The 222,694-nt window shown below is 41.7% G+C and overlaps 18 protein-coding genes and 1 long non-coding RNA gene across 25 annotated transcripts; 7 read left to right on the top strand and 12 right to left on the bottom strand.

Annotated features, from left to right (window-relative positions):
* Window positions 1–6,775: 6,775 nt before the first annotated feature.
* LOC145441091 (uncharacterized) lies at window positions 6,776–15,342 on the bottom strand. Its single transcript, XM_080318881.1, has 6 exons — window positions 15,061–15,342; window positions 14,565–14,742; window positions 13,379–14,005; window positions 10,432–10,621; window positions 10,115–10,277; window positions 6,776–8,310 (listed from the first exon to the last, which is right to left on the bottom strand). Exons 1-6 carry the CDS (start codon window positions 15,241–15,243, stop codon window positions 7,594–7,596), a joined length of 2,058 nt encoding a protein of 685 aa, XP_080175007.1. The 5' UTR covers window positions 15,244–15,342; the 3' UTR covers window positions 6,776–7,593.
* Window positions 15,343–23,610: 8,268 nt separating this feature from the next.
* On the bottom strand, window positions 23,611–33,429 carry LOC145441100 (somatostatin receptor type 5-like). 5 transcript variants are annotated; one of them, XM_080318897.1, is made up of 9 exons: window positions 30,060–33,422; window positions 29,212–29,374; window positions 28,283–28,464; window positions 28,016–28,210; window positions 27,862–27,955; window positions 27,115–27,387; window positions 26,651–26,757; window positions 25,136–25,287; window positions 23,611–23,787 (listed from the first exon to the last, which is right to left on the bottom strand). In XM_080318897.1, exons 1-9 carry the CDS (start codon window positions 30,176–30,178, stop codon window positions 23,732–23,734), a joined length of 1,341 nt encoding a protein of 446 aa, XP_080175023.1. In that variant the 5' UTR covers window positions 30,179–33,422; the 3' UTR covers window positions 23,611–23,731. The 5 variants fall into 5 exon arrangements, with proteins under 5 accessions (XP_080175023.1, XP_080175027.1, XP_080175026.1 ...); XM_080318899.1 differs by lacking the exon at window positions 23,611–23,787 and adding an exon at window positions 23,834–24,509 and having other exon boundaries at window positions 30,060–33,427; XM_080318898.1 differs by lacking the exon at window positions 23,611–23,787 and adding an exon at window positions 24,541–24,830 and having other exon boundaries at window positions 30,060–33,429.
* A 12,864-nt stretch (window positions 33,430–46,293) lies between these two features.
* LOC145441109 (somatostatin receptor type 2-like) lies at window positions 46,294–55,498 on the bottom strand. Its single transcript, XM_080318905.1, has 9 exons — window positions 53,692–55,498; window positions 53,435–53,597; window positions 51,500–51,681; window positions 51,307–51,435; window positions 51,042–51,252; window positions 50,673–50,954; window positions 48,938–49,041; window positions 48,708–48,868; window positions 46,294–47,078 (listed from the first exon to the last, which is right to left on the bottom strand). Exons 1-9 carry the CDS (start codon window positions 53,832–53,834, stop codon window positions 47,026–47,028), a joined length of 1,428 nt encoding a protein of 475 aa, XP_080175031.1. The 5' UTR covers window positions 53,835–55,498; the 3' UTR covers window positions 46,294–47,025.
* An 11,937-nt stretch (window positions 55,499–67,435) lies between these two features.
* On the bottom strand, window positions 67,436–73,795 carry LOC145441114 (brain mitochondrial carrier protein 1-like). Its single transcript, XM_080318914.1, has 10 exons — window positions 73,549–73,795; window positions 73,387–73,490; window positions 72,641–72,735; window positions 72,471–72,556; window positions 70,672–70,755; window positions 69,971–70,095; window positions 68,847–68,907; window positions 68,716–68,781; window positions 68,570–68,650; window positions 67,436–67,959 (listed from the first exon to the last, which is right to left on the bottom strand). Exons 1-10 carry the CDS (start codon window positions 73,654–73,656, stop codon window positions 67,930–67,932), a joined length of 840 nt encoding a protein of 279 aa, XP_080175040.1. The 5' UTR covers window positions 73,657–73,795; the 3' UTR covers window positions 67,436–67,929.
* Window positions 73,796–77,963: 4,168 nt separating this feature from the next.
* Window positions 77,964–80,265, top strand: LOC145441110 (isovaleryl-CoA dehydrogenase, mitochondrial-like). Of its 2 annotated transcripts, none has more exons than XM_080318908.1 (9): window positions 77,964–78,206; window positions 78,313–78,454; window positions 78,516–78,685; window positions 78,790–78,883; window positions 78,955–79,185; window positions 79,239–79,332; window positions 79,641–79,722; window positions 79,785–79,962; window positions 80,021–80,265. In XM_080318908.1, exons 1-9 carry the CDS (start codon window positions 78,045–78,047, stop codon window positions 80,155–80,157), a joined length of 1,290 nt encoding a protein of 429 aa, XP_080175034.1. In that variant the 5' UTR covers window positions 77,964–78,044; the 3' UTR covers window positions 80,158–80,265. The 2 variants fall into 2 exon arrangements, with proteins under 2 accessions (XP_080175034.1, XP_080175032.1); XM_080318906.1 differs by lacking the exon at window positions 79,239–79,332 and adding an exon at window positions 79,473–79,566 and having other exon boundaries at window positions 77,965–78,206.
* Window positions 80,117–81,054, bottom strand: LOC145441113 (ubiquinone biosynthesis O-methyltransferase-like). Its single transcript, XM_080318913.1, has one exon. The coding sequence runs from the start codon at window positions 81,052–81,054 to the stop codon at window positions 80,185–80,187; it is 870 nt and encodes a 289-aa protein (XP_080175039.1). The 3' UTR covers window positions 80,117–80,184.
* A 1-nt stretch (window position 81,055) lies between these two features.
* LOC145441111 (all trans-polyprenyl-diphosphate synthase PDSS2-like) lies at window positions 81,056–82,529 on the bottom strand. The gene is made up of 2 exons (XM_080318909.1): window positions 82,445–82,529; window positions 81,056–82,311 (listed from the first exon to the last, which is right to left on the bottom strand). Exon 2 carries the CDS (start codon window positions 82,268–82,270, stop codon window positions 81,086–81,088), a length of 1,185 nt encoding a protein of 394 aa, XP_080175035.1. The 5' UTR covers window positions 82,271–82,311; window positions 82,445–82,529; the 3' UTR covers window positions 81,056–81,085.
* A 4,630-nt stretch (window positions 82,530–87,159) lies between these two features.
* Window positions 87,160–97,625, top strand: LOC145441112 (uncharacterized). 2 transcript variants are annotated; one of them, XM_080318911.1, is made up of 6 exons: window positions 87,160–87,339; window positions 88,220–88,392; window positions 88,455–88,712; window positions 88,773–88,934; window positions 89,597–89,695; window positions 91,836–92,032. In XM_080318911.1, the coding sequence occupies exons 1-6, from the start codon at window positions 87,276–87,278 to the stop codon at window positions 91,902–91,904; spliced, it is 825 nt and encodes a 274-aa protein (XP_080175037.1). In that variant the 5' UTR covers window positions 87,160–87,275; the 3' UTR covers window positions 91,905–92,032. The 2 variants fall into 2 exon arrangements, with proteins under 2 accessions (XP_080175037.1, XP_080175036.1); XM_080318910.1 differs by lacking the exon at window positions 91,836–92,032 and adding an exon at window positions 97,091–97,625 and having other exon boundaries at window positions 87,161–87,339.
* Window positions 97,626–113,500: 15,875 nt separating this feature from the next.
* On the top strand, window positions 113,501–120,709 carry LOC145441142 (uncharacterized). Its single transcript, XM_080318943.1, has 4 exons — window positions 113,501–114,283; window positions 114,349–114,505; window positions 118,796–118,906; window positions 120,404–120,709. The coding sequence occupies exons 1-4, from the start codon at window positions 114,098–114,100 to the stop codon at window positions 120,568–120,570; spliced, it is 621 nt and encodes a 206-aa protein (XP_080175069.1). The 5' UTR covers window positions 113,501–114,097; the 3' UTR covers window positions 120,571–120,709.
* Window positions 120,710–121,491: 782 nt separating this feature from the next.
* LOC145441134 (sprouty-related, EVH1 domain-containing protein 2-like) lies at window positions 121,492–220,271 on the bottom strand. Its single transcript, XM_080318935.1, has 9 exons — window positions 220,261–220,271; window positions 134,919–135,291; window positions 133,592–133,754; window positions 132,393–132,561; window positions 127,655–127,695; window positions 126,150–126,173; window positions 125,155–125,382; window positions 124,375–124,665; window positions 121,492–123,845 (listed from the first exon to the last, which is right to left on the bottom strand). The coding sequence occupies exons 2-9, from the start codon at window positions 134,960–134,962 to the stop codon at window positions 122,781–122,783; spliced, it is 2,025 nt and encodes a 674-aa protein (XP_080175061.1). The 5' UTR covers window positions 134,963–135,291; window positions 220,261–220,271; the 3' UTR covers window positions 121,492–122,780.
* LOC145441145 (uncharacterized) lies at window positions 127,996–132,386 on the bottom strand. Its single transcript, XR_013915750.1, has 2 exons — window positions 132,064–132,386; window positions 127,996–131,527 (listed from the first exon to the last, which is right to left on the bottom strand). It is a non-coding gene; the product is annotated as an uncharacterized LOC145441145 (long non-coding RNA).
* LOC145441144 (pumilio homolog 3-like) lies at window positions 142,234–151,271 on the top strand. Its single transcript, XM_080318945.1, has 14 exons — window positions 142,234–142,381; window positions 143,741–143,832; window positions 143,920–143,990; window positions 144,178–144,325; window positions 144,390–144,559; window positions 144,629–144,803; window positions 145,288–145,473; window positions 145,532–145,639; window positions 149,457–149,582; window positions 149,647–149,789; window positions 149,854–150,082; window positions 150,146–150,221; window positions 150,972–151,062; window positions 151,128–151,271. Exons 1-14 carry the CDS (start codon window positions 142,357–142,359, stop codon window positions 151,255–151,257), a joined length of 1,770 nt encoding a protein of 589 aa, XP_080175071.1. The 5' UTR covers window positions 142,234–142,356; the 3' UTR covers window positions 151,258–151,271.
* Window positions 156,684–157,457, top strand: LOC145441143 (glutathione S-transferase 3, mitochondrial-like). Its single transcript, XM_080318944.1, has 3 exons — window positions 156,684–156,871; window positions 156,941–157,063; window positions 157,173–157,457. Exons 1-3 carry the CDS (start codon window positions 156,746–156,748, stop codon window positions 157,347–157,349), a joined length of 426 nt encoding a protein of 141 aa, XP_080175070.1. The 5' UTR covers window positions 156,684–156,745; the 3' UTR covers window positions 157,350–157,457.
* On the bottom strand, window positions 157,910–161,383 carry LOC145441139 (malate dehydrogenase, cytoplasmic-like). The gene is made up of 8 exons (XM_080318940.1): window positions 161,335–161,383; window positions 161,163–161,258; window positions 160,978–161,074; window positions 160,744–160,919; window positions 159,931–160,053; window positions 159,685–159,864; window positions 159,236–159,463; window positions 157,910–158,445 (listed from the first exon to the last, which is right to left on the bottom strand). The coding sequence occupies exons 1-8, from the start codon at window positions 161,335–161,337 to the stop codon at window positions 158,320–158,322; spliced, it is 1,029 nt and encodes a 342-aa protein (XP_080175066.1). The 5' UTR covers window positions 161,338–161,383; the 3' UTR covers window positions 157,910–158,319.
* On the bottom strand, window positions 171,742–185,851 carry LOC145441133 (uncharacterized). Its single transcript, XM_080318934.1, has 11 exons — window positions 185,528–185,851; window positions 183,695–183,793; window positions 182,837–182,935; window positions 180,931–181,029; window positions 179,889–180,086; window positions 179,676–179,820; window positions 179,466–179,608; window positions 177,913–177,962; window positions 176,265–176,435; window positions 174,414–174,543; window positions 171,742–173,004 (listed from the first exon to the last, which is right to left on the bottom strand). Exons 1-11 carry the CDS (start codon window positions 185,651–185,653, stop codon window positions 172,207–172,209), a joined length of 2,058 nt encoding a protein of 685 aa, XP_080175060.1. The 5' UTR covers window positions 185,654–185,851; the 3' UTR covers window positions 171,742–172,206.
* Window positions 186,205–188,446, top strand: LOC145441136 (tetratricopeptide repeat protein 23-like). Its single transcript, XM_080318937.1, has one exon. The coding sequence runs from the start codon at window positions 186,286–186,288 to the stop codon at window positions 187,657–187,659; it is 1,374 nt and encodes a 457-aa protein (XP_080175063.1). The 5' UTR covers window positions 186,205–186,285; the 3' UTR covers window positions 187,660–188,446.
* Window positions 188,336–192,006, bottom strand: LOC145441137 (clusterin-associated protein 1-like). The gene is made up of 2 exons (XM_080318938.1): window positions 190,978–192,006; window positions 188,336–188,836 (listed from the first exon to the last, which is right to left on the bottom strand). Exons 1-2 carry the CDS (start codon window positions 191,926–191,928, stop codon window positions 188,492–188,494), a joined length of 1,296 nt encoding a protein of 431 aa, XP_080175064.1. The 5' UTR covers window positions 191,929–192,006; the 3' UTR covers window positions 188,336–188,491.
* On the bottom strand, window positions 195,455–202,685 carry LOC145441135 (CLK4-associating serine/arginine rich protein-like). The gene is made up of 11 exons (XM_080318936.1): window positions 202,428–202,685; window positions 202,253–202,362; window positions 200,838–200,963; window positions 200,401–200,609; window positions 198,966–199,243; window positions 198,832–198,895; window positions 197,752–197,983; window positions 196,697–196,849; window positions 196,174–196,345; window positions 195,619–195,752; window positions 195,455–195,562 (listed from the first exon to the last, which is right to left on the bottom strand). The coding sequence occupies exons 1-11, from the start codon at window positions 202,551–202,553 to the stop codon at window positions 195,541–195,543; spliced, it is 1,626 nt and encodes a 541-aa protein (XP_080175062.1). The 5' UTR covers window positions 202,554–202,685; the 3' UTR covers window positions 195,455–195,540.
* On the top strand, window positions 205,236–208,622 carry LOC145441115 (TBC1 domain family member 25-like). The gene is made up of 2 exons (XM_080318915.1): window positions 205,236–205,503; window positions 206,450–208,622. Exon 2 carries the CDS (start codon window positions 206,525–206,527, stop codon window positions 208,361–208,363), a length of 1,839 nt encoding a protein of 612 aa, XP_080175041.1. The 5' UTR covers window positions 205,236–205,503; window positions 206,450–206,524; the 3' UTR covers window positions 208,364–208,622.
* Window positions 220,272–222,694: the final 2,423 nt, after the last annotated feature.

Genomic DNA, 222,694 nt, shown 5'->3' on the forward strand with positions numbered 1-222,694 from the left:
TGATCTACGGTGCGGAATGAGCTGCCGTGTACGTTGCATTCTCAATAACAGACTCGAATTACAAACAACATCATAGCCATCCACGTTCTTGGATGATAAGTAGCTCTGTAGTATCGGCGATAAAATGTAGGCATGCAGCGCAACGTCATATGTTACTGCCGAATTCTTTGAGAATTGAGAAGTCGACCGACAATCGGTTAATATCAGTAACAATAAATTGAAAGCTATTTACGATGAATTGTTTACCAATGGTGAAGCTTGGCCCGTCCGCAGGCCTACCTCTCGTTTCGCGATGTATTTTCGAGCAATAAATGTGTAAATTGTGTGATTTTCGGAGAAAAAAGATCAAAATCTTGTCATTCATGAACTGAAAATCTATAAAAAATAGCAATAGTAATTGAACGTTTCACAAATTTCGTTTACTAATCCTGACGACAGGTGAGGTACTGCCTCACTTGCTTCTCCTGAAGTCGCTGATGTATTACAGCTAAGAGTAGATATGGATGTATACTACTGCAGTGAATATGTTTGGCTCCACCTGCCTACGCATGTGATCATGTGTTCTCGCATTTAAAGGAGCATAACGACGAACTTACGTTCCCGTAACACCAGTTCAAAGATCACGCTGAAATAAGGCAACCAGCATGATTAATACGAGTTTTACAGACAAAGTGCGGCGCACACGACGAATCCCATATAGTTCGTAGTGCTACGATGACGTCACATAATTTCAATTGTGACGTAACAGTTGATTGACATGTATGACTCTTTGGAAATTAAAATCAAATAAATAGGACCAATATGGCTCTTTAGACAAAAAAGGTTCCCGACCACTGCATAGTCCATACTATACGCTGTAATCATTCTTCGATCACATTACCATTTATTACACTTGAATCAACTCGATGAATCGTACGGCGTTGGGAACAGGCCGATTAACGAAGAAGACAAACTGTCTATGTCTATTAATGCCGTGCCTTGCTTTTGCTACCGTGATGTGATGCGATATTACGGACGATATACGATGATCAGATAATTAGGTACAGAGTTCAGAATATGAATCGTGAAAGCGCACGACGTTAGCCGTACCATAAAAAGGATATTAGGATGGTTGGACGTATGTCATAGGCTGCACCGGGCTATAGGTAGGGTATGTTACGGGCTGATGCACGCATAATGCACTAGTCCCATAAGTATAGCGGACGTAATAATTTCCTCGGCATCAAAACGCGTGTGAACTGTCCAACAATTCGATAGGATCACGCTGCTGTATATCTGTCGCCACCCCGCCTCGCTCAAATTGCACCGACGACTCCATCTACATTTTCAGACTTCGAATGATTGTTTACGGAACAAGGGGTGCGATACGTCATTTCCGGTTGCTTAATGTTCCTAGAAACCGTGTGTTTTCTGGGAACTGACATTCTGCAAGGTTTCGATGAGGCGATACTTAGTAATTAGGCGAGCGCTTTGGTATATGCACGCAGACCGCGATTTAAACAATGACTAATGACTGCTGTGGCGAGATCAGTCGGATGAAATCGTAGCGCATGACCGTAAATGCAGTTGTAGACTTCTAGAGTGTAGACCAGTGCTTCTCAAGCTTTACTGACGTGCGGATCTGCGAACCTTCGCTGAGTCATAAAAACAAAAATATGCTACGATACACATCTTACTACGCATCTACATTACTAGAAGAGATTAATGGTGCATAAAATGAGCTGTGCATCACTATATTGTTAAAAGAACAAATCCATTAGAAGATAATTGTCACACAAAGCGAAACATTATCATAAATATTCATTGCAAATCAGTGTGACTTCAGCTGTTCCCTTACAGATACAATAGTTCGTGCAACGCATGATACCAAATTCTTTACTGCAATGAATGTAGTTGTGAAAACAATACTCAAGTTCAGTACCGCCGACCATATTTTCAAATACCAATTGCATGATCACAAATCAGCTTATAAAGTAATCGAGATCGGCATTTCAGGAGGACGGGGTTTCGATTTCGAACCCCAACCTCCCCTGCGTGTACACTAGGGTTGCATTCTAAAACAAACGGTGTTTTAAAACACTTTGCTTAGAACATGTTTTAAACAAATGCCTTTTTTAAATGTGTTTTTTTAAGTTGTAAAATTTTGCCCTAATTGTGTAAATACTTTCCCAAATACCTGTTGTGTGAGCCTACGAGCAATTACCACCCGATTTAGCCGACGTAGATCGATATGGGATGGTTGGAACCCTAGAATTAGTCGGTTCAACTGTTATGGTACAGATATTTCGTCAAAGGAGCTATATTTACCCTATATTTTCAATCGTCAATGTCGATCCATTATGACGCCACAATTGAATATTCGTGACGTCATGGCTTAAAATAAAACAATAAAAAACATATTTTAAATTAGAGCCTTGTTTTAAGCATGGTTGTTTTTGATTGTTTTTTGTTCTAAATGCAACCCTGGTATATACGCCCGCGTGCACGCGACGCTCCATCATAGCAGTCACAATTACTAATTACAAGCAACCAATAATGGCCCAGACGGGCATATCATCACAAATAGAACTGGGCACAATGCTTAGAGAACTCGAATATATTGCCTATCTTGTGCTAATTCTAATAATTCTGACTGTCGGCTGTACTAGACGTCGTACTAAATTCTTTGTGATCGCGAAAACGGTACATATAGTTTAACATTTTTCATAATTTCATACTGGGTGCAGAATCGATTATTAGGGTTCTCGGTTTTGCTCAGCCCGAATCACAAATCATATGTATGAGTTGCGTGTGTGTTCTGGCGACCAGCGAACCCCTAGTGCAGTGTTTCTAAAACGTTTTCCGTTCGCGTACCACTTATTTGTTTTATACAACGCCTTGTAGGTTACCACCTGGCTCCTCAGTGGCTTGGCTTACTCAAATGTACCCATATTTACTTGTTATTGCTATTATTAATATACCATAACACCTACGACTCTCAATAAAATACTGTTTAAAGTGATAGATGTAACTGTTTGTCTTGCAAACGACTTACATCGTGTTTAGCTACCGCACAGGGTAGCAAATTGTAGATTAAACACAATTTAAAAACTCTCCGTGTGCCACTAAAAATGCTCTCGCGTACAACAGCTTGAGAACCACTGCCCCAGTATTTCACGGAACCCCGATTAAGAACCACTGGTGTCGACAAGAAAACTAGCATCTTGTAGCGATGCCGCTTGTAGGCTCCAGCAAACCATAACACGTGAAAAATATTTACGAGACAGCCTTCAAATTTCTACAGCGCCAAAATCAACACGAATAACACCCCTGGAATAAAATACATAACGCAGACGGCGGCGCATGTAATACGAATATCTGGTGTTCAGGTCAGTTAGAGGCAACCAACTTTGCGGGCCTTGAGGACCTTTATTGCGAATTTGTGTATATTGTGGAATATAGCATACACTGTAGGCCAGGAGTCACCAACCGTTTTGAAACCAAGAGCTACTTCTGGGGTAGTGCGTACTGATTAATACGACGGGCTACTAGTTACTCCCGCCGGAGGAAAATCCTGAAAAAATGGTAAATTTTTCCCACTTCGTGGTCGCTTGACTAATAAGAAAAAGAGGCTCAACTCCCGGAAAATACAGTTTTTCTTTCACGTTAACAGGTGGTTGACTGAAAAAAAAAGGTCAACTTCCCGGTCCAGCTCCCGAAATAGCCGCCGTAGCGTTCCTACGGTGCTGACTTAATGTATATCAGTCGAATTTGGCCGTATATGTAACCAAAATCCTCAAAAAAGAAGACAAAATCTCAAAAAAGAACACATTTGGGCGTCCTCCACGGACACGTTAAGAAAAATCAAAAAAGAGGACAAATCATCTTAAAAGAGGACGTATGGTAACCCTAAGATAACTAGATGTACAACACGTGACTCACGGTTGAATACGGCGAGATGCATACTGCTTAGCCGGCTAAAAGCAGCAAAATTGGTAGTCCTATTTATAGAAATGGGTATATCAGCGTTGGCCATGACCGCAACACAACGCACCAAGACATATAAAGTTTTAGGCCATGTAACATGTGACTCCAAGAAATGTGTCAGAACGATCTGCAGCGAGAAAGCCTTGGCCGTAAAGGACTGCTTTTATGCTGACCAAAAACTTCGAAATACCAAAAACTTCGTTATATATACAAAATACATATAGGTTTAATTGCCCATATAGGCGCCTAAATGACTGGCGCCGAATATTCTTGTCTTGGCAATCTGAACCTCACAAGACAAATACCACCCCGCAGGAAAAAAATTAAATGCCAGTGAAGAAATACCAATCTAAAATCGTGTGATCTTTCAGTTTAGTAGGTTTGGGCAATTCTGCATTTTTTTGATATAGCAGACAGGAGGTCACGAAATAACATCATGTAAAGAAGTCATACCTAGGGGTCCGCCCGCCCGAAGATGTTTAATTTTACGGGGTCTGCAGTTTCAAAGACACCTTTCACTCAGCTCTACCGGTAAATCAGATTACGTGAATAGAGACAGGATGAAAACTGATAGCAACACAATTCCCGATCATATTGACCGATTCAGTCATAAAACTAAAGAAATTTCTCGCGCTTCGCGCGTTTAGGCGGGAAAAGCTGATTCACTCAACGGACACCCAATGCGGCAGATAAGTAGCGGTAAACAGTGTACAGTTTTGAAATCTAGCCAGGGCAATAAAACTACTCTGAAATAGCCATGATGACTGTTTGGGTCCGTTTCATAGCCGTAGTATTCGTGCGGCCCCGACCGTACTCTGAAATTCTAAATTCGGCCCTCACACCGAAAAAGTTTGGGAACCACTGCCCTAAGGTATCTTGATCATTTGGAAGCCACGTTACTTGAGCGGCTAATTTTTCAAATAGTTCCGCGATATTTAGGCCTACGAAAGGGGATAAATATGCAATGGATAAAATGTGCTATACGCTCTACTGTCATCACAATTTTAGTAAGGGGAACGGTTATATACTTTACGTTGGTGATACCCGCCTCATATGTCCACGTCCAATTCTCATAACCGCTATAGGCCCGACTCTATCAACTGCGATGCAGGCTCTAAACGTCAAAACCATGTTCACCAGACCTATAAACCGACCCAACCCAAGCCGACGCCCCTGTCAATCTTTCAACCGGATTAATAGTCATCGAATTGGGCTTGACTTAACATTTTCATAATGCAATAACGCGAAACTGAAATTCCAATATCGTCCGTCGATACATACGCAATTTCCATGATGTTCCACACGCAGTACACGCAAGGAACGATTCCCGCATCCCAAATTACAAAAACACGAGATGAAAATGTTATTACTGGTTCAGCGGATATCATGGATTAGTATTAGACGAATGAATCCTGTTTGCTCAGAAGTAGCCTAGGCTAGAAGCAGGATACTACTACCAAATACTTTGCCTACTGGTCCAGCGGCTGCCACTGAATCCGGCATTAGCAATGTAATACCAGCAAAAATACTTGAGGCTTCCGCCTTCATCTCCCAAGTATGCACATGCACATTGCACATACACAACGTTGCTGGTACGCAACTTAGTTAGGCTACGGTGGCTAGGAAGGTGGTAAGTGACCACTGGGAACCATTCGAGTTGGAATTATAGGAATTAAGTCTCTACTTGCGCCACTTCATAAATTATCTTAGACTACTTGCATATTCGAACAGTTTGTGATTTCCCCTCCTCTGCCAGGCTATCAGCGCTTCGAGCTTGACACGGTGACGCATGTCAAAATTCCAATCGTATGACGACCAAGCACAATAAACTTTATTGACAGAAACGTCCAACGTAGTCACTTCCTGGTGACATTGAAGGGTTCTAAAAGGTGGGTGTCTGATTTCAAAGACTACTCCGAGTGGTTTCGACACCTTCCTATCTTTTCATTGTACCGCAGTTTTGTGGTGTTTTGAAATGATGAAAATATTTATAACCTGATACTGATACCGCACGTTCTTTGCTTGTCTTGAAAGATAGTTATGTAAGTTGTTAGCCAACTTCGGCATATGGTGGAATTACTGCCATAGATGAACACTTATTCAAATCATAATCTCGAATGTACTTGATGCTCGCCGTAACCCAAGACCACTCATCACAGTCCAGCCGAACCCTACACCCTAAATGGTTTGGCAAAGGGAAGCGTGACGCGTGCTGCTGGTACCGTGGTGATAATCGAGGCTGCTTCTAATCATCGCTTCAAATTTCCATGAATAAACGTTCCGGTCACTAACAGCTGCTAGCGAAATCATGTTCTTCCTGTCAATCATACTACAATAATAATTTTCTCCTTTCGCGTAAATTCGGAAGGGGCCAGCCTTAAAGCCAGGGTAAGAGAGACGGCACCTACTTCCGGCACAATTAGTTGGATATGGATCGTACAGTTATGAAGGATTTCCACAGCCATTCACCAATACTAGTTTTCGAGATCACGACCCGGCATACTTTTAAAACGACATCCGTTTACTACAATGACTATATAAGTAGCATCGCCATGTCGTAGAACTGGGATCGTTACTCCCAACTGAGTAGCCTAAGAGGTAATCTATTTCCCCTAAACTGATGAATTATTCCAAGTCATTTCGTATCACTGCCACTTTCGATTCAGTCCTGTGATGCAATTGCAATAAATCGAACTAAACAACTCCGGTTAGAACGCGCCCACCGCGGTTGCACACCAAGCTCGGGTCTATCACAACTAACCTCATCGAACCGCCTCCAAAACATGCCTCTCGAAAATTGAAACTCAAGTTCACCGAGATCCGATCATTCTATATATCAATAACACGAGGCAGCTATGACTTGTCCGGTGATGAATAGCTAATCTCTGAATCACTCACCATCACCAAAAAAAACGAAATTGGAATGATCATCGGAAATTCCTGAACACGCAAGTTTGAATGCAGCGATAGCGCCAAGGACGTGTGAAAGCGTACGACCACCGAAATTACAAAGGCTCAACCTCCGTCGGTACATAAAACGCTGCGTTATTTTCGTGTCCCACGCCCTAGTCCGCACATCCTATTACAAATCGCAATATGCGCTGCCAGGAAATCATAGCCGTGTAAGCAAGGAATTGGAACAAACGCAGTCTAATTACGTGGTCATGTCGAGTTCACTTTGTTGAGGCGCGCGGATTTCGAGTCGCTAAGAACAAAATTACATCTCGCACGACCCAGGCAAGCTGATTATAGACTGCCGCCGTCTCCTTGTACAGCGACATAATGCAGGCGCATTATTTCCAATGAGAAGAATGACAAACGCGCACAATAAGAACTGATGTGACTTAGGCTCGTTGTGATGCATTTCACGAAATGGGCGATCTTTGCATAAACGGCATTCCCCAGGCAGGCCCATATGCGTTACTTCGCGTGTACGGCACGGATCCGTGACTTAACGCTCTTGACGTCACGCCATAGATGGGATGGTACGTGAGTGGCATGGTGACGCAAGAATGATTCCAATCGCGCTTGGAGTGGCATGTCAGCGCGTCATGATGATTAAGCCCATTCCTATCGCACAATGAAAGTTGTCAGCTCGTTCGTGGCCTGAGAGAAGCCGCGCCTGCGTTAGATCATCGGAAGTCCGCTGTAGAGACATCGGTCGCTTTGCAGCTCTTGCAAAGCGGAATCCGGTGAGGCAACGCACGAGTTTGTCAGCTCACAACGACGATAGCGCAACTCGGTAAGCGCTCGAAACGTGAAGTGGCACCGCGGCCATTCTATACCTGCGATTTCGGTGACTGCGCGGAGCCCGTCGGCGGAAAACCTCAACTTCTCCCCTGTAACGGAACAAGTTTCTTCGGCCGGGTACTTACCGCTCGCCTCGACCAATTCAACCATCACTACCTCGTCGGCGGTCAAGTCGCAATTACTTTTTAGCCATTCTACGATACCGCGCACCGGTACTGTACCGTACCGCGTATCAAATCTGTCATTTTTAATTGCCCTTATCACGCGCAGCATCTGCCTCGCGGTAATGCGCTTTTCTACAGTCGACAGCAACGTATCGAATTTCGGGGTTTCGAAAACGGACAGGCACACTTTCGTGAAGCACCACTTTAGAGAATCGCACGCCGAGGGAGCGTCGATGTAGTGCTCCACGCACGCGGCGAGCAGGTCCTGTTCCGAGGGGTCTTGCGCAAGTTCCGCACGCAGAAGGTGGAGTCGTATCGATTCGAGGGCGTCCATGCCCGGTGGGTTGTCATCCGCCTGATTACACAGCATCTCGAAGGCCTCCGTTCCCGAAGCGAACGTGGTGATGTCGACTACCGACTGGTCCGGATCCTATAAAAACAACATGCTTATACACGTTCTACTCGCATGTAACGCACCTTGCTCAACAGTGAAATTCAGAATTTTTGTGACACAATACAGACAGACGGTAATTATTACAGTAGCTCTGCTACTAGAAATCTGCTTCAGGTTCGTATTTTGTAGTATTTTCATCAATTCGAAACAGTACACGATTGCGATAACGGGGAGAGATAGTGCCAGGGTGTCGAAAACACTTCGTGAAACGCCAGAGTGGATGTCTTTCCATCAGACACCTACCCTGGCGACAAACATGTAGATGAGACTTGAGAGGCATCCACACTGAAAGACAAGTAATAGAAGGGGCTAAAGGACAGGCGACGGAAATGGAGCGGCATGTTGTGGTATTCACGGTGTCTCGACAACATTGGTGATCACTAGGGCAATTTATTTTTGACATCATAATTAGGTCAAATTTGTAACGTTAGGTCAAAATATGTCAAAATTGTAAACAAATTCAGAATTTATTTACAACCTGCATCTCGTTGGTAGCCAACAATTGCTACTGTTGAACGTTCTTTCTCCATTCTTGGCAAGCTACTTAGTAGGGACAGACACGTTCTACCCGAGAATGTAGGAGAGCATCTTTCGTTGTATTACAACAGATTCTAATCATTTCTACCATAATACGTGATGTAGCTACTGGAATTCTTCATAGGGCCAGACAGCGTTAAAATCAAGTGCTTACATGAAAAAGTTCGTCAGTTTTTGAGTCGAAAAAGTTTTTCCAGGCCGAACTACTTCGTAAGGACAGACAGTTCGAACTAGAAATGAAGATAAGTAGTTCAATTGTAACATTGTGGGAAAACACCTAATTTGCATACGTTAGGTCAAAATTAAGTTTTCTAAGATCAGAAAATGTCAAAAGGTTGTTTTTGACGTCAAAATCTTCCGTTTTTAGGTAAAAAAATTGCGCTCGTCATCAGTCATATACTCGTATCCTGATGATACGATACGAGTACTCGAATATGAATTGTAACGACTCGAGTCCAGTAGTGGAAGACGATTTCATTAGAGTATTGAAATTATTAGCATCCTGCCGGTAACAATTAATTTATCAACAAGATTCATAGTTGCGATACCATTGTCCACTGTGGTAGCCTTTAAACTCCCGATTGGTCGTATCGGGGCATACGAAAAATGTATTGCAAATCTAAGCACGTGACTGGAAATAACATATCTGTAATGTGGTGATCGACCCACAGTTTTGTCACAAAGTGCAATGAAATAGGTATGGTCGAAAAAGCACCAAATTACTTTTAATGCGATGTAGAACCGATATTATATTCGTTGTCATCGCATAAAAGGTAAATATTTCAACTTTACACGTACTCGACTGGAAGCTCCATGTTCGATTCATAATCGAATCAGTCAGGTACTCGATATTGCTCAGCCCTAATTAGGATTCCTGATCCGGCGACTTGTGGCAGGGTCCACTTCCGTTCTAAGCTTTTGTAAGACACCATTACACGAGTCAGATGGCGAGGATAAACCTGCAACACTTCGGTAGGAATTCTGGAGTCGGACTCGAACTCATAACCTATTGGTGTTGTAGCAGTGAAACATAGACGTAGAAGAAGTCATGTTTAAACAGCGTGCACAAACATGATCGCTGGCAAAACGCAAGACAGCTGCACATCACCGAGGAAGCGAACATAGGTCACGTGATAAAAATCGGCGGCGCGATTGGAGCAGGCGTCGGCGACTTTATCGACGTCACAGACACTCTACCGCCGCCCAGAGAGAAACGTGAAACTCGCGGTTCTTGACGACTCACCACAATGCTGACTATAGTTTTAGAGTTGGAACGCAGCGTGGCTCGGAACATTTGATTCGGCGACAACACGGTTCCATGGATGTAGTCGTACATCCCTGACGAATCGGAGCTATCACCCTCGCTGACACAATCCCAGGTCAATTCATTCGAAGAGACGTTATAGCTGCGAGAATATGAAAATCGACCTTTAGCTTGATCCTGCATTAGTATAAACTTCGCTCTCTTTAGTAGTCATGTATTTTTTGTGTTACCAAACAAACAATTGTCTCTCTCTCATATATATATATAATATATATATGCTAAGCCACGGCACTTACTTCAGCCTTCCAATCTCGCCTTCTCTACTGGCAACGATCCAAGACGTGGAGTTGATGGCGATAATGCTCTCTACGTTCAACGTGTGCCGGCGTCTCAAGCATCTTTCCGATGTTTTCACCAAACCGGTCATTCTAAGACTTATTAAAAACGAAGCCTTGGCTAGCACCAGCACGCTACTGTTGCCACTACCTGAAATTAGTCAGTGACGATGCTAAAGAATAAGTGCTAGTACCAGTTTTCACTACATTTTCATCTAGTCTTAGGAAGTACATCGCTAACATCGGTATGATACATCTTCGCGGTTAACGCATAATGACGTCACAACTCGTAACAATTATCGAAATTATATTGTTACGAGGATACAGTTGTTATCACTATTACACTGATAAAAGTGGTACAAATCTACCCAGACAGTACTTCCAACTAACAAAATCTGAAATGTATAAGTACTCAGTTTAGGTTCGATTACTGTTTTGGTACCGCTATCAGTGGAACTTGTGATGGTTGTCAAAAGTCATTACAACCACTTCGGCATGTGGAACAAGTAAATGTGAACGCATAATCGAGTGCTCTGTAACAGTAGAATACCAGTGACCACTGACCATGGGCGAAACCAGGATGAAAATTTGTGGGGCCAGGGGGGGTTAATATTGTTTTAGGAATGACGTGACGAATATCCATTGACACCGCAAGTGACCATTGACTACCTCAGCCTGATTTTTACATGTTGTGGAATTCCTACCTGTGATTGACAATAAATGTTGTGCATTACTGGTCGAGTAGAAACCATGGCTGTGGAGTAAGCTCACTTTACCACCGACTCGAGTTATTTTCAATATACTGACCCTCATATTTTCTTCACAGAACTGCTATTCCAACATTTCTGCAAATCTACTGAGAAAATGAAACGTTTATAAGGCCTACATGTTTAGACACTATCACTACCAAGCAAATCGACTTATTTTTTGAATGAATTAATCATGCTTGTAGAAAGAATTCAAGTTTGTGAAAGTCAACCTATGCGGAAACAACAACGGGACTATTCGGTAACATCCGAGAACATTCGCTTCCATTCAAAAGTAATCAGAGTCAAAGCATTTTAACTAAGTCACGCCCTGCCCAAAAAGGATGTCACAAAATTTCTGCCACTCCGACCACGTCAAGAAATAACTTACAAAACCCGACTCCACGACAACTCCGACTAATTCGTCCATCTCAGATAACATACACACATGCACCAGACTTGTACAAAATACCAAACTAGTGGGTTGGCAGTCAACTAACTGCCCGTTTTTCGAGTAGTTTTACTTGCGGATATTGAAAAGTGAGTCGCTCTAGTTCTAGTTGCGTTTTTTGAAAAGTGAAAAGTTCTAGTTTAAACTCTAGTTGCGGATTCTGAATGGTAAGTGTACTTGGTAGGCCCAGTGGCGTAGCAGCCACTTGGCGGTTCTGGCTCTGCGCCAGGGGCGGCAGGTTCCAAGGGGGCGGCAAAATGTGGCTGCACAGTGAGAGAGCGAGAGAGAGATATTGTATTCTTTTTCGCGTGAACCATCGAAATGCTTTGACGACGGAGATGCGCTACGGACTTTTTTTTAAATAATAATGTCATCTCGTCTGCACCCCCGTTTTTTTCCTCCGTGATTGCTGAGCGCCTAGCGCAGTGGTTCTTAACCTTGCCTCCTGGCGATTTTGAAGGGGGCGGAAACGCTCAGGGGCGATATGGGGGGCGCTGGGATCAGGGGGCGCTGAAGAAAAATAGCTTCGCAGTAGATGATGTAGTAGTAGGACCTATCCTTAATGAGTAATCAGAGCGAATTAACATACCACAAAACATGTCAAATCCCGAAATTTTTAGTCGCGCTTCGCGACGATGTTTGTTACATATGTTTTCATACATGTAGTAGGTTATTATAATTCGTGTAAAATGAATTGCGCGTACCTTTAGATCGCCAATTCCCCGTTAAAACAATGCCGTCACGCTTATGCTAGGGTTATTTTCAACAAAATGTTACGAACTAGGTATTATATCCTGCAGCGCACAGCGCGTGGAAATTGAAGAAGGAGGCACTGTAGCCTTTATACCACATTTGAGAGTGACAGCCCAATTTTCATAAAATATGTTTGGTTAATCACGCTATAGGTGCGCATACCAGTTTCGAGTCTTTGGTCTGACCCGGCCGGGGATCGAATCCACGCCCTACCTATTAAGAAGTCGGACGCATTACCATTACACTATCTCGCTCGACACGGTGTACGCAGCCGGCTAAAAGAAAGGTTAATTAGTAATCCTATAGCTTGCGTCACCTTAGCTAAAATTTAATCAAACAGGTCTCAATCGAAAGCTAGTGTCGCGCTGATAACCATTGGTGTTTCAATTGCGACCTGCGTGAGGCGAGCTTCTCAAAGCTCAAACTGATTAAGTCTTATTTACGTTCTACCATGAATGATGATCGGCTATCAGCTCTATCCATTTTGTCTATAAAAAGAGACTACGTTCAAAAACTTGAATTTGAGGATATTATCGCTGATCTTGCTTTGAGGCGGCTATTGATTTTCTATTTGCACAACACATTCGTTCGCTATTTCTTGTCTTTATTATTTGTGGCATTATTAACGTTGAAAGGGTGAGGCTGAGACGCGGCATATTGTTTGTAATTATTTTTATTGACAAGGTTGCTTGAACATGAATCTTTGTCGAAATTTGCTGCGGTCTACTTATTAGAGGGGGCGGCATTTTAGACGACAGCCAGAGGCGGCAGCACATGCTGCTACGCCAGTGGGTAGGCCTACTTTTAAAAAGCGAGTACTGGTAGTTCCAGTTGCATATTTTGATATGTTAGTAGTTTTAGTACTAGTTGCGACTTTTGAAATGTAAGCAATTCTAGTTCTATTTGCGAATTTTTAAAATCCAGTAGTTTGTACAAGCCGGACATGCACACAAAATACCTGTGTTGTCGTCAATAAGTTTCCAGTCCATGCAATGAACTGACAGCTCGTCGTCGTCATCCCAAACAGAGGCACGGAAGATCTCGTTTCCCCGGTGATCGACCGAGACCACCATCACTCTCCCATTTGTGTTCCCGACAGCGATTGTGATCCCGCCCGTGAAATCGTCGCTAAACGATACACAGCTCACGACACCGTCGTCAAATGCTTTGACGTACGCGAATGCGGCAATCCGCGACGTTGCCGTAAAGGGAACGCCAAATCTCCACACAATGAGATAGTTGAGTTTCGTGCTTGTAACCAGATACAAGTACCGCGTCCCGTCGCTTGCTTTCGTGTGTATTGAGCTCCACGAGAAACTGTTGATGCAGGCGGCGTGCCTTCGAACACCCGCGTTTTTGAGAAAACTGCTCTTTGACGGTGGCGTCATTGAAGGGTAGAAACCGTCATTGTTCTTCAGTATATCGACTAGCACGCCGGAAACGTCTTTCAGAAGGCTCCACTGCACGCTGGGGCCTTCCGACGACTTTGCGTAAATCAACAGACGGTGGCTCACGGACAGGAGAGCAAATAGGGTGCCGCCGCCTTGACAAGACTCAATTGGCGAAAAGGCCAACGCCTTCACACCTGGAAGACAGTAAGCTGAACAACTGCACGAGAGGACAAAAAAATTGGGGGACGTACTAAATAAAAGTTGTCGGGTATCGTCGTTCGATTCTTCCTAACGAGATGAACATAGATATATTTGTATCTTATAAGCAGGGTTAGAATAGACATGGATCAAAAAGTTAGGACAGCCAAACACTGACTAACCCTACCGCGGTCTACACTTTGGCCCAGTCCTAATCACCTCTGGCAACCTATTTATTGAGCAATGCAAATGAGATAAACTAAGTACTCAAGTTCAAAAAAGGGCCAAATGTGATTTTATAAAGCATTGCCCATCAACATAAGGACAATCTTAATAATAAAGGACGGCATGACCACCTAGCAAGGCAACCAGATACCAAAAGAAGGATATGCTCACGAACGCAGTCCGAAATTCCATGCAATTCAAGGTGAAAAAAAAAACAATACACTGTGTGGGTATCTAAAATATATATTAAATAGATCCAATATATGTTCTAGAAGGGGTATATACATAATGTGTAATTACATTAGCCGCGATTTACACCAGTAATCACACCTCTGCTCTTTATTGTCTCGTCCTCTTCTTCATGCAAACTGTGATCAAGATGAGCTCGGTATACGTCAAAGTCAGGCGGGCAACCATCAATCATCGCTTGATTACGCTGCCTGTCAAATTCCTTTAATTTTTCGTTGATTCCGCAGTCGTATTTCAGACGTGGCGGTATTGGAATGTGCTGAGAAAAACGTTCAAAAGGATGTAGCCCTATCTAGTTTTACTCTGAGCCTGATAGACACCGCCTGGGCCGTGGCTGATCATTTATTGAATGGGGAGTAATTACAATTCCTCACAAGCCAAGAGTCAAATCAAAATTTTGTAGAGCTTACAAGATCCTTCGAAAATTATTTTTCAAGGTGCTCGTGCGTTTTTGACAAGGTTATAGCATTTAAAAAGCATCAACCCGCCATGAAGAATACGAACTGGGTGGTATCTCGAATTTTCAACATCATTCAAAGTATATCTAGTCATTTCGGTTACTTTATGAATCAATTACCTGCGTTTTGAAATGCATGCTCGCGTCCGACGGCGTAGGAAATGGATTCAAATCATACATGGACGCATATCTCTCAGTGCCTACAGCAAGGCAGTAGTCTTGAGACCAGGATATCGGAACATTCCCAATAACCGGCGATATAGTATCCAAGGCACAAACCTTTGTTATTTTCGGAGGCCACATTCTGCATCAGATACCAGTTCTTACCTTGTCCTGTGTGTGTTAGATTTTTCAACTTTTCATACCCGTGCAATAGCAGAAATGCATGTTTTAGCAGGGGAACTCCCGAAATGAGCAGCTGATATTTCATGGTTCATTAGTGACACCATAGAAGCCTGACTGATATTGAACGGACAAATTTAACCGATCGGTGTAATCAATTATTCTTATCCACTGATGACACACCAGCAGGGCCGTAACAGCACTTCGTCAGCCCCCCTGCCAAAACGTTGGTCTTGGGCCCTCCATAGGGTGATAAACCGAATGTCTGGGGGGTTAGTGATTAGTGATTATGGTGAACCATTTGCGATCCACGCAGTAGCAATCAACAATGAACTCATTCATGGTCGTGCCAGCTTTGTAGTCACTTACTATTTCGGTACAATTGCGTACATGTTGTAGAAGAAAATGGTGCAGAAAACTTTTGCAGTAACAGTGAAACTAATTACTAAAGTAAGCGTAGAAAAAAGTGCATGCCTTTCTACTGTGATTGAAGAATTACTGTACTGACACAATAATACAACAAACACCAAAGATGTGATGACTCGAGTCAATTTGTGTATTGGGTCAACTTGTACTCGAGTCATTGTGCAATATGGATGACCAAGTCATATGACTCGAGACTAGGACGGCCAAGACAGACATTTCATTGTAACTACGAAGAATAGAAAATTCACCACATTGTTGGTAATTTCGCGCGTCTATCAGTCTAGCTAGAAACTGTTTGGACTGAGGAAAAATGCGATATTATGAGTGCAGGCCATTCTATATCACTCGAACAGGGTTGAAAAACTGTGATGAACCGGATTGAACTCAAAACTTAGCAGTGAACACAATGACTTGGACTCTAACTTGACTGGGTGGTGAATTAAAAATGAGTCGAATAGACTCGAGTCAAAACAATAAAAGTGAGATTGACTTGTGACTCGGAACCTGTGACTTGGTTACAACCGTACAACCCTGACAAACACCAGATTTTGGCATTGTGCGGCCCGCGAAAAATTCCTTGCATTTTATACCGTAAAATCTGTTTATTACTTTACGCCAGTGGTTCCCAACCTATTCCCACCCGCATACCATTTCGAAGTTTTATGTAGTTCTCGCGTACCAACTACATAAGTTACGCGCGCCGAAGGTGGTCAAAAATGTTACTACCGGGTTGAGCTGTCGAGGGCAGCGTAACAGAAAATAAACTGCCCGTTTTAAGATGCAGAATATGATTTCTGTAGTGGATCCATTTGGGATTCTTTTGGTCAATTATATTAAAACGGAATTTGGATGGCCAACCTTTTCGCCATTCACGGCCGCATTTCAACTACTCATGTAGCCCACGGGCGCATCCCAGGACATAGTCGTAATTAACTGTAGGTAGACACTAAATGCCCACGTTAGAGTGACTATGTCCATTTCCGGCGAACTCCGGACTAATTTATTCAATCATATAGGGTTGCTATACGCACCGAAATCGCGAGGGGTCACTGGTGCGCGAAGCGAAGCGCGTATTTTTTCAGATTTACTATTGGATTTCGTGAATAATATTAGTAGTTTTACGTATTACTATCAAACATTTAACCTTTCTCAGCCCATGGATGTGGTCAGATTGACCGGTAGAGTCGATGGAGGGGGTGTTTTCGAAAATGTAGTTGATGACGCATCTTCGGGTGGACCAATTGTTATTAGTCATTTTGCTACATGCTGTTATTTCTTGACCTCCCATCAGGATTGTCGGTATATAGTGCGAGGTGTACACGATTCCGAGTTGGTATTTCTATATGGGGAGCATCATATTCCTCTACTCTTCGAATTTGAAATGAGGGGCTCTAATTGCACAGGGCCCTACCATATTAAAATCGAAAAATGAAGACACATTAAATCGCGCCCAGCACGAAGAAAATTTCAAGATTAATTAAAATCTGTCAAGCAATCGGGAGTCGATTCGTAAATTCAAATTGCATGTCGACGGCCGCCTACACATACTAATTGAGTTACGTGTCCACATAGGCGCACAAATCCCCTTCAACAGCCGCAGGTTGGCCATCCCTGCCGTAGACCGTCATTGGTAGGATTGCCCCTACCCACAACAACGACGACGCGGCTTCAAAAAACTTGAAGTCAACCCATCTGAACTAATAACTCCCTTCGGTTGAAAAAAACTCAGAATCTACTCGCGTACCACCTGAAAGACCTTCGCGCACCACAGGTTGGGAACTACTGCTCTACGCTGTGTAGGCTGAGCGCTCACGCGAAAATGCGTTTACTTCGAAGTCTAGTTTTTTCTTTTTGTACCGTGATTATACGTTAACAACGTACGTCGAGTGATCCAGGTTTAAAATAAAGCCGATATAGTAATGTATGCCGGAAAAATTAAAGTTACAATCCTCTGTTTACTTATTCAAGCTCAAATCTTATTCGTTGCCATTTTTACATTGCTAATTACAAGGTGATTGCTTTAAACCAAACAATGTCCTTCTACCTCAGTGCTGGTTCTCAACCGGGGGTCCGCGAGACCTCTCAATTTGCGAAAAGGATTGAAAACCTAATTTGTAATTTTTTTTAATTAGGGAAAGCATTACGCAGTTTCCCTCCTCAACTGCTAAAACCTCATGACTCACATCATCAGAATAGTCGTCTGACATGAAATATAATACTGTGCAAATTCATTTAAATTGCCAAATTGCCAATAACCTGACACAAACATATTGCAGTTTAGAGACGTTTTGATGGGGTTTGTGGCAAAATATAAATATGGAGACAGTAAGGTCAATCAGGGTGACTTCGTAATGTTTGTGAAACCTTTTCTCATCAAATTAGTGAACAGTCGTTTAAAATGAAAAATAATCAAGTATTTTCCGTAATTGTCCAAATGAAGGGATTAAAACCTCGCCACGAAATCCATTTTATCCTGTGATATACATAACCGATTCCATAATAATTTCAAAATGAGATGCCAGATAAAAATGACTATAGGCTGAACGTGTTATGTTCATTACACTAAAAATATGTTTTTTCATTTTGGTGCCGTACATGTTGTGATCACAATAAAAGTGTCGTCGCCTCCATCTATCTTTATGGAAATTGATTTTCGGCACTCGACCATGGTGCATGTACTTCTAGAAATACACATACAAAATTAGCTTTGAAAAAATAGAAGTCCATCCAATTTCTATATAAATTCATAGGTTCTTGTGGGGAACAGACGTACTTGAACAAAAATCACATATATACAACACATATTTACGGAGGCGGTGTAATGCAACAATTGCTGTTACCACTTCACTGCTCTCGATTGTATGCGCCTAAAATATCATCACATTTCGTTCGCAAAGGAATTTCGAACTCAAGATAACCAATCGTGGCGTGGCAAACGCGTCTAGCTCGAGTAGCATGACGTGCAATAAAGTTTTCACATAATATTACATGTTATTTTGCTACCAGTACCCAAGAAGTTTCATGTCGCAGTAAAATTGTCTATTTACTATCAGATGAATCAGAGATGTACTGCGTGAATACAAATAAGCAAAGAGCTGGTCCATGACATCCGGCATATCACTCTGGTGAAGCTTCAAGTTTGATCAGGCGCAATGTCATAACCACTCATTATATAGAGGCGTGACACTATCTGCTGCTGACCGTCCTAAATATAAAAACTTGTGCCTTGCTCGATGCGTCCGTGAATACGCGATGCGATATACTGGTAATTGCGGAAAGGTGCTAAACTTAACTGGGTGGAAGTACTTGAACACGACATGACCCGCACCGGGTTTGCCGGCCACCATAAGCAGCGACGTGCAATTTAGAAAAGAATAGGAGGGCCAACCCGCTGAGTAGGCCTATATATCACTACTTATAGCGGCTGACTTTCCAATTATACTTCTATATCCAATATCCATCTCCATCCATCCTGATCAATGGCATATATATTATTGCGTATGACATTTGTCCGCATAAGTAGCGTGATAATACTGAATGGAGCGTGATTCGAAGAAAGTTATTGTCAAAAGTCTATTTAAGAGTCTTTTTCTGTTATCCGACTGCACGCATAGGAACTCGTGATTTCATTTTTGGTTATTTGAGTATTAGAGTGTTGTTACATCTTGTGTTAGTATCAAAAGTAGCCTACGTGACGTAATCGTTAATTTTTTTTTCATCTGACGTGAATCAGATATTAAAATCTGTATTCGAGCAATTTGCGGGAGGGCGATTTAAACCCGTTTCACGCTGGATCTCTAGATCTTGGTACGAATAGTGTTATATAGTACTGTTACAGCTCGTGCAGGTGTCAAAAGTCCGATGCAGAATAGTTTAATCGGTTATCTTAGAAAACGCGGTTTCCGTTTTGGAGGAAGGGGAATCCTACTTATTCGTCCGGCGTGGGCGTAAAGAATTAATTCGCATATCGGACCTTGTATAACCTAAAGCAAATTTCATGGGGAGAGCATTATTGTGATTGCACGTATTGGGGTCAATTGGCCAGGATCTTGGCGGATTTGGCGATTTTTATGGCTGGAAAAGTTATGGCCAACTTCGTTCTCATGACCAAGAAAGTCAGTAGAGATGTGCATGTACATTGTACAATGTACATGCACGCGATCTGAATGCAAATCGGCGATGCGTGGTGACGCTGTGGCGCGCATAAGATATGGTGAACATCCATGTTTGCTGCTCAAAACTGATTGGTATCAGATATTTTTGAAAAAAATCGCCAGAAAATCGCAAAATATTTTTCAAAAGTCGCTAGATTTATCGCTAGTCGCTAGATCGATATTTTTTGTCGCTAAACCGAACGAAAAATCGCTAGATCTAGCGCAGTGATTCCCAACCGCGGCCCCCACAAAAATGTTAAGAAATCGATTTACGAAAAAAATATATTTATAAAATACTCTTGCTAGGCTCGGAGTCTGGAGTTTTCAATTAGGATTGCAGGAAAGTTGTGAGTAGACTGCTAAGATTACGTCACTGCTGTTTCAATGCAATGTGCCCTAAATTTTTCAGTTGAACGAGCAGTAGCTTACCTATAGATATAGGTATAGATATAGGTATTGACAGGACCGTACATGCCGCACCCCGATTGGGGGGAACGAGCTCGAACGGGGCCCAAAATTATTTAGTGAATTAGCATGAATTATACCGTATTTTATGAAATTTTATGCAACTTTCTCAATTGCAACTTTTTCAACAATTCAATTTTTCGCGCTGCGCACGATTTCAAGTTTCCAAGTACCTTCATCATTGGATACTCTTCCACCAAAATAAAATACGCGAGATTTAGAGAAGTGGGCATATCGGCGTTGGCCATTACCGCGTCTCGACGCACGAAGACATATAAAGTTTTAGGTCATATAACATGCGACTTCAAGAAGTGTGCCAGAACGATCGACAGAGAGAAAACTTTGGCCGAAAAGGACTGACCGGAAACTTCGTTATGTATATACAAAATACATATAGGTATAATTGACTATAGGCGCCTAAATGACTGGCGCCGAATATTCCTGTCTTGGCAATCTGAACCCCACGAGACAAATAGGCTACCATCCTGCAGGGAAGAATTATATGCCAGTGAAGAACTACCAATTTGAAATCGTGTGCATCTTTTATTTTAGAAAGTTTGGGCGACTCTGTATTTTTTTATAGCAGACTGGAGGTCACGAAATAACATCATGTAACGAAGTCGTACCAACTGGTCCGCCCGTCCGAATATGTTTAATTATTATTTACGGCCCTACAGTTTCCAAGACACCTTACTCAGCTCTACCGGTAAATCTAATTACGTGAGCAGAGAGGACAAGTAATTGATAGCAATATATATGCAATTCCCGATCTTATTGCCCTATTTTATTTTGAATTATCGAAAATGTTCGCGCTCCACGCTGGCTCACTAAACGGTGATCCTGATTTCGTGGCAGAAGCGAACAACGGGACGCGGGGTCGGTTTATCACCCTATGGGAGCTCAAGACCTAAGTGTTTTGAGGGGCCTGACGAAGTGCTGTTTCGTTCCTGCCAACGGGTATACGCCCGAAGATGTTTAATTATTATTGAGTGGTCCTACCTTTTCAAACACAACTCACTCGGCTTAACCGGCCAATCTGATTACGTGAGGAGAGAGAGGATAAAAATTGATCCCAATATATTTTCAATTCCCGATTATATTGACCGATTCAATCATGAATTATAGAAATTTTTCGCGCTTCGAGCGATTAGTCGATAGAGGCTGCATAAAACGGACTCCCGATTTAGATGATAAATAGCGGTAAATAGCCATCTAGCCTGAGGGGGCCTAGAGCAACTTTGGGGGGGGGGGGCTTACGAAGTGTTGTTACGGCCCTGGGTATTGATAACTAATTTACGGAGAGATGTGCAACAAGTCACTCACGATTAAATACGCCGAGATGCGTACTGCTTAGCCGACAAAAAACAGCATAATTGGTAGTCCTATAGCTCGCGACCCAAGCGTCCGAATAATTTGATATGACGGTGTTTATCGAAATGAGGTGTCGCACTGATTCCAAAAATACGAATTGAAATTTCGTCAGGGCAATAAAAACTACTCCGAAATAGACAGCAAAGGTTGATTGTTCTGAACAACGGGAGCGTGGCAACACAATGGCCAATGGCGTCAAGCGAATGATCGAAACAATGCAAATTTTCATATTTTGGTGACTATTTTGGACTCCTTTCATCGCCCTGGTATTCGTGCGGCCCCGAGCGTACTCTGAAATTATAAATTTGACCCTGCCACCGAAAAAGGTTGGGAACCACTAATCTAGCGACAAAATCGCTAAATTGGCAACGCTGGCGCAAGACAGATGACGATTGCACGATAATTGAAGTAAATTTGAACAAAAACTGCGGGGATCCGCGGGGTTCCGTGACGGTCCAAAAGGGGTCCGCGAAGACAAAAAGGTTGAGAACCACTGTTCTCGACTATCTCGTCAGCCAATGTACTTGCAGTGATAAGGTGCCGCGAACTAGTTTTCTCTGTCAGATGATGTCGCGCGGTCAAAAAGCTTGAGAACCACTGACCTAACGTATAATAGATTTTTCGCAAAATCCGGTGTTGGTCTGTGTTGATTTTGACATACCGTGGTGTGTGACGTAAATTTGCACGGTATAACTTAAAGATGTCATCTAACAGTGTACTAAATGTAACAGTTGACATTACAATATTTATTCGTTAAATCTCGATTTCGCAGCAGTATTACATCGTAGATGTGAGCCTTCAGCCAGGTGAGTTATTATTGTCAAGCGCGTGACTGTGCGCGTGCGCGGGTCAATTGAACGTTCTACAGCTAAATTATTGATGTTATTTCGAGGCCGGATTGACTTAGGTGTTCACTGTTCGACTGTTCGTGTCATTCAAAATGATGCAGTTGAACCGTCATATCATATCTACTTGCATTTGCAGCATTTCATATCCAGGAAAGATGACACTAAATATATACAATACATATTCAGTCTCAATAACAATCCGATGCTACGTGTGTTGCAGCTTACGAATGCCGCGATATAGGCCTTCTGTCTCCCAATTTCAAGATCGTCTGAATCAGTGGTTCCCAACGTGGGCGATATCGCCCCCCAGGGGGCTATTTGGCGGACTAGGGGCGAAAATAACATAGGGGGCGTCAGGGGGCGAAAACGGACGAAGGGAGACAGGAGGGGCGAAAATAACGAAGGGGTCGATGGCGCGTTACAACGGCTATATTGGAGTAAAGTCCGAGAAATGAACTTTTTTTTATTTTTTAGTCAGTCACGAAAATTTAGCTGTAAAAGTGTAAATTTCGAGGTCGAACCGAAAACTTGACCTTGTTTTTAGTCAACTTGCCGGTGATTGTAGTTTGTATGTCCATTTTTCGGTTCCCACTATTTGGGGGCGATGATCGGTGTGGAGCTTGAGAAGGGGCCGATGAATCGAAAAAGGTTGGGAACCACTGGTCTAAATCTAAATAACGACCAGCTGGTTAGATAGGCCCTGTTTACGAAATTTGGGTCAACGCATGTGCAATGTGCATCCGTTTTTCAAGTTCAAGTCCAAGTGCGCGCAAAGTGCGCATTCCACACAACCTTAATTAACTCTCCAAATTTAGAAACCATCGTGTGCCAAAAAGAGTAAGTCTTCGGGCGTCTGCTGCACAACCTATATAAGTGAAAATTTGCAAAGTAAAAAAACTGCTGATTAGCCTTATTCTACAGTCTCGTATATGTGTGTCTTATATACGCTTACCGATTTGCAGCCATGTATATAATAATTTTACTTGTACCACTTTTGTTGGCTGACCATACAGGACATATTGTCGACTGTCGTCAAATCATCTTGAAGTAATACACAGGCTAAATGAATCTCATCATCATGTATATTTCATTTTCAATATGCACGTCGATAGCATCGGAAAACGGATGTAGAAAATGCGGCTGCTGCTGGTATAGGTGATAAAGTCGCTATCGTCTCCTTTGATTTCAATAAGGGCGTAAACTCGAAGGATCACTGAGAGTAAGATCTTTTAAGGGTATATCTGAAATATATATGATACTTTCTTGGTACATGTCCATACAAGAAAAATTCCCGCCCTAGAGACTTGAGCAAAGTATAATCATTGTTGATACTAAAGCAGAAGTATAATGTTATAAAATATCATATAAATAAAACTATCGATTTCAATAGTGGGTTGAGACTGCTCTCAACTAAGGAAATAGAAGCCGTAAGGTTTAAAAGCACCGTAGTAAGCATAGGCTGACAGAATAGTTTGAGATGATGCACTCCGGATTTGTATGTGTCGATAGTCCCGATAACTTTCAATGTGCAGTCTTAGCGAAAAGAGTGCGTATTTCCACCCGAGTACAACCTCTGATATATACGGGTGTGAATATACACCCATATGGCACAAGAAACATGTACCTACGTCAGACCAATACCGCGGTAAAAATCGTATACAACATTTTAATCCTGATCATCCATGTTCGTACGTTTTCGTGTACCATACCCTAGCCGGCCCTTTGGGTCTGAATATTATCACTAGGGCAAGTTTTTGTTGCAGTAAAATCCGTTGAAAGTTGCACTCATTTTTCATAAAAGTTGCAGCAAAAAGTTGCATTTATTTTTCAAAAAAGTTACACTAAGGAGTTGCATTTATGGACAAGTTCCTTGACATGATTAAGGTATGCGATACTCGAATTGATCCTTATCCAAGGCACTGTAGCAAAACTCGTCGTTGGCGACTTCAACGAGATGAATAGCCTGAAAAAATTGACCCAGTGGAAATATAATGTTCGGCGGTCTAGCCTGAATGTGCGTCAAATCAGAAAAGACCTCAAATTTAAACGACATTGAAATAATCAAGCGATCTATTTACATATAGTACCAAATATTTCCAGTAAAAAGTTAGTTGCATCAAATATCGAAAGAAAATTGCCAAAATCTGCATGAAAAATCGTAAAAGCAGCCAAAAGTTGCCTGATAAAATGGAGAAAGTTGCAAAAAGTTGCGATATAAGATCCCTCCCAACAGCTTAAAATACCATACTACATAGCTTCGGAGTATGTAGGAAGCTGCCGGAAGCTGTAAAAAAAGTGGAAAAAGTTGCAAAAACTTGCCTTAGTCATTACACTCCATCTCTGGCTAACACAGGATACATTTTTCTTCAATTAATAGGTGCCTATATGTTGCCAAGCCTGTTTCATGGTTTATTTTATGTGTATTATATTTCAATATAATATGGACGAACAAGTAGAAATGAAATGGAATTCGATTGAACAGTTCAGGTAAAAAAATCTGAATATTGATTTCAGCACTCAGAAAAACCATAGCAGGCGATATTTTTTACGATCACATATTTCTTTACAATAAATTCTTGAACTTTTCACCTTCTTTGCGCGAGTTGGTATCAGATCCCGAAGATAGGTATGACCGTCTGGTTTTATACACATCGCTAACATTCGTTGTAGAATGCGCCACAATCTTTCTGCAACCCAGTCCGCTCATGATCCTCTTTGTCCGCCGGTGCTTTCGGAATTCCCTAATTAGATTGGCAAGGCTCGTTTTAGCATCTATAGAATCCACCGACGTAGTGCAACAGGGTCCTGCAACCCCTGCAACGGGGGTCAGTGGTGATGCACGATCTATATTTTCTGGCACGCCAAATGATTTAATGAGAATGTTATATGAAAAAAATGGAATGGAAAACCATGGCATTCCTGAATCTTGACTCCCTAGCCATGAACTGTTTAGAATGTCACACTGTAAATCCATGGGTGTAAAATAGGCGCATTCATCAGATATACACCATAGTGTAGGGTGATACACCAACTACACCCCTATTAGATCTCTCCATAAGGATTGCTGTGTTTGAATAATTTTCACCCTTTGGAGGGTGTGTGAAAGCACAATTTGGTACCTGGAAGTGCCGTTCACCTGATTTACACCCCCCACTACGGCTGAATTCCGATGAATACGCCAAATTTTACTCGTATGATTTACAGTACAAAGTAATGTTATTTTGAACCATAGATTAAACTAACATCCCAATTTAATTACCGAACCAATATGTGAATACGTCAAGACATCAACATGAAATACGGAATACGGTGACTTATAAATCACTTTGTTCAATTTTTCGTGGTTGTTTTTTGCGGATTTTCTTGGGTTTACTTGAAAATCAGTCCCAGGGAATCTATGCGGTAAGGCGTGACTATAGTTGCCAGCTTTCAGATTTTCAGTTGAGCAGATCGTCCGTGCTTAATGTGCCAGAAAAGTATGACAACAAGAGGCTACTCATGATGTGTACACCATAAGGAAAGCAGTAGATGGCAGATCAATTGGATCCCATGCCCCTCTGAATGAGTAAATGCGAAATACATACGATAATGTGTGCCACGCGGTTAGTTGATATTTAGACGTTCGGCATGCACTGTACGTAAGGTTGCATTTAAAACAAAAATCAACAAGGCCCTTGTTCAAAACATGTTTGTTATTGTTTTTTCAAACCATGACGTCACGAATATTCAATTGTGACGTCATGGTGGATTGGCATTGACAATTGAAAATATAGGGCAAATATAGCTCCTTTGACGAAATATCTGTACTATTGCTGTTGCACCGACTATTGTGAGGGTTCCAATCCAACCATCTCATATCGCATACGTCGGCTATATCAGGTGTTAATTGTCCGTAGGCTCATACAACATGTTTTTGGAAAGTATTCGCACAATTATGGCACGATTTTACAACTTAAAAAAAAACAATTTTCATAAAAGTTCTTTGTTTAAAAAACTGTTAAAAATTTGTTTTAAACAAAGTGTTTTAAACAACCATTTGTTGCAACCCTAACTGTGCGGTTGCCGAGCCCTGATGTACATGTTATTAACTATCACCCAACTGACCTTATTCTTTGCTTAAATGTGCCCAGGAAGTTGTACAGGAACGGGTTGAGTGCCGAATTCAAGTATATCAGAAATCTCAGGCACATTTGCAGGTTCTCACAGAATGTCTGGTAAATGAGATATATACCTTTATCACTGAGGATGCGAGTCAGTTTCGGGGGGGGGGGAACACTCATGAATACAATCAAGATGATACGTTATGCAACACAATTTAAAATTCAGAAAGTAAGTACCCTGGGTTTCCAAACTGCTAAAAGAGAAGTGGAAGCTTTCTAAAAGCAACATCATATATGAGTAGGTAGAGCAAGGAGACAAAACCTGCAGAATTGTCTCTTCGCCAACCCTATATTCCAGTGGGACAGTATGACCAAAATTACGAATACGATACAACAGGTGTTTGAAATGAAGTGTTATCAGGTTTATGAAATAGGCCTACAAAAAAACTTCTTTCATGCTGTAATTACCTCGCTCCCCGAAATCCCGGATATTCTCGCCACTTGAACCACATGGAAAGGCAGCCAGCAGATAACTAACAGCGCGAGTAACGACACGCATAATGCCGTCACCCTTTTGTGGCTGTCGGACGAACATTTTCGATCGCCCGTGTTCCGAAGAGAGCTCTTTCCAGTTGATCCTATTCCGGATGTCAATTTTTCTTTCGTCTCGAAACTTCTTCGACTTCTCAGCCTCGTTTTACGTAAACGTAGCACTATGCATCCGTATGATATTGTAATTACCTACAGTAAATTGGATCGAATGTTCATTCGGGTTATCACCACAGAACACCGTGCTGAATATTGTGAAACAACTGCACATCATGTGGCCAACTATGATGTTTTGTGGGTACCACTTTGACAGATAAGTATAGGCTACGTGCGCACCGTAATGACGATGTGACGTTTTCATTCTTACGCAAGGACATATTTGTCACTATAAATCTCACATCTGTTAGAAATGTGTTGGATAATACAAGCATCGTTCAATCTACTCAGAATATCTTGGCGGGCCGGATGAAACCGTCCTATGTCCGACATCCCCGCTCTGCAATAATGAAATACAGCAGAGTAAAATCATACGAGATGAGCGAATAAGACAACGCAGAAACAACCTGTAGGCTACTTGCCAAAAATACACTTTTCAATGTTATCAGTTCAGCGTGACCAGACGTGCTTATTCCTAAACATTTTATCATAGATAAAATCTCAACTCACAAGCAGCGGGAAAAGAAACATCGCAATGAAATTGAAGAGGATAAATTTCGTCATTCCGGGGTCGTCGGCGCCTGACGCATAGCAGGAGGCATATCTAAAATGTGAAAAACGTCGTATGCACTCCGAAAATGATTATGGATTTTAGTTGTGTCACGTTTCTCCGATAATGTCCACTTCGCCGTAGTAGTCCAACGAACCATCGCCTGATGAGTTTTCATATTCCCGATTGATATCATAGTAAGTAAATGTTTCATTATCATGTTCCCACGGCAGACTCCCGCATTCGTAATCACAGGCCGGATGACAGAGTCTGCATTGCTTTGTAGCATCGTTTGCAGTGAACAAAATACTAAATCCAAAATCGTCCCAAGAAAATATCGAAAAGTAATGACTAATGAGATATGTAACATTATTCACTTACACGCAATGACATCTTGATGCATGTTCCACACTATCCGAGTAATAGCTAACGGGCAAACTCATGGACACAGAGAGGACCCAAATTATGGCTGCTCCGATACAGCCGGATTTGATAGATCGTAATGAGTTCGTCGCACTCCATAAACTTCTGCACACAGCCAAGTACCGATCAATCGCCATCGCCTGTAGAGTATGGGAAATATGGCCCCAGTTACTTAAGTAGAGAACCATCAGCTGTCAAAAGAAACGCCAATTACATGGCGCTGGATTTGATGGTGTACATTAGGTATCATTATTATGTGCGTTACTGGGCTCTTTTAGAATCAATTCGGGCGGAAATAGATCGCACATATTCTATAGTACATATATGTAGCTTGGCCGGTCACGAAAGGCTACAGGTGTACAGTACAGTGTACATATCATGTATATATTGTTCACCGTAATGTGGTGGCACTTGAAAAGAGTTGAAAATCAATACCGGTCCCCGGCACTACATGCATAGTTGAGACTTACGAGTTTCAATTCAACCCACAACGTGAAGGTATATTCTCACATGCTGCAGTGTTGTAATCGCCATTGATATGTTAATTCTTACCCTTCTCAAATTGATAGTCTGAAGCATTCCGTGGACAATGGACATAGAAGCATGCGACATAACAGCATGCGACACTTCAGCATGTGTAGGTTAAATTTCGTGCTGGAGTTGGGTTACGGTTACATTTGTGGTTAGGGTTGGGTTAGGATATATAGAAGGGCTAGGATTAGTTTGGTGGTTGAAAAGTCATATGCTAAAGAGGCGCATGCCAAAATGTCGCATGCTCAAATGAGGGGTAACCCATGAATACATCGGCCGTCACAATTCCCATTATATTATCATTCCGTAGATGTTTAGATTCACGTAAACGGTACTGTCTTCAAGTTTAAACTTACCGTTATAAAAAGGATGGATGCATAATAGTTTATGTACTTCAAGGTTTCGAAAACTTTACAAGGGTAAATGCCGAGTATCCAGTCCTGTTGCAGCATTTCCGTGATTTTCAGAGGGACCGATTGAAGAAACAGGATGTCAGCGATTGCTAGTTGCAGCACATACCTGTCAGGCAATATCTCGCATATTATTGTAATTATGTGCTATTGTCATAGCTGCGCTGGCATAGTGGAGTGATCCTGCATGTATAGGTCGTCATGCTCCCCCGCGTTTACAGACACGAGGATACATACGATTTTGTTTTACAATTCTATTTTGTGTTGCGACAAATCCCATATCTGGAAGTGAATAGATTTATCCAATAGAAGATATGTTCCCACCTGTAGAGTATGTGTAAATTAATATGTGTATAATTAGCATTAACAGCATAACACTCTACTCGAGTCACACAAAAAAGGGCAATTCTAGCAAGACATATTACCGAAATACTTTTAAATGAACCAATTAGGATTCAGAATTTGAATACTTTGAAAATGTACATTTGGACATCAATTTGTAGGCAGCATATATGCAGTATTGCAAGACGAATATTTGCGAATACACAGCGGAACGGCATGTAAAATTGCAAAGCTATATTATGCGACGGAATACATTGTTTGGTCACTCCATGGATTCCACTGATACAATTCTCCAAGTATACCCAAAACCTACTCAAAAACTGGAGGTTTATTGTCTATACTATTACGAACACCTTTCGAATATGGGAGTTCATCACTATCCATGAAATATATAGTTTAAACATTTTCGATGTTATAAAAGTCGCAATCGTAAAAGGGAATAATCGCCTCACCAGTGCGATATCTTTGTGACTTTTTGCAGGTACAAGATCGAAAATATGACGAATAGATTTCCGGCCACGCCTATGGTGTATATCACGCTCCAAATGGATACCATCAATAGCGAATCCATTATAACCTATAACTTAGTGAACCATATATGTATACAGACCAAAACCTATGATACAATACCGCAGTCCCACCGTCGGAAATTTCATTACGAGACGAAGGGTGGTTATATATCGCCCATAAATGCAATGAACTGAGGCGATGTGGCAGTCAGCAGTACCATGTAGCGGTCGTTAGCATAGCTTCAAATGGCACGTTACTTTTTATGCCTTGCTGAAGCCGAAATACCGAAAACGGCTGTCCCTGTCTCTCCTGATACACCATTGTTACTGATAATAATAATATCTCGAAGAGTTCCAAACGTGAATATCGTATAACATTTCGCGATGATGCATATGATAAGATATAAAGGAAAGCAATAACAGCAGATAGAGATATCCAGTTCTGCATGGTTCCAGATATTTGCAGGTGCACTATAATTTGATCAGAAATTTTCCAACGTGATCCTTATAAGTAGGGCGAATTTTTTCGACCTTAAAAACGGAATATTCCGCACTAAAAAATGAAAATTGCGACATTTTTTACGTTAAAAAACTCAATTATGCCACAATTTTACTCTATTTGGCAATGTCAAAAAAAATCGTCATATATATATATAAAGTGCACCTATACGTGTTCTTCAGGTGGTCAAAGTAGTCAAGAAAGCTGCTCAATCAGAAGTAGAGTAGAAGAACGAGTAGAAGAACTTCTTCCATTAGCCACCTAAAACTACTTGAAGTATTAGTAGAATTGACTGGCTTCAAATCTACTTAAGTAAGTAGTTTTGAAAACAGTCTTAATTCGTTCGCATGGACTGTCAAAAGCTGCAAATTGAGCAGTGCGGAATGTGCAGAGAGCTTGATTCGTATTGATGCATCCCAGGAAGTATCAATTTTCGACAGAATATTCATTTGTCCGAATCATGGGATGCAAATTATAGTATTGATATGAAAATGCGGTAACAAGCCTTTGTTTACTAGAAGACCCCGTTTTTGAGAATATCATGGCATGGCGCCCTACCACAATTTATAAGGCTCCAAGTTTGGGCGAAGCGCAATACGGAGAAGCTGCATCGGATACGGTTTCAACACTATGCGCAATTAGTATGCCTATACGTTAATAACAAATATTGTGGAACGTAAAATTTATATTTAGTGTAGGGTTACCATATTTTTCAGCAACCCAAATTCCGGACACTCCTTAGCGCCCACTAGTGGATTTCAAAATGAGTTATGACGTCACACTAGCAAAGCTTTGCTCATAGACCAGAGGTGCTTGCTATATGAGTCTGGTTTCTAAATGCATCTGGCCGTTAAATTATTTGAATGAATTCTGTCAATAATATTGGTCGCTCCATATTACTATATAGATACTACTCTCAACCCACATGATCAGAGTTAGCGGTAGAGCTGGTGGAGGATGATGACTTCGAAAATACAGGGAGTGTAATTGCACATCGTCAAGTCATGTTCATGTCCTACCGATAAGATTGTTTATCATCCTTATGCCGGTGCGCACCATGGAGCTTTATAAACACCCCCCATCCAGTGGTTTCCAACCTTTTATGGTCGCGACTCCATCTCCAATTTGAAAATGTTCCGTGGCCCAGATCAAAATTTGACGAGCTGATTACTAAAATAAGTTAGCACCTTTGCCCAGACTAACTCACGGGCTATTTTGGAAGCTGATTACTTTCAACAAAATCACTAACCCCAGAATAAAGGTAAACGACCCCACAAAAAGTAGAAGTACTTCGTTACTGACCACCTCTGGTTTCATGCTACATCGAAACATATCCCTTTGTGGATCTATAAATCGAATTAAGTTAAAGAATTAAAATCATGGGCCCTCCTTCTATCCAAACTCCTTGAGCGTTGATGGTGATGTAACTTTATTAGAAAACCAATTCGGAGATGCCCTGCATGAGAATTGCAGCTTCGTGTAACTGTAATGTATCGCCTGTCCCCGTAATTATATTCCTTATCCTCTATAATTGCTATTTTGTCGTACACAAATATGCACTTGTCTCTATTGCTGTAAAATATTCTTTTTATTTCGAATTCCAGTCTGATCTTTGACTATCAAGTATAAATCATGTTAACGAATATGAAGCGAAAATTAGCGGTCATACTATTTCATGAAGCAGCACTCAACTGATATTCCTTATTTCAATTCCGTATCTTCACACCTGTAACCTGTGCTGTATAGATTGAGGGATATGTGTAAAATTTTACTGCATCTCTGAAAGCTGGTCTAGGAAATTAACTTCTATTATGGCAACAATACAGCGTATCCGTTGTATAATCCTGTTGGTATATAGTTTCCATAAGTAAAATGCCGTGATGTTTTGTCACAGTTTTTCGATAATAGGATACCGTATGCCAATGGTCGGGAACCTTTTTCGTCCGAAGAGCCATGTTAGCCGTATATTTTCCATTTTAGCTTCCAAAGAGCCATACATGTCAATCAATTCTTACGTCACATTTGAAAATCGCGACGTCATGTCATATTCGAACTCACTACACGTGATTAGTCGTGGGCACTATATTTTATCGATAAAAACTGGAAGGCAACTAATCATCCTGAGATAGCGCCCTTCATCGTAAATAGCTCGAAATTTATAATAATTGACATTAATCTAACAGAACTGTAGCAATGATTACGAGAATCTAAATATTGATCGACTTCTCATTTCGGCGGTAACATGAACGTTGCACTACTCGCCTGCATTTTACGGTGGTACTAGAAAGCAATACTTATCAACGAATAAAGTGGATAGCGAAGCGTTGTTTGTAATTTGGATTTGTAATTGGAATGTCACTTCGATGGCAGTTCATTTCTCGGCGTGCATCAGAAAGACAATGTGTATTTGAAAACTAGATTGTCATATTGGCGTCCCCATGTCTGCTATTCTCTTTGATCAACAAACGTATCGTACAATCCATGATTACGCAGCGCGCGATGACGGGTAGGCTACATCGAATTGGCGAGGGATATTGGTCACTGGCGCCACAGAAACTTAAATTTGAGGATTTTATAAAGGGGTCCGAGGCCGAGCCCGTAACCCTGGAAACGCCACTGTCTTGTTTATGCTGCCTCGACATTAATTATTCTGAGTCTACAATTAAAAATATGTCAAAGAGCCATATATTATACCCAAAAGAACCATATATGGCTCGCGAGCCATAGGTTCCCGACCGCTGCCGTATGAGCATGGACCTATAATCTGCACCTATACTCGAGGTACTGTGCGGATTTGCGATGCCCGCACTAAGAGCGTTGCTTGCGTATTCTTGAGAGTAACTATCACAAAACTGATTCCGACCGCTCTCGACGTATGGTTGTGTCCGTTGCTAGTGACACGTTGGATGAAATAATGGAATATGCTCTTTCTTCAACTGCATGGTCAAATGATACTATTGCCACGATACCACGACGTGAGCCAACATACGCTAACAAACTTCTAATTCGATTCCACCAGTAGTCGCAGTTATGCACTCAATTCATATAGTTCCCGTTCATACGAACTTGATATATGTAAGTAACGAAGAGTGTTCTTCCGAACCGCTTCTGAAATTCCAAAGAAATACAGTCGCTTCCTGATGTGGAGACAGCTGCATTGCATTTCTTGCATATATGTCGTCGCTAGACTCGTATAGCGTTATTGTGCTTCTATAGACGCAGATATTTGGTAAATCATACGAATTCAAACTGCATGCCCGGCAACGAAGAGTAAGAGTCGAGTATTTGGTTACACCAAATGTGCGTATGTATTGCATATATATAATTACGATGTCTTTACCGACAATAACAAATGTGAGCCCATAAAATAAGGTGAGTTCATTTCAGCAGTACTATTCCTGTAAGGCGAATGCTATTTCAATAAACTTTGAATATGCATAATCCAACCGATGCAAAACTATATCTTCACATAGATCAATCGGTGGAATACTCGTAACTTCTCCGACTCCGATGTATTCAGGTGTAACTTTTCTCCAGTCGAAGTTCCTGGCTGCGTGGGATTTGCGAATATTTCTCGCGCGGCAATGATTGCAGCGATCACGAAAGATGTTGTGAATACCAGGAGTGTATCATGAACTCGGATGCCATGTAATTTGATCTCACCGTGCTGATGTTTGTTCAAATCAATTCCGGCTGTGGCTCAACGACACTGGGCGTGCCGCAGTCCTGATATGCGTACGGTGTGCCGGAAAAGCATTACCTAATTTGTATAATGTTTAGTTGATTGTCATTTCGTAGTCTTTCAAGCCGCCAACGTGTCAGACAAAAGTTCGATCTGAGTACCTTAGCACCTATCAGAGTAGCATCAATTGTAATTTGTAATTGAGGTGAATGTAATTATTACATTTTTTCATGTAATTGTAATTGTAATTGAAGCATTTCTATTTTGTATAATTTTAATTGTAATTTGATGAAAGTTTTGCTCAATTACAATTTCAATTACATTGTTATGGAAACCTGACAACCACAACATAAATAATCAATCGATTCGTCACACCAATGAAAATCCGGTACGGACCAGGATGACGTGGGGCTGCAAGGCCTTAAGGCCTTAGTACACGCTACGCAATACACCGTCGCCACCTGTCCTAATTAGCCTATTTGCATCGGTTTTCTATGCGTGCCGCGTTATAAGTAGATAATTCAGCCATGCTAAACTGTTTCCCATACTTCAGAAGCAACAGAAAACTTTGTGAATTACATTATAGGCTAAACCAGTGGTTCTCAAACTGGGGTGTGCGCCCCCCTTGGGAGGCGTGAAAGCATCTAAAGGAGGGCGCGAAGCTCCGGTAAACTGAATTTTTTTTCCGCGATTGGCGCGATTCACCTCCATTTCATAGCTGTGTATAGTCCGAATTTGATATTGGAGAATACTCTCATCAACAGTCATAACCTTCCACACTATCAAACTATCTGTAAGGATTGCTAACATTCTGGTTTCATTGTGTGATATGCAGGGCATGGTATGATATGGTATGGCATGGTATGGTATGGAAGTATGGTATGGATCGATATTTTGGTATGGAATATGGAACAATGCAAGTATGGTATGGAATGGAAGATTTTAATCTATGGTATGGAACGACATTTTCAAATTTCCATACTTTGGTGTTTTATACATTTTATCGTGATCTGTGCAAGCTTCATGAAGCGTATGTTATTCGCTGTTAAGTGTTCACGTAATATGTTATATATGTGATGTGTGAACGACTGAACGTGAACTATTGAACGCTGTGTAGGATCAAATACACGCTTGTGCAACGGTTTTTGGAGCATTTGAAATGACATGATTTTGTGATGTAATAATTACAACAGTAATGTTGGTCCCATATTCTATTCAGCCTAGACATGACGTCTCCCAGAACAGTCTATAATGTGACGCAATAATTGGTAATATTGGCTACTCCAACTACCTCATTCCTTGAGTGACGAGAGCTTACAAGCAATCATGATACAACGTACTTAATGCTCAATGTGATTGATAATTACATTTCTTCTGAAACATTATCCGCACATTTATACTATTCACATGCCGAGATATCTTATTGGTTATATTTCAAACGCTCTCGCATTAGGATTATAGATCAGGGAGTAGAGTAGATCTAGTTTGAAATTCTCGCCACACCAACCCAACCTAATACTGTACTAATAATCACGCAGATCGCTGCAGTATTGATCGCCTGCAGCTGGGATATTTTATGGGTGCTCCTATGTTATAATTTATTTTGCGAGTATATACTTCAAACTTGCATGTGCCTCATGCCAATGTACCGGAAATGCGATGATATTCATATGGAGCGGGGGGCCGGATATAGGAAAATTAAGTACTTGGCGGGCTGGATTGCTGGATGGATAAATTATTCGCCCATGTATACAAGGAATAATTTGTATTTATTGAATGTATTTTATCGACAGCAATGTCAATTCAAAGCCATTTCTCGCCGATATTGAAAATACTATGTGGATTTGAGAACAGCATTGTCATACAGGCGCCGCCATGTCTGCTTCTCTTTGATCAACTAACTCACAGCGCAATCCTTAATTAAGAGTTCAAAGTGTTTGATAAGCCCCCTTACCCAAAATTTACCAAGATATCAATTCATTAGGGTTGAGTACACCGTAAATGCCGATAATACAAGTCTTCTCGCTTCGGAGAGCTTACCCGTAAGCTCCCCTCTCGCACGCTGCGCAGTGCGCACACCTATATAATAACATGCAGTCACTAAAATTTGACGTTTAGGCAAGTAGTGGAGAATCTCGGCAGACTCGGGCCGCGGGCCATATTATCATGTAAGACGGGAAACTGTCCGCGGGCCGGACAAAATATCGTTGCGGGCCGTATGTTGCCAGTCCCTTTTATGGACGGTCCTAGATGACAATCTGCTGACTATCTCATTTTGCTCGCGGAAGCTGTAGAGTAGATGTACACGGCACTTCACCACTGTGAACTAAACCTCACCAAAACAGACTCTGTGAAACTATTACCAAGAGTTAGATTCGCATCATGGCTAGTTTAAGCAATAACGACATCCGAAATATCAATAATATAGGTGCTAGAAAAGGTACTATACTTATGATATTGAAGCAGTGGTGGCCCTACGAACCGGGGGGCCCTGGGCGAGACGTACCGGGGGGCCCCCTATAAGTATCTATCCGTAAATTCTGGGGGGCTCCGCCCCCCAGACTCCCCTTTCGCATCGGTTATTATTATCTATCTTTCACCACCGCAAAAAGTTTGCACAGGTGCTGGATTTGGCCATGTCTATTTTGCATGTGTGCAAGGATAGACTACATCAAAACTAAGTAATTCTACCGCATGCAGAGACGTGATGATTATCGGGATACGGGACTTTTCTTACAAATGCAGTGATTTGATGATGATTGACACATCTGTAAGGAATCATATTCTTGCTTGGTGCACGGATTTCCATGTTTATTCGTCATTCTCCTTTAAAAAAGCGCAAAATCCAAATAGGGGAGCCCCTTCGACCAGGGGGGCCCCGGGCGACCGCCCACCTCGCCCACCCCAAAAGCCACCACTGTATTGAAGTATTTGAAAGTACGGAATACGTATCAAGTATGGTATGGAACAACGTTGGTATGGTATGGAAAATTGCAAGTATGGTATGGAGAGAGTAAGGCAAGGATGGAGTATGGAAAATTCTCGTTCCATACCATACCATACCATGCGCTGGTGATATGACGATAAGTGGGGCACGAAATATTTCACTGTCATAAAAAGGGGCGTGTCTAAAAAAGTTAGTGAATCAGTGGGCTAAACTAACTCTTAATATTTGGAAATGAATGAACAACAAATAAACTCTTCTGAAACCTGTGATGAACCATTTCCTACACCACGGTCATAGTTTTAAAATCTCTGACCAGTACCAAGGCTTGCTGCAACAATTGCAAAAAGTAATTCAAGTGTCCAATCAAGGCTTCATCAAACTTGATCACGCATTTGTTGTGATGTTATCCCAATCTTACCTCCAATCTTGACCAAATTTACTGGGGCCAGAAATTTTCGCACCCTAATGTTCATCAAATGCAATCTAACAGTTTCCGAGCAAGTGAAAATGTAAATGCGAACCAAAATGTTGTAATTCGCTGTTATCAGGAGGTTATTTCCTTTTGCATTTATTTTAATTTTACACATCTTATCGGTATCATCCTAATCGATGACGCATTACCAATTACATTTCATTATCCTCACTCAGCTCCGAGTAGCCTAATCGTTCTATTACATTTCATTGACTGTCCTTTAGTCTATTCGCTGTTAGTCGCTCAAACTTTTGGTTGTTAACAGTCGCTTCAAACATTTTTCTGTGTTTGTAGTGTCCAGTACTCATGATTAGGAATAGTTGGAATACGTTCGAGTTTTTTTTTTAAATAAATGGTATTCTACGTATCATGAATGAAACATGAAGAGACTGAGATTGTTGCTAATTACGTCGCTACGGTTGTCAAAGAACACCTCTCTACCGAATCAATTATATGTTTAACAGTAGGCCTAATAGTAATTGTAATTGTTATAAATTACATGTTTACCAGTAATTGTAATTGTAATTGTAATTTGATATTTTTAGCATTGAGTAATTGTAATTGTAATGTAATTGAAACATGCAAGGGAGTAATTGTAATTGTAATTGTAATTGTAATTTGATATTTTTAGCATTGAGTAATTGTAATTGTAATGTAATTGAAACATGCAAGGGAGTAATTGTAATTGAACTGAACTGAATTATTGTAATTGATCCAGCTCTGGCACCTTTACGTCCATTTCGCGATGGGACCATCCCTCACCTGTTGAGAACCCTTTCTGTATATCATGCACGTATAAAACAATAAGGACATGGGCGGGATATGTCTCCAGTTGTGTGTGTCTTTGTGTAGATTGTGTGTACTGATTGTTACCTCGGACGCTGATCATAGCGCGAGCGACTGATTGATTGCTCGTTAAATTAGTTCGAATGGTGTTGGTTGATGGTCGTGAATATTGGCACACAGAGCTCGCGTGACCCGTGGAGAGAGAGTTGGTTGTTGCGCTGCAGTTGTGGCATTTTCCGTTTTCATCTTTTCAATATACTTCGCACAAGTTGGCGGGCCAGATATGAGAAATGAAGTATTGGAGAGGCGAATTCCTGAATCGATAGATTAATCATGTATACGTTTTAATATATTCTTTTACCCATGACGGCGCGAATCTTTATACGTGTCGTCAAAGTGGATTTACATTGACAATTAAAAATATAGGGCAAATACCTAAATGTGGCTCCTTTGACGAAAAAGGCTTCCGACCTCTGTCAAAAACGGGCCAAAATATCTTTAACCAGGACTACATCGTTATGCTCGTTATGTAGCATATTTACGGCCGGCGACTATCGTCATCAGAACATCCATTATGTTCCAGTGATATATAACTACGTGCTATAACCGTTGAACCTACGATTATTTCGAGGGTTCTGACCATTCCATATTGCAGGGCTAATCAGCCTTCTTTGGCGTGGTACACCCTTTTAACGCTTTATCGAAACTCGTACACCCCTGACCAGAAAGATCACTGATTCCGTATAGTAAGCCTAATCCAGGGGTGTTCAACCTTCTTGTTATTCACGGCTGTGTTTCAATTCCATATCTAGCACACGACCGCATTCTGGCGGAGACTCGTCATGGTCAATCTGGACGACTATACTCATGTTACTGGGATCTTCGCACCAAGGAAAGACTTGTGGTGTTCTGTGTCATCACTGATTTATTAAGATATACCTTGTGTATATAAGTTTTCAATTGTAGCACCAGAACACGCCCGCAGGCTTACTATCTATGCACTGAAATCACCAGTATAAATGTTAGGAAGCGTTATCTGGATTCCCACTTTAGTCATTTTGAAAATTTATTCGTCGATAATTTTGGTTGTTTCATCTATTACTGCTAAATATTGATCCATTCTTGGCCCACGTTATGAGATTAAACGATAGAGCTGACGGAGGGGGTGTCTTCCAAAGTTTTGAGCACAAAATGAATGATGGATGATGCGTCTTCCGTTTTTTATTAATCAATTTGTTGCATGTTGGTATTTTGACCTCCCATCAGGATTGTATAGGCATAGTCGAAATATGTATTATATTGTAATCAGTCAAGCGTACAAGAAAAGCCTTCATTCGTGAGACGCACACGATTCCAGCTTGGTGTTTCCTTATGGGTGCATCATTTTCCTCTGCGGTACGCATTTGTACGATGGGAGTCCTCCTATTACACGATTATATTAAAAACGGAAAATCTTAGTCACTCTGAATCGCGCCAACCGTGAATAAAATTTTCAAGTTTAAATTATCTCAAAAATTTAGGAACCAATTCGTCAATTCAAATTGCATATTGACGGTCGCCAACACACGCTAATTTAATAATGTGTTGAGGGCCGCATAATTATTGTTTAACATCGTATGCCTGCAAGCTGTTCTCCTCTGGCGTGTTGAAATAAGGATGAACAATGTGAGCAATGATTGACACAATGCGACACACGCTATTTATAAGCATCTCGCACGAAGGACCAATTCAATATTTTTGAGCTCTCTCGGTGGTTTCCTCAAGCATAGATAGACATAGCAAGCGGAACACATGTCAACTCCATCCTGTTTTACTCCAAAATGAACCAATTAGTCCATTACCAACGTTTAAATGAGGGAAATATTTGCTTATGGTATCGCAAAAGGGATGGAACTTATACAAGCTTACCCGTAGAGCGTATATGAGCATATTGTACGATATTACACACGCAGTCAACGTGTTTTGAAGCATAAACTTCTCTGCTTATTGTGATAGGTATAGCCATCGGTCTATTTTAAGTCGGATCTGGTACACCCCTGCACACCCCACCTGAGTGGTACATCCTTTCACAATTTTGGTACACCCTGGGGTGTACGATATACGCGATTGAAGAGCCTTGCCATATTGTATCAAACTGGTAGCCATAGCTCTTGGTTTCAAAAAGGTTGGTGAGCCATGGTGAAGAGAGGGCATTCCAAGAGTAGCATGTGTTATCTTCATTGAATCAGACGTTTTCAGTAACGAAGTACTTCTACTATTTCGAATTACTCAAGTAGTTTTTCACTACTTGCCGTAGTTAATCAAGTAAATCTAATTTTCAGGTCCAAAGTTACTCCGTACATTTTTTGATTTACGTACTTACTTCTCGCTCTTCTTTCCGCTTGTCAGGTGTCAAGTAATATCTTCCTCCAATTAGAGAGAGAGACTTAGGAATCTCGGAGCTGTTATCATGGAGTTCCAGCAAGAATTTAATTTTCGCACAAGGTAAGTAAAACCCGGGATCTTCGTCACTCCTAGCGCAAAGTGTCGATATGGATTGACAAACATGTTTTCACGAAAGTATTGGTGAATTCAATTTTGGTAACGGGTTGCGTGGTTCCGTTCACACCGCATTGTCCATCCATATGACATGTTTCATCACAGTAAATATGACTCAAAAAAGTTTGGAACTACCGTTTCGCAATCTAGCGTCTACCTACCGTATCGTATAATCTAGCTGCCCGTGGCATGACGTAATCTGGAAAAGTGTTCTCTGACTTTTTTGAGCGTTAGACCTGTTTAAGCAGACCACCGTATCGTTGCTTTGAGCTCTTCTAATTAATTTCAGTTCTTTTGTCTGGAGAACATTGTTGAAGTTTAAAACCAAGTTTAGTATTGCCTCCATTTTCCAGAAATAAAATTACAGTATATGACATTTTTCGATCCGTCATATTTTCAACGTATACTAATCGCGCAATGTGTTAACTCCGTATCCGATACAACCTCTCCATATTGCTCTTCGTCTAAACCAGAGGTTTTCAAACTTTTTTCGACACGCCCCCTTTGATCATTGTGAAAAATTTAGCGCCCCCTTATCGCCATATCAAAAAATATTAAAAAGAGCAACCAGAATGCTTGCCATTCCAACGCATTGTTTGTTAGCATGGAAGATGTTATGGCTGTTGAGACACTTCGCAAATATGGAATTCAGACTATACATACAGCAATAATTATGAGCTAGAGGAGCGCAAAAAAATGTCCAGTTGAATATTTTGTTAAACATAATCGTGTGCTATGGCAGCACGTAGCACATATATATTTTAGCGATTTTGTTGGCGAATCCTTAGCATTACCTATCGCAGTTGAGCTTAGCTCAAACTTACCTGAGCGTAAGCTTAATCAAAAACCAATGGAACTGACACAGCCGCACGCATTCACCTGTTACTCTACGGTCCTTCACTTCATTCAGGGGCATCTTCTGATTAGTGCAAGGTTCGGTATCATTCCAAATCTAGCATCAGTGTATGGGTGGTCCGATGCTATATTTTTACATTTAAAATCGAAGTATAATTAGGATCATTGCCATGCTGAAACTTTCAGTGCAAATGAAACTCATTCCGATTTCAATATACACCATTTCTCCCAGACGGCTTCGCGCCTCCCCTTGGATGCTTTCAGGCCCGCAAGGTGGCCGCGCCCCCAGTCCAGTGGCTCTCAACCATCTCTCTGCAGGATACATTATAGAATTTGATATCTCAATTCTAAAATGCAAGAAGTTAGGCGCGTGTTCATTAATTAGCAAAACAAAACATCAAGTTCTAAATTTATTTAGAAGTGTGGGACGTATTTTTGTATCGTGTCACAATAAAGCAGCGGTTCCCAAACAGGGGGCGTGAAAGCATCTGAAGGGGGCGCGAAGCAGCAGTCAACTGACAATTTTTTCGCGCTCGCTGCGCGTGATTTATCTCCATTTCATAGTTATTGCTCTGTGTATAGTCCGAACTTCATATTTGAGAATTCTCTCATAGCAGTCACAACCTTCCATGCCATCAAACTATCCGCATGGATTGCTGGTATTCTGGTTGGATTTTGTGATATGACGATAAGGGGTGCGCGAAATTTTTGAATATCGTAAAGGCGGGTGTGTCTAAAAAAGTTTGAAAACCATTACAATATAGGGTTCATGGTCTACTTTTGGCGTACGTCACAGTGATGTAAGTGTTATACAAAACTGTTCAAAATTAGCCTACAATTCGTTTCGGACAAGATAGATGTGAAAGCTAGAGACTTTTAGGGTGTCGTCATACTACGTTTCGGTAACATTGTATATCCGGTAAACATTTATCGAAATCACTGAATACGAACGTAACCCCTCTGGTGTGAATGTAATATTTTCCGTAGATATTTTCGAAATATGTGCAATATGAACGTAGGTGGTGCCGTACTCATTTCACCAAACTGTCAATCATCTCTTGCTTTTCAAAAACGCGCTGTTCATATTGACTTACGGTACTGGTACTGCTGGTATCTTTTCAGGACGACAGTTGATATAAGCGATGATCATGACACTCGATGTGGCTCATTATTTGTTATTTTGATTGCTCATGATATTTTTGTAATAAAACAACGAAATGTCTGGCAATGATAATGTTCAGCAGTGGAGAACGAGAGGGGGATGAAGTTACTACTCCAAGTCGTTTCGGCACCTTCCTGTCTTTTCATTTTATCGCAGTTTTGTGGTATTTTGAAATAATTAAAATATTAATAAAACTTATACTGATACTGAAGTTGCATCCTCGAATAATTTTGAATTCTTCGCGAATTGATTTTTTGAGCCTTGCGATAGTTTTCAAATAATATTCTACAATTTTCTCTCCCCATTTTGACATTACAATTAACGTTACAAGAAACCACTATGCAGTAGCCTATACAAGAGAGGTATCGTATATATTACAGTAACCGGAGTATGGCATAAATTTTCGAAAATAACAACAAATTCAACAATCAATTATATGACAAATAGCTTCAACAAAACCAAGCAACAAGGATCACTTGATTTTGATATCCCCTTGTAATCAGATCTTTACTGGGATTAATAGTGCCTACATCAAGCCATCTCTTGGTTGGGTGACCTTCTCAAAAACAAACAGTTTGTTCTTCCTCCATCCATCATTTTCAAAAGGCAATATATTGTATCGACTTGGCGTTATAACACTACCCCGAATCGCAACCTTGCAGCTGTAACGCTCTGTAACACCTCCAGTCGGTAGTTTCGTAACACTAGAAAGCCATGTTCACACTGAAGCAAATTTACCATATATTTACCGTAAGAAAGCTCAATGTGAATGAAAGTATTTCGAAAACCGCCTTCAGTATGAACAAAATCGTTTTCGTAAATATTTCGGTGAATTATAAACAGTGTGAACAGTGTTGGTTACGGTAACTGTTTCGGAATCGGTTCAGAAACTCCATAGTGTGAAGACACCCTTAAACAAACCTCGTTAGATTCCGGCAGTGCAGCGACATTTGGCAGTAAAAAACAAGCTGTAGCAAATTTCTTTCAAAGGATACCGAGCAATCACAATCATAGTTTAGTGGTCGTTAACAGGACTTACCGAGCTTGCAGAAACTTCAATAGTATTTACAATACATCATATTATGAGGTTTCTAGCATTACAACAAAGTTCCATGCATTTTCCGTAATTATATTTAATTGAAATTTGGTTTTTGACGGCACACCGGTCCGCAACATTTGCTATGACGTTTTACCGGTCCGCGTGGTTAAAAAGGTTGAGAACCAGTGGTCTAAACTACGGGCTATTTATTACGGTGAGGGCCCATACCATGCCATTTTATGAAATGAGGTGTTCGGGTAAACAAAAGATTGTAATAGCTTTTCCGTGGCCAAACTGTCATTTGGATCCCATGATGCGGTCGAGTGCTTATGCCGTCGAACTTTATACCTCCTGGGATGCACCAATATGAATCAAGCTCTCTGCAACTCCCGCATAGCTAAATTTGCAGCTTTTGACAGTCTGTGTGAACGTATATTATGACTGTTTTCACAACTACTTAGTTACTCGAGTATATTTAAAGCTAGTATGTTGGATTACTCTTAAAAGGACTACTTCTACTCGCACTAGAGTAGTTTTTTGTCGCTACTTCTACTTGAGTAACTTTCTTGACTACTTTGACCATACCTCTGCATTTTGTGTTTCAGCGTGTATTGTAGGCTATATACTTTGTAGGATACTATACAGCAGGGCCGGCCAACCCGTAGCCCGCGGGCCACATGTGGCCCGCGAGAAGGTTTTGAGTGGCCCGCGAGGTAATTTCCGAAATTTCTAATGTTATCAAAAATGGATTGCACAGATTGTGAACTTGTGAGGCCAACCAAAAATTTGATTAGTCTGGCCGCAACACTTTAGATGAGATGATTAAAATATCAGTTCCTACGCATTGGCAGATTCATGAGCCAGTCACATATTGGTAGATCTTCGTAGACTACAATAAAGCAGAATAATTTTCGACAGATTCATCAAAAGTTAAACTTTTCTGCACGCTTCGCGCAACATGTTGTCACTCGATTTCTTGCTTTTAATATTGTTGCCCCTTTGTGAAAATGAAAGAACGCCTAATGCATCGGATTGAATCTAACTATATTCGCGATTACGAGACAGAGTGTCGTTCAACATATGCGACTTTGCGTTTGCACTCGCAGAAAGACCGTCGACTATGAAACCTAGGCACAAAATGATTGACGCATGTTGGTTGAAACTTTCGATATCGATATGTCCAGGCGCCAATAGCCCAGTCCTTGCAAACAGAGCCCAGCAATATACAGCAGGCCCACAAGATAGTCGGGTGACAATATTATTGACCAGTAAACAAAAATTTTTCGCGCTTCGCGCGGCTAGTGGCCCGCGCAACAGTTCGTCAATCGAATGTGGCCCTTTGGTTGAAAAGGTTGGCCAGCCCTGCTATACAGTGTACAGTGTACATCCAAAATCTGCATATGTTCGTAGCTTATGGTTGCTGACTGAGTCAAGCATTCGCACATTATTGTTCATTTTCACAAAGTTTCTGGCTTTCAAAATCCATTCAAAAACTAGAATGGTTGGAAAGAATATGCGAATGGAAGCAATACAACAAGTGTCGACTTTGTTAGATAAGAGAGGTTTTGTAATTACTATGGCCAGAGACATTATGGTATTAAGGGAGACCCAGTTGTACGCTGATATGGTAAGTCAAGATCCTGGAGTCGATGACGAATTGTCCTGGATATTACTTTGTGGAGAAGCTCAGCAGGCTTGCTTATTCAGTCAAGTGCGGTTATTGATAGATACGATGTTACTTCACGCTTCAAAAGCTTTTTGTAGGCCTGCTCATCTAAGTATTCTTAGGTGAGCCAGAGTCTAACTTCCAATTCGGAATCGTCCCGTGCAGCAATATGGCCACTGACATTTTTGATTGAACTATTGTCTGTACTGAGACCCCATATCTCAGACTACATGAATCACGGAACCTTCCTTCTCTGACAAAGTCTAGACATGATGTTTTTCTTCCTTTCGCACCTTCTTTCAGACCATTCTAATTTTTGATTGAATTTTGAAAGTCGTCAAAATTTTGTGAAAATTAGCTATATTGTGCGATTTCAGAGGCCTTACTATTGGGGAATCTTCAAAGCAGCAGAATGCACGCAGAGCAGGGGACTTGAAGTCAAGTGTAGCCAGACAGTATAGCTTGAAACGTATTATAGGCGCTGTGGTGATGCGATGCTTCTGTCGCGAATAATAAACTACGGCCTTATGGATATTTTATATGTAAAGATTTATTTTGCCGGTACTGTTCACCGTCACTATCTCACGAAGATACGCTGGCACATTCACCTGCATGCAATTGAATACATAAAAAAGTTTGGATTGTGACCTATATAGTACACTGTTACCGTAAAAAGTGCGTATTACCGCTACAAAAGATGGTATGTACAACATCCATGGGGAACGATGCATTTGGCTCAGTCACACCAACTTGACTGGGTGTGGAAGGGAAGTTTTGTATCATAAATTGCCGGTGACCTGGTTCGCACATTATACCATGATAAAAATCGATATCCAAATATATACAGGAAGTCGGAGAGGAAGCAAATGTGATCTGACTTCGCAGAAAAGTATTCACTCGTGACTTTGAGATTGATTCGCACCAGCAGGAGTGACCGTCAGTAGACACAGGGGCGATTACTCGAAGATCATGTTGATATAGTCTCTCTTACGTAATAGCTAATGCATAAATATTTACAAACCAAAAATGTGAAATCACGTTACACAGGTTGCATAGAAGTAGAAAATCCGGTAATGCGCCGGGCATCCCATTTCCGGATATCGAACGTCACCTCGTCGCCGAGTAGACAATGCCACATTTACATAGCGTAGATTGTGGCCCACAACTACTTCTGTGCGACGTTGCGCAGCGTCGCGTCTCGTTGGGAAAATGCAGTTAAACTGTGGAAGATATCTCAATCACAAGAACATAAAAGTTGAGAATTCACACTGATGTCCCATTCTTCTCAACGTGGTGGAATGTCTGGAGAGAATAACCTAAATGAAATAACAAGAAGATGGTGTAATTTTAATAAACTGAAAAGTAACCATGTACAAATGCTAGGATCGCGGGGGTTCTGGAAGCGCAAGACCAACGTTGCGTAGGCTATATAGAAGGTCCGCATAACCATACGGCTATCACCCGAGTGTCTTGACATGATCGGAGAATAACCCATTCCAACAGCTGGCAAACATTTTACAGCATCGTTCGCAACTCATGATATTTTCGTAAAGTTTGGCTGTATCATATTCGTAACCATGCAGTTGCTGCCAGATGACCACTGCAAAGGCCATACCTGCTGCACCCCAAGCCCCCAATTGGGAGGCCCAAGCTCGAAGGGGGCCCAAAATCATTTCGCAAATCAACATATATTATAGAGTATTTTGTGAGATTTCCTACAACTTCAAAATTTTCTTCACGCTATACTATACTATACTTTACTGTATCCTTAAATGGCTAGTTTTAGCAATGAGTACCCTCAGCGCCCCGAAAAAAAATGCGCATCATTTATAAAAAAAAGTAGCTATTTTAGCGACAGGCATTATCGCTCCATGACACACCAAGACTTATGAAGTCATGCAACTTCGCGAAGTGTGGTACCAAATAAAACCGTGAGGGAAAATGACCGCCGCATGTTGACCAAAACCATCAATATATATATTGACATTGTTCATTGTCCTTCAGCTCGGCCACTAAATCTTATCATGGGGACTTAGAGAGGATGAACAATTATTGCAGCATGATATGCAATTACCTATATTATAGACAAATTTCCATCATGGATATGAAATTTTACATACTTATACACGTAACCCCTACGACAATAAAACGTGCATTACTGGTGGTGGAAAAAAGGGCCCGTCGTAAAGAGAGAGAGAGATGGTATTCTTTTTCGCCTGCACCATCGAGATGCTTTGACGACGGAGATGCGATACGGCCTTTATAGTAAGATCATCTAGTCTGCACCCCCGATTTTTTCTCCTCCATGCTATCCATGATTGCTGAGCGCCTAGCAGGATAGCCGCGGATACCAGTTTTCGAGTCTATGGTCTGACCCGGCCGGGGATCGAACCCACGAACTACCGATCGAGAAGCCGGACGCACAACCATTACACTATCTCGCTCGGTAAAGGAAGGAGTCTGAAGTCAGGGGGTCGTAAGATTGGTTTATGATCCTATAGGGGGCCCGAGACCAACGTTTTGGGGAGCTGACGAAGTATTGTTTCAGCCCTGACCACGGCTGGTATGCAAGTAGAAGTATCGTTGTGTAGTGTTGTCGTATAGTATCCACGTGGTATCGCTACATATGGTAATTTTACATTTGGCCGATATTTTGATGATGATTCCTGAGATGCCAACTTATACTACGGTCCCTTCTATAGGCTTTGTACGACGCCGCTTGTGCTGGTCGGATGGCGAAGAGGAGCATGGATGAAGATCCAACACTAAGGTAAGAACTTAAGAGTCGAACTTCGTTGCAGCGATAAGCGGTGACGTTGTATCTATTGATTTCTATTACCCGCAAAAAGCAATCCAAACTACGTCACACTGGGTCAAATCGAAATTCCATATATAATCGATATACAAGGCTGGGTATACTGTCAGTTTTGACCGGTGTCACTTACGTTCTCCATGCTGCCCAGTCGCAGTCGATCCGTCCATTGGAAGGCTCGATTTTTTCCCTCTCCCTTCGCTTGAAGTATTCGCTGACGAGCTTCTACCGGTAATCTTCGTGAGACCCGTCATCGAGAGTAATGCTCGCATTCTGTTGTGACTTGTCACTTGTCTTATAAATGAAAAATACGCATTCTCATTACCCGCATCCCGGATGTATATTCATTCGAGAATGATATACCTCATTCGTTTTCGAAAAGTTCCAAGGAAATTGTAGAAGTATGGATTCAAAGTTGAATTCATGAATGCGAAAATCGATACGACTTTGGGAAGTATTTCACAGATCTGAAATGCATCGTTAATATTTAACGTTCTGAATGACTCGGATTTCATTATCGTACACTGTCCACTTGAATTATAAGTGAGTGATTGAGATTTGTTGTGAATGTTGGATTCGACAGCCGCTCGCTGCAATTGACTCCATATTTCTATTCTAGGGCGGGTTCATTTAAATTCGAAACTCTGTTACATTGAGTTTTTAAAAAATATCTAAATATCGTTAATTTCGAGACATAATTTTACGCGTCAACTTTTTCCCAAATATGTAAATTCGAAAAAATTTCAACTGCCGTTATGATTATAGGTCGTCGATTTTTGTGTATCTAATTTCTTGCAACTTGTGCAATGTCTCAATTTTGACGCTACACAATCACACAAGTCCCTTTCATCTTAAATTGCAAAAAGCAGCGAGCTCAACTTAAACAATAACCATATTTTTTTGTAACTACTCACGGAGTACTCGGACGTATGTCTCCGATACTCGCTCTTTCTACTGATGTGTTTTTGTATTTTATGCTTCTTTTGGAGACGTTCTTACTTTCTCAATTTTTTTCAGGCAGATTTTGGAGAGAGTTGTATCATTCTTATCAACTCGAAATGGCGTATTGGTCCGATGTGGGAATAATTATTTCTACTTGTACTTCTGTATAATTTTACACCATCACGACTACCTGTACATGAGTAACGTCAGTTACCTCTTTGACTAGTTATAGTTCTACTGCCACAGCTGCTCGAGAGTATCGGTGCTGAATTTAGATCAGTGGTTCCCAACGTGGGCGACATCGCCCCCCAAGGGGCAATTTGGCGGTCTAGGGGGGCGAAAATGACGAAGGGGCGATAGGGGGGCGATGACGTGTCAAAACAGCTGAACTTTTTTTTTTAGTCAACCCACGGAAATTTAGTTACAAAAGTGTCAAATTAGTAGGCTTCGAGTCGAAAAGTTGACCTTTATTTAGTCAACCCGCCGGTGATTATAGTTTGTATGCCCAATTCTCGGTACACAAAATTTGGGGGGCGATGATCGGTGTTGAGCTTGAAAAGGGGGCGATGGGTCGAAAAAGGTTGGGAACCACTGATTTAGGTTATCTTATTGGACCTCGCAAAGGGTTAAGAAGCGATGATACGAGATGACGAATGACCTCGATAACACAGATGAGTTGGATTGGTACAACTAGTGAAAATCATTTAGCTGCAATTTGAATACAGTGGCCTAATTTATCTCTGTCAACTGTAAATTGAGACCACAGAAGGATATATCTGAATGTTGAACCCAAATCCAGAAACTAATAGAAACGGTTTGGTTCGTGTTGAAATCGACACGATATATTGTGCATTTCTGCCTTTGGAATATGGCGTATAGGCTTTATGTCAATACGTGATATTAGCCACGATTATTGCGCTGATTAGACCATATAACGCGCATTTACCGCATGACATTTCCTCGCAAGAGATACTGACTCATTTATACAATTGTCAACCGCTCATCGGCTCGTCTATGTGGATTTAGCCGCACATATTAGGAAGTTTCGTGTTTCGATTCATTGCAACAGATCGACACTTATATTTATATATAGCCTACTTGCACAGCATATGCAAACATGTTCGAGGCCATAAGCAAATTCTAAACGGAAACTTACATCTTGGTCCATCCCTACAATTTTTGCCAAGTGATAAGCGTGGAAAGGGAGCCAACACACGAGAAAGAGCACAACAAGAGTCGCGCACATCACAGACACGCGCCTCTTTTCCTTGAAAGATTTGCCAGTGCCAGAAGCGGACGGTGGTCGTTTCGTTAGTCGCCACAAGAACCCACGGCGCTGCTTGCCAGCAGTTGTATTATCGGATCTTCCATTCTGCGTGCCTGTTACATTCGTCGCCGCCAATTTCGCCACAATCAGGACGTAGCATGAGGTGATAACCTGACCGAATGATGCTCATTATTATGAGATTATATTCATTGCTACCTGTGATTTCTCTGGATTGCTGCAGGGCAGCTAATAACTTACCAGTAACGGGAAAAGAAACATTACTGTGAAATTGGCATACACGTAGTAATGCCAGCCCATTTCCATCTGACTGTAGACGCATATGTGCGAAGGCGAACTGTCGGCAGTGTCATTAAAGGTATTATATCCATAATATTCTGGACCATTTGAACCATTTCCAGAACCGCTTCCGGAACCGCTTCCTGACCCGGTTTCGTTATACTCAATAAGCCTGCAACATATTCGAGTCAGATACGAAAACATCCATCGCCTTACTGATACGTACGAGAACGGAGATCCAATGTCACTGAAGTGGGGTCCGTTGAAATTCGTTGGTTTACTACATTCCCCCGTTGGCACATTTTCGCATTGACCGTTGTCACCATCACCCTCGCACGACGTTGGGAAGTGAATACTAGAAACAATGTTGATGTCGATGAGCATGTGGCGACTCGATGAGAGCTGATTGGTGCACTCACTCGCACGTACACGACGGCTGAATTCCTCTCATACCAGAATAACGTATAAGCGGCGTGCTCAATGCTATAGCGATGATCCACACCGCAATTGTGATCATCACAACACTTTGGTGTGACCGCCAGCGCTGGATTCTGACTGAAAGTGCGTGGCATACGGCCAAATACCTGTCAATGGCCATCACCTGAAACAGTAAACGCTATCCTTATATAGTCATAGCCTCCGATGCTTTTAGTTCACATGATGAATTTATAGTTAGCGTCAATTAGATGTGAGTGGATTTTTTGCTTCTAATCGATGTTAACCGTAAACGGGAAACTTGTGCGGCGAATCTTTGATAGTATGTCAATTGTTGTGCAATGATGATGATCAAACTTGCTGCAGATGGTATTTAGTAATTTCAAGTTAGGCTACATGTTGATCACGACGGCTTTACAGTTGTACAGTACACGTACAGATCTACTGGAGGCATCAATTTCACTTGATACTTATCCCCTCATTAACAGCAAAAAATGTGTTCACAGTTGGGAGGGTGATAGACCTACACTACAGTAGGGTATATATAGCCTACTTTTGGATCGCCAATTCGTCGTTCAAACACTCCCGTCACGCTAGCTCGGGTTATTTCCCACAAAATGTTTCAAACTATACTTATTGTATCCTGCAGCGCATATCATGTTGAAATCGAAGAGGTAGACCTACTCCTGTACCACTTTTGAGAGTGATGCCTTTTGTACATTAAAGATGCTTTGAAGCTTTCCGGCCAAAATGATCAACGAAATATAATTGTATTTGAGAGCTACAAAATTAATTCATCCGAATATTTCTTCATCGTATCATAAAGTATGATAAGGTAGCCTAGTGTTTATTTTTGTCACTCACAAGGCCACAACGCGCATGAATATTATATAATATGGTTTAATTTGTTTGGAATACATTCATCTTAAAGCTAAGAGCTGGGTGCAGTACTAAATTCAATGTGAGGAAAGATCTCTGTCACATTCTCAGTTGATTTGCTTGTAACACAAAGCAACAAAACAAAAAACAATACATGCTAATAATATTGCTAATCGCAGAGGTGAAAAAACGATGTGTAGATCGGGCTCGAACCATATGGTATGAGCCGGTTGGCCTACCCGATGGTCGTTATAAATAACAACCTTGATTTGATCCCGAATATAGCACATATACCAGTATTATATCTTTAATTACTCGAGTGGTCCTCAGGCACGAAATATTTCCAATAGTAAAGTCCCAACCCGAAAAGACCTGTCAGAATTCGACCACTTTCTCATTGTTTTTTACTACAGTCCTTAAAATAGGGAGCGCCAGACCCAGGAAATTTTTGAAAAGGGGCGCTCGAGGAAAAAAGGTTAAGAACCACTGGCGTAGACCTATTCATTTTCAAAATAATCGTTGAGGGACGTATGTAAAATATTTGAAAAATAGGATGATTTGTAGAGTACGCCTACCCATAAATGATGGAGATATACAGAAACGAAGCAGGGCATGCGTCTATTTTCGCTGATCACTGTAACCACACAAGTCCTTTCATGTCAAGCTCACTTAACGTGTTCTTGTTTTAAGCTGATATTTATTTGCAAAGATTTTGAAGTAGAAGTTTTTACGGCGGTTAGATTTTATCAAGTAGGCCTATAGAGCAGATGTGCATTGCGCAATTGTACATTGTACTGTACATGTACATGTACAACCGATGTCGTGAAAATCACAGAAGGCACTATGGCGCCGAGAGTTTTGCTGCGAGAACAGCAAAACCAATATGATTGGATGAAGTTAACTGAGTTAGCTAATGTGTATCAGAACCTCTTATCCTCGTGCATTACCGAAATCTTGTTTTTCGGGCCTTGAGAACAAATTACGTCTGCGATAGGCTATACGCCGCATCACCCGACTATATACATAAAACCTTCATTCACCGTAAGGAATAAGATGGAAGAGTAGTAGTTGATGAAAAAGAAGGCCTGTCTGAATTTGCAAAATCCTTCCGACTGGAAGGACGTGCCGCCGATCCTTTCGTGAATCATCGCCGGTAGAGTTTGCAAGAACAATAAATCGGCCAGCGCAAGTTGTAGCACATACCTGCAGAAATAGCATACATAATTATGCGACCCATCTGTCTAAATCGAAGTTTCAACCAGCGTCATAGAAATAGGCCTACGTCATTCGGATTTACCAATGAGTGATCTTCTTGTAGTCTTTCAGGAATAGAATTATGAATATCACCAGCGCATTCCCGAGCGTTCCAATAATATACATTGCGATTCGAATCGCAACAATGGCTATTTCCCCATTATTTAGCGTTTCTGCATCAGACATTGTCAGTGTTCTAGTTCTGAAATAAGTTGCAATAGTGCGAATCGATTACAACGCGATCTTTGTGGTGAATATGTCATGATGAGATAATACTGTTGCGAAGGTTGTCTCAGCTTGTGTTCATTGCAGTCAGTCATTCATTCATTAAGTGATATAGCCTATTCATTAGTTTCAAACACTACGCTATTATGAAAACGGAGGAGGTGAGACGACCCCTCTTAACCTACAGATAGTGAAGAATATGCCTATGCACGGTTGCACACATAATGAAAGTTACAGAAAGGCATACTAAAAAAGTCACTTGCAATAAAATGAAAACATCACTAGTCATATAGGTAAGGTAGAGTTGGTTCGTGAAATATTCGATCAGAGAAAGGGCGCGAATAATATACCCTCTTCCCATTTTCAACGTAGATATCGCGACGTCATTCTTTTTCAACAAGTCAGAATGGATATTGATATCATGCCGTTATTTAAAATATACTGGCCCGCTCTCAACCCACCAGAATTTTCATCCTGACTACGCCTATGGTTATGAGCCCTGAGCCCCTATCCGAAGCATTGCACACGTTCCAAAAGGAATTTTGAGTATTGTTTGAAATGGACCTTTGTTTGTTTAGTGAAGGGGTGGTCATCACGTGGTCTGCGAGAAGGTTCTGAATGGTCCGCGCGGTAATTTTCGAAATGACTTGTATTATCAAATTAATCGCCTACGTAATTCAAGGTGAACTCTCATTCCGAGAAGAGAAATTGGGATCTATTGTTTGCTGACTTTGACTATTACCCTATAGCAGTGGTTCTTAACCTTTTTTCCTCCAGCGCCCCCTTTCAAAGATTATCGTGCTCCTGCGCCCCCCAACCTCATATTGTAAGGAATGTAATAAAGACAATGAGTAAGAGGGAGGGCCGTAACAGCACTTCGTCAATCCCCCTAAAAACGATTGCCTTGCGCACCGATAGCCTGATAAACCAAACTTCTGAGGTCTTCGCCCCCAAAAACCCCGTAGCGTGATTTCGATGGTCAGCAAAGTTTGTGTGGCCTGGTCGCCCTAGGTGCCAAAATTTTCTATAATGCATAAATGAATAGGTTGTAAGTACATATATATGTCGCTACAAACTTTTTATCCTCTCAGCCCACGCAATCAGATTTACCAGTAGCGCTGAGTGAGCTGTTATATTGGAAAATAAAGGGCACGTAATTGATAATTAAACATATTCGGGCGTGCCCGTAGGTACAATTAATTCGTTACCAAGGCCGTAACAGCACTTCGTCAGCCCCTAAAAAACGTTGGTATTGGGCCCCCCACAGGGTGATAAACCAAACTTCCGCGTGGCTTCGCTCCACGACCCCCCTTCGGCTATCCGCTATTTGCTGATACTGGTCATTTACATTGGGTGTCCATTTACTGAGCCAGCTATTCTCGCCTAGACGCGCCAAGCGCGAAAAATTTCACTAATTATTGATTGAATTGGTCAATATGATCGGGAATTGCATAGGCTATATATTGATATCAATTTTTATCGTCTCTCTGCTCACGTAAACAGATTTACCAGTAGAGCTGAATGATGTGTGATTGAAAAGATAGGACCCCTCAATAATGATTATGCATCTTCGGGCGTATACCAGTTGGCAGGAACGAAACGACACTTCGTCAGGCCCCCCGAAAAAACTTGGGTCTTGGGCTCCCATAGGGTGATAAACCGACCGCCGCCCCCCCCCCCCCCCCATCAGGTTGTTCGCTTTTGCCACGAAATCAGCTGTACTGTTTAGCGAGCCAGTGCGAAGCGCGAAAATTTTCGATAATTCATGATAAAATCGGTCACTAAGATCGGGAATTGCATATATATTGCTATCAATTTCTTGTCCTCTCTGCTCACGTTACCAGATTTACCGGTAGAGCTGAGTGAGGTGCAATGCTACCGCTAAGCTGCGCACGTGCGCAGTGCTGAAACGGTCTCTGCGCACAGAAAATCTACGTTGCGCACAACAAATCCGAAGTTATGACCTTTTTTTAGTCGTTACGCACTGTTGTCCAAGGGTCTGCGCAGTGAGTTGGTGAGTGTGCGCAGACTCGTCAAAACGTAGAGGGAACATTGTGAGGTGTCTTGGAAACTGTAGGGCCCGTAACTAATAATTAAACATATTCGGGCGGGCGGACCCGTTGGTATGACTTCGTTGCATGATGTTACTCCGTGACCTCCTGTCTGCTATATCAAAAAATATAGAATCGCCCAACAGGGATATCGCCCAACAGGGATATCTAGTTCTATATATCCCTGTCGCCCAATCGTACCAAACTAAAAGACGCACACGATTTCAAATTGGTAATTTTTCACTGACATATAATTTTTCCCAGCCAGATGGAATTCGTCTTCTGAGGTTCAGATTGCCAAGACAGGAGTATTCGGTGCCTGTTATTTAGACGCCTATGGACAATTAAACCTATATGTCTTTTGTAGGCTATATATAACGAAGTTTTCGGTGTTAATTCGCTCTGAATACTCATTAAGGATATGTCCTACTACCACATCATCTACTGCGAAGCCATTTTTCTCCAGCGCCCCCCCCCCCCCCATATCGCCCCCTGAGCCCAGCGCCCCCCATATCGCCTCCTGAGCGTTTCCGTCCCCTTCAAAATCGCCAGCGCCCCTTGAGGGGCGCTGGTGGCAAGGTTAAGAACCACTGCCCTATGGCATTGGCTCTCCAGCTTTACTACAAATTTTCTCTGAGTCATAAAAACATCGACCACGACACACACTACGCTTACTGTCGTTTACTGGTGTACAAATTGAACTCTGCTTTAACAGAGTGTTGAAAGAAAAAAAAACATTATCATATGATTTTCTAACAAAACGAAAACATTATATTGAATATCTATTGCATATCAGCACGACTTCTCCTGTTCTCTTTCAGGTACCAGGTTAGAAATGCGAGGCTTCACCTAGGAAGGTGTCATCGTATTGTTCGGTCGAAACATAACAGCATGATACCAATTGCTTAATTTCAAATGAGATTATAAATATTGGAGACAGCATTGGGATTTCGTAAGGACGTGGTGGCAATTTCGAACCCCAACCTCCCGGACGTACGCCAACGCCACTTCACGTGACGCACCTCCACAACAGTCAATATTAGCCCATACAGATCGGTCCTAGTATGCCTGCAACTAGGGTTGCATTTAAAACAAGGTTGTATAAAACACTCTATTTAAAACATGTTTTAAACAAAGACCTTTATTTTAAAAACAAACAAAATAGTGCTTTTTAGGTTGTATAATTATGCCATTATTGTGTAAATACTTTCCTAAAAACATGTTGCATGAGCGTACAGACGATTACCACCCGATAGCTGACGTCTCCAATATGGGATGGTTGGAACATTAAAATTAGTCGGCTCACGGGCTATAGTACGTTGATATAGATCATTGGTACGGAATGACTGTCATGATGATGATGATGACCGCAGACCGTAAAAACACTGCATGACGATGTAGCTCTGGTTAAAGGTATTTTCGGTCCGTATGTATGACAGGAGTTGGAAGCCTAATTCGCCAAAGGAGCTATATTTACCATATATTTTCAATTGTCAATGTCAATCCAGTATGAAGTCACAATTGAGCGTCTGTGACGTCATGGCTTGAAAAAACATGTTATAGACAAGGGCCTTGTTTAAACAAGTTTGTTTTAAATTGATTTTTGTTTTAAATGCAACCGTAACCTGCAACCAACTATCGCCAAAACGAGCGCGTCATCACAAATCATAGGTATGAGTAGGGCTGCATTTAAAACAAAAATCAATTTAAAACAAACATATTTAAAACAAGGCCCTTGTCTATAACATGTTTTTTATTGTTTTGTTTTGTTTTGTTTTTAAAAGCCATGACCGTTTGTTTTAAATGCAACCCTATGTATGAGTTGAGTATGTGTCTAGCCCTCCAGGGAACCTACTTTATAATTTATGTCAATTCACGAAATAATTGTGGGCCCTCTTTAAGCTCGCTCCCCCTCCCCCAATATAGGTTGGGGTGTTTGGGTGCGGCACTTACGGGCGCCTGACCGCATGTAACCATTATTCGAAATCAAAGCTACATTCATGCTTAATTTCTCATCTCTGCGATACCACTTCGATTAAATGTACGCACTTGAGCACGCGTCTTATTTCGGATTAGGCTAGGTCGGCTAAACCTGAATTGTTCTATTATCTGTTGTCCGCTTCAATCTTCAAATATTCTGAATTGCGAAATGCCGCTCCTTATCATACGCTCATAATTGTCCTAATGTAAAATATGTGTAGTTTATTCCATAATATACATCCTCATGCAGGTTGATAGTCAGTACCATATGACAAAAATCATGTATGAATTGTATTTAGGAACAGATCGGTCATCCATCCATGAGATTGCTCATGGAAAATCGTGTTCGCCAGAAGAGGATATGGCGACGCTTATCCAGTGAACGCAACCAAATGCGTGTTCGTTGATCAATACAATATTGTAGGAGCATCGTTCTTCCGTAATGACATGTATGGTTCGACTTCAAAGTCTGTTGAAAGCGTAAATACCAAAGTAGGCCTACAGAGGTCAAAATGGCGAGTATCGGAGACCTACCTGAGCACTCGGAGAAGCGCCCAAAACTGTTCAATTAAACAAACAAACAAACTAAACTGAATTTTAATAACTCGCACCAGAACTAGAACTACTCACTTTTCAAAACCCGAAACTAGAACTAGAACTGACAACTTTAAAAATCCGTAACTTATTACTACAAAGCAACTAACTAGATCAGTTGTTCTTGACCGGTGTTTCCGGGTGCAGAATGTAACTACTGATAATGTATTAAATGTGTCTTTAGACGTGTATTGTGGTAGATTTTTGTTATTGTGAATCACTGAAAATTCGGGGTTCCCCGAAGGCTTGCAGGTTAGCGTAGGGCACACCAGGGCATTTTACGGCCCGCGGGGAAATTACCGTCAACTATAACTAAATGAGTAGTTTGTACAAGTCAGCATGTGAGATCACTTTCGGTTTCCTAGAGCTCGTCTGTGGCTTCGTATATAGGCGACTTCCAATCCACAGAACGGCATAGCCGGAAACATATTTTGGGAAGGGTGATTGTGTTACGAATTCAAGGAAATCCCAAAGTGATTGTTTTGAGTAGGGCAGTAACATGATATTTTCAGGCCCCCATAGGGTGAGCAACACGACTTGTGGGGGGCTTCGCGCACCAGGCCATCCATCCCTCTGCGGGGAATTTCGGAGTTTGGTACCCTTTATATACGTACCCTGTCCGTAGCGAACTATAATTCCAGTATACACTATACAGTATACACCAGTGATTCCCAACTAGCCTTCTTGCGGCCCCCACAAAAATATTGAGAAATCGATCTATGAAAAAAAATTATATTTATAAAATACTCTCGCTTGGCTTGGAGTCTGGAGTTTTCAATTAGGGTTGCACGCAAGTTGCGAGTAGACTGCTAAGATTACGTCACTGCTGTTCCAGTGCAATGTGCCCGAACTTTCCAGTTGAACGGGCAGTACCTATAGATATAAGTATAGTTAGAGGTATTGACAGGACCGTAACTGCCGCACCCCAAGCCCCCCAATAGAGTATTTTATGTAACTTTTTCAAAGATTTTTCGCGCTGTGCGCGATTTCAACTTTCCAAGTACCTAAAATATTGGGTACTCTTCGACCAAGATAAAATACGCAAGATTTATAGAAGTGGGCATATCGGCGTTAGCCATTACCGCGCCACGCCGCACGAAGACATATAAAGTTTTAGGCCATGTAGCATGCGACACCAATAAGTGTGCCAGAACGATCGGCAGCGAGAAAACCTTGGTCGAAAAGAACTGCCCTTACGCTGACCGAAAACTTCGTTATGTATATTCAAAATACATATAGGTATAATTGAAGGGAAGAATTATATGCCAGTGAAGAACTACCAATTTGAAATAGTTTGCATCTTTTAGTTTAGTACGTTTGGGCGATTCTGTATTTTTTGATACAGCAGACTGGAGGTCACGAAATAAAAAATAACATCATGTAACGAAGTCGTACCAACGGCTCCGCCCGTCCGAATATGTTTTGTTTAATTATTATTTACGGGCCCTACAGTTTCCAAGACCCCTCACTCAGCTCTATCGGTAAATCTGATTACGTGAGCAGAGAGGACAAGTAATTAAATAGCAATATATATGCAATTCCCGATCTTATTGACCTATTTTATTTTGAATTATCGAAAATTTTCGCGCTCCGCGCTGGCTCACTAAACGGGGATCCTGATTTCGTGGCAGAAGCGAACAACGGCACGGGGGTCGGTTTATGACCCTATGGGAGCCCAAGACCTAAGTGTTCTGGGGGGCCTGACGAAGTGCTGTTTCGTTAGTGCCACCGGGTATACTCCCGAAGATGTTTAATTATGATAATGAGTGGTCCTACCTTTTCAAACACATTCACTCGGCTCAACCGGTCAATCTGATTACGTGAGCAGAGAGAGGATAAAAATTGATACCAATATATATGCAATTCCCGATTATATTGACCGATTCAATCATGAATTATAGAAATTTTTCGCGCTTCGCGCGATTTGTCGAGAGAAGCTGCCTAAAACTGACACCCGATTTAGATGATAAATAGCGGTAAACAGCCATCTAGCCTGAGGGGGTCTGGGGGCTTCGAAGTTCGGTTTATCAACCTATGGGGGGCCAAGAGAAACGTTTTTTTGGGGGGGGAGCTGACGAAGTGCTGTTACGGCCCTGGGTATTGATAACTAATTTACGGATAGATGTGCAACAAGTTACTCACGATTGAATACGCCGAGATGCGTACTGCTTATTTAGCCGGCAAAAATCAGCATAATTGGTAGTCCTACTCCTATAGCTCGCGACCCAAGCGTCCGAATAATTTGATATGTCGGTGTTTATCGAAAGCAAGTGTCGCACTGATTCCAAAAATACGAATTGAAATCTCGCCAGGGCAATAAAACTACTCCGAAATAGCCAGCAAAGGTTGATTGTTCTGAACAACGGGAGCGCGGCAACACAATGGCCAATGGCGTCAAGCGAATGATCGGAACAATGCCAATTTCCATATTTTGGTGACAATTTTGGGTTCCTTTCATTACCCTGGTATTCGTGCGGCCCCGGCCGTACTCTGAAATTCTAAATTTGGCCCTCACGCCGAAAAAGGTTGGGAACCACTGGTATACACTATACATTACGTAACGTAACTATATTTCTCATGGGCAGCGTGTAACAATTAAATTCTAGTCATCCAGGCTGTTAGCAATCAGCGATGCCTTTCAGGTATATTTGCCGTTCCTGAATTCGACTTGGAATCCGTATTTTTATTATGCCGAAGGGACTTTCCGAAAGATATAATGGGAATCGGCGAATGATAGTACAATGTACATCCGGTATAGGCGCATAATGAGAGTACTTATGTCACACCCACACAAGGATTCGAGCAGTCAAACCTGAATCGAGTGTCAATTATATAATAGGGTTACCATACGTCCTCTTTTAAGAGGATTTGTCCTCTTTTTTTACTTTATTGAAAGTGTCCTCTTTGTCCTCTTTTTTGAGATTTTGTCCTCTTTTTGAGCATTCTGGTCATATTCATAGTAATATTGGACTGAGATGCCGTAAATCAGCGCTGAAGTGACACTCTGGCGGGTATTTCGGGAGATGAGCGGAAAGTATTTTTTAAGGCAATCACATGATAAAGTGAAGGTAAAAACAGTATTTTGGTCGCTGAGCGAGAAAGATGACCTTTCTTTTAGTCAACCGACTACGAAATGGAAAACACTTACCATTTTTCAGTATTTTCCATCGGTATTCTAAGTTTGAAAAGTTTGAAAAAGCGTCCTCCTTTCCCGTTCCTAAAATATGGTAACCCTAGACTAACAGCGAATAGGCTACAGCGATAGTTAATGAAATGTAATCAAACGATTAGGCCACTCAGAGCTGAGTGAGGATAATGAAATGTAATTAGTAAGGCGTCAGCGATAAGGATGATACCGATAAAATGTGTAAAATTAAAATAAATGCAAAAGGAACGAACCTCCCGATAACTACGAATTACAACATTTTGGTTCGCATTTACATTTTCACTGGCTCGGAAACTGTTAGATTGCATTTGATGAACATTAGGGTGCGAAAATTTCTGGTCCCAGTAAATTTGGTCAATTGTTGAAGCATGCCTCGGTACTGATCAGAGATTTAAGAATAAAACTCTGACCGTGGTGTAGGAAATGGTTCAGGACAGGTTTCAGAAGAGTTTATTTGTTGTTCATTCATTTTTGTAATATTAAGATTTAGTTTAGCCCACTGATTCTCTAACTTTTTAAGACACGCCCACTTTATGACAGTACAATATTTCGTGCCCCACTTATCGTCATATCACACAATGACACCAGAATGTTAGCAATTCTTACAGATAGTTTGATGGTATGGAAGGTTATGACTGTTGATAAGAGAATTCTCCAATATGAAATTCGGACTATACACATAGCAATAGCAAAAAAGAGGTGAAATAGAAGAAAATTTCAGTTTACCGGAGCTTCGCGCGCCCCTTCAGATGCTTTCACGCCGCCCAAGGGGGGCACGCCCCCCAGTTTGAGAACTACTGGTTTAGCCTATAATTTAATTCACAAAGTTTTCTGTTGCTACTGAAGTATGGGAAACAGTTTAGCATGGCTGAATTATCTACTTATAACGCGGCACGCATAGAACACCGATGTAAATAGGCTTATTATTACCAGCAGTGTTGGGATGACTCGAGTCAGACTCGAGTTAATTTTTTCGTATGACTTGAGTCACTTTGGAAAAATGATTTGACTTGACTTGACTCGGCGCTTCAGAAATGTGGATTGACTCGTGACTCGGAGCAAAATTTATGAGTCAATTTCAAGTCACCAATAAGTAAATAGTGTCAATTAAATGTTCGGATTATCCGCGATACGCCGGTGACACGCCGGTGAGAGCAGCCAGTCATTCACTGATTGTATGTTTCACTGGCCCTTCATTGTTACCTCACAAATAAATTGGCCGGAAACGAAATGATCATAGCTTACGTTAATGCAGTAGTAGTAGATTAATAGCAACGTACGTATCTCCTTTTCGTAAACGGCTCACTGCTTATATTGCGCAGTGCTCACCTTTATCAACATTCTTGTATGATTTAAAACGAATGAATATAGTTTATCCGTTTATAGTCTCGCGGATGTGTAGATGGGTATTGTATTGTACCATATCAATTCGTTTAAACTTCTCGAGGCTTCGCATTGTATCCTCTGTTTTGGCTGATAATAACAGACTGTAGCATATAACTATACAGTTACTCACGTATTTTATTAGCAGTTCTACGTGTGCGTGTGCGATAGGTACAACTCATTTTTGCATGTATATTTAACTTTATACTCGTTATTTTATTTAAGATAAATGGCTAAATAATCTGTCTTTCACACAGCTGGCAAAATGTTATGAGTTTGAATCATCACTCGCCCTACGAAAAATCAATTTGACTTGAATTGTGACTTGACTCGTGACTTGACTTGACTCGACTAGACTCAGTCACCTCCAAAAATCGAGTGACTTGGCTGGACTCGAGTCACCTTCGAAAATCTAATGACTTGACTTGACTCGAGTAAAAATCTGCAATGACTCGAGATGACTCGTGACTGGAAGGTAGTGACTTGATCCCAACACTGGTTATTACAGGTGGCGACTGTGTACGAAGGCCTTAAGGCCAGGGTCGGCAACCTACGAACCGCCAAGCAAAATCGTCCGGCCCGCGACAACATAATTAGTTACCACACAAGTACGGCGCGCCGTTTCGTAATGAGTTCCAATCTGCAGTGCAGCACTGCTTGGAAATAATGCGGCATAGCTACGATATAAGTAGCCTACGTCGTATTAGTCTATTGTTACGCCATAAAACTGGTGCGAAGGCGATTGACTATAGTGGAGATGGAGATTATTTGTGGAGTAGACTAGACTAGGGTTGGGACTTCGGGATCAAATTTGAAATCCCGGGATCGGGATTTCCCGGGATTTTCGCTCCTCAATCCCGGGATTCCCCGGGATTAGAAAAGTAGTAAAATACACATACAAGTTACACAAATAACATTTAGTCTTTGTGATATTGAATTGACGCAAAACATAATAGCATCGAGAGTATCATCGTTTAGATCAGGGGTCCCAAACTCCAATTTGCTCGCTGGCCAATTTCGTAGTTTTTGATGACGCGGCGGGCAGCAGCATCAAATAGGGGTATAATATGTATTTCCCAGTACGCCTTTTTTGTCGGACCTTGCAGATTGGCATTCCATACACTCTGTGAAAATGTAATACACTATTGTAATATTCACGGTTGCCACGAAAAAGTCATATTTTTCAATATTTTTTAAAAATATTGTTGTGCTTGGCATAATTTGGCGATATAAGGAGTTATATAGACAGTTAAAAACCATGCGAGACGACAAATGCATCGTGCCATCGTAAAAGCTGTCGCATTATAATTTAGCAGCTAGTGGACGTTTGGTGTGTGATAGCGATTAAGGTTGTTGGAGTGGTTTCAGAAGGAAATTTCAAGTTCTCAAATCCGAAATCTGAAATTTTCGAGTTTAATATTGTCGAATGCTTGAAAATTCAAAACGCCGACGCGGGCCGCAAAAACAGTTCTGGCAGGCCGCGTGTTTGAGGCCACTGTTCTAGACAATCTTCCGAGTTTGTGACACTGCTTTATTACCAAAATAAGATATATGGCGCTACATAAGCCTTGGTAGATGCTGTTCACAAATCCCGGGATTTCATCGGATCCAATCCCGGTATCGGGATTGCTTCAAATCCCGGGATCCCGGGATCGGGATTTCCCGGGGTCCCAACGCTAGACTAGACCAGTGCTTATCAAGCGGGTGTTTCGCGCAACCTAAGGTATACTATACTTGTTAAAGGGTTTGCCACTCAGCTGGGGTGTGACAATAAATGAGCCGTTCCTCTGATTCAAAAACGCTTCGAACATCTCAGACGAAATGATAAAATCTCAAACTTTCCCTGTTTCATTATAGACTTACCTAGCTTCCGTAGGTTAGTTATCTGTAGTTTAATTCACCAGAAGGCATTGTACGCCAAGACAACAAACCTGAATAGTGTTTTGGACACAATGGTGCTGATTCTGTCTCACAAACTGAATCACCTGTTGGCGCAGTCGAGCAGCTATGCTTGCACGAGTGTATGAACTGAGAAATGAAATTGGAACTTTCCTTGAAAATACAAATATCGCCGACTCATAATCTTGTAATCGAAAATGGGTGTCTAATCTTGCTTTCGTAGTACATCTAACATCAAATTTAAACAAATTAAATTTGCAACTTCGGGGGGAAACAACTGAATACCTGGTGGTGAGGCACATTCGAAACAAAACTGCGACTCCGGTAATGTCAACAGTGCGAAGAAAATTAAGCTCACTTTCCTATACTGGAGGAGAGTAAACCTAGTACCAGTACTATACATTTGTAACTGTGATACCAAATTTAATTAGTGAATTTCCACCAGTTTTTCCGACATTCGTTCTGTACAAAATAAATTCTGACTACTTAATACTCCGTTTAAATGGACGCCAATACCATTGCCTGAAAATTTCAAATGGGCCCTCTTGAAATGCGATGAAGTTGAATCGAATGACAAATTTCATACAAAGAGCATATCGCTGCATGACTGTGACAATGTACTGTGTAATTTAGCCTATTTACATCGGTGTTCTAAGCGTGCCGCGTTATAACTAGATAATTCAGCGATGTTAAAATGTTTCCCATACTTCAGTAGCAACAGAAAACTTTGTGAATTACAATATAGGCTAAACCATAGTGGTTCTCAAACTGGGGGGCGTGACTCCCTCGGGCGGCGTGAAAGCATCTGAAGGGGGTCGCGAAGCTCCGGTAAACCTAATTTTTTTCGGCGCTTGGCGCGATTCACCTCCATTTCATAGTTAGTAAAATTAAATGCAAATGGCATCTAGCATCACGAACCTAGCTCTTTGCACCGTCCGCATATAGCTCACTTTCCCGCTTTTGACGGTCCACAATAGCGTATTTATCACTGCCTTTCGGGGAAGCGAGTGGCGCAGTTGGTTACGCACTGCAGTCACGACACCAATGGATGTGGTTTCAAATCCCGGTTCTGACCAACATCTACGTGTCGGAGGTTTCTCTGGGCTCTTCATCGCCGATCCCAGACCGAAAGTGAGCCGTGCTACAAGTCGGCAGCTGAGACAACGCTGGGGGCGCGTGGTAGTGAGATTGACTGGGAGAAGAGAATGAAAGCCGTCCCCAAGATTACGAAAGGCAAAGACACTATGAACATTATCACAATTCATGTCGTGGCAGCACATAGCTTGAAAAAGCGGTAAGCGCCACTGTGTTGTACCAATAATAATAATAATATTAATCACTGCCTTTCACTACTTAAAATGTAATTGGTAAGGCGTCAGCGATAAGGATGATCCCGATAAGATGTGTAAAATTAAAATAAATGCAAAAGGATATAGACCAGATAATTTCAAATTACAACATTTTGGTTCACATTTACATTTTCACTTGCTCGGGAACTGTTAGATTGCATTCTTCGATACGAATTTTCGGATCTTGCACGAGATTATGGCTATTCGCGTGGGTTTTTGGATGAGGTTCTTCGTATTCGGGCGCATTGTTCCTCAGAGGCTCAAGATCCCGGGCCGATTCGGATTCTCAGAAATCAATATCCGCTCATCAGTCGTTGAATGTGAACGGAAACCGTGCTGTGGGCAAAGGAACAAGTACACTCGTCACATTGGTGCCGTAGAAGCCAACGTGCTGTTTTGTATTTATCTGCGTTGGGTTTTAAGGGACCTTGAGCCTTTCAAAAAATTGCGAGACCGTTGAAGTATTTGTGAACAAGTTTGAAACCACTGTCATAGAGCAATGGTGATGAGATGTGCAAACACAACAGTAGAGATATTAAAAGTACAAAACCATTATAACATGCTCGCTGAATTGCAAATGTGCTAATACATGATGGATATAAAATCGGAATTTCAATTGGGGCAAAAAGGACATTTCGATTGTCAACCTCCATTGCGCACAACGTACTACACCACAACGATCTCGAATCAGCAAGCTACTGATCTCGCGCAATTCCCTGCAGTCAATGGTGGCGGGCGTATCATCACGAAACACGAGTCGTGCTTTGTGTCTTAACCTCCGACATACTCCAGTCCTGGGCTTCCTTTGAACACTCAGTTAAGAACCAATGCTCTATAGACTCTGGTCTAGTCTAAACCGGAAGCACAATGCCCACTGCGCGGCCACGGTAGTAACGCCGTACAAACCATGAACCTGACATTCTACACTGTTGTCAATTACTCTGCCCTTTTCTGAACGTAATCACGCCGATCGTCGGCTTAACGGCGCTGCATCGTGCAAGCAACAGATATCTCACAGTACAAAAGACCGACATCAGACACGCCGCGACATTCGCGCCCTAATGCGCGACTTTGAAACTGCCAAACAAAAGTCGCCTGACTACTCAACACTTCGAAACGCAGCACGATAAATCAAGCACACGAACTCCAGTGTGTATAATATGGAAATATACTTTTGATGGAAATATCGATTTCGTCCGTGGACTATTATTGGCAACCGCGGATGACATTAGTGGTCATTAATGATTATGATAAGCGACATGGCGAAATTGCAACATAAAGCAGGTACAACCCTGCCAGCCAGCAGTAATACATCGCGAAAATGGATTGAAATAAGCGCGACGCGTTGGTGTGGTACAGTATGAAAAACAGGGCAAAGCGGTGCTGGAAACGGAGGGAAATTGAGGTCGCGCGGGCTCAGTTACGCTCCCGTCGGGGCAATGGTGGAAAAGGTACCGGGCGAAATTAAATACACTAGAATTAGATTGAGGTTTCCTTGTAACTGATTCGCGCGACATGCATGGCATACAGATGCGGTTAAATGAGATCCACCGGAGAAGTCGTTATCGGCGTCACGGAAGCTGGCAAGAATACGAATATAGGGATTCGCAGAACCGATTTCTTTCGCGGTTTCGTCACCAGAGGTATTCGTTGGCTAGAAAAAACTACGAAAATATAACAGTCAAGGAAACTAAGAGAAGATTCCAACGATATTATTCGCATCCTTGACATCGCCAGTTGCGCAGCCGGGCGTCGGGTAAAAGCGGGCCGTCGCCATCCTCAAACGTTGGGTACTGGATGTTGTGACGTTCATAGGTGGAAACGAACGAAACTTAATGGTGCAAAATTATCCACCGGTATTTCACGAATTAATGCAGAGAGTATATTGTTATTACTGAAGAACCGGTGCCGGTAACTTCTTATATGGTGATACGATTGTTGATTGCAATGTCCTCTAATATTCTCTACAAGAGTCAGCCGAAAATATTCGGGTTCATTTCAATTGACATAGAACTGCCATGACGCTTAGGCAAATATGCAAAAGCTAACGATTACATCTTGTAGGAAGGGATTGCAATGGGACGTTATAGCTATTATCAAAGACACACCCCAAATCTGAAAACAAATTCGAACGGAATTTACCCCGTAAAAACGGTAAAAGCACAGGCGCGTATCACGTCCCGTATTCTATGACGTCACATTCACATCGAACATTTTCCCCCGTCGCGACTACGCCCCGGACAACACAACAACGCACAACAATCAAAAGGATACAACTGTATGCCACGGTAGCGCTCTGCAAAGCATAGTCCCGTATCCTTTCAAAAAAGCGGTGGGACCTTCGGACCGCGCCGTCTGAATGCGAGAATGAAAAAATTAAACGCAAGGACATAAAACCACAAAAGTCGCACAGGCCTTACTTTCAAAGCGCATTGCATCATGCCCGTGTAGCGAGTTTCCCCTGTTTTCTGATTCATCATTCGCGACTGTGCGTAAGTGAAAAACGTAATGATTAGCAACGCGATTGCGACAGGCCACGAATCATACCGACCTTGATTACATCAAAAGGATTTGCCGCCAGCGAGCCTGTCACGGACGCAATACACGACGCACTGCGAAAGCAAGAACGAGTATCAATCGCTTACCAAAGTTACAATCGTGAGCGACAGCAAGACGAAGAAATATAAGGGAATCAATGACCGTCACTTCCTAATATGCTATAGTACGAAAGGCCGGTAGGCCTGAAGTCAAGTATAAGTCAATTATAAGTGCCGAGTCTAAATGACGTGATGCATTACATTCGCTGCTTTGAAACAACGAGTGTGAAGTTGTCAGCTTGCCACGAATGTACATGCACATTGCACAACTACTCGAGACCTTACCGCTCTCCAGAGGTGGTGGGCTGGTAAGTGACGACATACTTCTACTTTTTCGGAGCACTCAAGTCGGTTCTGGCTACTTATACATGTAATTGACCAGAAATTTACAGCATCACTTCTATTAAATTAACAACGCTGACTACTTTGACTACATCTTCCACCGTTTCTATGGCAGGAAAGCATCTGATAAAATCACTAATTGAGCGTGAGCTGGGTTGTATTTATTCTGAAAAATTTGCCAGTCACTCGTCCCTGTATAACTTGTTTGGGTTTTTGCGGTAGGTCTAAAACGCACATATAGAAATGCAACACGAAAGGCTTAAATAGTATACGAATTAGAAGTGTCGGTAGTTTTGGACTAGGTCAGTGGTTCTTGAACTGTTTTAGACACGCTCCCCTATATGCGCCCCCCCCCCCCACCTTTACATGCTTTCACGCCCCCAGTTTGAGAACCACTGGACTAGGTCTTTCATCCACCCAATGCTGGCATTAGCACTAGCATTTGAAATAGGAACGATGCTTTCTGTCCAAAAAAACTCTGGGCCGTACGCAAATAATTACAACGGCCTATGAAGGGACAGTGACGAAGAAATCTCCATGTTCATTGATCTTACAAGTTGACACTGCCAACCTATTGAAAAACTGCTTTCTCGTTGGCAACATTTGTATAGCGGAGAGTCATTCGATTCTACCAATGCGCAAGTAGGAAAGCTTGAGTAGAAATTCATAGCTACCGAACACCTTTGAGATACTTCAAAATAAACGCGAAACATTGAAGTCAAAGCGCGTTACTCACATAATGTAGGACCAGAATCCTTTATCGATTCGAAGGTCATAAAGAATAAACCGCTTCACTTCATCGTACATAGAAAATGAGAATCCGACCATCACCGACGTCCTCAGTACGTTCGGACAGGCGCCCTGCAAATCGATTCATCAGGCTTAACCAAGCAGTGAATAGCCGTGGCATAAGAATAATTTCTCAAACACTCCATCGGCAAAAATAGTTGCTGGGAACTACAGAACACAACCAATACTGTATACAGCAGAAGTCGAGACATTTTTCGAGGCACCTCAAAACTACTTCGAGTAGAAGTAAAAATAAGGTTTGAAAATAACCCAAGTAGTTTGAAGAAGTAGATGGGACAAGACATGGGTTACTTTTTGCTAGTTAATCGCTGGTAACAGATTTTAAAGGTGTAACTTTGTGACTAATGGCATTGAAAGTAGCCGAAACTGTCAAATTGATAATGAGTTAACAGGACATAGGGTATCCTGCATGATTTGGTTGTCATGGTAGTTTATCATGAGAATGATAAGAATATCTCGATATAACACATTCTTAAATTATGGAAAAATGTATTCATGATGATGGGAAAAGCTGTGAATCGCATAACAATTGGATTGGATAACAGTATTTTCATTGCCTCGATTATTAGGCTAGAGCAACAACATTCCATATCACACTGCTTTTCTATATGTAACCAATCTACCCACTCTGAATAATCCTTTTGCGCCATCAACGTAAATCAATTCCCTGTAGCATGTGGTGAATGAATATCCACGTGTCTGCATTCTGACCTTAAACATATAAAACAGATGACCCAACATATGTATGTGAAAAACAAAGTGATGATTTTTTTTCAAGATTATTGCTATAGAGTTCTAAAATAGATTCTTCAATGTACTTGCATAGTGGATTTATGATTGTGAAGATTTTCAGCTACAGAAGCGATAGTAAGCACAAGGGATAAGTAGAATAGTGATAAGCCTAAATATTTTGTAGGCTATATTACGAAGCTGCCAATGTATAATGTGGTTGGGAGATTATTGTGTAAATACACATTTGGGTGGCAGAGTCATGATCGATAAGGAAAACAGTGTGATTGAACTCCGACTAGCAATCATTTTCTAGTAGCCTACCACAAATGTGAGGACCTCATACGTACAAGAAAAAAGCACAGCTTACTTTCATGCTTATGGGCCAGTAGTTCTCAAAGTGTGGGTTACTCACACGGCAAATATGGGTTGTGAAGCGCATAAATTTGCGTCCCAACCACACCAGGGTGATGATTTAATGTAGTGCTCTTTAACGTTTTTTGGTCTGGTGCACCCGTACATTTTCTGCGACTAACTTAAGCACCACTGCACACTGTTCACTCACGGCAGAAGCGTATGAATATAAATATGTATATTATTGGCAACGATATTAGAGAGCTTAATAGAGGAATTATTCATTCGATATGAGTGGCCAAATTACAGGAATGCACACAAATCACATTGCTATTTATGATAACAATTGAAAAGGGTTGCTAACAATTTTGGCAGCATTCACCACCCAACCATAAGTGGCTTCAACTTTAAACAACGTTTAGAAAATGGAGTGAATCTGGCAATATCATGACAATGAAAAGTAGAAAATGCCTAGACGTCCTAATCCACAGAATAGCAAGATGTTTTGGGCTTTCACAATCCCCTTAAAACTAGTCAGTGGACTGCCAAGGGGTTCACAAACAGCAGTTTGATGACCCCTGGGTTAGTGTGACAAGTTCGTGATGCACCTTATACCATTTCATACTGGTGCACCCTACACACCTGTTGAAGACCACTGGTTTAACGTACGTTTAATGTATATTTGCTGAATTTGCAAAAATATCATGCATTGCCGTTCATGGCGATCTCCTAGATGCAACATGTCATCCCTACTTGGATCGGCAATGTTAATCATTCATCCTCTTAACTTCAATATACAATTGAATAGTATATTCGTACTGAAACGAACCCGAATAGTTTTGACTGACACCCCTCAGGGGTAATCGTCAGCAACTAGTAGAGAATGGAAAAGAACATCGTATATCAACAACGGTATCACAATATATGACGTCACCAGCATGAAATTTCGATTACTAGAGCGTTTACTATTCAATCATCCTCTGTTGCGCATCAGTTTCCTCGGTTTCCAGTAACTGCTAAAAATTTACCATCAGACGCGACCAGCAATCATTCAATAGAAAAATACCCTCTTGAAGAAACGAATGAAAAGAAGAAGACGGAGCGTCAAAAAGAGAGCCGAATAAAGTTTGATATCAAAGAACAATTGACGTCGGGCACTAGGCCAAGGTGGAAGCCAGATCAAGAGGCCGTAACTGGTCACTTACTCACTTCAGCATTGTCATATCTGTTTATTACATCGCATTGTGTCTTGTGTATGTCTTGAGTGGATAATCTGATGATTGTTATTACAGAGTACAGCCAAATGACTAGGCTACTCATTGACAGTATGCTATTAATCCTACCTTCATGATGTCAACGGGATTGCACACAAATGCCGATATCCCTCCTGACGACGACGCTAATATCAAATCCTGAGCTATAGTACTCTCTGAAATGAAAACAAATTATAATATCAAGTAAAACAGAGAATATTCCAGCAACACTCATACACACAACACAGCAGTAGACTTACTCGATCCTCGCACCCCTGTCCAATTTTGAAATGTCTTATAAAGGCCCCTCTTTAATCCTCCATATATCAACTGTCTGACCGCAGCAGGCCCTAAACTTGAAGTAATAAAACGTACATAAATGTCAGACATCAAAAGAATGGACTTAATAACCCATTATCTTGTTAACATGTAATATGTAAACATTGAGATAGTCATGATTAGGGCTAGGCAAAATCGAGTACCTGAGTACCTTATGACGTCATAACAGAATGTGATACCGTACGTCAAAGATCAAATTTGTACCGTTTATGCCACAAGAAAGAATGCAATGCCTTTTATTCCTCTCATAAAAGATACTTTGCTATTTTTTCGACCATACCGATTTCATTCCACTTGGTGATAATGTTGTGGGATAATCATGACTTCGGAAATGTGTTACGTCCAGTAACCTTCGTAGCTTTGTAATAATGTTTCGTATGCTACGATACCACCAACCAAGGTTTCAAGGCTTTACCAGTGAATCGTAGTAACGAAACTATAGTTCTCGTTGATAAATTACCTATCAGTGGTGAGAAGCGTATAATTTCAGTACTCGAAAAAACAGTATTTTACTACTCGACTCGAATCATTAAAATTAATACTCGATTCAGATTCGAGTACTCGAATCATTGCGCCCAGCCCTAGTCATGATATTCGTTTCAAGGTTAGTTAGGATATTCCACACTCCTTACAATGTAACTATATGACTGTATTCAGGCTTACATACCCAGAATACAAAGCTAAAAATCCTTCTTCGACAAATATACGACTGATGGCATGAGTCACACCTCTGTACTTTATGACAGAATGTTGGGATTCCAGTATCTGTCCCTGAAGAAAGAAGAGGTGGAATTAGGAGAAGCTTAGAGACTAAAGCAAAAATGCCTACTTGAATTTGCAACCTCGTCTTTGTCAAATCCAATGGGAAAGTGAATACCTCAGCAAGAACAGAGGAGGCTCCACCTTGCACAAATGGTTGAAAATTCTGCCAGGCCATTCATGACAGCACACTCTTATCTTGTAGTAAAATATATATTTAGCACGTACCTGCGGATCAAGGTACCAATTTTAAGTAACCCATTTTATCGAAAATCATACACCATTTATTTTTTGTGGTTATGCAAATCAATACTTAGACATGCCGTTCATGCGTTCATAGGCACTGGAGCAGTGTTGTTGAGGTATATCATCATAATTGGTTAAAAAAATCTAAATTGTACTGACCAGTTGATTTTTATTATCGTTCAAAACGACTCAGACAGCCACCTTGGCCTAGTTGCAGCATGTAAATAAGAGGCATGCACAATTGCATACTCAATGCATATCAACAGAAGATAAGATAAAAAAGGGCAAGTGATGAAAATGCAGTGGCAGGTGATGGTAGGCAGGGTTGTAATGACTCGATTCGCGATTTTTGGTGACTCCACTCGACTGGGCCAAGACCGACATTTCATTGTAATTTCGAAGAACATGTCCAAATACAGTCAGATTGCAGGCCAGATACTTTTCCACAGTTGTGGTCCATCATACTTGATAGAGCGATGCCGTTTCTTGTAACTTGTGCCTGACATAAATGGTAATTGACGAGGGTGACAATGCGCTCGAGTCATACTTGTATGCTAGCAGTGACCACACAATGGAAACGATGTGTGAGCTCTCTACTTTCCTCGTACCTTGTACGGTAAAAACATCAAATCTTTTGAGCAGCGACTTGTTGCTCAATGCTCACACATCTAGGTCCAGTAGCATCCCTTGCAATGCAGAGAACCGTTAGTTTTAAGTAGTAATGAATATAATGATAATCAATATTCTAGTCAGTTAAGAAAAGGCGGCTGACAGGCTGATTCATTGCACACATATAAAAGTTTAAAAGACAGGCATAGGCGAATATTCAGATATTTTCAATTTCGTTGATGTATAAAATGGAATGTATGTAGTTGATCAGCAGTGTAGGTCCCATTACAAACTGGCAATCAGTGGTTGTTTTCAGCAATAAATTGCGCATGACAGAAGGGTTTCTTGCATAAAATAGTTGGGTAATCAAGTTTTGCACGTGCTGCGTGATGTTGTCACCTCTTCAACTCTGGGCCCCGTTAGCCCCATATTAAAGAATGCAATCAGATTTTTGAAAATCCAGACTTCATAAAGGTGCCCCAGCCCGACATTTGGGCATACCGGGTCAAGGTAAAAAACAGCAGTTGAGCATGCGACACAAGAGCATGTGACTTCGTGACCCAAAACCCAACCCAACCAGAACATTAATACACAGGCACGTCATGCACGTCATATGTCATTGTTCAGTGGACCTTTTACGTTTCATGTAGATTCACGAGCCTTACTCATTACATTGGCTAAATTTCTTGACTGGCAGCCTAGGTGACCTGACACCAGCGGATTTTCAACTATGCCTCATGCTGTAACGTCTCCACCAACCCTCTTATAGCGCCTGGCCCACCCCGGTCCACGCACCGCAGTCCAGAATAAGGTAGCTATTCAATATTAAAACAGATATACGTGCTTAAGTGGGATTTATAAAACTCGATATCTGGTAATGCGGATACGAATCCTTAGCATTCATACTGGCATAAATCAAGCGGATTAGAGATAAAATAAAGACTGTAACAGCGGTTGAAGGTCGCGACCGAGAATTGCAAGCACAAACATTACGGACCAGCATCAGCGGTGCACGCGAGCGACATGAGACGGATGAGAGCCCACAGACGACAGCAATATAGAATGTAAACATGGAATGGCAGCGACCGATTTTGCAGCTTCGTTCCGCTTCGCTGAAGCTTTACTCGGACTTATTTTACGGCAGCTACTGTAGGATTTCTGGCAATCCAAAAGTTGTCTTCCAGAGCTCAGAATTTACTGAATCTGGTCTTGATCGAAAGCTACTATCGCACTGATTCCGAAAATGTAAATAAAAATATGATCAGGCACTGAACCGATTAGAATTCGCCCTCAAAGTCTGAATTATCGGCATTGTCCGAACAATCGAAGAGCCGCAATGGGTCATTGTTAGGGTCATTGTTTTGCGGTCATCCGATTGTTCTGAACAATGCAGATTTTAGATGTTGAGGGTGGTTTTTCATCTCAGTACGGTGCTTCACCGTATTTTGATTGATATTTTCGAAATCAGTGCGACAGTAGCTTTCGATCAAGACCGGATTCAGTAAATTCTGAGCTCTGGAAGACAACTTTTGGATTGCCAGAAATTCTACAGTAGTTGCCGTAAAATAAGTCTGAGTAAAGCTTCAGCGAAGCGGAACGAAGCTGCAAAATCGGTCGCTGCCATTCCACGTTTACATTCTATAACAGCAAACATTACCTCAGGCACATCCCAGTTCACGCCTACGCATCTGCTGGCCATTGAGCTCCAACAACATACAACTATTACCGTCAGCGTCAGTGAAGTAGATCCAATGAAGTATACCAGTGTCATGATATGTAATGTAATAATCTATATGCGTTTGTAGATTGGCATATCCTAATTTAGGAACCCGGTAAGCTTATTTTAGACTTGTTTTAACAAGAAGGCAGAGCAATACAGTGAATATATAGCTAGGCCCACGGTAACGGCAGCTCCGCGGGGCCACATAGCCTTGGTAAAAAGCCATTACGGCGTAGATAACGGCTATATTCACATAGTTATTGCGTGTGTAAACGATCATGATATAGCGATAAATTAAGGTTACCATATTTTGGAATGGGGAAAGGATGACAGTTTTTCAAAATTTTCGGACTTACAATAAATTGGTAAATTTACCACGAAATTGTGGTTGGTTGACTGAAAAAACACGTTCGAACCACGAATTTCCTGTTTAGCGTCATTTATGCTCATTTTCAGTCGAATCTATCCATCATCTTGGCTCTAAAAGCTGTAAAAAAAGATGAGTTGCCAAAAAGGAGAACATTTAGGCGTCCTCGGAGGCCATTTTCAAAAACCTGAAAAAGGAGGACAAATCCTTCTGAAGGAGGACGTATGGTAACCCTAGATAAATGATCAAGAGAAATACGAATACCCAGTGATCCACGATCCACCAGTGATCTACATGGCGGCGATACAGGTGACCCAGTCAATAATTCAATTGGAAGTGAGGAGCTTTGTTAGTCTGTTCACAAAATTTCGGCCAGAATCAGATTAGAAAATTAAATACGACATTAGGCGTATGTAACTATAGTGTACTACTGGCACCAGAGGTGTAATGTACTGTATTCGTACAGTTCAGCGGTAGACCTAATATTTATCACCGTACTATATACATTAGGGCTCTTCAAAAATGACTTTTTTCTCAGATCACACTGGCTACTTGATAAAATTGTTAGGTTACTTAATTTAAGCCTACACACCAAATTTGGTTCAAGTCCAACCAGTAGCCGCATTGCTACTGGAGAAGAAAGTTTCTATTAATTATATAAAATAACCAACCAGTAGAAGCGGAGTTATTGCCATCGGAAAATTTGGATTATGAATAAAATAGTATTTACGGTGACCAATTCTTTAAATACTTATTATACTGGTGCTCACCGTAAATACTATTTTATCAAATCCAAATTTTTTGACGGCAATAACTCCGCTTCTACTGGTTGGAATTGAACCAAATTTGGTGAACATCGTTTCTATAGACAACCTAACACTTTCATAGGGTGATCAGAAAATTTTCAAATTTTTTGCTATTTATTTTTATATAATAAATAGAAACTTTCTTCTCCAGTAGCAATGCGGCTACTGGTTGGAATTGAACCAATTTTGGTGTGCAGGCTTAAATTAGATAACCTAACAATTTTATCAAGTCGCCAGTGTGATCTGAGAAAAAAGGCATTTTTGAAGAGCCCTAATATACATACGTTGTGGAAATAGAATCGTTTAAATTTGATTTCAACGTTTGCTATCTTTGCACAACAAGGTGGGTGCGTAGGCCAATGCTGAAAAGTGTACGACTGTAGGCCATGCCATGTGACGAAATGATGGCAGTTTAATTTCGTTGTCAATTTGTACAATGAAGATGTGAAGTCAGCACCACTATTTTTATCATCTCGCAATCCCAATGTGCTGAACTTCGAGCAGGGTAGCTGTGTATAGCAAAAAGCTGATTGCTCTATCACTACGCTCTTTGTGAGCAATGGATTTTGCCTATCTAATCTTAATAATGACCATGCTAGCATGTTGCACTGAGAACAAGGTGTTTGGTTACTTACGAAGAACTTCTATCCTACCATTTATACTGTGCCCCATGCATGTCATGTTACGGCCATGGATCAGTGACAATCAGTCTACCATAGAATGGGAGCAGTACTTGTGTCCAGGTCTTGACTAACCCAGTCCATTTGATCTCAGCACACCAGGTTTATCATATAGGTTTGCCAAATTGATATCATAAAATGTTGAGGTCACTACAGCGTTTAGTATCATGCTCTCGTGTTGGCAATTTACCAAAGACCATGTTGCTCGGAAATTGTAAACTCACAGCTCCAATGTCACGAATGCACTCCACTGTTCCAATTGATGATGATTTGTTTGGACTAACAGACGATCAGAAACAGGTAGTTATGCGGAGATTTCAATGTCATTCGATAACTAGCAGTACGGTACTGCAAAAGCTTGTCGAAGATGAATGAATTCTGGAACAGCAACTACTTCATTTTTCAGTTACGTCAATCCGTGGCTAGGTTTTGTGATGAAGAGCTACGACCACATGCAGATGAAGTCGACAGAAGTAATGACTTCCCAGAGATGCCCAAGTTTTGGAGAAAACTAGGGGATATGGGGCTACTGGGTATCACAGCACCAGGTAATGATTTCGACGTGCATCGAACGCAAGTGGCATTCATGTTACATTCTGTACTTGACAGTTGAATACGGAGGAACCGGTTTGGGATACACAGAGCATGTCATTGTGATGGAAGAAATATCGCGCGTTTCAGCTGCCGTTGGCTTGAGCTACGGTGCACATTCCAATCTATGCGTGAATCAGATTGTGAGGAATGGTAATGAAGAACAGAAGCAAAAATATCTGCCAAAAGTAATGACATTACGTTTGGAAATTTAAATGCAAAAAAATAACAAATCTGGAAGACCTCGGAGTCAAAAGTACTGCATGCTTACAATATTCATCAATCTTTACAGTTGATATCTGGGGAGCATTGTGGGGCTCTTGCGATGAGTGAACCTGGTTCCGGATCAGACGTGATTTCCATGAAATTGAAAGCCACCAGAGATGGTAATGACACACACACGACAGTGTCATGCCCAATTTCTTCTATCAACGCAATGCTACCTTGTTACCATTAGGTGACGACTATGTCCTCAACGGCAATAAATTTTGGATAACAAATGGGCCAGATGCGGATGTGCTTGTCGTTTATGCCAAAACAGATCTTTCGGTGCAGCCATCCCGAGGAATTACAGCATTTTTAGTGGAAAAATCGTTTGACGGATTTTCGACGGCGCAGAAACTTGACAAGCTCGGCATGAGAGGGTCCAACACGTGCGAGTTGGTTTTTGAGAACTGCCGTGTACCAGGTAATGCACTCGTCAGTGTAATAATTCCTGACAAAGTGGCAATTTGAATTTAGTGTCCAACATTTTGGGGGGATATAATAAAGGCACTCGTGTGCTTATGACCGGACTTAATATCGAAAGGGTTTTTGCATCAGCCGCCTCAATTGGGTACGTTTCCAATACCGTCCATGCATGGGGCTTTGAATGCTGTTACATTTGATGATATTAGAATGCAGAATTGACAAAGATTACCACGCTTGTGATTCCGTGTATAATTTTGATAATTCAATTTTGGTAATTTGTTATAGGATGTAACAAGCTGGGTGATCTTAATGGAGGTGCTTTTGTATTACTAAGTGGTCTCGACCTTGAGCGACTGGTCTTGGCTGCAGGACCACTTGGGTAATTATGCCAGTGTTGCCAGACCCATGACCAATTTAATCATCACTATCTTATTCATCATTTCCAAACTACAGGATAATGCAAGCGGTGTTGGACCACGCGATACCATACGTACATGAACGGAAACAGTTTGGGAAAAGAATTGGGGAATTTCAGGTTTCAAGTGATCATAGAATTGATTGCCTGAAGTTGATTTCTTACAGAAACTTTTTTTTCAGCTAATGCAAGGCAAAATGGCCGATATGTACACCCAATTGAGTGCCTGTCGAAGCTACATTTACAGCGTAGCCAGAGCTTGTGATAAAGGCCATTTCAGTAACAAAGACTGCGCTGGGGTTATTCTCTACGCCGCCGAAGCTGCTACCCAGGTGGCATTGCAAGGAATACAATGTCTTGGTACTTCAACAACATTCAGAGAAATCTGGCAATGCTACTATTTTTCATTGTCTTTTAGGCGGAAATGGGTACATCAATGACTATCCTATGGGAAGGTTTCTCCGTGACGCAAAGCTTTTTGAAATCGGTGCTGGCACCAGCGAAGTCCGGAGGCTGATAATCGGTCGTTCTTTTAATGATAGTTATAAAAAATGAATGCACTTGAACATTTTGAACCTATTATCATGTGTCCGATACATCCCTTGTGGAATGCATAATATAATTTATGCTACAATCTTCAATAAAATGCCATTGATCAAAAAACGGATTGTACATTGTACCGTGTACTTTTCGCAGCGTACATTGAGACAACAATAGGTAGTTCGTCAACTCGTTTGGTGTCACGAACCTATTCCAATCGTGAGCACCTTTCGGTACGATTCCACACAATTCCGCAACTTGGATAGCAAAGACTTTGGAAATCAACGTCCTATTGATAGTACTAAAAAACAATGACCCTTTAGACTTGAGTAGCGATGCGCAGGTGTTCACAAACTTTTGCTGTTCCCCCACATGCTCAATGACCTCGGAGGCAACCACTGCGTCAAATTTCAGTGACCCGACAGCTGCTATGTCCTCGACAAGAGCGCAGAGGTATTGAAGATTATCGAGATTGGGTCCTCGGTGCAACTTAGCAGCAGCTATTGCATTCTCCGACGCATCAATTCCCAAAACATCAGCTCCCAAGCGAGCCAGCGGTTCACTCAAAATTCCACCACCGCATCCAACATCAAGAATATTTAATCCTTGTAGCGGCGTTGCTGATCCTTTTTCACCATCTCCGTATCCTTCGTATAATAGGCAATCTCGTATGAACGGCACACGGACATCGTTCATGGCATGTAAAGCACGGAAGCTACCATGTAAATTCCACCATTCGTCTGATATTGCAGAAAATTTTCTTTCCTCATCCTGTATCAAGGTATTCGTATGTTCTTTTCTGTTGATAGTGCAGCTCCAAACAGACCTTGACAGAGGTATATCCTTTAACGCTGCATTAGTCAGCCTGCAACAGTTGCTTATACAAAATCTAGCATTACTTAAAACAGCCATCTCTGTAATAAAAAAAAACAATACAAAATTGTCACTTAACAGACAAAGCTATACTTTCAAGGGTTCTTTTTGCCTCGCTACTTTCAAAAATATTCAAGCTTTCCAAAGCTTTTTCAATGTGATGGAGACATAAATCGTTAGTGGATTTCAGGTAATGACTGTGCTTGTTATTAAAGGTATCGTACAATTTTTCAACATCGATTTCCAGCGTTTCATGGTTTCGTCGTTTTGTTAAATTCAATAGAAATTCGGTTCTCCCGTGCTCTTCTGCCATCATCGCTACTGGCAAGGAACATAAACTGCTAAAATATCGACTCGATTCAATCTGGTCTTTTGATTTCAACCGGTTGAAATCACTTCGTGCTTGCCATGCCCATGTCATGTGTTCGCTGAAGTGTATTGATGCGTCGATCAAAGCCTTCTCGTGCGAGGCAAGTAGTAAGGCAGAATGGCATGCATTCGAAATTAATGAGCCGCTAGCGAGTCGGATGGCTTCGCTCCATTTTTGTGTTCCAATCGGAAATGATTCTAGTTGACGGGGAAATAAAGCAACTCCCCCTTCCGGCATAGTGACAAGAGCAGTAGACATATCCCTGATGGCGCTCGATATAAGTTCCACGACACTTGTGCTATCGAGTTTGGCAAGTCCGAGAGACGCTGTGGCTAGCATGAAATCCCCACCTAGGACAGCAAGTCTATTTCCAAAGTTCATGTCACTGTCCTTGATCGGGTTTTTCATGTTGGACTTACTCACGATTCCACGATGTACCAAAAAAGCGACATGAATGAGTTCAGTGATTTCTGCAACGGCCCGTTGCTTGTTATAAATTTCAGTCGCCGTCTTGTGATGGTCAGCATTATAGTCAAAATTAGGCTTTGCCGCCTTTGATAGTAGCAGTACCACCAGACCTCTGGTTTGCATATAGTTTTTAGAATTAAAAACAATGTCCTTTGCGGTTTCAAGAAGTGGGTGTTTGGTATTAATGACCTTCTTGACATGGACCGCAAGACCTTCAAAATCTTCGTTCAGGAGAGCACGCAAGCTAAGAAACGACGTCGGGAACCCTACAATCTTTTCAGCATCGGCCATGGCTTTCTGCATTGCGATTGAATTGCGTTCTGAAGCATCACCTTTTCCAAATATACTCAATCTCCTTGAAGTGATTGAGTTGATTTTGTTGAATCTGCGTCTGCACGCCCTTAACAGGATACGCATTCCGACACCTTAGCACAGGCAAGTGTACGAAAATTTAGGCCCTGCATAAAAATTACAGTACTATATTATCTTGCCTCCATTGGTTCCAGACTTTTTCGGAGTATACTAATACTTATACGCTTTCGTGTGTTCGCAGTCGATCAATGCAATTTAACAGGCGGAGTTCCTACCTACCTTATCGCATGTTGTATGGCTAGAGGCTATGGTATTATCCATGCAAAGCTTATACGATTTACCCCTACGTTGCTTGCCTAAGGGCATCCTTAAAAGACAGAAACAGGAGAAATGAACCAAAAAACGTAGAAACAGCCGGAAAATCTATAGCGGAACTTTCAGTAATTGATATTATAGACATGCGCATATATGCCACATAGTAACTCGGTGCTGAAAAGAGAAACTGCGATATTTTCAAATACTTCTGATGAAGAGGCCGGGCTGACATTCTCCAGAGCTGATAGCAGCCAACACAACTACATGGGTTGAGATATACTTCAGACCTGACATCTGCGCAGAATTTATAGCCAAGCATTCCCACGGCCTGATATGTAAGTACTAAATGGGCCCAGACAAGCTTCGGACCACATATCTCCGCACGAAATGGGATCAGAGTGGCAGACACCAGACAGTCATGTTCAGACCTGACATAAAACATATGACATGGTTTCTGGATTAGGATTGGATTAGGATCTGAGATTCTATTTTTATTGGATTAAGATTAGGATTCGATTTAACGATTCGCGAATGGTTAAAAATAGTTTAGTTTATTTAATTCAGTGGCGGCTCGTCCTATAGGGCAACTGGGGCATTGCCCCACCTAAAATTCTGTTCAATAACAATTCTTTACCATTTATAGACGCACAGCAATCTATATATACCGAAATCACAGCGAAAGTCGTATTCTTCTTGTCCTTTCGCTTGTAAATGCCCATTGCCCATATATAGCGAAGTCTCTGCGAAAATCGAATTCTCTTCTGTGTTTTCGCTTTGCGAATGCCTAGCCGGGGCATGCCCCGGTAGCGCTCATAACAAGCTTTCACTGTCTATTCTCTCAAAGCCGCGCACAATAAAGAAACGGTGATCTACTCTCTCCTATTCATAAAATTACCGAGCAGCCGGGGCACAATAGGTCTGTGTCCCTAAGGTGTGATGTAACAATCGTATCTATATCTGAACTCGGTTACCGTCATATGCGTTTAGTCGACCTTTGCTGGTATCGGTCGATTTTGATGGTGTTTCACTCCATGAAAACTCTTGAAACTTGGTATGTCATGTCGTGATGGTGGTATTTAACGCTGCCATAAGTTTCAGGGATTCTACTTAAAGTTTAGGGTAGTAATTCCGTTTCCGAAGTTGAGTGTGTGCTGATCCGTCGTGTATCGCAAATAGATTTTACTCAAAAGCCGGTATTGGTATCCATTGATTTTGACGATGTTCAATACTGAGATCGGTTGTGACATTTCGCACGGTAAGCCTTAATGTTAGTATCGAACGCTGTACAAAGTTTTAAGTTTGTCACTGAACTATGTTAGTGGTAATTTCGTTTCTTAAGTCGAGTGAGAGCTGACTCGTCATTTATCGCTAACAGATTTTACGCAAAGCCGGTATTGGTCTCTACTGATTTTAACGATGCTCCTTACCTAGATCCGTCATAAGCTTTTGCACGGTAGTCTTGATTTTAGTATCGAACGCTGTGCCAAGTCTCAAGGTTGACACTCAATGATTAGGGCAGTAATTTCGTTATCAGGGTCGAGTATGGTAGAGATGTGCTCTCAGTGGCGGCTCGTGACAATATCGGGTGGTGGGGCAAGGGCTGCAAGCGACTTTTTATCAAGATGACGTCACAATGGCGTTTTCCAACGTAAACAAGTAACTTAATGATGGTACGGTAACATGAATTTCCCGGCAACAGTGATTTTAACGTATGTGCCACGAGAGGTCCGCTGGTGAGCTGTGACTTGAAGTGTGGTAACTGCGTAAACGGCGTACGGAACAAAGATTCAACACGGCTCATGTTCGCATTAGACCTGACTAATTATCTGCAGAAATGGAAATGACTATAACTCGAGAGATAGCGTAAGCCTAGTTGGAAAGGTCAACGAATTCGGACAGATACGCAATTGTTATCTCATAGATTGGGCCTGTCCTATTGAATCCAAAACATCATTCTAAAGAAATAAGAATAGCAGCCTCGGAAATTTGGTCTCGGTAGTCGGTACAGCATAAGAGATTTTGGCCTTGAAACTGGAGACTGTAACACGACACATACGTTTTTATTACTGTCTTATAGGTCTGCTGCGAAATCGCCTTTGGAAAATATATTACCGAATAAATACGTGGATGAAAGCCTTAAACTTGGTACACTGTTACATGACATTATCGAGAAGTGGCCTCATGGCCCTTTTCGGTATGGTACACTGTCAAAATTAATGCGAACAGACCAACACCGAATTTTGCGTGAATTTTACTGAGGAATAGGCTGATCAAGTGATCAGCTGTTAGCCGCCATCGAAAACGAAATACGGTACCTATCGCGCTTGACAGGGGGTTGTAAGCAAATGGCTTGAAGGCCACAATTTTACGGTGAAATTGACATTGGAGAATATAATATCAAAGTAAATATTTGAATGCAAACTGAGAATGATATCATCATCTCAGTTAACGTTACCGCAGATACACCGGCTTTTGCGTGAAATCCGCAATGTGTTGTAGGCTAAAGTGTCAGATCGGAGCACATCTTTACCATACTCGACCTTGATAACGAAATTACTGCCCTAATCATTGAGTGTCAACCTTGAGACTTGGCACAGCGTTCGATACTAAAATCAAGACATACCTTACAAAAGCTTATGACGGATCTAGGTAAGGAGCATCGTTAAAATCAATAGAGACCAATACCGGCTTTGCGTATAATCTGTTAGCGATAAATGACGAGTCAGCTCTCACTCGAATTAGGAAACGAAATTACCACTAACACAGTTCAGTGACAAACTTAAAACTTGGTACAGCGTTCGATACTAACATTAAGACTTACCGTGCCAAATGTCATAACCGATCTCAGTATTGAACACCGTCAAAACCAATGGATACCAATACCGGCTTTTGAGTAAAATCTGTTTGCGATACATGACGGATCAGCACACACTCAACTTCAGAAACGGAATTACTACCCTAAACTTTAAGTAGAAACCCTGAAACTTGGGGCAGTGTTAAATACCACCATCACGACATGACATAACAAGTTTCAAGAGTTTTCATGGTGTGAAACCCCATTAAAATCGACCTATACCAGCAAAGGTCGACTAAACGCATATGACGGTAACAGAGTTCAGCTATAGATACGATTGTTACATCACACCTTAAGGGCACAGAGCTATCGTGCCCCGGTTGCTCGGTAATTTTATGAATAGGAGAGAGTAAATCACCGTTTCTTTATTGTGCGCGGCTTTGAGAGAATAGACAGTGAAAGCTTCTTATGAGCGCTACCGGGGCAAGCCCCGGCTAGGCATTCGCAAAGCGAAAACACAGAAGAGAATTCGATTTTGCAGAGACTTCGCTATATATGGGCATTTACAAGCGAAAGGACAAGAAGTATACGATTTTCGCTGTGATTTCGGTTTATATAGATAGGTGTGCGTCTATAAATGGTGAAGAATTGTTATTGAACAGAATTTTAGGTGGGGCAATGCCCCAGTTGCCCTATAGGACGAGCCGCCACTGTGTGCTCTGATCTGAAACTTTAGCCTACAACGCATTGCGGATTTCACGCAAAAGCCGGTGTATCTGTGGTAACGTTAACTGTGTTCCATACTGAGATAGGTGATGAGATGATGATATCATTCTCAGTTTGCATTCAAATATTTACTTTGATATTATATTCTCCAATGTCAATTTCACCGTGCAATTGTGGCCTTCAAGCCATTTGCTTACAACCCTCTGTCAAGCGCGATAGCTATTTCGTTTTCGATGGCGGCTAACAGCTGATCACTTGATCAGCCTATTCATCTGTAAATGTTTCGCAAAATTCGGTCTGTTCGCATTAATTTTGACAGTGTACCATACCGAAAAGGGCCATGAGGCTACTTCTCGATGATGTCATGTAACAGTGTACTAAGTTTACGGCTTTCATCCACGTATTTATTCGGTAATATATTTTCCAAAGGCGATTTCGCAGCAGACCGCCTATAGACAGTAATAAAGCCGTATGTGTCGTGTTACAGTCTCCAGTTTCAAGGCCAAAATCTCCTATGCTGTACCGAGACCGAATTTCCGAGGCTGCTACTCTTAGTTCTTCAGAATGTTTTGGATTCAATATGTCAGGCGCAATGTATGAGATAGCAATTGCGTATGTGTCTGAACTCGTTGACCTTTCCAATTAGGCTTACGCAATCTCTCGAGTTATAGTCATTTCCATTCCTGCAGATAATTAGTCAGGTCTAGTGCGAACACGAACCGTGTTGAATCTTTGTTCCGTACGCCGTTTACGCAGTTACCACACTTCAAGTCACAGCTCATCGGTAGACCTCTCGTGGCACATACCTTAAAATCACTGTTGTCGGGAAATTCATGTTACCGTACTTGTTTACGTTGGAAAACGCCATTGTGACGTCATCTTGATAAAAAGTCGCATCCCTTGCCCCACCACCCGATATTGTCACGAGCCGCCACTGATTTAATTCATGTACTTTTGCACCTCTTGAGCGTTTATTTCTTGTCAAATAATTATTGAGGCATAAAATGTATGCTATACATAGCTTTTCAAGTTTGAATCGGATAATTAGGATTAGGACTAGGATTTGAATATACAAAAGTTCTGGATTCGGTTTAGGATTAGGATTCGAAACTTCGGATTTGGATTGGATTAGGGCATAGAAATTTCAAATCCGCTCATCTCTGTCTTACTCGCTTCACCAGTCATGGTTGATTTGCACTTTGCAGTCTGCTGAAATCGCCGATCGGTCGTTCCTGCTGCAATGCTTAAAACCTGTGTCCCGTAAAACTTCGCTCAATGGACAAGTTCCTCGTGGATTCTAGAAATTTACTGCTCCAAGCACAGGCGGTTGCAAAAGATGGTAAGTTGACGAAGCTTAACTCAAATTGCGTCGCGGGCCGGATTCAAGCCTTCTAATCGATCGCGGGCCGGACCATAGTCAACTGCTTCCAAAATGTTAGCTCGTGCTTCTGCTATTCACTTGAATACTTAGTTAGGCATATGTACATGTATGGATTATAGAGGTTTTGTTCTGATTTTTCGGTTGGATACAGCTAATGAGCTAAGCAATGATAAAACGGTGGCACTAATGACTTATGTATAATCTGCCATTAGCCCTTCGTACGCGTTGTGAGGAATACAGCATATTCAACTGTAAACCCGAACATTTGAATTTAGTTTATTATTATCAAATCGCAGGTCGGGATTCTCTTAGGTCCGTGAACCTTGGTTGTGAAGTGAGACAGCAGTGCGACGACAGATGTTTGAATTATATATTTGTGTGACTAATATAATAAATATTCATTCCATGTAAACAGCATATACGGTTCCGAATTTGCATTCCCACTTCTGTGAGTGGCTCCTTTTTGGTCCACTTTTCCGTAAAACTCATTGTGCATTCTTTTCCCTCTCAAAATTAGACGTCAATGTCACCGACTTGACTTGGCTACAATGTGGCCTTTCAAAATGAACAATTAAACATGCTTAACATTTGCTGTCTTGAGGTCATATTCAATGGACGTATTTTCTGCAAAACATCTCAACATTTGTTACAAATGTGCTAGTTAATAATAGAATTTTTCAATCTACTCAGAATTGCTGCGCGAGCCGGATGAAATCGTCTTGCGGGCCGTATGTTTGACACCCCTGCTGTACAAGTATAATTGGTGGTTCTTAAAGATAGTTTTATATTAAGGTTTGTCTTAGTTGTGCCTTATTTCTTGGTCAATTTCTCATTTCAGTTGGATACAAGGAATTCGTAGCTTCAAAGTTGGGAATTTTGTGTAAAGTCATGGGCATGTACGAAGAACTTTTCTCGCAGTTGAAGGTTTTTAACACAAGCGATCTGATGGCATATCTCAAGAACTGCAACGCATCAGATCAAGAAGCCGTCGACAACTATTTTCAATTTGAGGTATATTCATCAGATCGTTCCAGATCAATGGTATTGCTGTATCACAACAAATCTTTGTTCAGATCGATTGGAATGAATTCATATCGGCTGTAGACAAACATGTTTCTCCTGCTTCAGAATTTCACAAGTCACATAGACTAGAGGCTGGTGATGTGATTGATGTAGATTTTGAAATTTCCAACGTAAGAACTGGCGATGTTGCCCGCTCCATTGCTGAACTTTGCGACACTACAAAGCAGCGACATATACATATGATATTTATGCGTCACTTTGCTTGACTACCGTGACGCCAACACGCAGCCAGCCTTCAAGCAATTGAGGTATATTGTATGTGAACCTTGGTAGTCTAGAACAAAAATCTTGTCACTATTCTATTTCAGGATACCTTGAACGAAGCTGATTGTGTAGTGGTGTTGATGTCATTTGGCCCACGGGAGGGCTGCTTAAGGTGGATCTCTGACACTGGTGTCACGTTTGACATGTATTCTGATCAGAACCGGTCTCTGTATAATTACTTCCATTTCGGGTGGTCATTTTCAAAGGTATATAGTTCAAAGTTAACCTTATTTTTTTCAATAGAATCAGAGGTATTCCAAGGTGCATGATATTCCAGGTAAAACGTACTGCACAAACACACCTCTTCTTTGGATATCAACACTAACTAAATTTTCCAATTGTTATCTAGCTAAGAACCGACATGGTCAACATTTTATTTTATATCTCTCTGGTTGTGTGATAACTGATAACATTATCTGGTACGGGCTCTCCTCATAAAATGCAGTATTTTGTTGCTGAAAATTTTTCTAAAATAACCTTTTACCCGAAACCATGGAATTGACTGTATGCTTCAGTGAATGTTCGAAGAGTGTGTGTTGCATTTTTGCATTGCATGGTGCAGTGTAACGCATCGGTTACCAGAGGTGGTCAAAGTAGTCACCGTCGCTTCTCGAGTAGAACTAGAAGTAACGCCGGAATTTCTACTCAAGTAGAAGTAGGAGTGGTGGTTCACAAGTAAGTAGGTATTCTACACTAGTTTTTGCCTACAAAACTGAAAACTGTCAAGTAGAAGTAGTCTAAATCATAACTACTTAAAAAGTAGTGTGAGTAGGCAAAATCTACTTCAAGTACTTCAAAAAGTAGAAGTACTTCGTTACTGACCACCTCTGTCGGTTACCCCATTTGCTAACACCGCCATCAATTCTAGGTATGGAGCACAGAGCCATTGGCATATTACGGTTTTCAACTTGCCAAGGGAGAGAAACTTATTGAGACATACAAAAATGTGGAAGATGATCCTCATCAGGTATGAATCAATTAGCTCAGTAGATTATGCAGCTTGACTTGGCTACCGCCACTTATAAGCGGATGTCAAAAATTTTTGCGTGCAATCAATCTAATGGTATTGAGAATCACAAACGAAACAAATGGCGATTTATGATACCAAATAACAATGATAGTATAACCATCAGTATCGTGGTACAAAATATTCGAGCTGGTAGATAGCAATGTAGTCGCATGTTCTTGTGAACTGGATTCGATACGGCTTCTACAACATTTAGACGAATGACGCGCCTATTTCACATGGCAGATTGATATGTGAAGCTGTGTCTTTGGCAAGCTCATGACGTCCCTGAGTACAAAATATTGAAACTTTGTGAGATTGGTACCGGTATCTGAAATGTGTTTGGTGTCTTATCCCAGTGGTCGGCAACCTATGGACCGTCCAAGTGGGATCGCCCTAACTTATCCTGGGATTGCTATCAATACGATATTTAATATATTACTGTTTCTTTTTTTATGCAGAAAAAGACTTATAATTTTTGTTCTAGTTCGCAACCTTTCCCTTCGGTTTTGGTGTACGCCTTGCTCCTCGGTTTCACAATTAAACAATTGTGCTGCAACTTGCAATGACTTTATTAGTAGGACAGAGCGAAAGCATTCACGATGCTGGTTAGACTAGCTTTTCATTAGTCAAGGCAATGATGTGCAGTGAGTTCCATGATTGGAGAAGAAGATTCCTCTAAAACAGGGGTAGCCAACCTGCGGCCGTAGAAGGGAATTTGTGCGTCCGTGGACACGTAATTCAATTAGTATGTGTTGGCGGCCGTCAACTTGCAATATGAATTTACGAATTGACTCCCAATTTCTAGAGAGACTTTACCTGGTCTTGAAATTTTCTTCGCGATTCAATATGACTCAATAAATATTCATTTTTTTAGTAATTAACCATCACTCTCTCATTCCCTATTATCAACACATCCACTGAGCAGCATTTATTAACAGTGTAATTCACTACTTACAATTTAGAAATAAAATTAATGCGCTGGAGAACACAGCTAATTTTTTTGACTCGGCCCGCCAACGTAATTTCTGCTTCTCCTTTGGCTCGCGGAGAAAAATAATTGTCCAGCCCTGATTTATAACTTGTCCTAAATTTTAGAAAACACCCTCTCCATCAACTTTACCAGTAAATCTGATCACAAGGGCTAAGAAAGAATAACAGTTTGATAGTAATACATGAAACTACTAATATTAATGACGAAATTCATTGGTGAAACCGAAAAAGCGCGACTATGGACAGTCCCGCACCATTACCACCCCCTAACATCACTCGCAACTTTGGTGCATATAGTAAGCCTATATGATTAAATAGCTTAGTCCGAAGTTCACCGGAAATGGCCACAGACACTTTAACATGGGTATTTGGCGTCCAGCTAGTTCATTACGACGATGCCCTGGAATGCGACCGTCGGCTACATCAGTAGTCGAAATGCGGCCGTGAATGGCCAAAAGGTTGGCCACCCCTGCTCTAGAATCATACTCGCATAATTATAGATATAATATATATAACCTTAAAGTTCGGCTGATTCATTTGAAGACTTGATTCTTATCACCGCATTAACACTCTTCACACGCAGACCGCATAACAAGCTACATGCATCGAATATTTATGTTAAGCATGGAAAATACATAACAGGTACATCAGTAAGAGGGTATTTCATCTGCACTCTACATGTTGAACTAAACATACATTACCGTGCCACCGTCGGTTCACAAATTCAATAGCTCGTTATTTTTTCTGCTCCGTGATTATCCTTTTGTCAGGCCAATAAAATATAACCCAACAATGTTATGTTATGTTATGTGGCAGATTAATTTGTGCCACACTTGACATTATTCAACTGTGCTAACATTGTACATGGCAATGTCATTCCCGATTCGTAGACGATTTTGAGAGGGTCATGGTGTCCTGTCATTCTCAATATTCGTATTTTCGGAATCCGTGCAATGATAGCATTCGATTGATACCCGTTATTAAAAATTCTGAGTTCATGATGTCACCCAGATGCTACGAAACAACCTGCGACTCGTGTATGAGTGCTGCGCATTATCTTTGTACATGCTTAGTTGGTGTTGAGTATTCACTGTGTGTTGATTCACAGTTTCATGTCCCATCATTAAAACTTGCACTTCAATGGTTGAAGACATTTGCCGGACTGGAAAAAGCGTGAATATATAGGCTACACAGATCTGGATTCTGGAAATATACAGTCGCGTGCCCATACCGTATCAGCTTCGCTTATTGAACTCATCTACTGGATTCTGTAAATAGGCACTGGACATGCGCCTATTCCCCCGCTGGAATATGCTACAGAGAAGATGCAGATAATCACCTGTATGCTTGGCAGGTCTATGAAACATGATTCATTACAAAATAAACCATTGATTCACTCAAGTTGATGTGGATGTACTTGAAATGTATCCTTCATAGTATTTTTAATGCACTGATTTTTTTTATTCTACGCTAGGCGTACATCGGTGGCTTCCAACCTTTTCCTATATATCGCAAGCAGGACCGTAACTGCCGCACCCCACACCCCTTAATTGGGGGGAGAGCTCGAAGGGGCCCGAAATGATTTCGTGAATCAACATGGAGTATTTTTTGAAAATTTATGCAACATTTTCAATGATTTTTCGCGCTGGGCGAGATTTAATGTTGCCGAAAGTCTTCATTATTGTGTACCCTTCCTCCAAGAAAAATACGCATGATTTATAGAAATGGACATTTCGCCGTCGGCCATTACCGCACCACGACGCACCAACACATGAATTTTTAGGCCATATAACATGCGACTTTGAGAAGCGTGCCAGAACGATCGGCAGCGAGATAGATTTGGCCGAAAAGGACTGCTCACAAGGCAAATGCCATCCCGCAGAGAAAATTATTTCCCTGTGAAGGAATACCAATTTGAAATCGTGTGCGACTTTTAGTTGAGCACGTTTTGGCGATTTCAATATCTTTTGACATAGCAGACATGAGGTCACGAAATAACATCATGTAACGAAGTCATTACAGCAACGGGTACGCCCGGATATGTTTATTTTTATTTGCGTGACCTACATTTTTCAAGACACCACACTCAACTCCGCCGGTAAATCTGATTACGTGCGCAGATAGAGGATAAAAGGATTGATCACAATATATATGCAATTCCCGATCATATTGACCTATTCGACCATGACGCACTGCTAAACAGTACAATAAATCTCGCTGATAAGTAGCGGTCAACAGGTACACCATGTTGGGGGTCTGGGAGGAGCACCCCAGAAGTTTGGTCTATCACCCTATGGGGGCCTCACATCAACGTGTGGGGGGTGCTGACGAAGTGCTATTTCGGTCCTGATCACGAGCTCCGAAAATTTTGAAGCTCGCAGAACTCTGGATCATTGAAATTCGCGATTGATTTCACAAGACCAAGCACTGAAATCAATGTGCGCCCTCATACTAATATTCAGCGCAGGACCGTGATTGCCGCTCCTACCCCCATAATTGGGCATGAGGGGCAAGATCTAAGGTGACCCAAAATTATATCGTAAATCAACATAAAGTAGGGTCATTGGGGATACGGGACAGATTCCATCTTGGATATTTTTTTAGTTTCACCGACTTTCTTGATTTTATTATGGGTGCATAAATGTATGGAAAATATATGCGTAATATACAGAAATTAGTTCAACGGCATTATCAATTATGAGCAAACAACATCCTAATATAGCGCGAGGTCGTCAGGATGTTTTAGTCTAGAGTTGTGCAACCTGTGAGAGCGGGACTGTTAGGGACCGTCATTTTTTGCAAGCAATTAAGCAAATATTACAATAGCTCTTGCGCGGTAGCGACCAAAATTTACACCCTTCGCAACCCGTACTTCAGGAACCTCTGGCGTAACCAATCCCGGGGCCAACTTCGGATAAGCGGTGGGTGGGATTCCTTGCATAAAACTATGATTACGACAGTTGAAGTTGGAATATTTTGACATTGACATATTTTGGCACGCTGCATACGAAAAGTTGGCGACCCCTGTGCTATAATGGACAGAGGTGGTCAGTAACGAAGTACTTCTACTTTTTCGAAGTGCTTAAGTAGTTTTCCTCTACTTCTGGTACTTACTCAAGTAGATCTGATTTTCGCTACTTCTACTTCGTAATATTTTGTCATCTACTTACTTACTTTTCGCTATTTTCAGTTTGTCAAGTAGAAGTAGTTCAATCTTCTAATCAGGAAGATAGCCTGAGGAATTTCGGGGCTGTTTTCACGGAGTATCAACATTTAATTTTCATAAAAGTTGGGTAAAGCCCAGAATTTTCGTCGCGCTTTGCGCGCAGTGGAAACGGCGTGATCAGCGTGATTTTACGAAAGTATCGATCAATATAATTTACGTAGCGGGTTGGCGTGGTTCCGTTCACGCCACACTGTCGGCCTTCACCCATATAATGAAATAATTCATCACAGTATAGGCCTATATGGCTCATCATAACGTTTAAATCTGATGTTTCGCAATCTAGCATTTACATTTCATATCGTAAGCTAGCATGTCCATGGCGCGTCCTAACCTGGAAAAGTGGACTCTGACTTTTTTTATTAGTTTTAGAGCTGTTTTAGCATACCACCTTTGAAACTTTCTGGACTAAAGGCATGAAATACATGTTCCGCTTTTAGAAGTAGAATTTATGTTTCACTTTCAAGTCCCAGTATCATATACTTTGAGTTATAATTAATATCATTTCTTTTGTCTGGATAACATACATGCTGAAGTATAAAAGCGAGGCCGTTCACAATTCCATTTGTGTGCCTTGTAGTCGACTTTTATCAAAATACACCAACCAAAACTCTGTCAACAAAAGGAGATCGTGTACCACCTAAAAATAGTACATTGAACGCTCTCTCATTCACGAAATTCCATGCTGGTTTCGTGATATTTTGTGATACGATTGTTGATATACAATGTTCTTTCCAATTCTCTACTAGTTGCTGACGATTACCCCTGACGAGTGTCAGCCGAAAATATTCGGGTTCATTTCAATATGAATATACTATTCAATTGGAAATAAAGCTACACAATATGGCATTTTTACGGTCCACCATATTTTTTATTAACGTTGACTAATCGCGCAAAGTGTTTACACCGTATGCTATACAACTTTTCCGTATTGCTCTTCGACTAAACTACGGGCCTTATAATATTGGGAATGGCGCCAAACCACGCTATTTTCTAAAACGTGCTGCTCGAGAAAACAGAGAATTAGTATCGCATTTCCATATTATTACTATCATTTTCATCCCATGATGTAGACCAGTGGTTCTTAACCTTGCCCCCAGCGCCCCCCAGGGGGCGCTGGCGATGTTGAAGGGGGGCGGAAACGCTCAGGGGGCGATATGGGGGGCGCTGGGCTCAGGGGGGCGGTATGGGGGGCGCTGGAGAAAAATGGCTTCGCAGTAGATGATGTGGTGATAGGACATATCCTAAATGAGTATTCGGAGCAAATTCACACCGAAAACTTCGTTACATATAGCCTTCAAAATACATATAGGTTTAATTGTCCATGGGCGCCTAAATGACTGACACCGAATGTTCCTGTCTTGGCAATCTGAACCCCAGAAGACGAATTCCATCTGGCAGGGAAAAATTATATGTCAGTGAAGAAATACCAATCTGAAATCGTGTGCGTCTTTTAGTTTAGTACGATTGGGCGACAGGGATATTCCTGTTGGGCGATATCCCCGTTGAGCGATTCTATATTTTTTGATATTGCAGACAGGGGGTCACGAAATAACATCATGCAACGAGGTCATACCAACGGGTTCGCCCGCCCGAATATGTTTAATTATTGGTAACGGGCCCTACAGTTTCCAAGAAACCTCACAATGTTCGCTTTAAGTTTTGATGAGTCTGCGCACACTCAACAACTCACTGCGCTGACCCTTGGACAACAGTGCGTAACGACTAAAAAAAGGTAATAACTCCGGATTTGTTGTGCGCAACGTAGATTTTCTGTGCGCAGAGACCGTGTCAGCACTGCCCACGTGCGCAGCTTAGAGGGACCATTGCACCTAACTCAGCTCTACCGGTAAATGTGTTTACGTGAGCAGAGAGAGGATAAAAATTGATCTCAATTTACATGCAATTCCCGATGATATTGACCAATTCAATCATTAAGTAGTGAAATTTTTCGCACTTCGCGCGACTAGGCGAGAATAGCTCCCTCAGTAAATGGACACCCAATGTAGATACCTAATAGGCTATCAGCAAATAGCGGACAGCCTAATGGGGGTCTGGGAGCGAAGTCCCCCGGAAGTTTGGTTTAGCCCCCGATGGGGGCCCAGGACCAACGTTTTATGTTTGGGGAGGGGGGCTGACGAAGTGCTGTTACGGCCCTGGTAACGAATATTTGTACCTGCGGGAACGCCCGAATATGTTTAATTATTAATTACGTGCCCCTTATTTTCCTATAGAACAGCTCACTCAGTGTTACTGGTAAATCTGATTACGTGGGCTGAGAGGATAAAAAGTTTATAGCGACTTATAAATGTAATTACCATGCATTATAGCAAATTTTGGTACCTAGGGCGACCAGGCCACACAAACTTTGCTGACCACCAAAATCACGATATGGGGTTCGTGGGGGCGAAGCCCTCAGAAGTTCGGTTTATCACGCTATGGGTGCGCAAGGCAATCGTTTTTAGGGGGGTTGACGAAGTGCTGTTACGGCCCTCCCTCTTACTCATTGTCTTTATTACATTCCTTACAATATGAAGTTGAGGGGGGCGCTGGAGCACAATAATTTTTGAAAGGGGGCGCTGGACGAAAAAAGGTTAAGAACCACTGATGTAGACGAATGCTTATGCTATCGAAAATTGGATACCTGCTGTTATGCATTAATATGAATCAAGCTCGTCACCTTTCGCCTAGCTCAATTTGCACCTTTTTACAATCCCTGTGAACGAATTAGGAGCGTTTTCACAACTACTTACTTACTTGAGTACTTTTAAAGTCAGCCAATTCTACTTCAAGTAGTTTTAGGTTGCTTATGGAGGAAGTACTTCTACTCGTACTTGAGTAGATTTTTCGTCGCTACTTCTACTTCTACTTCAGTATCTTTCTTGACTACTTGGACCACCTCTGATAATGGAATATGGCTATATGCTGGAACAGCTATAAGATTTTCGCCAACAACATCGCATGGCTGAAATAGTGGTCATTGGTCATTTGTCAACGAAAAATACTGCCAATCTCCCAATTTTCGCCCGAATTCTCAGCGGATTCGCGCTATCTGCCCGACATTGTCCGGCTGTGCAGTGCATCTTTGTATTCTGCTCTACAACACCTATGATCGTTTATCATCACGATTACGTTTGCAGATGGGCGGAGATGTAATCTTGACGAAGCGGCAAGACCAGTGGGTCGTGAATAGGGTTCATCGTAGTCGCACTTCCGCCGACCGGCCGACTGTGAGCGACATTGTCGCCAGCTTGACTTGCGGATCAGTCGCAATATAGTATATGCCCCAGCGTTGTATCACAATTCCTACGGATAATGCTACCTTGCGTCACTCACTATGAAGGCGTGCTCGGAAAACGAATTCGTACGACCACGCTGGATCATTTCCGAGTGGCGTAAGGTGAGACTTATCCTCGCTCGGGATGTCGTTATTATAATTCATCATGCGACGTGTTCTCTCGGATACTGTGTTACTCTCCTGTAAGATATGCAATACTTAATGCTATGATATCGTTATGGTACCTCGAGTCGCTGTGGTATCAGGCTATGTCGAATGTCTTCAACTGCTATTTCATGTAATGCTGTTGTTCTCCTTGATTTGCAAGATATTGCGGCAACAAGCCAATCAAACTGATTATGTCGCTTCATGTGATAATACAGCACATGCGAAATGTATATTTGCTTATGTAAAGTATGCGTTCTCAATCCAGTCCAAGAACTACGAATTGTACTCAGACGAGATCATAGAAACAACTAGTTAGATACGAGTATGGATATCAAGAATCTGGTCAGTAGGCTACAGGAGATTTTATGAACTATGTAGGCCGACGTCGGTAAACATATATAGGCTACGTCCATTTTCACCAGTGCTGGGATCAAGTCATTACCTTCGAGTCATTGCACTTTTTGACTCGAGTCACGTAAATCGATTTTCAAAGGTGACTCGGTCAAGTCATGTTGTCTTATCGGCGGCATGATTACGTCATTGCATTTTGCTAACTGTTTGAAATACAGATTGAGCGGTTGTTCATTTCGAATTGAGGACGATCATATATTTTAGCATACATGCGAAAAGGCGTTGTGTCGCCCACACATACGTAGAACTGCTAAACTACGTGAGTAACTTATAGTCTCAGTGTATAATTAAAATACAAAATTAAATACGAGACCTCCGAAAGTAGAATCGAATTGATATGATGTGCTACCCACGAACACATCCATGAGATACAATTCTGCTCCAATGGATGGCTATACAGTAATATAATATATTCGAGTTCTATTTAATTCAAACAAGAAGTTTGGTTAAGGTGAGAACATACCGCCATGAGCGGTCTCTAGAACAGAAAGGGATATTTTGCTATTAGATTAATTTACTACTAGTTCAGAGCTCTTCAGCCGGGTTCATCGTACGCCCTAGGCCAGGTGTCACCAACACGCGGGCCGCATGCGACCCGCGACTTGATTTGAGGTTTTCGAAGAAAGCCAAGAAAACCATTTTGAAATGCTGAAATTGACTACAGTTTCCACACAATGTTATTATTTCAAAATAATTTAGCTATTCTCCTGTACCCAACATCACTATTCGTCACTTGCTGAATCGGCTTTGACGATGGCAACAGCATTCCATCGAGAGAATCAGCTGATACTAATGGGCTATAGCTATATGGGCCAAAGATTATAAGTCAATTTCCAACAGCCTATTTGAAACCAAAAGCTGTTCCTTGGGTATATGTTAATGAGAATAGCTACCCATTGCTCCCGTCGTTTACCCGTTCGTTGCTACATTTCTCAACTTTGACATTCAGAGTTATATTTTTCTGCAGAAACGCTACCGATCGTGCTCTGAATGTCAAAGTAAGGAAATTCAACATCGGCGCGGGTTAACGACGGGAGTAAGGGTAAACCCAAGGAATCGCCAACTCAAAACGGGTCGCGGGCCACTTTTCGAAATTCGTAGAGGTCGCGGGCTTCAATATCGAGATAAAAATAGGCACGTAGTTTCACAACCGCGTTTGGATAACTCTACGTCAGTACAACGCTGTGCTAACATGGGCGACGGGCATATAGTTACCACAGAAGAAATAATATGTTATTGAAGAAATACAAATACAACAAAAATTATGATCATCACTTTCGTTCTATTTTGAACTATGAGCTGCGCACGATATCTGACAAAACTTCTCAGCAACTAAAGCAGGGATGGTCGCATGCAAAATTGCACAGTCGTAACGAACTAACTGAAGGCCAAAATATCCACGTTGAACTGTCCATGTCGATAGTTGTCCATTGCCAGTGAACTCCGGACTAATCCAATGAATTTCCTCCTAACTTTGACATTCAAAGCACTGTCGGTAGAGTTTCTGCTCTTTATTTAAAAAAATATAGCCTAACTCTGAATATCAAAGTTGAGCAATTTAGCAGCGAACGGGTAAACGGCGGGAGCAATGGGTAGCTATTCTCATTAATATATACCAGTGGTCGGGAACCTTTTTTGTCCGAAGAGCCATAATGGCCCTATTTTTTCCATCTCAACTCCCAAAGAGCCATACATGCCAATCAACTGTTACGTCACAATTGAAAGTTCATGACGTCACGGTAGTACCAATTCGAACTCACTACATGGGATTCCTCGTGTGCGCCATATTTTCTCAGTAAAATCTGGTATTTATTGTTCGGTAATGAAGGTCAAAACGAGAGGTATAGAACAGACGGGCCAAGCCTCACCCCTGATAACGCAATTCATATGTAGCTTAGAATTTATTTCAACTGATATTAATCGAATGTGACTGTCACACTGATTACGAAAATCTATATACTTATCGACGTCTCAAAGTATTCGGCGGTAACATAACGTTGCGCTACACGCCTACATTTTATTGTCGGTACTACACAGAGCTATACTTACCGATCAAGAACGTGGATAGCTATGACGCTGTGTCTAATTCGAGTTTGTAATTGTCACATTCACAACAGTTCATTTCGCGACGTAGATCAGCAAGACAACGCGTATTTGAAAACTGCGTTTTGAAATGGGCGACGCCGTGTCTGCCATGCTCTTTGATTAATCAATGTATCGCACAATTCAAGAGTTCGAGTCGGGTACATAGAATTCGCGAGTGATATTGGCCACCGGCGTGACGTAACTTAAATTTGATGATTTCGAAAAGAGGGGGTCCGAGCCCCTAAACTTGAAGACAACAGTGTCTTTGCTACAGGAGAAGAAAGTTTCTATTTATCATATAAAAATAAATAATAAAAAATTTAAAAATTTTCTGTTCACCCCATGAAAGTGTTAGGCTGTCTATAGAAACGATGCTCACCAAACTTGGTACAATTCCAACCAGTGGAAGCGGAGTTATCGCCGTCAAAAAATTTGGATTTGAATAAAATAGTATTTACGGTGACCGATTCTTTGTTTATTTATTATAGTTGTGCTCACCGTAAATACTATTTTATTCAAATCAAGATTTTTCGACGGCGATAACTCCGCTTCCACTGGTTGGAATTGAAACAAATTTGGTGAGGATCGTTTCTACAGACAGCCTAACACTTTCATGGGGTGAACAAAAAATTTTCAAATTTTTTATTATTCATTTTTATATAATAAATAGAAACTTTCTTCTGTAGCAAAGCGGTTACTGGCTGGAATTGAACCAAATTTTGTGTGTAGGCTTAAATTAGGTAACCTAACAATTTTATCAAGTAGCCAGTACGATTTGAGAAAAAAAGTCATTTTTGAAGAGCCCTAATAACCAGCTTTCATATCATACCCTACTCGCTTGAATATCTTTCTAAATTGTGTAGCGCTTCACCGATTTCAGACCATCGATCAAGTTTCGCCTCAATTTAACCTTTAGCACTACACCAGAGATGAGCGGATTTGAAATTTCCATGTCCTAATCCAATCCAAATCCGAACCTTGAAATCCAAATCCAAATCCTAATCAATAACTTTTTCGTATTCAAGTCCATGTCCAATCCTGATCCGATTCCAACTGGAAATTCAGAAAAAATACTAATTTATGCAATGGAGGGATTCGAAAATTTTCTTTCACAACCAACGATTCACTTGATTCAAGATAACTTAGGAACCATAAGTACATTAATAACTGATCTGAATAAAGTTTGTCGCCATTCGCTACACGACATTTCAATCTCCCAGAAAATAGGTCAATCCAATCCAAATCCTAATCCGTTCTGAAAAAATGTCTAATCCAAATCCGACAAAATTTCACAAATCCTGTTTTTTCGAAACCTTAACCTAATCCATGCTCATCTCTGCACTACACCGCATGGCATTTAATACCACATGGGGATACAAGGCAATAGTCTAGCTACTCAGAAAACCCAGTGCCAAATCTCAACTGTAATTCAACATCTGTTTATACCAGTGGTCGGGAACCTTTTTTGTCCGAAGAGCCATATTGACCATTATTTTTCCATCTCAACTCCCAAAGAGCCATACCTGTCAATCAACTGTTACGTCACAATTGAAAATTCATCACGTCATGGTAGCAGTAATTCGAACTCACTACATGGGATTCCACGTGTGCGTCATATGTTCTCTGTAAAACGGGTATGTATTGTACGAAATAAAGCTCGAAACGAGAGGTAAGGCACAGACGGGCCAAGCCTCACCATTGATAACGCAATTCATCGTAAGTACCTTAGAATTTATTATAACTGATATTAATCGAATGTAACTGTCACACTGATTCAGAAAATTGAAATACTTCTCGACTTCGCGATTGTCAAGGTTTCTGGCGGTAACACAACGTTGCGCTGCACGCATACATTTTATCGCCGGTACTTAGAGCTACTTACTAATCAGGAACGTGGATACTAGATATATATGGCGTTGTTTGTAATTCGATTTTGTAATTGTGAATGTCACGTCCACGGCATTTTATTTCGCGCCGTAGATCAGGAAGACAATGTGTTGTGTATTTGAAAACAGCGTTTTGAAATCGGCGTCATGATGTCTGCCATGCTCTTTGATTAATCAACGTGTCGCACAATTCAAGATTTCGAGTCGAGTCCACAGAATTCGCGAGTGATATTGACCGCCGGCGCGACAGCAACTTGAATTTCATGATTTTGAAAAGAGGGGGGCTGAGCCCCTAAACATGAAGACGGCATTGTCTTTACCTCTCAAAGACATGTTTATACTGTCACGAGAATAATTATTCCGGCCGTGATGAAAATTTACCAACAAGTCGCTGCAATATTGATCAATTCATTACAAAAATAAATGTTCGGCAAAGAGCCATATTTTATACCCAAAAGAGCCATATATGGCTCGCGAGTCATAGGTTCCCGACCACTGGTTTATACCTTTTTGAATTTTACATTGATAAACCTGAATGCTGCAGAGCTGAAATGAGCAGAAAATGGTCTATTTTTCAAAATGACGTAACGTTTGACCACAGGGATTAATTTTCCTCAAATAAACTTTATTGTGTTCGAAATTAACTCATTCATGCATTTACCAAATTTCAGAAGATTTGGGAATGTGGTGGTTCCAACTTTTGTTGTCCAGGTTGGGAATGGCCCCAGCCCAAGTCATAACATTCCATGAAACTATCCGTTGTGATTATTAGTATTCTGGTTTCATTTTGTGATATGACGATAAGGGGGGCGCGGAATGTTTCAGCGTCATAAAGGAGGGCGTGTCTGAAAAAGTTTGAGAACGACTGGCTTATGGCTATTCGACATGATCAAGATGGTCTTTCAGCAGCCACGTATCTCACTAGCCCCAATGTCGATTCCTTAGTCGCTGAAAAGCGTTTCCAGGGATCGTACACGGCTCAAAGTTCAAAATATAATGAAATTAATGATAACGATTTTTTATTGTATTTGTTTTCCTTTAATAAAATAACGCGAAACAATACCTTCATGTTGTTAATTTATTCACTAAAAGCTTTTCGACTGACTCTCGTCAGTAGCGAACGTCAGTAATAGGGTCCTTTAATAGTGATAGGGTCCAGAAGTCTACTATCATAAAGCTGCGAATGCCGATTCTCTATTGCCAGAAGGAGCGCCTCTACCTACACTCTTGGAATAGATTTCATTAATGTTTTGTGTGGTTGTGTCCGGTTATTTATAACCGGTACTCGTTAACGTTTGTTTTGTATTGTATTGTACTACCGTATCTTGCATGTCTACTAGCTGTTTGTTTATGTTATTATTTCGTCATACAGACAAAATATTTCCTACATTTCGAATTTGTTTCACCCTATTACTGACGTTCGCTACTGATGAGAGTCAGCCGAAAAGCTTTTAGCGAATAAATTAACAATATGAAGTTTTTGTTACGCGTTATTCTGAAGTTCTGTACCCCAAATAGCTTGTTAAATAAAATATTACTTCGTTTGTGGTCACAATGCCCCTCGCATGTGCTAGGTAGCACGGCGTTGTACTGACGTAGAGTTTTAAAACGTGGTTGTCTATTTTATATCAATATTGAATTTATGCGGCATGCAGCCCCTGCGTGATTTGAAAAGTGACCCGCGACCCGTTTTGAGTTGGCGATCCCTGCCCTAGGCCCTACGGTGTACCATAATTTTTAAAGTGTGTACCACTTGGATGGGGTGTACAACAGGGGTGTATCAGATCCGCATTTCACTGGACCCATGACTAACTATAGCTATCACAATCAATACGCAAATTTATGCTTCAGAACAGCTTGGCCAGATGTGCTATGTCGTACAAATCTCATATCATAGGGTTACCATACGTCCCCTTTTTAAGAGAATTTGCCCTCTTTTTTTACTTTTTCGAAAGTGTCCTCGGAAGACGCCCAAATGTCCTCTTTTTTTATTTTATCCGCTTTTTTGAGAATTTTGTTTGAATATAGGGGAAAATTCGAGTGAGATACATTAAATCAGCATCGGCACTGAAGTAACGCTCCGGTGGCTGTTTCAAGAGCTGAGCCGGAAAGATGACCTTTTAGTCAACCGACCACGAAGTGGGAAAAATTTACCATTTTTCAAGATTCAACCGAACGCAGCTGGTAAATCACGTTCCCTTTGTGATGTCTTAACTCAGTGGTTCCCAACCTTTTTCGTCTCGTGGACCCCTTGGCCGATATTCAGGCCTTTTTATTTTTGGATTTATCCAAAAATAACAAAAATAGCTTAGTTTTGGATGTTTTCAAATTTTATTTTTGGAGAATCTCCAAAAATAAGAAATGAAGGTGTTTTTATCCCTAATACCACTAGAAAACTTCACCGGAAGTATGTTATTATAATGCTTTATGTCCTCCAACATATCGACATCATCAGTGATCTTGATCTAACTTCCCAACACTTTCATCGCTAAGTCTTTGATCTGGAGAATGTCCTCCAAAATCAGTGACAAACGCCCTTCAGATACCCTTCTCCCACTTGATTTTCGAGAAATCGGCTTCGACCGTCGCAGTTGTGGGAAACATCGAGCCGATAGAGGCCCAAAGAACTGCCGTATGGCTTCAAACTCTTCAATCTTTCAAGCCTTTTGCTCCTGACAAGCGCTGGTCAATAATGCGCTTGGACGTGACGTCCATTTTGTATCGGAAAGACATGGATTGGAATTGGTCTTCGATATTCTGTTGTTACTCGGATGTCCACTTGATCGACAGCCGACCTCGGTGTTTGTGGATCAATTCACGGAGCCGCAAATATAGTAGCCTGCATATCATTGTTGTTTATATTATTAGAATCAAAAAGAGTAAGAAGTGTTTGTTGTGTCCTCTCTCCTACGGCCCAAGAAGTTGCACCACTTAGTGTTATATTCACAGGGCAGGACCCTTTCATTGTCGGCAACTTTAATTTTCTTTTTGCCATCGATGAACCTTGCAATAAGGCTCCCGGCTGTATCGAACGTGGGCTGTGTCTCTTTTTCGTCGAGGACTGGTCGCCTGCTCGATCGCCTTCGAGGTCGAGGACTGCACACTCCTGATCCTCCACGAAGTTGCGTGCCTCTGTGAGCTCAGCACCCTCTGACCAGAAAATCGTCCTTGCTGTGGGTGTCATTGTCCCAGTCCTCAGCTGAGCACCGAGCTCGAAGGCGTTCGACCAGGCGATGTAGCCCCTCCTGCTTCTTCACGATCAGAAACTCAAGTCCCTGAAGCTTAGCGACGGTGGTGCTCAACTCTATGGCCATGCGATTGAGGACGATCAGTTTGATCTACCAATGCGACGAAGGTGCACAGGCCGGACTTTTCTTGTTGATAACCTCGAGTAGTTTGGTACCGTGTCCAGTCAAGCAAGTGCTCACGTTCCTAATTGACAATTAACTGGTGTCAACAAACTTGGGGCAGGTACTTTTCATCTCCTGGATCAAGTTCAGTTGCCGTCTGAGGTAGCCATCCAGTCCCATTGTCGTGTGGATGAAGTGATTCTTGTAGAGCTGGCGGTATTCGGCGTGCGCCACAAGGTCCAGTGGTGCAGCCCGCACCGCACTAGCATAATTTCATACCCTGCCGCCTGTTCAACCCTTGTCGCCACGCCTCTGATCAATCCACCACATGGAAGTACTTTTAGCGCTTCGGAGACCCCCTTTTACACACACATGCTGTTTCTTGTGCACACACATGCCGTTTCTTGTGTTTTTGTGAGTTCCCTGGTTGTTTCAACAGTATTTACGCTGCTCTGACTCGTTCATTTCACTAAAAAAACTTGAAAAAACACCATCCAAAAAAAAGCTTATTTTGGGATGTTTTCAAATCTTATTTTTGGAGAATCTCCAAAAATAAAACCCAATATCCAAAAATAAACAGGCCTGCCGATATTTGAGCTAAAATCCCCCTCCCCTCCTATGAATAAGTTGCCTGTGACTAAAAAAGGTGTTTTTTACCGCACAACCATTTGTTGACTAAACAATATAGGGCCAACATATTCAGATATGTCCGAACTATGTCGAATGTGGACCGCGCTACACTTTTGTAAAGTTCCGCTAAATGTGGCCTGTTTTTTACCATCCGGGTAGCCGCTAACGAAAAATAAATCACCGTAAGTCCTTTTGCCAAGGCCTCGAGTTGAATCGATGAATTTGGTATGTTCTTCACGTTCGCTCATACGTTGGCTTAAAAAGGTTAGCATTTTCACCAGTAGCCTTGTGCTGAATTCGGCTTGACTTTTTCGTGCTTATAGTAGCAATTTGGTCGAGAGGCTATGTCACGGGCCCAACGAAATCGTCTCGCGAGCCTCACTTTATCGGAGGGTGTAATATCTACGGAGGGCATTTAAACATTCATCTATCTTAAAATCCGCCAAAGATACATACAATTGTAAAGAACTATGCAGTTACATACTTGACAGTTCTACCATCAAAATCTAAAAACCTTGTGAACCCAGTGTATCTTCTGATACAACCCTGAAGCCAGATTTCCCCCTAAAAATTTTAAAATTCCTCCCCGGTTGGGAACCACTGTCTTTAGTGATTGTTTCTCATCATTGAACAGTTGGTAATGGACTTACTGGTTTCTTTGTTTGTATGGCTCAGTGGTAGGAACAGGATATATAGTTTAAATAGCGAAAAGAGTGTGTATTCACACCTACAGGGCCGAAAAGGGTGGAACACGAAAACAGAACCTTACTCAGAACTACATCGCGGTCATAAACCCGACGTGCCTACGTTCATACGTTCCTATACTTTCCTATTTGTATGTACAATGTGGATGAAAATGTTGTACTCGATTTATACCGCGGTATAAGTCTGAGGTAGGTTCTGCTTTCGTGTGTCTTTGGTGTATATTCACACCCGTGTGTCGGGGGTGATACATTGGTGGAAATACACACTATTTTCGCTTAGAACAGGGCCGGCCAACCCGTGGCCCCCGGGCCACATGTGGCCCGCGAGAAGGTTTTGAGTGGCCCGCGAGGTAATTTCCGAAATTTGTAATATAATACAAAATGGATTGCACAGATTGTGAACTTGAAAGGCCAATCAAAAATTTGATTAGTCTTGCCGCAACACTTGAGATGTGATGACCAAAATATCAGTTCCGACGCATTGGCAGATCCATGAGCCAGTCACATTTTGGTAGATCTTCGTACACTACAATATAGCAGAATAAGTTGTGATAGATTTATCAAAAGTAAAAATTTTCTTCACGTTTCGCGCAACATGCTGTCACTCCATTTCTTGCTTTAAATATTGTTACCCCTATGTGAAAATGAACGAACGCCTATCTGTATCAGATTTAGTCTAATTATATTCGTGATTACGAGACAAAGTGTCGTTCAACATATGCGACCTTGCGTTTGCGCTGGCAGGAAGACCGTCGACGATGAAACCTAGGCACAAAATGATTGATGTATGTTGGTCGAAGCTTTCGATATCGATATGTCCAGGCTACGAATAGTCCAGTCCTTGCAAATTGCGCCCAGCGATATACAGCAGGCCCGCAATATAGTCAAGTGACAATATTATTGACCTATGAAGTTCGAAAAATTTTCGCGCTTGGCGCGGCTAGTGGCCCGCGTAATAGTTCGTCAATCGAACGTGGCCCTTTGGCCAAAACGGTTGGCCAGCCCTGGCTTAGAGTGTGTGTTCATTGTTCAGATTACGATATCTGTCTATAGGTCTCAGGTCGACTGATTCTCGAAGGAAACCGCCGCGATAGCTCAGACATTTTGAATTGGTATATACTTCCTATGCAAGGTAATTATGGATAGCACAGTCCACAGAATTGCAGGGGCGCATCCAGGAGGTCTTGGGGTCGAATTTGAGAACCACTGTGTTTGTATTCTGCATTTCCCGAACATTGCAGTCTTGCTCATCCTTATTTCGATGTGGCCAGCCTGCGGACGTACAGCGTCACGCAGCCGTAAAACAATCACCATACCATGCGGCCATATAGACATAATTAAATTATTAGTGTGTGTTGGCGGTCGTCAATTGGCAATATGAATTAACGAATTGGTTCACGAATCTTTGAGAGATTCTAATTAAACTAGAAAATTTTCTTCTCGCTTGGCGGGATTAAGGCTTACTTGGATTTTCGTTTTTAATAAAATAGTGCAATCCGAGCCCCACCGTAGAAATTTGAGTAGCAGAGAAAAATGATGCTTCTCATGAAAAAAATACCGACTTGGAGTCGTCTGGATCTCACGAATGAAGGTTTTCCTGGTACGATTGGGCGATTTATGAAATAAATATTTTGATTATACCGACAGCAAGCGTTATATGGGAGTTCAAGAAATAACAATATTCAACAGAGTGAGTAATAAAAACCGGAAGATGAATCATCATTAATTTTGTGCCCACGATTGTCGAAGACATCCCCTCCATCAGCCCTACCGGTTAAGCTGATTACGTGAGGTGAGAATGGATAAATATTTGACAGTAATATTCGAAACTACCAATGTTATCGAGAAAATTCATTCACGAGGTTGAGAAAATTTCCTCTCCCCGCTCGACTAGAAACTTAGTTCCAATAACTTTCCCCAGCTTTTATACTAGCGATTTTACTGCATATATCAGTGATTCTCGAACTGGGGGCATGAAAGCATCGGAAGGGGGTGCGAAGCTGCGCTCCACTGAAAAAACTTTACCTCCGTTATCCTGTTTTTTGCTCTGTGTAGAGCAGTGGTTCCCAAACGGTGGGGAATTCAATGGTTTCTGGTGGGGAATAGACGCATTTGTTCAAAATTATATACAGGACAGTCTACATATTCACGGAGACACATGTGCAATTGCCGTTACCAGTTAACTGCTATGGAATGTATGCATCGAAAATTATATTGCGTGTTGTTCACAAAACCTCATTTTAACTCTGGATGGCCAATCATGGGGTCACAAACGCATCCAGCACGACTAGTTTGACGTGAAATAAGGCTTTCGCGAAATTTTGAGAATTTCTGGCAGCGGTTCACAATACGTTTTATGTTGCAGTTATGGGCGATTGTGTTGCGTACTGGTGTGGTTGTGTGTCTTGTGTAGCCAAACCAGCAGATAGCTTCTCTGTGATGACAAAGGTGCTGGGTAGGGGGGAACAGGACTGTAACTTCCGTACCCAAGACCTCCCAATTGGGGGGGGCTCGAAGAGGCCCAAAATTATTTCGTGAATTAACATAAATTAAAATATTTTTTTTGGAATTTATGCCATTTTTTTAAAAAAAACTTCGCGCTGCGTGCGCGATTTAATATTGCCGAATATTTGATTATTGGGAACCCTTCCCCCACGAAAATACGTAGAATTTATAGAAATGAAGACTTCGGTGTCGGCCATTACTGCGCCACGACACACCAAGGCATATGAAGTTATAGGCCATGTAACATGCAACTCTGAGAAATGTGCCAGAACGATTAGCAGCGAGAAGACCTTGGCCGAGACGGGATGTTCTTGTGCTGACCGAAAACTTCGATACAATATACATATATGTTCATTGTTCAATTGTCCATGGCCGGCTAAAGGGCTGGCGCCGACATTGATAACAAAATATATGCAATCCTCGATCATATTGACCGATTCAAACACACCAAGGCATATGAAGTTATAGGCCATGTAACATGCAACTCTGAGAAGTGTGCCAGAACGATCAGCAGCGAGAAGACCTTGGTCGAGAAGGAATGGCCTTGTGGTGACCGAAAACTTCGATACAATATACATATATGTTCAATTTTCCATAGGCGGCTAAATAGCTGGCGCCGAAATTGATAACAAAATATATGAAATTCTCGATCATATTGACCGATTCAAACACGAATTATATAAATTTTTCGCGCTTCGCGCATTTACTCGAAGTAAGGCGACGCACTAAACGGTAAACCCAAAGTAGCTGATAAGTAGCAGGGAATAAGAATACAGGCTCAGCGGGGCTGAGGGGGTTCTGGGGGCTTATCCCCCAGAAATTGGGTCTAGCACCCTGTGGGGGCCCAAGATCAACGTGTTTTGGGCGGGGCTGACGAAGTGGTGTTACGGTTCTGGTGGGGAATGAAGACTCGGAATAAATCTGAAGTGGGGAATGAAGACAAAAAGGTTGGGAACCACTGGTGTAGAGTCCTATTTTCAAATTTGAGAATTCTCTCATCAACAGTTATAATCTCCATGTCACCAAACTATTCGTTGGCGTTGCTAGCATTCTGGTTGCATTTTGTGATATCACAATAAGGGGGCGCGAAGTTTTTCACCATCATGAACGGGAGCGTGTCTAAAAAAGTTTGAGAACCGCTGTCATATATAGTATGCCTGCGGGGACGTTCTGCTTCTACAAGTAGCAGATTTTACTTGCAAGGTATATAGGCCTATCTCAAAAATTCAGTGATTGCTCAGCGAATACCTCACGGGCTCTCCACCGTACGGAGGTTCCGTTAGCCAGTTTAACATGAGTATCTGTCGTCCAGGTGGGCCATCATCACGATTCTCCGCTGGAATGCTGACGTAGCCTATTCTACATATGTAATCGAAATGCGGTCGTGTAAAACAAAAAGATTGAATACCCCTGGATTAGGCCTTTAGGCCTGCTATGGTATCGGTGTATGTCAGTGGTTCCCAAACTTTTTCGGTGTGAGGGCCAAATTTAGAATTTTAGAGCACGGTCGGGGCCGCACGAATACCAGGGCAATTAAACGGACGTAAAATGTCATCAAAATATGAAAATTGGCGTTGTTCCGATCAATCACTTGACGCCATTGGCCATTGTTATGGTCATTGTGTTGCTGTGCTCCCATTGTTCAGAACAGTCGACCTTTGGAGGCTATTTCAGAGTAGTTTTATTGCCCTGGCGAGATTTCAATTTGCATTTTTGGAATCAGTGCGAAACTAGCTTTCGATAAAGACCTATCAAATTATGCGGACGCTTCGGTTGTGAGCTATATAGGACTACCAATTATGCTGCTTTCGGGGTGATTTAATGAGTCGGGCTTCGTTGACTATACACGCGCGAAGCGCGAAAATTTTCTGTAATCCATGATCGGAAATTGCATATATATTGCCATCAATTTATATCGTCTCTCAGCTCACGTAATCAGTTTTACAGGTAGAGCCGAGGGAAGTGTGTTTGAAAAGGTAGGGCCCCTCAATAATAAATAACCATCTTCGGGCGTTTATACCCGGTGACAGGAACGAAACAGCACTTCGTCAGCCCCCCCCCCCAAAAAAAAATAGTTAACTTGGGTCTTGGGCTCCCATAGGGGGATGAACATATCCCTATCACCTTGTTCGCCTTTGCCACGAAACCAGTTGTACTGTGAAGCGAGCCAGCGCCAGGCGCAAAAATTTTCGATAATTCATGATAAAGTCGGTTTATATGATCGGGAATTGCATATATATTGCTATCAATTTCTTGTCCTCGCTGCTCACGTAATCAGAATTACCGGTAGAGCTGAGTGAGGTGTCTTGGAAACTGTAGGGCCCATTAGTATGATTCCGTAACATGTTATTTCGTGACCTCCTGTCTGCTATATCCAAAAAATATAGAATCTCCCAAACGTAGGCTTCTAAACTAAGAGACGCACACGATTTCAAATTGGTATTTCTTCAATGGAATATAATTTTTCCCTGCGGGATGGTATTTGTCTCGTGAGGTTAAGATTGCCAAGACAGTATTTTGTATATATAACGACGTTTTCGGTCAGCATAAGGGCAGTCCTGTTCGGCCAAGGTTTTCTTGCGTTGTGCGTCGTCGCGCGGTAAAGGCTAACGCCGATATGCCCGGTGCCCATTTCCATAAATCTTGCGCATTTTTACTTGGGGATGAGTTCCCAAAAATCAAGATATTTGGCAGCATAAAATCACGCCTACAGCAAAATTGAAAAAGATGCATAAATTTTCCTAAGAAAACTCTATAATTTATGCTAATTCACAAAATAATTTTGAGCCCCGTTCGAGCTCGCCCCCCACCCTTCATTGGGGGTTTGGCGTGTGGCAGTTACAGTCCGGTCTTTACCTATATCTATAGCTACTGCTCGTTCAACTGGTCGTAACGAGAACAGTTTACTCACGACTTTCCTGCAATCTTAATTAAAAACTCCAGACTCCAAGCCAAGCTAGTGTATTTTATTAATATAAATTTAATTTTTTGCCATAACTCGATTTCCTAATATTTTTGGGGGGCCGCAAGAAGGCTAGCTGGGGGCCGCATGCGGCCCTCAGGGCCGCGCTTAGGAATCACTGGTGTATGTGGTCAAGGGTGTACGAGTTTCGAGTAAACGTTAAAAGGGTGTGCCGCAAAATGTTGTAGAGCACTGTACTAGTTGACGACAACGTAAGCTGTAAGCCAGGGGCAGGCAACATACGACTTTGCGTCTTATATGATAATGTGGCCCGCGGCTACAGTCTGCCGAGATTCCCCGCTACTTGCTTACTACGTCAAATTTTAGTGGCTGTATGTTATTCTATAGATGTAAGCGCATTGCGGAGCGTGCGAGAGTGAAGCTTACGCGTAAGTTCGTCGAAGCGGGAAGACTGGCATTATCAGCATTTACGATGTACTCAACCCTAATATTGTTTGTGGTAATCATGGTGTTTGTCGACTACAATGGTCATTTACACCAGACCGATATTTCTTATTTTTGAATCCGTAGCCGCCGACTTGTAGCACGGCACACTTCTAGGCTTTTGTAAGACACGGTCAGGGGTCGCCAACTCAAAATGGGACGCGGGCAACTTTTCAAATGTCGTATAGAAGCCGCGGTCCGCATGAATTCAATATCGAGATAAAAATAGGCCACACAGTTGAACAACGACCCTATCTCATCACCCACTCAGCCCTAATGAATGGATATCTTGGTAAATTTGGGGTACCGCGGGCTTATCGAACGCCTTGAAATCTTAATTAGTGATTGCACCGTGTGTTGATTGATCAGAGAGAAGCAGACATGGCGGCGCCTGTATGACAATGCTGTTCTCAATCCACATTGCATTCGTCATTATCGGCGAGAAATGGCTTTAAAATGACATTGCTGTCGTTAAAATAGATTCATTAAATACGATTTACACCTTGTATATGTGGATAAATGGGGGAATAATGTATCGATTCAGCAATCCGGCCCGCCAAGTACTTAATTTTCCTGTATCCGACCCGCCGACTGGAGTAGTTGCCCACCCCTGCTGCATGCTCTGATCACTTCTTTTGCGATCAATTTATTTGTGAGAGAGCAATTGAGGCTCAGTAAAATGCCCTATCATTGAATGATTCGATCACGGTTGTTCTCACAGGCTACACCAGCGTTTCGCGAACACCGAACATATGCAACATCGATTTTTTCGACACCGATCACTTGGAATTGAAATTGAAATTGACTCGAACATTTTGCTCCGAGTCACGAGTCAATCCACATTTATGATACGCAGAGTCAAGTCATTTTTTGCGAAGTGACTCAAGTCTAGTCGTACGAAAATTGTGACTCGAGTCATCCCTACACTGATTCTCACCCTCAATTCAATAATATTATCTCGGATATCGCTGGAAATACATGTCTCAGGCATCCTGATTGGCAGCCAACACCTAAATTCATATTTTCGAATAGTGCGAATTGGTTAAATTTGAGAAAGGATTCCTGTCCGAGGACATGCCGATTAATTTACATACAAGATGTCTGCTACCGAACCGCCACAATACATTGCCACCCGCTGAGTGTTTACGAGACAGGAGTGTTGCCTACCGCGAACAAAATTACCGGATCTTTAACACTAGACTTGAGTATCGATGAAGAGTGAGATATGGTAATAATGGTATTCAATGATATTCATGAACGTTTGATTCTTTAGTTTTGAGTTTGGATATCGACTTGTGCTGTCGCGTTCGTCAGTAGTGTTATGTGATTGTGATCGAGTATTCGGTAGTTTATGCGGAATTATGGATTCTATTAGCATTCCGTTCTTCCCATATCCGTTGTTGGTACTTGGTAGAATAATAGAGCGCATATAGTAGCATTGACTGGGCGTTTGTCATGTTTCGCACTAATGACATTTTCAAGTGCTTTGTTCTGGTCCCCGGATTATACATTCGGTTCGTATCAGCGTATACTATATCTGGCGTGTCATAGCGGGACGCATAGTAGTCGTCTTATCTGCATCACGCCCGGCACCGCGCTGGTTCTATTGCTATATGCAATTCTTGCAGTGCGCACAACAAAATCAGTCGACTGTGCGCGCCGTTTACTGCTGTAAGCTGCCGATAAATATACCCTGTCCCAATAGTGGCGCGCTGAAGCATCGCGATGCCGTTTCGAAAGCCACGTCCCAGAGTATTTAGAATCGTCACGTACGGCAGACGAGAGGATGAAGATACAATTTGCAAGTTTTGTGAGGCGTTAGCTAATGACGAGCCGGCGTTCCAGGTCGAGAAGCCATCACCTGATGTTATGCTCGTGGAAACGAAAATGTTCGGTTCCGCCAACATTCGAGTACGACAGTAGACAGCTGTAGTGCTGTTATTGATTAATACCGTACAATCCCAACTCTCTTTTAGTTGGAATTCGTCCGCGCAATATTGAAAGATTTGCACCATGTGCCAGCTCCGATCTACTATCACAAGGCCAACTTCATCCTATTTTTTCGAAGTTCTTTACAGCCTCCGCCTGAGTTTAATATCAGCGAACCTTTGTCGCACGGGCAATTATACAGAGGTAAGCTCTCATATCACGTTGATTCTAACTAACTTTCAGTTGCCTTGCTCGGCTTTCTCTAGTGATTAGTAGGGCTGGGCAAAATCGAGTACTTGAGTGATTCGATTCTGAATCACGTATTACACTTCGAGTCGAGCTGAGCATTCGAGTATCACTCATTATGATGTCACACCAGATTATACTATGTCAAAGTTCAAATATGTACCTTTTTGTCACCAGAAAGAATCTAATGCCTGTTATCTGTCATGTTAAAGATACTTTGGTATTTTTTCGGCCATACCAATTTCATTGCACTTCTGACAATTTTGTGGGATGATCATGACTTTGGAAACGTGTTATTTCCAGTAACGTTCGTTGCTTTGTACTATCTCGTATGCTGCGACACACGGCCAATCAAGATTTCAAGGCTTGTTCAGTGAAAAATAGTATCAAAACTATAATTCTCGTTAGTAAATTAACTTTCAGTTGCGAGGAGCGTATGCTCAGTACTCGAAAAAATCGTCTTTTTCTACTCGACTCGAATCATTAAAATTAATACTCGATTCAGATTTGAGTACTCGAATCATTGTGTCCAGCCCTAGTGATCAGAGTTACCATACGTCCTCTTCAAGAGGATTTGTCCTCTTTTTTGAAAGTGTCCTCGGAGGACGCCCATATGTCCACTTTTTTGAGAATTTTGGTTAAATATAGTGTATTGGTATCCACCAATCAAGCATAATCCGAGAATTATCAACAAAAAACTCAAATGACTCCGCTTTTACTAGTTGGAATTGAGTCGAATTTGTTTTGCATGGTCTTCAAAGACAGCTCAACAATTTAATGGGGTTGACAGAAAAATTGTGAAAATTTTTTTATTTCAATTTGCCCTAATAAATCAAACATATTAATTTTATCTGCGGAGTCTCATACTTGTTAGAATTGAACCAAATGTGGTGTGCAGCGTTTTTTTTAGGGTAGCCTGACAATTTAATCAGTGAATGGCTGGAATGCGGAAAAAAGTTATTTTTGAACAACCTTGTATATACAATTGAATAGTGTATTCATATTGAAATGAACCGAATATTTTCGGCTGACACTCGTCAGGGGTAATCGTCAGCAACTAGTAGAGAAGTTGAAAGAACATTGTATATCAACAATCGTATCACAAAATATGACGTCTTGTATATCTATAAAGGTCGGTACCTTCAAGTATGTCATACGCCGTGGATAACGATTGAAAAGCAGTGATTTAAACAACAAAATCCTGACAACTGCAACAGTACAATACCTTGAGGCAAATAGCGTTGTACGGAATGAATTTCGTCAAAAACGTTCAATGTTCACGTACGTACGTAGAAAGACACATATTAATACCTCACTGATTTTAGTTATTTTTGTCATCAGCTCACATGTTCCAGTCAAAGCTAGGTTAAACAGTGTCGATAGACACTGGGGATCGTGTGAGCCTATGAAAGGTTCAGGTTCGTACGAACGCGAACGTGAACCTGATGATGTCGCGTGACGTCATATTGCAAAGTCCAAAGCCTACATTTCAGTGAAGTGATAGCCTTTGTGTACAGTACACGATACCTAGCGACGACTCGGGCCACAGTGCTGAGGTGCATATTGAAGTTTTAAACGTCGCCAAATGTATCAACTTGGACAATCAAATGATATATTATTCCCATAAAATCAATATCTTCCGTCGCTTTGCCAACAATTTCGACGAGGACTTGCAAGGGAATATATGCTTACGCCTTAGCGGTCTAGGCCAAACCGGACAAAGTATTCGGCGTCTGACTATTGCTACGTTGATATTAGCAGAGTGGGTAACGGGTTTCGATACTTGCTACCGATATTACCCCATTACCAAGTTATACAGCAGTAGCCAACACCGCAATCGCACGGATTTCGTTTTTATGATACAATAAACTTATGAAATCAAGATTGACCCCGTGCGCAACTGCGCAAGTGCGCATGCAAGATTTTATACATCAGACAACGATATGCATCATTCGCTGACTACCTATACATGCAGCACCGTAACTGCCGCACCCCAAACCCCCCAATTGGGGGGGGCGAGCTCGAAGGGGGCCCAAAATTATTTCGTGAATTAGCATAAATCATAGAGTATTTTTTGAAAATTTATGCAATTTTTACAATTATTTTTCGCGCTGCGCGCGAATTCAAGTAGCCATTTATCTTTATTATTGGGTATTGGGCTATTACCGCGCCACGACCCACCAAGACATACAATCAAGTTTTAGGCCATATAACATGCGACTCCAAGAAGTGTGCCAGAACAATCGGCAGCGAGAAACCCTTGGCCGAGAAGGCCTATGCCCTTATGCTGACCGAAGACTTCGTTATATATAGAAAATACATATAAGTTTAATTGTCCATAGGCGCCTAAATGACTGGCGCCGAATGTTCCTGTCTTTGCAATCTGAACCTCACAAGACAAATACCATCCCGCTGGGAAAATTTTTATGCCAGTGAAGAAATACCAATTTGAAATCGTGTGCGTCTCTTAGTTTAGAAGCCTATACGTTTGGGCGATTCTATATTTTTTGATATAGCAGACTGGAAGTCACGAAATAACATCATGTAGGCCTAACGAAGTCATATCAACGGGTCCGCCCGCCCGAAGATGTTTAATTATTATTTAGGGGCCCTTCCGTTTTCAAGACACTTCACTCAGCTCTACCGGTAAATCTAATTACGTGAGTGCAGAGGACAATAAATTGATAGCTTAATATATATGCAATCGCCGATCTGATTGACCGATTTTATCATAAATTATCAAAAATTTTCGCGCCTCGCGCTGACTCACGATACAGTACAGATGATTTCGTGACAAACGCGAACAACGTGATGGAGGGGTCGTTTCATCACCCTATGCGAGCCCAAGACCCACGTTTGTGGGGGGCTGACGAGGTGCTGCTTCGTTCCTGCCAACGGGTATACGCCCGAAGATGTTTAATTATTATTGAGTGGTCCTACCTTTTCAAACACACCTCACTCAGCTCTACCGGCAAATCTGATTACGTGAGCAGAGAGAAGATAAAAATTGATAACAATATATATACAATTCCCGATCATACTGACCGATTCAATCATGAATTCTAGAAATTTCGCGCACTTAGGCGACAAAAGCTGATTCACTGAACAAACTCCTAACGAATATGATAAATAGCGGTAAACAGAGTATCGCCGAAGGGGGATCAGAAGTTCGGGCTATAACCCTATGGGGGGCCCAAGACCCAAGTTTTTTTTTGGGGGGGGGGGGCTGACGAAGTGCTGTTACGGCCCTGTATACATGTAGTGTATTTCGCTCTTGATGTTGTGTGATTGCGGGTCAAGCTCGTGGCAAAGAGTCACTATAAATATTCACAAACCGAAAGCAGGATATTTCGAGCAAACTTTTGTAACAAAGCAAGAGAGAGAGAGAGAGATATGATATTCTTTCTCGCCTGCACCATCGAGATGCTTTGGCGACGGAGTTGCGATACGGCCCCATGAGGTCATCTAGTCTGCGCCCCGTTTTTTTTTCTCCTCCATGCTATCCGTGATTGCTGAGCGCCTAGCAGGATAGCTGCGGATACCATTTTTCGAGTCTTTGGTATGACCCGGCCGGGGATCGAACCCACGACCTACCGCTCGAGAAGCCGGACGCATAACCATTACACTATCTCGCTCGGTTTGAGACTCTCAAGTTGCATACTTGTTTAGTGTAGATTTGCCACGCTGCCAGCGCCATGCATAGTGGCCCGCAGTTGAAATGCAATAAATTTCAACCGAAGATGTTATGAAGTGAAAATTGTAATATATGTAAAAGGTTCACAGTGCAGAACCTACCAAGGTTCGTTTGTGAACGTGAACCTCTAAGTTTCGGAGGTTCGCACACAGAACGCGAACGTGAACTTCACGTTCACACCATCCCTAATAGACACCCATTTCACATGCCATGGTCGGATACACCAGCTTTCGCACCGGTTGTATAGAACCGCCACACGAAATTTTATGAGATCAGCGAACGGGTGAGCAATTTTTCCGTTACTCGTTACTGCCAATGCGCTTTTGCAACAGAACCAACTGAAAAATATGACTTTTATGATATTATCGACTGACAACAAATTTGTATCTGACCCGCGGCCGGTAGGCCGCACTGCACAAAGCACACCAGCCCGTCCCTAGGCTGTAGGAAACGCTGTGTGTTATTTGAACAAATGTGTGATTGCGTATGTGTTCCGATGGACACACACACACACATAGCCTGACTAACTGAATAGCAAAGTTGAACTTTTACAGAAATAACTGTTTTTCCACTGCCTGTCGAGCATGGCGGGAACGTTGCCGAAGATGTCTTTACAACGGCTATTGGTAATTATACAAAACATGTTTACGCGGATTGTCAACAAGGTTAGTCCCGACTTCATTTGGTTGGATATGATTCTCCAGCTATCGGTGTTCGCTATTCAGCTATAAACGCTCTTGCCAAATAGTTATAAACAAATAATAGCACCCAGAAGAAGTATAGGCATGATATATAGCAGTGGTCCGGAACCTTTTTTGTCCGAAGAGCCATATTGACCCTATTTTTTCCATCTCAACTCCCAAAGAGCCATACATGCCAATGAACTGTTACGTCACCATTGAAAATTCGTCACGTCATGGTAGCAGTAATTCGAACTCACTACATGGGATTCCACGTGTGCGTCATATTTTCTTTGTAAAACGGGTATGTATTGTACGGAAATAAAGCTCGAAACGAGAGGTAAGGCACAGACGGGCCAAGCCTCACCATTGATAACGCAATTCGTCGTAAGTACCTTAGAATTTATTATAACTGATATTTATCGAATGTAACTGTCACACTGATTCCGAAAATTGAAATAATTCTCGACTTCTCGATTGTCAAGGTTTCCGGCGGTAACACAACATTGCGCTGCACGCATACATTTTATCGCCGGTACTACAGAGCTACTTACTAATCAAGAACGTGGATATCTATGGCGTTGTTTGTAATTCGATTTTGTAATTGTGAATGTTACGTCCACGGCAGTTTATTTCGCGCCGTAGATCAGGAAGACAATGTGTTGTGTATTTGAAAACTGCGTTCTGAAATCGGCGTCATCATGTCTGCCATGCTCTTTGATTAATCAACGTGTCGCACAATTCAAGATGTCGAGTACATAGAATTCGCGAGTGATATTGACCGCCGGCGTGACAGCAACTTGAATTTTATGATTTTGAAAAGAGGAGGGATGAGCCCTTAAACATGAAGACGGCATTGTCTTTACCTCTCAAAGACATGTTTATACTGTCACGAGAATAATTATTCCGGCCGTGATGAAACTTTACCAACAAATCGCTGCAATATTGATCAATTCAGTACAAAAATAAATATTCGGCAAAGAGCCATATTTTATTCCCAAAAGAGCCATAGGTTCCCGACCACTGATATATAGGGTTACCATACATCCTCATTTAGGATTTGTCCTCCTTTTTCATGTTTTTGAAAACTTCCTCCGATGACGCCTAATGTCCTCCGTTTTGGCAATTCGTCCTCCTTTACAGCTTTTAGAGGTAAGATAGTGGATACATTCGAGTGAAAATGGGCATAAATGACACTAAATAGGAAATTCGTGGTTCGAACGAAAGTGACGTTTTTTTAGTCTACCAACCACAATGTCGTGGAAAATCTACCATTTTTCCAGATTTTACTCCAGTATTCTAAGTCTGAAAATTTTGAAAGTGTCCTCCTTTCCCGATTCCAAAATATGGTAACCCTATGATATATATCGAATATAGCCTACTGTCGTCTTTTTGTCGAAATATAGCCTACTTTAAAGCTTTGGCTATGCAGATTGAGATCAGAGTGCGATGCGGAAACTTTTCTGTGTATTTTTTCCATAGCAACTGTCATGCGTGAAGTGCTGCAGGAAATTGTGGATCATATCCTCAAATGGGGAACAGAACAATTGACTCCGTTCGAAGATGAACTATCTACTGTCGATCTTTCTCACGACAAAACTTCATTGATTAACTCAACAATGTGCTATGAGAGAAACAGTATTGCGTGACGAATTCTTTCAACTGAAAATATGTATACGTTGGTAACTTGGAATTTCGGGATTTTGTGGCGCACCAACTGGGCCGCTGGTATATACGCGTATATTTTATCTTCTGTCATTGGATAAATATATTATACTTACTCTACAACTTTCTTGCGGTAGACTGAAGCGATGGTTAGTAGCCTACATATGCTGAATTGCTGATGAATTCCGAAATGTGAATGTTGCTAACTTTCGATAAACATAGCTTGCCTACCGTCGTTCGTACGTGTCCAGTGTCCACGCCGTATGTAGGTAGCCTATAGGTTTTCCCTAAATGCGATGTTTGCATGGCGGGAATGTAGGGGGGGGGGGTCGCAACTATATCAATTTGAAAAAATATGTCGCAGTCGTGATTTCCAAGTCGGTAGTTGTAACTCGCAGCGACGTCTCCCGTATTCCCAATCGTATAGAAGTATTGAACTACATTATAGGGACTAGTAGTCGCAATTTCACATCTGTGGGATAATCTGAAGCACGATTGAGAAGCGTAATGACATTTTCCAGAGCTGTGAGAATGCAGGGTGTAAGGCGCTATTTGAAGTTGGGACGGAATCGTAGCTTGTAAGTTTCAACTGCCGGATTCGATAAACGGTACTCTTCCGCTTCCGGCATCAGCAAGGAATTAATTGCCGTGGAGATACGCACGCGTCAAGCGTTCCAGTGTGCGGATTGCAGCCGCCCATCACGCTTCGCGCAGACCCTTCTCTGCAACTCCGCTCTCGATAGCTCGATGATTGAACGTGATGGACGAACAGCGTCACATCCTTCCTGGCCCGTCAACACGCGATTAGCGCCGTAAGCCTAACGTTCCAAAACTTCCTCCTAGCTGCATCACGGTTCCGACCTACTATTCCACTGCAACGTAAACACGAGGAATGCACGGGACAGTTGCAATGTGCAGTGTTCATTTATTTTTCGAAATGAAATTCATTCACACATCGGGTGTATAAAGACTAAGGTAAGGAAGAGAACTTTGAGAAGAAATCGAGAATTACGTCTGAAACTATAGCCTCGTTTAAAGATGAGGTCGTAAAATAGCGAACGGTTCGCATACAACCCCGGCAAGGTCCGTCCGTGTCGGGGTCGCACGCAATAATTTAGCGATTAGGCGAGATGCTGTTAAATCGTGAAGCATCTCCGGTCGTAAATTCAGCGAAATTGCACCTGACCGCCGAATTTCACGCAGTAAGGTCGCGGCGACGGACTTGTCGCGCGCCAGAGCCCGCTGACAATCGTTACACATTTCAAAAAGGCGCAGCAATAAATAATCGGAAAAATTGAGATGCAATAAAACAAAAAAATATAAGTTTAATTAAATCGATGCTCTTGTATAAGTTAAAAAATAGTCCGGTTGTTTAATGGTAAGGATCAAATCTCGATCGGGACCTGAAAGGGAGCGGGTGCCGATGTCTGATGCAGGAAAAAAGCACGACGATACTTTACACTGTATTATGGTGATAAGAGTAAAGCAGATGAAAAGTTATCGCACAAAGAGAAACGCAAAAACACCTTTTCTTCATTTTATTTAGAAAAACAAAAGAAGCAAGTAATCTTGTACCATCCAGCTTCAAGAATCCATAAACGCGTTCCCTCTGCGTAGCGTCGAGTAGGCTACCACACAGGCCACTCGCTGTCCTCCGGCCATGCAAAGCACGCAAGTAGGCCGTGCCCGCGCTGACGTAGGGAGCTTGATGACATACCCAGGTGCGCTTCACAAAGTCTTCGCTGAGATTATTTGCGACAGTGGTATCGAAAGACTGATCGTGATGCGAGCAGCCCGGGGGGAGGGGCGAATATCACGAATGCATCTATTCAAAACCTCGGCGATCGCCGGGTCGAATATGCGAAAGACATTTCGAGTAGGAAGACTACAGTCCAAGCTCTAACATCCACAGCAGCATTTAGCCAGAGGGAGGGGGGAAGGAGGTGAAAATATTTCTAGTCCCTCCAAAATACGGGAAGCAGTCACCGTCACGTGGTACATACTCCGATTATCTGCCTCCTCCTGGCTACGCCCCACATACCCACACGAACTTTACCCGGAAAGTGTCACTTTGGTGCCGATAGCGGCGATTTCAAACATACACAGGCCCGCGGCCACTCGCTCGGCAAGATATCAGTTGGCTTCCACCGTTCCTGTGGGGTCCACGGTTAACACGCGTCCCGGCCCAGGCCGATCACCGCCTGCCGCGCTTTTGCTTCGAGCCATCGTTACGCCCCGCGGAAAACTGCGCCTCGTGCCGCCCGCCGCAAGCCCGGCACGCCACACCGCACCCGTGGCACGCTTTTAACGGTGGGTACAAGCACAAGCACGGACATATAAGACTCAGCGCCGCCAGCGCGGCCCATCGCCGGGCCGAGTTGCCCCGCCCGCACGAACAAGGGTCCGCATCATAGTCCCCCTCGTCGTCCCGGCAGCAGTGGTAAAACACCGAGTGCACGCAGCACATGCACGTGGCGCGGTCGATATTCCTAAGACACGGGTCCGGCGCCTCGCGACAAGACCCGGGCCTGTTTCGCTCGTGGTTAAACACCTCCTGGCAGTGCCGGCACCGGGACCGCTCGGCCAGGTCGTCCTTGTGTTTACGCGGTTTTCGCTTGGCGCTCAGACGCGGGCAGCAGCATGACCCGCCACCGTCATCGGCGCTACCGTAGTCCGCCTTATGCCTCGATTTCTTAGGGCTGGACAGTAAACTGTTCCCGGGCTCGCATCGGATAGCGTCGTACTTAATCGAGTCAATGTGCGACGTGTAGTACATGTCCGAACGGCTGTAAAACGCTGACGTGTCGTTAGACGCCATGATGGACAACGTCCCGCTTTGGGGTGGTTGATAAGGCGGGCATCCACGTCTCGTCGATAAAATAGGGTGGTACTGATCGATGAGAGCCAGCGGCTTGTAATTACCAGACCGTATCGTGGTCAGGGCCGCCGTCATTTCCGACGCGGTACCCCGGTCCAGCCTCTGCGAGGGCTTGGACGACGAAAAAAACACGTACGAGTTGGGCTCGGTCGGTTTCAGGTCTCTGCGCCTTTCGAGGTCGTCCAGGTGCGGGGTCTTGGTGTGGCGCGATCGCTGGTGGTGGTGGTGCTGGCTTCTCTGACGACCGTGGGCCGGCTGGACACGACGATCGTCGCGCCCGCGCGCTCGACTAGGTTGCGTTTCCACGGGCCGGTCGCCGCTTAGTGAGCCAGATTCTGGCGTTTTCGCCGCGTCCGGCTCGGTGTTATCGGGCACGGGCATCTAAAAACGATTGAGTTTTTTGTTTTTAATCTACACTTCCTAGAACACGGGTTCTTAACAAGGGGTGCCAAGCTATTTTTTCACTCAACATCACCGATTTTCCTACTTATTGCTCAAAAATACAGCGCAAAGGAGAGGTGAAGCACAGACGATTGAAATATAACGATATAGAAAAGGTGAATGGAACCGGAATCGAGTTTCTTGGTATGACTGACAGGTTGTTAACGCTTTGCAAAAAAGCAGATTGATTGAAAATATGACTCTAAGTCGTCAATCAGTTCATATTTCTCCTACGTCGAGTCCTAGTCAAGTTAGGTCCTTTGAGGGCAGTGAATAGAGTCAAGTCACGATTCCTGTCATTGCAACACTGATTATAAGACTGATTTTAACGCATGCATTCAACACGCCGGTCATAAATTCCGCTTATTACAATTATATTTACTTCCGTCGGCCATTAAACGAGAGATTTTCAGGAAAATCAGAGTGTACGAGCTCTAAAAGGTTAAAAAACACTGTCCTAGAATCTTACCTGCGGTTTGGGCAACGCCACTACGTCCCCTTCACGGCAGGCACCCGTTTGCGCATGCGTCGGCAACGTAAACGACGACGCCTCGTACGAGGACCCGTCTTGGTGCAGGTGACGATTGAGAAAGGTGAGATTCGCCTGGTACCCCTGCTGCTGCGGCAAGGGCCACCGAAAGTGCGACTGCCCCAAGTCGCAAGAGGACGGCGTGTCGCAATACCGCGGCGACGCCGACGACAACAGCGACAGCGTGGGCGCGGTCGACGAGACGACAGGCTGCCGCGTCAGAGATCGATTCTAAACAGAGGGCATAAATACAGTCAGCGTAGATTCGTGGCCGAAAATTGCTACTCAATGACATGAAGCCATTACCGGGCCGAGACTTGTCAAAACTAAGTAAAGTGGAAGCAGAAACTGAAGGCTCGAATAATAATCAAAAAGTTATTTGGTCGAGAGGTGGCATAGGCTACTTTGAAGTTTGAACAGTTCGTCGAAGGAGACTCCATTCGCAACTGAAAGACGTATCTTCAAATTACCGCGATACAGAAACAATTTCACTCGGTTCTCATAAGAATTTTGCTACGAAAGGTGATGCTAAAACTAATTTCTAAACATCAAGTAACTAGAAGTAAGCAATTTTCCAAAAAGAATAAGCATAAATAGAAGTAACGCAATCTACAAACACAACCACTCGAGTACTCCGTAAAAGTAGAAGTGGCGTACTTTGTTTTTCTTTTACTGTTTTATTCATCATTCACTTCGTTAGTCATGTCGTTAAAAAGTCACCTTGATTGAGGTACTGGATGAACTCGAGTTGTGAACAGTGCGCACGGGCCTGCCAGGCTTCGGTCCGGGCGAGACCCCCCGGCGCGTGCCGCGTCTGGACGACGACGTGGAAGAAGCGGACGACGTCGAGTGTTTCTTGTGGGTGTCCAGGGGTGTGCGACGCGCCGAAAACGACCCGTTCTCGCATGGCGAAGAAGACCCCGTCGACGACGCTGGCGAAGTGCAAGACTGAAATAGAACGCAAAATAAATTGAAATCGTGCAACCGCAGCGCTCTCCTGCGGACCCACGCTTCAGCGGTGGGTTTCAAAATTCAGGTTTCAGCAGTTCAAATTCAAGTACCCAAGTACTGCTTACAAGAGTGTCACAACATCAACAACATCAGAGTAGTTCAAGTCTACATGACAGTTTTCAGTTTTTAGGCAAAACTAGGCCCACTGGCCCAGAACACCTATTTTTACACTCGCTCCAAAATTGCTGCTTCTACTTCAATTCACGAGTTACTTCTACTAACAACAACTGCTTTGACCACCACTGATCAAATTACAGATCTTACCACAGCGCTGTGCACTGTTTCACCAGACAGAGCTGATCTGCGGTCTAATATTAGCACACAATGGCTTTGGACGACCGCACCAATCCCACGACTAAATCGCTGCTCACTCAGCCGGCAGTCAAGTCCAAATAGCGCACCCCATAACATTCACAATCCTAATGAGCGGTTCTTTATTTTTATCTGTTCAAGAAACACTAAATTTATGAGAATGCCACACTCGAGCATACAAGTCACATGCTTAAGTGTGGCAAGTTCAACTACGTGTCTCTCAATCTATCGTCCGCCTCAACCTGTAGTGTCCTATGTAACAGTATTCGATTGTGATCTTTCCGCTGTCTGTCTTTCCCCAGTCGCCCAGCAAACGGCATTCGGACGCACGCTATATTTAGCCGATGCCTAATCTCGCAGAGAGAAAAATACAGGCTATAAAAAAAACTCACCGAATGATGCTCGTCTGACGCCCGACTGCACATTAGGGTTGTTCAGATTTGAAAAATTGTCAGGAAACTTCGATGCTTGTGACCCAAATGAAGGTTTAGTACATAAAAACACTTTTATAACCAATTCTGGTCATCTTCGTCGTGATCTTCTATCCCCGAAAGCCCCCCAAAGATCCACGGGGCAATTCTCCTTACTACTGGATATGCAATGTTGACCACGTCACCGGTTTATTGCTTTTGTGACGTTATCAGTTGAAAACGACCGTGTAGAGATGATATATTGCAATAAAATAGCCATGATTTCAAAATTGTACTTAACTGCAGTCCCATTAAGGCCACATGCGTAACGATTTCACCCTGCAAAACCTGTCTATCATGCTCATGGGAATCATGTATTGGTTGCACCATTGACATCGGCTTGTTTTGGATCGTACATTGAAGAAGCGCCGTTGAGTTGCAATTCGTCAACAAATACTGATATTCCCAGCTAGTTTTCAGCCATAAGATATTATTCAAAGGTATGTAATGTCAGTAATACTTTTCTCAACTTCAAATCATCTGTAAAATACCGAGTTATCTTATTTTATGGTAGACTGCAATTTAGTTGAAGAAGAATGCCTGAAACAATGCATCAACACAATGTTCAGCGCTTGCCTTATAGATATTCTTGTCATATTCCATACGTTGTCAACCTCTTCAACAGTTAGAAGGACACAGTCCTGCGTTGTGGTAGTTTCGGGGCGATTTTCTTTCAGATATGGCGGGTGTAGTAGAACCTCATCTAGAGTCGGTAACTTGGAGTGACTAATACACTCGGATAAATATCCTTCCGAATAGTGACCAGAATATCAGACCAAATAGTGGACAGACCTGAATCTTGTTCATGATTGGTCCGCAAAACCCATATCCGCTTTGTTTCAGACTTTCTTCTGCAACTAAATTGCAGTCTACCATAAAATAAGATAACTCGGTATTTTACAGATGATTTGAAGTTGAGAAAAGTATTACTGACATTACATACCTTTGAATAATATCTTATGGCTGAAAACTAGCTGGGAATATCAGTATTTGTTGACGAATTGCAACTCAACGGCGCTTCTTCAATGTAGGATCCAAAACAAGCCGATATCAATGGTGCAACCGATACATGATTCCCATGAGCATGATAGACAGTTTGTGCAGTGTGAAATCGTTATGCATGTGGCCTTAATGGGACTGCATTTAAGTACATTTTTGAAATCATGGCTATTTTATTGCAATATATCATCTCTGCACAGCCGTTTTCAACTGATAACTTCACAAAAGCTATAAACCGGTGACGTGGTCAACATTGCATATCCAGTAGTAAGGAGAATTGCCCCATGGATCTTCGGGGGGTTTTCGGGGATAGAAGATCGCGACGAAGATGACCAAAATTGCTCATAAAAGTGTTTTTATGTACTAAACCTTCATTTGGGTCACAAGCATCGAAGTTTCCTGACAATTTTTCAAATCTGAACAACCCTACTGCACATACTGCTGGCACTGCTGCTCGCATAGTCGGGAACTGAAAAAGAATAGCCATCGATAAGCCGTGGTCGGGCTAAAGGCTAACAAGGCCGCGAGTAGCAAGCTAGCCGCGATATCCTATTCACAAAAACAGGTTGATGGGAATACGATTGTTCGCGCGGCCCGCACATGCCTACATTTACGCGGAATCCCGTCGTTTCGAGGCGGATGAAAGGGCGGAAATGGAATTCAAATAAACACAGGCCCGGGAACGCACGCATACGCTACATAATGGCGAAGCCAGCCTACGGAAAAATAACGTTTGCGGTATTCCGCGAAGCTGTAATCAAGTTGTGTCGAACGCGTTCTGCAAATAAAAGCAGACATCCGCCGTTAAGCGCTGTAATGCGTGCGACAACGCGAAACCTACATACGTAACCCTCTGGCAAAATCGAGGTACGGGATTTCGTTTAGGTTCGCGCGGCGTTCAACGCCGAAATTCCATTGAGAGAACGAGAGAGAGCGCTCGCGCTCGCTGTCACTCCTTTTAAATTTCCCAGTGTCGTTTCCGGTCCCGTTGAACAGTTTTTCAGATACGCGCGACAAGCGAATATATTCTCTCGCGCCGTAGAATCGGCAAGGTCACAAGTAACGACATCCGAAGCATGGCGACGCCATTTCTTCGGCGAGTCGATGTTACAGCCTTTAGCCGGAATATAGCTAAAACGCCATTCGGATTTGGCCGAGGAACAACATTTCGATTGTAATGATCGCTATCCGGTCGACGTAATCACACTAATTTACACCAAACGGATACAAATAAGGCGATCTATATTTAGAAGATTCATTATTACGTTATCGAGACAATGCTGGCTTTAATTCGGAAGTCAAATTTGAACCGCGCGGAATCATTGATTATAACGCGAACGCACACCAAAAGCAGCAGCAGTGGACGACGCGCGCCGATGACCAACAAACGCCGGCTCTGTGACCAAACAATATCGCCATCCGTCCCGATATAATCGCTTCATTTCAACGACCACAGGCGTCGCGCAAAGTCGGAAGTGAACGCCCCGCTTTCGAGGCCACCGCGAAACTGCCATAACAGCCGACGAAGACTCGAAGGCCGTATTGACAAGGGAATAGCATGCGCGAACTGCCAATCGCCGACTGAATTGCGGAAATGCCCCTAGACATCGCAACGGCAGATACCATGTGAACGCTTCATTCAACGCCACATTCTCCTTGGGAGAGGGATATCAATTCGACAAGGTTTCTTTATATTCAAGCCGCAATGCTCCGCTGTATGACCCGACACGAGTAGCCGCAGCGCGGCCAGGCGTCGCCAAGATTACGCGCGGGCAAGACGCCGGAGCGGGGCCACTAGCGACAACATGGCCGGGCTGGCAAAAACAAATTTCTCGGCGCTATTTCGGAAGTTCAATAGTTCCACTAACCGCAGGTAAACCTACGTTGCGGACGCGAAAACTCGGGAGACAACGTATTGCCCTTCTAATCACGCGATATCACAATAACAAAGGTGGTCGAAGTACTCATCATTGGTGCTCAGCTAGAAGTAAAAGTAGCGATTGCGATTTCAAAGCAAGTAAAAAAACTAGTACTCTATGACTAATCAGTAATCACCTCCTAAAAAAACACGAAAACAGTTCACCCAGAAGTAGACATAGAGAAAGATCATAAGCACTCAAATAGTGTCGGTAAGTGCAGCGATTTCCAAGTAAGTAAATAAAACGGGTATTCTAGGACTAGTATTACCAAAAAGAATACGAAGCCGTCAGGTAGAAGCGGTAGGAGTCTAAAATCGTAAGCACTTGGGTAACCAGCACAGCACAAGTATTGACAGCCTATTCAAGCATATTCACGGAAGCGGCGTTCGTTAAACATAAACACAATATCCACACAAGCAAATCGCGTATCGAGCACATTTCCGATTTTATAATTACATAAACCGCGCAAGCCCATTTTCACTCGCTCTCACTTCCGCTCCGCGTGATTATACCATCAAGTTTATTGTGTAAGTCGCCAGCGTCACATCGCGATCGAGTAATCTCGGTTCCGCGCAACGGCGCGTCAACATACCGTTCGACACAGAAGAAAAAGTCTTCACAACGCACAGAACAAATTCCGCGACCACTGACAATGAGGTCATACAGTGGGGATAATACAGTGCCATTGCGGATATGACTGTGCGGCATGGACGTTTTAATTCTTTTTGATGTAATCATCCGAAGTTACCGATGTACTTCCCTAGTATAAGCAAACACGCGCTCACGACAAGACATCCTGTCTCCGCTATAGGCAGTGCTTCACCGGTTACTAGTTAATTCGGGACTTGGAGTCACCCAATTATAATCCTAACTTACCCTACCCTAAGCCAAACCAGACTTCATTAACACATACATCCCCATTCACCAAGTGGCGTATATCGCAAATCACGCTCATGATTAATCAAACATTAACTTTCGAATATATAACTACAATATTTACGCATGCAATGCCAAATTCACGAAGTGCCCTATTACATTCGTTTTCAAATATATTAATACAAAAATTATCGCAGTCAAAATATTAGTTATTGCATTTCTAACACTAATTCCCCAAATGTCGAACTCACGAACTACCCTACCATATTACCAAAATACAAGCTCATATAATGTGAAACATTCATTTACGAACTCACTAATACAATATTTATGCATTATTTTCATAATAATCAGATATTACATTTCCAGTATCGAATGCTCTGGTAACCGTCAGGGTTTTCGAGCCGTAAAAAGCGCGCGTTGAGGAAGAATTCATCAACCCAACCGAGTTTTCGAGTTCTGCACATTTACGACGAACCAGCAGGACAACATGTTATGGTCGCTAATTCGCGATGTCTTTGACAAGGGGAAAAGCAGTCCGCTGCCTCAACGACGCTGCGCAGACGGTGTTGACAGCTGCGCGCGGAGGAGTAGCGGAAGCGGTGAGATAGCGCGCGCTGTGACGTGTACGCGTGTCCGTTGTTATGCACCTGGTATCCGGTACGGTTTAGCGGGCGGATGGCATTTAATGGAGGGTATCATAAAATTCCTTCGGTATTACCGCCGCCGTGCAACGTCCCGTCGACGCGTTACGAAACTCGCCGGAATATCGCCATTCACAGCGCGGCGACTAAACAACTGGTTCGCGTCAACCCAACAAGCCCGCGTCTCAAAGGACTAATGGTTAGGAAACGACGGTGTGCTAACATTTACTTAGGATTTTACTTCGCCAGCGGATGTTGACTTAGCCTTTTCTATGCGCTGCCCTCGTAAACCAACATATCTCTGTTTGGCGAGTTTGCACAAGATATAGCTTCGAGACCCAGTCGATTCGGCAGCCGTCCGCGCGCTGCGGTGTCGTCATGAACAACGGGGTGATTATAAAGCACGCATCCGGGCCAGTGACGAATGTCCTAATTACAGATTTGCACAAAATACCAATCTAGTTAATTGACGGTCAACTAACTACTGTTTTTTGAGTAGTTCTAGTTGTAAATTTTCGAAGTGTGTAGTTCTAGTTGCGCATTAAAAAATAGTTGTCGAACAACTATAAAAAACGTGTAGTTTGGTTCGGTGACGTGTTTGCAGTTATTGCTAGCTCAGAGCCATTAATGCTGACAGTGGCGTGGCCAAGGGGGTGGGTTATGGGGGTCGAGACCCGTCCCTATTATGATCAAATACAAATTAACGAGTTGTTTCGCAATTTAATTTGTTAGTCGTGTTTTAGCGAGTCGCGGATTTCTCAACGTAGTTAGTGTTGAGTTTTGAAAAGTAAGTTGTTCCGGTTGCAGCGCACTTTTAAAATCTAGCAGTTTGTCCGTGTTCAACTGATTAGCGCGAGTAGGGCTGGGCAAAATCGAGTACCTGAGTGATTCGATTCTGAATCACGTAAAATGCTTCGAGTCGAGTCGAGTAATCGAGTATCACTCATTATGACGTCATAGCAGAATATTATTTCTCAAAGTTCAAATATGTACCTTTTAAGCGACCACATAGAATATAATGCCTGTTATTCATCATATTAAGGATACTTTGCTATTTTTTCGACTATACCGATTTCATTGCACTTGGTGACAATATTGTGGGATGATCATGACCTCGGAAATGTGCTATTTCCAGTAACGTTGGTAGCTTTGTACTTCATGTTTCGCATGCTACGATACGGCCAATCAAGGTTTCAAGGCTTCAAAAGTGAAATTAGCATAAACTCGTTGATCGTTGATAAACTCCTCGTTGATAAATCAACTTTCAGTGGCGCGGAGCGTATAATTTCAGTACTCGAAAAAATCGTATTTTACTACTCGACTCGAATCATTAAAATTAATACTCGATTCAGATTCGAGTACTCGAGTCATTGTGCCCAGCCCTAAGCGCGAGTCAACGACTCGCGATCGTATCAACGCCGACAACAAAAGCAAACCTGCGCCCGGCATCGGAAAATCGCAGGCGATAGATACCATCGCAAATATCCGGCCAATTACGCCGAAGCGGACGTTACGGCGTACGCGGTTTCGCTTTATCACGTCGACAATTCCGGCCGCGCCAAATGACACCGACTTCAAAGACCGCGACGAGGAACGACAATAACCACGACGGTATTTAGAAATCATACGCCAATATAATAAGAAGCGGATGTTTTGAGTAATGTTACTCTCCACAGAGCATAATAATGTTTCATTGTTCGCGTAGCAGCGTGTAACCGTGTACTTACTTCTCGACAACTGTTCCAACGCGAACCGCACGCCCCTGTTAAAAGAGCGCGCTTCCGCCGGCGTGTAAAAAGTCAGCCCCATTTTGTGATCGCCCACTTGCCAATGGTGAAAAGTCCCGATGGTTTCGTGGAAGACCATGTTGCGTTGGATGAGACAGTCGAGGGTTACCTGCGCGAAAAGTGTGTGAATCAGTCTCGCGAATCTTAGGCGGAATACGGGCGGCTGCGCGCGAAAGAATTCAGCAATCTCTCTTTCCCGCTAAGGCCCCCCCGGGGGAGATGGCGGTTATCGCATCATATAGGATGATTAAAACGGAAACGAAGCTAGTACAGGCGCGTTAATCATCGCTACTGTAAATTCCGGTAATCTGCCGTAATCTCGGCGTGTAGCAGTCGAGTTATTTCCAAAACAGCGGAGATTAAGGAATTTTCATAATCTCCCATCCGGTACGCTGGAGATAATACCGACTCCGATTCAACGTGTTCAACTCGACCAGCCGAGGTTGCCGCGCATAATAAGCGACAGCTGATATCACCACACGAACGGATGGCAGCAAGCGGCACGCAGGCCGTGTTTTGCGCGATTTCAGCGCCGCCCGGCGTGTTATTACGGCTGGATACGACATGACTAGCAGTCGATTCACCGCTAAACAGGAAATTTCTAATAACACACGCGAGTAATCCGCTGTAACGTTTACTCGGTGCGGACGCGCGCGCGTAATACACTGACAACGCCCGCACGCCGATAGTACGAGTCCACTCGGAAAATTGCTCAGTAAATTACTGCGTCGGGAATACTAAACCGCCCAATCAGATTGGTGTGGGTTCGAGATGTTTTAAATTAATAAAATTGATTAATGAATTCCGAAACGTCGGGAACACGAGATATCGCGGCGTCAACATTCGTTGGCCGGTTAACGCGACAGCGTGTAATTCGCGGCATGCGTGCTCCGAAATCTCCGACGAGTGAGCGATCGCCACTTTAATTGACAACGCGGATGTAAGCACGGCGAATACAAGGTGTTTTAAGAAGGATACGAAAATAGTTTGGAGATGACTACCCCGGGCTAGTTTCCTGCTTTGCGTGACCTCGATTTGCTCGAGCGAAAACGAGATCTTTCGCCGGCTCACAGAGTCAGCGGGCATGAAAAAGCACAAATGAAATCCAGACCAGGAGATGCTTAGCGACGCGGGATTACCTTCTTGTCACTCATCCGCCAGCCGTAGATGCGGTATCTTCGCTTGTCCATGCTCTCGTAGATGCCGATCTTGCTCTGGCCCCCGTTCGCGTAGTGAACCCACCCGCCCAACGTGTCGTCCCGGGTCATGACAATCCCCAAAACCCTGACGACGGGTCTATCGCTGTAAAATCAAGAACACGCCGCGTTAAAACCCTTCGGAATCATCGAAATCGAATCGCGCAACATTCGCGCGGCGACATCGGATAAGAGTAAATACAGGTTTCGAGTTGCTAAGGTCTGGACCTTGTCACGCGAGAAATTCCTCTGTTTGTTTACGCCGAAAAATCCCTCGCTCGGTCGCATGCGAGCGCTACCCAGTCTAATATTCGTTCTTAGAAAGAACCCGGCGTTTTCAGGCGACGGACTTGATTGCATTCGCGCGAGCCGCCGAAAAATGCGAGGCCCATCCCAAAATCTGGACGGAGAGACCGTGACGGCGAAAGAAATGTAATCGTGTCGCCACACGGCGTCTAAGCTGTTTATATTTCCACTGTGACATTGCACCCTCGGGCAATCGGCGTCCGACCCGGCGCAACACAGAGTTGTTCATTGTGTCTAATCCGAATCTTGAAAAAATCGCTAGAAAAAAAGCCAGCAAGCGAAGCGGGCCGTAGCGGTGAAGATGATTCAAACCAGCACACATTCACCGGACGGGCATTCGCTTCGCGCGGCGAGATGTAACAGTATATCTCAGCACAAGAAGCGTCCGATAAGCGGAAATTGCTCGCAATCCGATATGTAAACCGATAGCGGCACGGTCTCCGAGCGAGTAGCTTCCACCGTAGGGACTCAGTTCATTGTGAATGCTTACGGGACCATTCGCTTGTCGTTTCAAGTTGATATTCGTCCGCAAATCGCCAGAAATCAAGATGGCGTGAAGGGAAGGCTGGTAAGTCGGTTTTGGATAACCCGGTGTATCACCGCGGCCGCGTCACAGCTCGGCAATACATCCGAGGTTGCGTTATCGCCAGTATATCGCAGGCCTCCACAAAGGCGTCCGGTGTGCGTTGACTGGCTTCCCCACTCGACATCGGGAGAGAGCGTACTTCACCTAATCTTATACGCGGCTCGACAATCCATATTTACATCCGATCGCAATCCATTCGGTGCCTTTCGACTGGCGTCGGCGTGCCGATACCAGGTCATTAACAAGTTGATTCATAGCCATTCCGTCAGATAAGATGGCAACCCGCGTCGGAAATGACAAGCCATTTCGCACTCGCGCAAGTCATAAACATCGATACGGAAAAACAGCGTAAAAACACACACGCGAGGCGATACTTACTTCCATTCGATGCGGAACATGTCATGATCTTTTTTGTAGTCCATGTCGCAGAGCGCAGATGCATGGCACGGCGGTGAGGACGGAATAGTGTCTGATTCGATGACGATTTCCGGTGTGTGGCTTGGAGAGAACTCTTGAAGTGCGCTTCAGCGTGATGATATTAGGAATTCCTTTCTCCCGAAAGGTCTCATAAATATTAATGATCCGTAGCGGGGGAGATGGATGGAACCGGAAGGAACACTGCGCCGAGCGGTAATTCCAGATATGTTTCCAAATGGTCTTGTAATCCTCGTTGCGTGTAGTTTATAATCCAGAGAGCCGCCTTCGCTGAGCGATACTCCCACCTATTTTACACTAAGGAAGTCTGCAACGGCTAGAATTCATACAATATTAGTCAAGACGCATCTGGCGAAAGCGTACGGCGGTGAGCAGAACTGGCGCCTTACAATTTTAAGAGCAGTATCACGACCGCTGATTTATGCGTCGACACTGATACAGCTATCTGACTACATTGCACTAAAAGATATCCGCGTGACTAAACCGTAATTCACGAACACGATTATATATTCGCCATCAGAAATAAATCCATTCATCAACTGGCCCACGCCGACTAGGTAAAATCACTACGATACTCCCCCTGCATTCTGACGAAGATGATTGAAATCTTCCGTGCACACAGCGGAGTTAAATCAGAGTTCAAAGGCCCTGTCTGGCATTGCCACAAATACTGTTTCCTACTAACATTCAATAGACATACAGTCCATCGATCCCAAAATATCGCGCGCAGCATTAAATTCATAGCTATCTCAAAGCTGCGGTAATACTGCACGTAGAGCGGATATAAACGTCAAATTGCTTTAGCACCACTTCCTAAAGTCGTAATTGGTGGGCATTATCGTCGTGTTTTCGGAAGCAAGAATAAAACAACGCCTCGGGCGCGAAACCATATCGCGCATTTTTGCCGTGCTCGATCGCTCAAAGGTATACACCTCGCATCCGCTCCGACATTTACAAGGTCGCGCATTATAGCGACGCCAATCCTCGGTCTAAACCTCGCCCGCCGGTAGAATTCCGCGCGCGCTGCTGCAATCCAAACTCGCGCCGCAGAGGGCAACGAAATCTACGCCCGCATCTGTCGAGAAGGCAAAGTCGCAAGGACAGACGATCCCGATTTCAAACCGCAAAGCATTCGCCGAGCCAGCGGTGCCGATTAAATTCTTCCTTGTCAAGTAGAACGAAAGCGTTCACGGAATCACGTACCGTGCTATTTCCACAAACCTTGCGCAGGGCTTTCTCACGATGGCAGTGCGGGACTCGACACGCGAGAGAGAAGGGCCCGCTCGCAGTCCGAGTTATCAACAACTGATATAAATTTTCTTCAATACTCTGCGCGCGGAAGAGAGCAGACTGCGGACGGTCGAACAAGCCGCGTCAAATCGAAGAATCGGAAATGGACAGAGAATAACTTTTTAAAGTCGCAGTACAAAAAACCCGTTGAGGGTAGAACAAAACAGACCTTAAAATAAGCGAGCTTCTTTACCGCCGTCACCCATTCATAAAAAAGCGAGAAAATGGCCGACGCGCGCTGAGTCAAAGTCGCTCTCTGAAATATTTCCGCGAGATATTAATCATTCAGACAACACAACGGCGCTACTCGCGCTGCACAAGGTATTTCCAATGCCGTAAACAGATTGTCACAGAATCGAATATCGAGTTCCGGTTTAGGTTTCCGACGGTTAGCGATAATATCGATCGATCAGATTAGTGCCGATACCAAAGTCAAAAGTTGGAGGCTCGCGTGTTACAATAACGACGCCGCGCAAACATTACACGGCGGAAGCCTTTCGAAATTTTATACACGTACGCTCGTTCCCCACATAGCCACTACACGCCATCGCCAACATTATTTTCGACCGCGCAAAATTAAACACCATCCATTTCAGGCGTCGCGGACGCGATTAGGAAAGGACTTGCAAGGCATACCTCGATAGGGAAAGTCTTTCACAAACGGGCCAGGATGTGACGCAGAACACACATCCGACAGCGGATTTCGCAATCGCATACCAAACTAGCGCGTAAACGGGACAAGCGAGGCCGAACGGGTGTCGCGCGGTGTGTTTTATCAGCGGCACTTCCCTCAACGCAGGAAGCGGTTATGGATTATGGAACGCTCTTCCATCCATTCATAAAATTGAGGCCTCGCGTCACTCGGCCGAGTATTTCTCAATGGTCGGCAGCTCGCAAAGCGCGGCCAATGGCGCAGCGCGGAAATCGATAAAACATAGATATCGACGGTGCGGAGAAGAAAAATACGTGGCCGTTCCTATTGAAACCGGCTAAAGCCAATTTGATAAATAGGAGTGCCTTCCGGTATATTATACCCACAAATTGCGTACACAGGAAATGAAGTTAATGATGTCACCAAACACCCTTTCATACTCATCGCGGCGAGGTGTACTCAGTAATGGAATCGACGGAACAAACATCGGTCAACAAGCCGCGTGTGTTCCAGCAATAGCGAGCCCGAAACTCCATCGATCCACTATCAAATGGTCCAACTCATAAACGCAAATGACCGGATGTACGGCAGACATTCCTTAACAGCCTGCCAGTTGTCATTCGATTTTACATGAGCGAACGCCGCTCGCTGTCAGTTTATCATTGAAAATCACGGCGCCGTGACGATGCCTCGTCTCCATTTCCTCTACGGGAGGATGGAGACGGTGTCAATAGCATCGTAAAATCTTTTCAAGTCAACACGGACACAACGGAATCGCAACTGCGGACTAGATAATATAATCCGTTACGCCCAACACTTCCAGGCACGGCCGCGTAACGCGCGTTGAAATATTTCAACAGAGCGCAATAATGATATGTACTTGGATTTAATTAGAAGTCAACTTCCTGCGTCGGCCGCGCGTTATGAACATCCACAGTTTTTAATAGATGAATTAGCGCGTAATAACACAGGGTGCCCGGATCGTAAAATGGTGGCTGCGCTTTTACTGCGCACCGTCCGAAATGATAAACCTGGGAAGGATTCAGGAAAAAAATATCTGAAACGTGCCGCTTTATGGCTTTACGCTTTTCAAGAGGGTTCAGCGCACCCGAACGGACCGGTAAACGGCTATTAGATACGCACTTACTCATAAACCCTCCCATCAAAAACAAGGACGCGACGCGAAAGGAATCATGCTTCACAGTTAATTCTGCACATCCTTCCCGTGTTTGAGGTAAAAAAAGCGTTGTCACTCTGCGCCAGCGCGATGGCAAGGAATGGCATTGGAAGTCTCATATCACTTCATAACTTGATCGTACCTTGCTCGCAACACTTGAAATTCGTATTAATCAAATAACGCGCATCCACAGGATGTAGCGAGCCTCTTATCGGCGGTACACTTCCTGACGGCATGTGTGAACACAGCATACATTGATTAAAACCAACACTAAGTACCTTTTCGAGTGAATAAGCGGATAGGATGGTGCGATCTAAAACACGGCGAACCAAGCACTCTACACACAAGAAAACGAGCCAGTCTCCCCAAAGACTCCAAGCGCCGTTACAGTTACTTGACACACTGTGCGCCTCTAATTTTCTAAACAGCAAGGTCATATTACGTACTGAGTCATTCGCGAACGATAACTTTTCTTCAGGAACGGGTGCGCAGCGCTAACAATTAATCACAAACAAATTAATTCGGCGTGGAGATGAAGCGGTCTTGAACATACAAGCGGAATGTGACGGCGCGGAAGAGAGAAAAAATGGGCACGCGATACACCTATTGGCATACGTTATCAGAAATAGCCTTCCGGTTTACCCGTGATCGAATTTAGAAGCCGTCTTTTACAACTCTCGTGAGAATTACGATCACGCCGAAGCCACGAAGTCTGCTTGGGCGCCATTAAGCAGCTACGTAAAGCTACGTAGCTAACAATCCTGATCAGGACCAACTTCTCAAAAAAAGTACTTTTGCGGTTAAAATATATTTGCTAGGACGGCAATTTTACATTTCATATTACTGACATCGTTTGGCTTGGTTAATGCACATAATATTATCAACAAGAATATATGGTTTTCTTTAGAAGGCAGGATATATATTTAGGTTGCTTTCAGTATAAGGACCTTTCTATTCTCTTGTTAGTTTAAAATACTCTCTCCTCCTGTCCCTTTGGGTGAGTCACAGACACCTGCAACATCAATAGGAATGATATTGTGGTATTTCATATTGACCTGTGGGGGAGAATTATGAGACATTGATCGATTGCAAAATTGCTAACATATTTGAACAGCAAACATACCTGAGAGAATTGGTATGGCTATTTGTTAACAATAATCTACATCAATTCAGGCAAAACTGACCTTAAAGATGAGCAATAACTTGAGTACAAATTTGGTTGTTCGAAAAGCAAGATTTTTCAAGGCGTGAAAAATGGAAATATATATACAACTGAACTTTAAACTTTATCCTGTTCCCAAACCATGCCTGTTGACGATTATGTTCTGATATTTTCAATAAAGCACCAGATCCCATGCTACAGATTAGAGAGGTATCGTCACTACAACCATAATAGTAAACTGCATTCAATGCAGAAATTCATTTCATACACGCAATTTCATATCAATATATCATTATTAATTGAATTGAACAACAAATGAAAAAGTGATTGCATTTAATCAGCACAAAATCGAAAAGAAACAGATTTGATAACATAACAAGATTGCTTATTTTAGGAAATTTATTAATTCAATAGGAATGATATTCACTATCTTGAAAGGAAAATATCAATTGGTTGCCAAAATAACAATTTACTGTACATGGACAGCAAGAATAGAATGATATTACTTTCTAGGCTATCGTTTCTTTTGTAAATTTTATACAAATCGAGTTCATATCCAACAAACAAATCCTTCAAATCGTTAACCATTTACAAGTCAATCTGATAGTGTTGATGAAAATTTTTTTTAGAACCTTTGTAGAAATATAATGAAGTTGTAGCCGACTAGTTTGGCTGATGAAGATAAACAGTAGAATATCATACTTAACTTGACAGACTATCAGTGATCTTTACATTTCTAATAAGATAACACATAAATGTTCAAAGAAAAATTGTAAACTAGAATCACGATAATGACACTATGCCAAAAACACACTGCCAAGGCAGATTTCAAATAATTTCAATCATGAAAACTATTTGTAACTACATTTTAATGTATAACTCTTAATTAAACCAAGTATATGTTAAACTGTCATCCACCAAACAGCATGCAGAACTATAATTTACTGTGACTGAATTGGTAAATGAGATCACTAAAAGCATGTATATGGATCTAATAAACACAGCACCAAGATCACACAAGACCAGTAGAACAAGATATTGTATCATAACAAAGCTTTCATTTCAGTTTTGAAATAGTGTAAGTGATAGTCGGGTGTAATGGAAAATAAAATCCTTGCCTTCCAATACAGTTTAATAATATCCGAATATACCATGAATCTCGAAATAAGCGTCATAGTAACTGGATTACAATACTGTAGTAAATTAGGCATAGTAGCAATATAATGGAAGTTATTGAATATGAATCTATTATACTCTCGAACACACTTGCCTATAACGAAAAATACGAGGCCAACAGACTCAAACCTACTTACCAAGCGAACGGCACCCGACTAGACGTCTACCGAACTCAACTTACGTATATTCTCTCAGTACATTCACCCGTGAATTGAGGATATTCTCATAGACCGCTACTAAAATACCATGCTATGAAGCTCTCACAAAGACAGCGACAATACACTTTACTCTGCCCATGGCACGCATCGTACAACGATAGGAAACGAAGTATCCGGTTGAAGCATTAAACCCACTCGAACGACTCGACGGAACGCAGCTTGCACTGTCGTCACCCGTCGCACAAATTTTATGAATGGCGAATCTGCCAATTCGAGTGTAACGACGACTCTTTCAACTGATTGGTCTATTCGTGAAACGCAACTAAATAACAATGATGCACTGCATTGGTCCTTTTTGGCATATCGTTGACGGAATTATGGCGGAATGATGGAATCACGTTCGTCTTCGGCCATGTGCGATCAGGTGCAGAAATTGCTAATTCATGCAGAGTGTTCGGTGTACACCATTTTGCTTTGCTACGTAGTACATATATGGTTTGACTACATCATCAGAGTTTTGTTTCGGTTATTGGATTCCCCTCAGATCTCTGAGTATCAATGTGCGCGGAAAGGGCTGAAATATAGGTCTTACCTGGTGAAGCCATTTCGAATCCTTTCGGTTTTTTACACTAAGACTGTTGGCATGTTTTCTACACTTCGTAAGCGAATGAAAGAACAATGTTATGTTATGTTATGTTAATGAAAGAACAATAATCATTCCAACGTGGCAGAAAACGACGCAGTACCTTCATCTCGGATCTATTACTTGTTCGTCCGTCCACAAGACTATACAATACACACTATCTATTATCTATACATCATTGCAATGAATATTGGGTACTCGAAAGTAATTTCATTCATTCGCGAATCGTATAGAAAATCTTTCTGCAATTTAAAGGAGTGGGTCACCCTGTTTCGATGTTACAATACGTAAAATACTTGCAAATCATCGGGAGATGCTGCGTGCTCTAAAATTCACGCAGAAACAGAACAGTGCGGTTCGAACACGCGAAGTAATATGACAATGCCTTTCAATTAAAATTCAGTATATTACTGACAATTGCATCATTTTGATGCACCACAAGACTGCCATACAATGATAGGAAGGTGTCGAAACGACTGTGAGTGGTCTTCGAAATCAGACACCTATCTGGCTTAAGCGACAAGTGTGGTGAGTTGTATAAGCTAAGTGATTGAAGGACCACTACTTTGTGCCTTCATTCGTCTGTACGTGATGAAGCCGCAAGTTATCCATGGATCAATGTGCAGGGAATGCGATATACGGCATCATAAATAATGTTTATAATGCCATTGCACCGGCAAGCTCAAACGCTAGGAGACTCGAGCCGATAACGCAACCACTAGCTGTTGTCGTAATGTGAATGTCGTTCTGGGTTCACCCACCGAGCTATAATAAGTTAGTGCTCCCACGGTTACTCAGACAAATTCAATCCGGAAAAATAGTATTTTTTCTCTACTTCATTCTGCTGTGTTGTTGAACAAACTATATTTTTGTCGCGCATATAGAGGCATGATGTTTTTTTTTGTACGTGGTATGATAATTTCAAGAGCCTTAGAAGAGTAAAAAGTATCATTAATCTCCCTTATGTCCACTTTCTAAATGACAAATTTATGCATTGCAGTACGTGGGGAATCATTACCAAGACAGTGCGCACATGCGAGTGTTATAACTCGGAAAGCTCTGATACTTCACTAATTTGGTGATCGGAAGAGATTTCTGAATTGCGTTTCAACTGGTTGGGAGCATGTCACTGAAAAGAAAAAACGAAGGTAATGTATTTTTGTGCTCACCTGTTGAGTTTAAGACTGCTGTCTACTTATTAAAAAGTGAGAATGTTTTCGAAATTGACTCGAATGTAAAGTTTGACTATATCAAACAATACGCTCTCCCAGTTCCACTCTTCTCTCTATACTCTTTACTATATAATTGCTATGTCGCCTTTTCACTAAAACGCTCGATTTTGCCATAAGTTATCGGCGATTTTGAGGCTCCACTCTGGTGCCCTGTGCTGTGGAAGGGAGAGAGATGATTCATGATGATGATAGTTCAAATGCAAATATATACGATATTAATGAAATGAGTATATCAACCGGGACATCAGTAATATAGCATGTGAATACTTAACAAGACTTGATGTCCATAATACCATATAGGCTATATACCGGCAATGAATATATAAGAGACCTAAATTCTGGTTCCTCACGGCTCACACTATGTTTTATTTTTTTATTATTTTTTATTAAATTACTCCAACTTGGGGAATCATCGCTGCTCACCTGTTATATTAGGCAAAACGTGCCGAGATTCCAGTTGGGGTTAGACCTATTGCATATTTAAATATGCCTGTACTGTACAAGAGTACAAGTACAACTGATGTTCTTGAAGAAGAATATATTTATTTCATTACTGTACTTCGACAGAATGTCAAGCGGATTATTACAACATAATATAATCATGAATCGAATAATAATGAATATCAAGTTGGTGTGAAATAACGTTGACACTTGTATGGTATAACATGTCACATTGTCCTCATTGCGATGCAGTAGGAATACAGTTGACTGAAGTTAGAGTATTCGCAGGCCAGATCCCTGTGGGTCAATATGATCGTTACATATTTTTCCTCCTATGACAAGGAATAAGTCAGACATGTGAACTTGACGTTAATCACATGAAGTCCAAAAATGTAGATAGGCGTATATTTTGTCAACACAATGCAATTCCATTAGATACTACTGAATTCAATTAGTCATCCGTCATTGAAGAAATTTCTCAATATGTTCTTCAAATATACAACTGCATGTCAAGCGTAGAAATCCAAACATTGGTTGCGGTAGCAAGCAGTATATTGTCCTCTCGTGATGTAGTCTGTTTGGCACTCATTGGTCAAGTCTTTTGTTCTCTTGGTTTTAAAGGAAGTTTAATTTTTGTCTGGCACACCATTGCAGTGCTTTGACCATGGAGCTATGAAACCATATGCTTATTGTGTAGGTAAGCCCCAGATACCAGCTTTACAAGCATGTCTTTGGTCTAACCCTGGTCGATGCTCTGTTTCTATGCTATCTTGTCGACGATATAGGAAGTATGGTAGGTTTTTAATGATACCTTTGAATCAATGCCTCATGCAGAGCAACAGCAAGATCAAAATGGTGTCAAAAAGGTGAAAGCTCTGAAGCCCGACGACGATACCACCGAAGATGACAAAAGCAAATCGGCAAAGGTGCGTGATATGCTTTATGGCTTGCACAAAGTGTATCTTAAACATGATGTCGCATCTCGTGTAAAATGATGTGTTTTCTTTTTGTAGAATTATGAAAATAAAGGAAAAAAGCTGCCAAAAGACACTGCAGTCACAAGAAGAGAACGGAAACTATCTCGGTAATTAACACCTACCAGTACATACTTACTTGGTATGAATAATTTGAAATGTTTTTTTTTCACTACCAGTCATGTGATTTTGAATTCCAGGACCATTAAATTTAATTTATATTGTGGTGGACAAACACTACTTTCTGCTTTTGTTCAAATTCTCTACAGTTTTCAATTCATCCCTTCCCTGTTTCAGTAAAATGCAGAAACCAAACTTTGAATTGTCCAAGGAGACATTGAAATTGTGGGAGAAGCTGCGAATTCATAAAACCAAGATGCCACAGGAGGAGAAGGAAAAGCTCGTGGAGAAACTTCTGTCCATTATCAAAAAGCAGGATAAGAAGGCACGACCCAGCTATATGTGATATCTAATCACTTGGGTTTAACTTTTCTACCTTGTGTTATTAGCTCAAGTCGTTTGCATATGCTCATGACACATCGCGGGTGTTGCAATGTTGCTTGAAAGAAGGTACTGCCTCGCAGAGAGAAGCGATATTCAACGATGTCAAGGAGGATATCGTGCAGCTTTCAAAGAACCAGTATTCGAAAAATCTTGTCTTGAAAATATTGAGATATGGGTAATAATACCGAGGGCTTCTTTAGTTAGAAAGTATGATGGAATAGATCTCTTTTTATGTTATTCCAAGGTCCAAGTCACAAAGAGATCATATCATAAGACAATTTGCTGGGGTGGTGCCAAAATTGATTCGGAAAAAGGCGTCCTCTGGTGTCATCGAATATGCATACAATATGTATGCCAACAAGGAACAGAGAACTTTTCTTGTGCATCAGTTGTATGGAAATTCGTTCAACATTGCCAAGGTACGCTGGTTATATTATCTATCCCTTTAACCTTGCAGCACATTTTTTCAAATGAAACCGTCTGAATTTGTCCTCAGAAGTTCAGTGAGTGCAGGGCACTGCCACTGTGCACATGCTTATGTCGGAGATTGAGCTGAACTTTCTAGTTAAATCCTGTCCCCATACAGATTTAGCAGTTTCACACAACAGACTAATATATTGGATTATTAGACATGTTAATTATTTTGAATTATCTCCATGCCGAATTTTGCGTTCAATGTTATGAATTGCAATGTGTATAACGCTGGTTTCAATGCTTGCATGTGTGAGTGTACTGTTGGGATGGAAGAGATCAAATTCAGAGAGTTCATGAATTGGTTCAAAATCAATTTATAATGGCAAAAGGGAACACGAAGATTTTTCCGTCTCACAATGGTCTGCTCCTGTAGCAACTTGTTTCTCTGAACTGAGTTTTCCGCTTCCCATATCGCTTCTTGTTGTTCAGTCCAGCGAAAAATCAACATTGGAAGACGTGCTGAAAGAGCAACCACAAAAACGGCCCATCATTTTGAAAAATTTCAAGCGAAGTCTTTTGCCCTTGATTGATAAGGCTGTCATCTCTCATACGCTCGTGCATAGGGTGTTCAATGAATTTTTCAGTTGTTGCGATGAAGAGGAGGAAATTCGTTCGGTAAGGGAAGAGTCTATCGGGTTCAAGTGGATGAATCAAGTTCGAATTTGTTTTTTAGGAAATGATTGAATTGTTGCGTGAATCCGTGATCCATATGGTACACACCAGAGACGGCAGCCACGTCGGTATGTACTGTCTCTGGCACGGCACTGCCAAAGATAGAAAGGTGAGGATGTACTTTTATGCATGACATCCTTACCCATCCCAAATGGCAACCTGGTACAGAGCCTCTCCCCAAGGATCCAGGGGGATTCTTGTGAGCCATTCATATGGCTCACGGTGGTTTTAAAAAGAAATCCTGGGGCATTATCAGTAGATCTCCATCAATAGGTCATCATAGACGGACTTCACCATACCGACGATAAATTAATGGAATATTTATTTTGCTTATATATTATGTAAGCTGAAATCTGGAAACGTTCTTAATATAGATAGACGGGATTAGGTTATACGGTATTAGTGATATCGCTGAGGCATTACTTGGTCTAATGCAAATCTACCATGACGCCTCACAACATCAGGGGTGGTGAAGGTGTTGGTAGGGCATTTATGCCTCTCCTCTGTAGAAAATACAAGTAATGCGTGTGACCCCGAACAAGTAGTTGGTTATTATGCCCTTATCGTCTTATTATGTAAAAGAAGCAAAATAACGGATGCTAAGAGCAATGTAAGATAATGACGGTTTAGATAAAAATGTAATCTGGGAATATAATGAAAGAATATGCATAGTAACAATGCATGACTGAGTAATAATGTGGCAGTAAAAAGTGGCATATATAAATGAAATCTTGTCTTCTGATAGTAATAACAGTTTTCGTGAATTGGACAAGGTGTTTTTGGATGGCGTACCCCAGGGGTGGGCAATTATTTTTCTCCGCGGGCCAAATCAGAAGTAGAAAATACGTCGGCGGGCGAAGTGAAGTTTTTTAGCTATATTATATTCTCCAGGATTTTAATTTTATTTCTAAATTACATTGTTAATAAATGCTGATCAGGGAATGTGTTGAATCTGTTGATGTTAAGGATGAGAAAGGGACGGTTGGTGAACAAACTATCTATTTTCCGTCATGATTTGAAACAATGCTAAACATGATACATATCTTCTATTAAGACACTAAAACAGTGATTCTGAAACTTTTTCAGACACGCCCCCCTTATCTTGCTATCACAAAATGTTATTAAAGAGAGAAATCAGAATGATAGCAATCTCACTGGACAGTTTGATATCATGGAATGTTTATGACTGTTGCTGAGAGAATTCTTAAATATCAAAGTCGGACAATACACAGAGCAATCCAATAACCATGACCTGGGGATGAAGCGCGCGAATCGCAAATTTTTTTTCGTATTTCAGTGCTTCACCGCGCCCCTTCAGATGCTTTCACGCCCTCCCTCCCCACTTAGTTTGAGAACCCCTGCACTAAAATGTATTTGGGATTGTACGAAACTCATTGTCTATGGTCGCTGCCTTCAGAGCAGTGTGCAGCTTGGTGATATAGCCTTAATGTTTAGCAAAGCTTGCAGTTCTTCTGAAATTCGCCCTCCCTTGACCGAGTGTCTGTCTTATTGTTTTTGTCATAAGACCGACTTAAATTAAAATTCTTAATCTCGGCGACCTGCTCGGCACAAACTAAAATGATGGGTTTAACTCTGACTCCAGTATACAAATATTCAGTGCTCTAAACCAGTGGTCCCCAACCTTTAATGATGTCGCAGCCGCATTTCGAACTTCAGAGTAAGTATAGAGCCGCATGAACATGCTCATGCTCAGGTACTTATAACAACCATTTTAAAGCATGTGTACACTGTACAAGTGTACATATACAGTATACACTTCCATACTCTATATCGGTAATTTTAGGATTGATAGACACAGCTTGGCGAATGCAATTTTTTTTTTAATGCAAAAGCGTAAAATACCTACAGGCAGAGGTGGTCAAAGTAGTCAAGAAAGCTACTCAAGTAGAAGTAGCGACGAAAAAATCTACTCAAGTACGAGTAGAAGTACTTCTTCCATGAGCAACCTAAAACTACTTGAAGTAGAAGTAGAATTAACTGACTTTAAAAGTACTCAAGTAAGTAAGTAGTTGTGAAAACGATCCTAATTCGTTCACATGGATTGTAAAAAGGTGCAAATTGAGCTGTACGAAAGGTGCCTAGCTTGATTCATATTGATGCATACCAGCAGGTCTCCAATTTTCGATAGCACGTAAGCATTCGTCCACATCATGGGATGAAAATGATAGTATTGATATGGAAATGCGATACTAATTCTCTGTTTACTCAAACAGCACGTTTTAGAAAATATCATGGTACTGCGCACTCCCCCATATTATAAGGCCTGTAGTTTAGTCGAAGTGCAATACGGAGATGTTGTGTTGGATACGGTGTAAACGCTTTGTGCGATTAGTAAACGTTAATAAAAAATATGGTGGACCGTAAGCTATATTGTGTAGCTTTAATTCTGAAAATTGAAGACATTACTACATTTGTTTTTATACTTCAACATGTACGTTATCCAGACAAAAGGAGTGATATAGGCCTAAATTAGAAATCAAAATATATGGTACTGGGAATTGAAAGTGAAATATAAATCTAAAAATGGAACATGTATTTAATGTCTTTAGTCCAGAAAGTTACGAAGGTTGGTATTCTAAAACAGCTCTAAAACTAAAAAAAGTCAGAGTCCACTTTTCCAGATTAGGACACGCCATGGACAGCTTGATTACAATATGATAAGTAAATGCTAGATTGCGAAACATCAGTTTCAAACATTATGATAAGCCATATATACTGTGATGAAATACTTGATATGGCGAAGGGCGACAATGCGGTGTGAACGGAACCATGCCAACCCACTACCTAAATCATATTCACCGATACTTTCGTGAAATTATACTGGTTGCTCCGTATTCACTGCGCGCGAAGCGCGACGAAAATTCTGGGCTCAACTCAACTTTTATGAAAATTGAATGTCGATACTCCGTGAAAACAGCCCCGAAATTTCTCAGGCTATCTTCTTGATTGGAAGATTAAACTACTTCTACTTGACAAACTGAAAATAGCGAGAAGTAAGTAAGTAGATCACAAAATATTATGAAGTAGAAGTAGCGAAAATCAAAACTACTTGAGTGAGTACCAGAAGTAGAGGAAAACTACTTGAGTACTTCGAAAAAGTAGAAGTACTTCGTTACTGACCACCTCTGCCTACAGGGTAAGAAAGAAAATAGTGTATTTCGCAGATTTTCACCCCAACGTAGAGTGTAAATCAGGTAAATGACACTTTCAGGTATAGAATTATGTTTTGGCGCATGCTAGGTACGTTGGCAGCGTAAATGTGGCGTATTAGTAATGTGCAGGCTTCAAAGTAAACCAATTTCCTGTTCAGTTATACAGCCTATGATTTTAGTTCACACAACATTCAAAAGTAGGGTTTTATGTTTTGAATTCCAAATATTCTTTCGCGGGCCGCACTTTGCCCAGGTCTAGTTTACCCTGTAGCTCAGTGGTTATCATTCTCGACCTTTTTTTAGACACGCCCCCCTTTATGATAGTGAAAAATTTTGAGCCCCCTTATCGTCATATCACAAAATCCTACCGGGATGCTAGTAACCCCAACAGATTGTTTGATGGCATGGAAGGTTATGACATTTGATGAGAGAATTGAAAAATATGAAATTCGGTCTATATATAGAGAAACACGCGTGAATTGGAGGTAAATCGCGCAAAGCGCAAAATTTTTTTTCAGTTGACCACTTCTTCGCGCCCCGCTTCAGATGCTTTCACGCCTCCCCCAAGGGTAGTGCACGCCCCCCAGGTTGAGAACTACTGCTGTAGCTGGTGGAAGTATGAGGAAGTTGTTGACAACATGTAAAGCCATAGAGTAGTGCATTGTGTTGAAATGACTCCACTAAAATCCATGACCATTTCATCTTTTAACAGCATGGCTCGTCAACTGATCGCTGGGTGTTTTTTTTTTTCAGGTTATTATCAAGACTATGAAGGAATTCGTAACCAAGCTCTGCCAGGAGGAATATGGGCACTTGCTGCTTCTGGCAGCTTTTGACTGCGTCGATGATACCGTCGTTGTTTGTAAAGCTCTTGTAGCGGTAATTTCTACTTCACTGCATACTATTAGAACACCGTAATTTCATCATTTGCAATGACTTTTAGCCCATTCTGAAAGCTCTTCCTGAAATAATTGCAAACAAGTATGTCAGAAAGGTTTTGACTTATCTGCTGAAACCGCGTGATAAATCTCATTTTCTGCCGGAAACTATCGCATTTCTGAGCAAAGGCGACAATAATAAACACAGGTAAATTTAGATTTGCTTTTGTGTCTGCCTAATATGGTGAAAATAACAGGATATTTTCTTGTAGCAAAAAACCTTTGGAGATAAGGCACAAAGAGTTGTCGGATGCCGCGACGGCAGCGTTGATTTTATACGCCAGGGAAAATTTGAGCACTCTGGTACGAGATAGGTCGATGTTCACTTTTGTTGAAATCCTCGTCAAGTTCTCCGAAACGAGCGTCTTGGATCTGATGAAAGATCTTTGTGAAATGTTATCAATGCCATTCCAAGCGGGAAAAGAGTCTGCATCTGGGGAGGTTTGTTGCGTCTCGAGCGAAAATTCGTGGCCGTATATGTGATCTGTTAAAATTGCTTTTCAGATGCACGTTGTGGAGGATCCGGCCGGGCATTTGTTGATAAAACATGTGATCTCTCTACCGCTAGAGCAAGACAAACGTGAGTATTGATAATAGTGATGCGGTGCTTTGTATATCTTCTGGCTGCAATAGGCATTCCCTGATCGCTTTAGTCTGGTTCAGATACCTATGAAACACCATTTTAGTTACGATTAGGGCTGGGCACAATGATTCGAGTACTCGAATCTGAATCGAGTATTGATTTTTATGATTCGAGTCGAGTAGTAAAAGACGATTTTTTCGAGTACTGAAATTATACGCTCATCGCAACTGATAGTTAATTTACTAACGAGGATTATAGTTTTGATACTATTTTCCACTGAGGAAGCTTTGAATCCTTGATTGGCCGTGTCGCGGCATACGGGACAAAGTACGAAGCTACCAATTTTACTGGAAATAACACATTTCCGAAGTCATGATCATCCCACAACATTGTCAAGAAGTGCAATGAAATCGGTACGGTCGAAAAAATACCAGAGTATCTTTATTGTGATGGATAACAGGCATTATATCCTCTTCGTGGTGGCATAAAAGGTACGTATTAGAAATTTGACATAGTAAATGTTGTTGTGACGTCATAATGAGTGATACTCGACTCGAAGCATATTACGTGATTCAGAATCGAATCACTCGGGTACTCGATTTTGCCCAGCCCTAGTTACGATGCAGTATGTTTTCTGTGCTACGCCTAAGCTGTGCAATGGTCGTCAATCATGATTCAGTACAATGATACAAAAATTCTGTTCTTGTACTATTTTCCACGCACTAACAAACGCAATATATACTTCAGCTCACTTTGCATCGCTGGTATTGGAATGTGTGGAGGCATCGTCGCTGTGCTCATGGTCGTCTTGCAACAGGGGAAGTCAAATACTGTTGAGGTATTTTATTTGTAGGGGAATTTTAATCGTTTGCTTCATGGAGTGATGCAAATGTATGTTTGCAGCTTGCTGAAATCACCAGACTCATCGGCGTCTGAAGCAGCAAGGACATTGTTGAAAAAAAATCTGAAGATAGTGAAGAAGAATCGAAACGTCAAATCTACTCAGCACCTTCTTGAAAACCTTGAAAAATAAAGTTCTGATCATGAGACGAGTTTTCTCTTTTCCGTTGAGAATCTGAAGAACGCCTTAGTGGTTCTCAAACTGTGTGTAGTGGTACGTCAGAACTTTTAGGTGACACGCGAAAAGTGGTGTGAGTTTTGTCATACCCCGAATAGATGGGCTTCTGCATTCGCATATAGCCCTTGATGTTGCGGATTAGTACTTACAACAATAACTCGTGACTAACGAACGGTACGTTTGAGCAAAACAAGTCATTCGGGTGGTACGCGGTGTAGCAGAAAACGGTTTTTACGCAGCACAATGACGCTTGCGTGATTGCGATTGTTCAGAACAATGCCGATTTTCAGACTTTGAAGGCTATTTCGAGGAGGTTCCATTGCCCTGATCAAATTTTAATGTATATTTTCGGAATCAGTGCGATAGTAGCGTTCCAATATTGCTCGGTGTGTGGGAATAATGACCCGTCTGCAATCTTTGGTTCTCAGATCAATACTACGAACCATATATTTTTCTCTTTTCCACTCTCACCTGCAATATGGAATCGTAGTATGGGGAAGTGCATGCACAACATTTTTGTGCAGAATTCGAACCGTGCAATACGGCTGATCCCATCTGTACCTTTACGCACCAAAGTATCGCCTTACTACCGTAAGCACCGAATTTTGCAAGTTGACAAACTATATCGCTTCGAAGTATCAAAAGTCATTCACAAATATTTTTCCAATAGTTTGCCTCCTGTGTTTGATGACTTTTTCATCCCTGCTAAAAATGTCCACTCCCATTACACGAGATCCTCATCTAAAGGAAATATCTACTTACCCCCACCCAATAGCAACCTAACCCCCACCCAATAGCAACCTAACTAAGAGATCTATCGACTACTCGGGACCTATCATCTGGAATGCATTACCCCCACATATCCGTGAATTGCCTTATAATAGATTCAAAAAAGCCCTACTTGATCACCTCTTGTCGTTACACTAACACTGTTGCCCTACCTCGCCCAGACAAAGACATGAAATACATTTTACGCTTTTAGAAGTAGTAGGCTACTTATATTTCTCTTTCAATTCCCAGTATCATAACTTTGAGTTCTAATTAGTTTCAGTTCTTTTGTCTGGAGAACATACCTGTTGAAGTATAAAAGCAAGTGTGGAAAGGCCTTTAATTGACGGAAATAAAGCTACACAATATGGCATTTTTACGATCCACCATATTTTTTATTTACGTTTACTAATCGTGCAATGTGTTTACACCAGGGGTGTCAAACATACGGCCCGCGGGCCGCATCCGGCCCACGAATCAATTCTGAGTAGAATGAAAAATTCTTATATTATCCAGCACATTTGTAAGAAATGTTGAGAAAATACTGTTTGCAGGAAATAATTTTATTGAATATTCCCTCAAGACAGCAAATGCGTCGAGCATGCTCATTGCTCATAGGCCATACATTGTACCCACCCCACTACGGCGTTATGTTTTCACTCTCTCTAACTCGAGAAGGCAAAAAGTGCACACTGAGTTCAGAGTTTTATGGAAAAATGGACCAAAAATGTCTATGATCGAACTGTTGTGTCACTTCCCACCAGATAGGTCCCCGGACTTGAAAAAAAACGATATGGGATTCAATAATAATAATCCAAATTCCAACGTCCGCGTTTTCAGTTGGATATCTTGCATTCCTCGCAGCGCATACGCTGGGCTAACGCCAGATTACGACCACAGCAAAGGGAGCATAAAAATATGCCAACTTATATCGTCGCTAGCGCCACTGTTTTATCGGTTCTTAACTGTATTCAACCGGAAAATCATCATATTTTGCTAATTCCATTGTACGCGAATAAAGGTTGCTGTTGTATTTGTTTGTGATATTCACGGTGTTTGTCGACTACTATAGTCATTTACACCGGGCCAATTTTTGAAAACGGGCTGTTCGAGTAAACAGAGGATTAGTATCGCATTTCCATATCAACTCAATCATTTTCACCCCATGATGCGGACGAACGCTTATGCTGTCAAAAATGGGATACATCCTGTTATGCATCAATATGAATCAAGCTCTGCACCTTTCGCATAGCTCAATTTGCAGCTTTATACAATTCATGTGAACGTTTTACGATCGTTTTCACAACATACTTACTTACTTGAGTAGATTTAAAGTCAGTCACTTTTTCTTCTACTTCAAGTAGCTTTAGGTTGCTTATTGAAGAAGTACTTCTACTCGTACTTGAGTAGATTTCTTCGTCGCTACTTCTACTTGAGTAGCTTTCCTGACTACTTTGACCACCTCTACTAGATGACAGCAGCAGACGGATCGACAATAACAAAGTCATCAAAGGTATCAGGGCGTGACGGTCACGTGATTTTTCGAGTTTCCTCGAAACCAGCGTGTACTCAGAGGCAGACATGGGGTGATTACTTCATGAATGTAATCGATTGCGATTACGATTACTTCGGAATCACGCGATTACGATTACGATTACGATTACAGCAAAATCAGGAAGTAGTCGATTACGATTACGATTACATTGGAAAAGTAATCACGATTACTCACGATTACATTTATTTTGCATCTTAGTAGTTATATTGGAAGACAATACATGGATTGCGCTGAAAAGGCCTAATGAGATAACATATGTTTATATTTCTTTGAGACAGATGCGATATTTGCTTGTTACGTCATAATGTACATATTTCCCATTTTATAAACGACGATTTATCGCACCCAATGATTTGCATTCTTGCCAGGTCCATAACTGCTGCACCCCAAATTCCCCAATAGGGTGGGGACTCAAAGTATTTCGTGAACCAACATAAATTATAGAGTATTCTTGACAGATTTCTTTAACTTGAAAATTCTCTTTGAGCTTTGCCATTTAAATATCTCTAGATAGCTTGGTTTCGAAAGGCAAATGTCTCCCCTCAAGAAATAAAGGATGCATAACTCATAGTAATAGGCATTTTGGTGCCAGTCAATACCGCGCCTCGAAGCACCAAAAGACATATGCAGTTTCGGCCAACATGCGACTCTACGAAGTGTGCTATCAAAGAAAGACGTTGGCCGAAATTTGGGGTATGTGTCCATTGTCAATAGCCGCGCTGGGTGGGCTAGACTAACAGTCCGGTCCTTCCAATCTGAGCCCCCGATGCAAATGCCATGCAGGCACCCACAGAGCATTAGACATGACAATTTATGTGTGCGTCTCACGGAAGTTTTTCTTTTAGTCTGCTAAGTTTGGGCCACTACAATATCTTTTGACTATATAACAGACCGGGGGTCACGAATTAACAACATGCACTACAGTAATTATTGCAAGATACCAAATGTTATAATTATGGATTATGCGCCCCCTGCTCTTCAGGTAAGTCTGACCATCGGGGGCTGAAATAGGATTAAAAATGCAATATAATGAAATTACCAATGGTATTGACGAAATTAAATCTTCAAGTTAAAAATTAACTACCCTTTGGGGCCAAAGACCAACGTTTGGAGTGGAGGACCATTTTGCTGTTTTGATCCTGATTCTAGCTACAACCCACGCTAACATGGTATATAAGCCGATGGCTATGGCGGCAGGTCCAAATCTTCAGTAAATAATCGTGAAATAGCAATTGACGCCCGTTTTGAGTAGGATAATATGAGAATAAGAGAAGGTGAAAATAAAATTCTGCCTTCAACTTAATACAGATAATGTAATGCAAGCTGCCATTACGAGAAACGGCAAAAACGGCGCGGTTAGGATATATATATCAGCAGCTGTTGATTTTTAATGCTCCGTTGTGGAAACCGTATGATTTTATTTGACGAGTACAAAATTTCAAACCTTTGTCTGGTGTACGTTCGTACCAGCACATAGGCCTACTGCTCGCCAAGCAGCAACGGTCAAATTGCGTTTAACTAAGCATAACCAAACATCAATATAAATGTTGCTATTGTAAACTAGGCAGAGAGGTGATTGATTATCCTGCAGCGAGGTAATGGCGTCTGAAATGTATTGATAACCCGATATACTGAACGGTGGGTGTTTTACATTAACACGAATGTACATCGAATATCTATTTACTATAAGTGTGAAATGTGGATACTTCTTACGCAAAGACTAGCAAAGCTTATAGGCTACTTCTGACGTAATAATGAGCGATGGCATTTGAAAATCAGACGTTTGTGACTCAATAAATGGTGTATTATCTCTTGCTTGTTAACGAATGTTCAGTTTATGTCACAGTCGTCGTACAAATAAAAAGTAATCGTTCTTTCACAAAGAAATCGATTAAATATGCGAAGTAGTCGATTACGATTACGATTACTTCGGAATTTTTTCGCATGTAATCGATTGCGATTACGATTACTTGAAAATGCTGTAATCGTCGTAATCGATTACGATTACTAATCGCGATTACCCCATGTCTGCTCAGAGGTGGTGTGGACACTCGAAAAATCACGTGACCGTCACGCCGTGATACCTTTTATGACTTTGTTATTGTCGATCCGTCTGCAGCACTAATTAAAGGCAGAGTCGCTATTGGTCTTAGTTGATTTTGACTGTGTTCCATATCGAGTTGGGTGACAGGATTTCGTATGGTATATTTTGATGCTGTCATCCAGCACTGTACCAAGTTTCAAGGCTGTGACTCAATGATTAGCGTGGTAATTTCGCTGTCAAAGTCGAGTGTCTGGTAGATGAGCAGTGAGCACGCACCAATATAATGCCGACTTTGATAACGGAATTTACCATGTTAATCAATAATCATTGAGTGACAATCATGAAACTTACTGCGAAGTTAGATGAAACAACCAAGATATACCATACCGAATTTCGTCATCCATCTCGGTATGGAACACTTTCAAAATTCACATATACCAATATCAAATTTTGCGAAAATTCCTTTATGCGGTAGGCTCAAAGCCAAATCAGCGCACGCAGACACTGGATACTCGACTTTGATGCCTTGAAACCTGGTACAGTGTTAGATTCCGTCACCAAGGTATATGAACGAAATTTTGTTATCCATCGCCGTATAGAACACAATCAAACTCTACACATAATAATCCTGTCTTTCGCGAAAAATCTGTTATGCGGTTGGCTACCGTCTCTATAGTGGAACTTTTCCTGTTAAATATGCTGAGTCATTATGATTCAAGGAACAGCGTCACGTAGCCGCTGCGCAACCTGCTCTGATTGGTCCGATAGCGGCCAAATTTACAAGCTACAATCTCGGTGACAAATTCTAGTTCTAGATATACCTGGCTCGGCGGGTAGCTCGCGTCAGTTTGCACCATCAGTCAAAGAGATATCTAGATATCCGTGCATCAGTCAGTACCCGGCAGGCAGAAAAATGTATTGGCGATGTCAGGTTGGGCTACGATACGCCGGATACGGTAACTGGTTACATAGGCCACGGTAATCCCATTGCTCAATAGCTGTAGTCAGGTAGCAAGTTCTTACCGATCAAATTCTATTATATCACTCAGCGATCGTGTAAGTGCTTTGCTTTCATTATGGCTGCAATTGAGTTTCTGTCTGCGGATCATGGCTATGCTTTGCTTGTAATCATATACACAAATATCATGTTGATGTACCTCATGGCTCAAGTTGGAAAACAGCGGAAGAAGAGCGGAGTGAAGGTACGGTATAGTGTTTGATTCCTCAAAAGACTTATAGTATGAAAACTATAACCAATTTCGACTTTTTAGTACCCTGCGATGTACAGTGAGAAAGACGACATCTTCAACTGCTACCAGAGGGCCCACCAAAACACCCTTGAAAATCTACCTGCTTTCTATTCCACGTTCATCCCTGTGGCACTCGTTTGGCCTGTAAGTGGATTCTAACTATCAATTATTCCAGATAACTAAACAAGACTGTTGCAACGTTCGATAGTACTATTGTAGGCCTACCCTAATCGTTGATCCGTTATATTTTCAGAGGGTTGGCTCCATCCTCGGTGCCCTATGGGTTACGTCGAGATTCTTTTATGCCTGGGGCTACTACACCGGTGATCCTAAGAAGAGAATGAATGGAGCTTTCGGATATATTGGTCAATTTGGCCTTCTTTTTATGCTGATTTATTTGTCCATTGTTCAGTTAGGTCTCATAAATTAAAAATTGAGCTACAATTTGAAATGCACTAACACCGTAATCATATCATTATCATGTCCATATCACCAGCACTGCTCGACAATTTTGAGCTGCAATAAACGATTAGCACGATTCCAGTGTGAACATATATATAGTTGTGCAGGACCGGTCTGACTGTTCTGCAAACCGACAAGATAGCGTAATAATGGTGAAGCATCCGGCTTCTTGGTCGGTAGGTCGTGGGTTCGATCCCCGGCCGGTTCATACTAAAGACCAGATTGGTAACACGGGTATCCATGAATTCCCTGCTTAGCGCTCATGCATTACTGGGATAACGTGGAGGGGTGGTGCGAGACTTAAGAAGCCTCCAAGGCTATATCTGCACCTTCCTTGTCCAGTGGCTCATGGTATGAATATGCACAGATCGCGTGTCTGTATATGCCGCAAAAACATCAGGACAAAAATGAACCACGACCACGTCCTTTTTTCCCTTTGCTAGGAGTGACTATTCAATATTCATAGCAGCCTCGATCGAACCCTAATGTTAATTTCACTGCTTTGTTCGGATGCGAAAATGGACCTGGTCACTAGCTGCATGATAAAGTGTATTTCAAATTACATAACGGCTGAGTAGAAGCTCATTGTGGAGAAAAATTGTACAACGCAAATGTATCGAAGATCCTATGAGGTGATTGCTAAATAACCAAACCAGGTCTCAATAGCCGAACGGGGTCTCGGTGGTAAATGTTGTTTGCCCACATCTAATTGCAATATATATAATGTATTCGCAAATTTAGTCATGGCCAATACACGTTATGAAATCACCTTAATGTGAGCAAACAACAACTAGGGATACGATTTAAATGAATCTCGCAAAATTTAGAGTTGAATACATGGATCAAGCATACGTAACATTTGAATTATAAGAACGCCACACCCTAGCCAGCGGGATCTGTGTACAGATCCTAATTCACAGACGAGACCCCGCAACAAGTCAGCTGCTGCTTAGGAATTGGAGTGCGGCATCTCTCTCTTCGACCAATTCCTTGGCAGTTTCGTCCATGCGTGCACGGGATGCGTCATTTATTTCTAGCCCGTCCACAATGGTGTAATCTCTATTCTGTTGAAACACCAAAACAGAAAGTTGACGCTAAGCTGTACGGCGTACGCACATAACACGTATTTGGTTCTCTGAGCATTGGCAATGTGGCAAGTCACAACAATCATGGATGACACTACCTTAATTTTCGATTTGCGAAATGATCAAGCTGCAACAGAAATCAAATTAAATTGATATTATGCATAATGCATTAAACTACTAAAATGATGAAAAACATCAAAAGTAGAGATGAAATAAATAAAAAAGGGAACACTATGTCAATGTCATTAAATTGACCGAAAGGACTAATTACTGTAAAAAATTCTCCTACATGCACAGCTGCAATGAATTCAGGAAGTCATTGGCATAATCGTATTCTCAATCATGCAATGAGCATGACATTGTCATGCTTACGGTTCATAATGGTCAATCTGAATCACTGATCCCATCTAATTAGAATCGGGCCTTTCAAATCAGACATTCAAAGGAGATGAACAGAAATTATCACATTGTAGGTATTTGGGAGAGGAGTTTTGAGTGACAGCACCCAATCACAATGGAAATTGTGGACTGACTTGCAACAGTAGATCCCTTCAAACCTCAAGTGATAGCGCATGCCAGCATATACCAGAATATTGAAGAACCAATGGTAGGCTATTCTATTCTAGTTAACATAGAAATATTCAGGAAGAGTGGGGAGATTTATTCTTACGTTTGGAGTCTCATTTGTATCAACTGTGACATCATTTTGCCCATAGGCACAACTATGGCAGGAATATAAAGTTTGAAAAACAAAGCGAGATATCCTTACTTGAATGGTGACAGGGAAACTGTAGATGATATCTTCTGGGATGCCATAATGAGAACCATCAGAATAGACACCCATCGAGGTCCAAAGTTTCGACGCACCACTGCAGCATACTTTGTTATTGATACCAAACCACCAATCGCGCACGTGGTCGCCGATAGCTTTAGCGGCAGACATGGCGCTGGATAACTTCCTAGCTGCAATCACGGCGCCGCCTCGCTTTTGAACGGTCTGTTGTGGAAGAGTAACCGGGTTAATACACAAGTAATTGAGCAGGCATTGCATATCATACTAACAGATTGACAACAAAATAATTCTAATTACTGCGAATTCGATACCTGCGGTGGACGCATTACATGTCACGTTTTAATAGCATACTTTACACTAACCAATCCGTAAGTACATCCGTACTGCCACTAAATGTGTATCAGCATATGCGAGAAAACACCTACCGTGATGAAGTCACCGTTAAGCCATGCATCGTCCTTAACCACGGCAGGTACTGGGGACACCGTACCATCAGCTGTACACACGAGGGCGTGTCGAACATCTGGATATTGCGTCGAGGAGTGGTTTCCCCAAATGATGACATTGCAAACTGAATTGGCTGCCACGCCAACACGAGATGCAACCTATGGATATGCAATTTTTAGCAATTGATTGAAATTAATAGATCAATTCAAACCCTCACTGTATACCTGCGATTGGGCTCTGTTTTGATCTAAACGGGTCAGGCAAGAAAAGTTCTTCTTCGGGATTGAGGGTGCGCACTTTGATGCGATCAAGCAATTGGTGTTTGCTGGGTTTCCAACAACCAAAACCTGTAATATGAAATGTCATGAGAATAAATCAAAGATGAAACAACAAGACATTTAACTGTGGATATAAAGCTATCAACATCGCATCTTAGTACACAGTAATACTGTGTATCGTCTCATTAATTCATTGTTTCTAGAATATTACCATGATTTCAATCTATCGCAAGATTACACAGCTGAATGAGGCGCATGAATAAATGGCCCTATCCTAAAAGTTCAATGAAATGCGTGTCCTACATGAAAACAAAAAAAAAATCATCATAAAGCACAGACAAGAAAATGAAAATCGAAGTGCCGCTGCTCGCCAAGTCCATTATGTTGAAAACTGCAAGAAGGCTATGTTACAATAGAGTACTTTTCCCTCGGATGTATAGCAAGCTGGTGCCCATCCCTGCTTTTGCGGATTTCAACAGATGTTATAAAGCATATTGTATAGTCACACAATACATTTCTCCGCGCATGACGGAGTCTTGGAAAATTCTGCAATGTGGGGCACAGTCCACGTAAATCTAACATTCGAAATCGGCAAATCAGGAGTGGATAAAATTTCTCATATTTTATGATTCAATTAACATTAATTTACACAAATAAATGCAGCAAACAAATAATGGTAAAAATTACGCATACAATACCCACAACAGGCCAGGACAATCACAACCTGGCACTCGATTCTTAGAGCAACATGGATCCTACCTTGACAGATTTCTTTGCATACTGATCAAGAGCTTTTCCTTGACCTTGGAATATTCCTGCATTTGCCTTGAGAAGATCTTTGCGTTCCATTCCTTCCCGCCTTGGCATCGCACCAACAAGGATAGCAACATCAATGTCACTGAAAGCCTCTTTGTAGTCAGTTGTTGAGATGACTTCTGAATAAGGAACGGGGCTTGGTAGAAGTTACGAACACAGTAGCAAGAATGCTCTTACCTTTCAGAAGTGGCAGCGCACAGTCTTCCAACTCCATTTCTACACCTTTCAATACAGTAGCCATTGGCGGGATATCCAGCATGACCAAGGTAATAGTCTGAACAAGAACGTCTATTATCATACGGAAAAAATGAACATATACTGTGACAAGTTGCACCTCAAATCTAGGACAGTGGTATACATACCTGGTCCTGTCCAAATACATCGCCCTTTGCAATGGAATGCAACAATGAATAGGCAATCTGACCGGCAGCTCCTGTTACTAGTACTTTAATGCTGGCCTGAAAAGTGTAAGAACACATAGTGGGTGCATCATTGGTGTTCCTTATCGCTGCCAGTGCCATCTTCAACACTTACCATTTTTTAAATGTATGGAACTATGATGATGCTATTTTAATAGGTAACTGAAATGAAATGTTATTGTTTTTGAGTAGAGAACTTGAGCAGCACCGTTAAACAGAATGAATTCTGGGTTAATTCAATCTGCTGATATGGTTGCCAGTGAACCCATCCCTCGGTGAACCCGTCCCGTGAACCCGTCCCTCGGTGAACCCGGCCCTCGATGAACTCGGCCCTCGGTGAATTCCGCCCTCGGGAAATTTTGAAATTAAGTGTATTAACAAGTATTAATATGAATTATTAAGCTAATAATGTTATTATCAACTGATTTGTCGATCTTGTAAGGAGGTCAGGGCATGCGTAGATCACGCAGTCACGGAGTGATCAGATCACGTGATCACGATTGCGTGGTCGGCTCATTGTTGAATTGACTTGGCGAGGGGCGAACGTGCGACATCCTCGTAACTGTTCATGACATCGCATTGGGTCTTATCGCATTTTATATTGTGTGTGACTTGTTCAGATGAAAAATATATCCCAACGATTGTTATTGCTCACATATCAACCACGCGTGGTCTGCTCGTTATTGCAACTGTAGGTTGAGGTGGAGTGTTAGGGTTGGGTAGGGTAGGGGGGGGGGAGACATTAGGGTTCGGGGAGTGGGACATTGGGTTCGGGTAGGATACTAGGGTTGGGGGAGGGGGGATATTAGGGTTGCTGGAGGTGGGATATTAGGGTTGCCGGAGGTGGGATATTAGGGTTGCCGGTGGGGGGACATTAGGGTTGGGGAAGGATATTAGGGCTGCCGGAGGTGGGATATTAGGGTTGCCGGAGGTGGGATATTAGGGTTAGGATATTAGGGTTGCCGGAGGTGGGATATTAGGGTTGGTGGAGGGGGGATATTAGGGTTGGGGGAGGGGGGATATTAAGGTTGGGGTAGGATATTAGGGTTGCCGGAGGTGGGATATTAGGGTTGCCGGTGGGGGGACATTAGGGTTGCCGGAGGTGGGATATTAGGGTTGCCGGTGGGGGGACATTAGGGTTGGGGTAGGATATTAGGGTTGCCGGAGGTGGGATATTAGGGTTGCCGGTGAATACAAAATTTCCCGAGGGCTGAATTCACCGAGGGCCGGGTTCACCGAGGGACGGGTTCACCGAGGGACGGGTTCACGGGACGGGTTCACCGAGGGACGGGTTCACTGGTAATCGCTGATATCAGCAGGCTAAGTTGGTTGTTCCTTGTTCGATTGATATTGAAGGAACACACTTACGCCACTTAATTTTGATATTTTCATTTCCATTCATTTTTCATTTTCGTGTATCAACTAAAAATAGTACATTGGACGCTCTCGTATTCGACATTTCGTGCTGGTGACGTCATATTTTGTGTTACGATTGTTGATATACGCTGTTCTTTTGAATTCTCTACTAGTTGCTGACGATTACCCGTGACGAGTGTAAGCCGAAAATATTCGGGTTCATTTCAATATGGATATACTATTCAATTGTATATGAAGTTCTGTACCTCCAAGAAGCTGTTCAAATATTTTCATTTAGTTTATCACATTTTGAATCTTGGGTGGATGGAAATAATAGAACCGTTTATTATTGATCAGTGATGTTGCTACCTGTCCTTGTCCACCATTCCGAATGCGGACTCTCGCCTGCGTGACAATCTGTTTAAGTGGCAGTTGCTAATCAATCGCTAGGTGAGCCTATAAATCTATATCATTACCGTATGACCAACCAACGTATACATACACGCCTTGGTACCTAGTGACGCGATCAACATCAATACTAATCCAACGACACCCTTATCTATCTATCTGAGAACTCACAACGCGAGACCAACCAGATACGGGCTGCACTCTGCATTGCAGAATGCAGAAGCTGCTCAACCTCCTGCTTCGACCTTCGTCAGCAATTTGCAACAATGATCACGTGGTGTGAACTGAAGAGACCGGTTTTACATTTCTATCGCATCTGGTTATTTGTCCAGTAGTGGGAGGGCTACGCTCAGTACGCTGCGTGTTTTATATAGCTCAGCAGTGGCTACGCTACGTACGTTTGAATCATGACAAAGTCGATGGCATCACTCACTTAGAGGTTGAAAGACCGTGAAAACGCATAAACGAGTCTGCGAGGCTACCTGAGGTGGACCCAATGATATATATACAATGATTGGAAACTGCCACGCCCCTTAACGCTATAAGATAGGTTCCCGGCGAAATCAGTCCGTCGCGGGATATGCTTGAGCAGAGGTACGGGATTGCGTATGTCGACTGTGGTGGAGTGCTGCAACCGACCTTGCTAGCGTACTAATTCACTGATTTTCCCCAATTGGTTTAGTTTTTGTTGGTTTCTTGAGCATAGTGAGGCAGTGCAGCATACTAGGATGTAATATAACTTTTAACAATGCACATTTATCAAAGTACCGACTAGCTGCGAGGCATTTTTGCATCCGTTGCAACCATGCATGTAAGACACAGCCTAAAGAATTAATAGATACTGTGGGTGCATGAGCGTCAATATAGATGTGCAGAACCTGGAAGGATTGTTAAAAGAGGATTTGAAAATTTTCTGGCAGCATTTACGTCACCTGATTTTCTAAAAGAGAAGGGTTGATTACGATAATTGTGTGAACAACTAAGTTGTATTATATAGTATACATACATTGTAACATTGTGGGGCCGAATTCACCAAGGGCCGAGTTCACTGGCAACCATCAATATGGAGATTGTACCTTCATAATATAAAATCAGAACTATACGAAAACTATCATTGTACTGATTGCTAATATGCTAACATATATAACTTTTACAGGTCAGGCCGTTGAATCCACATCAATGATGAGAATCGGCATTGTTCCAAACAATATTCCATCGGCAAAACAATGCACTAGAATGACATTGAGGATAATCACTCCATAGTTGGTATTGTTCACATCGACCTGGCGTGATATGTCGTACTCCTCTCAATAGTTGAATCTTTCACACCGGGGTGTCCGAAAGCGTCTACCAATGCCCATTTATTCAAAATATACCTGGTAAACGTTTTGGCACTTCTTCGATATAAACTACACGTTGTGAAGTGTTCCCCATGAATTGCCTGTAAGCCTTGAAACTCGTTAAGATTGATAGCTGGAAGGATTGTACAAAATAGATGATTCATGCATTTGCGAGCAACATTCTATGGCGTCTTATTCATTGAAAGGTTAGGAAATGATTTTGTAACCTTCATCATTGTATAGACGATTTCCAGCGCTCTGGCGCCAGTAGTGTATGACTGGCCAAGATCATAACCAGCCACATTTTGTTCCCCTGACGAGATTATTCGCCGACGTTTCTGAATACCACGTCTTCGGAATTTAGGAAAGCCGTGTATATATAACGTGCATGGTTTAGTATTAGTTTATGCAAATATCTTATAAGAAGTTCAGCTTGGAACTGTAAAGAATGTAGTTCTTGGCTTCTTATTTGTCATTAACATGTTCATGGCGACCCTGTAGCCTATGCATATTGCATATTCCACAAACTTGAAGATGGGCCAGTTTTTACGTTTGTGGACATTTAAACGTTTGCACTGAAATTCACTTGATCTTGAAATAATAGATTATTTGGCTACAAATGTTGGTAGAATACATGGATTTAAGTATGCTCATTTTCTCAGGCACAGTACCGGTACATATTAATTTACTGAATGAAGAAATAGACATGATTGCAGCCAAGTGCCTGACAGTCAGCATTCAATGAAGCTCCATCGCATCGCAAGGCATCTCATTTTAGTAGTAAAACTATCGTAGTAAACAGTCTATCAAGACTCTGTCGTTACAATAGGAGCGAAATCCATCGACAATGGCGAACTGAAGGACGTGCATTTCACATTATGATATTTCTGGTCTAATAATTGATTTTCGATCTTGAAATTGACCTGACGAACACGATGTTGAAATAATCTAGAAACCCAGGCGATGCTCGAAACCCTCAGATCTGGGTGGAAAAACCCATGGGTGGCATGTCTCGCTAGCTGAAACAGCTTCGGCAACAGCATTTAATTGAGACAGAATCAGCTGATATGAATGGATTGGGTATCTTGCCTTGACGTGCAATGGCGCAGATACTGCCAAGACTGACACTCTTAGAAAACCACTTAGGGCTTACCACAAGATCAAGAGATGTCTTTCAGCTAGTACTGTGATGCAAACTGTTGTCAGGTGTCGTACGCAGCTCATACTTGAGAATAAAATGATATTCATGATCTCTATATTCTTTGTTGTATTTGTATTCCTTCAATAAAATACTAGTTCTTTTGCGGTAACTATGTGTGACTTATTTCGTCTCGATGTTGCCTTGAGACTGGTATTGAGTTGGCGAACTCTGCTGTACAGCTGGTTGGATCCGTCTCTCTGAGTCTAGAAAAATATCCACATCACGTAGGCACACTGGTACATCAGTATCGTCTGAATATTGAGCCATGCTACCGGTAGTGGCCTAAACCTGTACAGTAGCCTATGCACATATTTCACCCTCAACAGAGGTCTCGATAAAAAACTTTCCACTACGTTAACGCCAGTTCCTGAAGAAAGATTGCAGACGAACCGTTTGTTTACGTCGACTCCATTCCGCTGGTGAAGCATGACTCGCGACGCACTCAAACGCAGAGCTCACTGGAGTTTCCAATCATTGTATATATAATTATATAACATTGGGTGGACCCCAAGGCTCGGGCTGGCCCTTTTCACTTAATGACAGTATCAGTTTCTTAATATTCTCAACATTTCAGAACACCACAAAACTGCGATGCAATGAAAAGATAGGAAGGTGTTGAAACGACTTGGAGAAGTATTTGCGATCAGACACCCACCTTGGCTTAGGCCTTGGCCAGTGTTGGGATGACTCGAGTCATGACTTGACTCGAGTCACCTTTTTCGTATGACTTGAGTTGACTCGAGTCACTTTGCTAAAATGATTTGACTTGACTTGACTCGGCGTATCAGAAATGTGGATTGACTCGTGACTCGGAGCAAAATTCACGAGTCAATTTCAAGTCATCAAGTAATTGGTGCGATAAAAATCCATGTATCTTACATATATTCGGATTGTTCGCAAAACGCCGCGCCGGTGTAACCCATGAGAGCGACCAATCATTCAATGATCGCGCGTTTTACTGAGCTTACGTTGTTTTTTCACGAATAAATTGACCGAAAACGAAGTGATCGAAGCTTACAGCTTACGTTGTCGCAAACTAGTATGATAAAGTAATTTGAGGGCAGGGCATCATAACGTCTATTTCTGTTCTCTTTTCTTATCTTCAATAAACTCTTTTGTTTTATTGAGATAGAATTCGAATGTAGTTTATAGTCCTCAACCATTGACGCAGGCTCGAATTGTATCATATCAATTTGTAAATGGCTAATGAATTGCATCTTATCGATTCGTTTCTCTATTCACAATTTTGGCTGGGAACTATAAACTGAGGTTATGCAATTACTTACGTAGTTTAGCAGTTCTACGTCAATGTGAGCGATACAGCGCCTTCTTGCATGTCTATTTACTTCTATATTACTTCATCCGTTCAAAATCAATGACAAGTCAATCTGTATTTCATACAGCTAGCAAAATGCAATGACGTAATCATACCTCATACTTCGAAAAGGCAACTTGACTTGAATTGTGACTTGACTCGTGACTTGACTTGACTTGACTTGACTCGACTTGACTCGAGTCACCTTAAAAAATCGAGTGACTTGACTTGACTCGAGTCACCTTCAAAAATTGATTGACTTGACTAGAGTCAAAATGTGCAATGACTCGAAATGACTCGTGACTCGAAGGTAGTGACTTGATCCCAACACTGGCCTTGGCCTAGGCGAAGTGAAGAGGCATGCACATTGCACATTACACAGAAAATGAAAAGTTAAAAGGAAGTGACAAAATGATGTGACACGTGGCGGAAGGCGAGACCGAAGTTAGCTCGTGGTCCGGTAATCCTGAAGGCTGACTATTAATTTAGAAGAAATTGCTTTCGATTTTAATGCGACCGATGCGGACATGCTCGACGACTGTCGGATAGCCGGCGAGATACTGTTCCACAATTGGGGTCCAGCATAGCCTACTTAATACGTCAAATACATTTTTGAATCATCCTCATTGAGTACCACACTGTTCGCTGATGATACTCGATCACCTCTTCTCTTATACTCGTCATCATCTACGGCAGAGTCGGGTGACGTGATGAAAGATCAAATGTCTAAAGCGCATGAGCGGACGGCCCACATCTTTGCGTCTACGCCGCGAAATTCCAATTATTGGCCATAAACTAAAAAAAAAACTAAACATCAACATCGCTGGTCAACCTGTCTCCAACTCGGAAAATGCGAAATACCTCGTGGTTTTACTTAAGGTTACTCAATGATATAGGCTTATATTGTTGCTGGGGTTACAATATTTTGGACTCGAGAATGGAAGACATAGAGTGCATTTTTACCTGATCAGAAAAGTTAGTTTACCGAAAATGAAAACAGTTGATTAACAAAATTCCTGGTAGAAGTAGCCTGGTAAACAAGATGTCCGAGAACTAAGTAGTAGTTCAACAAGCGGGAATGGGGCGCTGTGATCATCGGCAAACATGTGTCCGCGAGTTGTTCGTTTATTCACAATTTATTATATTCACAATTCTGATCCCCAATATCATTGTGATTGAATTGCAGATCTTAAGCTCCAACTACCTCAAAACTTTATAATACAATATGATTACCTTTCCAATTTTTATTCCTTAATTCAGTGGTTCTCAACCTTTTTGACCTCGCGGCACCCTTTGAAAATGAAAAATGGTTCACGGCACACTTGGTTCTCAATTTTTTTGGCGTACGGCACCTTAGAACAGTGGTTCTCAACCTTTTTTACCCGCGGACTCATCTCAAGCTCGCCAGTATACCCGCGGACTCAAGCTATATATTACTGATTTTTTTTTTCCAAGGGAGTGTAATACGGTATCAACAAAAAAATGAGCTAAAATTGAGTCAAGGAAGCTTTCTTAAATCTGTCTTTCCACATCTGTCGGCTTTGCAATTCAAGCAACTATTCAGTAATGCAGACCACATCTCGATTTCCACTTATATTAGACAACTGTAGATTGTTTCTGTGATTAGCACATGTCCCTACGATTTGTAATTTCCCAAATAGTCTGTAAGTGAACAAGTCGCCATAATCAATCACCAGCACTCAGCGTATATCGCACCGGAAACCTGTGCAATGTGCCTACGTGCAGGACCGTAACAGCACTTCGTCAGCCCCCTCTCAATAACAAAACGTTGGTCTTGGGCCACACAGGCCTTAAACCTAACTTCTGGTGGGCTTCACCCCCAGACCCCCCTTCCGATACGTTTTTACCGCTACTTCTCGGCGAAATTTTTGTACCGTTCGTTCAGTCGTTTTGTTTCGAATAAACCGTGCGAGGCGTGAAAATATTTCATAATCATGATTGAATCGGTCGACATGATCGGGGATTGCATCTAGTTGTAAATTTTTTATGCTATCTCTGCTCATGCATTCAGATTTATCGGTCGAGCTGAGCGAGACGTTTCGGAACATGATATAATGATATAATTTTTCTAAAAAGTTGCATAAATTTTCAAAAAACACTCTATAATTTATGTTAATTCACGAATAATTTTGGCCCCCCTTCGAGGTCCCCCCCTTTAATTATGGGGGTTTGGTGTACGGCAGTTACGGTCCCGCATACGCGTGTAGCGTATAAAGAGCTGTCCCAGGGGTTTATACCTGGCATATTCTGTATGTGAATTGTTAATAGCGGCATTAAATTCCGAGTCCGGTCGTACTAAATTCAAGTGAATCCGACCAAAATTGTAGAGTTTATGACCGTGATAAAATTGCTTATGACAATTTTAGCAATAGGCTATACCTCGAACATAAATGTAGGGCATTTTGAAAAATTCCAGTTGGCGATAATTGGGGTTTTATACCTGGCGTGATTGGTATCAAACCAGGATGATGCGACAGATGTGCAAAGCATACCCGTTTTGCCTGTGATACTTGCAACCAACTGGTTTGCCCAAGACACAGAAAATATCAGGAGAACCAATAATGCTTGGAATGCTGATCAATTTGTAGTGGTGCTGTTTCGTTGTTCTTGCGTTTGAAATATACGTGGCCAAACATCGCTTGTTGAGGTATCTCTAATATTGCTTCCAAAACTACATTCACTGCAGTATAATTTATTAACTTGCAGGAATTTCGTATGCACCTTATCAACAAGAGGTAACGGCACAATAAGAAGCATATAGAAAGAGATTCAAACAAAATCCAAATTGGCGAAATATGACGTAACAATGCAATGATAAAAAGGAACGGTAGCTGGCCAAAGTCAGCTGTACCGGTACTCCGGTAGTCATAATAAAGGGATAATAGAGAATCAAATTATACGATACTCAGAAGACGTTACACAGACAATTAGGGGAATATATTAATGGAATATTGAAAGATTGTATACAAACTCTTTATCCTTTTTATGGTGCCGTTAATTCTTGATAAGGGAAACCCGAAAAGTCACCGAGGTAATAAATTCTACTGCAATGAATGTAGTTCTGAAAGCACTATTGAAGTTGAGTGCCGCCAGTCACATATTTGAGGTATCTATGCATTTTCTATGACAGCTATTAAGGTTACTAACATTTCAAAATGGGTATTTTGCAAATCACTCAGCCTAATTCTCAAATCGGAATTGGACGAAACCGGACCAGGACGGGGCTCATTCACTTTCGGACCAAAAAGCTATTTTCTACGTAAGGCTGCAATGACTTTGGTCCGAAAGTGAACGAGCCCCGTAGGTCTGTCAATTACATGTTCCGAAATCGTATCGGAAGTGGAAAAAAAAGTGTGCCGAGCCGATTAAGTTACTGAAAATTCCTGTGTTCGCGGACTCACCAAGGACCTTCCGCGGACTCAAATGAGTCCGCGGACTCGGGGTTGGGAAACACTGCCTTAGAACTCCCAGAATACTTAGCAGCACCCACAGTCGTACAGACGGGGTCTCTGACGAAGTACTTCTACCTTTTCGGAGGACTCAACTAGGATTTGTCTCTGCAGACATGTCACAAATACGTCTACGAATGGTATCATTTGACACGGGAATTCTTCCGCAGCTTTCATCCCAAAGATTATGTTAGAATTCCAGTGCAAGCCGAAAAATAACCTTGTCCGCTTCCGTGTGAGGATTTGAATTTGTAGCTATTACCTACCTATATGCGCCCACATAACTAGCCTGCTGCGATCTCGTTGAAACTTTGGACTGCGCTTATATACCATATTTCATAAGATTTGTTTGACAATAAACTCTGCCCACTACCGCATTGTCGATGTAATTAACCATCGCATCAAACAGGCCAAGCACGATCGCCACGAACGAATATGGAGGCCTAGAGGCGTATACAAGGATATTATAACAGGGAAATTTGCTAACTAATGTATTTAGATCAACTTTACTTCTCAATTCTCAAATTCGTCGCCGGTAACATCGTTGCGCTCGGAGCCTCCATTTTAATGGTAGTGCCGACACGCTGCCTGACAATCGCAATGTGGATGTCTACTGTTTGTCATTCGAATTTGTAAACGTGCATATCACCTCCCAAGAAATTCATTTCTCGGTGGTGATTAGGAAGACAAAGAGTATTTGAAAACTGCATTGTCATACAGGCGCCACCATGCCTGCGCAATGCTCTATTTGAAAACTGCATTGTCATACAGGAGACGCCATGCCTGCTCTCTGTGTTCAATTATAGAGTCATACTCTATAGTTCAATCAACGAGGGTTGGTTCCATTTGTTTGAAATAAGGTCAGATTTGTTTGAAATGAGGTCAGTCCCATGTTTGAAATGAGGATAGTCATGTTGGAAATAAAGATAGTCGCTAGATTCACTATAAGGTCAGTTGCAGTACCAGGCACGATTTCCCAGTGGTAACCAGTCCGAACACATCCCAGACATGATGTCCGAACACGCCCCAGACACGATGTTCAGGTATCAACACAGACCAAACACGCCCCAGACATGATGTCCGAACTCGCCGCAGACACGATGTCCGAGTGCCAACACAGGCCGAACACGCCCCAGATATAATGTCTGAATGGCAGCACATGCCGAACACATCCCAGACATGATGTCGGAACACGCCCCAGACACGATGTCCGATTGGCAACACAGTCCCAACACCCCCCAGGCACGATGTTAATAAGGTAAGTCATGTTTGGAATAAGGTGAGTTGTATATAGATTACACAAAACAGCATCAATCACCTCTCCGCAGCCCTGACTACCTGATAAACCATCGCCAATTCTGTTGATATGAGTAACATAATACTAATAAACCAACCGGCTGAAAGAGAAACGACAAAGAAAGACGCGAAAACGTATTGCAAAATCTAGTTGATGTGTATATTGAGTCAAAACTAAATGACTAGAAATCACAAAAATAGAGCACAATGGCAAGAGACAAAAATAGAATAATGAACTAGAATTATAACTTGATACAAACATTTCCAGAGAGGCAACCAGATCGAAGTACGCATCGAATTATATGAAGAAACACAGACCGCGAGTTAACAAGCAACAAATAAGTTTAAAGCATCTTACAAATCACACAAGCCCGTCACTGAATGCAGCACCTTGGAAGACGATGAAATAATTAGCACATTAGATTGAATGAGGAAGAACATGACATGATAGATCCCAGTAAAACAAGGCAGAGGGTGACATGATGTCAAACAGACAAAAACCAGTTTGCAGGCATACAAGTACAGAAAACACAAGCGTGATGGTGATGTCAAACAATTAGTCATCTAAAACTAAGAAAAAAGGCTAAGTGCTTACAGCATTTCAGCCAGAGCCGTGCTGGCCGCTAGCCGGAGAATCTCGTTGTTCACACCGGCTTTGCGACATTTCGAGCGACTTCACTTTGCTCTCCAACTCGGCCAACTTCCTGTCCATCTCGTTCTGCTGTTTTCGAGTAATCTCTCGCAACCTACGCTCGTACCAATCCTCCATAGAACAGGCAACGTTTTCGAAAATCTCCTGCGTAACGCGACCATGCACGACTGCGTTGTCATGACTAATCTCTTGATAGACAAGCTTCCGCTTACTGCCCATATTGCAACGCCATCCTGGCGCGTTGTTAATATGATTGGAATGATCCGGGCTGGGTTCGTGAGAACGCTGACCCGCGTTATCGGTACTTTCTCCATATGATTTCGGACGCAGGCTGCTGTACGCAGAGTCAGAGAAGTTATCTGCTAGTTTCTTACGCTCGGCACAAGTAATTGGTAAATTCGCCACTTCCGGCAAATGATAATTTTCTGTCGCTACACAACCGGCTTTGCATCGCTCACCATCTTGCATTGACCGCGAAGTCGAATTAGTGTTCTTATGATTAGCCTCGGCATTCGTCGGGCTAGCGAGCAGTTTCAAGCGCTCAGTTTTGTCCTGTTCAAGTCGGTCAGATCCGGTATTTTGGCAAGACAGAATGGCCCGTTCCGCCATCGCTCTTCTGTCGATGCGATGCAGGCAACGTGTTCGCTCGGCGTGGATTCTCTCTTTGGTGACAAGGTCCAGTTTTGTTACTCGGAAGCTCGTGTTGTGCTCCAGTTCGTCCAAACGCTTCTCGAGCATGCAATTGGTCTGAATGCATACATGTACCGTGTTCGAAGAACTGGCCGAAACGGGAGAAAGCTTGTGAAAGAGCAGAGGCGGTCTGTTACGGAGTGCTTCTGATTTTTCGCACTTAATAAGGACTTGCCCACTTCCACTTCATCTTAACATTGTTTAAGGGATAGGGTTATAGGCAGGGTTTCCATGCCGTCCTTATTTCAAGATTTGTCTTTTTGTCAAGTTTCCATCACTGAGGTGCCGTGACCAGGACTAGACAAAAGTGAGGTGCCGACATTTCTTAAGTCGTCAGTAGGGCGATTTTTTTTGACATGTCTAAATAAGTCAAAATTGTAGCGTTAGGTGTCAAAATTGTCAAAATTGTTACAAAGTCAAACTTTTTTGCGACCTGACTTTCGTTTGTATCGTAGGTAGATGGCTGCACTGTCGGTGATCTCATCATTTGGCATTTTACAGCTTGTAGCCTACTTTACAGGCCTACCGCTGTAGACGGCTCATTGTGATCATAAACGGTCAAATTAAACAATTAGGTTGACATGGTGTTATGCTCAACGTACCACATTATCCTAACTGAAGCAATACTGCGTGGGGATTGGTTCTCATATCAAGAAGCGCATGATGAAAAATTGTGATGTAGACAACATTGTCAGAATGTAGCACTGTTGCCAGCCAACAACTGCTGCAGTTGAACTTTCTTTCCTTATTCTTGGCAGACTACTTAGTAAAGAAAGACACTTTCTACCCGAGAATGTAGGAAATTATATTCCGTAGTACTACCATACTGCGTGATGTAACTACTGGAATTCTTCATATGTTCAGATTTCGTTAAAATAAAGTTTTTTCAGGGCAAACTACTTCGTAAGAACAGACAGTTTCCAACCAGAAATGAATAGAAGTAGTACAATTCTAACATTATGTGTGTAAATATCTAATTTACATACATGAGGTCAAAATTTTGTCAAAATCAAGTTTTTTAAGGTCAAAAAATTTCAAAATCTTCCGTTTTTAGGTAAAAAAATCGCCCTAGTCATCAGTTGACAAATTTCACAGTCAAACAAGCTGGAGTTTTTGGCTGTACTTTTTGATCCATCTCGACGACAACCCTGGTTTTGGGGTTAACTGCAAAAAGTCGCTGAACCGCTTCGATCAAATAACTTTCTGAAACTACTTCTAGAGTACTTTTCATACCTTCATTGTCTACTTTCTACCTCTACTCAAAGATGGTTTGGCATGCCTTGGAAAGGCTAATTCTATATGAAATCAAGTAGAAATTTATGACGTTACTTCTACTTCTACTGGAGTACCAACATTGACTAATTTGACCACCCTCGTCAAAAAGAGAGAGTCCTACGGATTCATCAGTCCGCAGGGGTCGTCACATCACGAATTTTCGGCTCAGAGTTTGAAAGGCTCACAATTACCTTTCTCATTTCCTGAAGCAATTCGCCCTTGGAATCGGCAACTGCATTCGCCAAAGTAGACACAACTTCGGACGTCGGATTCGGCAACTGGTCCACCACCGGTTTTTGCTGCACATTTCCTTGACAATCTCTACAAGGAGACATGACAGTGATAGGTTACAGATATGTTGCACTACAAAAACTAAAATTGTGCCGTGACCTTAGCATTGGCGTCACATCTTGGCACAGCATCTTTGCATACGGTATATGATACTTATGATGTTCAGAGATAGGCACATATTAGGTCAAAATGATCCGAATTGCGACTCTATTCGGTGTAGAAGACCATAAAATTTTGTATCAATTACTAGTAGAAAAAGAGATATCCCAGGTATGCAAAACTACTTTAAGTAGTTTCAAAAGTACTTGAGTAAGACTTTCAGTAGAGGTGGCTACTCCTGAAATTGAATTCAGTTGAATAACAAGTTTTCACTTGTACGGGGTCTATTTCGCTCAGTTGTCGTGACAATTTCACTCTTAAAAGTGTTGATAACTTCTCCAAAAACCACACTCTACTTTTGAAAAACCAAAGTGTGAATAATTCAAGTATTTTTGCATCAAAAGTAGTCTAAAAGCATATCTACTTGAGTAAGTAACGCAAGTAGGTTAAGAATACTCGAGTAATCCAAAAAAATGATGAGCAATTCATTGCTAACCATCTCTGGCTAGGCAAGTAGAATTGTTTTTGCAGCTGAACAGATTTCTAGGCCCAATATTCTCTATTTTAACAGGTCGAGAGTACACCCCAGGTGTAGGATTGCGTCTATTCATGAATGAAATCGTAGAAATCCGCAGGAAGGCACAATCTCGGAAAACATGTTCCAAATCAAACACTTTTCCTGCGCTTGAAAAGTGATGGCAACAAATCATTGGGGAATCATCATCTCAGACCAACGTTTTTATCCACTTTCATGATATTTTTTTTACAGGACAATCAGTCATTAATTTTATTTGCAGTCTTCACCCGTCCCCGGGAGAGATTACGTCTTCTTTTAGCCAGTAGCATCGGTGACTAGTATGATCACTAGGGTTGTCCAAAATTTGGAAAAACTTACAAATCTACAATAATGATAGATCCTTTCTGAAACTAGGAATCTGTCGCCACTCGCATAAGCGTCTATGCCTTCCCTCGTTGAAAACAAGGCATATAGGCTACGGCGGTTTCCTTCACAATAAAGCAGTCATGCTTTGGACGTTTTTGTGAAGCAGCTGTTGTTTGTACATCATGTATTTCGTACCTCAACATACCCTGAATCAATCCTAAATCAATATCTGCCAACCTACATACAATGCGCTTTCAGAATCGCCGCCGGTAGCAGACTCCTTGATCACCTCATCATCAAGCTGCTGCAGTCGTGGTCATTGAAGCATAGCCAATAAGCCAATCAAGAGCCGTGGTTTCGTGATTACTAGTCTTCTCGCCGTTCTATGGTCGGTGGCACGCCCATTCTTTGGCAGCTACTTTCAAACGCTTTGCACGAAATGTTAACGGCCTTCCTGTGAGTTTCTTTTAGGCCCAGTGTCGTTTTTTATCAATAATCTATAGAATAAGACATTACAACGGAGGATTTGTACGATTTTCCAAATTTTGGACAACCCTAATGATCACCTCTGATCTAGCAGGCCAGTTATACATAACATAGCCCATGAGATATGCGAAAATTTCATCAACCCATAAAATTAGCACAAAGCACAAATTGGCATATATTGAGAAACACGCTTCACAAAACCTCAGTTTGAAGTAGCAGCCCCCACTCAACTCATGAATCATATACCATGTCGGCACTGACAAATAAAAAGAAGTTCCTTTACCTGTATAGCGAATAAAGCTGCGGCACTACAAAAGGGTTCACAGTGAGGGATCGTTGCTGCGCTTCTAAAATATCTCCACTTTGCGCTTTTGAAATTGGGTGGCGGTGATCGTGCATCCGCAATTTTTTCTGCATCAAATATTGCTTTCTTGGCAAAGTGGCAGATTTCGGTCTGGAAACAAAGCATTCATTCATTCAACGAATTCCCGCCGACTCGACGCAACAAAGCCTGGTGATGCGGGAGAGTGTGGTGGAGACAGACAGACAGTCAATTGAGTGCTGCCTCAGTTTGCATGAGGCAGTGAACCCAGAGACGGTCAGTAACGAAGTACGTCGCAAGTGGCTTTTTCCTAATTTAACTACTTGATAGATTGCTTCCAGTTCCAGGAACAGCTATTGACTTGCACTTATGATTTTGTAAATAAGTAGTTTTGAGATATGGCTGCATTACTTTAATGAGTGTAATTGTAATTGTCATAAGTTGAAGTTGCAGTAACAAGTTGCATTCATAATTTTTTAAATTTATTAGGGCATGAGATACTCGAAAGGTTCGGAACAAGATACCCGAAAGCCAAACAGCAAAGCGATAACCCACAAAACAAGACACATACCACACCCCAAACCCCCCACATGTCTGAAAACTTGACCCAAGGCACTGCACCAAAACTCAGTGTTGGCGACTTTAACAAAATCAATAGCCTGAAAAGGTGACCCGGTGATAATATAATTGTTGGCGGTCTCGCTTGGGCGTCAGTAAAATGGGGAAAGACCTCAAATATATATGACAAAGGATCAATCAAGCGATCTCTTTTCACATAATTCCGACTGCTGCCGTGCTTGGCTGGGAATGTTGAGCTTCTAGCTTGCATGCCATTGCATCATAGATGCAGCTAATCAATTACACAGCTCTTAAGCCAATCAAATAGAGAACCATACTAGCAATAGTTTTATCGCGTGTTTCAAATCACTCCTTTACATTTTGCGCAATACCTGACAAAAGTTGTAGTCAAAAGTAGCATGGAAAAATAGAGAAGTTGCAATATAAAATTCCTTCAAACAGCTTAAAACATCATACTACATATATTCTGAGTATTTGGGAAGCTCCCGGAAGCTGTAAAAAAAGTTGCGAAAACTTGACCAGGCAGTCATTAGTGTTTTTGCGGTAGTAAGTCGCCGCCACCAATTAACTGTTAATACTATGGAACAACTTGATCAAATTCACGTTCTGAAACTACTTATTAGAGTACTTTTCATTTTATATTTTCCCATGAACTAGATTTGGCATGAATTTAAAATGGCTACTTGTGCTTGTAATAGAGTATAAATTTATGAAGATACTTCTGCTTTGAGTATTAACGCTGACTACTTTGACCAGACCTGAGCAAAATACACTGGAATGGAGTGCCAAAAATGGGCACATATCTGAAAACACGTGAATTGGTACAAGGAAACAAATGTACCAGGCATGACTAGGTACTAGCTAGACGACATCAATCTGCCATAGACAGATTCCTCTCAACAATATCCGACAACACGTACTAATACCATCGAGTAGCGGCTGACTGCAGGTAGTTTGAACTTGGACAGGCTCGACAACTTAGACAAGAGTCGGTTCTAATATAACTGGAGATTACTATCAACCAACTTACCTTTCCCGTTGATCAACCAAATCGGCTTGCACATGTTTCTTGACAACCGGCTAAAAAGGACAAACTTATCGGATAAGAAATGAAGCAAATAAACAGTGAAACGGTATTTTAGCTAAAAGTTGCGAATCTGTTAATCCAACGACCGACTAGTCAATCATTACCTTCTCCCTCTAGCAGGGTATACCGCCAGGCACAAAGTACCGGTACTCTAAACATCGACAGTCGCACCTCATAAAGCACCGCTTAGTTCTATATTAGTAAATCTACAGAACGTAATAAAATCGAATCCGCTCAAGACACAGTACAACGGCTTTATTCGGCCTAAATTCTCGGGACCGCATGTAAAAAACTGCGGTTGATTCGGAGAATTTTATGCTTAATTCGGACTCATATAATGCCGTGCCAGCTTTATAGTAACTTTTAATTCGGTACAATTGCGTATATCTTGTGTAACAGAATGGTACACTTGACACCTTCTTTCGGCGATGGCTGTAACACAGACATAAGGGAAAACCGAAGCATTGTATTTCATGGATTTAGATTTCCGTTAGCATTGTTAGCTTTTCCACAATGATTTTATGTTTGGCTTAAAGCTTTTAATTCCTACTGTTTTGTGTGCTTTCGTCTAGTGAAAATTCCATTTCAGTCCTTGGTGCATGGCTTAGTAGTTGGTAGCCTACTGTATTTGAAGAATTACTGTGCTATTTTAAATCTATATGTATGCGTCCATGAGTCGCTTTGAGTTGGTGACCCTTGTGTTACACAGAAATACAGCATACAGTAATTAGTGAATCGTTTGGTATCGAAATAATGTACAGTACAACTAACCTAAGGAGTAATTCCTGTGCGTTATGCATCGCTTATGCGATCAGTGCCAATTACTACAGTACAGGGCAGCTGCAATTCATTTATTAAGCAACAGTACAGTATTTTAATGCATTGTCCGCCTTTATGCATGACCATAAAACATTTGATTTTCTGCTTCATTTGGACTAGGCCGTATTTCTACGAACTTTGACAATAAGCCAGTAACATTCAAGGATTTGTAACAGATATGAAAGTTAACCTACTTGAAATTGTACCGAAACTTGTTTGTTCAATCTCAGTACGCCTACAACAAGAAAGACTTACAGCTGTTAAGAAGATGTTATCTGTAACATGGTTTACATCATTTCCGAAAGAATTCTGATCACCCGGAGGGATACATATTTTAACCATAATGATGGTGGATCAAAGCCAATATCATTTGAGATGAATAGGACGCAGTCTGGATAAATCATTACTATAGAAAACTTCAATAATACTATGAAGTAATCTAGCATAAAAACACCGTAATCCAAGATAATATCGTGTAATCCACCACACAACACAAACATTTTTGTGAACAAAAGTCTTAAACGGAATGTCTCCAATAACAAACCTAGGAAGACGAAAGAATTCAAAATATGCCACACCAAACCCAAAACCAACCCAAAAAGATGACAATGTACCAAATTCAACGCTCGACTTAACCAGCAGAATGAAGTAGAAACATGTAGACTTCGACGACTCACGCATTCTCTTTGCCTCGATTCTTCAAGCCGGCTTTCTGATTTGGATCTTCTGGCCTTGGTGCCGTATCTTTTACATCGTCTACCGTGAGTTTTGAGGCTGTTCTTTTGAAGTGGCCCCGCCGATAACATCACCGCTATTTCCCCTGTGCAACACGCGACACTTCAATTAATTACAACACAGCCGGTGTTGCAAATCTAAACCGATGTCACCGTGGTTATTATCCCTGGCAAGATCGAGGGGAGTTTTCTTATCGCGATTGCGAACCGACTTCGGACAGGCCCCAGCATCCAGTAATATTCCCACCAGCTTGTGATGACGCGCGATTGACGCTATGTGCAGCGGCGTGTTTCCAAGCTGAAACACGTGTAGGATATCAAGTTAACAGAAATCTGTCACAGCAATGAGTTTGCCGCGCTGCGTACCTTATTTTTAATGTTTACATTGCATTTAGTGCTGATGAGAACTCTCGAACATGTCGTGTGCCCGTAACGGACCGCAATATGCAACGGCGTGTCTCCCTGGTTGTTTTGTACCGAACAAGCCGAGAACGACGACAGCAGAAGTCGCAGAGAACCCGAATGGCTGTTCGCCGACGCCAAATGAATCGCGGTATCAGAATTCTGAGGAAAAATGACAGTGGTACCAATTTTTTGCTGTCACGTGATACCGCTGAAAGCCAGTGCTCCACAACCTTTTTCGCTCACAACGACTCTAAATGTAATACGGATTACTGAAGGCACATGATATAATATTTCAATAAGATAGTCGTTCTTGTTTTAACTACCGCAATTGCCTTACGTTTGGATGGATGATCGAAAGAGCTAGTATATATTCTCAGGAAATGTCTTAAGACTGTTAAGAGGGTTTGTTTATTGTTTTTGATCAATAAAAAAAAAGTGGAAGAACTTATTTCGCACGAATAAGTTGCAAAAAATAGGGAGTGGAATTTCGATAGCCGCTTTCAAAACTTGCAACACCGCACGTGCTGGCTACTTTATCCGGCTCACTCGTTCTGGTTAATCCGCTAAGTATTTGTCAGCTGCAGCACAAGAAGAGCATAACTAGAAAGTTTTAATGGGGGATGGTAACAAGAAATGCAAATACAAATCGACATTTGCCTATTTATCTATATTTGAGACATCAAATTTCAAGGGAGGTGCAATGTCTCCCAAACACCCCTCCCTGGATGCGCTGTCCATTACAAGGTATTGATGATTTTTGCTTTTTGCCGGTATTTGAAACCTTTGTCGACTGACTCACTCACTACGAAATGTTGAAAATGTAATGCGACAAGTCCAAGTATCGGAATTGTTCATTTCCGGGCAGAGTTCAAATTCGCAAAAACATCTTCTTCCAAAGGGGAAAGCATATTCAAGATAAGCGTCGAATACACCGCGACACACCAGACATTGTATTGCGAAACACCGGCTGCGGAGCACTGCGCTGAGCTAGCAATAAACTGACTTTGTTCTTTAGTCCGATATTGGCGCGGCCGAAAATCAGGGCTTTCACGCAACGACTGAATCCACGGCTGGCCGCTTCGTGCAGGGCGGCGTCTCCGAGCTGGAAATGGGACAACAAGTTGAAGACACATTTAGCCTACCCATTTCAAGCCGCAAAAATATTTACACCTCGGTTGAGTGATGCAAACGGAACAGAAGACTCCACTCCCTGCTCTCATGAGATTTCAAATTGCGGCTCTGACTCACGACTCGGTTACTTAAAAGTGACTCACGACTCAGTTTTTTATAAGTAGAGTATCCGACTCCTTCTCCAGACTCTCACATGAATGAAACCTTGACTCAGATTCTTACTCCAAATAGAAGCTATGCTTGGAAATTACATATTGAAAATACATACATACATGGAAATTAAGTATATACGCTAGGAAATTTTGCTGTGACCAACTATTCGTCAATTGTGTCGACAACTCGAGGTGACAAAATATTCAGAATGGCAATTCATTCCATATAGAACAGGGCTACTCTACTATTTAGTAAAGATCCAGATATAAAAGGTAAAAATTTGCTCAGGTCCGTTGTCAAACTCAAATGACGCCGCGTCGCCGCGGGCCGGATTCAAACCTTCAGAGAGCTCGCGGGCCGTACCAGTCAAAAATTCCCAAATATTACCTCAAAATCCATGTCCTTGTTTTTCATTTGAATACTTAGCCTGCACAATAGTATGTGACATTATGTTACGGATCACAGGGGTTTAATTCTAGCGACACTTTTATTCGCTAACAATGAAATTGGCAATGATGCGAGGATTGAGCGGCTAAATACAGTCCTAAACCGATGGAACAGTGGCTCTAACGATGATATAAGTTGTCATATTTCTATACTGCCTTGGTTTTAGTCGTATAATGGCGCCGACCCTGCGTATGCGTTGTAAGGAATACAAAGGTTTTAGCTGTAAACGCGAACCTTGGAATCAGCTTCATTATGATTATATAGCGATTCGGGTGAATCAGAAGTGACGCAGTAGTGCGACCACAGATATTTCAATCGATATTTATGTATGACTATTGAACTCTCTATGTAACCTGCATATAAGGGCTTCGCATTGGCGTTTTCGCTTCTGTTAATAACTCGTATTTGATACATTTGTCAAAATCTCTGATCTTAATATGCAATTTATTGCGTTCTCGTAATTAGGTGACAATGTCAGCGACTTGGTCCTAATGGGGGCTAGAAATCGCGACTCCGCAGTCTGGTGGTTATATAAAGTGCGCTATTAACATACTCGACATTTGTTGTCTTAAGAGATTATTCAATTGATGTATTAGCTTAGTAAAAATCTGAACTTTTATTAGAAATGTGTAGTGTGCACGCATTTTTCAATCTACTTGAAATTGCTTCGCGGGCCTATGTTTGACACCCCTGCTCTAATGAAATAATTTACAGTCACACAAATGTAATAAGATATTATTAGATATATAATCCGGTAAAGTCATATTAGCAGAAGCAATAAGCAAAATGTATTTATTGTTCTCTTAGCCACAGCTAGTGTGAGAATTGGCAGTTTTGTGCACTTCGTTTTTTCAAATTAGAGCTAATGGATTTGGTTTTGTTAAAAATCAAGAAAATACTGAGACAGATAACGTCCAGATTAAACCCTGAAAAGGGTGGCATTGGAAGTTGGAACTGCGGCTCGCCAGTCGAGTAGCCCTGGTGTAGAATCTCGAGACCCTGACTTCGACTCCCCGGTCCTCGATGTCAGGTTGCGCATAATTTATGTCGACAACTAGCAGGCATTCAAAATGCAGCGCCCAGCAAGGAGATTGACCGTGGTTGAACAATAGATGTCGATATATGAATGTGGAAAAGTACTGGTACTCAAAACGTTACAGGCCAACGTTATAAATTACCTGATTTTGTCTGTCCACGCTGCATCCCTCTTCGATCAAGCGTTTAGCAATCAAGTCATGCCCGTTGATGCAAGCCAGATGTAAGGCAGTGTCCCCGTTCTAAACGGCATTGCAATGACAAATTACAGAACTTGAGTTAATGTAGTATCCGATTATATTGGGCTTTGAGGACTCGGATAATCGCCGTCCGCTCAACATTGAAGATCAAAGGATTACGATGCTTATTTTCGGTACTGCAGCAATGAAATTAAAATGTGTAATAGTAATAATAAAATGATGAGATGAATCAAGAGCTGTATGGCCGCTACCTCATCACAGGACCAAGTAATGAAAAAATATGGCACAAATATGCGTGTGTGGATTTCCTCTTACAATGATTTCAATTGTAACTATGGTATTTTATTGGTGAAGGCTATAGCAGTGCAAAATCGCGTGACTGAGTAATTTGATCCTATCTTTTATGTGACGACAAAGAAAACATAGCCAGATACATGCCATAAAAATAATTTGTAATTTTTTACCATGGCTATTTCATAGAGTTTGTGGCAATGGGGATGGATCTCTTTTCTACAAACATGTGACCAACTGAGGTGGAGGAAAAGTATCTAAACTACATTTTTAGGTGATGGAATATATCTTAGCATGAACGACGTCCCTCGAAATAATTGACTCTAACTACTTGACTAGAAATCATTACAATTAACTTTATTATTGGTATTAATTAATTATTGAATATTGGTAACAGTTAGAGAAGTGTACATAAAACTTGAAAGGACGTCATTATTCTACTATAGTGGCAAATAACATGAATAACTTTTTACAAGCAGGTTTCCGAAAATACAGGAATTCAAAACTTACATCATCTTGTACATCAACTTCGCATCCTGCAGATAGAAGGATCTTAACAATGTCCAAGAATCCTTTATAGCTAGCAATGTGTAGCGCATTATGACCATGCTGAAATAAGATAACTTCAAGAATCAACGGGTTGGCTTACCAAAACCCAAAACATTCGGATTTATAATTGATTTTTCTCACCGAAGAAATAGAATACAGTAGTAAATAGCGGTGTTATAAAAATGTTACGTCACAACGGCAAAGATAATGTTACAATAGGCTTACAGCAATTCAAACAAACCATATTAGTCAGATATAAAAATCAAATGACAATGCTGAACACATGAGCATTTGATTCTAACAGTAACAATTTTTGTGTTAGTAGTTGCACAGTCAAAGCCAGTCAAGTAGAAAGAACATTTTCCAGGATATCATGAAACTATTTCTGAAAGCAAAAGTAGGACACGGATGGTATCAAAGTACTGAGGTAGCTTGATTTGTACTTACCAGAAGATAGCCCCTAAGAAATGTTGAAGCACATCTTTGGAATTAGCACCAATTAGTTGATAGTGGTACAAAGTTGTAAAATTTTGCATCTGTTCATCAGCGTAATGAGAGGCTACATTGTTGTATAGTCGTAGTGACTTAGATGTGACTTTTAGCTTCAGTGTTTCAAACCTATAGCAAAACTGCTTTCAATTTCACGAAATTCAGAAATAGAAAGAACTTTAATTTGGTTTCATAAATCGTTTGAATAGACTTGAAAGGCGGAAGTAAAATTATTGACAAATTTTACAACTGTGACATGAGTAATAAAAAATGTTAGAAGATACTATGAGTCTAAGACACTGACAAAAATTTGGTGATTTCCAAATGCAGCAACAAGTAAAAGTGACAGGCTTTATTGTCCAATGGATGCAGTGGACACCGCCTACGAAGGTATATCACATCATCTGCGATTGTATGGTAAAATATCCTAATATTGCAATGAACAATGCTAGCAGGTCAATCTGAGTTACAAGTATTATAATCATGGCACCACTTTGCAGACATTCTCATTTTTTCTTTAGAGTTGATTCAGTTAATTGTAGACAAGAGAGTTAGAGTTCTACTATTATTTATTCAAGTTTTCTTTCCCGCAGATTTGTTTGAAATATGAGAATGATATTGAGAAATCAAACCCAAATGTCCACAAGCGCAGTTCGGATTTTGATCTGTGACTCAAATACAATATAATTCAGATCAGAGTGGGACAAATTACTGAAAATCAACGGGGTAGTCAAAATAGTCATTATCTTTACTTTAGTAACATTAAAACTTGAAGGAATAATGCAAATTCTACCCGAAAGCAAAATGCAAAGTAGTCGGGTAAGTCTATACAAGAATATAGATGAACGTTTAGTCGGGGGTTGCAAAGCATTGAAATTTAGCTAAAGACAAGTTCAACCAGATTTGCCTTCGGTAAAAGTCGGAAATCGTTTTAAAGTCTGCAATTTTGCATCTGCATCATCAGTGACAGTGAGGAAATGTTATAAGATAGAAATGGTATAAGAGGCCTAGGAAGGAAGGAAGCAAAGCACCGTGTCAGGGCCCTGTGGATATAAAGCTGTATCAGCTGCATCACAGCTGTATGATATGTATCAGCTGTATCACAGGTCACAGCTGTATCAGTTGTATCCCAGCTGATACAGCTTCATATCCACAGGGCCCCGCGTCAGGCATCAGTAGAAAAACATCAAGCTTCAGTGGCCAAGAGGCAGAAAGGTTTTGGAAATTATAGAATACTCTGAAATTCGGTCAAGCTATGCTATCAACAGAAAACTACGTGCACGCATTACATATCATCATCCATACCTTGTTCACTGCTAGTTCCGCGCCATCATTTATAGCTTGTACAACTTTATATACTTTCCGTTTGGCAGTCGCTCTCAGAAGTTCAATGGTGGGACTTGAGGCTCTTACTTCATTCTTTTTACTCATTCTACTTCTTTGGCATTCTTCATCGCTGACACGGGCCGCATGAAACTCAGGCTAAAAGCAGCACATATCCATCCAAGTTTTGGAGGTTCTGCCGATAGTAAATAAAGCTCCCACCGAAATTATTATCGGGAGCAGCGGAGATATTTTGATACATAAAAGTTACGACAAGGAGAGCAACGGACGCGATGACATCTGGATCCCATGTCGGATGAGGTCATAGCGTAAAAGAGGATATACGTAAAGATCCTAAAATCAAAATATAAACAAAACCATGTTGATAAAATTTTCGAATACATCAGTGGAGAAATCAAAAGGAAATGATATTGATGCTCTGCAAAAATACTGACGTGAAGATCGGGTTAAGTAATCCTGTAACTATACTGTAACCATTCAGACTAGCTCAAATTATTCCAATGACATTCCACGATTATGTTGAAATAAAAGTATTTTTATTAATTTGATATATCCAGCGAAGGCATAGTACTACGTATCCGGATACACATGAATAACGTTGTCAAGTCTCCTGTTCGTTGACTTGTTTGTAAACAGAAATTTTGCAAAGTTGTCAGTTGGTTGGTTGGTTGCATCTGCAAGCGTCGGTCTGGAAAAAAGGGAGCAGACGGGACGGAATCATGACATCGAATGATGAATCGGATAGTGAAGAAATTTACGCTACTGATAGATCATTACCTAACTCGGTATCTCTTATAATGTCTGAGGACGATACCAGTGAGGAAGAGAATTTTATTCATCAAAACAAAGCTCACGGAGATATCTTGTCTACTCCTGACGAAAAACTGAGAAAGTGTGAACGAAAGCTAGAATCTTACAAAAAGAAAGGACTGAAAGATCAAGCTTTTTCTCAGCTCATTAAACTTGTCCCACTACGAAGACTTGTATTCGGCGACCACCACTGGAAGTATGCCGAAGCCCATTCAGCCCTTGCCAGAGGATATTTGGACTACAAGAACTACCTAACTCAAGCAATCACAAAAGCGGAAAAGGCAAAAAGTATCTTTTCAGCATGTGGATCCCCCGCTAGCAACCAGAAAATACCATTTACCAGATGTCTTGTTGAAATTAACTTGGTTTTGGGGCGGTCCCTAAGTTTGGGGAAGAAGTACAAAGAAGCGGAAAGTGCCCTGGTCAAATCATGGCAGGTATTTAAAAGTTTGGAAAAACAAGTTTCTTCGGTACAAATTCCTACTGCAAGTTCATCGTCGTCATTACTAGATTTAAAACATGAAATAAAGTACGCACTGGCTGAATTATACATCCATACCAAAGACACAGAAAAAGCCATATCGGCATTAAAATATTTGATAGAAGAAATATCAAAACACACCTCCGACAAAGATGATCGATTAATTCTGATGTACACAAAGCTAATACAGGCAGAAAACTCCCGTAAAAAATCTTTGGTCAATCATGAACTCATTATCGAGTATGCTATCAAAGCTCACGACATATCGACGAGCCTTCATTCGTTACAAAGCGTAGAAGTTGCAGACACAGCTTTTGCTTTAGGAAAAGCATACGCCGATATAGATTCGGAGAAAGCGAGAAGTGCCGCAGAGATATACTGTAAAGAAGCGTTAAGCTCATACCAAAGCTGCTACGGTAATAATCACAAAAAGACGTTACGTACACAAGATCTATTGAACAAGTTATGGATGAGAGATGGAAAGGAAGATGATGTCATGAAATCTCTCAAATCCAGCATACCAAGGAAGCGTGAGGTATTTGGCGAGTGTAGCTCTGAAGTGGCAGAGTCCAACAAGCTTGTCGCTGGAATATACTTGACGAAAGGTGATCTAACGCGAGCCCACAAATACCTGAAGGAAGCTTACGCAATAGAGCAGGAATTCTATGGCCCGCAGCATGCGAAAACCAAAGCTACGAAAGCAATGATCGCCCAATTGGAGGACAACCCTGGCTTTAAAAACACAAAAATAACGCTTGGAAACCGGCCAAAATTTACGTCGACTATCAAATCCGCTCGGTAGAGGCGTAGCATGTTCTCTTATCGTGTACAATTATGGGCTGTTTTAATATCATAACACCGTCACCATTAAGAGAACGGTTCATTTTACGAAATGTTGAGCATTTTTGACCCGGTAGCAGTCAAAAATTATTAGCCAATTTTTTGTTCCCATCCTGGCTTCACTCGCCCATGCCACTGGTTTCCGCACTTGTCAAGGATTCGGAGATATTTCCGCAAATTTTACCATCGGCAAAGTCTAATTATGCGAACAGGCCCATCTCGTTGGCCCTAGATTAGTGGTTCTTTATCTTAGTTCACATGTACCCCAGGGGTTTGCTGAGGGATGAGACATACAGCAGAAATCACATGGATTTGCAGTAAATATTCATTATAATCTTTTTACTTTGTATGAAAATGATGTTTTAATGGTTTTGTTCTTTTAGCACTGTCGATGATGCACAATCCTTTCATACACCAGTATTTTATACTATAGTAATGTATTAGATGTGTAATGTCGAAGATGTTTTTGTATGAGATGTTTTTGTATGAATAGACGAAAATTATCCTAAGGGCTCACCAGATTAGTAAAGGTTAACAACCACTGCCTTAGATGTAGCCTACAGCAATTGAAGGTTCCAGGAATGTTCTGCCTGGATTCATAGTAAGAGCACACTCTGTATTTCCGAAGTCACACCGCCTCACGATATACTCTTTTATTGAATAGAAAATCATCTCCAACGAGACTTGTACGCTATTTCACAACAACTCAGCGCGTCGAAATAAACAATCATGAAAACATTGACGTAAAACATTTCCAATGCAAAGTTCAAAGCATTCCAGTACATCATCAGCTTTTAGAATTCTCCATCGTCGTCATCGATAAAGTCCTGGCGGCGACGTTCACCGCCGGCCCCCATCGGTCTTTGACCCGTGATACCCGCAACTAAGTCATCGCTATCTTCGCCAGACAGATCATCGCCGTCATCGTCGCCAATGCTCATGTTGCTGCTGGATAGAGTTTCCGCGTCATCATCATCCTCCTCATCTTCATCATCGTCATCGCTAAGCCCTCCGTCGTACATGCCATGATGCGGCCCGCTGCCAACCGCTGGACGATTCGGTCTGGTTCGTTGCCGGTGCGCCGCAGTCTCTCCCGGTTCGCTACCCAGACTGTGCTCCGCGTCACTGAACGGGCCGTCCTGAAAATCGGTCAATTTGTTAACAGCGATGCTGTGTCAGAAATGAAGAACAGCTGACAGGGGCAATACATCGAATGGTCAGGTCGATTCACATTGCTAATGGTTATACGGCCAATCGATGCAAACTTTTGCCAAATCTGATGTGTTGAAAGTGTAAAAAATATTTAGCAGCAGTCTGGTCATTAGAAAGCCATATACATAACCAAGACTACATGACTTTTGGCTCAGAGTTGCCTTGCACTGGCTGGAGGTTGTTCAAGGTTTGGTAGGCCAACCGTAATTGAAGATCTATTTCACTGTGTGAGCTAGCAGCATTTTTATATATTGATATTTTCCCACGGCAACCACGGCGATAGTAATCTTTTTCGTGAACTGAACGCTCATTAGCCGGTAGGAGGTTGCCTGAAATAAAAAAATCCTATTCCACAGTTTTTTCCACCTACGCGTGGATGCATCTTGTAATTTTTGAAAACTGTTGTGGATAATCGGCTAACAATAGTCTCCGCCTTCTTGTCACGATCTCCTTGAGTACTTTTCAAACCTACTGTTACTTCTACTTGGACTGGAGTAACAATGACAACTTTGACCACTGCTGCGTATAGGTCAAATTCGGATAAATATTCAAGCTGACAGGCAAGAATTGACAAAATCAATGTGGTTTCAAAGAGAATAGAAATAACTTTAAGGTGTCATTTCTTCATAGATAGTTTAATTAATTTTTTGTAAAATTATTCTGTATGTAAAGAATAATAAATTGGTCCCAGCTTGAAGTTCAGAAATTGTACACTGCATACACATATAACTATATTAAAAAAATTGACACTTCCTCGCTCTTTGCTTCATAATTACTGTCAATGTTTGAAAGAAGCTAACACAAGAGTAGCCTATGTATAGTTTATTGATACGATCGATCGCACGATGCAATTGACCATTGTTATGGTCATTAGAGTGTGGTGCTTCGATTGATTTGAACAATGCAATTTTCAGACTTCCAGGGCTATTTCAGGGTGGTTCCATCGCCCAGAACAGATTTCATTTTCAGGATCAGTGCCGCATAAGTTTTTGCTCAAACCGGTTACATTAAATTTTAGCGCTCAAGTAGCCACTTATAAGTAGGGTGATTTTTTCTACCTAAAAAATAGAAGATTTTGACCTAAAAAAAAATCAAAATTTTGACATTATTTGACCTTAAAAATCTTATTTTTGACCCAACGTATGCTAATTAGGTGTTTTCTCACATAATGTTAGAATTGTACTACTTATTTTCATTTCTGGTTGGAACTGTATGTCCTTACGAAGTAGTTTGGCCTGAAAAAAAACAACTTTTTTTGCCTCAAAAACTGACAAATTTTTACATGAAAAACTTTATTTTGACGAAATCTGGCCCTATGAAGAATTCTATTAGTTAAATTACACATTATGGTAGAAATAATTAAAAATTTTTGTGGTACAACGAATGATACTTTCCTACATTCTCAGGTAGAAAGCGTCTATCCTTACTAAGTAGCCTGCCAAGAATGGAGAAAGAACGCTCAACAGCAGCAATTGTTGGCTGACAACACTGGTGACAAACCGTGTTGCTTCATTCTGGCAATGGTTTCTACATCACAATTTTTCATCATGCGCTTCGTGATGTAAGAACCATACAATGCCCACGCAGTCTTGCTTTAGTAGGGATTTTGCGGTACGTTGAGCATAACACCATGTCAACCAATTTGTTTCATTTGAATGTTTATGATCCACAATGAGCAGACAATGGGCCGTATACAATGGTGGGCCTATAAAGCAGGCTACAAGCTGTAAAATGTCAAACGATAAGTTCACCGACAGTGCAAAATCTACGATACAAAAGAACTGCAGGGTGCAAAAAAGTTTCAACTTTGTAAACATTTTTGACATTTTTTGAGCTAACGCTACAATTTTGACCTAATTTTTACTTTTTTTGACAAGTCAAAAAAAAGCGCCCTACTTATAAGATTACCAATTATGCTGCTTTTACTCTCCTCAGCAGTAAACTACACTGTTTGTTCTGAAAGCATGACAACCGAAGTTGCCTATCTTTCCGTACTTGTCTCGAATCATAAGAATTGATGCTTGACTAGGATTAGAGTTGTTGGATCGTTGCGCCAATAGCTACAAACCTCTGTTCCCATAGGTCCCAATGCGTCGCTGTTCATGATGGTTCGTTTCTCTTCTTCTCGGAGGCGGTCTTGCATTTTCTTCATTGACGTTTCCGCTTCTTCCATTCGCAGTTGCTCCTGTTGTTTCAATTCGTCGAGCTGCTGTTCCAGGAATGTCATATTTCTGAATTTGAACAAGTACAAGTCGTATTGCGTCTTCAAGTCGAATTCCAGTATTTCGAATTCGTCCATAAACGCAGGCCGGACACTTTCCAACGTCTTGAGGCGTTTCTGAGCTCTTTCCAGTTCAGTCTTTCTTTTCGCAATTTTTGCTTCAAGATTGGCCTCGTCGGATGCGATATTATCAAGCATATGTAGGGTTTTCTTTACCTCTTTCTCGACAGATTGGATGCTTCCCTTTAGCCCCTTTTCGATGTCATTGATTTCCAAAGGCTGAGCAAGAGCCTGTAACCTTGCTTCTCTCAAATCCACTTCTTTCCCCAATAAATCATACAAAATCGCACCTTTTTCTGTGATTTCTGTAGAAAGCTTCCTTACTGCCTTCAACTCCTGCAATTTCGAATCAATATCGAATGCTAACGATGCATTATCAGAATCGTTATCATCGTCCTTAGAATGTGTGGATTTCATAGCAGTGTAGAGTACACTTGCGATCTTGACAAGTTCTTTAACCGCATATCCATCAGCCATGTACAGACGTTTTGTGTTGAGTTTTATGTGAGCTTTCGTGGCTACAAATTGTGACGAAGATTTGATGAATATTATCCTGTCTTGTTCGGTGTCGGTGTCAGTCGGTAATGTTACGTTAGGGTCGTATCGCTTCACAAGCCAAAGCAATATTTCCGATACTAGAGGAAAGTTAGGCGTTCTAAAATTTTCCATTGATACCAATCGCGGGTAACCCAGAGCCCTCATCATTTCAGTGAAGTTTCTCATATCCCGGTACGACATTTTACGTTGATATGGTCAGCAGAAACTACTTCAATGAATATACACTTGTACAGCTGTAAATATAAACAAAGTTTTGAGTTAAGTGGCAGCAACCAGCACACTAGTCAAGTAGTAATACCCTGCAGCCCAATCTAACGTCAACCTAACATACGTCAGCATCGCCAACTCACCGCGCGCCGTCATCGTCAAGGATCGACAAACATATCCAAACTATTTCAAGCTGTTGCTCCACTATGTTCGGATCAAAGTCACTCACTCACAGAGATGGGCATGGGCACAGTCCGGTTTAGGAGCCGGAGTCGGAGCAGGATTTCATTGATTTTGTACCTGGCCGGACTGGATCCGGATTTTGAATTTGTAGTGACGGTCGGATTTTAGCCGGATTTTTTTGCTGCAATATGATTACTCAGCATTATTCTGGCAGGATTTTTTCGGATTCCGAACTGGACCTTCACCAGCCGGACTTTTTCGGACTCTGAATTTCCAATTGCCAGCCGGATCCGGATAGATTCGGATCCCGAAATTTAGGAATCCGCCCATCTCTGCTCACTCATAGAACTGAGTGACTTCATCATCATCATTGGTTTATTAGCAATTTCTATCAGTTCATTACGCCAAAAATGCGATACAATGAAAAGATGTGTCGAAGGTGTCGAAGCGACTTGGAGTAGGCTATGGAATCAGACGCCTATCTTGGCCTAGGCATTGGTTCAGATTTGCGAGGTCAACGCCTAGCTAGCTTGCTAGCTATAAAGGCCTGCTGGTTGAAAATCGTCACATTGTCACAATTTAAAACAACATGAAGTGTACATTTCAACTTGAAAAGTTGTTAAAGAGGGAGTAGTCCAGGGGCAAGATCACTTCATCATTGGTTTATTAGCAATTTTATCAGTTCAATACACCACAAAAATGCGATACAATGAAAAGACAGGAATTATCGGTGTCAGGATTACCGGAACTAGATCTAACAGCAGCTGACTCGATCAAACATCTTCAAAGTGGTCATCGCTGTGATAGTATACAACGTTGTAAATTGCTATAATGATAGTCTGTTTTTATTTATTATTGCAAAATTTCGTGGTACGAATATAAAGTGTTCCTGCCTGTCTGATAAACAGAGGTGGTCAGTAACGAACGAAGTACTTCTACTTTTTCGAAGTACTCAAGTAGTTTTCCTCTACTTCTGGTACTTACTCAAGTGCATATTTTTCACTACTTATACTATCGTAGTATTTGGTGAACTAATTACGTACTTTTCTCTATTTTCATTTTGTCAAGTAGAAGTAGTTTACTCCCCCAATAAGAAAGATAGCCCAAGGAATTTTGGGACTCATTTCACGAATAGTACCAACAGCATTTAATTTTCATAAAAGTCATGTAATGCCCGGATTTTTCGTTGCGCTTCGCGCACGCAGTAGCTATATGGAGTGACAAATATGTTTTAACGGAGTATCGCTGAAGGTACCGGGTTGCGTGGTTCCGTTCACACCGCATCGTCGCCTATATCAAATATTTCATCACAGCAAGTATGGCCCCCATAACGTTTGAAACTACCGTTTGGTAATCTAGCAATTACCTTTTATACCTAGCAGCCCATGACGTGTCCTACTCCGGAAAAGTGGACGTGCACTTTTTAACGTGGTTAGACCTGTTTTTGCAGAATACCGGTGAAATTTTCTGGACAAAAGACATGAGGAGGACATTTTAGGAGTATTATTTGTATTTTTCTTTCAATTACGAGTATTATACGTCAAGTTCTAATCATAGTCTCAGTTCTTTTGTCTGGAGAACATACATGTTGAAGTATAAATAAAGCAAGTGTAGTAATTAATGCCTTATATGCCTCAATGCCTTATATGGCATTTTTACGATCTGTCATACTTTTAATTGACGTATACTTATCGCGCAAAGTGTTAAAGCCGTATCCGACACAACTTCTTCGTATTGCTCTTCGACTGAAATACAGGGGCCGTATAATATGGGGAAGGGCGTCATATGCCATGATATTCTCCCTAACGGGGTGTTCGAGAAAACAACTGATTAGTATCGCATTTCCATATCAATACTATCATTTACATCCGATGATGTGGACGACTGCTTATTCTGTCAAACATTGACACCTCCTGGGATGCATCAGTATAAATCAAGCTCTCTACACCTTCCGCATAGCTCCATTTGCAGCTTTTGACAGTATCCATGCGAACGAATTACGATCGTTTTCACAACTACTTATACTTACTTGAGTAGATTCAAAGTCAGTGAATTCTACTTCAAGTAGTTTTAGGTCGCTTATGTAAGAAGTACTTCTACTCGTACTTGAATGGATTTCTTTCGTCGCTACTTCTACTTTAGTAGCTTTCGTGACTACTTTGACCACCTCTGCTGATAAATCGACCTGGCGTGCCTATACAATAAAAGCCACATTCATTATCGTCGTTTGTCCTTTTATGTTATCTCCCAAGTTTTTTTTTTTTTTTTTTGGGGGGGGGGGGGGGGCTGACGAAGTTCTGTTTCGTTCCTGCCAACGGGTATACGCCTGAAGATATTTAATTATTATTGAGGGGTCCTACCGCTTTTCAAACACATGTAATTCAGCTCTACCTGTAAATCTGATTACGTGAGCGAGAGAGAGGATAAAAATCGATAGCAATATGTATGCAATTCCCGATCACATTGACCGATTCAATCATGAATTATAAAAAATTTTCTCGCTTCGCCCGTGCAGGCGAGAAAAGCTGAGGGCGGGGGGGGGGGGGGGGCTGTCGAAGTGCTGTTACGGCCCTCAATAACAATCGATGATGTCTTCGAGAGCATTTATAGTTAACACCATGCCATTTACTAACTTCAAAACATAGGAATCGAGAGAAGCGTGAACGGTTGCGTCATGAACATAATTATCAGCGTATTGCAGAATTACAAAACTGAAATTAACGCATATTTATCGCGTTCACTTTCCGCCTAGCTTCCAGCTGGCGGAATTGAATCAGCTCTAGTACGCAGCCACAAATTCTCAATATTCGACTTCGCTATGGTAAGGAAGTGAAGCATCGATCTGCAATGGGTTGCCCTGTGGTTTACATTGTAGGCCGCAAATGAGAGCAATGATATATATACAATACATATATTATAATAATGGTAGCCAATTCATTATGCAGGTTGTTGCAATGAATAGCACCACTCGCCAATCCGCATCTAACAATGTTAAAATAACCGACATAGTGTGTATGTGCATGCTTTTGAAATAGCCGGATGGAGGTATATCATTTCAATCTGGAAACGTTCCATTATATACACACGAGTGTCTTCATGCAGCTGCCTACGTACTCTGTAGCGTGAAATTCGGCCGACACCAAAAAAGATTGGGAACCACTGGTCTACTGCTAGAGAAGCAAATGCAGGAGCATGCTGCAGCTTTCACTCTGCACTTCTCTACTTTTCCTCTTGCTAGCTTGGCCAAATTCTTAAATTCATCCATATGTACTTGATATTCTCACTGATATCATCATAACACCACACACAAAGCAGGTTTTTGTGAAGCAGGAAACTGTAATTAAAATGAACAATAGAATTGTGAAACTACACAAAAGGCAGCTTCGTTGAGCGAGACAAATCCTAAACGCCATCCGATTCCCACCTGCAACAAGACAAGTTTGGGATATTACATCAAAAATCTTGCTACGATCCACTTACATTGACCCATCTTCGTAACCACCCTCCCTTTTCCGAATCTTTCTAGAGATCTCCCGTAAATCATCTTCTCTCTCTATGATTTTCTGTTGTTTCTCAATCTTCTTCTCCATAACCGCATGTCGGTCGACCTTCAGCTTAAATAAGACATTTCCCAATCAGCATAGATCTTGGACGCTACTTATAAGCGACAGTAACAGGACAGATTTCATGTGACTGAAATATGCCACAAATGAACGGCGGTCGTAGCATGGCAAGCATGGCAAAAATGAGGTAAGCCATCAAGTTAGTGGCTATTGGACATGAATCCAGGAATTGAAGCATTGGAATATAAAGTAGAGAGTTTTCTGACATCTCCCGTGTGCGCGGTTGCCACGGAGGATCGTAGCTCATTGTGATCCGCAATCCTGTTCGTTCACCCATTTGAGAACATTCGCTTCGCTTTGGACGTAGTTGAGGTCTGACCACTTAACAAACTCAGACTTCAAAAAGTGTTACAAAACTGCTGCTACTGTGACTCCACAGCCCCGCTCACAGCGACAGCAATTAAATGGCCACCTGTTTGTTCAGCGCTCTCTGCATCTTAATTTTGAGCTTTTGCTGCGGCGTGAGCTTCTTGATAGCGGCCGCCTTCTCCTCGGCAGACCCATGCTTGGACAGGCTCTTGATCAGGCTGTCGGTGCTCTGCCGGGACGGCATGATTTTGGCCGTACGCTCGCCTCGGCCGGAGCTGCGCAGAAGCAAGAAAAACAACCGGGTCATGATTTGCGTCGCCGCGTTGAATTCGGCCTTTGCATTCGAAATACCGGCTCGTATCACTAAAGCTGGTCAGAGTAGTCAACGTAATAACTCAAGCAGAATTAGGATTATTGTCGTATATTTCTACCTGATCACTAGTAGCAATTTCAAAGACATGTCAAAACTATTCCGAGTACTAATTGAACATGAATATTTGAAAAGCCTTTTGAAAAGTAGTTTTCAAAAGTGTAGGAAGTAAGTAGTTTGGCTAAAAATCTGTTTAGTAGAAGCAACCACGTGAATAAATAGTACCAGTAGGTAAAACGAATTATGGAATACCGACCCAGAATATTTCGTTTTACGGTGTTCCTTAGAATAGGAGTCGTCCGACAAGCTGGAGGAACGCGAGCGTCTGTCTCTACGTCTATCCCTCCTGTCGTCACGGTAACGGTCACGAGAGCGTGACCGCGACCTCCGTCTTGAATATCCAGAGTACCTGTAACCACGTTCGTTAAATTATAGAATTCATATTCATGTCGGCAGAAGGAGTTCCTTCCCAATCTTGACATTTTTCATTAATATAGGCATCAATAATATGCAGGGTTTCAATCGACATTGGTTGGAAACTAAGGACCGACAATAACTCTTGATACCGGTACTTATAAACAGCTGACTATTGTCCAGTCCTAACCAGGTCAAAAATATGGAAAAATCTCAGAAATAAGGACAATGTGGTTTAAAAGACATTACACTTCAAAATATGGACTATAAGTATGTTTAATGTCACTCCTTGTATGGTATGGTATACTTTTGATTCTATCACATTTTCTTTATTATGACTACCATATAGTTATCGTTACAGCAGCGTTTTTCTAAAATTAAAGTGGTACGTCATACTTTGTCAAATTGGCGTTGATTGAATCTCATGTATGCTTATCATTGTGCAATGCGCAGTCAGGAACAGGAATAGGACATCATATCTTTTTGTCCTTGATGTTTTTGCGGCGTATTCACCGATTCATGATATACATATACATGATCTGTGCATATGCATACCATGAGTGCAGGATGTGCATATGCCTTTGATTAAAGAAGGTGCAGAAATAGCCTTGTAAGGTTTTCCAAGCATCACCCCTCAATGCTCTTCCGGAACTGCTGAGCGCCAAGCGGGGAAGCCACAGATACCAGTTATACTAGGTCTTTAGGGTGACCCAAAAGGGGATTGAACCCATGACCTATTGATCAAGAAGCGCTACACTATTCCGCTATTTTATCAGTGTTAACGAATTATACTGTAGTTAGTTAGTTAGTTAGAATGTAGTTTTAAAAGTAAGATACCGGCATAGTAACTCATTGCAGTAAAATGAGCTGACGCATCGAGCATATATCAGAGATTACTTTGTGTGTCGTATCGGAGACCGCGTCCTGCTGCGTCTGCGTCTTGGCGATCTCGATTTTGATCTCTTGGACTTCTTCGAAGATATTTTGGCACGCTTCGACGGCGTCCCTTTTGCACCCGCGTCCTCCCCGAAAGAGGTGATGTACTCGATCCGGGGCTTCGAATTGCTCGCGCCGTCGCGATCGCTGTCTTCCGATGACGACGAATCGCTGCTGCTTGTAGATTCAGAATCTGTTGGAGAAGCGATCAGACTTGATTCAAAACTGCCAATGCAAATTCCAAAATGGAAAATAAAAATAAGCTGTAGGCGTAACCTTAACTGACGCAACAAAATTGTCTCAGACACGGATTTTGTTTCAATAGCTCGCACGGGTCGAGATTAAATAGGTAATGGGCAAAACTCGAAAGCGTTTCGAGGGTTCAACAGCAATTGTCGGTACAGGCCAGAATTGAGAAGCTAACCGAACCTTCAAAAGACACCAGACTTCGACACCAAGTGATGCAGCTCTCATCTCAAATCGGATTTTCGTAACCAGAGGCAGCCAGTAATAAAGTACTTAACGTGAGAAGTACTTGAAAGTACTCAAATCGCATTTGCCATGTAGTGTGATTCCTGACTACTTCTACTTCAACAGTTTTCAGTGTTTTACGCAAAACTAAGATTAGGCCATTTTTACTTTTTACTTCCTTTTATTTCTACTTCTACTTGACTATCTTCAGTCGTAACACTGCCACTTGCAACTTCAACATTGAGTGTCGCGAAAGACACTGTGAGCATTATTCATTGATTTCCGGCGCAATGCCCATAGTAAAAATTGCAGCAGATCAATCAATTTGACAAGACATCGCGAGGACACGCGCAATACGTCATAATATTAGTGTCACAAAATTGGAGTGTCAAGAACACTCCTCCTATCCTCCACTATGCAGGGAAATGAAAAAAACGACCTTCGAAAATGAACATCCAATCACACAAGAGCCTAATCTGTATTACGAAACTAGAGCGTCAAGAGCACTCCTACCTTGCATTAAGAAGTGAAACGAAAAAAAAACTTTCGGCAATGAATATTCAATCGTACCAGAACTTTGAGACGATTCACTCGATTGCTGCCGAACGTAACTCAACACACCTATCTCCCGGCCCTGAAAACAATAGGAAAGTTCCAATTTGCAAGAATCTGACGATTCGAAACCATTCACGCACGAGCCTCACCTTCAAACGTTCGTCCTTCAAAAGCCGCCGTTCGCGTCTTGATTTCCGACCCGAGAACCGGCGCCTCTCCGACTCCATGTCCTTCGCGGCGCTCACCTTGTCCATATGATTCTGATCGTCTACAAGGCAATCGCCGAAGCTGCCCCGGGACAGCCTGTACCTTTTGGCACCGATCTCATCCATGGCAGTGATCGCGTCCATGCTTATTTCCGAGAGAGGGGGTATCTCCTCCAGTTCCTCCATGATATCGAAATCGTCGTCATCTTCGTCCGAAAAATCTAGAAGTTTCCGAGTTTAGAACGCGCAGCGGTCAGAATGTGGACTAGTAATTTTCCAGAAATCGCACCATGTTAATTCTCTGCTTCAAACCGAATAATTCGGGCTGTTCATCGAATGAAACAAGTGTGTACGAGACACCGTATTTCATTTGTACTGTGTGCACATCGTGGTACAGAATAGAAGAGCTAATTCTGAGGGTGAGATATAGATATGGTTGACAATACCAAATTATCTTCAGTGTATATTACTGGCATTATTTTCTTCCTAGTCGCATAGAAGTTGCATATTTGAACTTTCCCAGTCATCCATGCAGTTATACCATCATAATGACTGGTACTCGAATACTCGACTCGAAACCCAATACGGAATGGAATCACGCTGGTACTCTATTTTGCCCGCCCTGGTTGAGACCCAAGCTTCAGGCAAAAACAGCGAAATGATTTTGCGGCAAAATTCAATCGTGATGGCGAAAATTGTTAGTGTGAGTGAGTGGCGTTATTAAATCGTTTCATCACTAGTTCACTACAATAATTATGTTCCCTTCAGCTAACCGCCATCCACATTCTACCAGCCAAGCAAGTTCCATCAAGCTCAACACATCGATTATAGATGACAATGCTTGCTCAAACAGCAGATAGCCGAGCACATGACTTCAAAATTCAGGTAAGCCTAATGCAATCATCATAGCTCTGGGCTGCCTAATGAAGATAAATCGTAGCCTATACATTTTAAAATCACAAAAAGGTGTGTAATTATTATCATATTGCAAAACTAAGGCCTTATATAATGAAGCATAATATTCTATGAATACACCTGGTATTATTGTAAGTGTATGATGGTAGCAACTAAGTTCTCAGCAACATGTGTGAAAATGCCATGGAACAGAAAAGACATATGCCATACACCCGTTTGTGAACGTCAATACTCAACCTTTATAGAGACAATACCTGTTGGGAAAACAGACCCGCAGCTGCTCAGAATTCAAATATCAAGAAATGAAAATAGCATCATCACAAGAAGTTATCTACTAGTGATGAATATTGACAAGAATCAAGTATAAGCCAGGACTTTCCAATCTCCGATTTAGGCTCGACTAGCTACAAGAAACACTGAAACAAAAGTGGTCAGAAACGTGATGGAATCGTAATCACCCCACCATCTGCAGGTTTGCCACGATTTGAGTACTGCGAGTTGGCCTTGTTTCTATTCCACGATCTGTCATTCTCGTCATAATCGTAGCCTATTTTGGCCTTGCTGTGGGCGAGTAAATGCTTTTGATTTTCCATTTGCTTCTGTTGCGACGACATTTCCGTGAATTGCTCGTCAATGTTAATCTGCTTCAAGTGTTGCTGCTCTGGGATTTTCCTGGAAATCACAATTTCACGAGTTCACTAAAATCAACTGCTCCGCCCCCACAGTGGAATGGGATCAAAATCTGGAGGAAAAAAGTCAATACAGTCAAATGTGACATATCTGTCACATGTAATCTGAGAAATGTGTGCCAAGAACTTAAATTATTGGTATAATGCTGATTGCGGCAAAATGTCCCAAACATCATGAAGTTTATGGACTAGACGGGAAGATCGCACTCACTTGTATTCGTTCCATATCAGAACTCTGTATCGCTCAAAGTTACATTTCCTCTCCTCTGACGTGACAGCTTCTTCGTTTGCGTTATTAACATCGGGAATATAGTCGAGGTGAGTCCGCACATCAAATCTAAAAACGAAATACATTTTCAAGAATGGTTCACTGGCATCTTCTCTTCTAATGCATTGAGAGGTTCACGGGTAATTGATGACTTGAAAATTGACTGACTAGGATCACTTTAAATGTGAATCATGGGAAGTCATTTCAAAATTGTAATACGAGCCATCACAGCACTACTCAACTATATACAATATACATGCAATGTAGCTTGCTACCAACACCACATTGCCATCATGTTGAATTCTCGTGGGAATCGATAAGCTTGAGGAAAATTTCTCACCACTGACGGATACCTATAACCAGCGCAACGGGGCATGGTATGGAACGAGAAATTTCTATACTCCATAGGCTACCCATCCCAGACGTTCCATTATGGAACGTCCATACCATAGTTACAGTTTTCCATGCCATATTTAATACATTTTCTATACTTTTCAGTTGCCTAATGCCTTAGATTTTAATCTATTTTTGATGTGTGTGGTAATTTCACGACATCAACATTTTACTCATTTTGGTTGGAATTTTCCCTTTAAACAGCCCTGATACATTTATTCCATTCTCATGTGTCAGCGATACAGGTCGCCTAACCGTAGAGGACAGAATAAAAAGTATACACCAGTACACTGTACACACATACTTTGCTAATCACAAAAGCGTGATGGATTCATACCATCGATAAAATTACATGAAAGAAAGGCATTGATGCAGTAGAATATATCTCAGAATACAAGTTTAGTCGCTTCAACCATAGTCCATAGTCACATACAACGTAGCTACATTGTAAATTGCTATGCTACAACCATTAGGGATATTGCGGGAGAGGATCAAACGTCCAACTTCCTCGCGCATGCATGGCTGGCTCATAACCAGTAGCTTCATTGGCCAACACCAGCTGTATCCATTTTTCATTCAGAAAGAACCAGATTTATTGAAGTTACAATGATGGAAGCCGCCATGGCGTAACATGACTTTAAGAAGCTATATCTTTGGTAATTATAATAATGCATATGCCAAAGCCAATATAGCTAGGGACACCATATTTGTCCTCTTTTTTTAAGAGTATAGTAAAATGTCCTCAGGGTAGGATCTTTGTCATAGTTCTGGAAAAACTGACAAAGTGTGGAAGTATGGAAACAAAATTAAAATTACATACCATAGGCCTACCATAGTTGCACATTTCCATGTTCCACACCTAAATTTCGATCCATATCATACCATGCCCTGACGGTAACCTGATCACTATCTAGCAAGTTACTTCAGGCAGCAGACCATGATAGCATCACAATTCAAATACGCACCTGTCGATCAGGTTACTGTTGTCTCCCAGCCACGGCATCATATGATTATTGTTATCAGCCTCAGCAGCTACAGTGCCATCAAGATGTATTTTAGACTTTCGCCCATGAACCTGAAACATGGAATTGCAGCAGATTGGTATGGGATATATAGCATGCGAATAGAATGGGAAATTACCTGGAGAAATTTGGTTGGGTCTTGTTTAATCCGTTCATAGTATTGATGTCTTCTTTCGGAACGCTTTTTATAATCGACAATTGCTTTTCGAATTTTCCTCTCTTGACGTCTAGCTTCATGCCACATCTTCAACACAATACGATCACCAAATGCCCACGCAAATGAATTTCCAAGCTTTCAAAACATGCTATTGCTTCAACACAGCAAAACAGTAATATAGGGTAGTTGTAAGAGTAGCCTATTTTCTATACGTGAATGCTGAACAGGAATTCCTGATTATTATGTCGGTGAGGGCGAAGGGCTACCAGCACTCCGCAACATTTCTCTGTGGATTGCGAAAATAGATGGTGATGATGAATTTGAAATGTGACGGGTATAATTCTAGTGTTACGAAAAAGGAAGTGAACAAATTAATCAAACAATGTCTAATTATAGTTAATTGGATATGGATTTCAACTAGTTCTCGAAGCTGTCTTGGGCGAAAATTCTACAGACAGAAAAACAAGCTGACAATTAATATTGTGACAGATAATTGTTGAATACGGCATCTGATTCCTTTCTGGAATCAGCTGTGACCAAATGTTTTAGCCAATTGGCCCAATTTAAATGCATGTGATAAGACAATTCCTGCTCAGTCAGGATTTATATGTCCAAGAGCGCAATTTTATTCAAATAGGCAATCATACTAATAATTTAACGTAGTTAACGTTACAGGTGAAGGCAATTACACTTGCAAGAAAAAATTTCTGAGAATGGAAAGACCGGACTCGTGATTTACGCCATATAAATTAATGTAAAGATGACGAATGCCGTTCTCGGAGTGTACTTGTACTTTGGCATGATCAAGATCACATTACAGCAGGGGCGGGCAACTTCTCCGGTCGACGGGCCATATATGGGAAATTGAAGTACTCTGCGGACCGGATTGCAGAATCGATACATTAATCGCGTATTTATCCACCTACACAAGGAATAAATGTAATGCAAACTTCAAGTTTAAAGCATAGAGATCCAAAAAAGGTTTTAATGAAATTAGTACCCTAGTGAACTTCAATAGCTGTTGAATAAGGCAATCAGACATCTGCGGTGGATGAAATTTGTCAACAAGTTCTTTGAACTCTGGCTGCATTTCAAATTTAGAAACTCTTAATAAAGACTGCACGTGAATAGTAATTATATTGGGACAGGGACTTGTCTTGTTTATGCTCATGATCGAAAATTTTGCTCACAAATGTATGTACACCCGAACAGAGCAAGTAGATTCATGACCATCTATCTCAGGTTGGCAAACTTGGATTCATTCTATGACGCATAATATTTTTAATACTTTCAGATTAGAATTCCACTTTCAGGGTAAAAACTCTCCGCGGGCCGTATGGTGCCCGCCCCTGCATTACAGCGTACATTAGTAAAATACCTCAAAACTCCCGCAAAACCTTGTGAGCTGATCGATTATGACACAATGGCTACAAGTCATCGAACCTCAACGTTGATAGCAAATACGGCGATTGCGTAAGACAATGCGAATTTCAAGGTCTGAGGGTGATTTTGGGAGTTTTCACATTTTTGCAATCAGCAAGATGCTAGCATTCAATTGAGAAAGGTTTTATTCAAGTTCCACTGTAAAATTATCCCAATACACTACTCAATGCACTCATTATAGCGTCATTAGTCATAGCTAGACCTAGACCTAGGGCAAGTTTTCAACTTTTTTTTACAGCTTGCTCTTGCGGCAGCTCCATAAATACTCAGAAGATATGTAGTATGGTGTTTCACGCTGTTTGGAGGAATCTTATATTGCAACTTTTCATCTTTTCTAGCAACTTTTTGCAGCTTTTTCAATTTTTCATGCAGCTTTTTGCAAGTTTTTTATTTTTCTTGCAAATTTTTGCATGTTTATTTTTGATTTTTTATGCAACAGACTTTTTACTGGAAATATTTGGCACTGTATGTAAAACGATCGCTTGATTATTTCACTGTCGTTTCAATTTGAAATCATTTCTGATTTGACATACATTCAGGTCAGACCGGCAAAAATTACATTTCCAGTGAGCCAATTTTTTCAGGCTATTGATTTTGTGTAAGTCGCCAACTCGCCAACACCGAGTTTTGCTACAGTGCCTCGGATACATATCGGTACAAGGAACTTGGCCATAAATTTACCTTTTTAGTGAAACTTTTGTGAAAAATAAGTGCAACTTTCCACGGATTTGACTGCAACAAAAACTTCCCCGAGTCATAGCCTACCTACCGTACACCTTATCCCACCTGGAAATCGGTATAGGCTATGGTGAAATTATCACATTTTAATGGCATCCGTTAATCATCAAGGCTAAGGCACAGAATTATATATATAAAAATAATGGTGGTTATTATTTTTAGCACAAAAGTGGTCTCCTAAACTCAACTGTTGGTGTTCACCAAGTTATTCCGGTAAAATTAAATAATATTTTGCTCTATAGTAGACCGGTGATCACACGATAAGTAACTAAAAAATTTTAAAACCTCTTAAAGTAAAATAAAACGGAATTCACTAATAACGTGCCAAAAGTCAATAATTGATTGTAGAAAATGCAGGATCCTCGGCATTGGCCCCCACTGCTACCAGAATCGCACTCACTCACTACCGGTTGGCTTGGCTGACGCGCCAGAATGTCACAGCTCAATGCATTCAACATTCATTGTTGAGATAAACAGCGGTCGCTTGCACAATGCAGACGCGGTGAACCAAGATTCCAGGAATCTGTTTTTATTCTGTGTTCTCCTCCACGGTGTCGTTTCTGATGAGATGTCATGTCATGTTGCCACGAAAATCGACAATGTGGAATTTCAAAAGCATGTTTTTATTCTTTTTGTCAAGTGGTGGTAACCACTGAGCTATGCAAACATGGTCGATTGGGGGCTATGATGTCATCGATTACGTTTTCGTGCGTTTACATATAGGTGCTTTAGGTACAAGGTAGGTAAGTTTGTTTGTGTTTTCTATTGTAGTGTATACTTCTTCGTGGATTCCGGACCTGCGTTAAAACACTTGGATTATTTCATCGCCACTTACGTTCGGATAGAAACATGCCACGTGAGTAAAATTATTGACTAATCTTTAGAGATATAGGCCTGCTACCTGTGTAAAGTTACTAATACAATACAACCCTTATCCTTGTGAAAGTTGTGATCGTATTCATATATAATATGTATATAATGATATTAAGCAGCAGTTTTATATTAATGTTTCTGTTTGATTTACAGATTCACCAAGTTGTTTCGACTTATTCGTGTCTTTCATGTTGTGGTGTTTTGAAATGAAAAAATATATGAAATAACCAACCACGATTTATGTGACCATACTATCTATCTAGATAGCACCATACTATCTATCTAGATAGCCTGCGTTTTTTTTATTGCCAGATCGAATTTTTGTAATGCTTGAGATTTGACAACTCTCGAGATCACTGGACCTTGATCTGACTCTTCGCCTACCGTCACATGTGGAAACTTTTTCATCGCTTGTAGATCCTTTTTTATGCCATGTTATCTGTTACTCTCTCAGTTCTCATTTAGATTGCATGCTTATTTATTATTATCTACATCTTTTAGGCCTAGGTGGGTGTCCGATCGATATACTATTATTGTGGTATTTCGAGTCTACTCTTGGATGCTGAGTTTAATGATGCTTGTGTGTGATAACTATAAAAATAGAGGTCTGCCATATCAGAATATTCTACTTACGGTTACGGTACTATTACTAAACCATATTAGGTCCGGGGTCCGAATCCAACACTTCAAAGGTCCGCCAATTGAATACTCCTGTTCTATACTGTCCAAAATTCTCAACATCACATCATTGATTTTGAAATGTTCGACCCCCAATAAAAATTTTGGCCTAGGTTGCTTTTACGAAACCGTCCGAAGACTAGTTAGCCTACCATGATAGGCTAATGAATATTTCTTCAATTTCCTTAAAATCAGTTCTGTTTCCTTTGATGTCCCTTGTCTATGCTTTGATTTTGTAAATCCTCATTCAGATCAAAGATGAAACAAAACCATGCGATGAGCACGGGTTGCAAAGAATCGGCGACATCGAATGAACTCTCTCCAAAATGTATTCGAAAATAGGATTTCGTCGCTCACAAAATGTCAAGGAAGTCATCCACATACGTGCCAGTAAATTCTCCGGATATTTCAACGCCGAATGCAAGCGTTTCGCCGTCGATCCTCATGTCACTACGTTTTCAGACATTAGAGAGATCTTAATGACTGCTTTCAACTTGGATAGCCACTTTAATCTGAGTTACCTATGCCGAGACGATAACGGGGATAACATTTATTTGTCTCTGCTCACAGAGTGGGACCTGGACGCTGCATTCATGACGTCGTCTGACCCATACCTTTGTTTGAAGGTCGAAAAGGGCATTTCAGTTAACCGAACAATACCGACGAGTGACGTGGTGCGAAATGCCTCGGAATCCATGTTCGGTTCGACTGCCTTTCAGGTGCCAAAAGGCTGGTCGGAATTGGCAGAAAATGCGTTGGCCAAAATCACAGGGACAATCACACAAAGCCTCTCACCGACCCATCAGGGTAACTTATTTTTTCCAAAAAACGAGCCGTTAGGCGATTGCGAACTCCATGACTATCTTGATAAACGAGGTGTCTTGGTAAAGCCGGAAGACCTTCGACTACGTATTTACTATGGCGGAGTACAGCCGTCTCAGAGGAAAGTAGTTTGGAGGATTTTGTTAAATATATTTCCATCCACGCTAACAGCGGAGCAACGGGTCGGTTACATGAAAAAGAAGACGAAGGAATATCATTCCTTGTACACGCAATGGAAATCTCTAAGAAATAACGACTATGTTGAGGACGTGAATAAAATGATATGGAAAGATGTGCTAAGGACCGACAGGTCCCATCCGTACTTTTCAGGCGCCGACGACAATCCGCATTTAATCTCATTGCACAATCTATTGCTAACTTACGCACTGACGCATGAAACTGTTAGGTATTGCCAAGGCATGAGCGATATAGCCGCCCCCATTTTAGTTGTGATGAACAACGAACCGCACGCTTACGTATGTTTTTGTGGGCTAATGGAGAGGCTGGAAACAAATTTTCACCCAGACGGCGAAGTGATGTCGAAAAAATTCGAACACCTTGCGTTACTGTTGAAACATCACGACCGTGAATATTTCGAATATCTCGAAAGTTTATCGGCCAATAATATGTACTTTTGCTACCGTTGGTTGCTACTTGAAATGAAACGGGAATTTGACTTTAACGACGCCCTGGTGGTGCTCGAAGTAATGTGGAGTTCCCTCCCCCCAAAGCCCCCCAAAAAGGAACTGATGTTAGGCACCTTGTCTTTGAAGAAAGGTCATGGTGTGGACCGTGTAAAACGCTTGACTAGCGATAAAAAGCGTAATTCCATACCGGACTTGACTTTGAGCGTCAAAAACCTGCCGAAAACGACTCGGGCCGGCGCGTCGTCCGGCAGTCTGAAAAATCTCGACAAAATCCCAACGACGACGCGAGATGAAAATTCCGCGCCGCGCGAAAAGAAGCCGCCCAAGAAGCGGTTCCATTTTCGACAAAAAAAAGGTTACGCGCCCCTGCAGACCAGCGACATGTACGCAGAAGACAAAGACGCGTACATAATGGCTCGCGGGAATATCATTTCGCGGAGAAGCGACGAAGGAAATTCGAGTCTTCCGGCGCCGGAAGATTTGGGATGCGGCAACCCTTTCTTGTTGTTCGTGTGCTTGGCGGTGCTTCTCGAAGAGCGCGAGGAGATCGTCGAGCGAAAGGTGGAATACGCAGACCTGGTGATGCACTTTGATAAAATGATTCGCAGGCTGTCGCCGGACAAAGTCTTGTCGAAGGCGATGCAGCTTTTTGCCGGTTATCTCCGTACGCACTCTAAACTATCGTCTGCCTCTTGACTTCGACACCTGCCAATCCTCTCTTCACGCGGCAATGTATGTGTCGGCACGATCGGGCTCAAGTGCAATTCAAAACTGTTTTTTTTTCTCTATCTCTCGACACAAACTTTGTGACTTACTAGTACTACGTTGATTTGCACATGTTTTTGGGTGTAGACGTTCAAGCTCTGCTTCTTCAATCGATCAGTGTACGGTGTAATTTGATGAAATAGCGAATAATTGTGTTGAAAAATATATTATATTTTAGAAGGAATGAGAATTTGTTGCCTTATGATTCATTTCAATTTAGTTTTATACTCTGCGGTACTGAAAAGTTTAATAACGGAACCAAGCGTGGATTTGGATCAGAAAATATACTGTCAACATTTTAGGCCAGCGGTTCTCAACCGGGGGTCCACGAAACTGGACAAATTACGCTGCAGTTCCGCTTCATTACTGCTACAACTTTATCAACAGAATGACCCTATAAGATGAAATAGCCTGATGTGCAAACTCATTTTAATAGTCAAATTCCCAATAGCCTACTGCTACAAACATATTTCTGTTTAGAGATGATTTGCTGGGTAGGAATGGTAGGGTCAATCACCGTGACTTCAGATGTTTGCAAAGTTCCATTTCTTCCTGTCATATACATAACCACTATATTCCAGAACAACTTCGAGATGAGCTGCTAGACAGCAATGACTAGGTTGGACGTTATATGTTCAATAAAAAATCTGTGTCTCAATTTAAGCAGCATATATGCTGCGATTATACCCAAAGGGATCGTCTGAAGCGTTGCCCGTTATTATACCCCAAAGCAAAGGCGTAGCCAGAAAAAATATTTGGGGGGGGTGGCGAAAAATTCGATGACGTAAAAGAACCCCCCCTTGAAGATAAGAAAAAAATAGGTGAAAAAACGATGGTCTTGGGCCCTTATATGATGATTACCACAACATTTGGGGCGATCGTTACACATATATTCCACTCACAGATATAAAGTGATGTTATAATAATATGATTGTGGAAAACTCGGGCGCCAACACTTTCGCGCCAAGCGCGCAGATTTTGCAAGGTTAATGAATAAAATTGGTTCATTATATTGTTACTTGCATATTGCAAATACGTTTTCATTATCAGATTTACCGGTAAGGCTGATAGAAATGGTGTCATCGAGTATTCAGGGGCCCTCAATTATGCAACTGGAACATGTATGTTCATTGTTCATGCTCATACAGGGCCGTAACAGCACTGCGTCAGCCCCCCCCCCCCAAACGTTGGTCTCGGGCCCCCATATGACGATAAGCCGAACTTCTGGGGGGCTTCGCCCCCCTCATGCTATCCGCTGTTTACCGCAACTTGGTCATCTAGATTTGGGACCGTTCTCTGAGGCAGCTTATCTCGCCAAGTCGCCAATTTCTATAATTCTTGATTGAATCGGTCAATATGATCGGGAATTGCATATATATTGCTATCAATTTTTATTCTCTCTCTGCTCACGTAATCAGATTTACAAGTACAACTGAGTGATGTGTCTTGGAAACTGTACGGCCCGATGGTATGACTCCGTAACATGATGTTATTTCGTGACCTCCTGTCTGCTATATCAGAAAATATAGAATCGCCCAAACGTAGGCTACTAAACTAAAAGAAGCACACGATTTCAAATTGGTATTTCTTCACTGCATATAAATTTTCTCTGCGCGATGGTATTTGTCTTGTGAGGTTCAGATTGCCAAGACAGGAACATTCGGCGCCAGTCATTTAGGCGCCTGTGAACAATTAAATCCTATATGTATTTTGTATATATAACGAAGTTTTCGGTCAGCATAAGGGCAGTACTTTTCGGCCAAGGTTTTCTCGCTGCCGATCGTTCTGGTACACTTTTTGGAGTCGCATGTTACATGGCCTAAAACTTTATATGTCTTGCTAAGTCGTGGCGCTGTTATGGACAAGGCCGAAATGCCCATTTCTATAAATGTTGCGTATTTTTTCTTGGAGGGAAAAGTACCCCAAAATCAAGATGTTTGGCAACTTGAAATCGCGTATAGCGCGAAAATTTTTTGAAAAAGTTGCATAAATTTTCAAAAAAATACTCTATAATATATGTTAATTTACGAAACAATTTTCCCCGTGGTCTCAAGCTCCAGTGGCGGCTCGTCCTATAGGGCAACTGGGGCATTGCCCCACCTAAAATCCTGTTCAATAACAATTCTTTACCATTTACAGACGCACACCAATCTATGTATACCGACATCACAGCGAAAATCGTATTCTTCTTGTGCTTTCGCTTGTAAATGTCCATATATAGCGAAGTCTGCGAAAATCGAATTCTCTTCTGTGTTTTCGCTTTGCGAATGCCTAGCCGGGGCATGCCCCGGTAGCGCTCATAACAAGCTTTCACTGTCTATTCTCTCCAAGCCGCGCACAATAAAGAAACGGTGATTTACTCTCTCCTATTCATAAAATTACCGAGCAACCGGGGCAAAATAGCTCTGTGCCCCTAAGGTGTGATGTAACAATCGTATCTATAGCTGAACTCGGTTACCGTCATATGCGTTTAGTCGACCTTTGCTGGTATAGGTTGATTTTGATGGTGTTTCACACCATGAAAACTCTTGAAACTTGGTATGTCATGTCGTGATGGTGGTATTTAACACTGCCCCGAGTTTCAGGGTTTCTACTTAAAGTTTAGGGTAGTAATTCCGTTTCCGAAGTTGAGTGTGTGCTGATCCGTCATGTATCGCAAACAGATTTTACTCAAAAGCCGGTATTGGTATCCATTGATTTTGACGATGTTCAATACTGAGATCGGCTATGACATTTGGCACAGTAAGTCTTAATGTTAGTATCGAACGCTGTACCAAGTTTTAAGTTTGTCACTGAACTGTGTTAGTGGTAATTTCGTTTCCTGATTCGAGTGAGAGCTGACTCGCCATTTATCGCCAACAGATTATACGCAAAGCCGGTATTGGTCTCTATTGATTTTAACGATGCTCCTTACCTAGATCCGTCATAAGCTTTTGCACGGTATGTCTTGATTTTAGTATCGAACGCTGTGCAAGTCTCAAGGTTGACACTCAACGATTAGGGCAGTAATTTCGTTATCAAGGTCGAGTATGGTGGAGATGTGCTCCGATCTGACACTTTAGCCTACAACGCGGTATTGCGGATTTCACGCAAAAGCCGGCGTATCTGCGGCAACGTTAACTGAGATGATGATATCATTCTCAGTTTGCATTCAAATATTTACTTTGATATTATATTCTCCGATGTCAATTTCACCGTGAAATTGTGGCCTTCAAGCCATTTGCTTACAACCCCCTGTCAAGCGCGATAGCTATTTCGTTTTCGATGGCGGCTAACAGCTGATCACTTGATCAGCCTATTCCTCAGTAAATTTTACGCAAAATTCGGTGTTGGTCTGTTCGCATTAATTTTGACAGTGTACCATACCGAAAAGGGCCATGAGGCCACTTCTCGATGATGTCATGTAACAGTGTACTAAGTTTACGGCTTTCATCCACGTATTTATTCGGTAATCTATTTTCCAAAGGCGATTTCGCAGCAGACCTATAGACACTAGACAGTAATAAAGCCGTATGTGTCGTGTTACAGTCTCCAGTTTCAAGGCCAAAATCTCCTATGCTGTACCGAGACCGAATTTCCTAAGCTGCTATTCTTAGTTCTTCAGAATGATGTTTTGGATTCCATATGACAGGCCCAATCTATGAGATAACAATTGCGTATCTGTCCGAACTCGTTGACCTTTCCAATTAGGCTTACGCAATCTCTCGAGTTATAGTCATTTCTATTTCTGCAGATAATTAGTCAGGTCTAGTGCGAACATGAACCGTGTTGAATCTTTGTTCCGTACGCCGTTTACGCGGTTACCACACTTCAAGTCACAGCTCACCGGCGCACCTCTCATGGCACATACGTTAAAATCACTGTTGCCGGGAAATTCATGTTACCGTACCATCATTAAGTTACGTGTTTACGTTGGAAAACGCCATTGCGACGTCATCTTGATAAAAAGTCGCTTGCAGCCCTTGCCCCACCACCCGATATTGTCACGAGCCGCCACTGTCAAGCTCACCCCCCCAATTGGGGGATTTGGGGTGCGGCCATGCGGTCCTGCACACGGCATGACCGTTTATGAGTTGCTAGAAGGTATGCGCCGGGCGGGACAGTTTTCATTTATTGCTGTAGTTACTTCATGACTTGCGGAGAAAGCTGTCACCACTCAAAAGATCGCCCACACTCAAGGTCGGAGCCAGAAAAACATTTTTTGTGGGGGAGGGGGGACACTTCATGGGATCGTACATCCTTCCATGGGCAATTTCATCACTACCCATTATACATGCGATTCCTAGACGCACACACACACCCTATGGAAGCTTCCAGTTCCAAGTATAGCTTGTATTAGGAGATCGATTGACGGACGAGCCCAAATCGCTGACATTAGGTGATGAAAAATCAATGTGAATTTCGAGCCTAGTCGCGTGGAGCGCAAAATTGTTTTGAATAAATGAATGAATTTGATCAATAATATCGGTGCATGTATATGAGCAAGCAGGTGTCCATTCTGAATAATTACTTAGTTGAAGCAGGGTTGTTTATTAACCTCTGGTAAAGATTGACGCATACTTTAAAGATGGGAATCGCTGATAGGCCTACATATCAGACTAAATTTAAAAAATCCTTGGATCAAACTCGTGCGATTTCAAATTGGCACTTTTTAACAACGGAAGGTGGCGATATTTTCCTGTGCCGTATTTATGTCTTCGTCTGTCCCGGAACGGAAATTGCCGGAACTAATAGTCCCCCCATACTGAACTGAAACCCCTAGACTCAATCAACCCAACGACCTCGGGCTATTCAAGTGTAGGCTATCTACTGGTACTGTTGTATTCTCATAATTGAAAATGCAGCTAAACTGAATTATGATTATTTTCGGATTTTTTTCGGTAAACCGGTAAAATGAAGACATCTATGGACTCTAAATCGCGCGAAGAAAATTTGTAGGTTGCGTTCATCTGCCCCACAATACTGTAATATTTATTGATTTTACGAAAATTTTCCAGAAATTTGGGGGGGGGGGGCGATCGCCCCTTTCGCCCCTCCCTGGCTACGCCAATGCCCCAAAGGGGTCGTCTGAAGCGTTGCCCGTTATTATACCAATCGTCACCACCTACAGGGTTACCATACGTCATCCTTCCTCCTTTTTAGAATTTTTGAAAATGTCCGAGGAAGCCGAAATGTTCTCCTTTTTGAGATTTTGTTCTCTTTTCCGAGAATTTTGGTCACATTTACGTCCAAATTCGGCTGAGATACCCTGAAACAGCACCGAAGTGACGCTCCGGCGGGTATTTCCGGAGCTGAGCCGAAGAGTTGGCCTTTTTTTTAGTCAACCGACCTCGGAATGGGAAAAATTAACCATTTTTGAAGGATTTCCCTCCGATAGTTTCAAAATTTTGAAAAAGTGTCCTCCGTCCTCCTTTACCGATTCCGAAATATGGTAACCCTAACCACTAGGGATGGTGTGAACCTCTGAAAGGTGAAAGGTGCATGCGGCCCGCGAAACGCCTGTTGTAAACCCCTGCTATAATTAATATTCGCAAACCACAGATGATGGTTGCACAATAATTGAGCGTAATGTGAACTAAAACCGGGGGGGGGAGGGGGGTTCACGGGTGTCTTTGACGGTCCAAAAGAGGTCCGCGAATGTAAAAGGGTTAAGAACCACTGTTTTAGACGAATTCCGTTCGGATTTTGATTTTTTGAAGCTGGACTTGGACATGGAATTCCTATGCAGATCCTAATCAATTCGATTTTTATCAGAATGAGAGACTTGGATTTGAAAATGTTGAATTCATACGTATCTTTGCTATCCAGCACTGATACAGTGATGCAGACCATAAGCTCGCGCTACACCAATAAAAAATCCCCTATGCCCCGCATTCTGCTCACATGTGGTGCTGACTCCGGGACGAGGGCATTTTATATTGTTAATCCCGTTTCAGATTCGATATCCAAATTCAGAAATCATTTCCTCGTCGGGTAATAAAGTCACATGTAAATCATAATAATTTATTAAAAATTGTATGGCCAAATTTAACTGGAACAAAATCGTAATTCCGTATCCGGCCAAAATCTTCATATCTGTTGTTTCGAAATTCATGCCCAATGCCCATCTCTGATGTGGTGAAGTGGTACTGATACCAAGCGCTACAGTGGTTCTCTATCTCTAACTGTGGTATGGGTTTGGGTTATCTTTGTGATCACTGCATGTTAGAAAAGCAAGACTGTTGTTGATACATGTGATGAAGTTTTATAGACTAGTATCAGCATTCGGCAGACCAATTAATTGCTGGGCCGTTGCAGAAAGGTCGGTCAGCCTCGTCCCCAGCACAGTTGCAAAGACTTTTCGAGGTAATGCTCTGAGGTCAGCGAGAATATATTTATTAAATTAATTGAACTCATAATTGGATATTCGCGCTATTTATCATAGTGTCAAATGATCATTGTCACGACGACTATAGGATATAGGCCCGTTAATTTTTTGGTGAAACGAGTTAATTTGTGTATAGACTCGACTTGTACTCGGGTTATTGCTCATGACTCGAACCAATAATTAGGTGCTGACTTAAGTCATATGACTCGTGACTGGATCCACGAAGACAGTCATTTCATTGTAATTTCAAAGAAGAGTAATTACATCACACTATTATTATTTCATCTATCAGTATTGATACTTGAAAATGCTACCAGAAATGAGTATATTATGAATACAATATACAATATCGGGTGGGTGGGGCAAGGGACGCACGCGATTTTAATTGTCTAAATGACGTAACAATAGTGTATTCCGACGTGAAAATGTGATTGCGTAGTGGTCTGGTCACACACAGTTTGTGTGGGGTAGGCTATAGACATTAGGCATGGTTAATATAGCTTACGTATTTCAAATTATTCGAAAGAAAATATGAAGTAGCCGACAGTAGTTTATACTTGCATATTTTAACGTTTGTATCAGTAGGCCTATTGCGCGCGGCGTGATTTCATTGTTGCAAAATGTTCAATGAAATCTGGAATACCCAGAATGATAGCGTTGAGAATCGTGAGCACATCGAGCCTAATTACTGCAGCAAAGTTGATGGAAAGCGATTCTTCAACTATAGGAATTTTAAAAGTTCACAAGTGGTTATAGCCTACTACTTCGGAAAAAGATGTATTGGAATATAAACAAGTCACCTCGAGCCGAGCAATGTCGGGTAATATCGAGACACCGTTTGCAGTAGACCACATGCTTCAGATCACGATACCCAATTTCGGTCGAACTAGAGATACTACCCCTGACACCAGCAGTGTAAAAGTGTAACAAGGCGTCCTTATCCTCGCTTATACGTCAGCCATTCATTTTTTATCGAAATACGTTGGGAAAAAGGTAAGAGTGCGCTTTCCTACCGCGTACGATTAGATCAATGGACAATTTCTTGAGACAATTTCAAGACAAAGTCTTGCGTGAAATCGCCGAATTTTGCGTGAAATATATTGAGGAATAGGCTGATCAAGTGATCAGCTGTTAGCCGTCATCGAAAACGAACTATAGCTATCGCGCTTGACAGGGGGTTGTAAGCAAATGGCTTGAAGGCCACAATTTCACGATGAAATTGACATCGGAGAATATAAAATACAGTAAATATTTGAATGCAACCCGAGAATCTTAGTAAACTGTTTCATGAGGGCATCATCTCATCACCTATCACGGTATGAAACACAGTTATTAAATTTAGCACAGACCAGGGTTGTAATGACTCGAGTCATGACTCGACTCGAGTCAGACTCGAGTCACGATTTTCAGATGACTCGACTCGACTCGAGTCATTTTCTCAAAATACGGAAATGACTCGACTCGACTCGAGTCAATCTGTGTATTGACTCGACTTGGACTCGAGTCATTGCGCATGACTCGAACCAAGTCATTGACTCGAGATTCAGACGGCCAAGACCGACATTTCATTGTAATTTCGAAGCCAACACACTATTGGGATTTCGTTTGTTGGTACTGGTGCTTGAAAATGCGACCAGAAACTGCTAAAAGTGAGGAAAATTGATAAATTATAAATGCGAACCATTCAATATCACCAAACAGAGTTAAAAAGTGGGTTTAGGAAGATTTTAACTGGAAACTGAGCAGTCAACACAATGACTTGGACTCGGACTCGAGTCATAATACCATGACTCGGACTCGATCCTCTGTTCGCTGACTTGGACTCGGACTTGACTCGGTGGGAATTGAAAATGACTCGACTTGACTCGAGTCAAAAATATAAAAGGGAGATTGACTTGTGACTCGGAGCCTTGTGACTTGGTTACAACCCTGGCACAGACCAACACAGACTTCTGCGTGAAATCCGCAATGTGTCAGATCAGCGTACGCCGTACATCTCTACATTACTCGATCTCGATAACTGGTCTAATCATTGAGTGTCAACCTCGGGACTTGGCACAGCGTTCGATATTAAAATCAAGATATACGGTCCAAAAGCGTATGACCGATCTAGGTATGGAGCATCGTTAAAATCAACACAGACCAATACCGGTTTTGCGTAAAATCTGTTAGCGATAAATAGCGAGTCACGAGTCATTTCGAGTCATTGAACATTTTGACTCGAGTCAAGTCAAGTCAATCGATTTTCGAAGGTGACTCGAGTCAAGTCAAGTCACTCGATTTTTGGAGGTGACTCGAGTCAAGTCGAGTCAAGTCAAGTCAAGTCAAGTCACGAGTCAAGTCACATTTCAAGTCAAGTTGCCTTTTCGAAGTATGAGGCATGCCTACATCATTGCATTTTGTTAGCTGTCTGAAATGCAGATTGAGTGGTCATTGATTCTGAACCAATGAGCGAATATGAAGTTAAATATACACGCAAGAAGGTGCTGTATCGCGTACATATACGTAGAAATGCTAAACTACGTAAGTAATTGCACAGCCTCACTTTATAGTTACCAGCCAAAATAGAGAATAGAGAAACGAATTGATGAGATACAATACATTACCCATTTACAAATTAATATGATACATTTCGAGTCTGCGCCAATGGTTGAGGACTATATAAACTATCTTCGAATTCAATTTCTATAAAACAAGAGGTTTGGTTCAGGTAATAACAGAGAACACAGTAATATACATTTTTCTATTAAATTACTTTACTATACTAGTTAACGACGGCGTAAGCTTCGATCACTTCGTTAGCGGTCAATTTATTTGTGAGAGAACAATAGAGGCTCAGTAAAACGCACGAGCATTGAATGATTGCTCGCTCTCACGGGTTACACCGGCGTTTCGCGAACAATCCGATTGCAAGATACAGTGATTTTTATCGACATCAATTGCTTGATGACTTGAAATTGACTCGTGAATTTTGCTTCGAGTCACGAGTCAATCCACATTTCTGATAAGTCAAGTCAAGTCATTTTAGCGAAGTGACTCGAGTCGAGTCAAGTCATACGAAAAAGGTGACTCGAGTCTGACTCGAGTCAAGTCATGACTCGAGTCATCCCAACACTGGGTATGAGATACTTGAAAGGCTCCGTTGTATAACCTATACTTCATGCAGAGCTGTCAAATTTGTTACTTCGCCATTTAACGGTCTGACAAAACCGCCCAAAATTACATTTCCCCCTCACACAGCAAGAAAATTACGTGATACGGGAATAATTTCCCAAAAAATCCAAACAGCATAGCGATAACCCCCTCTCCTAAAACAAGTAGAATAACACACACCACAAACCCCCTAGGTCTGCGAACTTGACCCAAGGCGTACAGAAAAACTCACTTTTAGCGACTTTAGCAAAATTAACATAGCCTGAAAAAGGGGACCCAGTGAATATGTAATTTTCGGTGGTCTCGCCTGGGCATTCGTGAAATAGGAAACTATTTCAATTTTAAACTACAGAATTAGTAAAGTTACATATTATTCGGGCACCGTCGTGCCTGGCAGGGGGAGTTGAACTTCTCTCCATTGTGTCATAGATAACAGTGAGATGCAGCTAACCCATCACGGAGCTCTTTGTTATGCAAATCGAAGAGAGTAGAACCATAGTAGAAATAGTTTATAGAATGTTTTTAAATCAGTCCTTTACATTTTTACGCAATATTTGATAAAAGTTGCAGCAAAAATTGACTATGAATAATAGAGAAAAGTTGCAAAAAAGTGCACAATAAAATCCCTACAAACAGCCTAAAACATCATAGTACATAGATTCTGAGTATCTACGAAACTGTCAGAAACCGTAAAAAAACTTGCCCTAGTCATGACCGATCTCGATATGGAACATCGTCAAAATCAATGGAGAGTTGGAGACCAATACCCGATTTTGAGTAATTATGTAAAAATCTGTTTGCGATACATGACGCATCAGCACACAGTCAACTTTGAAAACGAAATTACTACCCTAAACTTTAAGTAGTGTTAAATACCACCATCACGACATAACATACCAAGTTTCAAGAATTATCATGTTGCGAAACAGCGTTAAAATCGACAGCAAAGGTCGACTCAACGCATAGGACGGTAACAGAGTTCAGGTATATATACCCTTGTTACATCACACTGGCAGGGTGACTCGTCAAGTTTCCCCGCTTGCTCGCTAAGGTAATTTCAATTTGATGAATAGGAGAGAGTAGTGTTCACCGTTGCTTTATTGTGAGCGGCTTTGAGAGAACAGAGAGTGGAAGCTTGTTATGAGCGCTACCGTGGCACGCCCCGGCTAGGCATTTACAAAGCGAAAACACAGGATAATTCGATTTTGTAGAGACTTCGCTATGACGCTATATATGGACATTTACAAGCGAAAGCACAAAAAGAATGCGATTTTCGCCGTGATTATGGTTGCAGAGCGTCTATAAAGGGCAAATCATTGTTATTGATCAGAATTTCAGCTGGGTCAATGCCCCGGTTGCCCTATAAAACGAGCCGCCACTGGTTTGTGATAACGAGAGTACTTCAGGTATCATGTTACAACACAGCGGGAGATCTCGCTATATCGCGTTACAAATAAATTGGCGACTCGGCTCGATATCTGGCCATGTTATAATCAAATAACCGATGCGGAATCTGTTTGATACATGAATGAATTTGATACAACTGGGTTGTGTTAGTAACGACTGCCCGCCTTTTAGTCCTATGGTATCTCTTGTCCTGCTTTCACACATTTAGCCAAAAATAAAAACAATCATAGACGCATCGGAGGCACGAAAAATTAGGTCGCTCAGTTATGTATTAGAGTTCTATAAATGTTCGATGGAATGTGGTAATAACGAGACGATATAGTCCTGGATAATCCGAATTTGTCACTTTTGCATCGTAATCCAATTAAGGAATGCTTTTTCGATTACGAGCCTGACCCTAAACGGGCTATACTGACATTAACGATTGCACTCTTTACCATCCCAACATAGCAAAAATGCTACATCAATTTAGCGAACGATATTATGTTGAATTAAAACTCATGGTGCATAATTTGAATTAATCCAGATCCGCAGAAACGATCTGTGAACAATCCATAGCAAAGGCGAAGGTGTATTTGCGCGAATATTAAACCATTACAATCAGGAGATGTGTCAGAAGCCGAGTAACGATTAGCAAGACGGGCAGTCGTTCCTCCAACAACCGAGCTAATTCATCGCCAATTTCATCAATAAATAAGAGATTCCGCATTCGACATTATCATTTGTGAAATCTGTTATGATACCCGACTCGAGGTCGCGTTCTTATGTGAGCGCGAAATAGCAATATCTCTTACTGTATTGTAAATTGATCACACTGCTCAGTTTTGGTAATTAACGGCAAGTTATGTCTGTTTCTGCTGTTATCTCAGCTTACCAGTTATGGTGCTATATCGTATAACACGGTAATACAACTGGGTTATGAGGATGAGTCACAGGCCGAATTAAAAAAGATCGGAACGTCGGGCGGGTGTTATATCGAACTGAATCATGTCATATGTTATCACGATATATCAGATTCCGAGTGCATATATTAACATTCGTGAATCTGGGTATATGGTACCATATTAAGTCGAGGCCGCTACTTATCTGAATGCGAAATTATATGATCTCCCGCTGCTGCGTTGATTGAAATATGATCTGCGCGCGTGTGTTGTAGATGTGGTTACTCGCTCTCAGTAATTAGAGGCGCGCCTACGAAGAGATGTACTCGGGTTGCCATCGATCGTAGCGTACGGCATTGGCGTAATATTTTACTATAACAGGGCTATGTATGTATATGCGTAATACGCATGCGTATAGAGTTGTTAACACGAGCGAGATTATCTGATTCTTGTAGTAGAAGCATTTGTGCATACAATTAGCCCGATAAATCGGGTATAATTCAGAACATCCTAGTTGACGAAACAACCCCCTTTTACTATAGAACACCCCCCTTTATTCTCGGCTGGCTACGCCCCTGGGTATCAGTATCATCAGTCATCATCACCCATAACATCAACAGCGCAACGTTTCTCTGCGAGGTGATTGCACTTTTAACCACAACCACCAGATCTGCGGCATAGTCATTCCAGACGATAGTGTTACGTGACAATACCAAACTCCGTTACAATGAAAAATCCTAGACTGATTTTGGGGGTTCACAGGCCACGAGCAGAACAAAATTTATATCTTTGTAATCAGTTTACCGCGGTAGCCAGGACCGTAACAGCACTTCGTTAGCCCCCCCCCCAAAAAAAAATCTGGTCTTTGGCCCCCCATAGGATGATATACCAAACCAGACCCCCTAAGGCATGCTTTTGTTACTCCTTAGCAACGACATTTGTTGTACGCACCAAGACACATGAAGTTTTAGGCAGTATAGCATGCGACTCCGAGAAGTGTGCCAGAACGATCGGCAATCTTGGCTGCCAAGGTGTGCCCTTATGCTGACCAAAACTTCGATATATATATATACAGTTTTTACACATATGTTTAGTGACGCGCCTTATTACGCCTCGACGCGCTAAGCGCGAAAATTTTCTCTATTTCATGATTGAATCGGTCGATCATTATTATCGGGAATTGCATATATATATTGCTATCAATTTTGTATCCTCTCTCCGCTCACATAATCAGAATAGCCGGTAGAGCCGAGTTTGGTGTCTTGGAAAATGTAGGGACCGTAAATAATAATTAGATTTTCGGGCGAACCCGTTGGTATAATGACTTCGTTACTGCAATGTCAAAATATATTGAAATGGCCCAAACGTACAAAACTAGAAAACGTATACGATTAGGATGGAGTGAAAAACGGAAAATTTTGAATTTCAAAACGGACACTTGATATGTGGTGCCAAATATGAAAAAAATAATTTCTATAATACTTTTGGGCTCGTGCACCCTCTAGTGACCGTGCAATTTCATAAAACGAGCCAAAAATAGCTAATTTCGCTATATATTGATAACAGCTTATACACTAGAAAGCTGATTTTAGGCTTAAAAGATGCAGAAGCAAAAAGTTTCTGTCTCACTTCCACAGAACCTTGTCTTAAAAATAAACAGAAAAAAGTTACAAGCAAATTATTGATTTTTAGACCGTTTTTAGGAAAAATTAGGCACTGAAGCAGTAGTTATGATGTCAAAAGCGTTTCGGAATTGACCTTATGACTGACAACTCCATATTGAAAGCACATAAATTGCAAATCCATATTGAAAACAAAATCATCAATCCCGGGTGACATTTGTACTGTGGGAGATTCTGAGTAGAAGACTATTCGTCGCGATCTATTCAGGCCCAGGGTTGCCAGACATCTTTTGAGAAAAAGGGCCAAACAGCGCCGGAAAACGTGCCAAAAAGGGCCAAATTGTTCAATAACGTTAATGACGTTGCAACATTACCCAAAGACCGTTTGTCAATCACCTGGAATTCTAGTCTTATATTGTTGATACTGTTGTAGGACACCAAATCAACTACTTACAACTACACGGGATCCAACTACAATAACTGCTATTCTTTCAAGCCTTTTCCAGCTGAATATAAAATCGTAAAATAAAATGTTTTGTGCAATAATATGAGAGTAATTAAATTTTATGAATTTTCATTAAAAATTGAGAGAATAGTTTCTTTACATTTGAAACTTATCCAACTTATATACTTAAGTTTTAGGTTTTTCACCAAAAACTCTCCGGTTATGTTTAAGTTTTTTTCTTTCAAATTTCTATCAATCATTAAGTCAGTGGTTCTCAACCTTTTTGACCTCGCGGCACCCTTTGAAAATGAAAAATAGTTCGTGGCAGACTATTGCACACTGCACAGTGGTTCTCAACATATTTTGGCTTACGGCACGTGAGAACTA

This window comes from Botryllus schlosseri, chromosome 6, assembly GCF_051294905.1.
Source record: "Botryllus schlosseri isolate E-star chromosome 6, Bs_hap1, whole genome shotgun sequence".
NCBI classification, from domain to species: Eukaryota; Metazoa; Chordata; class Ascidiacea; order Stolidobranchia; family Styelidae; genus Botryllus; species Botryllus schlosseri.

Excerpts from the sequence above, each read along its gene's own strand:
- LOC145441091 (XM_080318881.1), bottom strand. The coding sequence starts at position 15,243 with ATGTGGCCTCCGAAAATAACAAAGGTTTGTGCCTTGGATACTATATCG. Across the intron at positions 14,006-14,564 it reads CGAGACAATAAAGAGCAGAG|GTGTGAAGGCGTTGGCCTTT; the intron begins GTGTGATTACTG and ends ACTGTCTTCCAG. Across the intron at positions 8,311-10,114 it reads AAACTATAGTCAGCATTGTG|GATCCGGACCAGTCGGTAGT; the intron begins GTGAGTCGTCAA and ends TTGTTTTTATAG.
- LOC145441100 (XM_080318897.1), bottom strand. The coding sequence starts at position 30,178 with ATGGATTCGCTATTGATGGTATCCATTTGGAGCGTGATATACACCATA. Across the intron at positions 27,956-28,015 it reads GTGGACATTATCGGAGAAAC|ATATGCCTCCTGCTATGCGT; the intron begins GTGACACAACTA and ends TTCACATTTTAG. Across the intron at positions 23,788-25,135 it reads TACCAACTCGCGCAAAGAAG|ATATACCCTTAAAAGATCTT; the intron begins GTGAAAAGTTCA and ends TATATATTTCAG.
- LOC145441109 (XM_080318905.1), bottom strand. The coding sequence starts at position 53,834 with ATGTCTGATGCAGAAACGCTAAATAATGGGGAAATAGCCATTGTTGCG. Across the intron at positions 50,955-51,041 it reads TGTTTCTTTTCCCGTTACTG|GTTATCACCTCATGCTACGT; the intron begins GTAAGTTATTAG and ends TCATTCGGTCAG. Across the intron at positions 48,869-48,937 it reads ACTTTTCGAAAACGAATGAG|ACAAGTGACAAGTCACAACA; the intron begins GTATATCATTCT and ends TTCATTTATAAG.
- LOC145441114 (XM_080318914.1), bottom strand. The coding sequence starts at position 73,656 with ATGGCCTGGCAGAATTTTCAACCATTTGTGCAAGGTGGAGCCTCCTCT. Across the intron at positions 72,557-72,640 it reads GACAGGGGTGCGAGGATCGA|AGAGTACTATAGCTCAGGAT; the intron begins GTAAGTCTACTG and ends TTTTCATTTCAG. Across the intron at positions 70,756-72,470 it reads ATCCCGTTGACATCATGAAG|GTCAGAATGCAGACACGTGG; the intron begins GTAGGATTAATA and ends TATATGTTTAAG.
- LOC145441110 (XM_080318908.1), top strand. The coding sequence starts at position 78,045 with ATGTTGAGGTCACTACAGCGTTTAGTATCATGCTCTCGTGTTGGCAAT. Across the intron at positions 78,884-78,954 it reads ATTGAAAGCCACCAGAGATG|GTGACGACTATGTCCTCAAC; the intron begins GTAATGACACAC and ends TGTTACCATTAG. Across the intron at positions 79,186-79,238 it reads TGAGAACTGCCGTGTACCAG|TGTCCAACATTTTGGGGGGA; the intron begins GTAATGCACTCG and ends ATTTGAATTTAG.
- LOC145441113 (XM_080318913.1), bottom strand. The coding sequence starts at position 81,054 with ATGGCTGTTTTAAGTAATGCTAGATTTTGTATAAGCAACTGTTGCAGG.
- LOC145441111 (XM_080318909.1), bottom strand. The coding sequence starts at position 82,270 with ATGCGTATCCTGTTAAGGGCGTGCAGACGCAGATTCAACAAAATCAAC.
- LOC145441142 (XM_080318943.1), top strand. The coding sequence starts at position 114,098 with ATGCCGTTTCGAAAGCCACGTCCCAGAGTATTTAGAATCGTCACGTAC. Across the intron at positions 114,506-118,795 it reads GCACGGGCAATTATACAGAG|AAATAACTGTTTTTCCACTG; the intron begins GTAAGCTCTCAT and ends GAACTTTTACAG. Across the intron at positions 118,907-120,403 it reads TTACGCGGATTGTCAACAAG|CAACTGTCATGCGTGAAGTG; the intron begins GTTAGTCCCGAC and ends TTTTTTCCATAG.
- LOC145441134 (XM_080318935.1), bottom strand. The coding sequence starts at position 134,962 with ATGGACTACAAAAAAGATCATGACATGTTCCGCATCGAATGGAA. Across the intron at positions 132,562-133,591 it reads GGCGGATGAGTGACAAGAAG|GTAACCCTCGACTGTCTCAT; the intron begins GTAATCCCGCGT and ends CTTTTCGCGCAG. Across the intron at positions 127,696-132,392 it reads GTTGGAACAGTTGTCGAGAA|TTCCCGACTATGCGAGCAGC; the intron begins GTAAGTACACGG and ends ATTCTTTTTCAG.
- LOC145441144 (XM_080318945.1), top strand. The coding sequence starts at position 142,357 with ATGTCACTGAAAAGAAAAAACGAAG. Across the intron at positions 142,382-143,740 it reads ACTGAAAAGAAAAAACGAAG|AGCAACAGCAAGATCAAAAT; the intron begins GTAATGTATTTT and ends TGCCTCATGCAG. Across the intron at positions 151,063-151,127 it reads GGAAGTCAAATACTGTTGAG|CTTGCTGAAATCACCAGACT; the intron begins GTATTTTATTTG and ends GTATGTTTGCAG.
- LOC145441143 (XM_080318944.1), top strand. The coding sequence starts at position 156,746 with ATGGCTGCAATTGAGTTTCTGTCTGCGGATCATGGCTATGCTTTGCTT. Across the intron at positions 156,872-156,940 it reads GGAAGAAGAGCGGAGTGAAG|TACCCTGCGATGTACAGTGA; the intron begins GTACGGTATAGT and ends TCGACTTTTTAG. Across the intron at positions 157,064-157,172 it reads CTGTGGCACTCGTTTGGCCT|AGGGTTGGCTCCATCCTCGG; the intron begins GTAAGTGGATTC and ends TTATATTTTCAG.
- LOC145441139 (XM_080318940.1), bottom strand. Across the intron at positions 160,920-160,977 it reads TGCGCTGCCACTTCTGAAAG|AAGTCATCTCAACAACTGAC; the intron begins GTAAGAGCATTC and ends TTCCTTATTCAG. Across the intron at positions 158,446-159,235 it reads GTTTCCCTGTCACCATTCAA|AATAGAGATTACACCATTGT; the intron begins GTAAGGATATCT and ends GTGTTTCAACAG.
- LOC145441133 (XM_080318934.1), bottom strand. The coding sequence starts at position 185,653 with ATGAGTAAAAAGAATGAAGTAAGAGCCTCAAGTCCCACCATTGAACTT. Across the intron at positions 183,794-185,527 it reads CGGAACTAGCAGTGAACAAG|CATGGTCATAATGCGCTACA; the intron begins GTATGGATGATG and ends ATCTTATTTCAG. Across the intron at positions 179,821-179,888 it reads ATGTAAACATTAAAAATAAG|CTTGGAAACACGCCGCTGCA; the intron begins GTACGCAGCGCG and ends CACGTGTTTCAG.
- LOC145441136 (XM_080318937.1), top strand. The coding sequence starts at position 186,286 with ATGACATCGAATGATGAATCGGATAGTGAAGAAATTTACGCTACTGAT.
- LOC145441137 (XM_080318938.1), bottom strand. The coding sequence starts at position 191,928 with ATGTCGTACCGGGATATGAGAAACTTCACTGAAATGATGAGGGCTCTG. Across the intron at positions 188,837-190,977 it reads TGGGACCTATGGGAACAGAG|GACGGCCCGTTCAGTGACGC; the intron begins GTTTGTAGCTAT and ends ACCGATTTTCAG.
- LOC145441135 (XM_080318936.1), bottom strand. The coding sequence starts at position 202,553 with ATGTGGCATGAAGCTAGACGTCAAGAGAGGAAAATTCGAAAAGCAATT. Across the intron at positions 200,610-200,837 it reads CTGATATGGAACGAATACAA|GAAAATCCCAGAGCAGCAAC; the intron begins GTGAGTGCGATC and ends TGTGATTTCCAG. Across the intron at positions 197,984-198,831 it reads TGAATCGTCTCAAAGTTCTG|ATTCTGAATCTACAAGCAGC; the intron begins GTACGATTGAAT and ends CTTCTCCAACAG.
- LOC145441115 (XM_080318915.1), top strand. The coding sequence starts at position 206,525 with ATGTATTCGAAAATAGGATTTCGTCGCTCACAAAATGTCAAGGAAGTC.